Below are 288,358 nucleotides of genomic sequence, written 5' to 3' on the forward strand. Positions count from 1 at the left end.
CGTGATCCATTCGCCTCAGCCTCCCAAAATGCTGGGATTACAGGCGTGAGCCACCATGCCCAGCCAATTTTGTATTTTCAGTAGAGATGGGGTTTCTCCATGTTGGTCAGGCTGGGCTTGAACCCCTGACCTCAGGTAATCCGCCCACCTCAGCTTCCCAAAGTGCTGGGATTACAGGCGTAAGCCACCACGCCCAACCCCTATTTGATTAAGGCATTGTAGTAGAGATTCTATTTTACAGAGTTGATTGCAAATTTGGGTCAATCAGCCACTATGTCATATAACGTAAGATCTAATATAACTTGAAATACATTAGATATCTAAGTATAAAATAATAAAAGCAAAAATGAAGAAGTGTGTGTGAAGACAACTTGATTAAGACAAATCATAAAGCAAAGTGACTATATGAAAGTTAAGTTTTTTCCATGGTGAAAGCATAAACAAAATTAAGAAAAAAACAATAGATTGGGAAAATATTTGTAACACATAAGAATGAAAGTCTGTAACATATAAACAATTTCTACAAATTAATTAGAAAGAAACTAATGACTAATAGAAAAATGGACAAAGGCTGCAAATAGGCAAATTGCAGAAGAGGAAATTCAAATAGACAATAAAAATATAAAAAGACACTGCTCACCTCACTATTCAGGAAAAAGCAAATTAAAACAAGAAAGAGATGCCACTTTTCAATGATTGGCAAAAGTTATAAAGAGTAACCATATCTGCGCCAGGCACGGTGGCTCATGCCTGTAATCTCAGCACTTTGGGAGGCCAAGGGAGGCAGAGAACTTTGAGCTCAGGAGTTCGAGACCAGCCTGGACAACATGGTGAAAACCTGTCTCTACAAGAAATACAAAAATGGGCTGGCCATGCTGGCTCATGCCTGTGGTCCCTGCTACTTGGGAGGCTGAGGCTGGAGGATTACTTGAGCCAGGAAGTGGAGGTTGCAGTCAGCTGAGATCACGCCACTGCATTCCAGCCTGGGTAACAGAGTGAAAGAAACCCTGTCTCAAACAAACAAATAAAAAGAGTAATCATACCTCATACTGAAAGCATGAATAAAGGACACTCATACATGCTGGTGGGAATATAAATTGCTAAAGCCAATTTGGAAAATAGCATTTGAGCTAGCAGTCTGTTTGGGAAATCTATCCTACAGAAATAAAAGCATCAATTTGTAACCAAGTAGCTCAGCTTCAAAATGCATTTTGAAACTTTTTTCCTTTCTTACATTCAGCCTTGAAACAAACTTTAAAATTATTTGTTGGCTGGGCCTGGTGGCTCATGCCTGTGATCCCAGCACTTTGGGAGACCGAGGCAGGTGGATCACTTGAGGCCAGGAGTTCAAGACCAGCCTGGCCAACATGGTGAAACCCCATCTCTACTAAATATACAAAAATTAGCAGAGATCACGCTGCTGCAATCCAGCCTGGGCAACAGAGTGAGACTCTGTCTCAAAAATAAATAAATAAATAAAGCTTTTTGTTTCCCTTCCCACCAGATAGACATTCTTGTGCACAGTGCTCGCTTAGATAATTATGCACTTATTTAGAAATTCATGGGTCTAATTTTGGAACACATGAGGCATGAAGACCCAACTGCTAAGTTCCAGAGATGACCTCAAGGCAGTTAATCTACAACCTGGCCATTGATGAGATGACAGCAGTCCACATGGGTGGACCATGACTCAAGACAGCCCTGGAACAAGATACACAGGCCTCATACCCAGCACTACTCCCGCATGGCTCCCATTCCAAGTTCCCCTTTTTTTCTTTCTTTCTATCTATCTAATCTATCTTATCTATCTTTATCTATCTATCTATCTATCTATCTATCTATCTATCTATCTCTCTATATTTTGAGATGGAGTCTTGCTCTGTTGCCCAGGCTGGAGTGCAGTGGCGTGATCTCGGATCCCTGCAATCTCCACCTCCCAGGTTCAGGCGATTCTCCTGCCTCAGCCTCCCAAGTAGCTGGGATTACAGGCGTCCACCACCAGGTCCTGCTAATTGTTTTGCATTTTTAGTAGAGACGGGGTTTCACTATGTTGGCCAGGCTGGTTTCAAACTCCTGACCTCAAGTGATCCGCCTGCCTCGGCCTTCCAAAGTACTGGGATTACAGGCATGAGCCACAGTGCCCAGCCAAGTTCCCCTAAATTCCTGGGTTTACAGGCTTGTGCCGGGCCATATTACATAATTTTTAAAGCCAGTGTTATGGTCCTCATCTGTTAGTTCAGAGCAGCGAGGTCCAGTGGAAATATAACGTGAGCCATATGTGTAGTTTAAAATTTTTAGCAGTCACGTTAAAAACAGTAAAAGGAAACAGGGACTCACATCCCAGATAAACACCCGGGTCTTTTTAAAAACTCAGGCGTGGCTGGGCGCGGGGCTCATGCCTGTAATTCCAGCACTTTGGGAGGCCAAAGCAGGCAGATCACAAGTTCAGGAGTTCCAGACCAGCCAGCCTGGCCAACAGGGCGAAACCCCATCTCTACTAAAAATACAAAATTAGCCAGGTGTGCTTGCAGACACCTGTAATCCCAGCTACTGGGGAGGCTGAGGCAGGAGAATCGCTTGAAACAGGGATGTGGAAATTGCAGTGAGCCAAGATCACACCAATGCACTCTAGCCTGGATGACAGAGTGAGACTCCATCTCAAAAAAAAAAAAAAAGAAAAGAAAAAGAAACAAACAGCCCAGGTACAATGGCTCACGCCTGTAATCCCAGCACTTTGGGAGGCCAAGGCGGGTGGATCACCTGAGGTCAGGAGTTCAAGACCAGCCTGGCCAACATGCAGAAACCCGTCTCTACTAAAAATACAAAAAAATTAGCAGGACGTGGTGGCAGCTGCCTGTAATCCCAGCTACTTGGCAGGCTGAGGCAGGAGAATTGCTAGAACCCTGGGGACGAAGGTTACAAAGGTTGCATTGAGCTGAGATGGCACCACTGCACTCCAGCCTGGACGACAAGAGTCAGACTCCGTCTCACAAAAAAAAAAAAGGAAACAAACAAATGAGCTGACATACTTAATGGTAAACGGTTGAATGTATTCCCCTTAAAATCAGGAGCACGGCATAGATGTCTACTGCCACCATTCCCATTTAATCTATTAATAACATCATATTGGCGGTTACAGTTAATACAATCAAGCAAGAAATAAAAGGCATAGGCATCAGAAAGGAAGAAGCTGTTTCTATTTGTAGACAACACTGTCTACAAAGAATCTACAAAAAAGGTTCTGAAAACGCATAAATGAGCAATGTTATTCAAAGCCACAGCTTTTACATCAAATCTTCTATCTCCAGATCCTTATATCAAATTGCCAACTGGATATCTTCACCTGTATGTTTCCCAGGAACCCCCAAGACTCAGTATTTCCAAGACCAAATTATTGATATCTGTCTAAACTTGGTCTTTCAAAAAAAATTCCCTATTCCTCTGGTAATGCCATCAATTTACTTATTCTAATAGAGCTTCCCAATGTTGATTGATCCATCTATCCATGCTGAAAAATGAAGGTTTGTCTTAGACTATTCCTCTTACCTGCCCCATATACTTGGTCAGTTAGGCTATCAGTTAATCTTGTTATGAAACCAATTGCCCCAAACCTAGAGTCTTAAAAGACAATAATCTATAGGCTGGGCGTGGTGGCTTATGCCTGTAATCCCAGCACTTTGGGAGGCCAAGGTGGGAGGATCACGAGGTCAAGAAATTGAGACCATCCTGGCCAACATGGGGAAACCCCCGTCTCTACTAAAAATACAAAAATTAACTAGGCGTGGTGGCGCGTGCCTGTAGTCCCAGCTACTCAGGAGGCTGAGGCAGGAGAATCACTTGAACCCAGGAGGCGGAGGTTGCAGTGGGCTGAGATCATGCCACTGCACTCCAGCCTGGTGACAGAGCGAGACTCCCTATCAAAAAAAAAAAAATTCCCCTACTTATGTTAAGAGTACCAAAAATAGGGCCAGGAATGATGGCTCATCCCTATAATTTTGGCACTTGGGGAAGCCGAGGCGGGAAGACAGCTTGAGTCCAGGAGTAAAATAGTGAGACTCTGTCTCTACAAAATAATAAAAACTTAGCTGGATGTGGCACACACCTGTAGTCCAGGTACTCACGAGGCTGAAATGGGTGGGTCACTTGAGCCTGGGAGGTCAAGGCTGCAGAGAACTGTGATCACACCACTATATACTACACCCAACCTGGGCTACAAGGTGAGACCCTGTCTCAAAAAAAAAAGAAGTACCAAAAATCTATAGCTGTTTCAGGAATAAAATACATGCAGTTAGTGAGGTTTTTCTTCCCCACTGCTATGACTAATTTTTGGTTGAGATACTAAGCCAGATGTCATTTTAAGTCTGTGGCCCAACCAAAGAAGGGAATCATACTCTCCAAAGAATGGTACCTTCCCACTCTAATTGCTAAAATAAAATGTTGCTTTATGAAAATCAATTCTGTAGGCATCAATAAGTTATAAGAGCATGGCTTATTTAAAAAAAAATAGTGGGCCAGGTTACCTACACGAACTGCAAAGCAAGCAAACTGAATTTTCTTATCCAAGAGCCCATCCTCATACTTACAATTTCCCATGACTACGTGGAAATTCTTTCACTTACCGGAAAGACCTGATTGGCACTTTCACTGAGAGTTGAGTCATCTGGGCTGTCGACAGGTGTTTGATGTGTAGACTTGGAATCAGACTGACTTACATCCTCTTCAGATTGCTTTATACAAACAAAATAATTTAGAAATGATAAATAGTCCATATGACATCAATCAAATGCACCGTAAGCTCTGGGAGCTCTTTTCGCAGGGGTTAACTACAATGAAGTATTAGAATAGTCTTAGCAGGCACAGAATGAAGAAAACAATGCAGGTGAAAAGTACTGAGTCAAATTACATCTTCAAATCTTAAGTATACACTCAAATAGATTTTAATATACAGTTATTCCTATTAAAAATGTGAATATATCGACTGGACATGGTGGCTCACACCTGTAATCCCAGCACTTTGGGAGGCTGAGGCTACCAGATCACGAGGTCAGGAGTTCGAGGTCAGCCTGGCCAATATAGCGAAACCCCGCCTCTGCTCAAAATACAAAATATTAGCCAGGCGTGGTGGCAGGCACCTGTGATCCTAGCTACTCGGGAAGCTGAGACAGGAGAATTGCTTGAACCCGGGAGGCAGAGGTTGCAGCAAGCACAGATGGTGCCACTGCACACCAGCCCAGGCGACAGTGCGAGAGTCTGCCTCAATTGAAAAAAAAAAACAAAAAGTGAATATATTGAGCTCAAAACAAGCTGGAAAAGATGTGAATACCAATTTCCCCTCTCACAAAACTTCAGTGTGCCTAGTCCACTGGCTAAATCTCTGTGTAGAGATAATTAGTTCAGTTGGCTACTGCAGGTTTGTAATAAACCTGAAAAACTAGTGCAGCAGAGTTCAACCATGAATAACACCGGTAAGATGCTCCAGTTAAAGTTTCTTCACACAGCTTATTTCATTCCTTTAGAAATCTAAAGGAGCAAAAGTAATTCTCTATTCTGCATGGGTTATAAGTTATATTACCTTGTGAAAGTATTGTTATCACCATGAGATTTATTTATGTAATTCCTTCTCTCTTTCCCAAAATATCTGGTTAGACTCTTGGGCCAAATGTAGGAAGTAAATAATAGTTTAGAATATCTGACTTCATACTAAAAGGTGACCACACTGACCTTATAATTCTCCCAGAGCCCAGACTGTGAACCTCACTCCCTGGAGGAACGGCTGATTCCAGGTGTGGGGAAATGCACAAGATAAGCACAGAACACCAGTTTCCTTATTCTGCTCTCTGGTACAACACCAGCCAAGGTGCTCATGTCAAAAGGACTCAGAAACCAACATGAAGATGCACCCAGCGTTCACTGCAGCCAGCATTCAACGAAGGGAAAAATTAAGCATCAATAAAAATAACTGCCAGGCGCGGGGGCTCACACCCATCATCCCAGCACTTTGGGAGGCAGAGGCAGGCGGATTGCTTTTGAGCCCAGGAGTTGAAGACCAGCCTGGTGAACACGGCAAAACCCCGTCTCTCCCAGAAACACAAAAATTAGCTGGGCATGGTGGTGTACCTGTGGTCCCCGCTACTAAGAGGCTGAGGTGGGAGGATTGCTGAGGCCGGGAATCAAGGCTGCAGTGGGCAGAGATTACACCACTGCACTACGGCTTGGGTGACAGAGGAAGACCCTGCCTCAAAACAATAAATGAATAAATAAAAATAAAATAAAAACAACTGCAATGAAATGAAACACAAATATGTTAAAACGTGTAAGTTTATAATGTACTAAAAAAGAAAAAATCACACACACAAAGTTCATTGGTCAATTTTGGGAGATGCTAGGGAACTAATTATTTTGAAAACTAGGAAAGAATCAAACATACATCCTGCCTTTCCTGTATGAACCATACCTTGAATAACTAACTGATCAAACACTTTCTCTTTATGAAAGAATTCCAGCTAACAAAGAAAGAAGAAATAACAGTTAGAATAAGACCATTTCACGAACACCTGATGAAATTATAAAAGTAGGCCAGAGTTTCTCAACCTCAGTGCTACTGACTTTTTAGGCCTATTAATACTTTGCTGTAGGGGGCTGTGCTGCGCCGACTCTTACCCCTGAAGGTACCTATGGTGTTCCCTCCCCCACGCTGTGACAATCAGTGTGTCTCCAGACATTGCCAAATTACCCTGGTAGTGAAATGCTGACACAGGCAATGATCAGTGACCACTAACATCACAAACACACACACACACACACAAATACAACTACACATTATGCCTCCTGATCAAAGCATGCAATGCTGAGAGTTTAATCTGAATCAGATCAACCACCTAAATTTAACTACCAGTTTTTGGAAATTCAGGGAACAGATGAACATGGTCAGTGAAACTATGGGGATAATATCAGCAAAATCAAAATCTGAGAATTCTACAGGACAAATGACCCGGTTTCGTCAGTAAATCACAAGGGGAATCTGTAAATGACAAAAGACTTAAGAGACATAGAAACCAAGTTATATACAGAGCTTGATTAAATCCTTACAAACAGGACGAGAAAAAAAAAGAATGGAACAACAACAACAAAATTAGGTGGGGCAACACAGGGAAACCTCATCTCTAGAAAAATTCAAAAAACTAGCTGGGTGTGGTGATACACCCCTGTGGTCCCAGCTATACGGGAGGATCCCTTGAGCCTGGGAAGTTGAGGCTGCCATGAGCCATGATCATGCCACTGCATTCCAGCCTGGGCAACAGAGAAAGATCCTATCTCAAAAAAAGAAAAAAAAAAAAAAAACCGGGCAAACTGTCAACTTCTGAGGTGTGATGCTGGGATGGCAGTTATGTTTAAACAAGATGACTTAATCATTTTTTAAGCTGGGCGGTAGGTGTATGACAGTTCTCCTCCTTACAATTGTCTGTTGCTTTTTAAAGTGGGTCACATTAGCTCCATGACCAAAAAATAATCACCATCATCATCCTCCTCCTTCTCCACCTACATCCCAAGTAATGGAAAAAGAAACTGTATTTTCTCAGATTCTGAGGTGGGAGAAAGACAATAACTAACATACTAACTCATTTACTCATAAACATATTGCTATGGGGTGAAGCGTGTGCCTTACCCACTCCCCAAAAAATTTCGTATGTTGAAATTCTAACCTCTAGCTCCTCAGAATGTGACCTTATTTGGAAAAGGTTATTGCAGACATAATTAGTGAAGATGAGGTCCTACTGGAGTAGAGAGGAACCCTAATCCAGTATGTCTGGTATCCTTACAAAAAGGGGAAATTTGGCCACAGATACGCACACAGGTAGAACACCATGTGAACATGAAGACAGAGATCCGGGTGATGCACCTACAGGCCAAAGAATGACAGAGATTACAGCAAACCACCAGAAGCCAGGGGAGAGGCAAGGAACATACAGTTCCTCACAGTCGTCAAAGAAACCAACTCTAACAACATGACGTAGAACTTCTAGTCTCCAGATCTATGAGATAATGAATTTCTGTTGTCTCAGCCACCCGGTTTGTGGTACTTTGCTGCAGCAAGCCTAGCAAACGAATGCACATATATTCTATAGTTTGAAGAAATAATTCCCAGAAAATCATATTTAAAATGGTTAAATTAAACAAAATAAAATAAACCAAAAAAAGAAAAGTCCCAACTACCTGAAATACTTAATTGTCTTTGGAAACTGACTTAAAAATAGCTCATACAGTCAACTGCCACTGGCTTTAGTTCTTTTTTTTTTTTTTTTTTTTTTTTTTTGAGACGGAGTCTCGCTCTGTCGCCCAGGCTGGAGTGCAGTGGCCGGATCTCAGCTCAGTGCAAGCTCCGCCTCCCGGGTTTACGCCATTCTCCTGCCTCAGCCTCCCGAGTAGCTGGGACTACAGGCGCCCGCCGCCTCGCCCGGCTAGTTTTTTTTTTGGTATTTTTTAGTAGAGACGGGGTTTCACCGTGTTCGCCAGGATGGTCTCGATCTCCTGACCTTGTGATCCGCCCGTCTCGGCCTCCCAAAGTGCTGGGATTACAGGCTGGAGCCACCGCGCCCGGCTGGCTTTAGTTCTTTAGAAAACAGTACAAAAATAGAAGATGCTTGGCTGGGTGCAGCAGCTCACACCTGTAATCCCAGCACTTTGATAGGCTGAGGTGGGTGGATCACTTGAGTCCAGGAGTTCGAGACCAGCCTGGGTGACATGGTGAAACCCTGTTTCTGCAAAAAATTAGCCAGGCATGGTGACACGTGTCTGTAGTCGCGGCTATTCCGGAAGCTAAGGTGAGAGAATCACCTGATTCTGGGGAGGTCAAGGCTGCGTTGAACTGTGATCGTGCTACTGCACTCCATGCTGGGTTCCTGGGTGACAGAGTGAGACCCCGTCTCAAAATAAAATAAAATAAATAAAAAATAAAAACAAAGATGCTGAAGAGAGGATAAACCAGAGATCTCTGAACTGCTAATGAAAATAATGTTTCTGTCTGCTCTGAGATTTTTTCTTTTTTTTTCTTTTTCTTTTTTTTTTTTTTTTTTGAGATGGAGTCTCGCTCTGTCGCCCAGGCTGGAGTGCAGTGGCCCCATCTCCGCTCACTGCAAGCTCCACCTCCCGGGTTCATGCCATTCTCCTGCCTCAGTCTCCTGAGTAGCTGGGACTACAGGCGCCCGCCAACACACCCGGCTAATTTTTTGTAGTTTTAGTAGATTCGGGGTTTCACCGTGTTAGCCAGGATGGTCTCGATCTCCTGACCTCGTGATCCGCCCGCCTGGGCCTCCCAAAGTGCCGGGATTACAGGCGTGAGCCACCGCGCCCGGCCGCGAGTTTTCTTATTCCAAAAAAGTCTCAAGCGATCCTCCTGCCTCAGCCTCTCAAGTAGCTGGGACTCACAGGCACATGCCACCACACCCAGCTAACTTTTTTTTTTTGAGACGGAGTCTCGCTCTGTCGCCCAGACTGGAGTGCAGTGGTGTGATCTCCGCTCACTGCAAGCTCCGCCTTGCGGGTTCACGCCATTCTCCTGCCTCCGTCTCCCGAGTAGCTGGGACTACAGGCGCCCACCACCACGCCCGGCTAATTTTTTGTATTTTTAATAGAGACTGGGTTTCACAGTGTTTGCCAGGATGGTCTTGATCTCCTGACCTCGTGATCCGCCCGCCTCGGCCTCCCAAAGTGCTGGGATTACAGGCGTGAGCCACCGCGCCCGGCCCAGCTAACTTTTAAATGTTTTGTAGAGATGGAGTCTTGTTATGTTGCCCATGCTGGTCTTGAACGCCTGGCTTCAAACAATCCTCCCACCTCGGCCCTTTAAAGTTTTGGGATTACAGGTATGAGCCCTTGCACCCAATTATATGCTTTCATGTATACTTACCAACAGAGGTTTAAAGGGGGGGCTCCACCTTTCCAGCCAGAAGTTCTTCCCAGTTAATGTGTCTAAAGAATGGATGAGCCTAGGGGAAAAAAAAGCAGAAAGAAAAGTTGAGGGGAATAGACTTTGCTGGATTGAGAAATTAATCACCTTTTTGAAGTTACAAGTCACAAAATAAGCTAAACTTAAAAGCAACTACATATAACCCTGAGAAATACATAAAACTAGCACTATCTTCCCCACAAAACACCAAACATGCCAATCCCTACTTGAACTTCTCCAGGGTCCCCAGGCCCAGCTCCCAGATGAGAAGCAGCTTGATAGAGGAAAAAAAGCCTGGATAAAGAACCTTAGTCAAACTGATTTTTTTCCTTTTTAGACTTTGCTTGTCTACTTTGCCTTGACAAAATATAGTTTACTGGCCGGGCACGGTGGCTCATGCCTGTAATCCCAGCATTTTGGGAGGCTGAGGCAGGTGGTTCACCTGAGGCTGGGAGTTCGAGACCAGCCTGGCCAACATGGTGAAACCCCTTCTCTACTAAAAATACAAAAATTAGCCCAGCATGGTGGTGCACACCTGTAATCCCAGTTACTAGGGAGACTGAAGCAGGACAATCACTGGAACCTAGGAGGCGGAGGTTGCAGTGAGCCAAGATCATGCCATTGCACTCCAGCCTGGATGACAGGGCAAGACTCCATCTCAGAAAGAAAAGAAAATAGAGTTTACTAATTACTACTGAATAATTGTTTAAGGGTCTGTAATCCCAGCACTTTGGGAGGCCAAGGCAGCTGGATCACCTGTGGTCAGGAATTCCAGACCAGCCTGACCAACATGGTGGAACCCTGTCTCTATTAAAAATACAAAAATTACCCAGGCGTGCTGGCGGGCGCCTATAATCCCGGCTACTCCAGAGGCTGAGGCAGGAGAATCGCTTGAACCTGGGGGGCTGAGGTTGCAGTGAGCCAAGATCGCGCCACTGTACTCCAGCCTGGGTGACAGAGCGAGACTCTGTCCCCCCCCCCCAAAAAAAAAAGAAAGAATTATAAAAACCAATATGAAAAGAAAGTCGTTAGATAAATCTGTACTTCGCCTTCAAAAACTGAAGACTTTTTTTGTTCAATATATATTATTCAAAATATACATTAAATTCTATCTAGTTAAATCCTAGTCATTGAATCTTATAGTGTTGGTGACCATTTAAGAACCTTACCTTTTTTGGCCGGGCGCGGTGGCTCAAGCCTGTAATCCCAGCACTTTGGGAGGCCGAGACGGGCAGATCACAAGGTCAGGAGATCGAGACCATCCTGGCTAACATGGTGAAACCCCGTCTCTACTAAAAATACAAAAAGAAAAAAAAACTAGCCGGGCGAGGTGGCGGGCGCCTGTAGTCCCAGCTACTCGGGAGGCTGAGGCAGGAGAATGGTGTAAACCCGGGAGGCGGAGCTTGCAGTGAGCTGGGATCCGGCCACTGCACTCCAGCCTGGGCGACAGAGCGAGACTCCGTCTCAAAAAAAAAAAAAAAAAAAAAAAAAAAGAACCTTACCTTTTTAAGCAGATCTCTGGCTTCTTGTGTGAGGTAGGGAGACAGTTGTTTTCTTTCCATTCTCCCCAGTGAATGGGGGCTAAGAGTAGAAGACAAGTGAAAAATATTAGCAGGGAGTGAAAAATATTAGCATATAAGAAACAAATTTTAAATAACAATATTATCTATTTCCTGAATTAGTTATGCATGGGGATCAGAAATGTATGCTGTGAAACAGGCTAACTGCTAAAGACCTTTATTTTGTTTTAGAGACAGGGTCTCGCTATGTTGTCAAGGCTAGATTCTATTAATAATCCTTGGCTCCAATGATCCTCCCGCCTCAGCCTCCTGAGTAGCTTGGGCTACAGGCACGCACCACTGTGCCCGGCAGAAGTGCAGTTTTTAAGCAACAGGACAGAGGAAGTAGCAGTGTCCTGGAAGGAAGCCTGTGTTTCCACCATTAACTTATTGTGTGATAATAAGTGAGCTATGTGATTTTATACTTTAGTTTCTCCATTTATAAAATGAGGACTCCTGAGTAGCTGGGATTACAGGAGCACACCACTATGCTCGGCTAATTTTTCTATTTTTAGTAGAGACGGGGTTTCACTATGTTGGCCAGACTGGTCTCAAACTCCTGACCTCATGATCCACCCACCTTGGTCTCCCAAAGTGCTGAGATTATAGGCATGAGCCACTGAGCCTGGCATAGGAATTCTTTATACTACCCTTGAAACTGTTTAAGTATGAAATTATGTCAAAATAAAGTTTTTCCGGGCAGGCACAATGGCTCACAACTGTAATACCAGCACTTTAGAAGGCCAAGGCGGGCAGATCACCTGAGGTCAGGAGTTCAAGACCAGCCTGGCCAACACGGTGAAAGCCCAACTCTACTAAAAATACAAAACAATACCCCGGTGTGGTGGCGCATACCTGTAGTCCCAGCTAAATGGGAGGCTAAGGCAGGAGAATCGCTTGAACCTGGGAGGCAGAGGTTGCAGTGAACTGAGATTACACCTCTGCACTCCAGCCTGGGCGAGAGGAGCGAAAGTCCATCTTCAAAAAAAAAAAGTTTTTCCAACGGCAATAGTCACAAAAAAGTGGCTACATTCTGCACCTTTCTGTTCCATGTTACATGTTACTGTGAAATCTTTCTCAGAGAACTGAACCGTGTTTGGTAGAAATAGATACTTGTGGCCGGGCACAGTGGCTCATACCTGTAATCCCAGCACTTTGGGAGGCCAAGGCAGGCGGATAACGAGGTCAGGAGATCAAGACCCTCCTGGCTAACATGGTGAAACCCCGTCTCTACTAAAATAATACAAAAAATTAGCCGGGCATGGTGGCGGGCAACTCTAGTCCCAGCTCCTCGGGAGGCTGAGGCGGGAGAACAGCGACAACCCAGGAGGCGGTGCTTGCAGTGAGTTGAGATTGGGCAACAGAGCCAGACTCCATCTCAAAAAAAATAAAATAAAATAAACAAAGAAATAAAGTACATTTTAACTTTTAAACTCCTGCCACGGGCCAGGCGTGGTGGCTCATGCCTGTAATCCCAGAACTCTGGGAGGCCGAGGCGGGTGGATCACCTGAGGTCAGGAGTTGAGACCAGCCTGACCAACATGGAGAAACTTTGTCTCTACTAAAAATAAAAAATTAGCCAGGAGTGGCGGCGCATGCCTGTAATCCCAGCTACTGGGGAGGCTGAGGCAGGAGAATTGCTTGAACCCGGGAGGCAGAGGTTGCGGTGAACCAAGATCGTGTCATTGCACTCCAGTCTGGGCAACAAGAACGAAACTCCATCTAAAAGAAACAAAACAAAACAAAAGAAAAAACTCCTGCCGCAAGTTTTTAAATCTTACGTGAATGAAAACACAAGGATGCTGGGATTATTTACCTGCGGAGAGGGAGAAAAAAATCAAAAAGGTCCTCTCAACACAAGAATGAAGCAAAGCTTTTAACATCTGCCTGTTACCTGTTTACTTCCTGTCCTTTTTTTTTTTTTTTTGAGATGGAGTCTCGCTCTGTTGCCCAGGCTGGAGCACAGTGGGGTGATCTCGGCTCACTGCAAGCTCCGCCTCCTGGGTTCATTCTCCTGCCTCAGTCTCCTGAGTAGCTGGGATTACAGGTGCCCGCCACCACGCCCAGCTAAGTCTTTTGGATTTTTAGTAGAGACAGGGTTTCACCGTGTTAGCCAGGATGGTCTCGTTTTCCTGACCTTGTGATCCGCCCGCCTCAGCCTCCCAGAGTGCTGGGATTACAGGCGTGAGCCACTGCGCCTGACCCTTTACTTCCTGTCTTATGGCCAGCTAGGATGACTGCAGTCAAGTAGGTCTGGTTTCTCTTAAAGAGCCAAACTCACGAATTTAGATTTTTAATTTAAGTGGCAAGAAATGATGTCATGCATGCTGATTTCCCTTCTGAAAGGAATTAGGCTAATCAGCTATTATTGTTCAAATGCAATGGTACTCAAAATTTATTTTAGATCCCTCTCCCTCCCATCCTCAGAATGTAAAAGCAAAAATAAATGTAGAGCCAGTAATACCCCTTCTTATGAAACACAGTAAGTTTCAATGGCATTGTCTTACTATGAAGAATACGTTCCTGAAAGTCACACTTGAGTATTATTTATATCCCAGTTTGTTTCCAAAAGAGGTTCTGCAGCATACGACATAGTAATATAGTCCGGGCACAGCGGATCACACCTGTAATATTAACACTTTGGGAGGCTGAGGTAGGCAGATCGCTTGAGCCCAGGGGTTCAAGACCAGCCTGGGCAATATGGCAAAATCCCACCTCTACAAAAAAAAAAAAAAAAAAAAAAATTAGTTGGATGTGGTGGTGGCACACCTGTTGTCCCAGCTGTTCAGCAGGCTGAGGCGGGCAGATCAATTGAGCCCAGAAGGTCAAGGCTGCAGTGAGCCATGATTGCACCACTGCACTCCAGCCTGGGTGACAGAATGGACCCTATCTCGAAAAAACAAAAATGTGTGTGTGTGTATATATATATACCTGTATATACACACACACAGACACACATACACATATACATACAGATACTATATATATATGCACACACTATATTTACACACCCTACAAATATATATACACTTACATATATATATAAACTACAACAAACAATTAGAGTAGAAAATTAAGTTGAAATAGTTTTAAAAGGACAGAAGGCATAAGCCATAAAAGCCTACTGAGGCCAGGTGCAGTGCCTCGCACATAAAATCACAGCACTTTGGGAGGCCAAAATGGAAGGACCACTTAAAGTCAGGAGTTCAAGACCAGCCTCAGCAACGAAGTGTGACCTCATCTCTACAAAAAATAATTTTTTTAAAAAAATAGAGTCTATTGGCAAGGTGTGGTGGCGCATGCCTGTAACTTCAGTAGTTTTGGCGGTCGAGGCGGGCGGATCACGAGGTGAAGAGAAACTCTGTCTGTACTAAAAATACAAAAAAAAAAAAAAAAAAAATTAGCCGGACGTGGTGGCAGGTGCCTGTAGTCCCAACTACTATAGAGGCTGAGGCAAGATAGTAGCCTCAACCCGGGAGGCGGAGCTTGCAGTGAGCAGGGATGGTGCACTCCAGCCTGGGCAACAGTGCAAGACTCCGTCTCAAAAACAAAACAAAACAAAAAAAACGGGGAAACGAAACAAAACAAAAACAAAAACAAAACAAAAAGGCAGGCCGTGGTGGCTCACGCCTGTAATCCCATCACTTTGGGAGGCTGAGATCATGAGGTCAGGATATCGAGATGATTCTGGCTAACACGTTGGAACCCCATCTCTACTAAAAAAACAAAAAATGAGCAGGGCATGGTGGCGGGTGCCTGTGGTCCCAGCTGTTCTGGAGGCTGAGGCAGGAGAATGGCGTGAACCCGGGAGGTGGAGCTTGCAGTGAGCCGAGGTCCTGACACTGCACTCCAGCCTGGGCAATAGAGTGAGACTCCCTCTCAAAAAAAAAAAAGCAACAAACTGGGTATATGCCTTTAGAAGTGGTATGTACATTTCCAGCATTATAAATGAAAAGAAATGAGTGGCAATAGTTACTTTGGTCCCTAGATTTTTGGTATCTTAACTAGTTTTAGATCTCTTCCACTGAAGAGATTGCCTGTTGAACGTTGTTAGGAATGGAAGCACTGAAGGCAAACTGCTTGGTTTTGAATTTTGTTCTATCCCTTGCACACTGCCTGGGTTCAAATCCTAGCTCTGCTTAGTAAGTTCTTTTAAGGTGATGATCTTTGAGCAAATGTCTTAGCTCCTGTTTTCCCAAGTAAATGGACACAATAGTTGCTACCTTGTGGAAGGATTCATGTAATTGACCAGTGTTTACCAAGTAGCATCAGTGTTCAGTTTTAGTCATTGGTGACTCTGTATTTGGACTGTGAGAGGGTTGGGGTGGGGGGTGGTGTGTGTGTGTAGCACTTAATTGCATGCAGAAAGGAAAAGATAGTTTTGATAAGGGAGAGGCCACTTTTCTCTGCTTTTGTGTCAAAAAGGAAGAAGGGAGTTTTGGAAAGGCATACGAATTCTGTTCAATACTAAGCTCTCTTCCTCAAAATCAGAGGTACACAGAATGTGTAATAATTTACAGAATTTCTTGACTTCAACAATTTGATTTTTTAAAATTTATTTTTATTTAGGTTTAGACTGAGCTACAGTTAATCTGTGGCGACGTTCTGGATGCACTGGACAAACACCTCATTCCAGCAGCTACCACTGGCAAGTCCAAGGTTTTCTATTATGAAATGTAGGTTCTATACTAACAACTAACAAGTGTACTTCAATAATTTTAAACACTCTCAAGAATAATTGGCTTTCTTTTTTTCTTGGATATTTCCTATTATTTTTCTTATTAAATATAACCAAAAATCCCACAGAAATTAACTGAGGAGCTTCCAAGTATCAACAAAATTATCACTCGATAGACTAGAATTAAACAAGCAAGTGGTTCGAAGAAATGCCACAAGTGTATGAATCATAACATAAAATTTCTACACGAAACATTCAGCCAGGACTGTGCAATGTGTGGCCGTTTGGGGGAGGGAAATGAGATAGGTTCCATGAAAGCAAAAGAATATAAATAACTAAAGCAAAAGCTAATGCATTTTTATAATAGCCTGACCATCTTTTTATTCCAACATCAACTATCCTTCTAACATTAAACAATTATTTTTAAATAAAAATTGGAAACCTACATAAAAGAAAGTCATGATTCTAAAAAGGCCAACTTTGAATCTTACATTTTCCTTTCTAGTATATAACCTACATTTCATAATAGAAAACCTTAGACTTACCAGTGGTAGCTGCTGGAATGAGGTGTTTGTCTAGTACCTCCAGCATGTCGACACAGATTAACACCAGCTCAGCCTCGACCTGAAAAAATAAAAATAAATTTAAAAAAATCAGATTGCTGAAGTCTAGAAATTCTGCAAATTATTACACATTCTATGTACCTCTGATTTTGAGGAAGAGAGCTTAGTATTGAACAGAATTCTTTTCCCTCTCCAAACTCCCTTCTTCCCTTTTGATACAAAAGCAGAGAAAAGCTGCCTCTCGGTCATCAAAAGTATCTTTTCCTTTCGGCATGCAATTACGTGCTACACACACACACCACCCCCACTCCAGCACCGCCTCACAATCCAACTATCACAATCGCCAATGACTAAAACTAAACACTGCCCCCACCCCAGCACCGCCTCACAGTCCAACTATCACAATCGCCAATGACTAAAACTAAACACTGCCCCCACCCCAGCACCGCCTCCCAGTCCAACTACACAATCACCAATGACTAAAACTAAACACTGATGCTACTTGGTAAATGCTAGTCAATTACGTGAATCTTTCACAAGGTAGCAACTACTATGTCCATTTACTTGGGAAAACAGGAGCTAAGACATTTGCTCGAAGATCACCCCCTTAAAAGAACTTACTAAGCAGAGCTAGGATTTGAACCCAGGCAGGGTGCAAGGGATAGAACAAAATTCAAACCCAAGCAGTTTGCCTTCAGTACTTACATTCCTAACAAGGTTCAAGAGGCAATCCCGTTAGTGGAAGAGATCCAAAACTAGTTAAGATACCAAAAATCTATGGACCAAAAAAACTATTGCTACTCATCTCAATTCATTTATAATGCTGAAAATGTGCACCACCTCTAAACGCACATTCTTAGCGTGCTTCCTGTTTTTTTTCTTTTTCTTTTTCTTTTTTTTGAGACAGAGCCTCACTTTGTCCCTCAGGCTGGACTGCAATGGCGCAATCTCAGCTCACTGCAACCTCCGCCTCCAGGGTTCACCCCATTCTCCTGCCTCAGCCTCCCGAGTAGCTGGGACTGAGAGGTGACAACCTGCTAGCAGCCCTCGCTCTCTGCGCCTCCTGGGCCTCGGCGTCCACTCTGGTGGCGCTTGAGAAGCCCTTCAGCCTGCCACTGCACTGTGGGAGCCACTCTGGGCTGGTCGAGGCCAGAGCCGGCTCCCTCTGCTTGCCGGGAGGTGTGGAGGGACAGGCGCGGGCGGGAACCGGGGCTGCGCCCGGCACTCGCGGGCCAGCGCGAGTTCCCTGTGGGCGTGGGTTCGGCGGTGCCCGCACTAGGCACCGGGCAGTGAGGGGCTTAGTACCTGGGCCAACAGCTGCAGAGGGTGCGCCATGTCCCCGCAGTGCCGGACCGCCGGCGCTGCCCTTGAATTCTCTCCGGGCCTCAGCTGCCTCCCGAAGGGCGGGGACTCGGGACCTGCAGCCTGCCATGCCCGAGCCTCCCTGCACCCCTCCGTGGGCTTCTGCGCTACCCGAGCCTCCCAGAGGAGCGCTGCCCGCTGCGCCGCGCTGCTTGGTCCCATGGACCGCCCAAGGACTGAGGAGTGCAGGTGCACCGCGGGACTGGCAGGCCGCTCTGCTTGCAGCCCCAGTGAGGGATCCACTAGGTGAAGCCAGCTGGGCTCCTGAGTCTAGTGGGGACATGGAGAACCTTTATGTCTAGCTGAGGGATTGTAAATGCACCAATCAGTACTCCGTGTCTAGCTCAAGGTTTGTCCTGAAATATTCTATAGCCTAATCCACGTGAGCAAAAGACAAAAATCTACCAAGATGTAAAATGTGTACTATATATACAGTCATCTGAGTACTAGACTGTGACCTCAAATGCCAACGACTATGGCCAAATTACTAACAGACATAAGCCTGAGAACTAAGCCAGACACTCAAACAAGCCTCCCTTTTCAGAGACATTTTCTAGAACCATAAAAATAAAAGGCAAAAATTAGGACATATTCGGGAAACAACAACCTCCTTCCCCCAGATAATTTCTGTTGCATAAAACCCAAAGATTAAAAACTATGACATTGGATTAAAGAAACTTGAGTCTTTCAATAAAAAAAGAATGAGACAAATTTAACCAAAAACACTCATCATTTTTCTTGAAAATACAATAATTCCCTTTTATCTGAGAGGGATCCATTCTGAGACCCCGAGTAAATATGCTGAAACCATGGATAATAGCAAACCTTATATATACTATATTCTGTTCTATACATACATACTCATGGTAAAGTTTAATTTATAAATTAGGCACAGTGAAAGATGAATACCAGAACAATTATAACATACTCTAATAGAAGTTATATGAACGTAGTCTCTTTATCTCTCAAAATATCTTATTGTGCTGTACCACTGGTAACTAAAACTGCGGATAAGGGGGGACTATTGTACAACAGTCTCACCTTTTGCCGGTATTTCTGAATCATTTTTAGCTTGTCTTCTCCTCCCTTGTTTCCTTCTTTCTGTTCAAGGCTGGAGGCTTACGTTTTAACATATTTGTGTTTCATTTCATTGCAGTTGTTTTTATTTTATTTTTATTTATTCATTTATTGTTTTGAGGCAGGGTCTTCCTCTGTCACCCAAGCCGTAGTGCAGTGGTGTAATCTCTGCCCACTGCAGCCTTGATTCCCGGCCTCCAGCAATCCTCCCACCTCAGCCTCTTGAGTAGCGGGGACCACAGGTACACCACCATGCCCAGCTAATTTTTGTGTTTCTGGGAGAGACGGGGTTTTGCCGTGTTCACCAGGCTGGTCTTCAACTCCTGGGCTCAAAAGCAGTCCGCCTGCCTCTGCCTCCCAAAGTGCTGGGATGATGGGCGTGAGCCCCCGCACTGGCAGTTGTCTTTATTGATGCTCAGTTTTTCCCTTCGTTGAATGCTGGCTGCAGTGAACGCTGGGTGAGTCTTCATGTTGGTTTCTGAGTCCTTTTGACATGAGCACATGGGCCGGTGTTGTACCAGAGAGCAAAATAAGGAAACTGGTGTTCTGTGCTTATCTCGTGCATTTCCCCACACCTGGAATCAGCCATTCCTCCAGGGAGTGCGGTTCACAGTCTGGGCTCTGGGAGAATTATAAGGTCTGTGTGGTCACCTTTTAGTATGAAGTCAGATATTCTAAACTATTATTTACTTCCTACATTTGACCCAAGAGTCTAACCAGATATTTTGGGAAAGAGAGAAGGAATTAAATAAATCAATCTCATGGTTAGCACTGAAGTGATAACTACACTTTCACAGGGAAATATAACTTATAACCCATGCAGAATAGAGAATTATTTTTGTTCCTTTAGATTTCTAAAGGAATGAAATAATCTGTGGGAAGAAACTTTAACTGGAGCATCTTACCAGTTAAACACATGAATTAAAAAATTTGTTTTAACTCTGCTTCAGTAGTTTTTCAGGTTTATTACAAACCTGCAGTAGCCAACTGAACTAATTATCTCTACACAGGGATTTAGCCAGTGGACTAGGCACACTGAAGCTTTGTGAGAGGGGAAATTGGTATTCACATTTTTTCCAGCTTGTTTTGAGTTTCATATATTCACTTTTTTTTTTTTTAATTGAGACAGACTCTCACACTGTCGCCTGGGCTGGTGTGCAGTGGCACGATCTGTGCTTACTGCAACCTCTGCCTCTCAGGTTCAGGCAATTCTCCTGCCTCAGCCTGCCAAGTAGGTAGAATTACAGGCGCCCACCACCATTTTGTATTTTTAGTAGAGATGGGGTTTCACTATATAGGCCAGGCTGGTCTCAAACTCCTGACCTTGTGATCTGCCCGCCTCAGCCTCCCAGAGTGCTGGGATTACAGGCATGAGCCACCATGTCCAGTTGATATATTCACATTTTTTTTTTTTTTTTTGAGACGGTGTCTCGCTGTGTCTCCCAGGCTGGAGTGCAGTGGCGCAATCTCGGCTCACTGCAAGCTCCGCCTCCCGGGTTCACGCCATTCTCCCGCCTCAGCCTCCGAGTAGCTGGGACTACAGGCGCCCGCCACCACGCCCGGCTAATTTTTTGTATTTTTAGTAGAGACGGGGTTTCACCGTGTTAGCCAGGATGGTCTTGATCTCCTGACCTCGTGATCCGCCCGTCTCGGCCTCCCAAAGTGCTGGGATTACAGGCTTGAGCCACCGCGCCCGGCCTTATTCACATTTTTAATAGGAAGAGCTGTATACTAAAATCTATTCGAGTGCATGTTTAAGATTTGAAGATGTAATTTGACTCAGTACTTTCCACCTGCATTTTTTCTTCATTCTGTGCCTGCTAAGACTATTCTAATACTTCATTGTAGTTAACCCCTGCGAAAAGAGCTCCCAGAGCTTACGGTGCATTTGATTGATGTCATATGGACTATTTATTATTTTCTAAATTATTTTGTTTGTATAAAGCAATCTGAAGAGGATGTAGGTCAGTTTGATTCCGAGTCTACACATCAGACACCTGTGGACAGCCCAGATGATTCAACTCTCAGTGAAAGTGCCAATCAGGTCTTTCCGGTAAGTGAAAGAATTTCCACGTAGTCATGGGAAATTTTAAGTATGAGGATGGGCTCTTGGATAAGAAAATTCAGTTTGCTTGCTTTGCAGTTCATGTAGGTAACCTGGCCCACTATTTTTTTTTTAAATAAGCCATGCTTTTGTAACTCATTGATACCTACAGAATTGATTTTCATAAGACAACATTTTATTTTAGCAATTAGAGTGGGAAGGTACAATTTTTGGAGAGTATGATTCCCTTTTTTGGTTGGGCCACAGACTTAAAATGGTGTTTGGTTTAGCGTCTCAAGCAAAAATTAGTCATAGCAGTGGGGGAGAAAAACCTCACTAACTGCATGTATTTTATTCCTGAAACAGCTATAGATTTTTGGTACTTCTTTTTTTTTTGAGACAGGGTCTCACCTTGTAGCCCAGGTTGGGTGTAGTATATAGTGGTGTGATCACAGTTCTCTGCAGCCTTGACCTCCCAGGCTCAAGTGACCCACCCATTTCAGCCTCGTGAGTACCTGGACTACAGGTGTGTGCCACATCCAGCTTAGTTTTTATTATTTTGTAGAGACAGAGTCTCACTATTTTACTCCTGGACTCAAGCTATCTTCCCGCCTCGGCTTCCCCAAGTGCCAAAATTATAGGGATGAGCCATCATTCCTGGCCCTATTTTTGGTACTCTTAACATAAGTAGGGGAATTTTTTTTTTTTTTTTTGATACGGAGTCTCGCTCTGTCACCAGGCTGGAGTGCAGTGGCACGATCTCAGCCCACTGCAACCTCCGCCTCCTGGGTTCAAGTGATTCTCCTGCCTCAGCCTCCTGAGTAGCTGGGACTACAGGCACGCGCCACCACGCCTAGTTAATTTTTGTATTTTTAGTAGAGACGGGGGTTTCCCCATGTTGGCCAGGATGGTCTCAATTTCTTGACCTCGTGATCCTCCCACCTTGGCCTCCCAAAGTGCTGGGATTACAGGCATAAGCCACCACGCCCAGCCTATAGATTATTGTCTTTTAAGACTCTAGGTTTGGGGCAATTGGTTTCATAACAAGATTAACTGATAGCCTAACTGACCAGGTATATGGGGCAGGTAAGAGGAATAGTCTAAGACAAACCTTCATTTTTCAGCGTGGATAGATGGATCAATCAACATTGGGAAGCTCTATTAGAATAAGTAAATTGGTGGCATTACCAGAGGAATAGGGAATTTTTTTTGAAAGACCAAGTTTAGACAGATATCAATAATTTGGGCTTGGAAATACTGAGTCTTGGGGGTTCCTGGGAAACATACAGGTGAAGATATCCAGTTGGCAATTTGATATAAGGATCTGGAGATATGATGTAAAAGCTGTGGCTTTGAATAACATTGCTCATTTATGCGTTTTCAGAACCTTTTTTGTAGATTCTTTGTAGACAGTGTTGTCTACAAATAGAAACAGCTTCTTCCTTTCTGATGCCTATGCCTTTTATTTCTTGCTTGATTGTATTAACTGTAACCGCCAATATGATGTTATTAATACATTAAATGGGAATGGTGGCAGTAGACATCTATGCCGTGCTCCTGATTTTAAGGGGAATACATTCAACCGTTTACCATTAAGTATGTCAGCTCATTTGTTTGTTTCCTTTTTTTTTTTTTTTTTTGTGAGACGGAGTCTGACTCTTGTCGTCCAGGCTGGAGTGCAGTGGTGCCATCTCAGCTCACAGCAACCTTTGTAACCTTCGTCCCCAGGGTTCTAGCAATTCTCCTGCCTCAGCCTGCCGAGTAGCTGGGATTACAGGCAGCTGCCACCACGTCCTGCTAATTTTTTTGTATTTTTAGTAGAGACGGGTTTCTGCATGTTGGCCAGGCTGGTCTTGAACTCCTGACCTCAGGTGATCCACCCGCCTTGGCCTCCCAAAGTGCTGGGATTACAGGCGTGAGCCATTGTACCTGGGCTGTTTGTTTCTTTTTCTCTTTTTTTTTTTTTTGAGATGGAGTCTCACTCTGTCATCCAGGCTAGAGTGCATTGGTGTGATCTTGGCTCACTGCAATTTCCACATCCCTGTTTCAAGCGATTCTCCTGCCTCAGCCTCCCCAGTAGCTGGGATTACAGGCGTCTGCAAGCACACCTGGCTAATTTTGTATTTTTAGTAGAGATGGGGTTTCGCCCTGTTGGCCAGGCTGGCTGGTCTGGAACTCCTGAACTTGTGATCTGCCTGCTTTGGCCTCCCAAAGTGCTGGAATTACAGGCATGAGCCCCGCGCCCAGCCACGCCTGAGTTTTTAAAAAGACCCGGGTGTTTATCTGGGATGTGAGTCCCTGTTTCCTTTTACTGTTTTTAACGTGACTGCTAAAAATTTTAAACTACACATATGGCTCACGTTATATTTCCACTGGACCTCGCTGCTCTGAACTAACAGATGAGGACCATAACACTGGCTTTAAAAATTATGTAATATGGCCCGGCACAAGCCTGTAAACCCAGGAATTTAGGGGAACTTGGCTGGGCACTGTGGCTCATGCCTGTAATCCCAGTATTTTGGAAGGCCGAGGCAGGCGGATCACTTGAGGTCAGGAGTTTGAAACCAGCCTGGCCAACATAGTGAAACCCCGTCTCTACTAAAAATGCAAAACAATTAGCAGGACCTGGTGGTGGACGCCTGTAATCCCAGCTACTTGGGAGGCTGAGGCAGGAGAATCGCCTGAACCTGGGAGGTGGAGATTGCAGGGATCCGAGATCACGCCACTACACTCCAGCCTGGGCAACAGAGCAAGACTCCATCTCAAAATATAGATAGATAGATAGATAGATAGATAGATAGATAGATAGATAAGATAGATAAGATAGATTAGATAGATAGATAGAAAGAAAAAAAGGGGAACTTGGAATGGGAGCCATGCAGGAGTAGTGCTGGGTATGAGGCCTGTGTATCTTGTTCCAGGGCTGTCTTGAGTCATGGTCCACCCACATGGGCTGCTGTCATCTCATCAATGGCCAGGTTGTAGGTTAACTGCCTTGAGGTAATCTCTGGAATTTAGCAGTTGGGTCTTCATGCCTCATGTGTTCCAAAATTAGCCCCATGAATTTCTAAATAAGTGCATAATTATCTAAGCGAGCACTGTGCACAAGAATGTCTTATCTGGTGGGAAGGGAAACAAAAAGCTTTATTTATTTATTTATTTTCGAGACAGAGTCTCACTCTGTTGCCCAGGCTGGATTGCAGCAGCGTGATCTCTGCTAATTTTTGTATATTTAGTAGAGATGGGGTTTCACCATGTTGGCCAGGCTGGTCTTGAACTCCTGGCCTCAAGTGATCCACCTGCTTCGGTCTCCCAAAGTGCTGGGATCACAGGCATGAGCCACCAGGCCCAGCCAACAAATAATTTTAAAGTTTGTTTCAAGGCTGAATGTAAGAAAGGAAAAAAGTTTCAAAATGCATTTTGAAGCTGAGCTACTTGGTTACAAATTGATGCTTTTATTTCTGTAGGATAGATTTCCCAAACAGACTGCTAGCTCAAATGCTATTTTCCAAATTGGCTTTAGCAATTTATATTCCCACCAGCATGTATGAGTGTCCTTTATTCATGCTTTCAGTATGAGGTATGATTACTCTTTTTATTTGTTTGTTTGAGACAGGGTTTCTTTCACTCTGTTACCCAGGCTGGAATGCAGTGGCGTGATCTCAGCTGACTGCAACCTCCACTTCCTGGCTCAAGTAATCCTCCAGCCTCAGCCTCCCAAGTAGCAGGGACCACAGGCATGAGCCAGCATGGCCAGCCCATTTTTGTATTTCTTGTAGAGACAGGTTTTCACCATGTTGTCCAGGCTGGTCTCGAACTCCTGAGCTCAAAGTTCTCTGCCTCCCTTGGCCTCCCAAAGTGCTGAGATTACAGGCATGAGCCACCATGCCTGGCGCAGATATGGTTACTCTTTATAACTTTTGCCAATCATTGAAAAGTGGCATCTCTTTCTTGTTTTAATTTGCTTTTTCCTGAGTAGTGAGGTGAGCAGTGTCTTTTTATATTTTTATTGTCTATTTGAATTTCCTCTTCTGCAATTTGCCTATTTGCAGCCTTTGTCCATTTTTCTATTAGTCATTAGTTTCTTTCTAATTAATTTGTAGAAACTGTTTATATGTTACAGACTTTCATTCTTATGTGTTACAAATATTTTCCCAATCTATTGTTTTTTTCTTAATTTTGTTTATGCTTTCACCATGGAAAAAACTTAACTTTCATATAGTCACTTTGCTTTATGATTTGTCTTAATCAAGTTGTCTTCACACACACTTCTTCACTTTTGTTTTTATTATTTTATACTTAGATATCTAATGTATTTCAAGTTATATTATCTTACGTTATATGACAGTGGCTGATTGACCCAAATTTGCAATCAACTCTGTAAAATAGAATCTCTACTACAATGCCTTAATCAAATAGGGGTTGGGCGTGGTGGCTTACGCCTGTAATCCCAGCACTTTGGGAAGCTGAGGTGGGCGGATTACCTGAGGTCAGGGGTTCAAGCCCAGCCTGACCAACATGGAGAAACCCCATCTCTACTGAAAATACAAAATTGGCCGGGCATGGTGGCTCACGCCTGTAATCCCAGCATCTTGGGAGGCCGAGGCGAATGGATCACGAGGTCAGGAGATGGAAACCATCCTGGCTAACACGGTGAAACCCCATCTCTACTAAAAAATACAAAAAATTAGCCAGGTGTGGTGGTGGGCGCCTGTGGTCCCAGCTACTTGGGAGGCTGAGGCAGGAGAATCACTTGAACCCAGGAGGCAGAGGTTGCGGTGAGCTGAGATCACACCATTGCACTCCAGCCTGGACAATAACAGGGAAAGTCTGTCTCAAAAAAACAAACATGCAACCAAACAACTAATAGCCATTCTGACAGGTGTGAGATGGTATCTCATCATGGTTTTGATTTGCATTTCTCTAATGACCGGTGATATTGAGCTCTTTCTCATGTTTGTTGGCCGCATGTATGCCTTCTTTTTTTTTTTTTTTTTTTTTTTTTGAGACGGAGTCTCACTCTGTCGCCCAGACTGGAGTGCAGTGGCCGGATCTCAGCTCACTGCAAGCTCCGCCTCCTGGGTTCCCGCCATTCTCCTGCCTCAGCCTCCCGAGTAGCTGGGACTACAGGCACCCGCCACCTCGCCCGGCTAGTTTTTTGTATTTTTTAGTAGAGACGGGGTTTCACCATGTTAGCCAGGGTGGTCTCGATCTCCTGACCTCGTGATCCACCCGCCTCGGCCTCCCAAAGTGCTGGGATTACAGGCTTGAGCCACCACGTCCGGCCTTATGCCTTCTTTTGAAGTGTCTCTTCATGTCTTTTGCCCACTTTTTAATGGGGCTGTTTGTTTTTTTCTTGTAAATTTGTGTAAGTACCTTATAGATGCTTGATGTTAGACCTTTGTCAGAAAGATAGATTGCAAAAATCTTCTCCCATTCCATAGGTTGTCTATTCACTCTGATGATAGTTTCTTTTGCTGTGCAGAAGCTCTTTAATTAGATCCCATCTGTCAATGTTTGCTTTTGTTGCAGTTGCCTTTGGTGTCTTCATCATGAAATCTTTGCTTGTGCCTATGTCCTGAGCAGTATTGCCTAGATTTTCTTCTAGGGATTTTTTGTTTGTTTTTGAGAGGGAGTTTCACTCTTGTCACCCAGCTTTGAGTGCAATGGCGCCATCTTGGCTTACTGCAACCTCCACCTCCTGGTTTCAAGCAATTCTCCTGCCTCAGCCTCCTGAGTAGCTGAGATTACAGGCACATGCCACTATGCCCAGCTAATTTTGTATTTTTAGTAGAGACAGGGTTTCACCATGTTGGCTATGCTGGTCTAGAACTCCCGACCTCAGGTGATCTGCCCTCTGTAACCTTCTAAAGTGCTGAGATTATAGGCGTGAGCCATCGCGCCTGGCCCTTTTCTAGGGTATTTGTAGTTTGGGGTTTAACATTTAGGTCTTTAATCTATAATTTTTTTTGTTTGTTTTTATGGTTTGTTTTGTTTTGTTTTGAGTCAGGATCTTACTCTGTTACCCAGATTGGAGTGCAGTGGCACAATCTCAGTTTACTGCAACCTCTACTTCACAGGCTCAGGTGATTCTCCTGCCTTAGCCTCCTGAGTATCTGGGATTACAGGTACCTGCCACCACACCAAGCTAATTTCTATATTCTTAGAAGACACAGGGTTTTACCATGTTGGCCAGGCTGGTCTCAAACTCCTGACCTCAAATGATCCACCTGCCTCAGCCTCCCAAAGTTCTGGGATTACAGCCACCATGCCCCACTTAATATATCTTGAGTTGATTTTTGTATATGGTGTAAGGAAGGGTTCCAGTTTCAGTTTTCTTTACATGGCTAGCCAGTTCTCCCAGCACCACTTATTAAATAGAGAATACTCTCCTCATTGCTTGTTTCAGTCAGGTTTGTCAAAAATCAGATAGTTGGCTGGGCATGGTGGTTTATACCTGTAATCCCAGCACTTTGGGAGGCCGAAGGGGGTGGATCACGAGTTTGGGAGATCAAGACCATCCTGGCTAACACGGTGAAACCCCATCTCCTGGGTTCAAATGATTCTCCTGCCTCAGCCTCCTGAGTAGCTGGAACTACAGGCACCCACCACCATACCCAGCTAATTTTTGTATTTGTAGTAGAGACGGGGTTTCGCCATGTTGGCCAGGCTGGTCTTGGACTTCTGACATCAGGTGGTCTGTCACCTCGGCCTCCCAAAGTGCTGGGATTACATATGTGAGCCACCGCGCCTGGCCCAGGGCAGCTCTGAAGGACTCTCCAACCTATAGACGGTGCCGTAGACTCAGTGGAAGCCTCTCCTCCAACTGCTTATAGTTTAACGTCTCCCCTTCACGAGCTTGCCTTGCTCACTTCTCATAGGTGTTGTTCTTTAGACAGAAGTTGCCAGATTTGACAAATATAAACACCAAACGCCCAGTGAAATTTGAATTTCAGATAAGTAAGAATAACTTTTAATATAAACATGACCCACATATTGCACTCTTCGTTTATCTGAAGTGCAAACTTAACTGGGCATGCTATAGTTTATCTGGCAACCCTGTTCCTAAAGCACTCCCAAAGACATTTCCTGCATGACTCAGAGTAAATCTCAGTCTCAGAGTCAGTTTCCCAGGGAACCTAATTTATGACAGTTGGTATCAGGAGTTCTCATGGAAGCAGATGATGGGATTATAGAGCTGTTTCACCCAACAGCCGGCTTACAATAAACACCTGATCAAACCTGTGGCAAGAGGTTGTGGTGTGATTATTGAAACCTCCAGCCAGGTGCAGTAGCCCATGCCTGTAATCCCAGCACTTTAGGCCGCCAAGGCGGGTGGATTGCTTGTGCTCAGGAGTTCAAGACCAGCCTGGGCAACATAGCAAAACTCCATCTCTACCAAAAAAAAAAAAAAAAAAAAAATTGCCAGGCACAGTGGCTCATGCCCAGCATGATTATTAAAACCTCCAGCCAGGTGCAGTAGCCCATGCCTGTAATCCCAGGACTTTGGAAGGTCGAGGCGAGTGGATCACAAGGTCGGGAGTTCGAGAGCAGACTGACTAACATAGTGAAACCCCGTCTCTACTAAAACTATAAAAATTAGCCGGGTATGGTGGCACATACCTGTAATCTCAGCTACTCGGGAGGCTGAGGCAGGAGAATCACTTGAATCCGGCGGGTGGAGGTTGCAGTGAGCCAAGATCACACCCCTTCACTCCAGCCTGGCAAAAGAACAAGATTTCATCTCAAAAAAAAAAAAAAGAAAGAAAAGAAAAGAAAAAAAAAAAGGAATGCATTGGCCAGATTAATGGCTAATGATAGCTACACAGCTAAAGCCATGTTAATCTGCTCTAACGAAAATACCATCGGTTGAAACCGGAAGGTGGAGGTTGCAGTGACCCAAGATCGCGCCACTGCACTCCAATCTGGGCAACAAGAGCAAAACTCTGTCTCAAAAAAAAAAAAAAAAAAAAAATTAGCCAGACATGGTGGCACACACCTGTAGTCCCAGCTACTCAGGAGGCTGAGGTGGATCACTTGAGCTTGGGAAGCAGAGGTTGCAGTGAGCCGAGATGGTGCCACTGTACTCCAGCCTGGACAACAGAACAAGACTGTCTCAGAGAAACAAGAAAACCAAACCAAACCAAAACAACAACAACAAACCTCCTAGCAGCAGGGAACTGCAATGGGAAACTGATGGGAGAGAATAGACTGGAGAGGAATTTGAGAGTTTCAAGGGCAACAGTAATTATATTAATATAAGGACTTGAGAATTGGATGGCTGTTTCTTCTGGCTCTTGCTGCATTGGAGAAAGACATGAAAGGCTGAGAGTGATTAATCGCCTGTAAGTTGAAGTGTGAAAACCAGAGGCCGTCCTTGGCAGCATATAAAGAGACTCATCACCTGCAATGGGAGAGCAGAAAAGGCTGAGGAACAGGACCAGGCCTTCATTATAAGAGCAGCAAAGTTCCAAAGAAGGCTGTGTTCTCTATCACGTTGAGGTCCAGTATACCCCAAAGGAGCTGCAGGACCTAGATCACAGATTCCAGCAGGAGCCAGGAAAGTACATCTGGCACTGTATCTTGAGGGTGGTGGATCAAGGAGCACTGGATAAATTTGAATAACAGAATTTATCAATGTGGGACCAATAGCCCATGATACAAAATTTAACAACTATTGAAGATCCCAGGAGATGGTGCTATTCAGCTGCTCGGTTGCCTCTCAAAGTTTGGGAAAAGCAACGGTCCATTGTAAGTGAGGTAGAAACGCTAGAACTATCATGGAGCATGGTGGAGGAAGGGATCAAAAGACTGAGTGCGGTGGGCACATTAGAGTGGATATTCTGCATAATGCCAGGCTACCATGGCATGGGAGGGTCTAGAGGGCACTCTATTTACAAAGCAATAAGGAAAGCACTGACTGAGGGGCACTGGCATTGTTGGGAAACTCACTGTGGCTGTTACATATGGGTCAGTGTTCATGGTAGCAAATGCTGCCACAGAACGGGCAGGATCCTGTCAGGGACTGGCATTTAACCCTCAGATGCAAGCTGGGCACACTTAGCACAATGAGTGACACCAGGGAGGATCGGATTCAAGTAGAGCTATGGAGAAAATTAATAAGAATATGAATTTTTGGCTGGGCATGGTGGCTCACGCCTGTAATCCCAGCACTCTGGGAGACCAAAGTGGGCAGATCATGAGGTCAGGAGATCGAGACCATCCAGGCCAACATGGTGAAACCCTGTCTCTACTAAAAATACAGAAATTAGCTGGGTGTGGTGGCGCATGCTTGTAATCCCAGCTACTCAAGAGGCTACGGTAGGAGAATCACTTGAACCCGGGAGGCAAAGGCTGCAGTGAGTCGAGATTGCATCACTGCGCTCCATCCTGGCAACAGAGTGAGAATCAGCATTTAACAAAAATGCCATTTCAAATCAGTGGGGAAAAGCTGTGCTATTCAATAAAAGAATAAATCCAGTGATGGAATCAGGTGATGGTGGAGCAATTGGAACGCCATCAGGATGTAAACTGGAGCCATGGTTCATATCACACTCCCAAATCACTCCAATGAATCAAACAGAAAAGTAAAACAATAAAAGTGCCAGACGGAAACAAAAAAGAACATTATGTTCCCAGGGTAAGATCGATGGAGCAGCCAAAAAGCCAATTGTTTAATCTGCAAAACCAGAAGAAATCAAAGATGGGTGATGAGGAGTTTGAGGGTAGTCACCCCAATAACCCAGAACCCAGAACCTGACTGAAGCAGAGAGTAGGTTTCCAGGAAGAAGTGCCACAGCAAATGTATATGATCGTGATTCCCCCAATCCCTCTCCAAAGAAACCAATGGCCATCTCCTCAGGAAAGGGTAATTCCCAGCCTTTTTGAGGGCTATTGGATATAAGGCCTGAGTTCACACTGATGCCTGGAGACCCAAAGCTTCACTGTGGTCTCCCTGTTAAAGTGGGAGTATATTGGGGCTAGGTAATAAATGGAGCCTTTGACCCAGGTCTAGTTCGCAGGGGGTCCAAAGACCCACCTGATTTTCCATCTCCAGATGTATAATGCAATGTAATATGACATGGACATACTTGGGCGTTGGAAGAACCACCTCTGCTCCCCATCATTGCTGTCAGGGACTAGGATTTTGCCCTCCTTAAAAGCCATTAGTCTGTTATTGTTTCATGTTTGCTGGTTGAATACAAGACTCTTGCGTCAGAGAGAAAGGACTTTATCAGACCACAGCAAGCAGTATCAGTGTCATGTCTATATCTGTTCACCTTGTCCCCAGTTCCCACAGAGGCGATGCAGAAGATCCAGATTGATGCCTATACATAAAGTGGGTTGTGTTACAGGGGAAAAATCACTGAGTTTAGGGAATCCACCATTTTTTTTTCCTTCAACTTTTGTTTTAAGTTCCAGGGTACATGTGCAGGATGTGCAGGTTTGTTACAAAGGGAAACGTGTGCCATGGTGGTTTGCTGCCCAGATCAACCTATCACCTAGGTATGAAACCCACCATCCATTAGTTGTTTTTCCTGATACTCTCCCTCCCCAAAACCTCTCCAACAGGCCCCAGTGTGTGTTGTTCCCCACCATGTTTCCTGTGTTCTCATTCTTCAACTCCCACTTAGAAATGAGAGCATCCTATGTTTGGTTTTCTGTTCCCGTGTTAGTTTTCTGAGGACAACGGTTTCCAGCTCCATCCATGTCCCTGCAAAGGACATGATTGCATTCCTTTTTATGGGAGTCCACTGTTTCTTTTTCTTTCCCCTCCCTCCCTCACTTCCTTCTCTCTCTCTCTTTCTTTCTTTTTTTTCTTTCTTTTGAGACAGAGTCTCACTCTGTCACCCAGGCTGGAGTGCAGTGGCTCAATCTCAGCTCGCTGCAACCTCTGCCTCCCTGGTTCAAGCGATTCTCCTGCCTCAGCCTCCTGAGTAGCTGGGATTACAGATGCCCACCACCACACCCAGCTAATTTTTGTATTTTCGGTAGAGACGGGGTTTCACCATGTTGGTCAGGCTGGTCTCAAATTGCTAACTTCATGATCCTCCTGCCTCGGCCTCCCAAAGTGCTGAGATTACAGGCATGAGCCACCGTGCCTGGCCGGAAATCTACTATTTTTATAAGCAGTATGCAAGTCTATTCTTTGTCCTGGAAGGAGATGTTAGCTCATCTCTCAAGGTTCATTGCTGTGTGTACAACCCTGAGAAATCTCCTAAGTAGAGAGAAGCAAGGTCTTGTCTTCCCAGCATATTAGTAAGAATGTGCAGGGATACTCAGAATGCAGGGTAGATGGCTTCTCCCAATAATTTCTTCTTTAGACTGTAAAATTGGGGCCATCATAGTGGAGAAGGCCAAGTAGAAACCTCTGAAACTACTCCCTCCTCCTCCATCCAAGAGAGTAAATAAAAGACAGTATGACAGTCCAGGGAACACAGCAGAGATTAAAGCCACCTTTGAAGACTTCATGAATGCAGGAGTCATGTTTTCCCCACTTAATTCTGACCTTAACCAGAATGCAATGGTCTGTTGTAAGTGAAGTAGAAATGGTAGAAATGCAGGAACTTCAGTTCCTGAAGGATATGGCAAACTCGTCCTAGGAATAGCCCCAGTTGTGCTTGCTGGGTTACAAATGGTATTTTTGTTAGAGCAGGTTAACATGGCTGTAGGTGTGTGCTATTGTTAGCCATTAATCTGGCCAATGCATTTTTTTTTTTTTTTTTTTTTGAGATGGAGTCTTGCTCTTTTGCCCAGACTGGAGTGAAGGGGTGTGATCTTGGCTCACTGCATCCTCTACCCCCCAGGTTCAAGTGATTCTCCTGCCTCAGCCTCCTGAGTAGGTGGGATTATAGGTGCCTGCTACCATGCCTGGTCAATTTCTGTATTTTTACTAGAGACAGGGTGTTGCAGGAAGTCAGAGACCCCGAACAGAGGGACCTGCTGAAGCCGTGACAGTAGGACATAAATTGTGATGATTTCATGGACATTTATCACTTTCCCAATCAATACTCTTATAATGTCCTATGCCTGTCTTTAATCTCTTAATCCCATCATATTCATAAGCTGAGGATGTACGTCACTTCAGGACCCTGTGATGATTGTGTTAACTGCACAAATTGTTCATAAAGCATGTGTGTTTGAACAATATGAAATCTGGGCCCCTTGCAAAAAGAACAGGGAACAAGGGAGATAACCATTAGGTCTGACTGCCTGGGAGCCGGACGGAACAGAGCCATGTTTCTGTTATTACTGATAACGGGTAAGAGAAATATTGCAGAATTCTTTTCCCAGTAAGGAATATTAATAATTAGCAGCCCTGGGAAAAGAATGCATTCCCAGAGTGGGTCTCTAAAATGCCCACCCTAGGATTAGGAAATTCCAGCCTGGCGAATTCTATTCAGACCGGTTCTCTGCTCTTGAACCCTGTTAAGATGTTGATCAATGACAATGCGTGCACAGCGGGATATGGAAGTTCATTAGTGATTCTAGTTTCACCTTGACCTTGTGATCTCGCCCTGACCTTCTGCCTTGTGATCTTTTGTTGCCCTTGAAGCGTGTGATCTCTGTGACCCACACCCTATTCGTACACTCCCTCCCCTTTGAAAATTGCTAATAAAAACTTGATGGTTTTACAGTTCAGGGGGCAACACAGAACCTGCCCACATGTGATGTCTCCCCCGGACAGCCAGCTTTTAAATTTCTCTCTTTTGTACTCTTTCCCTTTATTTCTCAGACCAGCTGGCACTTAGGGAAAATAGAAAGGAACTTACATTGAAATATTGGAGGCTGGTTCCCCCTGATAATAGGGTTTTGTCATGTTGGCCAGGTTGGTCTTGAACTCCTGACCTCAGGTGATCAACCCACCTCAGCCTCCCAAAATGCTAGGATTACAGGCATGAGCCACCGCACCTGCCTGCATTCTTTTCCATTCCTAACTGGAAGAAGTTTACATTCATGTGGGATGCACAACAGTACAGATTTACAGTCCTGCCCTGGGGTTGTGTTAACTCTCTTGCATTCTGTAGAAATACCTTCTGAAAGGACCTTGACCATCTGAACACCCTGGAATATTACACTGGCCCACTATATCAATGATATGATGTTATTTGGACCAGATGAGCAAGAAATACAAGCACTTGTTGGAGGCCTGGGTAAGACATGTGTTCCAGAGGGTTCTACAAAGATTCAGGGGCCTGCCACACTAGTGAAGTTTTAGTGGCTTCAAACATAGTGGGGATGTCTCCTTCCAAAGTAAAGGTCAAATGATTCCATCTTGCACTTCCCACCACTAAGAAGCAAGCATAATGCCTGCCAGGCCTCTTTGGGCTCTGGTGGCAGCATATTCCCCACTTAGGAACACTGCTTTAAACCTTACCAAGTGACAAGGAAATCTACCAGCATTGTGTGAGGCCTAGGACAGGAAAGGGCTACATAGTGGTTTCAGGTTACAGTAGAAGCAGTCCTGCTTCTTGGGCTATGCGACCCATTCTATCATATGGTTTTAGAGGCGAGATCAGCCTGGCCAACATAGCAACACCTCGTCTGTACTGAAAATACAAAAATTAGCCGGGTGTGGTGGCACACACCTGTAATCTTAGCTACTTGGGAGGCTGAGACAGAATGGTTTGAACCCTGGAGGCGGAGGTTGCAGTGAGCTGAGATGGTGCCACTGCACTCCAGCCTGGGTGACAGAGCAAGACTGTGTCTCCAAAAAGAAAAAGAAAATGCATTGACCAGGCACAGTGGCTCACACCTGTAATCCCAGCACTTTGGGAGGCTGAGGCAGGTGGATCACAAGGTCAGGAGGTCGAGACCATCCTTGCTAACACAGTGAAACCCCGTCTCTACTAAATATGCAAAAAAAATGAGCCAGGCTTGGTGGTGGGCGCCTGTAGTCCCAGCTGCTTGGGAAGCTGAGGCAGGAGAATGCCATGAACCCAGGAAGCCGAGCTTGCAGTGAGCCAAGATCGTGCCACTGCACTCCAGCCTGGGCAAGAGAGCGAGACTCCATCTCAAAAAAAAAAAAAAAAAAAAGCAAACTGGGTATGTGCCTTTAGAGGTGGTGTGTACGTTTTCAGCATTATAAATGAATAGAGATGAATGGCAAAAGTTTCTTTGGTCCATAGATTTGTGGTATCTTAACTAGTTTTGGATCTCTTCCACTAAAGGGATTGCCTGTGGAACCTTGTTAGGAATCTAAGCACTGAAAGCAAACTGCATGGGTTTGAATTTTGTTCTGTCCCTTGCACCCTGCCTGGCTTCAAATCCTAGCTCTAAGAAAGTTCTTTTAAGGGGATGATCTTTGAGAAAATGTCTTAGCTCCTGTTTTCCCAAGTCAATGGACACAATAGTTGCTACCTTGTGAAGGATTCGTGTAATTGACCAGCGTTTACCAAGTAGCACCAGTGTTCAGTTTTAGTCATTGGTGATTCTGTATTTGGACTGTGAGGGGGTGTTGGGGTGGGGGGTGGTGTGTGTGTGTGTGTAGCACATAATTGCATGCGGAAAGGAAAAATTCTTTTGATAACCGAGAGGCAGCTCTTCTCTGCTTTTCTGTCAAAAGGGAAGAAGGGAGTTGGGAGAGGGAAAGGAATTCTGTTCAATACTAAGCTCCCTTCCTCAAAATCAGAGGTAGATAGAATGTGTAATAATTTACAGAATTTCTAGACTTCAACAATCTGATTTTTTAAAATTTATTTTTATGTTTTCAGGTTGAGACTGAGGTAAAGTTAATCTGAGGCAACGTTCTGGATGTACTGAACAGACACCTCACTCCAGCAGCTACCACTGGCAAGTCCAAGGTTTTCTATTATGAAATGTAGGTTCTACACTAACAATTAACAAGTGTACTTCAATAATTTTAGAAACTCTCAGGAATAATTGACTTTGTTTCTTTTTTATTTCTGAGCCATTTCATATTATTTTCCTTATTAAATGCAACCAAAAATCCCACTGAAATTAAGTGAGGAGCCTCTAAATATTGAAAAAATTATCACTTGATAGACTATAATTAAACAAGCAGGTTGTTCCAAGAAATGGCACAAGTGTATTAATCACAAAATAAACTTTCTACATGAAACATTCAGCCAGCACTGTGCAATGTGTGGTCGTTTGAGGGAGGGGAATGAGAAAGGTCCCATGAAAGCAAAAGAATATAAATAACTAAAGCGGCCAGGCGCGGTGGCTCAAGCCTGTAATCCCAGCACTTTGGGAGGCCGAGACGGGCGGATCACGAGGTCAGGAGATCGAGACCATCCTGGCTGACACGGTGAAACCTCGTCTCTACTAAAAAATACAAAAAACTAGCCGGGCGAGGTGGCGGGTGCCTGTAGTCCCAGCTACTCGGGAGGCTGAGGCAGGAGAATGGTGTAAACCCAGGAGGCGGAGCTTGCAGTGAGCTGAGATCCGGCAACTGCACTCCAGCCTGGGCGACAGAGCAAGACTCCGTCTCAAAAAAAATAAAAATAAAAATAAATAAATAAATAAATAAAGCAAAAGCTAATGCATTTTTATAACAGCCTGACCATCTTTTGATTCCAACATCAACTATCCTTCTAACATTAAACAATTATTTTTAAATAAAAGTTGGAAACCTACATAGAAGAAAGTCATGATTCTAAAAAGGCCAACTTTTAATCTTACATTTTCCTTTCTAGTATAGAACCTACATTTTGTAATAGAAAACCTTGCTGCTGGAATGAGGTGTCTGTCCAGTGCATCCAAAACATCGCCACAGATTAACTTTAGCTGTCTCAACCTGAAAAAATAAAAAATAAATTTTAAAAAATCAGAGTGTTTCAGTCTAGAAATTCTGTGAATTATTACACATTCTATCTACCTCTGGTTTTGTGGAAGAGAGCTTGTATTAAAGAGAATTCCTATCCCTGTCCAAACTCCCTTCTTCTCTTTTGACACAAAAGCAGAGAAAAGCTGCCTCTGGGTTATCAAAAGTATCTTTTCTTTTCTGCCTGCAATTAAGTGCTACAGGCAGACACCACCTCCCACCCCAGCACCGCCTCACAATCCAACTGCAGAATCACCAGTGACTAAAACTGAACCCGGATGCTACTTGGTAAACGCTGGTCAATTACATGAATCCTTCACAAGGTAGCAACTATTGTGTCCATTACTTGGGAAAACAGGAGCTCAGCATTTGCTCAAAGATCATCCCCTTAAAAGAACTTCCTAAGCAGAGCTAGGATTTGAACTCAGGCAGGGTGCAAGGGACAGAATAAAATTCAAACCCAGGCAGTTTGCCTTGAGCACTTACATTCCTAACAACGTTCAACAGGTAATCCCTTTAGTGGAAGAGATCTAAAACTAGTCTACCAAAAATCTATGGACCAAAAAAGCTATTGCCACTCATCTCTATTCATTTATATTCCTGAAAATGTACAGCACCTCTAAACGCATATACCCAGCTTGTTTTGTATTTTTTTTCCTTTTTTTTTTTTTTGACACTGAATCTCACTTTGTCCCTCAGGCTGTAGTGCAGTGGTGCGAACACGGCTCAATGCAAGCTCTGCCTCCTAGGTTCATGCCATTCTCCTGCCTCAGCCTCCTGAGTAGCTGGCACTACAGGCACCCACCACCATGCCTGGCTATTTTTTTTTCTATTTTTAGTAGTGACGGGGTTTCACCATGTTAGCCAGGATGGTCTCAATCTCCTGTCCCCGTGATCCACCAGCTTCGGCCTCCCAAAGTGCTTGGATTACAGGCGTGAGTCACTGCGCCCGGCCGCTTGCTTCCTATTTTCTATGAACTCTTGGCACTACTGTTGGACATTTCTAGGTTCCTCTCATGCTCCTGGAACCTCCTTTCCACTGTAAATCATTCGCTCACCCTTTCTTCTGTAATTGCATCCTTATCTTAGCTAAGCAAAACTATTTTCTGAATCAACTATCTCCCTGATGGTTTTTCAAATAGAGACTGCTGTAGGAGACGAAAGGTTTCCATGTTCTCCTAGCTCTTCACATACTCAGTGACTCCTCTCCTGTTACTCCAAACCCTTCCTCCTTACAAGCCGATATTCTACATTCTATTTCTCAGTTTCTGTCATCAATAGATCTCTAGGCCCCTCTCCCACATTCAGCCAATCTATCCAATACCTGAGATCACACCAAGGTGTGGTGTGGCCACATTCCAGTCAATAGAGTTCTGTGCCTTCTACTCCAAGACTTGCACTTGTCCGTATCCCTAACTGTGCTGCTCCATACTAGAAGTCTTACATTGTAATGCTCCACTCTTGGCCCATGGCTTCATCTTTTAGTTCCTTTTCTCTTCTTGTTTCTATGTAGGGACTCATCAAGACATCTACACTCTTTCTCTCTTTCTTTCTTTTCTTTCCTTCTTTCCTTCCTTCCTTTCTTCCTTCCTTCCTTTCCTTCCTTCCTTCTTTCTTCTTTCTGTCCTTCCTTCCTCCTTTCCTCCTTTCTTCCTTCCTTCCTCCCTTCCTTCCTTCTTTCTTTCTTTTGCATGTTTCTCATCTAAGACATCCAGACTCGAACTTTTCACATCTTCTGCCAAAGTATCAGTTGCTCTCTTTGCTTCCTGCTCCCTTTCGTAGCTAGCCCAAGTCCCACAGTGTAGCTCATGGACTTCTTTCTTCACCTCTTTCAGCTTTCTCACTTCCTCATTCCTCTGGGACACAAAACTTGTCTATTGGTCATCGAAATTCTTTGACCCAAAATATTTCATGGTAGTGGTAACATCAATCCCAGCTTACAACTTTATTTTTAGGGACAGGATCTCACTTTTTTGCCCACTACTGCAGCTTCCAGGAGAAAAAGATATTCGCCTTTGCCCTGAAATATTCTGTAGCCTAATCCACATGAGTAAAAGACAAAAATCTTCCAAGATATAAAATGTGCACTATATATGCAGTCATCTGAGCACTAGGCTGTGACCTCAAATGCCAATCCCTATGGCCAAATTACTGAGAGACATAAGCCTGAGAACTAAGCCAGACACTCGAAAGAAACAAGCCTCCCTTTTCAGAGACAATTTCTAAAACCATAAAAATAAAAGGCAAAAATTAGGACATATTCAGGTAACAGCAACTTCCTTCCCCCAGATAATTTCTGTTGTGTAAAACCCAAAGATTAAAAACTACGATATTGGATTTAAAAATAAACCTGAGTCTTTCAATAAAAAGAAGAATGGGACAAAGTTAACCCAAACCACTCATCATTTTTCTTGAAAATACAATAGTTCCCTTTTATCTGAGAGGGATCCATTCTGAGACCCCCGAGTGGATACGCTGAAACCATGGATAATACCAAGCCTGATATATACTATGTTTTGTTCTATACATACCACTTATGGTGAAGTTTAATTTATAAACGAGGCACAGTAAAAGATTAATACCAGAACAACTGTAACATGCACTAATAGAAGTTATATGAACGTAATCTCTTTTTCTCTCAAAATATCTTATTGTACTGTACCACTGGTAACGAAAACTGCGGATAAGGGGAGACTATTGTACAACAGTCACCATTTCCTGCTATTTCTGAATCATTTTCAGCTTGTCTTCTCCTCCCTTGTTTCCTTCTTTCTGTTCAAGGCTGCTGATTCTTCTCCAGGAGGATCTTCTAGCTCCAATCACATTCTTCTATGTAAAAGATAGGAGGTTTCTTTCTTCAGCTGTCAGCTCCACATCCATCCCTGCTACTTTCTTCATTGACTCCACCATTTCTATAAGAGAGAAGCAAAATCTGTACACCTGCAGAATTAGCACCACATGGAAGCTGCCGAAGGGTTTTCTGCCTGTGTCCCCTGGAGGGGTGACATCACTTCCCCCCTGGACAGGAGCCCATTAAGCAACACTTGGAGCAGTCAAGGAGTGCCACACCAGAATGTGGGGACCAGTGACTTCAGGGAGTGCTGGGAAGCAAACCCCAAGGTCCTCAGGGCGCCCCAGGGCCTTCCTTGGAAACCGTACTGCTGTCACTGCCCTGGCACCATGGGCTTGTGATGAGAGTGCAGCGTGAGCGATCTACAAACTGCCTTCAGGGTCTCTCTTCCATTGTCCTGGTGAAGAGCACAGCCCTGATCCATGCAGGCCTCCTGACCCACACCCTCGTTCTCTCCCAAACACACTTTCTTATCTGTTCAATATGGACAGGCTGAGAAGGCTAAAAATTTCCCAAATGTTTAAGTTCTGCTTCCCTTTTGATTATAAGTTCTGTCTCTAAATCATTCTTCTTTTCTTTCATTTTCCTAGAAACATTCAAGAGAATGAAGCTGCTCCTTCAATACTTTGCTTAGATATTTCTCCTGCCAAATTTCAGGTTCATCACTCACAAGCTCTGCCTTCCAGAAAACACTAGGAGCACAATGCAGCCAAGTTCTTTGTCACTTTATGGCAAGCATCACCTTTCCTCCAGTTTCCAATAACATGTTCTTCATTGCCATCTGAGACTTCATCTGGATGAATTTTCCCTTCCATATTTTTATTTTTTTAAGAGACTGAGTTTCCCTATCTTGGCCAGGTTGGTCTAGAAGTCTCATCCTCAAGCAATCCTGCCATTTCAGCCTCCCAAAGTGCTAAGATTCCAGGCATGAGACACCAGGCCTGACCCCCTCCATATGCTACAGACATTCTGTCCGGCTCTCCTCTTCTGAGCCCTCACCAGAGTCACCCTTAACCAAGAGTCGCAGGGAGAAGATGGCCACCCACACGCCAAGAGACAGGCCTGGAACAGAGCCTTCCTGCACCGCCTCAGAGGGACCCACCCTGCTGACACCTTGATGGTGGAGTCATGGCCTCCAGGACTGTGAGACAGTAACATTCTGTTGTTGAGGGTGCCCAGTCTGTGGTCCTGTAAAACAGTCCTAGGAAACTACCACAGCCTGTTAGCCCACAGATAGTGGAGAGGCGGAATGAAATAATAATAGAAATATATGTGAAATAATAATAGAAATAAAGCACACAATAAATGTAATGGGCTTGAATCATCTCCGCATCATCCCTTCCCCATCTCCCGGGCCCATGGAAGAGTTGTCTTCAAGAAACCTGGTCTCTGGTGCCAAAAAGTTTGGGGAACGCTGGTGTAAATGTGTCTAAAAATAGTTAAACAACGTAAGGTTTACCTGCTACAAATAATGCAGATTTAAATGCTAATAAAAATGGGTGCAAATGAAACACTCTTTCTGTGGTCCAGGGAATCTTAATCATTCTATCAGAAAGACTTGTAGCTTGGAACTGCAGCTGCCTTCCCACATCCTGTCCACTGTAAAGCCCTGCAACACACACACATGCACACATGCACACACATGCAGATACATAAATACATTCATATGCACAAACCTGCACACACACGTGCACATACATACATACACATGCATATACCTACACACACACACACACAGACACACACATACTTTGTGCTTCATGCCCTCACCAGGGTGTCCTGGGACAGAATGCATGTTTTTAGGAGAAATGAAGACAACTCAGGCCCCTCATTCTCCTGGTGTTTGCACAGGCGCCTTCTCTGCAGACCATGCTTCAGTGCCTTTCTTGGTTCTCCCTCTTACTGAAAGAGAGAGGCAGAGACCCCTACCCCTGTCACCCACCACCTCCACCCCTAGGCTGCCCCAGGCCCAGGTTCCAGAAATCTCCCAGGATCCGGGAACTAAGGGCAACCACTGGGTTCCACAGCCGCTAGTCCATGGGTCAGGCGCCTCTCTGTCAGCTGACAAACCTTGGCTCTCATGCCCCACACCAAGCCAGCCACACCACCATACCCCCACCAGCATTATTACTGCCTCCTGATGTTAGCCCTGACAACCGTACTTGCTAATAATCTTACCCCCTCACACGCTGATCCAGGCAAGCCCAAAGGCCAGCACCCTCCACCCACACTTCCTGGGGGCCACTCTACTTTCTGCTTGCCCAGATGTCTTCACCTGGCTTTACCAAGCTAGAACAGATAACAGGGATGAGCCCCCGGCCTCTACCAGGAAGATTTGCCAAAATGCTCTCCATTTAGAAGGAGGAACAGTGATAGGGCCTACAAATGACCCCAGGATTGTCACCCAAGCAACAAGAAGGGCAAGGAGCCCAGTTTCTTGCCCTTACCCTGGGAAGATGTGGCCAGGGCACCACAAGGCCCTGGAGAGGGGTGGGTAGGAGAGCAGATCCAACCTCTTCTTCAGGAAGCAGCCACCACCCCAGGAAGCAGCAGATGGGGGCGCACAGGCAGAGCCCCCGGTGCTGTAGAGCAGGGCCAGCAGATCTGTACTCAGCCTCAGCCCTGGAGAGCTACAAGTCAGGCTGAGACCCTCATAGGTTTGGCTCTGTGTCCCCACTCAAAACTCATCCTTCCTGTGTCAAGGGAGGAACCTGGGGGAGGGGATTAGATCTGGAGACAGTTTCCCCCGTGCTGCTCCCCTGAGAGTGAGGGAGTCCTCAGGAGAGCTGATGGTTTCAAAGTGTGGCACTTCCTTGTTCTCCACTCACTCCCTCCTGCCGCCTTGTGAAGAAGGTGCCTGCTTCCCCTTCGCCTTCTGCCATAATTGTAAGTTCCCTGAACTGTGAGTCGATTAAACCTCTTTCCTTTATAAACTACTCAGTCTCAAGTATTTATTATTATTATTTTTTTTAACAGAGTTTCAATCTTGTCACCGAGGCTAGAGTGCAATGGCACCATCTAGGCTCACTGCAACCTCTGCCACCCAGGTTCAAGGGATTCTCCTGCCTCAGCCTCCCGAAGTAGGTGGGATGACAGGCGCCCGCCACCACGCCCAGCTAACTTTTTTTGTATTTTTAGTTGAGACGGGGTTTCACCATGTTGGCCAGGCTGGTCTTGAACTCCTGACCTCAGGTGATCCACCCGCCTCGGCCTCCCAAAGTACTGAGATAACAGGTGTGAGCCACCACGCCCGGCCTCAAGCATTTCTTTACAGCAGTGTGAAAACAAACTAAAACCCCTTCCCTGAGGTGCCTTCTGCTTAGGCAACCAGCTGCCCCATGTTCCTCCTCTGCCCCCTGGTCTTTCTGTTTCCCTGATGAGGGCCAAGTGATAAACAGGGCCAGTCGCAGCCCCATCCTACTGCAGCCCGTGTGGCTGCTGGAGAGGCTGCGCTCCTTTCCTCACCCCAAGGGGCCCTGATACGCTCTTTGGATCCTGGAGGAAACTGACCCCCTATTCTCACACTGGTGCAACTTCTTCCAAGACCTCAAAGCTGGACAACGTGAACCGGTCTTTTTAAATGTCTCCACTTGCTAGGGCTGTCACTGGGACAGCACTAGAGGGTGGTGCCAATGGATGAATGGATAGATGGATGGATGGACAGTAGTCCAGGGATGATGTCCCTGTCTGAACTGAACTGGGCCCTTCCTCAAATGAGCAGACTTCCTGAGTGAGTTTATACAATTGTCCCTTGGTATCCATGGAGGATTAGTTCTAGGGTCCCGGGGATGCCAAAATCCATGGATGCTCAAGTCCCTGATATAACATGGCCTAGTATTTACATAAAAGCTATTCACATCCTCCAGTAGACATTAGACCATTACTAGATTATTTGTGATATGTAATACAATGCAGATGCTACATAAATGGTTGTGATACTGTATTCTTTAGGGAATGATGACAAGAACAAAGTCTGCACATGTTCACTAGAGACATAACCATGCAATTTATTTTCTGAATGTTTTCCATCTGCTGTTGCTGAATCCACAGATGCATAGCTCCCAGATATGAGGGCCAAGTGTGCTTTGAGAGTAGGGTGGGTGAGGTTGCTAATGAGTACAGGGGAGCAGGTGTCGATCAGAGGTCCCTGCATTGAGGCATCTGGACGCCCTATCTTGGGACTTGAGACTCCGTTTGAGTGGCACAGGCAGACTGAGTCCAGGTCAAAGTTCACCCCTTGAAGCTTCATTTTATCCCAAGCTCTTTCTGGACCCTGGAATTTGGCATCCCCTAGGCCCTGGCAGGAAGGACAGATGAACCAGATTTTAGATAACATGTCTGGAATAGAGTGAGGCCCTACTGTGTGCCTGGCACTTTCCCCACAGGATCCTCTAGCTAGAACATTCAAGGGTCATGGTGAGAAATACTCAGTTAAAATATCAGAAATTTAAAAAAAAGATACCATTAGAGACACGAAAATACCATTAAGTAATAGCAGTAGCATTTGTATTCTGAGATTCAACAGTAGTGGTCACTTCCCTCCATCCTTATGTGTATCCCACACCACCCTGGGCGAGGAGGGCTGAGGTGAGGGAACACCCGTGGATGCTCTGATACTGGTCCTGGGCCTCGGGGGTGACAGTGATGAGGAACTGGGTGCACACATGAATGGGGAAGCCAGGCCTGGCCAGAGAAGGCACACACACGTGCACAGATGCGTTTACCCATGTACAGGTGTGCACGCATGCACACAAACACATCGCAGGCAGGCATGTGGCCGCCTCAGGCAGCGGAGGACCCTGACTCTGGGCCCTGCTGACCCGGGCAAGGCACCACTGTGATGCGTGCCATGACCTCAGAATGTCACTGGTGCTTAGCACCAATCCGCTCTCCGGCCTGCCTCTGTGTTCTACGGCAGTTACCCACGCACAGTGGTATCAGCTACACACGCACGGTGGTATCTGGGACCAGTTTTGTGGACTCAAAGGTTTTCTACCTGAGAGGCATAACGCAGGCCAACTGATTCATCGGAATCAGGTGAGTGCGACCTGCTCTCTTCCCTCCAGGCTGACTTGGGGACAGTGGCTATGCTGTGGGTGGTGTTGGCCTCTGGGCAGCTACCGAGGAGGGTCATCCCTGAGCACTCACCGGTCGCCCGTTCTACACTGCCAGTGTAGACGATTGGCTCTTTCGTCCTCATGGTGGCTTCATAGAGTGAGTGCTGTTCCCTAGTGTACCCATTCGACAGGTGAGACGTCTGGGGTCAGGGAGGCGGTTACCGGCCTGGGAATCCAGACAGGACCCTGGGTTTTGCTCTCAGCCCTGCCGTACGCTGTGCTGGAATTCAGGCCTGAACCCTGTGACCTCCCTGCCCTAGATCCCAAGTCTTCCCAGGTTTCCCATCCTGATGGGGCAGAGCCTGGCCCTGGCAGAGCCACTGGGATAGATCCACTGTGGGTGGGGGAATAGGAGGGTCCTCAGAACACCTCTGTGCCCTAAGCTGGGTCCTGATGGTGGCTGTGGGCCTCACTGAACACACATGGTCCCTTGTCCTGGGGAACCTTCTGTCCTTGGGTAGCTGTGGAAAATGAAGGAGCCCTGGAGGGCTGGCTGGGGGGAGACTATCTTCTCTTCTGTTCAAAGGGGTCCGGGCACTGGGGTTCTCTCCACATATTTCTTGCTCTGTCTGGTCCTTTCGAGGCCTCGCCCTCCTTTTGCCCCAAGTGTTCCCAGGAGGGATGGTCCATCCAGGTGTTCTCTGGGGCCAAGGACCCACTGTCCTTCCTCAGCGACCTGGGAAAATGAAGCCCCCTCCTGTAGGGACAGCTCAGAATGGTGGAGTCCAGTCCCTCCCCGAGTGAGGGTTTCCACTAGCACAATAGATCATTTTCATCCCCCAAACCGAACACCCTCCTGCTCAACTGGCATTATTCCTAAAGTGGCTTCACTGTTCAGACTCAACAGCCACGGGAGCCAAAGTGATGAGTGGAGAAGAACAGAGCAGTCAGGAGAGATCTTGTTCCCTGTAGGAAACTGGACATCTCTGTGGTCCTGAGCATCCCAGGAGGCCGATTGTACAGAGACCTCTGGTCGCTGACCCCAGTCTCCCTCCATATCCCTGGAATAGCCCATCATGGGCCCTTCACCCTTGGCAGGTGGACACTATTCAACCTGCTGGGGCAGGTGTGTCCCCATTTCATGGCATTTGGGGATGATGGGACTCTCTGTCGAGGTCGCACTGTCCTCAAGTCCTTGGGACGATGCCCACCCCTGCTTGGGACTGGAGACTGCAGAGACTCATGCATGTGTGGGACACTAGGTCTGGCGCCTTTTTACCTGGGGGCGGTGGTGGAATGGGGGTTACGCAGCCAACCAGCATCTGGGAGCCTGGCGGGAACGGTTCAGGTGTTCTCCGAAGTTCTCAAGTACAATGTAACTTTTAGATGATTTTGTCTCACAGGATGGTAATCGTAGAGGATGCAGATAGTTTGTGGGCACAGGAGCGAGAGAATATCATCATGAAGTATGAGAAGGTACAGGTCGGTCTGCTCCTTGGAGGGAGGCCTCTTCCAGTGCGCCCTGGTCAAAGGGTCCTGGGCTCCCTAGGAGCACAGAGTGGGCACGGGTGGCCACTACCCCCAGGCCCTTGCACCCTTTGCCTTGGACCCCTCACCAAGCCTCCCTCTGGGTTACAGGGACACCGAGCCGGGCTGCCAGAGGACATGGGGCCTGAGCCTGTTGGAATCTACAACAACATTGATCGCTTTGGGATTGTGCAGTGAGTCCTCTGTGCTCCCCTCACCCCTGAAGCACCTTTCTCAGCTCAGGGATGGGTTTGCTTTCAGAAAGGCCTTTCTGAGGCAGGACTGCCTCGCCGGGTCAGGCCAACCTCCTTTCCAGGGTCAGAACTCCTCCCTGACTCCCCTGCAGGTCCAGCCCGAGGTTGCTGTTAGGCCAGAGGGGCGGGGCCCATCTAGGGAGCGAGTGGGAATGGAGACTGGCCTAGGTCAGGCCCCTGGACTCTCAGCAGTTCTGTCCCCAAGTTAGCACAAGAGAAGCGGGGTAGCCTGAGGGTCTGGCCATGTCTACTTGGAAACAACGCCAGTGAAATCCAAGGGTTGTGGCTACAGGGTGAGGGGACGCCTGGCCCAGCCTCAGGGCTGTTGTCCAGCGGGTCTCTGAGGGCCCACCTGCCCCTGTCCTCCCTCATTTCCCTAGAGCTACAGCCCTCACTGTCCCCATGGGGAAGGGGGAAAGGTATGGGAACGATGGGAGCGGTGGCCCTAGGAGAATGGGGGAGAAGATGGGCAGGGCCCCGTTCTGGGTATTTCATGGTGAGGCCAGGGAGGCAGCAGGGCTTGTGGCTAGAGACCCTAGGTCTGGTGCTGGGAAAGGACCTGGGGCCATGTAAGAGGAGCCCAGCCAGGAGTCCATCCCTTAGGGTTCATAGGATGGAGGGACAGAGGATCCCGGGGGAGGTAGGGTGGCAGGGAGCTGATGAGCCGTGCCACTTCTGAAAGGCAGGGTGTGTGGGTCAGGTGCAGGGAGAGGCAGGTGGAAACTGGGAGTCAGAACCTGCAAGGGCCTTGGGGCTGTTAAGTGGGATGGGGCCCTGGTACACCAGGAGTACACCGGGAAGGTCTCAGGGCAGGCTCCCTTGACCCTGGTGGTGTGATGTGGTCACTCCCTGAGGGACTCCTGTCAGGGCCCAGTCGCCCACCCTGGGCAGCCCCCATCCCACCTCAGGCCTGACCTTTCTCAGCTCCAGCAGAAAGCACCACCTCCAGTCCAGGACGGGCAGCCCCATTGTGCAGCCTGACCACCCCCCACACCAGGGGCCCCAGTAACCCCGGCCAGGCTGGCCCCGCACTCCCTCTTCTCCCAGGTCCTGCCCCTCCTGGGAGTCAGCCCCACAGGAAGGCCCTTGTCCTCCCTTCCCTGTGTCTTTTCCTGGACTGAGCGCTGAGCTGGATAGGGACAGAGCCTGTCCTTTCTGGGGGTTGGGTCCCAGTCTCGGGGAGCTCCAGGCCCTGTGCAGGTCCTCAGTTCTGCCTGGGTTGTCTTACAGTGAGACAGAGCTGCCTCCTGCCACTGCTCAGGAGGCGAAGGTAAGAGCCTGATGCATGGGGAGGGGGCTGGTCCAGGGATGTGGGGACTGGGCGGGTGGTCGGTGAGGCAGAGGAGGCAGCTGGCCGGGGCAGTGGCGGGTGAGGGCAACACGATGTCCCTGGGAGGGGCAGCACTCCCTGCTGGAACTGACCCCAGGTTGCTGTAACTTTGGCAGCTTGATAAGATTCCAAAGTGAGAACCACAGTTGTGGCTTGGGGGTGGCTGCCCGCCTGTGTCAGGACCCCACGTAGAGGCTGGGACCTGACCTAAGACTGGTGTGTCTGTGGCCTGAGGATGGCACGTCCCGGGGTCCCAAAGCCAGCCCACTGGCGCTCATTTGCTCAAAGGCTCTCAACCCTTAGGGTCTGCCCTTCCCTGGCTCTCTCCAGCTGGGTCCACCAGGGATCCAGAGCCCAAGATCCAGCATCCACGGGCGGCTCTGGGAAGCCTGGCAGCTCCGCTAACTCCAACATTCCCCATTTGACAGCAAATGCGGCGGGAGATAACACGAAAGAGCAAGTGGATGGAAATGCTGGGACAATGGGAGACATATAAGAACAGTGAAAAGGTAATGTGTGGAGGGAGAGGCCCCGGGAACCACTCTGCAGAGACAGGGGACGGGCACCCATGGCTGTGGCCTGGCACCGTCAGCCTCTCAGAGGGCGGGTGGCACACTGTCCTCACCCAGAGGACTGCAGGCCTGGTCGGTGATTTGCCTGCCTATTCGTGCAAGCGTCACCTTGCCGGGAGGGAATCTGAATCTAGGGCTGGGACCACCCGGAGCTCAAGGCTAGGGATGCCCTGGTGACCCAAAGGAAGGAGAATGTTCAGATCAGAGTCCCGACTCTGAGTGTCTATCCACTCTTTCAGTCCTGGGAAGGGAGACTGTCTCCCAGCTTAATGTCACCTCTAACGAGGAATCATGGGGCCAAAACCAACCATTTCCAGAATCCTCGGGCTCTGGTCCTCACTGGGGTCGCCCCGTGGCCTGTGACACCAGGTTGTTTTCTGCCCACAGCTGAGAGATCGAGTATATAAGGGCATTCCCATGAACATCCGGGGCCAAGTGTGGTCAGTCCTGCTGAACATACAGGAAGTCAAGTCGAAAAACCCCAGAACATACAAGGTACGCTCAGCCGGAGCACGACAAACAGGACAGGCCGTGTCAGGGGCTCAGGTCTCCAGCTGGAGGGAGCATCAAGCCCAGGCTGGGGGGTGGGTAGGATGGTCAGATGCACATCCTGGGCACGGACGGTGACATAGTCGCCACAGACAAACTTGGCTCTGGTGACCCTCCCCGGCTTCAGTAACAAGCCAAAAAGCAGCTTTGTGCAGAAGGAAACCTTCCTGCTTTCCTTCCTTCCCGGAGTGCTGACTGTGGGCTGACTGCCATTTGGGGTTGGGAGTCTTCCATCCGTTCTGAGGCTGCTTCCTCCTCTTGGCCCTGCCCTACAGGTCATGAAGGAGAAGGGCAAGAGGTCATCTGAACACATCCACCAGATCGATGTGGACATGAGCAGGACATTAAGGACTCACATCTTCTTCAGGGATCGATACGGAACCAAGTAAGCCTATGGGAGCCACAGGGTCTCAACAGAGATGGAGTGAACGAAAGGGATGGGGGCTTCCCCGGAGAAGAGGCCAGGGTCACCCAGGAGGGATGACAGAGCTGCCAAGACCTCCCCTGACCCAGGGAGCAGCCGGCACCATGAACTGAGCACCTGGTTCCAAGCCCTGGGCCAGACTGGAACATGTGGGGCCAGAACCCAGGAGGATCCTGAGGAGACAAAAGGCAGCAAACAAAATCATGCACAATGGTGAAAGGTGCTCTCCCGGACCCACGGGGACCCATGGTAGGACTCACGGGAGGGTGGCAGGATGGAGGGCCCATGAGCCTCTCCAGGCAACACTGACAGCACCAAATGCTGGGGCAATTAGGGGTCCTGGAAACTGTCATCCTGGTCTGCTGGGAACAGGACATGGCACAGCCACTTTGGCAGCCAGTTTGGCAGTGACTCACAAAGCTCAATGCACTTCAACCACGTGTCCCCAAAGTATCACAAATATTGAACCCACTGATTTGAAAACTGATGTCCACATGAAACCTGCATGCCACGTCCGCTGCTTGATTCATCGTCACTCACACAAGGAGCCTTCGGGGACAGTCTTCAACATGGGAAGGGGGAGAGCAAGGCTGGTCCTCCCTTCAAACGGAAGACCCAGTGAGAAAAGGGAATGAGCCAGTGATGCCCGCACGAACGCGGGTGGATCCTAGATGCATTTTGCTGAGGGAAAGAAGCCAGACCCAATAAGCTACCACGTAGGATTCCCATTCCTGGGCCATTCTGGAAAAGGCCAAACCATAGGGATTGAGAAGCAGTCTGGGTGGCCGGGGGCTGAGGGATCAGGGAGAGGCCGGGTGCATAGGGGCCACCCTGGAGACTTGGAAGATGAAGGAGTCACTTCAGGAGGGGCTGGAGCGGTCGCCAGGAGACTCTGCCCATTGGTTTACAACCGTGGAGGAACTGTACACCCAAAGGCTGAACTGGCGTGTATGCAAACTGAAAATAAATAAAGAAAATCATTCAGAGTGAAAAGGATCAGGCAAGTCACTGTACAACTGGGCTATCTGCATGTCACAGATGTGGATTTTACTGAAACATTTCCTCAAAGTCAAAGGCCCTGAAGAGCTCACTGCTTATCTGGTGAATCATCTGAACCTAAAGTGGGATTTGTTGTTAGGCTTTGTAGACAAAGTGAAACTTACGGCATCTGCACAAAACAAACAAAAGCCTCATTTCTCTCTTTCCTAGGCAGCGGGAACTATTCTACATCCTCCTGGCATATTCGGAGTATAACCCGGTGAGTATTCCCGGCAGTGACGTTCCCGGGCAGTATTTCCCTGTTCACAGGAGTGGGTGTCTGGTGGGGGTGTCGCTGCTTCTTTTAAAATTAGTATTTGTGAGCCACCAGGATATAGGAGGTAGGACTCCGGCTCACTGCTGGCATAAACCTCCAAGCAAGGGGGTGGTCTCAAGGGGTCAAGCTGAGACACAAAGGAGTCGGGACCTGGACTCCTGGTGTCACCTGGGTCTGACCACCACTTCTCAGAACAAGAAATGATGCCCTCCTCTTGGGGCTGCCCCAAAGCCCAGGAGCTTGGCAGGGTCGCATGCGGGATGGTGCCATCAGGAGACAGTTTGGACAAGGTGCTGAAGTGCCTGATGGACTTGGCTCTTGTCATGAAATGAATTTGCATCCTGAGGAAGCCTCTTCATCAGAGGAAGCCTCCCCAGTCACCTCTGCCCTCTCCAATGACATGAGTCCTCCCAGGTGACCTTAGTCCTCCCAGGTGATATCCTTTCACGGTGACTCTGGCTCTTGCAGGAGGTGGGCTACTGCAGGGACCTGAGCCACATCGCGGCCTTGTTCCTCCTTTATCTGCCTGAGGAGGATGCATTCTGGGCACTGGTGCAGCTGCTGGCCAGGGAGAGGCACTCCCTGCAGGGTAGGTGAACAGGTGCCCAAGGGACCTCATGCAGTCAGACCCAGGGATGGCCACCCTGGCCAGATGATCTCAGCTTTCAGCCAAGGCACCTTCCTTGGCCAGCTCCTTGGGAGTCTTTAGGATGTCTCTGCTGAGGGTCCCACAGGGGTCCGCGGCTGACCCCAAAGCCCAAGTCAGACGCCTTTCATCCCCATCAGCAGAGGGCATCTCATCCTCCCCGTGGCCACCCTCTGTGTCCTGCTGCCACGCCCTCTGGATCTGATTGTGTAGCTGACTCTCCAATCCCTGAGAATCCTGCTGCCCTTGGTGCCCATGAATGGGCCGACCAATCCCAGGTGGCAGCATCTCCCCAACCCGTGTCCCCTGGCCTGAACTCACTTCCAGGAGACGACCAAGAGCCCAGCACCCACCCTGCTCTGGCTGCCGTGTGGTGGCCTCAAGTCATGTTTGCCCTTTTTGCACCCTGGTCCAGGAGGCGTCCAGGGGAACCTCCAGCCAGGCTCCAGGGGATGTTCCTGCCCCACGTCCCCAGAGCAAAGGCTGCATGGTGGGTCACCAGATGGGAGGGTGAAAGGCCTTGAGGTTTGGTGGCCTCTCCAGCTGCCCAGCTCTTCCTGCTGATGGCTCCACATCTTGGGGGAAGGCTCTGATTTCTTGATGGGCTGGGGGCTTCTCAGGATTCCACAGCCCAAATGGCGGGACAGTCCAGGGCCTCCAAGACCATCAGGAGCATGTGGTCCCCACGTCACAACACAAGACCAGGTGGCATCTGGTGAGTTTATGGCATCTGGCGAGCAAGCTTGGGCTCTTCCCCAGAGACTCTGCCTCCCGTGGCGCTGGAGGAACGGGGACTGGAGCCCCTGGTGGGGCTGGTGACTGGATGAGTCCAGCCAGGGCCTGACCTGGGACGTCGGGTTCTCCATGGGCTGGGAGTTGGATTCCTTTCCTGCCCTGGAGGAGACAGAGGCACAGGGATGGGGGCCCAGCTCCCGCAGAGCAGGGCAAAGGGCAGTGTGTCCACCGGGAGTGTGGGAAGGGGCCGGTGTTGTGGGGAGCCCTGGACACCGCCCAGTGTTCTGCACTAGGGGAAGGGTCTTCAGAGGCCCTGGAAGAGGGAGGTTTTTAGGGCAGCCCAGGGGGCCCTGAGCACCTCTGTTCCTCCCATCAGGACAAGGAAGGTCTTTGCGTGCAGGATTCCTCCTTAGGCTGGCTTCTCCAGACGTTGAATGACGGGGTAAGAAGGCACAGGGAGACCCTGGCTCAGGGACCCTCCTTGCCCTGCAGTGCCCTGCTTCCCCAGCCCGGGGGTCTGGCTCACCCACAGCCCACCGGAGGCTCCGCCCACAGGGGGGGCCTCACAGGACACCCAAACCAAACCCTCTGCCCAAGAGGGGTCATCCCAGGGCAATGACTGGAGCTCAGGACCAGCCTTATAGGCAGACTGGGCCAAGACCTGACTTGGGAGGGATCAGGGAAGCCTCAAGCCCTGGGCAAGCCCCTCTCTCCAGGAGCCACACCCCCACTCCAATGAGTGCCCCCCATGAGGAGCTGCAAGACCTTGTCTGACCCAGCGCCCTGGAGGGCTCAGGAAACCCTCATGGGGAAGGTCACTGACTCTGGGGACTGAAGCCCCAGTGGGCTCAGTTCGAGCCACCAGCCCCAGCCTGGAAGGGCTACAGTCTCCCACACCTGCTATCCCCACAGATCTCTCTTGGGCTCACCCTGCGCCTGTGGGACGTGTATTTGCTGGAAGGAGAACAGGTGTTGATGCCGATGACAAGCATTGCCTTTAAAGTTCAGAGGAGTAAGTCTACATGTGCCCAGTTGGGCCTGGGGAGCCCTGGGGTCAGACGCTGACTTACCCGAGGGCAGCTTCCTCACACTGTCCTCATGATCCTCTGTTCTGGCCCAGAGGGAGGTCTGGCCAGGTGGGCTGGGCAAGGCACAGTGACACCGAGCCCGTCCCCCACATGACCCAGATGAATGTCGTGAGCACTTCCCTACCCAATTCCCCCAGCCACGGTCTCCTGTGCACATCCAAACCCCTGGGGTGGCCACAAAAGATTCCCGCATCGCCTAGTGGGAGACTGAAGTGGCCACGGGGTATCAGCTGTGCCCCCTCCCAGGGAACTCTCCTGACCTGATGTCCACCCTGTCCCTAGAGCGCCTCATGAAGACATCCAGGTCTGGCCTGTGGGCACGGTTTCGGAACCTGTTCTTCCATACCTGGGAGTTGGATGATGACTCTGTGCTCAAGCATCTTAGGGCCTCTACGAAGAAACTAACGAGGAAGCAAGGGGACCTGCCACCCCCAGGTGAGCTCCAGTGCCATGTCCCCCCCCATGTCACCCTCTGGGGCAGTCAATAATAGGGGAGTGCCCGAGACCCGCAACCCTACTACCTGGGCCTTCCTCTTCACCTTTTCTTCCTCCTCTTCCTCCTGGACTCTAAGAAAGTACAGGAGGCCACCGGTCCTCACGGCAGGCGCTCAGTGCGTGTGTACTGGATGTGTTGTGCCCGCAGGAGGGCGATGTGGGCAAGACCTTCCAACAAGCCGCCTCCCACATTCCACAGTGTCTCTGTCTCCCCATCACAAGGCCATCAAGGGCACTAAAGAAGCCAGACCCATTTGTGGGAAACCCTGCCCCTCCCTGCAAGCACCCACCACCTCAGAGAGCAGCAGAGGCCCCTCATTCCTGCACGCTCCTCCAAGGTTTCCAGGACAACAAGCCTTGAGCCAGGGAGACAAGGGAATCGGGTGTCCCTGATCCCAGAGCATTCAGGGAGAGGGCACAGGCTGCACCCCAGGCGAGAGCCAGAGCCAAGAATTCAGCCAGATGTGGGAACGGTCAGTCCTGGCATGGACTGGGCAGCCCAGGAAGGCAGAGGGTGACCCACATCCAGGTCCAATCACCCACTGTGGAGATGGGTCCCCATGTGAGGTGACAAGGGGCTGGGTGACATCCAAGTCCCCTCCCACCTGAGTTCTCACTGGGGGCTGTATCCCTGGCCCAACAGCCCTGGGACGAGGGTGTGTGGTAGGAATCCCCCAGCCAGTCCGAACCCTGGGGGCAGTCCTAGGAGCTACCTGTCATGCCCTGATAGCTTCCCCATGCCAGGCAGCACACACCCCTCCCTCTGGGATCAGCAGACTACAGGCATGTCCTGAGTGTCAGACCCCGGGGCCACACAGAGATCCTGAGGACTCCAGAGACCCAGGCAGGTGGGGCCTGGCCGGGAAAGGCCTACATGGGCTCAGTGGAGACGCTGACCACGTCTGTTTTTCTTTCAGCCAAACCCGAGCAAGGGTCCTCGGCACCGAGGCCTGTGCTGACTTCAAGTGGCAGAACGACCCTCTGCAAGGGGGACAGGCAGACCCCTCCAGGCCCACCAGCCCGGTTCCAGCGGCCCATTTGGTTAGTTTCCCCACCATGGGCACCTCGTTCTTCCACATCTTGTCCTGGTGTGGCTGTCCGGGAAGACACCTACCCTGTGGGCACTCAGGATGTGCCCAGCCCGGTCCCGGCTCAGGGAAGACCTCAGGGTTCCTGGAGATTCCTGGAGTGGAACTCGATGCCCCGGCTCCCGACGGACCTGGATGTAGGGGGCCCTTGGTTCCCCCATTATGATTTCGAACAGAGCTGCTGGGTCCGTGTCCCTTCTGAATGTGTCCTGGACAGCCCCGGGACTGTGGGACAGGGCCAGCTGGAGAAGCCCGCGGGGACCCTGACACCAGGCCCTGCCCAGGCCCATCAGGACTGAGGGAGGCCAGGAGATATCCCACTACAACAGGGCACCCCGTCTACGGACAAGAGACTTGCACCCAATTTCTACAATGGCACCGTATCCCAGGAAGACCAGCTGGCCACCTGCTGGCAGGCGGAACACCCTGCGGAGGGGGTGAGATTGGCTTTCACCGCACTGAGCCACAATGTGGACATGGACTTCCAGCCAGCCCTGCACTGCACCCAGCACTGATTCCAACCAGGACGGCTCCTTTACAGCTAGGGACGAGCAGCAGCGCGCTCCCACCTCAGGGCCTTGCCTCTGTCACCTCTACTTGGAAAATTCTCATTTCCCTCCAGGGTTCTAGAAGCATCTGGGGCAGGGCTCATGGCTGGATAACTTCCCAAGACTTAACAACCCAAGCAAACTTCACGTCCTCGTTTTATTTTTTGTTAAACTTATGAAAATTGATTAAGAAAGTGTGCAGCTCGAAAGACCTTCACAGATGGAACACACCAGCCCCCAGATCACAAAGCCAACCATGCCCAGCCCCTCCCAGCACCCCCAGCCGTGTGACCAGCTTTCTGAATTCCCACAACACCGTGTGCCTGCCTTTGTGTTTTCAACTCATAGATGATTAACCCCCTTCATGTTTTAAAATAAATGTTTTCTGTTGAAATTAGTTTAGATATAAAAGATTGAAAAGGCACTACAGTGGCCTCCTACACCTTCCATCCAACTGCCCCTAATAATGACGTTTTGCAGTTCCATGGCACATAACAAATTTAGACTGGGTGTGGTGGCTCACACCTGTAATCCCAGCAATTTGAGAGGTCGAGGCAGGACGTTCAGGTTCACTTGAGTCTAGAAGTCTGGGACCAGCCTGGGAAACACAGGTGGACCCTGTCTCTAGAGAAAAGACAAAGAAATTAGCCTGGCATGGTGGCGGGTGCCTATGGTCCCACTTAGGAGGCTGAGGCAGGATTGCTGGAGCCCATGAGTTCCAGAAAGCAGTGAGCCATGACTGCAGCACTGCACTCCAGCCTGGGTGACCGAGTCAGACTTCCCCTCTTAAAAAAATTAGCAATTTAACGTGGGTACAATCCTATTAACTAAATAATAATGTGAACTATTATCTAAGGTTATTAAGGCTGGAATTATCCTATTTTTGCCTAACTTCTCATACCTGTCCCTAGATCCCACTTCGGACTCGCCCTCTGCCTTCAGCTCATGTCACCTCAGCTTCCTCCAGATGGTTCAGCAAACACACACCTGGGCTGAATGGTAGAGCTGATTGCTCGTACACAAGGGGAGACCTGTGGGCAGGGGTTTTCAAACTTATACAGCAAATGAGTTTTCCATGGTGTTCTGGAGAGCACCCTTTGAGAAACACTTTGACAGTGAATCCAGGCCCCAGTATCCATCAGCTGATGTAGTGAATTTTGTGGAAGCTCAGTGAACACCTGCTCTGCAGGGTGCATGTGAAAGGGGAGAGGATGAGTAAGCTGCAGATAAAGAAGACAGGACACAGGGGGTCTGTCGAAGCTCTATCCCCTGCCTTCAGCACTCACGGATCAAATCCAACTCTTAGGGAATGGTGGCCACATGCTGGGCCAGCTCCAGGCTCTGAGGATCTGAGAGTGAGTGATGCAGAGCCAGGCCTTGCCCTCGGGGAACTCTCCAGCGTACACCTCCCTCTACCCTCCCAGCGCCCTGCAAAGCAGGCGTCAATGTCATTGTTAATGCACAGAGGAGGAACCTGACTGTTAGACAGGTTCCTGGGTTTTCCAGGGTTGCACGGCTTCTGGGAGACAGGTGTGACCCTGAGGACAGGGCACAGGCCAGTGTAATGCCAGGTTGGAATGAGCTGTGATCTGTACCATGTAGAGGCCTAGGCCAAGGTGGGAGTGACTGATGACCAGGTCAGCCAGGTGGCTGAAAACACTCTTGGGTCCTCACCTGCTGGCTCCCAGGAGTCTGGAACTGCCAGGAGGGTGGTGGCAGGTCCCCCATCCTCAGCTGGGTGGGCCCGGATAGAATAACAAGGCGAGGGCACATTTCCCCAGCCATTCCCTCCAGGCGCCGCTGTGACCTGCTCATTCCAATTTTGTGGAAATGTTTCCACACACACAGAATTGCAAGTAGCAGTGGATGTGGTGAGAGGCATTTGGACATGGGATAGGCAGTATTTTGGAGGCAGAGCCTCCAGGACTCGCCGATGGGTTAGCTGCAGGGCTTGAGCGGGGAAGGAGAATCGAGGATGATGTGTTCAAATCAGTCCATTCACTTCCTCTGTGCCACGCCTGTGCTGGGCACTGGGAGAGACAGATGAGCACAGGAGTCCCGGCCGGGGGGAGGTGTGGGAGGAAGCCCAGGGTGTCTACTGGGAGCTGAGGGCTTGTGTCCACCTCAGCGCCATCCAGGTTCTCTGCATGGACGAGTATAAGCTGAGCTGCCTGGAGGAGGAGGAGCTGCTCTTGATGGTGACCAGCATGTTCAGGAACGGAGACTCCTCTGGCACCGGAGAGGTTGGTGGCCTGAGGTCGGATGGTCTAGGGAGTGTTGGGGCACAGGAGGACCCAGGAAAGGGTCTGGGGGATGCAGGACGTCCTACGGACGGCGTTTGAAACTCAGTGCTCAGGTCACTCCGAGTCACTCAGGTCATTTGCCAGCGTCTGTCGTAATTATTGCCATATGAGAGTGCCACCTCTCCTATGACATGTTTTATATATTTCTGTGAATGGCCTACTTGTTTATATTTACAACTTCATGTTTAAAGGAAACTTCTATCACTCTCACAAATGGAAAGCCAGTAAAACATAAATTCTATGAAAACAAAACGAAGTCAATGAATTTTAGCTGGATACTATTCCCTGACCAAGGCCTGCTGGAGGTGGTACAACCAGGGTTTGAATTGAGATGTGCCAAGCTTCTGAGTTTCTTCTCTTTCCCCCACACCAGGGCTCCTGAGTACTGCATTACTGACATCAGGGGCCAGACAGTTCTTTGTGACGGGGCTGTCCTGCGCCTGGCAGGATGTTTAGCAGCTTCTCTGGCCTCCACCCACTGGAAGCCAAGGGAATTCAGAAGAAGCTCCTCATTCTCCCATTTCATCCTCAGGACAATATATGACATAAATGTTATATCTTTTATTTTATACATGAACAAAATGAGACTCAGAAAGGTTTAAGTGAGTTACCTAAGAACACACGGACAGCAAGAGGTAGAACTAGAAAGTGAACACAGGAGTCCACATGGGACAACAACAAAGTTCAGGTTCCAGCTTCCTTTGAGTCTCTCATTCCAACAATTACCATCGTCTGGATATGAGCTGAAGTACAGGAAACCTGGGGCTGAACTCTCCTCCCATCAGGCCTAGGAGCCCAGACCAGAGCCCCAGCCCATGGTCTCCCAGTCATCAGGCCACTGGAGTGAGCTGGCATCCACACTAGCCTGGTTTCCCAAAGCTGCAGGGATGCCAGTCTCACTGCGGAAGAACAAAATGAAGGGCATTTGCTTCTCCTGCAGGCTGCCAGGATTTCACACAGATTCCTTTTCTTGCTTTCCTCTCCTACAGCAGAAAACACAGTGGTGCACCCCCTCCCAGTGTCCCGAGGCTTTGCTGCGAGTTCTCTAATTTCTCCCACTCTCGCAGTGCACCCTACCCGCGTCTCCCTGGCAACCTTTCTGCTCTATCCCCTCAACACCTGGATCAGAACACCTGTGAGGCCGCTTATCAAGCTACATCCCAAATGATCATTCCTGTGTCCTCAGCCAGTGCCCAGGCCCAACTTGCTCTCCGGGGGTGACTTTCTTTCCTGCCCAATATGGTTCCATCATCTGTAAATTGGGGATAATTAAAGTCTTGATCCTGATATTTGACTCTCAAAGCAGAAGTAGCAAGCTCAGCCAAGTCACGTAAACAAGGGGAGACGTTCCTTGTGAACCGAGAGGGCACTGGTCACCAGGGCCGCTCCTTCTTCTCCCAGGGCTCTCCACCCGCCCTCGGCTCAGCGGAAGAGGAGACTCAGGCTGTGCTTCTGCGCATAGGCTCCCAAAGTGCTGAGACTACAGGTTTCAGCCAGGATGCCCGGCCTATTGAAGTGTTTTTAAGTGGGCAGCGGTATGTTTGGATTTGCATTTCTGAAGTTCGTTTTGTTGTGAAAAGTTCATTCTGCAGATTGGTGATAGTCGGTTAGAGTGAATATTAAGAGACTACAGTCATTTTCCATTATCTTCTGTTTTTCTTTCCTTGATTTTAGTTCCCCATGGTCAACCCCTCTGAAAATAGGTGAGTAGAGTACAGTGAGGTAGAATCACGTGTTGTGTAATGCAGGAGGGAGGTATGTTCTTAGAAATACCTCATTAGGTGATTTTGTCATTGCACAATCATCTTAGAATGTTCTCAAACAAAGCTATATTGTATAGCCTACTACATACCTAGGCTACATGGTATAGCCTATTGCTCCTAGGCTGCAAACTTGTACATTTCATTAGTGAATCCCGCAAGCAACTTAACATAATGGTAAGTATTTGTGTTTTTAAACATAGAAAAGGTACAGCTAAAATAATGGTATGAAAGAAAAAATAAATGCACTTGTATAGGACTTTAGCATGAATGAAGCTTGCAGGACTAGAAGTTGCTCTGGGTGAGTCAGTTAGTAAGTGGTGAGTGAATGTGAAAGCCTGAGACATTATTGTACATTCCTGATAGGGTTTGGCTGTGTATCCCCACCCAAATCTCATCTGGAATTGTAATCCCAATGTGTTGAAGGAGGGAGGTGACTGGATAATAGGGGCAGTTTCCCCCATCCTGTTCTCATGACAGTGAGTGAATTCTCTTGAGATCTGATGGTTTTGAAAGTGGCAGTTTTTTCCTACATACAGATTCTCTTTCTCTTGCTTGCTTCCATGTAAGACGTGCTTGCTTCCCCTCCCACCGTGATTGAAAGTTTCCTGAGGCCTTCTCAGCCATGTGGAACTGTTAGTCAATTAAACCTCTTATCTTTATAAATTGCCCAGTCTCAGGTAGTTCTTTATAGCAGTGAGAGAATGGACAGCTACAACTACCGTAGACTTTATAAACATTGTGCACTTAATGTACACTACATTTCGTTTAAAAATTGCTCTGTCATGTTGCTATGGCTATCACATCACTACATCACTAGGCAATAGGAATTATTCAGTTCCATTTAATCTCATGGGACCACCATTGTGTATGTGGTTGTTGTTATGCAGACTGTATTTTGAGAGAGACCACATTCACATAACTTTTTCATAGTAGATTGTTAAAAAATTTTTTTAATCTTTAAAAATTTTTTTGAGGTGGAGTCTGTCTCTGTCACCCGGGCTGGAGTGCAGTGACACGATCTTGGCTCACTGCAACCTCCCGGGTTCAATTGACGTTTCTGCCTTAGCCTCCTGCTTAGCTGGGACTGCAGGCGTGAGCCACCACATTCAGCTAATATTTTTGTATTTTTAGTAGAGATGGGGTTTCACCACGTTGGCCAGGCTGGTCTCGAACTCCTGACCTCAGGTGATCTGCCCGCCTTGGCCTGCCAGAGTCCTGGGATTATAAGTGTGAGCCACTACACCCGGCCTGTTCTATTTTATAATTGTTACTAATCTCTTACTGTGCCTAATTTGTAAATTAACATGTTTTATAGGTATGTGTGTATAGCAAAAAACAGAATTAAGTGATCAGTACCATTTGTCATTTCAGACATCCACTGGGGTTCTTAGAATGTTTCTCCCATGGATAACTGGGTGACTACTACATTTAGGAAGTGACTGAAGTGGTCCTGATGAAAGGCGATGCTGGCTTTAAGTAGGGTAACAGTGGACATGGAGAGAGATAGGCAGATCTCACCAGTATTGAGGAAGAGGAAGGGCACAATATAGTTATGGATGAAAAGTGAGGTTAGGGCCGGGCGCGGTGGCTCACGCCTGTAATCCCAGCACTTTGGGAGGCCGAGGCGGGTGGATCACGAGGTCAGTAGATAGAGACCGTCCTGGCAAACATGGTGAAACCCCGTCTCTACCAAAAATACAAAAAATTTAGCCGGGCGTGGTGGCTGGTGCCTGTAGTTCCAGCTTCTAGGGAGGCTGAGGCAGGAGAAAAGCGTGAACCCAGGAGGCGGTGGAGCTTGCAGTGAGTGGAGATCGAGCCACTGCACTCCAGCCTGGGAGACAGAGCAAGACTCCGTCTCAAAAAAAAAAAAAAAAAAAAAAGGAATAACCAGTTAAACCAGTAAGATTTGGATTTCTGACCCCCTAGCTGACCAAAAAATCAGCTGACCCCCTTCTGATCCTCTAGCTGACTGACAGATTCATAGGAACAATTGTTATTTCAAGCCACTGAGGTTTGGGACAATTAACTTTTGTTGCAGCAGCTGATTAAGACAATGCGGATTCTCATTAGTTGCATCACTTTGACAAGTCAGCCTAACCTCTTTCTTCTACCAACACCACCACGACCACCACTGCTGCCGCCCTCCACTGTACTCCTAAAGACAGTGGCTACTTTTGGGGATTCTTAATTTCTTGAAGTCGCTATGTGGAGGCCAAAGCAACTCCACGTTGGATGCTAATCTGCCATGTTGACTTCAGATTAACCTCTGCTCTGGGAAGATCATTAAGATTTCCAGTTTGTCTGTTATTCCTTGTGTAAGATCACATACTTACTGTAAATCCTGCTCTCAGGGTAAAACAGCTTTGCTGTTATCATACTTTAATTGTCCTACACATCACTTCTGAATCATGTATACCCTTTCCCTGTGGTATATCAGCCCTGGGTCTGCAGGGTAATGGTGCAGGGATCCACGATCTCATCTCTCCACCACCAGACACTGACACGGCTTCTGTTTGTAAGTCCCTATTAAATATTACTTTTGTTGTTGTTGTTGTTTTGTTGGTTTGTTTTGTTTTGTTTTTTTCAGATGGAGTTTTTCTCTTGTTGCCCAAGCTGGAGTGCAATGGCGTGATCTCGGCTCACTGCAACCTCCGCTTCCCGGGTTCAAGTGATTCTCCTGCCTCAGCCTCCCGAGTAGCTGGGACCACAGTCATGTGCCACCACGCCTGGCTACATTTTTGCATTTTTAGTAGAGATGGGGTTTCTCCATGTTGGTCGGGCTGGTCTCGAACTCACAACCTCAGGTGATCTGCCCGCCTCGGTCTCCCAAAGTGCTGGTATTACAGGCGTGAGCCACCGCGCCTAGCCACTTTCTAAGACATAGGATTTGTCAGTGGCTTTCTTCTGCCTCTCAGGTTCATTGTACTTTGGGGGTAGGCTAGCATAGATTTGCCCGCCGTGGAACAACTATGAATATTTTATGAAAGAATGGCGGTGTTACAGTTGTGGAATACCATAGCCATATTACATTCAGGGAGTGGCAGCCCATGCTGTGTTTCAGATGTAATTTCATTCCTCCCTACAGGCTGGTGAGGCCGGAAGACTTTGGGGTTACATCATTGTGCATTTTGTTGGCGTAGGAGAAGGTGATATTTGTGAGTCTTGGCGTTTCAGCATGAAACTGAGAAAGGGAAGCTCAGTGAAGAGGAGAACAATGGTAGAGTGAACACACTTTTTTTTTTTTTTTTTTGGAGTTGGACCAGCCTGAAATAAGTACGGATTTCTGGGCCACCAATGACTGTCCATGGCACAGATCCAAGCATACCAGTCAGAAAGCAGCCACTTCCCAGGGAGCATCATGTAGCTTTTAGGCTCTAGGGACACCACAAGCCACTGTCAGGTGAGAGGTACTTTTCACACAACCCAGCACAGAGGCCCCCTCTTTATTTCTCAAAATTTTGGGAGAACCCAAGACCCATAGCCTTTATTTTAGGGACTGTTTAATGGGCTTGGCAGAGAAAGAGACTATGTAATTGACCCAAGTCTTTTGAGCTCTTAGCATTAACTGAGATCCTGTAACATAGGCAGATTTAGCCCTTTTGTTTCTATTTCTATATTTAATATAAATGTATATTAAATTTTTGCAAACATTTAGCTTTTGGCTAAAGTCAGCTTTCGGCCACATCTGTTGATCAGCAGGGAAACAGAAGGAGAAGAGGGATTTTCACACTTAGCAAGCAACTCATGTGTGCCAGTTGCACAAAAGAGAGGTTATAGTGAGATATCCAATTCCCATTAGAGAAACAAGGGAGCTGGAACTCAGAGAACATAAGTGATTTGCTGACAGTCAAGGTTTGTGAGTGGCGGTGCTGGGATTGGAGCCAGGCTCACTTGGCCCTGAGGTCCATGTTGAACAGAAACCTTCTCTATGATTCCCCAGCAGACACACATAGCCATGCCGTTTCAGGTCCACTCTCAGGTTGCTTCTGCTGGGGCCTTATGTGCCTGAGGGCAGAAACTCATAATCATTTGAGGACCCACGTGGTGTTGCAGTCCAGCATGACCATTTCAAACTCTAACCACTCCTGCATCTGCAAAATGGCATTTTCCCTGCTGGGTGTCTAGGGTAGGGTAGCCCCCTACCCTGTATGGTTCCTAGCTGGGGCCCCTGTCACCAGGGAAATGGTGCTGGTTCTCACCCAGAAATAGATAAAGAGGAAGTGTCTCAGCTGAATAAGAACAGGTGTGCAAGCCTATCCCGACTCCCTGCTCCCTGAATGAAGCAGGGCCTCCTGGCATCGCTTGATATTTGTGACGCTATCCCAGGTTGTACTGGCAGCAGCCAATACCAGGGTTTTCCAGAGGCTGAAGTCCAACACAGGGTTAATGTCATTGCCTTTTCCTCCCTTCCTCGGGATCAGAGGAATAAACATCTCTTACTTAGAACTGTTCTATGCAGACTTAGAGTGGCAGAGGACTAACTTAACTTGTCAAAGGCTATTTTGAGCAAAAGTCACCTTGTGTCACTGAAGCTGTAGAACTGAGCCACGGTAGGAAACTGTTAAAGTCGCAGGGTCGAGGACTAGGTACCTATGTTATCCCAGCTGTGCAGAAGCACAGCCTGAGTCTCTTCTTCCGCTGAGCGGAGGGCGGGTGGAGAGCCCTGGGAGAAGAAGGAGCGGCCCTTGTGACCAGTGCCCTCTCGGTTCACAAGGAACGTCTCCTCTTGTTTACGTGACTTGGCTGAGCTTGCTACTTCTGCTTTGAGAGTCAAATATCAGGATCAAGACTTTAATTACCCCCAATTTACAGATGATGGAACCATATTGGGCAGGAAAGAAAGTCACCCCCGGAGAGCAAGTTGGGCCTGGGCACTGGCTGAGGACACAGGAATGATCATTTGGGATGTAGCTTGATAAGCGGCCTCACAGGTGTTCTGATCCAGGTGTCGAGGGGATAGAGCAGAAAGGTTGCCAGGGAGACGCGAGTAGGGTGCACTGCGAGACTGGGAGAAATTAGAGAACTCAAAACAAAGCCTCGGGACACTGGGAGGGGGTGCACCACTGTGTTTTCTGCTGTAGGAGAGGAAAGCAAGAAAAGGAATCTGTGTGAAATCCTGGCAGCCTGCAGGAGAAGCAAATGCCCTTCATTTTGTTCTTCCGCAGTGAGACTGGCATCCCTGCAGCTTTGGGAAACCAGGCTAGTGTGGATGCCAGCTCACTCCAGTGGCCTGATGACTGGGAGACCATGGGCTGGGGCTCTGGTCTGGGCTCCTAGGCCTGATGGGAGGAGAGTTCAGCCCCAGGTTTCCTGTACTTCAGCTCATATCCAGACGATGGTAATTGTTGGAATGAGAGACTCAAAGGAAGCTGGAACCTGAACTTTGTTGTTGTCCCATGTGGACTCCTGTGTTCACTTTCTAGTTCTACCTCTTGCTGTCCGTGTGTTCTTAGGTAACTCACTTAAACCTTTCTGAGTCTCATTTTGTTCATGTATAAAATAAAAGATATAACATTTATGTCATATATTGTCCTGAGGATGAAATGGGAGAATGAGGAGCTTCTTCTGAATTCCCTTGGCTTCCAGTGGGTGGAGGCCAGAGAAGCTGCTAAACATCCTGCCAGGCGCAGGACAGCCCCGTCACAAAGAACTGTCTGGCCCCTGATGTCAGTAATGCAGTACTCAGGAGCCCTGGTGTGGGGGAAAGAGAAGAAACTCAGAAGCTTGGCACATCTCAATTCAAACCCTGGTTGTACCACCTCCAGCAGGCCTTGGTCAGGGAATAGTATCCAGCTAAAATTCATTGACTTCGTTTTGTTTTCATAGAATTTATGTTTTACTGGCTTTCCATTTGTGAGAGTGATAGAAGTTTCCTTTAAACATGAAGTTGTAAATATAAACAAGTAGGCCATTCACAGAAATATATAAAACATGTCATAGGAGAGGTGGCACTCTCATATGGCAATAATTACGACAGACGCTGGCAAATGACCTGAGTGACTCGGAGTGACCTGAGCACTGAGTTTCAAACGCCGTCCGTAGGACGTCCTGCATCCCCCAGACCCTTTCCTGGGTCCTCCTGTGCCCCAACACTCCCTAGACCATCCGACCTCAGGCCACCAACCTCTCCGGTGCCAGAGGAGTCTCCGTTCCTGAACATGCTGGTCACCATCAAGAGCAGCTCCTCCTCCTCCAGGCAGCTCAGCTTATACTCGTCCATGCAGAGAACCTGGATGGCGCTGAGGTGGACACAAGCCCTCAGCTCCCAGTAGACACCCTGGGCTTCCTCCCACACCTCCCCCCGGCCGGGACTCCTGTGCTCATCTGTCTCTCCCAGTGCCCAGCACAGGCGTGGCACAGAGGAAGTGAATGGACTGATTTGAACACATCATCCTCGATTCTCCTTCCCCGCTCAAGCCCTGCAGCTAACCCATCGGCGAGTCCTGGAGGCTCTGCCTCCAAAATACTGCCTATCCCATGTCCAAATGCCTCTCACCACATCCACTGCTACTTGCAATTCTGTGAGTGTGGAAACATTTCCACAAAATTGGAATGAGCAGGTCACAGCGGCGCCTGGAGGGAATGGCTGGGGAAATGTGCCCTCGCCTTGTTATTCTATCCGGGCCCACCCAGCTGAGGATGGGGGACCTGCCACCACCCTCCTGGCAGTTCCAGACTCCTGGGAGCCAGCAGGTGAGGACCCAAGAGTGTTTTCAGCCACCTGGCTGACCTGGTCATCAGTCACTCCCACCTTGGCCTAGGCCTCTACATGGTACAGATCACAGCTCATTCCAACCTGGCATTACACTGGCCTGTGCCCTGTCCTCAGGGTCACACCTGTCTCCCAGAAGCCGTGCAACCCTGGAAAACCCAGGAACCTGTCTAACAGTCAGGTTCCTCCTCTGTGCATTAACAATGACATTGACGCCTGCTTTGCAGGGCGCTGGGAGGGTAGAGGGAGGTGTACGCTGGAGAGTTCCCCGAGGGCAAGGCCTGGCTCTGCATCACTCACTCTCAGATCCTCAGAGCCTGGAGCTGGCCCAGCATGTGGCCACCATTCCCTAAGAGTTGGATTTGATCCGTGAGTGCTGAAGGCAGGGGATAGAGCTTCGACAGACCCCCTGTGTCCTGTCTTCTTTATCTGCAGCTTACTCATCCTCTCCCCTTTCACATGCACCCTGCAGAGCAGGTGTTCACTGAGCTTCCACAAAATTCACTACATCAGCTGATGGATACTGGGGCCTGGATTCACTGTCAAAGTGTTTCTCAAAGGGTGCTCTCCAGAACACCATGGAAAACTCATTTGCTGTATAAGTTTGAAAACCCCTGCCCACAGGTCTCCCCTTGTGTACGAGCAATCAGCTCTACCATTCAGCCCAGGTGTGTGTTTGCTGAACCATCTGGAGGAAGCTGAGGTGACATGAGCTGAAGGCAGAGGGCGAGTCCGAAGTGGGATCTAGGGACAGGTATGAGAAGTTAGGCAAAAATAGGATAATTCCAGCCTTAATAACCTTAGATAATAGTTCACATTATTATTTAGTTAATAGGATTGTACCCACGTTAAATTGCTAATTTTTTTAAGAGGGGAAGTCTGACTCGGTCACCCAGGCTGGAGTGCAGTGCTGCAGTCATGGCTCACTGCTTTCTGGAACTCATGGGCTCCAGCAATCCTGCCTCAGCCTCCTAAGTGGGACCATAGGCACCCGCCACCATGCCAGGCTAATTTCTTTGTCTTTTCTCTAGAGACAGGGTCCACCTGTGTTTCCCAGGCTGGTCCCAGACTTCTAGACTCAAGTGAACCTGAACGTCCTGCCTCGACCTCTCAAATTGCTGGGATTACAGGTGTGAGCCACCACACCCAGTCTAAATTTGTTATGTGCCATGGAACTGCAAAACGTCATTATTAGGGGCAGTTGGATGGAAGGTGTAGGAGGCCACTGTAGTGCCTTTTCAATCTTTTATATCTAAACTAATTTCAACAGAAAACATTTATTTTAAAACATGAAGGGGGTTAATCATCTATGAGTTGAAAACACAAAGGCAGGCACACGGTGTTGTGGGAATTCAGAAAGCTGGTCACACGGCTGGGGGTGCTGGGAGGGGCTGGGCATGGTTGGCTTTGTGATCTGGGGGCTGGTGTGTTCCATCTGTGAAGGTCTTTCGAGCTGCACACTTTCTTAATCAATTTTCATAAGTTTAACAAAAAATAAAACGAGGACGTGAAGTTTGCTTGGGTTGTTAAGTCTTGGGAAGTTATCCAGCCATGAGCCCTGCCCCAGATGCTTCTAGAACCCTGGAGGGAAATGAGAATTTTCCAAGTAGAGGTGACAGAGGCAAGGCCCTGAGGTGGGAGCGCGCTGCTGCTCGTCCCTAGCTGTAAAGGAGCCGTCCTGGTTGGAATCAGTGCTGGGTGCAGTGCAGGGCTGGCTGGAAGTCCATGTCCACATTGTGGCTCAGTGCGGTGAAAGCCAATCTCACCCCCTCCGCAGGGTGTTCCGCCTGCCAGCAGGTGGCCAGCTGGTCTTCCTGGGATACGGTGCCATTGTAGAAATTGGGTGCAAGTCTCTTGTCCGTAGACGGGGTGCCCTGTTGTAGTGGGATATCTCCTGGCCTCCCTCAGTCCTGATGGGCCTGGGCAGGGCCTGGTGTCAGGGTCCCCGCGGGCTTCTCCAGCTGGCCCTGTCCCACAGTCCCGGGGCTGTCCAGGACACATTCAGAAGGGACACGGACCCAGCAGCTCTGTTCGAAATCATAATGGGGGAACCAAGGGCCCCCTACATCCAGGTCCGTCGGGAGCCGGGGCATCGAGTTCCACTCCAGGAATCTCCAGGAACCCTGAGGTCTTCCCTGAGCCGGGACCGGGCTGGGCACATCCTGAGTGTCCACAGGGTAGGTGTCTTCCCGGACAGCCACACCAGGACAAGATGTGGAAGAACGAGGTGCCCATGGTGGGGAAACTAACCAAATGGGCCGCTGGAACCGGGCTGGTGGGCCTGGAGGGGTCTGCCTGTCCCCCTTGCAGAGGGTCGTTCTGCCACTTGAAGTCAGCACAGGCCTCGGTGCCGAGGACCCTTGCTCGGGTTTGGCTGAAAGAAAAACAGACGTGGTCAGCGTCTCCACTGAGCCCATGTAGGCCTTTCCCGGCCAGGCCCCACCTGCCTGGGTCTCTGGAGTCCTCAGGATCTCTGTGTGGCCCCGGGGTCTGACACTCAGGACATGCCTGTAGTCTGCTGATCCCAGAGGGAGGGGTGTGTGCTGCCTGGCATGGGGAAGCTATCAGGGCATGACAGGTAGCTCCTAGGACTGCCCCCAGGGTTCGGACTGGCTGGGGGATTCCTACCACACACCCTCGTCCCAGGGCTGTTGGGCCAGGGATACAGCCCCCAGTGAGAACTCAGGTGGGAGGGGACTTGGATGTCACCCAGCCCCTTGTCACCTCACATGGGGACCCATCTCCACAGTGGGTGATTGGACCTGGATGTGGGTCACCCTCTGCCTTCCTGGGCTGCCCAGTCCATGCCAGGACTGACCGTTCCCACATCTGGCTGAATTCTTGGCTCTGGCTCTCGCCTGGGGTGCAGCCTGTGCCCTCTCCCTGAATGCTCTGGGGTCAGGGACACCCGATTCCCTTGTCTCCCTGGCTCAAGGCTTGTTGTCCTGGAAACCTTGGAGGAGCGTGCAGGAGTGAGGGGCCTCTGCTGCTCTCTGAGGTGGTGGGTGCTTGCAGGGAGGGGCAGGGTTTCCCACAAATGGGTCTGGCTTCTTTAGTGCCCTTGATGGCCTTGTGATGGGGAGACAGAGACACTGTGGAATGTGGGAGGCGGCTTGTTGGAAGGTCTTGCTCACATCGCCCTCCTGCGGGCACAACACATCCAGTACACACGCACTGAGCGCCTGCCGTGAGGACCGGTGGGCCTCCTGTACTTTCTTAGAGTCCAGGAGGAAGAGGAGGAAGAAAAGGTGAAGAGGAAGGCCCAGGTAGTAGGGTTGCGGGTCTCGGGCACTCCCCTATTATTGACTGCCCCAGAGGGTGACATGGGGGGGGACATGGCACTGGAGCTCACCTGGGGGTGGCAGGTCCCCTTGCTTCCTCGTTAGTTTCTTCGTAGAGGCCCTAAGATGCTTGAGCAGAGAGTCATCATCCAACTCCCAGGTATGGAAGAACAGGTTCTGAAACCGTGCCCACAGGCCAGACCTGGATGTCTTCATGAGGCGCTCTAGGGACAGGGTGGACATCAGGTCAGGAGAGTTCCCTGGGAGGGGGCACAGCTGATACCCCGTGGCCACTTCAGTCTCCCACTAGGCGATGCGGGAATCTTTTGTGGCCACCCCAGGGGTTTGGATGTGCACAGGAGACCGTGGCTGGGGGAATTGGGTAGGGAAGTGCTCACGACATTCATCTGGGTCATGTGGGGGACGGGCTCGGTGTCACTGTGCCTTGCCCAGCCCACCTGGCCAGACCTCCCTCTGGGCCAGAACAGAGGATCATGAGGACAGTGTGAGGAAGCTGCCCTCGGGTAAGTCAGCGTCTGACCCCAGGGCTCCCCAGGCCCAACTGGGCACATGTAGACTTACTCCTCTGAACTTTAAAGGCAATGCTTGTCATCGGCATCAACACCTGTTCTCCTTCCAGCAAATACACGTCCCACAGGCGCAGGGTGAGCCCAAGAGAGATCTGTGGGGATAGCAGGTGTGGGAGACTGTAGCCCTTCCAGGCTGGGGCTGGTGGCTCGAACTGAGCCCACTGGGGCTTCAGTCCCCAGAGTCAGTGACCTTCCCCATGAGGGTTTCCTGAGCCCTCCAGGGCGCTGGGTCAGACAAGGTCTTGCAGCTCCTCATGGGGGGCACTCATTGGAGTGGGGGTGTGGCTCCTGGAGAGAGGGGCTTGCCCAGGGCTTGAGGCTTCCCTGATCCCTCCCAAGTCAGGTCTTGGCCCAGTCTGCCTATAAGGCTGGTCCTGAGCTCCAGTCATTGCCCTGGGATGACCCCTCTTGGGCAGAGGGTTTGGTTTGGGTGTCCTGTGAGGCCCCCCCTGTGGGCGGAGCCTCCTGTGGGCTGTGGCTGAGCCAGACCCCCAGGCTGGGGAAGCAGGGCACTGCAGGGCAAGGAGGGTCCCTGAGCCAGGGTCTCCCTGTGCCTTCTTACCCCGTCATTCAACGTCTGGAGAAGCCAGCCTAAGGAGGAATCCTGCACGCAAAGACCTTCCTTGTCCTGATGGGAGGAACAGAGGTGCTCAGGGCCCCCTGGGCTGCCCTAAAAACCTCCCTCTTCCAGGGCCTCTGAAGACCCTTCCCCTAGTGCAGAACACTGGGCGGTGTCCAGGGCTCCCCACAACACCGGCCCCTTCCCACACTCCCGGTGGACACACTGCCCTTTGCCCTGCTCTGCGGGAGCTGGGCCCCCATCCCTGTGCCTCTGTCTCCTCCAGGGCAGGAAAGGAATCCAACTCCCAGCCCATGGAGAACCCGACGTCCCAGGTCAGGCCCTGGCTGGACTCATCCAGTCACCAGCCCCACCAGGGGCTCCAGTCCCCGTTCCTCCAGCGCCACGGGAGGCAGAGTCTCTGGGGAAGAGCCCAAGCTTGCTCCCCAGACGCCATAAACTCACCAGATGCCACCTGGTCTTGTGTTGTGACGTGGGGACCACATGCTCCTGATGGTCTTGGAGGCCCTGGACTGTCCTGCCATTTGGGCTGTGGAATCCTGAGAAGCCCCCAGCCCATCAAGAAATCAGAGCCTTCCCCCAAGATGTGGAGCCATCAGCAGGAAGAGCTGGGCAGCTGGAGAGGCCCCCAAACCTCAAGGCCTTTCACCCTCCCATCTGGTGACCCACCATGCAGCCTTTGCTCTGGGGACGTGGGGCAGGAACATCCCCTGGAGCCTGGCTGGAGGTTCCCCTGGACGCCTCCTGGACCAGGGTGCAAAAAGGGCAAACATGACTTGAGGCCACCACACGGCAGCCAGAGCAGGGTGGGTGCTGGGCTCTTGGTCGTCTCCTGGAAGTGAGTTCAGGCCAGGGGACACAGGTTGGGGAGATGCTGCCACCTGGGATTGGTCGGCCCATTCATGGGCACCAAGGGCAGCAGGATTCTCAGGGATTGGAGAGTCAGCTACACAATCAGATCCAGAGGGCGTGGCAGCAGGACACAGAGGGTGGCCACGGGGAGGATGAGATGCCCTCCGCTGATGGGGATGAAAGGCGTCTGACTTGGGCTTTGGGGTCAGCCGCGGACCCCTGTGGGACCCTCAGCAGAGACATCCTAAAGACTCCCAAGGAGCTGGCCAAGGAAGGTGCCTTGGCTGAAAGCTGAGATCATCTGGCCAGGGTGGCCATCCCTGGGTCTGACTGCATGAGGTCCCTTGGGCACCTGTTCACCTACCCTGCAGGGAGTGCCTCTCCCTGGCCAGCAGCTGCACCAGTGCCCAGAATGCATCCTCCTCAGGCAGATAAAGGAGGAACAAGGCCGCGATGTGGCTCAGGTCCCTGCAGTAGCCCACCTCCTGCAAGAGCCAGAGTCACCGTGAAAGGATATCACCTGGGAGGACTAAGGTCACCTGGGAGGACTCATGTCATTGGAGAGGGCAGAGGTGACTGGGGAGGCTTCCTCTGAAGAAGAGGCTTCCTCAGGATGCAAATTCATTTCATGACAAGAGCCAAGTCCATCAGGCACTTCAGCACCTTGTCCAAACTGTCTCCTGATGGCACCATCCCGCATGCGACCCTGCCAAGCTCCTGGGCTTTGGGGCAGCCCCAAGAGGAGGGCATCATTTCTTGTTCTGAGAAGTGGTGGTCAGACCCAGGTGACACCAGGAGTCCAGGCCCCGACTCCTTTGTGTCTCAGCTTGACCCCTTGAGACCACCCCCTTGCTTGGAGGTTTATGCCAGCAGTGAGCCGGAGTCCTACCTCCTATATCCTGGTGGCTCACAAATACTAATTTTAAAAGAAGCAGCGACACCCCCACCAGACACCCACTCCTGTGAACAGGGAAATACTGCCCGGGAACGTCACTGCCGGGAATACTCACCGGGTTATACTCCGAATATGCCAGGAGGATGTAGAATAGTTCCCGCTGCCTAGGAAACAGAGAAATGAGGCTTTTGTTTGTTTTGTGCAGATGCCGTAAGTTTCACTTTGTCTACAAAGCCTAACAACAAATCCCACTTTAGGTTCAGATGATTCACCAGATAAGCAGTGAGCTCTTCAGGGCCTTTGACTTTGAGGAAATGTTTCAGTAAAATCCACATCTGTGACATGCAGATAGCCCAGTTGTACAGTGACTTGCCTGATCCTTTTCACTCTGAATGATTTTCTTTATTTATTTTCAGTTTGCATACACGCCAGTTCAGCCTTTGGGTGTACAGTTCCTCCACGGTTGTAAACCAATGGGCAGAGTCTCCTGGCGACCGCTCCAGCCCCTCCTGAAGTGACTCCTTCATCTTCCAAGTCTCCAGGGTGGCCCCTATGCACCCGGCCTCTCCCTGATCCCTCAGCCCCCGGCCACCCAGACTGCTTCTCAATCCCTATGGTTTGGCCTTTTCCAGAATGGCCCAGGAATGGGAATCCTACGTGGTAGCTTATTGGGTCTGGCTTCTTTCCCTCAGCAAAATGCATCTAGGATCCACCCGCGTTCGTGCGGGCATCACTGGCTCATTCCCTTTTCTCACTGGGTCTTCCGTTTGAAGGGAGGACCAGCCTTGCTCTCCCCCTTCCCATGTTGAAGACTGTCCCCGAAGGCTCCTTGTGTGAGTGACGATGAATCAAGCAGCGGACGTGGCATGCAGGTTTCATGTGGACATCAGTTTTCAAATCAGTGGGTTCAATATTTGTGATACTTTGGGGACACGTGGTTCAAGTCCATTGAGCTTTGTGAGTCACTGCCAAACTGGCTGCCAAAGTGGCTGTGCCATGTCCTGTTCCCAGCAGACCAGGATGACAGTTTCCAGGACCCCTAATTGCCCCAGCATTTGGTGCTGTCAGTGTTGCCTGGAGAGGCTCATGGGCCCTCCATCCTGCCACCCTCCCGTGAGTCCTACCATGGGTCCCCGTGGGTCCGGGAGAGCACCTTTCACCATTGTGCATGATTTTGTTTGCTGCCTTTTGTCTCCTCAGGATCCTCCTGGGTTCTGGCCCCACATGTTCCAGTCTGGCCCAGGGCTTGGAACCAGGTGCTCAGTTCATGGTGCCGGCTGCTCCCTGGGTCAGGGGAGGTCTTGGCAGCTCTGTCATCCCTCCTGGGTGACCCTGGCCTCTTCTCCGGGGAAGCCCCCATCCCTTTCGTTCACTCCATCTCTGTTGAGACCCTGTGGCTCCCATAGGCTTACTTGGTTCCGTATCGATCCCTGAAGAAGATGTGAGTCCTTAATGTCCTGCTCATGTCCACATCGATCTGGTGGATGTGTTCAGATGACCTCTTGCCCTTCTCCTTCATGACCTGTAGGGCAGGGCCAAGAGGAGGAAGCAGCCTCAGAACGGATGGAAGACTCCCAACCCCAAATGGCAGTCAGCCCACAGTCAGCACTCCGGGAAGGAAGGAAAGCAGGAAGGTTTCCTTCTGCACAAAGCTGCTTTTTGGCTTGTTACTGAAGCCGGGGAGGGTCACCAGAGCCAAGTTTGTCTGTGGCGACTATGTCACCGTCCGTGCCCAGGATGTGCATCTGACCATCCTACCCACCCCCCAGCCTGGGCTTGATGCTCCCTCCAGCTGGAGACCTGAGCCCCTGACACGGCCTGTCCTGTTTGTCGTGCTCCGGCTGAGCGTACCTTGTATGTTCTGGGGTTTTTCGACTTGACTTCCTGTATGTTCAGCAGGACTGACCACACTTGGCCCCGGATGTTCATGGGAATGCCCTTATATACTCGATCTCTCAGCTGTGGGCAGAAAACAACCTGGTGTCACAGGCCACGGGGCGACCCCAGTGAGGACCAGAGCCCGAGGATTCTGGAAATGGTTGGTTTTGGCCCCATGATTCCTCGTTAGAGGTGACATTAAGCTGGGAGACAGTCTCCCTTCCCAGGACTGAAAGAGTGGATAGACACTCAGAGTCGGGACTCTGATCTGAACATTCTCCTTCCTTTGGGTCACCAGGGCATCCCTAGCCTTGAGCTCCGGGTGGTCCCAGCCCTAGATTCAGATTCCCTCCCGGCAAGGTGACGCTTGCACGAATAGGCAGGCAAATCACCGACCAGGCCTGCAGTCCTCTGGGTGAGGACAGTGTGCCACCCGCCCTCTGAGAGGCTGACGGTGCCAGGCCACAGCCATGGGTGCCCGTCCCCTGTCTCTGCAGAGTGGTTCCCGGGGCCTCTCCCTCCACACATTACCTTTTCACTGTTCTTATATGTCTCCCATTGTCCCAGCATTTCCATCCACTTGCTCTTTCGTGTTATCTCCCGCCGCATTTGCTGTCAAATGGGGAATGTTGGAGTTAGCGGAGCTGCCAGGCTTCCCAGAGCCGCCCGTGGATGCTGGATCTTGGGCTCTGGATCCCTGGTGGACCCAGCTGGAGAGAGCCAGGGAAGGGCAGACCCTAAGGGTTGAGAGCCTTTGAGCAAATGAGCGCCAGTGGGCTGGCTTTGGGACCCCGGGACGTGCCATCCTCAGGCCACAGACACACCAGTCTTAGGTCAGGTCCCAGCCTCTACGTGGGGTCCTGACACAGGCGGGCAGCCACCCCCAAGCCACAACTGTGGTTCTCACTTTGGAATCTTATCAAGCTGCCAAAGTTACAGCAACCTGGGGTCAGTTCCAGCAGGGAGTGCTGCCCCTCCCAGGGACATCGTGTTGCCCTCACCCGCCACTGCCCCGGCCAGCTGCCTCCTCTGCCTCACCGACCACCCGCCCAGTCCCCACATCCCTGGACCAGCCCCCTCCCCATGCATCAGGCTCTTACCTTCGCCTCCTGAGCAGTGGCAGGAGGCAGCTCTGTCTCACTGTAAGACAACCCAGGCAGAACTGAGGACCTGCACAGGGCCTGGAGCTCCCCGAGACTGGGACCCAACCCCCAGAAAGGACAGGCTCTGTCCCTATCCAGCTCAGCGCTCAGTCCAGGAAAAGACACAGGGAAGGGAGGACAAGGGCCTTCCTGTGGGGCTGACTCCCAGGAGGGGCAGGACCTGGGAGAAGAGGGAGTGCGGGGCCAGCCTGGCCGGGGTTACTGGGGCCCCTGGTGTGGGGGGTGGTCAGGCTGCACAATGGGGCTGCCCGTCCTGGACTGGAGGGGGTGCTTTCTGCTGGAGCTGAGAAAGGTCAGGCCTGAGGTGGGATGGGGGCTGCCCAGGGTGGGCGACTGGGCCCTGACAGGAGTCCCTCAGGGAGTGACCACATCACACCACCAGGGTCAAGGGAGCCTGCCCTGAGACCTTCCCGGTGTACTCCTGGTGTACCAGGGCCCCATCCCACTTAACAGCCCCAAGGCCCTTGCAGGTTCTGACTCCCAGTTTCCACCTGCCTCTCCCTGCACCTGACCCACACACCCTGCCTTTCAGAAGTGGCACGGCTCATCAGCTCCCTGCCACCCTACCTCCCCCGGGATCCTCTGTCCCTCCATCCTATGAACCCTAAGGGATGGACTCCTGGCTGGGCTCCTCTTACATGGCCCCAGGTCCTTTCCCAGCACCAGACCTAGGGTCTCTAGCCACAAGCCCTGCTGCCTCCCTGGCCTCACCATGAAATACCCAGAACGGGGCCCTGCCCATCTTCTCCCCCATTCTCCTAGGGCCACCGCTCCCATCGTTCCCATACCTTTCCCCCTTCCCCATGGGGACAGTGAGGGCTGTAGCTCTAGGGAAATGAGGGAGGACAGGGGCAGGTGGGCCCTCAGAGACCCGCTGGACAACAGCCCTGAGGCTGGGCCAGGCGTCCCCTCACCCTGTAGCCACAACCCTTGGATTTCACTGGCGTTGTTTCCAAGTAGACATGGCCAGACCCTCAGGCTACCCCGCTTCTCTTGTGCTAACTTGGGGACAGAACTGCTGAGAGTCCAGGGGCCTGACCTAGGCCAGTCTCCATTCCCACTCGCTCCCTAGATGGGCCCCGCCCCTCTGGCCTAACAGCAACCTCGGGCTGGACCTGCAGGGGAGTCAGGGAGGAGTTCTGACCCTGGAAAGGAGGTTGGCCTGACCCGGCGAGGCAGTCCTGCCTCAGAAAGGCCTTTCTGAAAGCAAACCCATCCCTGAGCTGAGAAAGGTGCTTCAGGGGTGAGGGGAGCACAGAGGACTCACTGCACAATCCCAAAGCGATCAATGTTGTTGTAGATTCCAACAGGCTCAGGCCCCATGTCCTCTGGCAGCCCGGCTCGGTGTCCCTGTAACCCAGAGGGAGGCTTGGTGAGGGGTCCAAGGCAAAGGGTGCAAGGGCCTGGGGGTAGTGGCCACCCGTGCCCACTCTGTGCTCCTAGGGAGCCCAGGACCCTTTGACCAGGGCGCACTGGAAGAGGCCTCCCTCCAAGGAGCAGACCGACCTGTACCTTCTCATACTTCATGATGATATTCTCTCGCTCCTGTGCCCACAAACTATCTGCATCCTCTACGATTACCATCCTGTGAGACAAAATCATCTAAAAGTTACATTGTACTTGAGAACTTCGGAGAACACCTGAACCGTTCCCGCCAGGCTCCCAGATGCTGGTTGGCTGCGTAACCCCCATTCCACCACCGCCCCCAGGTAAAAAGGCGCCAGACCTAGTGTCCCACACATGCATGAGTCTCTGCAGTCTCCAGTCCCAAGCAGGGGTGGGCATCGTCCCAAGGACTTGAGGACAGTGCGACCTCGACAGAGAGTCCCATCATCCCCAAATGCCATGAAATGGGGACACACCTGCCCCAGCAGGTTGAATAGTGTCCACCTGCCAAGGGTGAAGGGCCCATGATGGGCTATTCCAGGGATATGGAGGGAGACTGGGGTCAGCGACCAGAGGTCTCTGTACAATCGGCCTCCTGGGATGCTCAGGACCACAGAGATGTCCAGTTTCCTACAGGGAACAAGATCTCTCCTGACTGCTCTGTTCTTCTCCACTCATCACTTTGGCTCCCGTGGCTGTTGAGTCTGAACAGTGAAGCCACTTTAGGAATAATGCCAGTTGAGCAGGAGGGTGTTCGGTTTGGGGGATGAAAATGATCTATTGTGCTAGTGGAAACCCTCACTCGGGGAGGGACTGGACTCCACCATTCTGAGCTGTCCCTACAGGAGGGGGCTTCATTTTCCCAGGTCGCTGAGGAAGGACAGTGGGTCCTTGGCCCCAGAGAACACCTGGATGGACCATCCCTCCTGGGAACACTTGGGGCAAAAGGAGGGCGAGGCCTCGAAAGGACCAGACAGAGCAAGAAATATGTGGAGAGAACCCCAGTGCCCGGACCCCTTTGAACAGAAGAGAAGATAGTCTCCCCCCAGCCAGCCCTCCAGGGCTCCTTCATTTTCCACAGCTACCCAAGGACAGAAGGTTCCCCAGGACAAGGGACCATGTGTGTTCAGTGAGGCCCACAGCCACCATCAGGACCCAGCTTAGGGCACAGAGGTGTTCTGAGGACCCTCCTATTCCCCCACCCACAGTGGATCTATCCCAGTGGCTCTGCCAGGGCCAGGCTCTGCCCCATCAGGATGGGAAACCTGGGAAGACTTGGGATCTAGGGCAGGGAGGTCACAGGGTTCAGGCCTGAATTCCAGCACAGCGTACGGCAGGGCTGAGAGCAAAACCCAGGGTCCTGTCTGGATTCCCAGGCCGGTAACCGCCTCCCTGACCCCAGACGTCTCACCTGTCGAATGGGTACACTAGGGAACAGCACTCACTCTATGAAGCCACCATGAGGACGAAAGAGCCAATCGTCTACACTGGCAGTGTAGAACGGGCGACCGGTGAGTGCTCAGGGATGACCCTCCTCGGTAGCTGCCCAGAGGCCAACACCACCCACAGCATAGCCACTGTCCCCAAGTCAGCCTGGAGGGAAGAGAGCAGGTCGCACTCACCTGATTCCGATGAATCAGTTGGCCTGCGTTATGCCTCTCAGGTAGAAAACCTTTGAGTCCACAAAACTGGTCCCAGATACCACCGTGCGTGTGTAGCTGATACCACTGTGCGTGGGTAACTGCCGTAGAACACAGAGGCAGGCCGGAGAGCGGATTGGTGCTAAGCACCAGTGACATTCTGAGGTCATGGCACGCATCACAGTGGTGCCTTGCCCGGGTCAGCAGGGCCCAGAGTCAGGGTCCTCCGCTGCCTGAGGCGGCCACATGCCTGCCTGCGATGTGTTTGTGTGCATGCGTGCACACCTGTACATGGGTAAACGCATCTGTGCACGTGTGTGTGCCTTCTCTGGCCAGGCCTGGCTTCCCCATTCATGTGTGCACCCAGTTCCTCATCACTGTCACCCCCGAGGCCCAGGACCAGTATCAGAGCATCCACGGGTGTTCCCTCACCTCAGCCCTCCTCGCCCAGGGTGGTGTGGGATACACATAAGGATGGAGGGAAGTGACCACTACTGTTGAATCTCAGAATACAAATGCTACTGCTATTACTTAATGGTATTTTCGTGTCTCTAATGGTATCTTTTTTTTAAATTTCTGATATTTTAACTGAGTATTTCTCACCATGACCCTTGAATGTTCTAGCTAGAGGATCCTGTGGGGAAAGTGCCAGGCACACAGTAGGGCCTCACTCTATTCCAGACATGTTATCTAAAATCTGGTTCATCTGTCCTTCCTGCCAGGGCCTAGGGGATGCCAAATTCCAGGGTCCAGAAAGAGCTTGGGATAAAATGAAGCTTCAAGGGGTGAACTTTGACCTGGACTCAGTCTGCCTGTGCCACTCAAACGGAGTCTCAAGTCCCAAGATAGGGCGTCCAGATGCCTCAATGCAGGGACCTCTGATCGACACCTGCTCCCCTGTACTCATTAGCAACCTCACCCACCCTACTCTCAAAGCACACTTGGCCCTCATATCTGGGAGCTATGCATCTGTGGATTCAGCAACAGCAGATGGAAAACATTCAGAAAATAAATTGCATGGTTATGTCTCTAGTGAACATGTGCAGACTTTGTTCTTGTCATCATTCCCTAAAGAATACAGTATCACAACCATTTATGTAGCATCTGCATTGTATTACATATCACAAATAATCTAGTAATGGTCTAATGTCTACTGGAGGATGTGAATAGCTTTTATGTAAATACTAGGCCATGTTATATCAGGGACTTGAGCATCCATGGATTTTGGCATCCCCGGGACCCTAGAACTAATCCTCCATGGATACCAAGGGACAATTGTATAAACTCACTCAGGAAGTCTGCTCATTTGAGGAAGGGCCCAGTTCAGTTCAGACAGGGACATCATCCCTGGACTACTGTCCATCCATCCATCTATCCATTCATCCATTGGCACCACCCTCTAGTGCTGTCCCAGTGACAGCCCTAGCAAGTGGAGACATTTAAAAAGACCGGTTCACGTTGTCCAGCTTTGAGGTCTTGGAAGAAGTTGCACCAGTGTGAGAATAGGGGGTCAGTTTCCTCCAGGATCCAAAGAGCGTATCAGGGCCCCTTGGGGTGAGGAAAGGAGCGCAGCCTCTCCAGCAGCCACACGGGCTGCAGTAGGATGGGGCTGCGACTGGCCCTGTTTATCACTTGGCCCTCATCAGGGAAACAGAAAGACCAGGGGGCAGAGGAGGAACATGGGGCAGCTGGTTGCCTAAGCAGAAGGCACCTCAGGGAAGGGGTTTTAGTTTGTTTTCACACTGCTGTAAAGAAATGCTTGAGGCCGGGCGTGGTGGCTCACACCTGTTATCTCAGTACTTTGGGAGGCCGAGGCGGGTGGATCACCTGAGGTCAGGAGTTCAAGACCAGCCTGGCCAACATGGTGAAACCCCGTCTCAACTAAAAATACAAAAAAAGTTAGCTGGGCGTGGTGGCGGGCGCCTGTCATCCCACCTACTTCGGGAGGCTGAGGCAGGAGAATCCCTTGAACCTGGGTGGCAGAGGTTGCAGTGAGCCTAGATGGTGCCATTGCACTCTAGCCTCGGTGACAAGATTGAAACTCTGTTAAAAAAAATAATAATAATAAATACTTGAGACTGAGTAGTTTATAAAGGAAAGAGGTTTAATCGACTCACAGTTCAGGGAACTTACAATTATGGCAGAAGGCGAAGGGGAAGCAGGCACCTTCTTCACAAGGCGGCAGGAGGGAGTGAGTGGAGAACAAGGAAGTGCCACACTTTGAAACCATCAGCTCTCCTGAGGACTCCCTCACTCTCAGGGGAGCAGCACGGGGGAAACTGTCTCCAGATCTAATCCCCTCCCCCAGGTTCCTCCCTTGACACAGGAAGGATGAGTTTTGAGTGGGGACACAGAGCCAAACCTATGAGGGTCTCAGCCTGACTTGTAGCTCTCCAGGGCTGAGGCTGAGTACAGATCTGCTGGCCCTGCTCTACAGCACCGGGGGCTCTGCCTGTGCGCCCCCATCTGCTGCTTCCTGGGGTGGTGGCTGCTTCCTGAAGAAGAGGTTGGATCTGCTCTCCTACCCACCCCTCTCCAGGGCCTTGTGGTGCCCTGGCCACATCTTCCCAGGGTAAGGGCAAGAAACTGGGCTCCTTGCCCTTCTTGTTGCTTGGGTGACAATCCTGGGGTCATTTGTAGGCCCTATCACTGTTCCTCCTTCTAAATGGAGAGCATTTTGGCAAATCTTCCTGGTAGAGGCCGGGGGCTCATCCCTGTTATCTGTTCTAGCTTGGTAAAGCCAGGTGAAGACATCTGGGCAAGCAGAAAGTAGAGTGGCCCCCAGGAAGTGTGGGTGGAGGGTGCTGGCCTTTGGGCTTGCCTGGATCAGCGTGTGAGGGGGTAAGATTATTAGCAAGTACGGTTGTCAGGGCTAACATCAGGAGGCAGTAATAATGCTGGTGGGGGTATGGTGGTGTGGCTGGCTTGGTGTGGGGCATGAGAGCCAAGGTTTGTCAGCTGACAGAGAGGCGCCTGACCCATGGACTAGCGGCTGTGGAACCCAGTGGTTGCCCTTAGTTCCCGGATCCTGGGAGATTTCTGGAACCTGGGCCTGGGGCAGCCTAGGGGTGGAGGTGGTGGGTGACAGGGGTAGGGGTCTCTGCCTCTCTCTTTCAGTAAGAGGGAGAACCAAGAAAGGCACTGAAGCATGGTCTGCAGAGAAGGCGCCTGTGCAAACACCAGGAGAATGAGGGGCCTGAGTTGTCTTCATTTCTCCTAAAAACATGCATTCTGTCCCAGGACACCCTGGTGAGGGCATGAAGCACAAAGTATGTGTGTGTCTGTGTGTGTGTGTGTGTAGGTATATGCATGTGTATGTATGTATGTGCACGTGTGTGTGCAGGTTTGTGCATATGAATGTATTTATGTATCTGCATGTGTGTGCATGTGTGCATGTGTGTGTGTTGCAGGGCTTTACAGTGGACAGGATGTGGGAAGGCAGCTGCAGTTCCAAGCTACAAGTCTTTCTGATAGAATGATTAAGATTCCCTGGACCACAGAAAGAGTGTTTCATTTGCACCCATTTTTATTAGCATTTAAATCTGCATTATTTGTAGCAGGTAAACCTTACGTTGTTTAACTATTTTTAGACACATTTACACCAGCGTTCCCCAAACTTTTTGGCACCAGAGACCAGGTTTCTTGAAGACAACTCTTCCATGGGCCCGGGAGATGGGGAAGGGATGATGCGGAGATGATTCAAGCCCATTACATTTATTGTGTGCTTTATTTCTATTATTATTTCACATATATTTCTATTATTATTTCATTCCGCCTCTCCACTATCTGTGGGCTAACAGGCTGTGGTAGTTTCCTAGGACTGTTTTACAGGACCACAGACTGGGCACCCTCAACAACAGAATGTTACTGTCTCACAGTCCTGGAGGCCATGACTCCACCATCAAGGTGTCAGCAGGGTGGGTCCCTCTGAGGCGGTGCAGGAAGGCTCTGTTCCAGGCCTGTCTCTTGGCGTGTGGGTGGCCATCTTCTCCCTGCGACTCTTGGTTAAGGGTGACTCTGGTGAGGGCTCAGAAGAGGAGAGCCGGACAGAATGTCTGTAGCATATGGAGGGGGTCAGGCCTGGTGTCTCATGCCTGGAATCTTAGCACTTTGGGAGGCTGAAATGGCAGGATTGCTTGAGGATGAGACTTCTAGACCAACCTGGCCAAGATAGGGAAACTCAGTCTCTTAAAAAAATAAAAATATGGAAGGGAAAATTCATCCAGATGAAGTCTCAGATGGCAATGAAGAACATGTTATTGGAAACTGGAGGAAAGGTGATGCTTGCCATAAAGTGACAAAGAACTTGGCTGCATTGTGCTCCTAGTGTTTTCTGGAAGGCAGAGCTTGTGAGTGATGAACCTGAAATTTGGCAGGAGAAATATCTAAGCAAAGTATTGAAGGAGCAGCTTCATTCTCTTGAATGTTTCTAGGAAAATGAAAGAAAAGAAGAATGATTTAGAGACAGAACTTATAATCAAAAGGGAAGCAGAACTTAAACATTTGGGAAATTTTTAGCCTTCTCAGCCTGTCCATATTGAACAGATAAGAAAGTGTGTTTGGGAGAGAACGAGGGTGTGGGTCAGGAGGCCTGCATGGATCAGGGCTGTGCTCTTCACCAGGACAATGGAAGAGAGACCCTGAAGGCAGTTTGTAGATCGCTCACGCTGCACTCTCATCACAAGCCCATGGTGCCAGGGCAGTGACAGCAGTACGGTTTCCAAGGAAGGCCCTGGGGCGCCCTGAGGACCTTGGGGTTTGCTTCCCAGCACTCCCTGAAGTCACTGGTCCCCACATTCTGGTGTGGCACTCCTTGACTGCTCCAAGTGTTGCTTAATGGGCTCCTGTCCAGGGGGGAAGTGATGTCACCCCTCCAGGGGACACAGGCAGAAAACCCTTCGGCAGCTTCCATGTGGTGCTAATTCTGCAGGTGTACAGATTTTGCTTCTCTCTTATAGAAATGGTGGAGTCAATGAAGAAAGTAGCAGGGATGGATGTGGAGCTGACAGCTGAAGAAAGAAACCTCCTATCTTTTACATAGAAGAATGTGATTGGAGCTAGAAGATCCTCCTGGAGAAGAATCAGCAGCCTTGAACAGAAAGAAGGAAACAAGGGAGGAGAAGACAAGCTGAAAATGATTCAGAAATAGCAGGAAATGGTGACTGTTGTACAATAGTCTCCCCTTATCCGCAGTTTTCGTTACCAGTGGTACAGTACAATAAGATATTTTGAGAGAAAAAGAGATTACGTTCATATAACTTCTATTAGTGCATGTTACAGTTGTTCTGGTATTAATCTTTTACTGTGCCTCGTTTATAAATTAAACTTCACCATAAGTGGTATGTATAGAACAAAACATAGTATATATCAGGCTTGGTATTATCCATGGTTTCAGCGTATCCACTCGGGGGTCTCAGAATGGATCCCTCTCAGATAAAAGGGAACTATTGTATTTTCAAGAAAAATGATGAGTGGTTTGGGTTAACTTTGTCCCATTCTTCTTTTTATTGAAAGACTCAGGTTTATTTTTAAATCCAATATCGTAGTTTTTAATCTTTGGGTTTTACACAACAGAAATTATCTGGGGGAAGGAAGTTGCTGTTACCTGAATATGTCCTAATTTTTGCCTTTTATTTTTATGGTTTTAGAAATTGTCTCTGAAAAGGGAGGCTTGTTTCTTTCGAGTGTCTGGCTTAGTTCTCAGGCTTATGTCTCTCAGTAATTTGGCCATAGGGATTGGCATTTGAGGTCACAGCCTAGTGCTCAGATGACTGCATATATAGTGCACATTTTATATCTTGGAAGATTTTTGTCTTTTACTCATGTGGATTAGGCTACAGAATATTTCAGGGCAAAGGCGAATATCTTTTTCTCCTGGAAGCTGCAGTAGTGGGCAAAAAAGTGAGATCCTGTCCCTAAAAATAAAGTTGTAAGCTGGGATTGATGTTACCACTACCATGAAATATTTTGGGTCAAAGAATTTCGATGACCAATAGACAAGTTTTGTGTCCCAGAGGAATGAGGAAGTGAGAAAGCTGAAAGAGGTGAAGAAAGAAGTCCATGAGCTACACTGTGGGACTTGGGCTAGCTACGAAAGGGAGCAGGAAGCAAAGAGAGCAACTGATACTTTGGCAGAAGATGTGAAAAGTTCGAGTCTGGATGTCTTAGATGAGAAACATGCAAAAGAAAGAAAGAAGGAAGGAAGGGAGGAAGGAAGGAAGAAAGGAGGAAAGGAGGAAGGAAGGACAGAAAGAAGAAAGAAGGAAGGAAGGAAAGGAAGGAAGGAAGAAAGGAAGGAAGGAAAGAAGGAAAGAAAAGAAAGAAAGAGAGAAAGAGTGTAGATGTCTTGATGAGTCCCTACATAGAAACAAGAAGAGAAAAGGAACTAAAAGATGAAGCCATGGGCCAAGAGTGGAGCATTACAATGTAAGACTTCTAGGATGGAGCAGCACAGTTAGGGATACGGACAAGTGCAAGTCTTGGAGTAGAAGGCACAGAACTCTATTGACTGGAATGTGGCCACACCACACCTTGGTGTGATCTCAGGTATTGGATAGGTTGGCTGAATGTGGGAGAGGGGCCTAGAGATCTATTGATGACAGAAACTGAGAAATAGAATGTAGAATATCGGCTTGTAAGGAGGAAGGGTTTGGAGTAACAGGAGAGGAGTCACTGAGTATGTGAAGAGCTAGGAGAACATGGAAACCTTTCGTCTCCTACAGCAGTCTCTATTTGAAAAGCCATCAGGGAGATAGTTGATTCAGAAAATAGTTTTGCTTAGCTAAGATAAGGATGCAATTACAGAAGAAAGGGTGAGCGAATGATTTACAGTGGAAAGGAGGTTCCAGGAGCATGAGAGGAACCTAGAAATGTCCAACAGTAGTGCCAAGAGTTCATAGAAAATAGGAAGCAAGCGGCCGGGCGCAGTGACTCACGCCTGTAATCCAAGCACTTTGGGAGGCCGAAGCTGGTGGATCACGGGGACAGGAGATTGAGACCATCCTGGCTAACATGGTGAAACCCCGTCACTACTAAAAATAGAAAAAAAAATAGCCAGGCATGGTGGTGGGTGCCTGTAGTGCCAGCTACTCAGGAGGCTGAGGCAGGAGAATGGCATGAACCTAGGAGGCAGAGCTTGCATTGAGCCGTGTTCGCACCACTGCACTACAGCCTGAGGGACAAAGTGAGATTCAGTGTCAAAAAAAAAAAAAAGGAAAAAAAATACAAAACAAGCTGGGTATATGCGTTTAGAGGTGCTGTACATTTTCAGGAATATAAATGAATAGAGATGAGTGGCAATAGCTTTTTTGGTCCATAGATTTTTGGTAGACTAGTTTTAGATCTCTTCCACTAAAGGGATTACCTGTTGAACGTTGTTAGGAATGTAAGTGCTCAAGGCAAACTGCCTGGGTTTGAATTTTATTCTGTCCCTTGCACCCTGCCTGAGTTCAAATCCTAGCTCTGCTTAGGAAGTTCTTTTAAGGGGATGATCTTTGAGCAAATGCTGAGCTCCTGTTTTCCCAAGTAATGGACACAATAGTTGCTACCTTGTGAAGGATTCATGTAATTGACCAGCGTTTACCAAGTAGCATCCGTGTTCAGTTTTAGTCACTGGTGATTCTGTAGTTGGGGAGTGTGAGGCGGTGCTGGGGTGGGAGGTGGTGTCTGCCTGTAGCACTTAATTGCAGGCAGAAAAGAAAAGATACTTTTGATAACCCAGAGGCAGCTTTTCTCTGCTTTTGTGTCAAAAGAGAAGAAGGGAGTTTGGACAGGGATAGGAATTCTCTTTAATACAAGCTCTCTTCCACAAAACCAGAGGTAGATAGAATGTGTAATAATTCACAGAATTTCTAGACTGAAACACTCTGATTTTTTAAAATTTATTTTTTATTTTTTCAGGTTGAGACAGCTAAAGTTAATCTGTGGCGATGTTTTGGATGCACTGGACAGACACCTCATTCCAGCAGCAAGGTTTTCTATTACAAAATGTAGGTTCTATACTAGAAAGGAAAATGTAAGATTAAAAGTTGGCCTTTTTAGAATCATGACTTTCTTCTATGTAGGTTTCCAACTTTTATTTAAAAATAATTGTTTAATGTTAGAAGGATAGTTGATGTTGGAATCAAAAGATGGTCAGGCTGTTATAAAAATGCATTAGCTTTTGCTTTAGTTATTTATTTATTTATTTTTATTTTTATTTTTTTTGAGACGGAGTCTTGCTCTGTCGCCCAGGCTGGAGTGCAGTTGCCGGATCTCAGCTCACTGCAAGCTCCGCCTCCTGGGTTTACACCATTCTCCTGCCTCAGCCTCCCGAGTAGCTGGGACTACAGGCACCCGCCACCTCGCCCGGCTAGTTTTTTGTATTTTTTAGTAGAGACGAGGTTTCACCGTGTCAGCCAGGATGGTCTCGATCTCCTGACCTCGTGATCCGCCCGTCTCGGCCTCCCAAAGTGCTGGGATTACAGGCTTGAGCCACCGCGCCTGGCCGCTTTAGTTATTTATATTCTTTTGCTTTCATGGGACCTTTCTCATTCCCCTCCCTCAAACGACCACACATTGCACAGTGCTGGCTGAATGTTTCATGTAGAAAGTTTATTTTGTGATTAATACACTTGTGCCATTTCTTGGAACAACCTGCTTGTTTAATTATAGTCTATCAAGTGATAATTTTTTCAATATTTAGAGGCTCCTCACTTAATTTCAGTGGGATTTTTGGTTGCATTTAATAAGGAAAATAATATGAAATGGCTCAGAAATAAAAAAGAAACAAAGTCAATTATTCCTGAGAGTTTCTAAAATTATTGAAGTACACTTGTTAATTGTTAGTGTAGAACCTACATTTCATAATAGAAAACCTTGGACTTGCCAGTGGTAGCTGCTGGAGTGAGGTGTCTGTTCAGTACATCCAGAACGTTGCCTCAGATTAACTTTACCTCAGTCTCAACCTGAAAACATAAAAATAAATTTTAAAAAATCAGATTGTTGAAGTCTAGAAATTCTGTAAATTATTACACATTCTATCTACCTCTGATTTTGAGGAAGGGAGCTTAGTATTGAACAGAATTCCTTTCCCTCTCCCAACTCCCTTCTTCCCTTTTGACAGAAAAGCAGAGAAGAGCTGCCTCTCGGTTATCAAAAGAATTTTTCCTTTCCGCATGCAATTATGTGCTACACACACACACACACCACCCCCCACCCCAACACCCCCTCACAGTCCAAATACAGAATCACCAATGACTAAAACTGAACACTGGTGCTACTTGGTAAACGCTGGTCAATTACACGAATCCTTCACAAGGTAGCAACTATTGTGTCCATTGACTTGGGAAAACAGGAGCTAAGACATTTTCTCAAAGATCATCCCCTTAAAAGAACTTTCTTAGAGCTAGGATTTGAAGCCAGGCAGGGTGCAAGGGACAGAACAAAATTCAAACCCATGCAGTTTGCTTTCAGTGCTTAGATTCCTAACAAGGTTCCACAGGCAATCCCTTTAGTGGAAGAGATCCAAAACTAGTTAAGATACCACAAATCTATGGACCAAAGAAACTTTTGCCATTCATCTCTATTCATTTATAATGCTGAAAACGTACACACCACCTCTAAAGGCACATACCCAGTTTGCTTTTTTTTTTTTTTTTTTTTGAGATGGAGTCTCGCTCTCTTGCCCAGGCTGGAGTGCAGTGGCACGATCTTGGCTCACTGCAAGCTCGGCTTCCTGGGTTCATGGCATTCTCCTGCCTCAGCTTCCCAAGCAGCTGGGACTACAGGCGCCCACCACCAAGCCTGGCTCATTTTTTTTGCATATTTAGTAGAGACGGGGTTTCACTGTGTTAGCAAGGATGGTCTCGACCTCCTGACCTTGTGATCCACCTGCCTCAGCCTCCCAAAGTGCTGGGATTACAGGTGTGAGCCACTGTGCCTGGTCAATGCATTTTCTTTTTCTTTTTGGAGACACAGTCTTGCTCTGTCACCCAGGCTGGAGTGCAGTGGCACCATCTCAGCTCACTGCAACCTCCGCCTCCAGGGTTCAAACCATTCTGTCTCAGCCTCCCAAGTAGCTAAGATTACAGGTGTGTGCCACCACACCCGGCTAATTTTTGTATTTTCAGTACAGACGAGGTGTTGCTATGTTGGCCAGGCTGATCTCGCCTCTAAAACCATATGATAGAATGGGTCGCATAGCCCAAGAAGCAGGACTGCTTCTACTGTAACCTGAAACCACTATGTAGCCCTTTCCTGTCCTAGGCCTCACACAATGCTGGTAGATTTCCTTGTCACTTGGTAAGGTTTAAAGCAGTGTTCCTAAGTGGGGAATATGCTGCCACCAGAGCCCAAAGAGGCCTGGCAGGCATTATGCTTGCTTCTTAGTGGTGGGAAGTGCAAGATGGAATCATTTGACCTTTACTTTGGAAGGAGACATCCCCACTATGTTTGAAGCCACTAAAACTTCACTAGTGTGGCAGGCCCCTGAATCTTTGTAGAACCCTCTGGAACACATGTCTTACCCAGGCCTCCAACAAGTGCTTGTATTTCTTGCTCATCTGGTCCAAATAACATCATATCATTGATATAGTGGGCCAGTGTAATATTCCAGGGTGTTCAGATGGTCAAGGTCCTTTCAGAAGGTATTTCTACAGAATGCAAGAGAGTTAACACAACCCCAGGGCAGGACTGTAAATCTGTACTGTTGTGCATCCCACATGAATGTAAACTTCTTCCAGTTAGGAATGGAAAAGAATGCAGGCAGGTGCGGTGGCTCATGCCTGTAATCCTAGCATTTTGGGAGGCTGAGGTGGGTTGATCACCTGAGGTCAGGAGTTCAAGACCAACCTGGCCAACATGACAAAACCCTATTATCAGGGGGAACCAGCCTCCAATATTTCAATGTAAGTTCCTTTCTATTTTCCCTAAGTGCCAGCTGGTCTGAGAAATAAAGGGAAAGAGTACAAAAGAGAGAAATTTAAAAGCTGGCTGTCCGGGGGAGACATCACATGTGGGCAGGTTCTGTGTTGCCCCCTGAACTGTAAAACCATCAAGTTTTTATTAGCAATTTTCAAAGGGGAGGGAGTGTACGAATAGGGTGTGGGTCACAGAGATCACACGCTTCAAGGGCAACAAAAGATCACAAGGCAGAAGGTCAGGGCAAGATCACAAGGTCAAGGTGAAACTAGAATCACTAATGAACTTCCATATCCCGCTGTGCACGCATTGTCATTGATCAACATCTTAACAGGGTTCAAGAGCAGAGAACCGGTCTGAATAGAATTCGCCAGGCTGGAATTTCCTAATCCTAGGGTGGGCATTTTAGAGACCCACTCTGGGAATGCATTCTTTTCCCAGGGCTGCTAATTATTAATATTCCTTACTGGGAAAAGAATTCTGCAATATTTCTCTTACCCGTTATCAGTAATAACAGAAACATGGCTCTGTTCCGTCCGGCTCCCAGGCAGTCAGACCTAATGGTTATCTCCCTTGTTCCCTGTTCTTTTTGCAAGGGGCCCAGATTTCATATTGTTCAAACACACATGCTTTATGAACAATTTGTGCAGTTAACACAATCATCACAGGGTCCTGAAGTGACGTACATCCTCAGCTTATGAATATGATGGGATTAAGAGATTAAAGACAGGCATAGGACATTATAAGAGTATTGATTGGGAAAGTGATAAATGTCCATGAAATCATCACAATTTATGTCCTACTGTCACGGCTTCAGCAGGTCCCTCTGTTCGGGGTCTCTGACTTCCTGCAACACCCTGTCTCTAGTAAAAATACAGAAATTGACCAGGCATGGTAGCAGGCACCTATAATCCCACCTACTCAGGAGGCTGAGGCAGGAGAATCACTTGAACCTGGGGGGTAGAGGATGCAGTGAGCCAAGATCACACCCCTTCACTCCAGTCTGGGCAAAAGAGCAAGACTCCATCTCAAAAAAAAAAAAAAAAAAAATGCATTGGCCAGATTAATGGCTAACAATAGCACACACCTACAGCCATGTTAACCTGCTCTAACAAAAATACCATTTGTAACCCAGCAAGCACAACTGGGGCTATTCCTAGGACGAGTTTGCCATATCCTTCAGGAACTGAAGTTCCTGCATTTCTACCATTTCTACTTCACTTACAACAGACCATTGCATTCTGGTTAAGGTCAGAATTAAGTGGGGAAAACATGACTCCTGCATTCATGAAGTCTTCAAAGGTGGCTTTAATCTCTGCTGTGTTCCCTGGACTGTCATACTGTCTTTTATTTACTCTCTTGGATGGAGGAGGAGGGAGTAGTTTCAGAGGTTTCTACTTGGCCTTCTCCACTATGATGGCCCCAATTTTACAGTCTAAAGAAGAAATTATTGGGAGAAGCCATCTACCCTGCATTCTGAGTATCCCTGCACATTCTTACTAATATGCTGGGAAGACAAGACCTTGCTTCTCTCTACTTAGGAGATTTCTCAGGGTTGTACACACAGCAATGAACCTTGAGAGATGAGCTAACATCTCCTTCCAGGACAAAGAATAGACTTGCATACTGCTTATAAAAATAGTAGATTTCCGGCCAGGCACGGTGGCTCATGCCTGTAATCTCAGCACTTTGGGAGGCCGAGGCAGGAGGATCATGAAGTTAGCAATTTGAGACCAGCCTGACCAACATGGTGAAACCCCGTCTCTACCGAAAATACAAAAATTAGCTGGGTGTGGTGGTGGGCATCTGTAATCCCAGCTACTCAGGAGGCTGAGGCAGGAGAATCGCTTGAACCAGGGAGGCAGAGGTTGCAGCGAGCTGAGATTGAGCCACTGCACTCCAGCCTGGGTGACAGAGTGAGACTCTGTCTCAAAAGAAAGAAAAAAAAGAAAGAAAGAGAGAGAGAGAAGGAAGTGAGGGAGGGAGGGGAAAGAAAAAGAAACAGTGGACTCCCATAAAAAGGAATGCAATCATGTCCTTTGCAGGGACATGGATGGAGCTGGAAACCGTTGTCCTCAGAAAACTAACACGGGAACAGAAAACCAAACATAGGATGCTCTCATTTCTAAGTGGGAGTTGAAGAATGAGAACACAGGAAACATGGTGGGGAACAACACACACTGGGGCCTGTTGGAGAGGTTTTGGGGAGGGAGAGTATCAGGAAAAACAACTAATGGATGGTGGGTTTCATACCTAGGTGATAGGTTGATCTGGGCAGCAAACCACCATGGCACACGTTTCCCTTTGTAACAAACCTGCACATCCTGCACATGTACCCTGGAACTTAAAACAAAAGTTGAAGGAAAAAAAAATGGTGGATTCCCTAAACTCAGTGATTTTTCCCCTGTAACACAACCCACTTTATGTATAGGCATCAATCTGGATCTTCTGCATCGCCTCTGTGGGAACTGGGGACAAGGTGAACAGATATAGACATGACACTGATACTGCTTGCTGTGGTCTGATAAAGTCCTTTCTCTCTGACGCAAGAGTCTTGTATTCAACCAGCAAACATGAAACAATAACAGACTAATGGCTTTTAAGGAGGGCAAAATCCTAGTCCCTGACAGCAATGATGGGGAGCAGAGGTGGTTCTTCCAACGCCCAAGTATGTCCATGTCATATTACATTGCATTATACATCTGGAGATGGAAAATCAGGTGGGTCTTTGGACCCCCTGCGAACTAGACCTGGGTCAAAGGCTCCATTTATTACCTAGCCCCAATATACTCCCACTTTAACAGGGAGACCACAGTGAAGCTTTGGGTCTCCAGGCATCAGTGTGAACTCAGGCCTTATATCCAATAGCCCTCAAAAAGGCTGGGAATTACCCTTTCCTGAGGAGATGGCCATTGGTTTCTTTGGAGAGGGATTGGGGGAATCACGATCATATACATTTGCTGTGGCACTTCTTCCTGGAAACCTACTCTCTGCTTCAGTCAGGTTCTGGGTTCTGGGTTATTGGGGTGACTACCCTCAAACTCCTCATCACCCATCTTTGATTTCTTCTGGTTTTGCAGATTAAACAATTGGCTTTTTGGCTGCTCCATCGATCTTACCCTGGGAACATAATGTTCTTTTTTGTTTCCGTCTGGCACTTTTATTGTTTTACTTTTCTGTTTGATTCATTGGAGTGATTTGGGAGTGTGATATGAACCATGGCTCCAGTTTACATCCTGATGGCGTTCCAATTGCTCCACCATCACCTGATTCCATCACTGGATTTATTCTTTTATTGAATAGCACAGCTTTTCCCCACTGATTTGAAATGGCATTTTTGTTAAATGCTGATTCTCACTCTGTTGCCAGGATGGAGCGCAGTGATGCAATCTCGACTCACTGCAGCCTTTGCCTCCCGGGTTCAAGTGATTCTCCTACCGTAGCCTCTTGAGTAGCTGGGATTACAGGCATGCGCCATCACACCCAGCTAATTTCTGTATTTTTAGTAGAGACAGGGTTTCACCATGTTGGCCTGGATGGTCTCGATCTCCTGACCTCATGATCTGCCCACTTTGGTCTCCCAGAGTGCTGGGATTACAGGCGTGAGCCACCATGCCCAGCCAAAAATTCATATTCTTATTAATTTTCTCCATAGCTCTACTTGAATCCGATCCTCCCTGGTGTCACTCATTGTGCTAAGTGTGCCCAGCTTGCATCTGAGGGTTAAATGCCAGTCCCTGACAGGATCCTGCCCGTTCTGTGGCAGCATTTGCTACCATGAACACTGACCCATATGTAACAGCCACAGTGAGTTTCCCAACAATGCCAGTGCCCCTCAGTCAGTGCTTTCCTTATTGCTTTGTAAATAGAGTGCCCTCTAGACCCTCCCATGCCATGGTAGCCTGGCATTATGCAGAATATCCACTCTAATGTGCCCACCGCACTCAGTCTTTTGATCCCTTCCTCCACCATGCTCCATGATAGTTCTAGCGTTTCTACCTCACTTACAATGGACCGTTGCTTTTCCCAAACTTTGAGAGGCAACCGAGCAGCTGAATAGCACCATCTCCTGGGATCTTCAATAGTTGTTAAATTTTGTATCATGGGCTATTGGTCCCACATTGATAAATTCTGTTATTCAAATTTATCCAGTGCTCCTTGATCCACCACCCTCAAGATACAGTGCCAGATGTACTTTCCTGGCTCCTGCTGGAATCTGTGATCTAGGTCCTGCAGCTCCTTTGGGGTATACTGGACCTCAACGTGATAGAGAACACAGCCTTCTTTGGAACTTTGCTGCTCTTATAATGAAGGCCTGGTCCTGTTCCTCAGCCTTTTCTGCTCTCCCATTGCAGGTGATGAGTCTCTTTATATGCTGCCAAGGACGGCCTCTGGTTTTCACACTTCAACTTACAGGCGATTAATCACTCTCAGCCTTTCATGTCTTTCTCCAATGCAGCAAGAGCCAGAAGAAACAGCCATCCAATTCTCAAGTCCTTATATTAATATAATTACTGTTGCCCTTGAAACTCTCAAATTCCTCTCCAGTCTATTCTCTCCCATCAGTTTCCCATTGCAGTTCCCTGCTGCTAGGAGGTTTGTTGTTGTTGTTTTGGTTTGGTTTGGTTTTCTTGTTTCTCTGAGACAGTCTTGTTCTGTTGTCCAGGCTGGAGTACAGTGGCACCATCTCGGCTCACTGCAACCTCTGCTTCCCAAGCTCAAGTGATCCACCTCAGCCTCCTGAGTAGCTGGGACTACAGGTGTGTGCCACCATGTCTGGCTAATTTTTTTTTTTTTTTTTTTTTTGAGACAGAGTTTTGCTCTTGTTGCCCAGATTGGAGTGCAGTGGCGCGATCTTGGGTCACTGCAACCTCCACCTTCCGGTTTCAACCGATGGTATTTTCGTTAGAGCAGATTAACATGGCTTTAGCTGTGTAGCTATCATTAGCCATTAATCTGGCCAATGCATTCCTTTTTTTTTTTCTTTTCTTTTCTTTCTTTTTTTTTTTTTTGAGATGAAATCTTGTTCTTTTGCCAGGCTGGAGTGAAGGGGTGTGATCTTGGCTCACTGCAACCTCCACCCGCCGGATTCAAGTGATTCTCCTGCCTCAGCCTCCCGAGTAGCTGAGATTACAGGTATGTGCCACCATACCCGGCTAATTTTTATAGTTTTAGTAGAGACGGGGTTTCACTATGTTAGTCAGTCTGCTCTCGAACTCCCGACCTTGTGATCCACTCGCCTCGACCTTCCAAAGTCCTGGGATTACAGGCATGGGCTACTGCACCTGGCTGGAGGTTTTAATAATCATGCTGGGCATGAGCCACTGTGCCTGGCAATTTTTTTTTTTTTTTTTTTTGGTAGAGATGGAGTTTTGCTATGTTGCCCAGGCTGGTCTTGAACTCCTGAGCACAAGCAATCCACCCGCCTTGGCGGCCTAAAGTGCTGGGATTACAGGCATGGGCTACTGCACCTGGCTGGAGGTTTCAATAATCACACCACAACCTCTTGCCACAGGTTTGATCAGGTGTTTATTGTAAGCCGGCTGTTGGGTGAAACAGCTCTATAATCCCATCATCTGCTTCCATGAGAACTCCTGATACCAACTGTCATAAATTAGGTTCCCTGGGAAACTGACTCTGAGACTGAGATTTACTCTGAGTCATGCAGGAAATGTCTTTGGGAGTGCTTTAGGAACAGGGTTGCCAGATAAACTATAGCATGCCCAGTTAAGTTTGCACTTCAGATAAACAAAGAGTGCAATATGTGGGTCATGTTTATATTAAAAGTTATTCTTACTTATCTGAAATTCAAATTTCACTGGGCGTTTGGTGTTTATATTTGTCAAATCTGGCAACTTCTGTCTAAAGAACAACACCTATGAGAAGTGAGCAAGGCAAGCTCGTGAAGGGGAGACGTTAAACTATAAGCAGTTGGAGGAGAGGCTTCCACTGAGTCTACGGCACCGTCTATAGGTTGGAGAGTCCTTCAGAGCTGCCCTGGGCCAGGCGCGGTGGCTCACATATGTAATCCCAGCACTTTGGGAGGCCGAGGTGACAGACCACCTGATGTCAGAAGTCCAAGACCAGCCTGGCCAACATGGCGAAACCCCGTCTCTACTACAAATACAAAAATTAGCTGGGTATGGTGGTGGGTGCCTGTAGTTCCAGCTACTCAGGAGGCTGAGGCAGGAGAATCATTTGAACCCAGGAGATGGGGTTTCACCGTGTTAGCCAGGATGGTCTTGATCTCCCAAACTCGTGATCCACCCCCTTCGGCCTCCCAAAGTGCTGGGATTACAGGTATAAACCACCATGCCCAGCCAACTATCTGATTTTTGACAAACCTGACTGAAACAAGCAATGAGGAGAGTATTCTCTATTTAATAAGTGGTGCTGGGAGAACTGGCTAGCCATGTAAAGAAAACTGAAACTGGAACCCTTCCTTACACCATATACAAAAATCAACTCAAGATATATTAAGTGGGGCATGGTGGCTGTAATCCCAGAACTTTGGGAGGCTGAGGCAGGTGGATCATTTGAGGTCAGGAGTTTGAGACCAGCCTGGCCAACATGGTAAAACCCTGTGTCTTCTAAGAATATAGAAATTAGCTTGGTGTGGTGGCAGGTACCTGTAATCCCAGATACTCAGGAGGCTAAGGCAGGAGAATCACCTGAGCCTGTGAAGTAGAGGTTGCAGTAAACTGAGATTGTGCCACTGCACTCCAATCTGGGTAACAGAGTAAGATCCTGACTCAAAACAAAACAAAACAAACCATAAAAACAAACAAAAAAAATTATAGATTAAAGACCTAAATGTTAAACCCCAAACTACAAATACCCTAGAAAAGGGCCAGGCGCGATGGCTCACGCCTATAATCTCAGCACTTTAGAAGGTTACAGAGGGCAGATCACCTGAGGTCGGGAGTTCTAGACCAGCATAGCCAACATGGTGAAAGCCTGTCTCTACTAAAAATACAAAATTAGCTGGGCATAGTGGCATGTGCCTGTAATCTCAGCTACTCAGGAGGCTGAGGCAGGAGAATTGCTTGAAACCAGGAGGTGGAGGTTGCAGTAAGCCAAGATGGCGCCATTGCACTCAAAGCTGGGTGACAAGAGTGAAACTCCCTCTCAAAAACAAACAAAAAATCCCTAGAAGAAAATCTAGGCAATACTGCTCAGGACATAGGCACAAGCAAAGATTTCATGATGAAGACACCAAAGGCAATTGCAACAAAAGCAAACATTGACAGATGGGATCTAATTAAAGAGCTTCTGCACAGCAAAAGAAACTATCATCAGAGTGAATAGACAACCTATGGAATGGGAGAAGATTTTTGCAATCTATCTTTCTGACAAAGGTCTAACATCAAGCATCTATAAGGTACTTACACAAATTTACAAGAAAAAAACAAACAGCCCCATTAAAAAGTGGGCAAAAGACATGAAGAGACACTTCAAAAGAAGGCATAAGGCCGGACGTGGTGGCTCAAGCCTGTAATCCCAGCACTTTGGGAGGCCGAGGCGGGTGGATCACGAGGTCAGGAGATCGAGACCACCCTGGCTAACATGGTGAAACCCCGTCTCTACTAAAAAATACAAAAAACTAGCCGGGCGAGGTGGCGGGCGCCTGTAGTCCCAGCTACTCGGGAGGCTGAGGCAGGAGAATGGCGGGAACCCAGGAGGCGGAGCTTGCAGTGAGCTGAGATCCGGCCACTGCACTCCAGTCTGGGCGACAGAGTGAGACTCCGTCTCAAAAAAAAAAAAAAAAAAAAAAAAAAGAAGGCATACATGCGGCCAACAAACATGAGAAAGAGCTCAATATCACCGGTCATTAGAGAAATGCAAATCAAAACCATGATGAGATACCATCTCACACCTGTCAGAATGGCTATTAGTTGTTTGGTTGCATGTTTGTTTTTTTGAGACAGACTTTCCCTGTTATTGTCCAGGCTGGAGTGCAATGGTGTGATCTCAGCTCACCGCAACCTCTGCCTCCTGGGTTCAAGTGATTCTCCTGCCTCAGCCTCCCAAGTAGCTGGGACCACAGGCGCCCACCACCACACCTGGCTAATTTTTTGTATTTTTTAGTAGAGATGGGGTTTCACCGTGTTAGCCAGGATGGTTTCCATCTCCTGACCTCGTGATCCATTCGCCTCGGCCTCCCAAGATGCTGGGATTACAGGCGTGAGCCACCATGCCCGGCCAATTTTGTATTTTCAGTAGAGATGGGGTTTCTCCATGTTGGTCAGGCTGGGCTTGAACCCCTGACCTCAGGTAATCCGCCCACCTCAGCTTCCCAAAGTGCTGGGATTACAGGCGTAAGCCACCACGCCCAACCCCTATTTGATTAAGGCATTGTAGTAGAGATTCTATTTTACAGAGTTGATTGCAAATTTGGGTCAATCAGCCACTGTCATATAACGTAAGATAATATAACTTGAAATACATTAGATATCTAAGTATAAAATAATAAAAACAAAAGTGAAGAAGTGTGTGTGAAGACAACTTGATTAAGACAAATCATAAAGCAAAGTGACTATATGAAAGTTAAGTTTTTTCCATGGTGAAAGCATAAACAAAATTAAGAAAAAAACAATAGATTGGGAAAATATTTGTAACACATAAGAATGAAAGTCTGTAACATATAAACAGTTTCTACAAATTAATTAGAAAGAAACTAATGACTAATAGAAAAATGGACAAAGGCTGCAAATAGGCAAATTGCAGAAGAGGAAATTCAAATAGACAATAAAAATATAAAAAGACACTGCTCAGCCTCACTATTCAGGAAAAAGCAAATTAAAACAAGAAAGAGATGCCACTTTTCAATGATTGGCAAAAGTTATAAAGAGTAACCATATCTGCGCCAGGCACGGTGGCTCATGCCTGTAATCTCAGCACTTTGGGAGGCCAAGGGAGGCAGAGAACTTTGAGCTCAGGAGTTCGAGACCAGCCTGGACAACATGGTGAAAACCTGTCTCTACAAGAAATACAAAAATGGGCTGGCCATGCTGGCTCATGCCTGTGGTCCCTGCTACTTGGGAGGCTGAGGCTGGAGGATTACTTGAGCCAGGAAGTGGAGGTTGCAGTCAGCTGAGATCACGCCACTGCATTCCAGCCTGGGTAACAGAGTGAAAGAAACCCTGTCTCAAACAAACAAATAAAAAGAGTAATCATACCTCATACTGAAAGCATGAATAAAGGACACTCATACATGCTGGTGGGAATATAAATTGCTAAAGCCAATTTGGAAAATAGCATTTGAGCTAGCAGTCTGTTTGGGAAATCTATCCTACAGAAATAAAAGCATCAATTTGTAACCAAGTAGCTCAGCTTCAAAATGCATTTTGAAACTTTTTTCCTTTCTTACATTCAGCCTTGAAACAAACTTTAAAATTATTTGTTGGCTGGGCCTGGTGGCTCATGCCTGTGATCCCAGCACTTTGGGAGACCGAGGCAGGTGGATCACTTGAGGCCAGGAGTTCAAGACCAGCCTGGCCAACATGGTGAAACCCCATCTCTACTAAATATACAAAAATTAGCAGAGATCACGCTGCTGCAATCCAGCCTGGGCAACAGAGTGAGACTCTGTCTCAAAAATAAATAAATAAATAAAGCTTTTTGTTTCCCTTCCCACCAGATAGACATTCTTGTGCACAGTGCTCGCTTAGATAATTATGCACTTATTTAGAAATTCATGGGTCTAATTTTGGAACACATGAGGCATGAAGACCCAACTGCTAAGTTCCAGAGATGACCTCAAGGCAGTTAATCTACAACCTGGCCATTGATGAGATGACAGCAGCCCACATGGGTGGACCATGACTCAAGACAGCCCTGGAACAAGATACACAGGCCTCATACCCAGCACTACTCCCGCATGGCTCCCATTCCAAGTTCCCCTTTTTTTCTTTCTTTCTATCTATCTAATCTATCTTATCTATCTTTATCTATCTATCTATCTATCTATCTATCTATCTATCTATCTATCTCTCTATATTTTGAGATGGAGTCTTGCTCTGTTGCCCAGGCTGGAGTGCAGTGGCGTGATCTCGGATCCCTGCAATCTCCACCTCCCAGGTTCAGGCGATTCTCCTGCCTCAGCCTCCCAAGTAGCTGGGATTACAGGCGTCCACCACCAGGTCCTGCTAATTGTTTTGCATTTTTAGTAGAGACGGGGTTTCACTATGTTGGCCAGGCTGGTTTCAAACTCCTGACCTCAAGTGATCCGCCTGCCTCGGCCTTCCAAAGTACTGGGATTACAGGCATGAGCCACAGTGCCCAGCCAAGTTCCCCTAAATTCCTGGGTTTACAGGCTTGTGCCGGGCCATATTACATGATTTTTAAAGCCAGTGTTATGGTCCTCATCTGTTAGTTCAGAGCAGCGAGGTCCAGTGGAAATATAACGTGAGCCATATGTGTAGTTTAAAATTTTTAGCAGTCACGTTAAAAACAGTAAAAGGAAACAGGGACTCACATCCCAGATAAACACCCGGGTCTTTTTAAAAACTCAGGCGTGGCTGGGCGCGGGGCTCATGCCTGTAATTCCAGCACTTTGGGAGGCCAAAGCAGGCAGATCACAAGTTCAGGAGTTCCAGACCAGCCAGCCTGGCCAACAGGGCGAAACCCCATCTCTACTAAAAATACAAAATTAGCCAGGTGTGCTTGCAGACACCTGTAATCCCAGCTACTGGGGAGGCTGAGGCAGGAGAATCGCTTGAAACAGGGATGTGGAAATTGCAGTGAGCCAAGATCACACCAATGCACTCTAGCCTGGATGACAGAGTGAGACTCCATCTCAAAAAAAAAAAAAAAGAAAAGAAAAAGAAACAAACAGCCCAGGTACAATGGCTCACGCCTGTAATCCCAGCACTTTGGGAGGCCAAGGCGGGTGGATCACCTGAGGTCAGGAGTTCAAGACCAGCCTGGCCAACATGCAGAAACCCGTCTCTACTAAAAATACAAAAAAATTAGCAGGACGTGGTGGCAGCTGCCTGTAATCCCAGCTACTTGGCAGGCTGAGGCAGGAGAATTGCTAGAACCCTGGGGACGAAGGTTACAAAGGTTGCATTGAGCTGAGATGGCACCACTGCACTCCAGCCTGGACGACAAGAGTCAGACTCCGTCTCACAAAAAAAAAAAAGGAAACAAACAAATGAGCTGACATACTTAATGGTAAACGGTTGAATGTATTCCCCTTAAAATCAGGAGCACGGCATAGATGTCTACTGCCACCATTCCCATTTAATCTATTAATAACATCATATTGGCGGTTACAGTTAATACAATCAAGCAAGAAATAAAAGGCATAGGCATCAGAAAGGAAGAAGCTGTTTCTATTTGTAGACAACACTGTCTACAAAGAATCTACAAAAAAGGTTCTGAAAACGCATAAATGAGCAATGTTATTCAAAGCCACAGCTTTTACATCAAATCTTCTATCTCCAGATCCTTATATCAAATTGCCAACTGGATATCTTCACCTGTATGTTTCCCAGGAACCCCCAAGACTCAGTATTTCCAAGACCAAATTATTGATATCTGTCTAAACTTGGTCTTTCAAAAAAAATTCCCTATTCCTCTGGTAATGCCATCAATTTACTTATTCTAATAGAGCTTCCCAATGTTGATTGATCCATCTATCCATGCTGAAAAATGAAGGTTTGTCTTAGACTATTCCTCTTACCTGCCCCATATACTTGGTCAGTTAGGCTATCAGTTAATCTTGTTATGAAACCAATTGCCCCAAACCTAGAGTCTTAAAAGACAATAATCTATAGGCTGGGCGTGGTGGCTTATGCCTGTAATCCCAGCACTTTGGGAGGCCAAGGTGGGAGGATCACGAGGTCAAGAAATTGAGACCATCCTGGCCAACATGGGGAAACCCCCGTCTCTACTAAAAATACAAAAATTAACTAGGCGTGGTGGCGCGTGCCTGTAGTCCCAGCTACTCAGGAGGCTGAGGCAGGAGAATCACTTGAACCCAGGAGGCGGAGGTTGCAGTGGGCTGAGATCATGCCACTGCACTCCAGCCTGGTGACAGAGCGAGACTCCCTATCAAAAAAAAAAAAATTCCCCTACTTATGTTAAGAGTACCAAAAATAGGGCCAGGAATGATGGCTCATCCCTATAATTTTGGCACTTGGGGAAGCCGAGGCGGGAAGACAGCTTGAGTCCAGGAGTAAAATAGTGAGACTCTGTCTCTACAAAATAATAAAAACTTAGCTGGATGTGGCACACACCTGTAGTCCAGGTACTCACGAGGCTGAAATGGGTGGGTCACTTGAGCCTGGGAGGTCAAGGCTGCAGAGAACTGTGATCACACCACTATATACTACACCCAACCTGGGCTACAAGGTGAGACCCTGTCTCAAAAAAAAAAGAAGTACCAAAAATCTATAGCTGTTTCAGGAATAAAATACATGCAGTTAGTGAGGTTTTTCTCCCCCACTGCTATGACTAATTTTTGCTTGAGACGCTAAACCAAACACCATTTTAAGTCTGTGGCCCAACCAAAAAAGGGAATCATACTCTCCAAAAATTGTACCTTCCCACTCTAATTGCTAAAATAAAATGTTTTCTTATGAAAATCAATTCTGTAGGTATCAATGAGTTACAAAAGCATGGCTTATTTAAAAAAAAAATAGTGGGCCAGGTTACCTACATGAACTGCAAAGCAAGCAAACTGAATTTTCTTATCCAAGAGCCCATCCTCATACTTACAATTTCCCATGACTACGTGGAAATTCTTTCACTTACCGGAAAGACCTGATTGGCACTTTCACTGAGAGTTGAATCATCTGGGCTGTCGACAGGTGTCTGATGTGTAGACTCGGAATCAAACTGACCTACATCCTCTTCAGATTGCTTTATACAAACAAAATAATTTAGAAAATAATAAATAGTCCATATGACATCAATCAAATGCACCGTAAGCTCTGGGAGCTCTTTTCGCAGGGGTTAACTACAATGAAGTATTAGAATAGTCTTAGCAGGCACAGAATGAAGAAAAAATGCAGGTGGAAAGTACTGAGTCAAATTACATCTTCAAATCTTAAACATGCACTCGAATAGATTTTAGTATACAGTTCTTCCTATTAAAAATGTGAATATATCAACTGGACATGGTGGCTCATGCCTGTAATCCCAGCACTCTGGGAGGCTGAGGCGGGCAGATCACAAGGTCAGGAGTTCGAGACCAGCCTGGCCTATATAGCGAAACCACATCTCTACTAAAAATACAAAATGGTGGTGGGCGCCTGTAATTCTACCTACTTGGCAGGCTGAGGCAGGAGAATTGCCTGAACCTGAGAGGCAGAGGTTGCAGTAAGCACAGATCGTGCCACTGCACACCAGCCCAGGCGACAGTGTGAGAGTCTGTCTCAATTAAAAAAAAAAAAGTGAATATAGGGAACTCAAAACAAGCTGGAAAAAATGTGAATACCAATTTCCCCTCTCACAAAGCTTCAGTGTGCCTAGTCCACTGGCTAAATCCCTGTGTAGAGATAATTAGTTCAGTTGGCTACTGCAGGTTTGTAATAAACCTGAAAAACTACTGAAGCAGAGTTAAAACAAATTTTTTAATTCATGTGTTTAACTGGTAAGATGCTCCAGTTAAAGTTTCTTCCCACAGATTATTTCATTCCTTTAGAAATCTAAAGGAACAAAAATAATTCTCTATTCTGCATGGGTTATAAGTTATATTTCCCTGTGAAAGTGTAGTTATCACTTCAGTGCTAACCATGAGATTGATTTATTTAATTCCTTCTCTCTTTCCCAAAATATCTGGTTAGACTCTTGGGTCAAATGTAGGAAGTAAATAATAGTTTAGAATATCTGACTTCATACTAAAAGGTGACCACACTGACCTTATAATTCTCCCAGAGCCCAGACTGTGAACCGCACTCCCTGGAGGAATGGATGATTCCAGGTGTGGGGAAATGCACGAGATAAGCACAGAACACCAGTTTCCTTATTTTGCTCTCTGGTACAACACCGGCCCATGTGCTCATGTCAAAAGACTCAGAAACCAACATGAAGACGCACCCAGCGTTCACTGCAGCCAGCATTCAACGAAGGGAAAAACTGAGCATCAATAAAGACAACTGCCAGTGCGGGGGCTCACACCCATCATCCCAGCACTTTGGGAGGCAGAGGCAGGCGGACTGCTTTTGAGCTCAGGAGTTGAAGACCAGCCTGGTGAACACGGCAAAACCCCGTCTCTCCCAGAAACACAAACATTAGCTGGGCATGGTGGTGTACCTGTGGTCCCCGCTACTAAGAGGCTGAGGTGGGAGGATTGCTGAGGCCGGGAATCAAGGCTGCAGCGGGCAGAGATTACACCACTGCACTACGGCTTGGGTGACAGAGGAAGACCCTGCCTCAAAACAATAAATGAATAAATAAAAATAAAATAAAAACAACTGCAATGAAATGAAACACAAATATGTTAAAACGTGTAAGTTTATAATGTACTAAAAAAGAAAAAATCACACACACAAAGTTCATTGGTCAATTTTGGGAGATGCTAGGGAACTAATTATTTTGAAAACTAGGAAAGAATCAAACATACATCCTGCCTTTCCTGTATGAACCATATCTTGAGTAACTAACTGATCAAACACTTTCTCTTTATGAAAGAATTCCAGCTAACAAAGAAAGAAGAAATAACAGTTAGAATAAGACCATTTCACAAACACCTGATGAAATTATAAAAGTAGGCCAGAGTTACTCAACCTCAGTGCTGCTGACTTTTTAGGCCTATTAATACTTTGCTGTAGGGGGCTGTGCTGTGTTGACTCTTACCCCTGAAGGTACCTGTGGCATTCCCTCCCCCACACTGTGACAATCAGTGTGTCTCTGGACATTGCCAAATTATCCTGGTAGTGAAATGCTGACACAGGCAATGATCAGTGACCACTAACATCACAAACACACACACACACAACTACACATTATGCCTCCTGATCAAAGCATGTAATACTGAGAGTTTAATCTGAATCAGATCAACCACCTAAATTTAACTACCAGTTTTTGGAAATTCAGGTAACACATGAACATGGTCAGTGAAACTATGGGGATAATATCAGCAAAATCAAAATTTGAGGATTCTACAAGACAAATGACCCGGTTTCGTCAGTAAATCACAAGGGGAATCTGTAAATGACAAGAGACCTAAGAGACATAGTAACCAAGTTATATACAGACCTTGATTAAATCCTCACAAACAGGACGAGAAAAAAAAAAGAATGGAACAACAACAACAAAATTAGGTGGGGCAACACAGGGAAACCTCATCTCTAGAAAAATTCAAAAAACTAGCTGGGTGTGGTGATACACCCCTGTGGTCCCAGCTATACCGGAGGATCCCTTGAGCCTGGGAGCTTGAGGCTGCCATGAGCCATGATCATGCCACTGCACTCCAGCCTGGGTAACAGAGAAATATCCTATCTCAAAAAAAGAAAACAAAACAAAAAAAAAAACCGGGCAACCTGTCAACTTCTGAGGTGTGATGCTGGGATGGCAGTTATGTTTAAACAAGATGACCTAATCATTTTTTACGCTGGGCGGTAGGTGTATGACAGTTCTCCTCCTTACAATTGTCTGTTGTTTTTTAAAGTGGGTCACATTATGCTCCATGACCAAAAAATAATCACCATCATCATCATCCTCTTTCTCTACCTACATCCCAAGGAATGGAAAAAGAAACTGTATTTTCTCAGATTCTGAGGTGGGAGAAAGACAATAACACACTAACTCATTTACTCATGAACATATTGCTATGAGTTGAAGCGTGTGCCTTACCCACCCCCCAAAAAATTTCGTATGTTGAAATTCTAACCTCTAGCTCCTCAGAATGTGACCTTATTTGGAAAGGGTTATTGCAGACATAATTAGTGAAGATGAGGTTCTACTGGAGTAGAGAGGAACCCTAATCCAGTATGCCTGGTATCCTTATCAACAGGGGAAATTTGGCCACAGATATGCACACAGGTAGAACATCATGTGAACATGAAGGCAGAGATCCAGGTGATGCACCTACAAGCCAAAGAATGACAGAGATTACAGCAAACCACCAGAAGCCAGGGGAGAGGCATGGAACATACAGTTCCTCACAGTCATCAAAGAAACCAGCTCTAACAACATGATGTAGAACTTCTAGTCTCCAGATCTATGAGATAATAAATTTCTGTTGTCTCAGCCACCCGGTTTGCGGTACTTTGTTGCAGCAAGCCTAGCAAATGAATGCACATATATTCTATAGTTTGAAGAAAAAATTCCCAGAAAATCATATTTAAAATGGTTAAATTAAGCAAAATAAAATAAGCCAAAAAAAGAAAAGTCCCAACTACCTGAAATATTTAATTGTCTTAGGAAATTGACTTAAAAATAGCTCATACAGTCAACTGCCACTGGCTTTAGTTCTTTAAAAAACAGTACAAAAATAAAAGATGCTTGGCTGGGTGCAGAAGCTCACACCTGTAATCCCAGCACTTTGACAGGCTGAGGTGGGTGGATCACTTGAGTCCAGGAGTTCGAGACCAGCCTGGGTGACATGGTGAAACCCTGCTTCTGCAAAAAATTAGCCAGGCGTGGTGACACGTGTCTGTAGTCGCAGCTATTCGGGAAGCTGAGGTGAGAGAATCACCTGATTCTGGGGAGGTCAAGGCTGCGTTGAACTGTGATCATGCTACTGCACTCCATGCTGGGTTCCTGGGTGACAGAGTGAGACCCCGTCTCAAAATAAAATAAAATAAATAAAAAATAAAAACAAAGATGCTGAAAAACAAAGATGATAAACCAAAGATCTCTGAACTGCTAATAAAAATAATGTTTCTGTCTGTTCTGAGATTTTTCTCTTTTTTTTTTTTTTTTTTTGAGACGGAGTCTCGCTCTGCAGCCCAGGCTGGAGTGCAGTGGCCGGATCTCCGCTCACTGCAAGCTCCGCCTCCCGGGTTCACGCCTTTCTCCTGCCTCAGTCTCCTGAGTAGCTGGGACTACAGGCGCCCGCCACCACACCCGGCTAAATTTTTGTATTTGTAGTAGATTCGGGGTTTCACCGTGTTAGCCAGGATGGTCTGGATCTCCTGACCTCGTGATCCGCCCGCCTCGGCCTCTCAAAGTGCCGGGATTACAGGCGTGAGCCACCGCGCTCGGCGGCGATTTTTCTTATTCTAAAAAAGTCTCAAGGGATCCTCCTGCCTCAGCCTCTCAAGTAGCTGGGACTCACAGGCACATACCACCACACCCAGCTAACTATTTTTTTTGAGACGGAGTCTCGCTCTGTCGCCCAGGCTGGAGTGCGGTGGCCGGATCTCCGCTCACTGCAAGCTCCGCCTCGCGGGTTCGTGCCATTCTCCTGCCTCAGTCTCCCGAGTAGCTGGGACTACAGGCGCCTGCCACCTCGCCCGGCTAGTTTTTTTTTTTGTTTTTTGTTTTTTTTTTTTTGAGACGGAGTCTCACGCTGTTGCCCAGGCTGGAGTGCAGTGGCGCGATCTCGGCTCACTGCAAGCTCCGCCTCCCGGGTTCCCGCCATTCTCCTGCCTCAGCCTCCTGAGTAGCTGGGACTACAGGCGCCCGCCACCGCGCCCGGCTAATTTTTTGTATTTTTAGTAGAGACGGGGTTTCACCGTGGTCTCGATCTCCTGACCTTGTGATCCGCCCGCCTCGGCCTCCCAAAGTGCTGGGATTACAGGCGTGAGCCACCGCGCCCGGCCTAGTTTTTTGTATTTTTAATAAAGACTGGGTTTCACAGTGTTTGCCAGGATGGTCTTGATCTCCTGACCTCGTGATCTGCCCGCCTCGGCCTTCCAAAGTGCTGGGATTACAGGCGTGAGCCACCGCGCCCGGCCCAGCTAACTTTTAAATGTTTCCTAGAGATGGAGTCTTGTTATGTTGCCCATGCTGGTCTTGAACTCCTGGCTTCAAACAATCCTCCCACCTCGGCCCTTTAAAGTTTTGGGATTATAGGCATGAGCCCCTGCACCCAATTATATGCTTTCATGTATACTTACCAACAGAGGTTTAAAGGGGGGGCTCCACCTTTCCAGCCAGAAGTTCTTCCCAGTTAATGTGTCTAAAGAATGGATGAGCCTAGGGGAAAAAAAAGCAGAAAGAAAAGTTGAGGGGAATAGACTTTGCTGGATTGATAAATTAATCACCTTTTTGAAGTTACAAGTCACAAAATAAGCTAAACTTATAAGCAACTACATATAACCCTGAGAAATACATAAAACTAGCACTATCTTCCCCACAAAACACCAAACATGCCAATCCCTACTTGAACTTCTCCAGCGTCCCCAGGCCCAGCTCCCAGACGAGAAGCAGCTTGAAAGAGGAAAAAACAGCCTGGATAAAGAACCTTAGTCAAACTGATTTCTTTCCTTTTTAGACTTTGCTTGTCTACTTTGCCTTGAGAAAATATAGTTTATTGGCCGGGCACGGTGGCTCATGCCCGTAATCCCAGCACTTTGGGAGGCTGAGGCAGGTGGTTCACCTGAGGTTGGGAGTTCGAGACCAGCCTGGCCAACATGGTGAAACCCCTTCTCTACTAAAAATACAAAAATTAGCCCGGCATAGTGGTGCACACCTGTAATCCCAGTTACTAGGGAGACTGAGGCAAGACAATCACTGGAACCTGGGAGGCGGAGGTTGCAGTGAGCCAAGATCATGCCATTGCACTCCAGCCTCTCCAGCCTGGATGACAGTGCAAGACTCCATCTCAGAAAGAAAAGAAAATATAGTTTACTAATTACTACTGAGTAATTGTTTAAGGGTCTCTAATGCCAGCACTTTGGGAGGCCAAGGCAGGTGGATCACCTGCGGTCAGGAATTCCAGACCAGCCTGACCAACATGGTGGAACCCTGTCTCTATTAAAAATACAAAAATTAGCCAGGCGTGCTGGCGGGCGCCTGTATTCCCGGCTACTCGAGAGGCTGAGGCAGGAGAATCGCTTGAACCCGGGGGCTGAGGTTGCAGTGAGCCAAGATCGCGCCATTGCACTCCAGCCTGGGTGACAGAGCGAGACTCTGTCACAAAAAAAAAAAAAAAGAATTATAAAAACCAATATGAAAAGAAAGTCGTTAGATAAATCTGTACTTCGCCTTCAAAAACTGAAGACTTTTTTTGTTCAATATGTATTATTCAAAATATACATTAAATTCTATCTAGTTAAATCCTAGTCATTGAATCTTATAGTGTTGGTGACCATTTAAGAACCTTACCTTTTTAAGCAGATCTCTGGCTTCTTGTGTGAGGTAGGGAGGCAAATTGAGCAAATTGAGTTTACATTTGAGGATGTTGTCAGTTGTTTTCTTTCTATTCTCCCCAGTGAATGGGGGCTAAGAGTAGAAGACAAGTGAAAGATATTAGCAGGGAGTGAAAAATATTAGCATATAAGAAACAAATTTTAAATAACAATATTATCTATTTCCTGAATTAGTTATGCATAGAGATCAGAAATGTATGCTGTGAAATAGGCTAACTGCTAAAGACCTTTATTTTGTTTTAGAGACAGGGTCTCACTATGTTGTCAAGGCTAGATTCTATTAATAATCCTTAGCTCCAATGATCCTCCCGCCTCAGCCTCCTCAGTAGCTTGGGCTACAGGCATGCACCACTGTGCCCGGCAGCAGTGCAGTTTTTAAGCAACAGGACAGAGGAAGTAGCAGTGTCCTGGAAGGAAGCCTGTGTTTCCACCATTCACTTGTTGTGTGATAAAAAGTGAGCTATGTGATTTTATGCTTCAGTTTCTCCATTTATAAAATAAGGACTCCTGAGTAGCTGGGATTACAGGAGCATACTACCATGCTCAGCTAATTTTTCTATTTTTAGTAGAGACGGGGTTTCACTATGTTGGCCAGACTGGTCTCAAACTCCTGACCTCATGATCCACCCACCTTGGTCTCCCAAAGTGCTGAGATTTTAGGCATGAGCCACTGAGCATGGCATAGGAATTCTTTATACTACTCTTGAAACTGTGTAAGTATGAAATTATGTCAAAATAAAGTTTTTCCGGGCAGGCACAGTGGCTCACACCTGTAATACCAGCACTTTGGAAGGCCAAGGCGGGCAGATCACCTGAGGTCAGGAGTTCAAGACCAGCCTGGCCAACACGGTGAAAGCCCAGCTCTACTAAAAATACACAACAATACCCTGGTGTGGTGGTGCATACCTGTAGTCCTAGCTAAATGGGAGGCTAAGGCAGGAGAATCGCTTGAACCTGGGAGGCAGAGGTTGCGGTGAGCCGAGATTACATCTCTGCACTCCAGCCTGGGTGAGAAGAGTGAAACTCCATCTTCAAAAAAAAACTTTTTCCAATGGCAATAGTCACAAAAAAGTGGCTACATTCTGCACCTTTCTGTTCCATGTTACATGTTACTGCGAAATCTTTCTCAGAGAACTGAACTGTGTTTGGTAGAAATAGATACTTGTGGCCGGGCACAGTGGCTCACATCTGTAATCCCAGCACTTTGGGAGGCCAAGGCAGGCGGATAACGAGGTCAGGAGATCAAGACCATCCTGGCTAACATGGTGAAACCCCGTCTCTACTAAAATAATACAAAAAATTAGCCGGGCATGGTGGCGGGCAACTGTAGTCCCAGCTACTTGGGAGGCTGAGGCGGGAGAACGGCGACAACCCAGGAGGCGGAGCTTGCAGTGAGTTGAGATTGGGCAACAGAGCCAGACTCCATCTCAAAAAAAATAAAATAAAATAAACAAATAAAGTACACTTTAACTTTTAAACTCCTGCCACGGGCCAGGCTTGGTGGCTCATGCCTGTAATCCCAGAACTTTGGGAGGCCAAGGCGGGTGGATTACTTGAGGTCGGGAGTTTGAGACCAGCCTGACCAACATGGAGAAACCCCGTCTCTACTAAAAATAAAAAATTAGCCAGGAGTGGCGGCGCATGCCTGTAATGCCAGCTACTGGGGAGGCTGAGGCAGGAGAATTGCTGGAACCTGGGAGGCAGAGGTTGCGGTGAACCAAGATAGTGTCACTGCACTCCAGTCTGGGCAACAAGAGTGAAACTCCACCTAAAAGAAACAAAACAAAACAAAAAACTCCTGCCGCAAGTTTTTAAATCTTACATCAATGAAAACACAAGGATGCTGGGATTATTTACCTGGGGAGAGGGAGACAAAATCAAAAAGGTCCTCTCAACACAAGAATGAAGCAAAGCTTTTAACATCTGCCTGTTACCTGTTTACTTCCTGTCCTTTTTTTTTTTTTTTTTTTTTTTTGAGATGGAGTCTCGCTCTTTTGCCCAGGCTGGAGCACAGTGGGGCGATCTCGGCTCACTGCAAGCTCTGCCTCCTGGGTTCATTCTCCTGCCTCAGTCTCCTGAGTAGCTGGGACTACAGGTGCCCGCCACCATGCCTGGCTAAGTCTTTTGGATTTTTAGTAGAGACAGGGTTTCACCCTGTTAGCCAGGATGGTCTCGTTCTCCTGACCTTGTGATCCGCCCGTCTCAGCCTCCCAGAGTGTTGGGATTACAGGTGTGAGCCACCGCGCCTGGACCTTTACTTCCTGTCTTATGGCCAGCTAGGACGACTGCAGTCAAGTAGGTCTGGTTTCTCTTAAAGAGCCAAACTCACGAATTGAGAATTTTAATTTACGTGGCAAGAAATGATCTCATGCATGCTGATTTCCCTTCTGAAAGGAATTAGGCTAATCAGCTATTATTGTACAAACACAATGGTACTCAAAATTTATTGTGGATCCCTCTCCCTCCCATCCTCAGAATGGAAAAGCAAAAATAAATGTAGAGCCAGTACTACCCCTTCTTATGAAACACAGTAAGTTTGAATAGCATTGTCTTACTATGAAGAATAAGTTCCTGAAAGTCGCACTTGAGTATTATTTATATCCCAGTTTGTTTCCAAAAGAGGTTCTGCAGCATACAACATAGTAATATAGGCCGGGCACAGCGGATCATACCTGTAATCCCAACACTTTGGGAGGCCGAGGTAGGCAGATCGCTTGAGCCCAGGGGTTCGAGACCAGCCTGGGCAACATGGCAAAATTCCACCTCTACAAAAAAAAAAAATTAGTTGGATGTGGTGGTGGCGCACCTGTAGTCCCAACTGCTCAGCAGGCTGAGGCGGGCAGGTCAATTGAGCCCAGAAGGTGAAGGCTGCAGTGAGCCATGATTGCACCACTGCACTCCAGGCTGGGTGACAGAATGGACCCTATCTCGAAAAAACGAACAAAAAATGTGTGTGTGTATATATATAAATACACACACACACACAGACACACACACATTATATATATACACACACATATACACAGACACTATATATACACATATACTATATTTACACACCCTATATATAAATATATATACACTTATATACATATATAAACTACAACAAACAATTAGAGTAGAAAATTAAGTTGAAATAGTTTTAAAAGGACAGAAAGCATAAGCCATAAAAGCCTACTGAGGCCGGGTGCAGTGCCTCACACATATAATCACAGCACTTTGGGAGGCCAAAATGGAAGGACCACTTAAGGTCAGGAGTTCAAGGCCAGCCTAAGCAATGCAGTGAGACCTCATCTCTACAAAAATAATTTTTTTAAAAAATAGAGTCTATTGGCCGGGCGCGGTGGCTCACGCCTGTAATCCCAGCACTTTGGGAGGCCGAGGCGGGCGGATCACAAGGTCAGGAGATCGAGACCACGGTGAAACCCCGTCTCTACTAAAAATACAAAAAATTAGCCGGGCGCGGTTGTGGTCACCTGTAGTCCCAGCTACTCGGGAGGCTGAGGCAGGAGAATGGCGTGAACCCGGGAGGCGGAGCTTGCAGTAAGCCGAGATCACGCCACTGCACTCCAGCCTGGGCGACAGAGCGAGACTCCGTCTCAAAAAAAAAAAAAAAAAAAAGAGTCTATTGGCAAGGCTTGGTGGCTCATGCCTGTAATTCCAGTACTTTTGGCGATCGAGGTGGGCGGATCACGAGGTGAAGTGAAACCCTGTCTGTACTAAAAATACAAAAGAAAAAAAAAAAAAAATTAGCCGGATGTGATGGCAGGTGCCTGTAGTCCCAACTACTATAGAGGCTGAGGCAAGATAATAGCCTCAACCCGGGAGGCGGAGCTTGCAGTGAGCGGGGATGGTGCACTCCAGCCTGGGCAACAGTGCAAGACTCTATCTCAAAAAAAAAAAAAAAAAAAGGGGGGGGAAATGAAACAAAACAAAACAAAAACAAAAAACAAAACAAACAAAGGCAGGCCGCGGTGGCTCACGCCTGTAATCCCATCACTTTGGGAGGCTGAGATCACCAGGTCAGGATATCGAGATGATCCTGGCTAACACGTTGAAACCCCATCTCTACTAAAAAAACAAAAAATGAGCAGGGCATGGTGGGGGGTGCCTGTAGTCCCAGCTATTCTGGAGACTGAGGCAGGAGAATGGCGTGAACCCGGGAGGTGGAGCTTGCAGTGAGCCGAGGTCTTGCCACTGCACTCCAGCCTGGGCAATAGAGTGAGACTCCCTCTCAAAAAAAAAAAAAAAAAAAAAGAAAGAAAAAAAAAGAAGCAAACTGGGTATATGCCTTTAGAAGTGGTGTACATTTCCAGCATTATAAATGAATAGAAATGAGTGGCAATAGTTACTTTGGTCCCTAAATTTTTGGTATCTTAACTAGTTTTGGATCTCTTCCACTGAAGAGATTGCCTGTTGAATGTTGTTAGGAATGTAAGCACTGAAGGCAAACTGCCTGGGTTTGAATTTTGTTCTGTCCCTTGCACCCTGCCTGGATTCAAATCCTAGCTCTGCTTAGTAAGTTCTTTTAAGGGGATGATCTTTGAGCAAATGTCTTAGCTCCTGTTTTCCCAAGTAAATGGACACAATAGTTGCTACCTTGTGAAGGATTCATGTAATTGACCAGCGTTTACCAAGTAGCATCAGTGTTCAGTTTTAGTCATTGGTCATTCTGTATTTGGACTGTGAGAGGGTTGGGGTGGGGGGTGGTGTGTGTGTGTGTGTGTTTAGCACTTAATTGCATGCAGAAAGGAAAAGATACTTGTGATAACCGAGAGGCCACTTTTCTCTGCTTTTGTGTGAAAAGGGAAGAAGGGAGCTTTGGAAAGGCATACGAATTCTGTTCAATACTAAGCTCTCTTCCTCAAAATCAGAGGTACATAGAATGTGTAATAATTTGCAGAATTTCTTGACTTCAACAATTTGATTTTTTTAAATTTATTTTTATTTTTTCAGGTTTAGATTGAGCTATAGTTAATCTGTGGCGACGTTCTGGATGCACTGGACAAACACCTCACTCCAGCAGTTACCACTGGCAAGTCCAAGGTTTTCTATTATGAAATGCAGGTTCTATACTAAGAACTAACAAGTGTACTTCAATAATTTTAAACGCTCTCAAGAATAATTGGCTTTGTTTCTTTTTTTCTTAGATATTTCCTATTATTTTCCTTATTAAATATAACCAAAAATCCCACAGAAATTAACTGAGGAGCCTCCAAGTATCAATAAAATTATCACTTGATAGACTAGAATTAAGCAAGTTGTTCCAAGAAATTCCACAAGTGTATGAATCATAAAATAAAATTTCTACAGGAAGCATTCAGCCAGGGCTGTGCAATGTGTGGCCATTTGGGGAGGAGAATGAGATAGGTCTCATGAAAGCAAAAGAATATAAATAAGTAAAACAAAAGCTAATGCATTTTTATAATAGCCTGACCATCTTTTTATTCCAGTATCGACTATCCTTCTAACATTAAACAATTAGTTTTAAATAAAAATTGGAAACCTACATAAAAGAAAGTCATGATTCTAAAAAGGCCAACTTTGAATCTTACATTTTCCTTTCTAGTATAGAATCTATATTTCATAATAGAAAACCTTGGACTTGCCAGTGTTAGCTGCTGGAATGAGGTGTTTGTCTAGTACGTCCAGCATGTCGCCACAGATTAACTTCAGCTCAGTCTCGACCTGAAAAAATAAAAATAAATTTTAAAAAATCAGATTGCTGAAGTCTAGAAATTCTGTAAATTATTACACATTCTATGTACCTCTGATTTTGAGGAAGAGAGCTTAGTATTGAACAGAATTCCTTTCCCTCTCCAAACTCCCTTCCTCCCTTTTGATACAAAAGCAGAGAAAAGCTGCCTCTCGGTCATCAAAAGTATCTTTTCCTTTCCGCATGCAATTACGTGCTACACACACACACCACCCCCACTCCAGCACCGCCTCACAATCCAACTATCACAATCGCCAATGACTAAAACTAAACACTGCCCCCACCCCAGCACCGCCTCACAGTCCAACTATCACAATCGCCAATGACTAAAACTAAACACTGATGCTACTTGGTAAATGCTGGTCAATTACGTGAATCTTTCACAAGGTAGCAAACACTGTGTCCATTTACTTGGGAAAACAGGAGCTAAGACATTTGCTCGAAGATCACCCCCTTAAAAGAACTTACTAAGCAGAGCTAGGATTTGAACCCAGACAGGGTGCAAGGGACAAAACAAAATTCAAACCCAGGCAGTTTGCCTTCAGTACTTACATTCCTAACAAAGTTCCACAGACAATCTCTTTAGTGGAAGAGATCCAAAACTAGTTAAGATACCAAAAATCTATGGACCAAAAAAACTATTGCTACTCATCTCAATTCATTTATAATGCTGAAAATGTACACCACCTCTAAATGCACATTCTCAGCGTGCTTCCTATTTTTTTTTTCTTTTGCTTTTTTTTTTTTTTTTTTTTTGAGACAGAGCCTCACTTTGTCCCTCAGGCTGGAGTGCAATGGCGCAATCTCAGCTCACTGCAACCTCCGCCTCCCGGGTTCACACCATTCTCCTGCCTCAGCCTCCCGAGTAGCTGGGACTGAGAGGTGACAACCTGCTAGCAGCCCTCGCTCTCTGCGCCTCCTCGGCCTCGGCGTCCACTCTGGTGGCACTTGAGGAGCCCTTCAGCCTGCCATTGCACTGTGGGAGCCACTCTGGGCTGGTCGAGGCCAGAGCCGGCTCCCTCTCCTTGCCGGGAGGTGTGGAGGGACAGGCGCGGGCGGGAACCGGGGCTGCGCCCGGCACTCGCGGGCCAGCGCGAGTTCCCTGTGGGCGTGGGCTCGGCGGTCCCCGCACTCGGCCCCGGGCAGTGAGGGGCTTAGTACCTGGGCCAACAGCTGCAGAGGGTGCGCCATGTCCCCGCAGTGCGGGACCGCCGGCGCTGCCCTTGAATTCTCTCTGGGCCTCAGCTGCCTCCTGACGGGGCGGGGGCTCGGGACCTGCAGCCTGCCATGCCAGAGCCTCCCCGCACCCCTCCGTGGGCTTCTGCGCTACCCGAGCCTCCCAGAGGAGCGCTGCCCGCTGCGCTGCGCCGCTTGGTCCCATGGACCGCCCAAGGGCTGAGGAGTGCAGGTGCACGGAGGGACTGGCAGGCCGCTCCCCTTGCAGCCCCAGTGAGGGATCCACTAGGTGAAGCCAGCTGGGCTCCTGAGTCTAGTGGGGACATGGAGAACCTTTATGTCTAGCTGAGGGATTGTAAATGCACCAATCAGTACTCCGTGTCTAGCTCAAGGTTTGTAAATACATCAATCGGTACTCTGTATCTAGCTAACCTAGTGGGGACTTGGAGAACTTTTCTGTCTAGCACTCATAGCACTCTGTGTCTAGCTGAGGGTTTGTAAATACACTGATCAGTACTCTGTCTAGCTCAAGGTTTGTAAATACTCCAATCGGTACTGGAGAACACTTCTGTCTAGCACTGTGTCTAGCTAAAGGACTGTAAATGCACCAATAAGCACTCTGTCAAAATGGTCCATCAGCTCTCTGTAAAATAGACCAATCAGCAGGATATGGGTGGGGCCAGATACAGGAATAAAAGCAGGCTGCCAGCGCCAGCAGTGGCAAGCCTCTTGGGTGCTCTTTCGCAGTGTGGGTGCTTTGTATTTTGCTCTTTATAATAAATCTTGCTGCTGCTCATTCTGGGTCCACTAGGAGCTGTAACACTCACCTTGAAGGTCTGCAGCTTCACTCCTGAGGCCAGCGAGACCACAGCCCACCAGAAGGAATGAACAACTCCAGATGTGCCACCTTAAGAGCTGTAACAGTCCACGAAGGTCTACAGCTTAGCTTCACTCCTGAAGCCAGCGAGACCACGAACCCACCGGAAGGAAGAAACTCCGAACACGTCCAAACATCGGAAGGCACAAACTCCGGACACACCATCTTTAAGAACCGTAACACTCACTACGAGGGTCTGCGGCTTCGTTCTTGAAGTCAGCGAGACCAAGAACCCACCAATTCTAGACCAAGGACTACAGGCGCCCACCAGCATGCCCGGCTTTTTTTCTTTCTTTTTTTTTTTTTTTTTTTTTTTGTATTTTTAGCAGAGACAGGGTTTCACCATGTTAGCCAGGATTGTCTCGATCTCCTGTCCCTGTGATCCGCCCGCCTCAGCCTCCCAAAGTCCTGGGATTACAGGCATGAGCCACCATGCCCCAGCCACTTGCTTTCTATTTTCTATGAACTCAAGGCACCACTGTTGAACCTTTTTAGGTTCCTCTCATGTCCCTGGAACCTCCTTTCCACTGTGAAACATTCTCTCAGTCTTTTTTCCGTGATTGCATCCTTAGCTAAGCAAAACTGTTTTCTGAATCAGCTATCTCCCTGATAGCTTTTCAAATAGAGACTGCTGTAGGCGACGAAAGGTTTCCATGTTCTCCTAGCTCCTCACATACTCAGTGACTGCTCTCCTGTTTCTCCAAACCCTTCTTCCTCAAAAGCCGATATTCTACATTCCATTTCTCCGTTTCTGTCATCAATAGATCTCTAGGCCCCTCTCTCACATTATTGCTATCTACAGGCAAACTATCCTATACCTGAGATCACACCAAGGTGTGGTGTGGCCACGTTCCCATCAACAGAGTTCTTTGCTTTCTACTCCAAGACTTGCACTTGTCCATACCCCTAACTGTGCTGCTCCATACTAGAAGTCTTATATTGTAATGCTCCACTCTTGGCCATGGCTTCCTCTTTTAGTTCCTTTTCCCTTGTTGTTTCTATTTAGGGACTCATCAAGACATCTACACTCTTTTCTTTTTTGCTTTTTTCTTTCTTTTTCTCTTTTTCTTTCTCTCTCCCTCCCTTCCTTTTTCTTTTCCTTTTCCTTCCCCTCCCTCCCTCCGTTCCTTCCTTCCTTCCTTCCTTCCTTTTTTATGCATGTATCTCACGTAAGACATCCAGACTCGAACTTTTCACATCTTCTCCCAATGTATCGGTTGCTGTCTTTGCTTCCTGCTTCCCTTTCCTAGCTAGCCCAAGTCCCACAGTGTAACTCCTGGACTTCTTTCTTCAGCTTTTTCAACTTTCTCACTTCCTCATTCCACTGGGACACAAAACTTGTCTATTGGTCATCGAAATTCTTTGACCCAACATATTTCATGGTAATGGTAACATCAATCCCAGCTTACAACTTTCCTTTTAGAGATAGGGTCTCACATTTTGCCCACTACTACAGCTTCCAGGAGAAAAAGTTACTCACCTCTGCCCTGAAATATTCTATAGCCTAATCCACGTGAGCAAAAGACCAAAATCTACCAGTATATAAAATGTGTACTATATATACACTCATCTGAGCAGTAGACTGTGACCTCAAATGCCAACGACTATGGCCAAATTACTAACATACATAAGCCTGAGAACTAAGCCAGACACTCAAACAAGCCTCCCTTCTCAGAGACATTTTCTAGAACCATAAAAATAAAAGGCAAAAGTTAGGACATATTCAGGTAACAACCACCTCCCTCCCCCAGATAATTTCTGTTGTATAAAACCCAAAGATTAAAAACTATGACATTGGATTAAGAAAACTTGAGTCTTTCAATAAAAAAAAGAACAAGACAAATTTAACCAAAAACACTCATCATTTTTCTTGAAAATACAATAGTTCCCTTATACCTGAGAGGGATCCATTCTGAGACCCCGAGTAAATACGCTGAAACCATGGATAATAGCAAACCTTATATATACTATATTTTGTTCTATACATACATACATACTCATGGCAAAGTTTAATTTATAAACTAGGCACAGTAAAAGATGAATACCAGAACAACTGTAGCATACTCTAATAGAAGTTATATGAACCTGGTCTCTTTTTCTCTCAAAATATCTTATTGTACTGTACCACTGGTAACTAAAACTGCGGATAAGGGGGGACTATTGTACAACAGTCTCACTATTTGCCAGTATTTCCGAATCATTTTTAGCTTGTCTTCTCCTCCCTTGTTTCCTTCTTTCTGTTCAAGGCTGGAGGCTCTTCTAGCTCCAATCACAATCTTATATGTGACAGAGAGGAGGTTTCCTTCTTCAGCTGTCAGCTCCACATCCATCCCTGCTACTTTCTTCATTGACTCCACCATTTCTATAAGGGAAAAGCAAAATCTGTACATCTGCAGAATTAGCACCACATGGAAGCTGCCGAAGGGTTTTCTGCCTGTGTCTCCTGGAGGGGTGACATCATGTCTCCCCTGGACTGGAGCCCATTAAGCAACACTTGGAGGAGTCAAGGAGTGCCACACCAGAATGTGGGGACCAGTGACTTCAGGGAGTGCTGGGCAGCAAGTCCCAAGGTCCTCAGGGCACCCCAGGGCCTTTCTTGGAATCCGTACTGCTGTCAGTGCCCTGGCACCACATTCCTGTGATGAGAGTGCAGCCTGAGCGATCTACAAACTGCCTTCAGGGTCTCTCTTCCATTGTCCTGGTGAAGAGCACAGCCCTGATCCGTGCAGGCCTCCTGACTCACACCCTTGTGTTATCTCCCAAGCACACTTTCTTATCTGTTCAGTATGGACAGGCTGAGAAGGCTAAAAATTTCCCAAATGTTTAAGTTCTGCTTCCGTTTTGGTTATTAGTTCTGTCTCTAAATCATTCCTCTTTTCTTTCATTTTCCTAGAAACATTCAAGAGAATGAAGCTGCTCCTTCAATACTTTGCTTAGATATTTCTTCTGCCAAATTTCAGGTTCATCACTTGCAAGTCGTGCCTTCCAGAAAACACTAGGAGCACAATGCAGCCAAGTTCTTTGTCACTTTATGACAAGCATCACCTTTCCTCGAGTTTCCAATAACGTGTTCTTCATTGCCATCTGAGACTTCATCTGAATGACTTTTCCCTTTCATATTTTTATGTTTTTAAGAGACTGAGTCTCCCTATGTTGGCCAGGTTGGTCTTGAAATCGCATCCTCAAGCGATCCTCCTGTCTTGGCCTCCCGAAGTGCTAAGATTCCAGGCATGAGACACCAGGCCCGACCCCCTCCATATGCTACCGACATTCTGTCCAGCTCTCCTCTTCTGAGCCCTCACCAGAGTCACCCTTAACCAAGAGTCACAGGGAGAAGACGGCCACCCACACGCCAAGAGACAGGCCTGGAACAGAGCCTTCCTGCACAGCCTCAGAGGGACCCATCCTGCTTGATCTTGGACTCATGGCCTCCAGGACTGAGAGACAGTAAGATTCTGTTGTTGAGGGTGCCCAGTCTGTGGTCCTGTAAAACAGCCCTAGGAAACTAACACAGCCTGTTAGCCCACAGATGGTGAAGGGATGGAATGCGCAACGGAGCTCCAGGCTTACTGTCTACAGCTCCCCAAGTGCACTATGGGACCCTCGGGTGGGTGTAGGTATGCAAGATAATTTGGGGTGGTGCAGGATGAATAATTTCAATTGACATTAAAAAGTGTGTATCTTGCTGGGTAAATCAGGGATCCTGACCTGTTAGGAGCCAGGCTACATAGCAGGAGGTGAGCAGTCAGCCAGTGATCAAAGTTTCATCTGTAGAAACAGCTGCTTCCCATCCCTCGCATTACCCCATGAGCTCTGCCTCGTGTGAGATGATCAGTGACGTTATATTCTCATAGGAGCATGAACCCTACTGTGAACTGCGCATGCCAGGGATCTAGACTGCGTGCTCCTTATGAGAACCTAATGCATGATGATCTGTGATTGTCTCCCATCACCCCCAGATGGGACCATGTAGTTAAAGGAAAACAAGCTCAGGGCTCCCATTGATTCTATATTATGGTGAGTCGTGTAATTATTTCATTATATATTACAGTGAAATAATAATAGAAATAAAGCACACAATAAATGTCATGGGCTTGAATCACCTCCGCATTATCCCTTCCCCTTCTCCCAGGTCCGTGGAAGAGTTGTCTTCAAGATAACTGGTCTCTGGTGTCAAAAGTTTGGGGACCAATGATTTAAATGTTTACAAGAATAGTTAAGCAAGTTAAGCTTTACATGCTACAAAAAATACAGGTTTAAATACTAATAAAAATGGGTGTAAATGAAACACTCTTTCTGTGGTCCAGGGAATCTTAACCATTCTATCAGAAAGACTTGCTGCTTGGAGCTGCAGCTGCCCTCCCACATCCTGTCCACTGTAAAGCCCTGCAACACACACACACGTGCCCCCCACACACACATGCACACAGATGCACATACATAAATACATTCAAATGTACGTACCTGCACACACACACGCACACACACAGATGCACATACATAAGTATGTTCACATATACATACCTGCACACACACACACGAACATACATACATACACATGCATATATCTGCATGCATGCGCACGCGCACACACACACAGACACACACACACACACGCACACACACACAAACGCTGTGCTTCATGCCCTCACTAGGGTGACCAGAGAGGGAATGTGTGTTTTTAGGAGAAACGAAGACAACTCAGGCCCCTCATTCTCCTGGTGTTTGCACAAGTGCCTTCTCTGCAGACCATGCTTCCGTGTCTTTCTTGGTTCTCCCTCTTACTGAGAGACAGAAGCAGAGGCCCGGCACATACTCGGTTGCTTAGGGCTCAAGCCAAGTTCGCAAGCTTCCTGGGGAGCCTCGTGAGATGAAGGCACTGCACAGCCTCCCTAAAAGAGGTGTCGGCTTTTCCTGGATCCTTGAGCCCAGGAAGGCGATAGGTGAGACATCACAGTTCGTCAGAAGACACAAGCAAACTCCAGTGAGAAAGGGCAAGGGTCAAAGGTTTTACTCTCCCGGAGAAGGGGTTCTCGGGCTGTAAGCAGCAGGCGGAAGACGTCATGGCATGCGCAGTGAGGCGACGGCGAGCTCCAGTTTTCACTGGGAACTGAGATCAACAGTGACCTGACCCCCTACTCATGCTCGTCTCTCCCTGTCTCTCGCTTTGCCTTTTGTGTCTCTCTCCCTATCTCTCTTGCTCCTTTTCCTCTCAACCTCCTCTGTCTCTCTCCCTATCTCTCTTCCTCTCTCTGTCTCACTCCCTTCTTCCCATCTCTTTCTCTCTCCTTCTTTTCCACTTCTCTCTCCCTCCTCATCTCTCTGCCGGCCACTGTTCAGGCTCCTGGGGCCCCACATGGATGGGCGGACACAGGACTCCTAGGCTACCTGTCACAGCACAAGCACAGGGCTGCAGGCCCTTGGTCCCCCACCTCCCAGCATCCTCAAACTGAGGGGTGTGGGGTGTGCCCGTGCTCTCCTGGGTGGGCGCCCCACACTCCAGGAAGCAGAAACTGCAAGTCACAGCTGGCTTGAGTGGCGCACTCATGGGGCTGCCAGCTTCCATCGTACCATCTGCTGAGGCCACAGCAGAGGACACCAGCCCAGGCCGGTCTCTGCAGCAGGGTGGGGGTAGGGGTGGGCTTGGGGGTGGGGGTGGGGATGGGAGCCGCCAATGCAAACTGGCCCCTGGCTGGTTTGCTATCCTTCACTCTGCCATGCAAGTCCTGTCCCACCCCTACCCCTGTCTCCCACCACCTCCACCCCTAGGCTGCCCCAGCCCCAGGCTCCAGAGGTCTCCCAGGATCCAGGAACTAAGGGCAACCACTGGGTTCCACAGCCTCTAGTCCATGAGTCAGCCACCCCTCTGTGTGCTGACAAACCTTGGCTCTCATGCCCCACCCCAAGCCAGGACACACCCCATCCTCCACCAGCATTATTCCCGCCTCCTGATTTTAGCCCTCACAACCCTGCTTCCTGGTAATCTTGCCCCCTCCCACGCTGGTCCAGGCAAGCCCAAAGGCCAGCACCCTCGCCCCACCCTTCCTGGGGGCCACTCTACTATCTGCTTGTCCAGATGTCTTCACCTGGCTTTACCAAGCTAGAACAAATAGCAGGGATGAGCCCTCAGCCTCTGCCGGGAAGATTTGCCAAAATACTCTCTATTTAGAAGCAGGAAGAGTGACAGGGCCTAAGAATGACCCCAGGATTGTCACCCAAGCAGCAAGAAGGGCAAGGAGCCCCGTTTCCTGCCCTTACCCTGGGAGGACGTGGCCAGGGCTCCACAAGGCCCTGGAGAGGGGTGGGTAGGAGAGCAGATCCAACCTCTTCTTGAGGAAGCAGCCACCACCCCAGGAAGCAGCAGATGGGGGCGCACAGGCAGAGCCCCCGGTGCTGCAGGGCAGGGCCAGCAGATCTGTACTCAGCCTCAGCCCTGGGGAGCTGCAAGACAGGCTGAGACCCTGATAGGTTTGGATCTGTGTCCCAAATCCATCGCTCCTGTGTCAAGGGAGGAACCTGGTGGGAGGGGATTGGATCTGGGGACAGTTTCCCCCCGGGCTCCTCCCCTGAGAGTGAGGGATTTCTCAGGAGAGCTGATGGTTTCAAAGTGTGGAACTTCCTCGTTCTCCACTCACTCCTTCCTGCCGCCTTGTGAAGAAGGTGCCTGTTTCCCCTTCGCCTTCCGCCATTGATTGTAAGTTCCCTGAACTGCGAGTCAATTAAAACTCTTTGCTTTGTAAACTACTCAGTCTCGAGTATTTCTTTACAGCAGTGTGAAAACAAACTAGTACCCCTTCCCTGAGGTGCCTTCTCCTTAGGCATCCAGCTGCCCCATGCTCCTGTTCTACCCCCTGGTCTTTCTTTTGCCCTCACGAGGCCCAGGTGATCCACATGGCCAGCCCCAGCCCCATCCTACTGCACACTGGTGTGGCTGCTGGAGAGGCCGCGCTCCTTTCCTCACCCCGAGGGGGCCTGATATGCTCTTTGGATCCAGGAGGAAACTGACCCCCTATTTTCACACTGGTGCAACTTCTTCCAAGACCTCAAAGCAGGATAACGTGAGTCAGTCTTTTTTAATGTTTTCACTTGCTAGGGCTGTCACTAGGACAGTCCTAGAGAGTGGTGCCAATGGATAAATGGATGAACGAATGGACAGTAGTCCAGGGACGATGTCCCTGTCTGTACTGAACTAGGTCCTTCCTCCAATAAGAAGCCTTCCTGAGTGAGTTTATACAGTCATCCCTTGGTATCCATGAAGGATGAGTTCTAGGGTCCCGGGGATGCCAAAATCCATGGATGCTCAAATCTCTGATATAACATGGCCTAGTATTTACATATAAGCTATGCACATCCTCCCATAGACCTTAGACCATTACTAGATTATTTATGACACATAATGCAATGCAGATGCTACATAAATGGTTGGGATACTGTATTCTTTAGGGAATGATGACAAGAAAAAAGTCTGCACATGTTCAGTAGAGACATAACCATGCAATTTATTTTCTGAGTATTTTCTATCTGCTGTTGCTGAATCCACAGATGCAGAGCTCCCAGATACGAGGGCCAAGTGTGCTTTGAGAGTAGGGTGGGAGAGTTTGTGAATGAGTACAGGGGAACAGGTGTCGATCAGGAGGGCCCTGCATTGGGACATCTGGACACCGTGTCTCAGGACTTGAGACTCCATTTGGAAGGCACAGCAGACTCAGCCCAGGTCATAGCCCTCCCCTTGAAGGTTCATTTTATCCCAAGCTCTTTCTGGAGCCTGGAATTTGGCATCCCCTCTAGGCCCTGGGTGGAAGGACTGATGAACCAGATTTGAGATAACATATCTAGAATAGAGTGAGGCCCTACTGTGTGCCCAGCACTTTCCCCACAGGATCCTCTAGCTAGAATATCCAAGGGTCATGGAGAGAAATACCCAGATAAAATATCAGAAATGAAAAAACAGATACCATTAGAGACACTAAAAAGACAATAAAAAGATAATAAATAAAAAGATAATAGTATAAGCATTTGTATTCTGAAATTCAACAGCAGCAGTCAATTTCCTCCACCCCTATGTGTGTCCCAGACCACCCTGGGCGGGGAGGGCTGAGGTCAGGGAAAACCCATGGATGCTCTGATGCTGGTCCTGGGTCTCGGGATTGACAGTGATGAGGAATTTGGGGGCACACATGAGTGGGGAAGCCAGGCCTGGCCAGAGAAGCAACACATATGTGCACAGAACTGTTTACCCACATACACGTGTGCACGCACGTGTGCAAACACATTGCAGGCAGGCATGTAGCCGCCTCAGGCAGTGGAGGACCCTGACTCTGGGCCCTGCTGACCCGGGCAAGTCCCCATTGTGATGCGTGCCATGACCTCAGAATGTCACTGGTGCTTAGCACCAATCCGCTCTCAGGCCTGCCTCTGTGTTCTACGGCAGTTACCCACGCACAGTGGTATCAGCTACACACGCACAGGGGTATCTGTGAACACTTTTGTGGACTCAAAGGTTTTCTACCCGAGAGGCATAACGCAGGCCAGCTGATTCGTCAGAATCAGGTGAGTGTGTCCTGCTGTCTTCCCTCCAGGCTGACGGAAACAGTGGCTATGCTGACTTGGGGACAGTGGCTATGCTGTGGGTGGTGTTGGCCTCTGGGCAGCTACCGAGGAGGGTCATCCCTGAGCACTCACCGGTCGCCCGTTCTACACTGCTCGTGTAGACGCTTGGCTCTTTCGTCCTCATGGTGGCTTCATAGAGTGAGTGCCATTCCCTAGTGTACCCATTCGACATGTGAGACGTCTGGGGTCAGAGAGGCGGTAACCGGCCTGAGAATCCAGACAGGACCCTGGGTTTTGCTCTCAGCCTTGCTGTGCGCCGTGCTGGAATTCAGGCCTGAACCCTGTGACCTCCCTGCCCTAGATCCCAAGTCTTCCCAGTTTTCCCATCCCGACGGGGCAGAGCCTGGTCCTGGCAGAGTCACTGGGATAGATCCACTGTAGGTGTGGTGGATAGGAGGGTCCTCAGAACACCTCTGTGCTCTAAGCTGGGTCCTGATGGTGGCTGTGGGCCTCACTGAACACACATGGTCCCTTGTCCGGGGGAACCTTCTGTCCTTGGGCACTTGTGGAAAATGAAGGCCCCCTGGAGGGCTGGCTGGGGGGGAGACCATCTTCCCTTCTGTTCAAAGGGGTCCAGGCACTGGGGTTCCCTCCAAGTATTTCTTGCTCTGTCTGGTCCTCTCGAGGCCTTGCCCTCCTTTTGCCCCGAGTGTTCCCAGGAGGAATTGTCCATCCAGGTGTTCTCCAGGACCAAGGACCCACGGTCCTTCCTCAGTGACCCAGGAAAATGAAGCCCCTTCTGTAGGGACAGCTCAGAATGGTGGAGTCCACAGTCTCTCCCCGAGTGAGGGTTTCCATTAGCACAATAGATCATTTTCATCCCCCAAACTGAACACCCTCCTGCTCAACTGGCATTATTCCTAAAGTGGCTTCTCTGTTCAGACTGAAGGGCCACGGGAGCCAAAGTGATGAGCGGAGAAGAACAGAGCAGTCAGGAGAGATCTTGATCCCTGTAGAAAACTGGGCATCTCTGTGGTCCCTGAGCATCCCAGGAGGCCGATTTTACAGAGACCTCTGGTCGCTGACCTCAGTCTCCCTCCACATCCCTGGAATAGCCCATCATGGGCCCTTCGCCCTTGGCAGGTGGACACCATTCAACCTGCTGGGGCGGATGTGTCCCCATTTCATGGCATTTAGGGATGACGAGACTCTCTGTCCAGGTCCCACTGTCCTTAAGTCCTTGGGATGATGCCCACCCCTGCTTGGGGCTTGACACTCCAGAGACTCGTGCAGTTGTGAGACAATGGGTCTGGCCCCTTTTTACCTGGGGACGGTGGTGGAATGGAGGTTACCCAGCCAGCCAGCATCTGGGAGCCCGATGGGAGCGGTTCAGGTTTTCTCTGAGGCTCTCGGGTACAATGTAACTTTTAGATGATTTTTGGCTCACAGGATGGAAATCGCAGAGGATGCAGATAGTTTGTGGGCACAGGAGCGAGAGAACATCATTATGAACTATGAGAAGGTACAGGTCGGTCTGCTCCTTGGAGGGAGGCCTCTTCCAGTGCACCCTGGTCAAAGGGTCCTGGGCTCCCTAGGAGCACAGGGTGGGCACGGGTGGCCACTACCTCCAGGCCCGTGCACTCTTTACCTTGGACCCTTCACCAAGGCTCCCTCTGGGTTACAGGGACACCGAGGTGAGCTGCCAGAGGACATGGGGCCTGAGCCTGTTGGAATCTACAGCAGCATTGATCGCTTTGGCATTGTGCAGTGAGTCCTCTGTGCTCCCCTCACCCCTAAAGCACCTGTCTCAGCTCAGGGATGGGTTTGCTTTCAGAAAGGCCTTTCTGAGGCAGGACTGTCTCGCCGGGTCAGGCCAACCTCCTTTCCAGGGTCAGAACTCCTCCCTGGCTCCCCTGCAGGTCCAGCCCGAGGTTGCTGTTAGGCCAGAGGTGCGGGACCCATCTAGGGAGCGGGTGGGAATGGAGACTGGGCTAGGTCAGGCCCCTGGACTCTCAGCAGTTCTGTCCACAAGTCAGCACAAGAGGAGCGGGGCAGCCTGAGGGTCTGGCCCTCTCTACTTGGAGACAACCCCAGTGAGATCCATGTGTTGTGGCCACAGGGTGAGGGGACGCCTGGCTTAGCCTCAGGGCTGTTGTCCAGCGGGTCTCTGAGGGTCCACCTGCCCCTGTCTTCCCTCATTTCCCTAGAGCTGCAGTCCTCACTGCCCCCATCAGGAAGATGGAAAGGCATGGAGACAGTGGGGGCTGTGGCCCTAGAGGAACAGGGGAGAAGACGGGCAGGGCCCTGTTCTGGGCATCTCATATTAAGGTCAGGGAGGTGGCAGGGCTTGTGGCTAAAGACCCTGGGTCTGGTGCTGGGGAAGGGATCTGGGTCCAGGTAAGAGGAGCCCAGACAGGAGTCCATCCCTTAAGGATCATAGGATGCAGAGACAGAGGATCCCAGGGGAGGTAGGGTGGGAGGGAGCTGATGAGCGGTGCCACTTCTGAAACGCAGGGTGTGTGGGTCAGGTGCAGGGAGAGGCAGGTGGATGCTGGGAGGTCAGAACTTGCAAGGGCCTTGGGGCTGTCAAGTGGGATGGGCCCCTGGTACACCAGGAGTACACCGGGCAGGTCTCAGGGCAGGCTCCCTTGACCCTGGTGGGGTGATGTGGTCACTCCCTGAGGGACTCCTGTGAGGGCCCTGTCGCCCACCCTGGGCGGCCCCCATCCCGTCTCAGGCCTGACCTTTCTCAGCTCCAGCAGAAAGCACCACCTCCAGTCCAGGACAAGCAGCCCCATTATGCAGCCTGACCGCCCCCCACGCCAGGGGCCCCAGTAACCCCACCCAGGCTGGCCCCACACTTCTTCTTCTCCCAGGTCCTGCCCCTCCTGGGAGTCAGCCCCACAGGAAGGCCCTTGTCCTCCCTTCCCTGTGTCTTCTCCTGGGCTGAGCCCTGAGCTGGATACGGACAGAGCCTGTCCTTTCTGGGGGGTTGGCTCCCAGTCTAGGGCAGCTCCAGGCCCTGTGCAGGTCCTCAGTTCTGCCTGGGTTGTCTTACAGTGAGACAGAGCTGCCTCCTGCCACTGCTCCGGAGGAGAAGGTAAGAGCCTGATGCATGGGGGGGCTGGTCCAGGGGCGTGGGGACTGGGAGGGTGGTCGGTGAGGCAGAGGAGGCCGCTGGCCAGGGCAGTGGTGGGTGAGGGCAACACGCTATCACTGGGAGGGGCAGCAGTCCCTGCTGGATCTGACCCCAAGTTGCTGTAACTTGGGCAGTTTGATAAAATTCCAAAGTGAGAACCACAGTTGTGGCTTGGGGGTGGCTGCTGCCTGTATCAGGACCCCACCCAGAGGCTGGGACCTGACCTACAACTGGTGTGTCTGTGGCCTGAGGACCGCACGTCCCGGGGTCCCAAAGCCAGCCCACTGGTGCTCATTTGCTCAAAGGCTCTCAAACCTTAGGGTCTGCCATTCCCTGGTTCCCTCCAGCTGGGTCCACCAGGGCTCCAGAGCCCAAGATCCAGCATCCACAGGCGGCTCTGGGAAGCCTGGCAGCTCCCGTAACACCAACATTCCTCATTTGACAGCAAATGCGGCGGGAGATAACACGAAAGAGCAAGTGGATGGAAATGCTGCGACAATGGGAGACATACAAGAACAGTAAAAAAGTAATGTGTGGAGGGAGAGGCCCCCGGAACCACTTTCTGCAGAGACAGGGGACAGGCACCCATGGCTGTGGCCTGGCACCGTCAGCCTCTCAGAGGGCGGGGGGCACACTGTCCTCACCCAGAGGACTGCAGGCCTGGTCGGTGGTTTGCCTGCCTATTCGTGCAAGCGTCACCTTGCTGGGAGGGAATCTGAATCTAGGGCTGGGACTACCCAGAGCTCAAGGCTAGAGATGTCCTGGTGACCCAAAGGAAGGAAAATGTTCAGATCAGAGTCCCGACTCTGAGTGTCCATCCACTTTTTCAATCCTGGGAAGGGAGACTGTGTCCCAGCTTAATGTCACCTCTAACGAGGAATCACAGCGTCAAAACCAACCATTTCCAGAATCCTCGGGCTCTGGTCCTCACTGGGGTCGCCCCGTGGCCTGTGACACCAGGTTGTTTTCTGCCCACAGCTGAGAGATCGAGTATATAAGGGCATTCCCATGAACATCCGGGGCCAAGTGTGGTCAGTCCTGCTGAACATACAGGAAGTCAAGTCGAAAAACCCCAGAACATACAAGGTACGCTCAGCCAGAGCACAACAAACAGGACAGGCCGTGTCAGGGGCCCAGGTCTCCAGCTGGAGGGAGCATCAAGCCCAGCCTGGAGGGTGGGTGGGATGGTCAGATGCACATCCTGGGCACGGACGGTGACATAGTCACCACAGACAAACTCAGCTCTCGTGACCCTCCCCGGCTTCAGTAACAAGCCAAAAAGCAGCTTTGTGGAGAAGGAAACCTTCCTGCTTTCCTTCCTTCCCGGAGTGCTGACTGTGGGCCGACTGCCATTTGGGGCAGGGAGTCTTCCATCTGTTCTGAGGCTGCTTCCTCCTTTTGGCCCTACCCTACAGGTCATGAAGGAGAAGGGCAAGAGGTCATCTGAACACATCCACCAGATCAACGTGGACATAAGCAAGACACTAAGGACTCACATCTTCTTCAGGGATCGATACGGAGCCAAGTAAGCCTATGGGAGCCACAGGATCACAGCAGACATGGAGTGAACGAAAGGGATGGGAGATTCCCCAGAGCAGAAGCCAGGGTCACCTAGGAGGGATGACAGAGCTGCCAAGAGCTCTCCTGGCCCAGGGAACAGCTGGCACCATGAAACAAGCGCCTCCCTGGTTCCAAGCCCTGGGCCAGACTGGAACACGTGGGGCCAGAACCCAGGAGGATCCTGAGGAGACAGAAGGCAGCAAACAAAATCATGCACAATGGTGAAAGGTGCTCTCCCGGACCCACGGGGACCCACGGTAGGACTCACGGGAGGGTGGCAGGACAGAGGGCCCTTGAGCCTCCTGAGGTAACAGTGACATCACCAAATGCTGGGGGAATTAGGGTCCTGGAAACTGTTATCCTTGTCTGCTGGGAACGTGACATGGCACAGCCACTTTGGCAGCCAGTTGGGCAGTGGCTCACAAAGCTCAATGGACTTCAACCACGTGTCCCCAAAGTGTCTCAGATATTGAACGCACTGATTTGAAAACTGACATCCACATAAGATGTTCACTGATTAATTCATTGTCACTCATACACGGAGACGTCGGGGATGGCCTTCAACACGGGAATGGGGAGAGCAAGACCGGTCCTCCCTCCAAACGGAAGACCCAGTGAGAAAAGGGATCGAGCCAGTGATGGCTGGATGAATGTGGGTGGATCCTAGATGCATTTTGCTGAGGGAAAGAAGCCAGCCCCAATAAGCTACCACGTAGGATTCCCCTTCCTGGGTCATTCTGGAAAAGACCAAATCATAGGGACTGAGAAGTAGTCTGGATGGCCAAGGGTTGACAGACTGGGGAGAGGCTGGGTGCATAGGGGCCACCCTGGAGACTTGGAAGATGAAGGAGTCACTCCAGGAGGGGCTGGAGCGGTGGCCGGGAGACTCTGTCCATTGGTTTAGAACCGTGGAGGAACTGTACATCCAAAGACTGAACTGGTGTGTGTGCAAACTGAAAAAAAAATAAAATCATTCAGAGTGAAAAGGATCAGGCAAGCCACTGTACGACTGGGCTATCTGCATGTCACAGATGTGGATTTTACTGAAATATTTCTTCAAAGGCTCTGAGAAGCTCACTGCTTATCTGGTGAATCATCTGAACCTGAAATGGGATTCGTTGTTAGGCTTTGTGGACAAAGTGAAACCAACGGCATCTGCACAAAACAAACAAAAGCCTCCTTTCTCTGTCTCCTAGGCAGCGGGAACTATTCTACATCCTCCTGGCATATTCAGAGTATAACCCGGTGAGTATTCCCGGCAGTGACATTCCCGGGCAGTATTTCCCTATTCACAGGAGTGGGTGTCTGGTGGGGTGCCATCGCTTCTTTTAAGGTTAGTATGGACAAGGTGCTGAAGTGCCTGATGGACTTGGCTCTTGTCATGAAATGAATTTGCACCCTGAGGAAGCCTCTTCTTCAGAGGAAGCCTCCCCAGTCACCTCTGCCCTCTCCAATGCCATGAGTCCTCCCAGGTGACCTCAGTCCTCCCAGGTGATGTCCTTTCACAGTGACTCTGGCTCTTGCAGGAGGTGGGCTACTGCAGGTACCTGAGCCCCATCGCGGCCTTGTTTCTCCTGTATCTGCCTGAGGAGGATGCATTCTGGGCACTGGTGCAGCTGCTGGCCAGTGAGAGGCACTCCCTGCAGGGTAGGTGGACAGCTGCCCAAGGGACCTCATGCAGCCAGACCCAGAGACGGCCACCCTGGCCAGGTGATCTCGGCTTTCAGCCAAGGCACCTTCCTTGTGTAGCCAGCTCCTTGGGAGTCTTCAGGGTGTCTCTGCTGAGGGTCCCACAGGAGTCCGCGGCTGACCCCCAAAGCCCAAGTCAGACGCCTTTCATCCCCATCAGCGGAGGGCATCTCATCCTCCCCGTGGCCACCCTCTGTGTCCTGCTGCCACGCCCTCTGGCTCTGATTCTGTGCAGCTCACTCTCCCCTCACTGAGAGTCCTCCTGCCCTCCAGCTGCCCAGGCTCCTGCTGCCCAGGCTCCTGCTGCCCTTGGTGCCCACGAATGGGCCGACCAAGCCCAGGTGGCAGCATCTCCCCATCCTGTGTCCCCTGGCCCGACCCCACTTCCAGGAGACGACCAGGAAACCCAGAACCCGCCCTGTTCTGGCCGCCATGTGGTGGCCTCAAGTCAGGCTTGCCCTTTTTGCACCCTGGTCCAGGAGGCCTCTAGGGAAACCTGCAGCCAGACTCCAGGGGATGTTCCTGACCCACCTCCCCAGGGCAAAGGCTGCATGGTGGGGTCACCAGATGGGAGGGTGAAAGGCCTTGCGGTTTGGGGGCCTCTCCAGCTGCCCAGCTCTTCCAGCTGATGGCTCCACATCTTGGGGAAAGGCTCTGATTCCTTGATGGGCTGGGGTATTCTCAGGATTCCACAGCCCAAATGGCGGGACAGTCCAGGGGCTCCAAGACCATCAGGAGCATGTGGTCCCCACGTCACAACCCAAGACCATGTGGCGTCTGGTGAGTTTATGGCGTCTGGTGAGCAAGCTTGGGCTCTTCTCCAGAGGCCCTGCATCCCGTGGCGCTGGTGACTGGCTGAGTCCCAGCCACTGGCTGACCTGGGATGTCGGGTTCTCCATGGGCCGGGAGTTGGTCTATAGGACAGAGGCACAGGGATGGGGGCCCAGCTCCCGCAGAGCAGGGAAAAGGGCAGTGTGTCCACCGGGAGTGTGGGAAGGGGCCGGTGTTGTGGGGAGCCCTGGACACCGCCCAGTGTTCTGCACTAGGGGAAGGGTCTTCAGAGGCCCTGGAAGAGGGAGGTTTTTAGGGCAGCCCAGGGGGCCCTGAGCACCTCTGTTCCTCCCATCAGGACAAGGAAGGTCTTTGCGCGCAGGATTCCTCCTTAGGCTGGCTTCTCCAGATGTTGAATGACGGGGTAAGAAGGCACAGGGAGACCCTGACTCAGGGACCCTCCTTGCCCTGCAGTGCCCTGCTTCCCCAGCCCGGGGGTCTGGCTCACCCACAGCCCACAGGAGGCTCTGCCCACAGGGGGGTCCCCACAGGACACCCAAACAAAACCCTCTGCCCAAGGGGGGTCATCCCAGGGCAATAACTGGGACTCAGACCCCACCTTACAGGCAGACTGGGCCAAGACCTGACTTGGGAGGGATCAGGGAAGCCTCAAGCCCTGGGCAAGCCCCTCTCTCCAGGAGCCACACTCCCAATCCAATGAGTGCCCCCCATGAGGAGCTGCAAGACCTTGTCTGACCCAGCGCCCTGGAGGGCTCAGGAAACCCTCATGGGGAAGATCACTGACTCTGGGGACTGAAGCCCCAGTGGGCTCAGCTCGAGCCACCAGCCCCAGCCTGGAAGGGCTACAGTCTCCCACACCTGCTATCCTCACAGATCTCTCTTGGGCTCATCCTGCGCCTGTGGGACGTGTATTTGCTGGAAGGAGAACAGGTGTTGATGCCGATGACAAGCATTGCCTTTAAAGTTCAGAGGAGTAAGTCTCCGTGTGCCCAGTGGGGCGTGGGGAGCCCTGGGGTCAGACCCCGATTTACCCGAGGGCAGCTTCCTCACACTGTCCTCATGATCCTCTGTTCTGGCCCAGAGGGAGGTCTGACCAGGTGGGCTGGGCAAGGCACAGTGACACCAAGCCCGCCCCCCACATGGCCCAGATGAAAGTCAGGAGTGTCCTGAGCACTTCCCTGCCCAGGTTGTCCCCCAGCCACAGTCTCCTGTGCACATCTGGACCCCTGGGGTGGCCACAGAAGGTTCTGGCACGGCTCAGTGGGAGACTGAAGTGGTCACAGGGTATCAGCTGTGCCCCCTCCCAGGGAACTCTCCTGGCCTGATGTCCCCCCTGTCCCTAGAGCGCCTCACGAAGACATCCAGGTCTGGCCTGTGGGCACGGTTTCGGAACCAGTTCTTCTATACCTGGGAGTTGGATGATGACTCTGTGCTCAAGCATCTTAGGGCCTCTATGAAGAAACTAACAAGGAAGCAAGGGGACCTGCCACCCCCAGGTGGGCTCCAGTGCCATGTCCCCTCCCATGTCACCCTCTGGGGCAGTCAATAGTGGGGGAGTGCCCGAGACCCGCAACCCTACTACCTGGGCCTTCCTCTTCACCTTTTCTTCCTCCTCTTCCTCCTGGACTCTAAGAAAGTACAGGAGGCCCGCCGGTCCTCACGGCAGGCGCTCAGTGTGTGTGTACTGGATGTGTTGTGCCCGCAGGAGGAGGATGTGGGCATGACCCTCCAACAAGCCCCCTCCCACATTCCACAGTGTCTCTGTCGCCCCATCACAGGACCCTCTAGGGCACTAGATGAGCCAGACCCATTTGTGGGAAACCCCACCCCTCCCTGCAAGCACCCACAGCCTCAGACAGCAGCAGAGGCCCCTCACTGCTGCACGCTCCTCCAAGGTTGCCAGGACAACCAGCCTTGAGCCAGGGAGACAAGGGAATCGGGTGTCCCTGACCCCAGAGCACTCAGGGAGAGGGCACAAGCGGGACCCCGGGTGAGAGCTAGAGCCAAGAATTCAGCCAGATGTGGGAACGCTCAGTCCTGGCATGGACTGGGCAGCCCAGGAGGGCAGAGGGTGACCCATGTCCGGGTCCAATCACCCACTGTGGAGATGGGTCCCCATGTGAGGTGGCAAAGGGCTGGGTGACATCCAAGTCCCTTCCCACCTGAGTTCTCATTGGGGGCTGTATCCCTGGCCCAATAGTCCTGGGACGAGGGTGTGTGGTAGGAAGCCCCCAGCCAGTCTGGACCCTGGGGGCAGTCCCAGGAGCCACCTGCCATCCCCCCAGAGCTTCCCCATGCCAGGTGGCACACACCTCTCCCCTGGGATCAGCAGACTACAGGTGCATCCTCAGTGTCAGACCACGGGGCCACACAGAGACCCTGAGGACTCCAGAGACCTAGGCAGGTGGGGCTGGCCAGGAAAGGCCTGCATGGGCTCAGTGGAGACACTGACCACGACTGTTTTCCTTTCAGCCAAACTGGAGCAAAGGTTCTCGGCACCTAGGCCTGTGCTGGCTTCAAGTGGCAGGACGACCCTCTGCAAGGGGGACAGGCAGGCCCCTCCAGGCCCACCAGCCCGGTTCCAGCGGCCCATTTGGTTAGTTTCCCCACCATGGGCACCTTGTTCTTCCACATCTTGTCCTGGTGGGGCTGTCCGGGAAGACATCTACCCTGTGGGCACTCAGGATGTGCCCAGCCCGGCCCCGGCTCAGGGAAGACCTCAGGGTTCCTGGAGATTCCTGGAGTGGAACTCGATGCCCCGGCTCCCGACGGACTTGGATATAGGGGGCCCTTGGTTCCCCCATTATGATTTCGAACAGAGCTGCTGGGTCCGCGTCCCTTCTGAACAACCCGAGCCAGCTTCACATTCTCATTTTATTTTTTGTTAAACTTATGAAAATTTATTAAGAAAGTGTGCACCTCGAAAGACATTCACGGATGGAACACACTAGTCCCCAGATCACAAAGTCAACCATGTCCAGCCCCTCCCAGCACCCCCAGTCCTGCCACCAGCATTCTGAATTCCAACAACACCATGAGCCTGCCTTTGTACTCTACCCTTATGGAAGGATAACCCCCTTCATGTTTTAAAATAAATGTTTTCTGTTTAAATTATTTTAGATATACAGAAATATTGAAAAGGCACTACAGTGTCCGCCTACACCTTCCATCCAGCTGCCCCTAATTATGGCGTTTTGCAGTACCATGGCACATAAGAAATTTAGGCCGGATGTGGTGACTAATACGTGTAATCTCAGCAATTTGAGAGGTCAAAGCGGGAGGTTCAGGTTCACTTGAGTCTAGAAGTCTGAGACCAGGCTGGGAAACACAGGTGAACCCTGTCTCTAGAGAAAAGTCAAAGAAATTAGCCAGGCCTGGTGGCATGTGTCTATGGTCCCACCTAGTGAGGAAGTTGAGGCAGGAGGACTGCTGCAGCCCATGACTTCCAGGAAGCAGTGAGCCATGATTGTACCAGTGAAGAATAGAAAGGTAAATATTTGAAGTGTTACTTTATGCCACTAGGGAAAGCAAGAAGACTTTTATACCATCAGTATTAAGGTATACAGTTTTCTAAAAATTTATCTCTGCAGTTCAATAAGAAAAAATTCCTGCACATTATATTTGATAGAGCAAACAAAGAAAAAAATAAAAACATTAAAGGAAATGTCAGTATTAGACTCATGCACTTTTCAAAGCATTACTAAAGAGCATCTCACATTTCTGTTTAAAACACTTGTACCATTGCATAATTAAGAATGAAGATGAGAGTTATTTGAGGTGTTTAAAAGTTGGTGGTGCCACATCTAACTGGTGTAAACTAGATAAAAATCACTCTAAAAAATTCAAATTCCATGCAAATGTAAAGATTATACAATCTTATTAAATTGTTAGACATTTTTTCTCAACTACCAAATGGGATAACATCATGTCTATAATTAGCAATTAGAAAATTCTATTTGCACACTCTTCAAAGTCCATTTTTAAAATTTTATACACATCATCTCTCATTTAGAAAATGAACATTTCAATATGCTTATTACACCTACGAAGAAAAATGTTCAATTTTATAATCTCAAAATTTTTGCTAGTCATTAAAATAAATCAAAGCATTCAGCATCAAAGGATATACAGATACACACTCTTAAGTAATTCATATACAAGGACCAGAGTATTAGAGGCCTAAGCTGCTCATTTCGTAAGACAGGGGACCCTTGTAGTATTTATTTTAAAAAGAAATAGCCCCATTCAACAAGGGAAAGATCATAATTTAAAATTAGAAACTAAAAGAAAAATAAGCCTTAAAGCTTCAGTGTATGAATATCTACCATTAAACAGAATGAGAAATAGACACTCGGGACATCAGACATACTGACCCTTCAAAGGAACATGGATACAAATATGTAACACCCAATCAAATGGTACCAACACCAGGATCCTGTGTGACAGCAAACAGTGACCAAATCTAAAGAATTCCCAAAGTTGTATTGAAATTTATTTTTCTGAAGGTTTTTAAGCGAGTTACAAAACAGCCTTACTTCAATTTTACTGTTTCCCAGTAAATAAAAATGAAAATAAATAAATGGGTGATAGGAATTCAGCAGAATATGAGAAACAAAGTCATCATCACAAAATGTATAATTGGGGCCAAAATCCAACTAACTAAAGGTGTTAAAAATATAAAGAGTTTCCTACAGGTTAATTTTATTCACTAAATGTATACCAAGATTCACTATCAATATTAATATTCTTTTATATATTGATAATACCTAAAAATTTTCCAGAACAGAAAACCCAAAGCCACTGACTGAAGAACCACTATAAATCAAAGTAAAGAAAGATATACACCAAGGGACATTAATAAAACTACAGAAAACTAAGGGAAAGAAATGAAAATTTTAAAAACAAAAGGCAAGTTATCAAACGAAAAAGTAGATTACTAAATAAAGATAGAATACATTTTTAAAAAGATTTCCATTAAAGGGAACACCAAACAATTTTCCTTGGGTAATAGGAAAATGATTCCAGAAGGAAGCTCAGGACTGAAGAAAAACATGAAGAGCGATAAACACGTAGGCACACTGAATATATAATGAACATATAAAACGTTAATGCCTTCCCACTCATTTACAATGCAAATGACCATTTACATTAAAGATTAAAACACTGGTTGGTTTGTGAATGTGTGTAGCTTTCTGATAAAACTATAACAAAGACTGGAAACGCAACAGGTGAAATAAGTCTCTACGGTTTCATTCTACATTTCGTGTTCAGTGGTACACACAGGCCGGGTGTGGCGGCTCACGCCTGTCATCCCAACACTTTGGATAGCCAAGGCGGGCAGATCACTTGAAGTCAGGAGTTTCAGAGCAGCCTGGCCAATACAGCGAAACCATGTCTCCACTAAAAATACAAAAATTAGCTGAGTGCAGTTGTGTGTGCCTGTAGTCCCAGCCACGCAGGAGGCTGAGGCAGGAGGACTGCTTGAACCTGGGAGGTGGAGCTTGCAGTGACCCAAGATGCTGCCACTGCAGTCCAGCCTGGACAACACAGCAAGACTCTGTCTCAAAAAGAAAAAAAAACAAAAAAGGGACACACTCAGTAGACTCAATTTACTGATAAGAAAATTACAATCCCTACAGCAACCGCTATATAAATATAAATACTTATCTATATAGGAAGAGATATGGCCAAAAGGCAATTTAAGGCAATTTAATGTAATTAATTAAATTTAAATGCAATACTAACTGTTGCATTGTTAAACTGATTAAAATACAGTGCTAAAAACTAATCACAAAAAACCAGAAGAGAAGTAAGAGGGAAAATCAATGTTAAGAACAAACAGCAGAAGACTTCTACTTCTGTCCAAGACAGACCAAGACAGTGAAGAGAAAGGCACAAGGGAAAGTGGAAAATGTCTTGAACGGAATGGCAACAAATATGAAATTTATCAAAACTTGAGATGTAGGCTGGGGCAGTGGTGGCTGACGCCTGTTAATGGCTTGAGCTCAGGAGCTTGAGACCAGCCTGGGCAACATGGTGCAACCCTGACTCTACGAGAAATACAAAACATTAGCCAGATAAGGTGGCGTGCACCCGTAGTCCCAGCTACCTGAGGGGCTAAGACAGGAGGATCGCTTGAACCCAGGAGGTTGGGGCTTCAGTAAGCCGAGATCACACCACTGCCCTCCAGCCTGGGTGACAAATTGAGACCCTGTCCCAAAACAACAACAACAGTGGCAAAAACAAAAACAAAAAAACACAACTTGTGGGATTCAATAAAAGCAACAGAGAGGAACTTCCAGCATATATATTTTCATTAGAAAAGAATATCTAAAAGAAAAGACTTGGCCGGGCGCGGTGGCTCAAGCCTGTAATCACAGCACTTTGGTAGGCCGAGACGGGCGGATCATGAGGTCAGGAGATCGAGACCATCCTGGCTGACACGGTGAAACCCCGTCTCTACTAAAAAATACAAAAAACTAGCCGGGCGAGGTGGCGGGCGCCTGTAGTCCCAGATACTTGGGAGGCTGAGGCAGGAGAATGGCATGAACCCGGGATGTGGAGCTTGCAGTGAGCCGAGATCTGGCCACTGCACTCCAGCCTGGGCGGCAGAGCGAGACTCCGTCTCAAAAAAAAAAAAAAAAAAAAAAGAAAAGACTTAAGTTTCCACCTTTATAAGTTAGAAAAGAAGAGGAAAATATAACACATAGTAAGTAGTAGGAAGGAAATAATAAAGAGCAGAAGTTTAACAAAATAGAAAACAGGGAGATGGCATAAAAAATTAACAAGCCCAAAACTTTCTTTAAAAAGGTCAACAAAACTGAGCAATTCTATTTGGACTGGTCAAAAAAATAAAAATTAAAATTAAAACAGAAAAATCCAGAACACAAATCACCAACATCTGGCCGGGTGTGGTGGCTCACGCCTGTAATCTCAGCACTTTGGGAGGCCGAGGCGGGTGGATCACGTGAGGTCCAGAGTTCATGACCAGCTTGGCCAACATGGTGAAACCCCGTCTCTACTAAAAATACAAAAAATTAGCTATGTGTGGTGGTGTGCACCTGTAATCCCAGTTACTCAGGAGGCTGAGGCAGGAGAATCACTTGAACCGGGGAGGCGGAGGTTGCAGTGAGCCGACATCCTGCCACTGCACTCCAGCCTGGGTAACAAGAGCAAGGCTCCATCTCCAAAAAAAAAAAAAAAAAAAAATTAAGTTAAAAAAAAATTCACCAACATCAGGAATAACAATGGGGTAACAACCACCAATGCCAGCAAAATTAACAAAATAATAATAAAATACTATTGGCGGCCGTGTGCAGTGGTGTGCGCCTGTAATCCCAGCACTCTGGGAGGCCAAGGCGGGTGGTTCACCCGAGGACAGAAGTTCAAGACCAGACTGGCCAACATGGCAAGATCCTCTCTCTACTAAAAATAAAAAAATTAGCTGGGCGTGGTGGTGCCTGCCTGTAATCCCAGCTACTTGGGAGGCTGAGGCAGAGAATCACTTGAACCTGTGAGGTGGAGTCTGCAGTGAGCCGAGATCGTGCCACTGCACTCCAGCTTGGGTGACAGAGCAAGACTCCATCTCAAAAATAAATAAATAAATAAATAAATAAATACTATTGGCAATGTTAGTCCAACAGTTTCAGCAACTTGTACAAAGTAGTCTTGGAAAAATAGAGCGCACCAAAATTGACTTAAGTATATAAAAATAGGCTGGGCCCAAGGGCTCAGGCCTATAATCCCAATACTTTGGGAGGATAAGACAGGAGGATAGCTTGAGCCCAGATGTTCAAGACCAGCCTCGGCAACAAAGCGAGACCGCTTGTCTCTACAAAAAATAGAAAAAGAAAAAATATTATCCAGGCATGGTGTGCCTGTGGTCCCACCTGTTCAGGAGGCTGAGGCAGGAGGAGCATTTGAACCCGGCATTTCAAGCTGCAGTGAGCTATGACTGCATCACTGCACTCTCGCATATTGATCTTGGCTCACTGGGCAACAAAGTGATACACTGCTAAAAAAAAAAAAAAAGAAAGAGAGAAAGAGAGGAAGGGAGGGAGGGAAGACAGAAAAGAGAAAGGAGAGAAAAAGGAATGTCCCTATAATTTTGCCAGAAAACAAATTTATCAGAAATTTTCCCAGAAAAGTTTCAGTTTCTCACGAAGTTCTATATAGAATTCAAAGAAAAATGACATCAAATTTACACAAACTGTTTCATTTTAAGTGACAAGCATAATCCTCAACAAACACCTGACAAAACCACTATAATTCTTAAAGAAACAGAGAATGAAAGTACATGACAAAAATAAAATACATGTCAGGAGATGGACAAGTGAATTTACAGTATCCTAAGAGTTTCCGAGGATTCAGAAGGAGGAAAAAAGTATATAGTAACATTAACTTTTTTTTAAGCTAATAGAGAGGGTAGAATGGAATGAGTGAAACAAACCAGAATAGGAAAGACAAATGCAAAACATGTAATAAGATGGAAGGTTTACACCAGGTGCAGTGGCTCATTCCTGTCATCCCAACACTCTCAAAGCTGAGGCAGGAAGATCACTTGAGCCCGGGACTACAAAGCTACAGTGAGCTAGGATCCTGCTACTTGCACTCCAGCCCGAACAACAGAATGAAAACCTGTCATTTAAAAACAAAACAAAACAGAAGTTTGGAATAGTGAAGGCCTTTCTAACTAATAACTCAAAATACAGACACCGTGAAAGATTAATAAATTGAACAAAATGAAGTAAAAAACCCATGCATAGTAAAAAAAAAAAAAAAAAAAAAAAAAAAAAAGTTTTTTTCAAAAGCACAATATAAATAAAGACTAGCCAGATGGGCAAAAATTAGTCCAACTCATATGAAAACAGCATAATAATATATGAGGGGCTCCTTATGAAAGCTCCAATAAATCACACTAAAAAAATCAACAACTGTGGCTGGGCACGGTGCTCACACCTGCAGTCCCACCACTTTGGGAGGCTGAGGTGGGTGGATCCCGTCTCTACTAAAAATAAAAAAATCAGCCGGGCATGGTGGCCTGCGCCTATAATCCCAGCTATTCGGGTGAGTGAGACAGGGGAGTCCCTTGAACGGGGGAGGCAGAGGCTGCAGTGAGCCAAGATCAAGCCACTACACTCCAGCCTACGTGACAGAGGGAGACCCTGTCTCAAAAAAAAAAAAAAAAAAAAAAAAAAAAAAACAACCAAGTCAAAAAGCAGACCACAGAAAAGAACAAATTGCTCTTCAAACTATTAAAAAATGTCAACTTCACTAATACTAACAGAAATGCAAAACTACTGTTGGATATACAAACTTTTACCTGTTGTTAGATTACCAAAGGTATGAAGAACAGCTTTTTTATTCATATATTGGTAAAACTGGGAAAACATATTCGTAAAACTATAGGGAGAATAATTTGGCACTATCTATCAAAATTAATTGCAACACTCCTTTGACCCAATGTTTCCAGCTATGGAAATTAATAATCCTATAGATATGCTTGTATACAAGCAAATGAAACATATACAAGAGTTAGTCATCAAAGTAGAAGATCAGAAAGTGCATCAACAACTGATCAATTAGATAACATGGTTAAAAAGGAAAAGAAAGCTCTAGACTGATAACAGGATAAATTGTTCATGCCGGGTGCGGAGGCTGACGCCTGTAATCTCAGTACTTTGGAAGGCCGAGGCAGTAGGATCATTTGAGGTCAGGAGTTCAACACCAGCCTGGCCAACATCATGAAACCCCATCTCTACTACAAATATAAAAATTGGCTGGGCGTGGTGGCGCATACCTGTAATCCCAGCAACTTGGGAGGCTGAGGCAGGAGTATCGCTTGAGCCCAGAAGGTGGTGGTTGCAGTGAGCTGAGACTGCACTACTGCATTCCAGCCTGGGCAAATGAGCGAAGCTTCAAATAAAAAAAGAAAATTCAAGAAAAAAGAAAAGAAAAATCTCCAAAAACAAAACAAAACAAAACAAGGTAAATTGTTCAGTGAAATAAGTTAAGATGCAGAAGAGTATATAATATTAACCCATTTGTATAAAGATGGAGGGAGTAAACATTTGTCTATTCACATTTGAATATGCAAAAGAAACCTAGAAAGACATGCAAGAAAGTAATAATTACATGGTAGCAGGAATGCTATTGATAAACTGGGCAGATGAGGAAGAGGAGTAACAGGAAGGATTTTGAATATATTTTCAAATTTTGTACAATCTGACTCTATAACATAGTCTGAAAATTAAACCATAAAATATATATAGCTAGCCAAAATCATTGTATTTTTCCCTTTTATCTACTCACACCATTACTCTAGTCAATGGCAAAACTACTTTAGAGGTGGCTACCCAAACTGGAGAAGAGTATAGTAATAATAGCTAAACCTCTCCTTTTTTTAGCTGCCTCATCACATATGCCAGGGTCTAATAAATTCACATGTACACATTTCAGAATAGTACTGAGTTGTACAAAAATATGATTTATCTGACAAAGATAACTAAAAGTGGAGAAGAAAATGAGGAATACACAAGAGTCCATAGGAAAGCACACCAAAACGTGATACAGAAGTCAGCATTTCTTTCTTTCTTTCGTTCTTTTTTTTGTTTGTTTTCTTGAAACAGAGTGTCACTCTCACCAGTCCCAGGGACTGAAGTACAGTGGTATGACCATGGCTCACTGCAGCCTCGACCTCCCAGGCTCAAGTCATCCTCCTGACTCAGCTTCCCAAGTAGCTGGAACTACAGGCGCTTGCCACCATGTGTAACTAAGTCTTTTTATTTTTATTTTTTATATTTACTTTTGCGGAGACCAAGGTCTCCCTATGTTGCCCAGGCTGGTCTCATACTCCTATGCTCCAGTGAGCCTCCTACCTTGGCCTCTCAAAGAGCTGGGATTACAGATGTCGGGCAGCACACCCCACCTAAAAGTCAACATTTCCTTATATTCAAGCAACAAAGATCCTCAGAGTTAAATAAAATTAATATTCACTAGGAACATCATCTGTCTAGAGATGTACAAAAGAGAAAAAAGAATCTAAAACAACAGATTTTAGGGCTAACAACAACAAAATGCGGCTCATTTTTCAAAAAAAAAATTCCTAACACAAGAAGCTATATCCATTTTCAAAAATAGACTTTTTTTTTTTTTTTTTTTTTTTTGAGACAGCAGGCTAATGGACAATGGCGCAATCTTGGCTCACTGCAACCTCCACTCCCCGACTTCAAGCAACTCTCCTGCCTCAGCCTCCCAAGTAGCTGGGTCTACAGGCACGCACCATCACACCCGGCTAATTTTTCTATTTTTAGTAGAAACCAGGTTTCACTATGTTGGCCAGGCTGGATTCGAACTCCTGACCTCAGGTGATCCGCCTCCCTCAGCCTTCCAAAGTGCTAGGATTACAGGTGTGAGCTACCTCGCCCAGACAAAAAAATAAGAATTTTAATTAGAAGTGTGTATTTAATAGATCATTCTGCATAAAATATCCAATGCTTGTTTGTACACAAGTAGAAAAATTGTGAGTCAATACAATAAGGATTCATAAATTATAGCCACTACTGTTAAACATGAGTAGAAAACGCTGTTTAATTTGATGAAATAAAATAAACTGCCAGGTATTTGAAGATACTCCACCGGCCCAGTTTTCAATAAAAATTTTTTCAAGAAATCTCTGCACTTACCCCTATTATCTATTCTTTTTTAGGCTCCATCCTGATGGGGACACAGTTCATATCTCTATGAAAAAGAAAAAAAAAGAAACAGGTAATGAAGAAACATTTCAGACGATCAAAAACGTAGTATCTTCCCTACAACTTCAAAACTCCTGAAAATGGGAGAGCAGCATTTGTACTAGCTGCCCCCCAAGAATATTTCAGAACTTTCTTCACAAACAGTTGTTCCCGACGACATGTGATCTTCTTCAGAGGACAAGCTATTTTTTTAAAGTACATTTTAGGCAGGGCGCAGTGGCTTACGCCTGTAATCCCAGCACTTTGGGAGGCCGAGGCAGACGGATCACGAGGTCAGGAGATCGAGACCATCCTGGCTAACATGGTGAAACCCCATCTCTACTAAAATAATAAAAAAATTAGCTGGGCATGGTGGCGGGCGACTGTAGTCCCAGCTACTCGGGAGGCTGAGGCAGGAGAAGGGCAACAACCTGGGAGGTGGAGCTTGCAGTGAGTTGAGATTGGGCAACAGAGTGAGACTCCATCTCAAAAAAAATAAAATAAACAAATAAATAAAGTACATTTTAACTTTTAAACTCCTGCCACAGGCCAGGCTCAGTGGCTCATGCCTGCAATCCCAGAGCTCTGGGAGGCCGAGGCGGGTGGATTACCTGAGGTCGGGAGTTTGAGACCAGCCTGACCAACATGAAGAAACCCCGTCTCTACTAAAAATAAAAAATTAGCCAGGAGTGGCGGAGCATGCCTGTAATCCCAGCTACTGGGGAGGCTGAGGCAGGAGAATTGCTTGAACCCGGAAGGCAGAGGTTGCGGTGAACCAAAATCGTGCCATTGCACTCCAGTCTGGGCAACAAGAGCGAAACTCCACCTAAAAGAAACAAAACAAAACAAAAAACTCCTGCCACAATTTTTTAAATCTCACATTAATGAAAACACAAGGATGCTGGGATTATTTACCTAGGGAGAGGGAGAAAAAGTCAAAAAGGTCCTCTCGACACAAGAATGAAGCAAAGCTTTTAACATCTGCCTGTTACCTGTTTACTTCCTGTCCTTTTCTTTGTTTTTTTTTTTTTTGTGACGGAGTCTCGCTCTGTTGCCTAGGCTGGAGCACAGTGGGGCGATCTCGGCTCACTGCAAGCTCCGCCTCCCGGGTTCATTCTCCTGCCTCAGCCTCCCGAGTAGCTGGGACTACAGGTGCCCGCCACCACGCCCGGCTAAGTCTTTTGTATTTTTAGTAGAGACGGGGTTTCACCGTGTTAGCCAGGATGATCTCGTTCTCCTGACCTTGTGATCCGCCCGCCTCAGCCTCCCAGAGTGCTGGGATTACAGGTGTGAGTCACCGCGCCTGGCCCTTTACTTCCTGTCTTATGGCCATCTAGGACGACTGCAGTCAAGTAGGTCTGGTTTCTCTTAAAGAGCCAAACTCACGAATTTAGAATTTTAATTTACATGGCAAGAAATGATCTCATGCATGCTGATTTCCCTTCTGAAAGGAATTAGGCTAATTAGCTATTATTGTTCAAACGCAATGGTACTCAAAATTTATTTTAGATCCCTCTCCCTCCCATCCTCAGAATGGAAAAGCAAAAATAAATGTAGAGCCAGTACTTCCGCTTCTTATGAAACACAGTAAGTTTCAATGGCATTGTCTTACTATGAAGAATAAGTTCCTGAAAGTCGCACTTGAGTATTTTTTATATCCCAGTTTGTTTCCAAAAGAGGTTCTGCAGCATACGACATAGTAATATAGGCCGGGCACAGCGGATCACATCTGTAATCCCAACACTTGGGAGGCTGAGGTAGGCAGATCTCTTGAGCCCAGGGGTTCGAGACCAGCCTGGGCAATATGGTAAAATCCCACCTCTACAAAAAAAAAAAAAAAAAAAAAAAAAATTAGTTGGATGTGGTGGTGGCGCACCTGTAGTCCCAGCTGCTCAGCAGGCTGAGGCGGGCAGATCAATTGAGCCCAGAAGGTCAAGGCTCCAGTGAGCCATGATTGCACCACTGCACTCCAGCCTGGATAAGAGAGTGGACCCTATCTCGAAATAAACAAAAAATGTATATATATACACACACACACTATATACACACACATACACACAGATACTACATATATACACACACTATATTTGCACACCCTACATATATATATACACTTACATACATATATGAACTACAACAAACAATTAGAGTAGAAAATTAAGTTGAAATAGTTTTAAAAGCACAGAAGGCATAAGCCATAAAAGCCTACTGAGGTCGGGTGCAGTGCCTCACACATATAATCACAGCACTTTGGGAGGCCAAAATGGAAGGACCACTTAAGGTCAGGAGTTCAAGATCAGCCTAAGCAACAAAGTGAGACCTCATCTCTACAAAAAATAATTTTTTTAAGAAATAGAGTCTATTGGTAAGGTGCAGTGGCTCATGCCTGGAATTCCAGTACTTTGAGAGGTCGAGGCAAGCAGATCACAAGGTCAAGAGATCGAGACCATCCTGGCCAACATGGTGAAACCCCGTCTCTACTAAAAATACAAAAAATTAGCTGGGTGTGGTGGCACGTGCCTCTAGTCCCAGCTTCTTGGGAGGCTGAGGCAGGAGAATCACTTGAAACTGGAAGGCAGAGGTTGCAGTGAGCCCAGATCGCGCCACTGCACTCCAGCCTGGGCAACAAGAGCTAAACTTCTCAAAAAAAAAAAAAAAAAAAAGAAAGAAAGAAAAAGAAATTACAGAGCGTATTGATAAAGTTTGGATATTTGTGCCTCCAAATCTCGTGTAAAAATATACTCCCAATGTTGAAGGTGGAGTCTAGCAAAAGGTGTTTGGGTAATGGGGGCAGATCCCTCATGAATGTCTTGGTGTTTTCCTTGTGGTAATGAGTGAGTTTCTTGCTGGTGTTAGTTCACGTGAGATCTGATTGGTAAAAAGAGCCTGCCATCTTGCTCCCTTCTCTCACCATGTGACACTCCTTGTCCCCATTCCCACTCCCCCATGAGTAAAAGTTTCCTCAGCCCAACGGTGTTGGTGGTATGCTTGTACAGCTGACAGAACTGTGAACCAAATAAATCTCTTTTCTTTATATTAATAATCTACCCTGTTTCAGGTATTCCTTTATACCAACACAAAACAGACTAATACCGCTATATTTCTTGCCTTTCAGTATTTCACTCTCCTGATTTTCCTATTACCTCTTTGGCAGCACCTTTCTGATCACCCTATCAAACCTTTAAATGGTGAAGTTCTTCAAGTCTCTGGCCTAAGATGTCATCTTATTTCACGTGAAATACTAGGCAATCTTATTCATTGTCCAAATTTCCATTACTAACTAAATTATAAAAATAAAACAGAGAATCCCAAATTTTATCTATTTGTATCGGTCCTCAGGTTCAGGTATAAAACTCTATATGCTACTTAAACACTTTATTTTATTTTATTTTGAGACAGAGTCTCGCTCTGTTGCCCAGGCTGGAGTGCAGTGGCTCGATCTCGGCTCACTGCAACCTCCACCTCCAGGGTTCAAGCAATTCTCCTGCCTCAGCCTCCCAAGGAGCTGGGATTACAGGTGTGTGCCACCACTTCCATCTAACTTTTTCTATTTTTAGTAGAGATGGGGTTTCGTCATGTTGCCCAGGTTGGTCTCAAACTCCTGGCCTCAAGTGATCCACCGACCTCAGCCTCCTAAAGTGCTAGGATTACAAGTGTGAGCCACTGCACGCAGCCTACATAGACACTTGAAACGCTCCACAATTTATGACAAAACCTGCTCTTCCTGCTCTTTCCATATATTGGTAATGATATTTTCAATGACACATGGCTCATGCAACACACCTAGTATACATAATCTTTGACCACTTCAAACCTTACTCCCTAACCTTTTTTTTTATTTTTTTGAGATGGAGTCTTGCTCTATCACCCAGGCTGGAGTACAGTGGCACGATCTTGGCTTAAATCTTGGCTTACTGCAAGCTCCGCCTCCCGGGTTCACACCATTCTCCTGCCTCAGCCTCCCGAGTAGCTGGGACTACAGGCACCCGCCACCATGCCCGGCTAATTTTTTGCATTTTTAGTAGAGATGGGGTTTCACCGTGTTAGCCAGGATGGTCTCGATCTCCTGATCTTGTGATCCGCCTGCCTTGGCCTCCCAAAGTGCTGGGATTACAGGTGTGAGCCACCACGCCCGGCCCTAACCTCACTTTTAATCCATAACTATATTGTGCCCTTCCTCTTCCTCAATACTGGTGAGATCTGCCTATCTCCCTCCATCTCCACTATTACCCTACTTAAAGCCAGCATCGCCTTTCATCAGGACCACTTCAGTCACCTCCTAAATGCAGCAGTTGCCCAGTTATCCATGGGAGAAACGTTCTAAGAACCCCAGTGGATATCTGAAATGACAAATGGTACTGAGCACTTGATTCTGTTTTTTGCTATACATACATACCTATAAAAAAGTTTAATTTAGAAATTAGGCACAGTAACAGATTAACAACAATAATAAAATAGAACAGGCCGGCTGTAGTGGCTCACGCCTATAATCCCAGGACTTTGGGAGGCCAAGGGGGACAGATCACCTCAGGTCAGGAGATCGAGACAAGCCTGGCCAACATGGTGAAACTCCATTTCTACTAAAAAGACAAAAAAATTAGCTGAGTGTGGTGGTGCACACCTGCAGTCCCACCTAAGCAGGAGGCTAAGGCACAAAAAATCAATTGAACCCGGGAGGTTGCAGTGAGCTGAGATCGTGCCACTGTACTCCAGTCTGGGCGACAAAGAGAGACTCCATCTCAAAAAAATTTAAAAATTAAAAAAAAAAATTATAACAATTTACTATGAAAAAGTTACGTGAATGTGGTCTCTCTCAAAATACAGTCTGCATAACAACAACCATACACACAGTGGTGGTCCCATGAGATTAAATGGAACTGAACAATTCCTATTGCCTAGTGACATAGTGATGTAATAGCCATAGTAACATGACAGAGCAAATTTTAAACTAAATGTAGTGTACATTAAGTGCACAATGTTTATAAAGTCTATGGTAGTTGTAGCAGTCCGTTCTCTCACTGCTATAAAGAACTACCCAAGACTGGGCAATTTATAAAGATAAGAGGTTTAATTGACTCACAGTTGCACATGGCTGAGAAGGCCTCAGGAAACTTTCAATCATGGTGGGAGGGGAAGCAAGCACGTCTTACATGGCAGCAAGCGAGAGAAAGAGAATCTGTACGTAGGAAAACACTGCCACTTTCAAAACCATCAGATCTCAAGAGAATTCATTCACTGTCATGAGAACAGGATGGGGGAAACTGCCCCCATTATCCAGTCACCTCCCTCCTTCAACACATTGGGATTACAATTCCAGATGAGATTTGGGTGGGGATACACAGCCAAACCCTATCAGTAATGTACAATAATGTCCCAGGCTTTCACATTCACTCACCACTTACTAACTGACTCACCCAGAGCAACTTCTAGTCCTGCAAGCTTCATTCATGGTAAAGTCCTATACAAGTGTGTTTCTTTTTTTCTTTCATACCATTATTTTAGCTGTCCCTTTTCTATGTTTAAAAACACAAATACTTACCATTATGTTAAGTTGCTTGCAGGATTCAGTAATGAAGCATACAAGTTTGCAGCCTAGGAGAAATAGGCTATACCTTGTAGCCTAGGTGTGTAGTAGGCTATACAATATAGCTTTGTTTAAGAACATTCTAAGATGATTGTGCAATGACAGAATCACCTAATGAGGTATTTCTAAGAAAATACCTCCTTCCTGCATGACACAACACATGATTCTACCTCACTGTACTCTACTCACCTATTTTCAGAGGTGTTGATCATGGGGAACTAAAATCAAGGAAAGAAAAACCACAGATAATGGAAAATGACTGTAGTCTCTTAATATTCACTCTTAACCAACTATCACCAATCTGCAGAATGAAATTTTCACAAGAAAATGAACTTCAGAAATGGAAATCCAAATGCACCACTGCCCACTTAAAAACACTTCAATAGGCCGGGCACCATGGCTCAAACCTGTAGTCCCAGCATTTTTGGAGGCTGAGGCGGGCGGATCACAAGGTCAAGAGATCGAGACCATCGTGGCCAACATGGTGAAAACCCATCTCTACTAAAAATACAAAAATCATCTGGGTGTGGTGGTGTGCACCTGTAGTCCCAGCTACTCGGGAGGCTGTGGCAGGAGGATGGCATGAACCCAGGTGGAGGACGTTGCACTGAGCCGAGATTACACCACTGCACTCCAGCCTGGCAACAGAGTGAGACACTGTCTCAAAAACAATAACAAAAAGAAAACAAAACAAGAAAACCACTTCAATAGTTTCCCCATATCATATAACCCTTTCTTACCTCCACAACCTTCCCTCCTTCCAACATTTCACTTTATGGGCAACACTGGCTTTTTCTTCTTTCAATTCTATAAATTCTACAGAGCTCATTCCCACTTCAAAGGCTTTTAACGGGTTGTTTTTACTCTAAACGGAATATTATTATTCACTGTACCCTCTTTTGCAGCTGGATAACTTCTGTGCATCCCTCTGGTCCTTGCTTAAAGTCACTTCATCAAAGACAATGTCTCTGAATCTCCAGATGAGGTCAGGTGCCATATGATGATTTACCTATGCTTCCTTCTTGGGATATATTACAATTACAATTAACTATTTATGCAATTAAACTAACTCCTCTGCTAGATTATAAGCTCCATTCTATGGCTGTAGCTGCCCCTAACATCAGGCACAGTCTCCAGGCACAGTAACTCAAAATCTACATGATGAAGGGATAAAAGGAACAAAACTACAAACATCCCATCGCTGCTATAACAAAGAAAGAAAAAAGAAAGAAAATTTTTAATTTTCAAAAATAGGCCAGATTCGATGGCTCATGCCTGTAATTCCAGAATTCTGAGAGGCCAAGGCGGGCGGGCGACGTAAGGTCAGAAGTTCAAAACAAGCCTGGCGAACATGGCGAAACCCCATCACTACTAAAAATACAAAACCTAGGCTGGGCACAGTGGCTCATACCTATAATCCCAGCAGTTTGGGAGGCCAAGGCAGGTAGATCACAAGGTCAAGAGATCGAGACCATCCTGGCCAACATGGTGAAACCCCATCTCTATAAAAAATACAAAAATTAGCTGGGTATGGTGGTGCATGCCTGTAGTCCCAGCTACTAGGAGGCTGAGGCAGGAGAATCACTTGAACCTAGGAGGTGGAGGTTGTAGTGAGCTGAGATTACACCACTGCACTCCAGCCTGGTGACAGTGCAAGACTCCATCTCAAAAAAAAAAAAAAAAAAAAAAAAAATTTAGCCAGGCGTGGTGGCAGGCACCTGTAATCCCAGCTACTCAGGAGGCTGAGCCACGAGAATCACTTCAACCTGGGAGGTGGAGGCTGCAGTGAGGAGAGATCTCACGCCACTGCACTCCAGCCTGGGTGACAAAGAGAGACTCTGTCAAAAAAAAAAAAAAAAAAAACTCAACATTCATTTTTATATAATTTCGATGACACCATAATCCTATTCTTTTGGACAGCAATTAAGCAATAAGAATTGAGAAAAACTTCTAGAGAGCCAAAGCAAATAATATAAGATACAGCATTTATAAATTAACTTTGTGTCTTTTAACATTTATATACTTTATCTTCAAGACACGAAAATATATGTACAAAGATATTTTATATAACCATTTATAACCATAAAACTTTTATAAAAGTCTGGCCGCTGCAGTGGCTCTCACTTGTAATCCCAGCACTTTGGGAGGCTGAGGCGGGTGGATCACTTGAGGTTAGGAGTTCAAGAACAGCCTAGGCAACATGGTAAAACCCCATCTCTACTAAAAACACAAAAAATTCACTGGACGTATTTACTATTAGCAATTTAAATCCAACAATATATAAGAAGAATAGGCCAGTTGCGGAGGCCCACACGGATTACGAAAGTAATCCCAGCACTTTCGGAGGCCAAGGAGGAAGGATCATTTGAGGTCAGGAGACCTGCCTGGCCAACATGGTGAAACCCTGTCTCCAAAAAAGAAAACTAACTGAGCAGGGTGGCATGTGCCTGTAATCCCAGCTACTTGGGAGGCTGAGGCAGGAGAATCACTTGAACCCAAGAGGCGGAGGTTATAGTGAGCAGAGATTGCACCACTGTACCCATCTCCAAAAATAGTAATAATAATAATAATACACCATGACACCAAATGGCATTTAGTATATAACATTTGAAAATAAAACAATGAAATTTACATTAATATCTTTAAATATATAGCATTATCTCAATAGATACAGAAAAAGCTTTTGAGAAAACTCAATATGCATTCATGACATAAACCCTCAAGAAGCGAGGGCTAGACCTTACTCAACTGTGTATTGTCCATGGCATGGCATGACTATTCCTCTTGGGGTCTGTGACTATAACTATCTTTTCAATAGGAGTCACAGTGGCTTCTGTTGGCCTTGTCATATCTAAATAGTAATAAAACCTATATTTGAAAACAATCTGATAAAGTTCATCAATAAAACCCCTACAGCTGACTTATAATTAATGGTGTAACACTGAATGCTATCCTAGAAGAATGAAAACAAGATTAAGTCCATTCTCTAAGGGAAGAGAAGAAAAGGAATTACAACGGGAAAAAAGAGAGAAAACTGTTTTATGACAATCATCTATTAGAAAATCTAAGAAATCTACCTAAAAAACTAGTAGAATTAATAGGACTTAAGTAAGGTTGTAAGAAACAGGTTAATATACAAAAATCCAATTTCCAACCAAAAATTAGAAAATGTTATAATACTTTATAATTGCTGAAAAATGTGTTTAATATTTTAAAATACAAATAGCATCAAAAAAGGACCAAATACTTAAAAATAAAAATAATTTTAGGCCAGGCGTGGTGACTCATGCCTGTAATCCCAGCACTTTGGGAGGCTGAAGCAGGTAGATCATTTGAGGTCAGGAGTTGACCAGCCTAGCCAACACGGTGAAATCCCATCTCTACTGAAATTATAAAAATTAGCTGGGCTTAGCGGTACATGCCTGTAATCCCAGCTGCTTGGGAGGCTGAGGCAGGAGAATTGTTTGAACCCAGGAGATGGAGTGAGCCAAGACTGTGCCACTGCACTCCATTTAGGCAACAGAGTGAGACTCCGTCTCAACAAAAGGAAAAAAAATAAGTAATTTTAAAAACAGACCAAAGGCTAAAAGCAACAAACAACTGCTCAGGCAAAACAAAAAAGACCTAATAAATGGAGAGATATACTATACTAATGATTAAGACTCAATGGTTGTCAAGATGTCAGTTCTCCTTAAACTGATCAGCAGATTCAAGACAATTACAATCATGATCCCATCAGCCTTTTTTGGAGAAGAGAGAAAAGAGATTATTAAAATTGATACGGAAATGTGAAGGATGTAGAATATGCAGAACTTCGAAAAAGAAGAAAAAGGTTTAAGGACTTGCAATTCTGACTTCAAGACAATATAAAGTTACAAAATAATCAGAATACTCTAACTGAGCTAGACAAACAGATTTTTGGAGCAGAAGGAAGATTTCTGAAAGAGATCCCACTTATGCAGCCACAGGATGTTCCCAAAGCAACCCAGCGAGAAAAGGAGACTCTTTTCAACCAATGGTGAAAAACAACTGGACAGCCATATGCAAAAAACTCAAACCTACAAAAATAACTACAGATGCATCACAGACCTAATACAAATTAGCAAAAGCAAAACCTTTAGAGGAAATCAAGGAAACTACCTTCATGACTTCGAGGTTAGGCAAAAGTGTCTTAGCTCACAGTAAGCAATAACTACAAAAGAAAACATTGATAAATTAAATTTATCAGATATAAGTATTTCTGCTCATCAAAAGGTACAGTTAAAATAAATAGGTAAACCACATAGACTTGAGGACAGTATTTACAAAACATTTATCTAACAAAGGATGAGTATTTAGGACATAGAAACACCTTCTGCAACTCAGATGAAAAAAAGAAAACAAAGAACACTAAAGGCTAAATGAACAAACTCATCACCAATGAGAGCACACAAATCGTCAACACACGAGCTAAACGTGCTCAATATCACCAGTTCTCATGAAAAGGTAGATTGAAACCACAATGATACTACTTCCGGTCAAGACGGCATGAATAAGGGGACCAGATTTAGCCTCCTTGCATGAAATAATAAAAATCTAATAAAATGAATGAAACAACAACACTGAAGATATTGGACAAGTAACAAAAGACAGTGATCCCTGGAAGACAAAAACAAACGGGCTGCACGCGTGCCCAGCTTACTGCCTCGAGAGTTTCCAGGTCGTGGAACAGGGAGGAGGAACCCAGGCAGAGCATGTGGTCTCCCCAAGTTGAGGAAATGAAGCTGGAAGTCCAAGGAGACCAAGGTGCCTAGAGCTCACAAGGGAGACCAGCACTGAGTAGACAGCTGGAGAGAGAGACAGAGAGAAATGAAGAGATCTACAAAGGCTCACCCTAGAACTTTTGGTTGAATGACAAATCAGCACTTGCAATGTAAAGGAACTATCCAAGGGCAAGGTGAGAAATCACCAAAAGAATTAGAGGTAATAGCATCCAGAACTGACATAAGGATGTGAATAGTACCCGTACCCAAAATCCAAAAGCAAATGATGTGATGTAATTTATATCACATTGGAGATATGACATCGGAGTACTAGGAAAGAAAAGGCTTCAGAAGGAGGAAAAAATTAACCCTAAACACAGCCCTGGTCTAGTCAAAGAAAACATAAAAGACCCAACAGAAAGAAACTGTTTTCAAGCAACTGAATAATACTACAGAACAAAGTCCACAAATATTTTTAAAAGGCAAGCAAAACTAGAGAAATGAGAAAACAAGGTAAAATTCCCACTGGTTAAAAAGTCAATCAAAATTTATAAGACTTACATAGAAGCAGGAAATTACACCCCACAATGAAACAAAAAAAAAACCAATTTTGAAATGAAACAGAAAATAGAATTAGTACACAAGTCCTTTAAAACAATTATGATGCTATTTCATGTGATCAGAAAGTTAGAACAAACAAGTAAAAATATGAAATATTTTTAAAATTTGAACTTCTAAAGATGAAAAATTACAAAGTCTAAGATGAAAAATACACTTTGAAATTTACAACACGTGAAACCAAACTTACTAACCTAAATGAAACAGAAAAAAAAAAAACACTAAAAAATGTAATATGTGATAATTGAAATAACTTCAAGAGGCCAAACATACTTGTAACCAGAGCCACAAAACAGGAGATAATATAGAAAAAAAAACTTTAGAAATCATGGCCAAAAACTTTCACGTTTGATGGAAATCATAAGCATATATAACACAGCGCTCTATTAATCAACTATCAGTCATTAGAAACATGAAGAAAAGTGGCTGAGTGCAGTGGCTCACGCCTGTAATCCCAGCACTCTGGGAGGCCGAGATGGGAAAATCTCTTCAGGCCAGGAGTTTGAGACCAGTGTGGGCAACACTGCAGAACACCGTCTCTTAAAAAAACAAAACAAAACAAAACAAAACACACACACACACACACACACACACACACGAAACATGGCCTGGCCCTGTGGCTCACACCTGTAATCCCAGCACTTTGGGAGGCCGAGGCCAGCAGGTCACCTGAGGTCAGGAGTTCGAGACCAGCCTGACCAACATGGACAAACCCTGTCTCTACTAAAAATACAAATATAGATAGGCATCTTGGTGCATGCCAGTAATCCCAGCTACTTGGGAAACTGAGGGGGAGAATTGCTTGAACCACGGAGACGGAGATTGCAGTGAGCCGAGATTGTGCCACTGCACTCCAGCCTGGGCAACAAGAGGGAAACTCCGTCTCAAAACAAAACAAAACAAAACAAAACAAAAACCACACACACAAAAATTAGCCACGGGTAGTGGCACACACTTGTGGTCCTTCCAGCTAAGGCAGGAGGAGGTTGAGGCCATAGTGAGCCATGATTGTGACCCTGCACTCCAGCCCAGGCGATAGAGTAAAAGTGTATCTTCAAAAAATAAGGTAAACCACGACCAAAATGACTAAAATCAGAAATTAAAATTCTAATGCAGCCAAAGAAAAAGATCTTATTACACACTAAAAAATCAAAAGAAAGTTGAAATCGTTATAATACTATCATGTAAAGTAGACAAAAATAAAAATTTTATGAGGAAAAAAGAGCATCATTTTATAAACATTAAGGGTTTAATTCATCAAGAACACATGCAAATCCTAAACATTTATTTACCTATTAATAACAGAGCTTCAAAATAAATAAAGCAAAAATGAAAGTACGAACTGTAAGAAGAAATGAAAGAATCTACAATTTATTTTTATTTATTTATTTATTTATTTTTTTGAGACGGAGTCTCGCTGTGTGGCCCAGGCTGGATTGCAGTGGCCGGATCTCAGCTCACTGCAAGCTCTGCCTCCCGGGTTTACGCCATTCTCCTGCCTCAGCCTCCCGAGTAGCTGGGACTACAGGCGCCCGCCACCTCGCCCGGCTAGTTTTTTGTATTTTTTAGTAGAGACGGGGTTTCACCGTGTTAGCCAGGATGGTCTTCATCTCCTGACCTTGTGATCCACCCGTCTCCGCCTCCCAGAGTGCTGGGATTACAGGCTTGACCCACCGCTCCCGGCCAGAGTCTACAATTATATTTTAAAATTTCAGCAAACCTCTCTATGTGATAGAACCAGGTCAGGCGTGGCGATTCACACCTGTTATCCCTGAACTTTGGGAGCCCGAGACAGGATTGCTTGAGCACAGGAGTTCAAGACCCACCTGAGCAACACAGGGAGACCCTGTCTCTACAAAAAGATTTTAAAAAACTAAGTGGGTGGGCCGGGCGTGTTGGCTCACACCTGTAGTCCCAGCACTTTGGGAGCCTGAGGCAGGCGGATCACCTGAGGTCAAGAATTTGAGTCCAGCATGGCCAAAATGGTGAAACCCCGTCTCTACTAAAAATACAAAAATTAGCTGGGCGTGGTGGCGTACAACAGTAATCCTAGCTACTCGGGAGGCTGAGGTAGGAGAATCGCTTAAACCCAGGAGGCGGAGGTTGCAGTGAGCAGAGATCGCGCCATTGCACTCCAGCCTGGGCGACAGAGCGAGATTCCATCTCAAAAAAAAAAAAAATTTTTTTTGCTAGGTGTGGTAGCATACGCCTGTAGACCCAGCTACTGGGGAGGTTGAGGTGGGAGGATCACTTGAGCCCAAGGGGTGGAGGCTCAGTGAGCTATGATTGTGCATGTCACTGCACTCCAGCCTAGGTGACAGAGCGACATCATGTTCAAAACAAAGGAATGATAATCATAATAACAGAACCAGTAGACAGAGAATGAGTAAGGATACAGAAGCTTGAATAACATCATTAAGCAAACTGACCTAACTATAGAATACTCTGCACAAACTACCAGAATAAAAATTCTGTTCAAGTGCATTTGGAACACTTACCAAGATATACTATATTAGAACCAGAAAAACAACTCTTGGTAAATTTAAAAGGTTTCAGGTCTTATCACGAGTTTTTTTCTTACCACTGTGTTATTAATTTAGCAATCAGTGACAGAAAAAAAAAAATCAATAGACAATCCCGATATTTGGAATCAAAACATACTTTTAAAATAACCAATGGGGACCGGGAGCGGTGGTTCACGCCTGTAATTCCATCACTTTGGGAGATCGAGGCAGGTGGATCACAAGGTCAGGAGTTCAAGACCAGTGTGGCCAAGATGGGGAAACTCCATCTCTACTAAAAATACGAAAGTTAGCCGGGCATGGTAGCAGGCACGTGTAACCGTAGCTACTCAGGAGGCTGAGGCAGAGAATTGCTTGAACCCAGGAGGTGGCGTTTGCAGTGAGCCAACATCGCAGCCGCTGCACTCCAGCCTGAGCGACAGAGCAAGAATCTGTCTCAAAATATAAAATAAGGCCGGGCGCGGTGGCTCAAGCCTGTAATCCCAGCACTTTGGGAGGCCGAGATGGGCGGATCACGAGGTCAGGATATCGAGAGACGATCCCGGCTAACACGGTGAAACCCCGTCTCTACTAAAAAATACAAAAAACTAGCCGGGCACGGTGGCGGGCGCCTGTAGTCCCAGCTACTCGGGAGGCTGAGGCAGGAGAATGGCGTAAACCCGGGAGGCGGAGCTTGCAGTGAGCTGAGATCCGGCCACTGCACTCCAGCCTGGGTGACAGAGCAAGACTCCGTCTCAAAAAAAATAAAATAAAATAAAATAAAAAATAAAATAAAATAAAATAAATTAATTAATTAATTAAATAAAATAACCAACGGGTAAAAAAAAAAAAAGACAAAAATATCAAGTATTTTTAAGACAGTTAAAGCAGTAATTGAGAGAGAAATTTATACAATTACACGACTATATTAGAAAAGAAACAAATCAGTGACTTCATCTTTTCCTTAAGAAACTAGAAGAGCAAAAGAAAGATCCAGCAGAAGTCAATGAAACAGAAACAGAAAAATAGGGCACACTCAATGAAATCAAAGGTTAGACTTACACTTCTGGGAGTATGGAACGGACATACTTTTGCCTATTCCTCCCACTAAGTACAAATTTAAAAAGTGAATATTATAAATGAAACGAATATTCTCTGAAAGGTGGAGAGAAGGCAAATTAGTTCAGGATCACAAGACACAAGGCACAGTAGAGCAGTAAATTCCCTGGGTATTCTTCTTGACTAATGTATCCTACTCCTGGAATGCAAGAAGTGAGTACATCAGGAACACCGATGGGCACAGACCAAAACAATCCCCAACAGGGCCGGGCGCGGTGGCTCACGCCTATACTCCCAGCACTTCGGGAGGCCGAGGCGGGTGGATCACCTGAGGTCAGGAGTTGGAGACCAGCCTGGCCAACATGGCAAAATCCCGTCTCCACTAAAAATAAAAATTAGCCAGGCGTGTTGGCCGGCGCCTGTAATCCCAGCTACCCCGGAGGCTGAGGCACGAGAACCGCTTGAACTCGGGAGGCGGAGGTTGCGGTGAGCAGAGATCGCGCCGCTGCACTCCAGTCTGGGTGAAAGAGATTGTTTCAAAAAAAAAAAAAAAAAAAGAAGCCCCAACGAAAACCTTCTCTCTCCGGACCAAATTACCAGTAAAGTGGTATGTTCCCCAGAAAGAAAACTTTTGAAGAAGAACTGCTCTAATCCAGCATAACACCACAGAAAACCTAGCCCCACCCATACCAGCAATGATCGCATGGGAACTAGATATCCACCCTTGTGAGACTGTCATGAAAACAACCCTAGATTCCCACCAGGTCGTGTCAGAGCAAATTAAGCAGGGCACTGGAACTTTCATTCCAAATGCTAGTTAACGAGCATCCTCTCCCCACCGTGTCAGTGGAGAAACGTGGGGAAGCCTGGCCTTCACCACCATCTGCCAGTAATAGGGCATCCCTCCCTGTTCCCACTGGAGCGGTAGCAGAGAAGACCTAGGAGAGAGTCAGAACTTTCACCCACACACAGTAACAAATGAGGCCACATCCACCACGGAGATCAGGCAGGTGGGGAGCCACGACTTCCACCTCTGCAAAGAACTAAAAGGGAGGCCGGGCGCAGTGGCTCACGCCTGTAATCCCAGCACTTGGGAGGCCGAGGCGGGCGGATCACGAGGTCAGGAGATCGAGACCATCCTGGCTAACACGGTGAAACCCCATCTCTAAGAAAAATACAAAAAAATTAGCTGGGCGAGGTGGCGGGCGCCTGTAGTCCCAGCTACTCGGGAGGCTAAGGCAGGAGAATGGCGTGAACCCAGGAGGCGGAGCTTGCAGTGAGCCGAGATCGGGTCACTGTACTCCAGGCTGGGTGACAGAGGGAGACTCCGTCTCCAAAAAAAAAAAAAAAAAAGGAACTAAAAGGGAGTTTACCTCAAACGTCAACATAGACAAGGTAGAGAACCTGAACTTCATCCCCTACGTGGCTTAACAAGGTGGCACCAACACTCTATCCCTGTTAGATCAGTGTAAGAGTTAAAACAGTTGTTTAAGCTGCATAGTCTCATGACAACACAAAAATGTGCAGGTTTCAATCAAAAGTTATTTGTGATACCAAAAAGACACCAAGAATTGGGAAGATTTCAAATTGAATGGAAAAAGGCAATAAACAAATGCAAACATCGATATATCTTATTTCTAATATCTCACAGATATTAGAAATAAGAATCAGAATTAACTGAAAAAAACTTTTTTTGTTTGTTTGTGGTTGTTTTTTGTTTGTTTTTGGAGATGGAGTCTTGTTCTGTTGCCTAAGCGGGAGCGCACTGGCATGGTCTCAGCTCACCTCCCAAATTCAAGCGATTTTCCTGCCACAGTCTCCTGAGTAGCTGGGATTACAGGTGCCGCTATCTCGCCTGGCTAATGTTTGTGTTTTTAGTAGAGACGGGCTTTTGCCATGTTGGCCAGGCTGATTTCAAACCCTGACCCCAGGTGACTAACCCATCTTGGCCTCCCCAAAAAAATGCCGGACACGGTGGCTCATGCCTGTAATCCCATCACTTTGGGAGGCTGAGGTGGGTGGATTACCTTAGGTCGGGAGTTCGAGAGCAGCCTGACCAACATGGACAAACTCCATCTCTACTAAAATTAGCCGGTGTGGTGGCACATGCCTGTAATCCCAGCTACTTAGGAGGCTGAGGCAGGAGAATCGCTTGAACCTGGGAGGCGGAATTTGCGATGAGCCGAGATCGTGCCACTGCACTTCAGCCTGGGCAACAAGAGCAAAACTTTGTCTCAAAAAAGAAGAAAAAATAATTCAATGGAACAAATATCCAAACAATATCAACGAACTAAAATAAACAGATATAAAACACAATAAAGAAAAATGGTTTTGGCATAGTGAATTGGGGTCGAAAAAAAAATACAAGAAAAATGGAATTCCAAAAATGTTCAAGTAACCCAAAAGAAAGCAGGAAAAAGAGCAATCAAAAAACAAAAACTTAAAAGAGGCATGGTGGCTGAGGCCTGTAATTCTAGCTAAAAATACAAAAATTAGCTGGGATTGGTGGCACATGCCTGTAATCCCAGTTACTTGGGAGACTGAAGCACAAGAACTGCTTGAACCCGGGAGGCAGAGGTTGCAGTAGGCCAAGACTGAGCCACTACACTCCGGCCTGGGCAAGAGTAAGACTTTGTCCCCCCACGTCCCCCCCAAATAAATGGGACTCTGACAACATCTGTAACTATGTAAATGCCCCAAATACCTAAATACAGCAAATAAAAGACAAAAACTGGCCAGGTGCAGTGGCTCACGACCGTAATCCCAGCACTTTGGGAGGCCGAGGAGAGCAGATCACTTGAGGTTTGGTGTTCCAGACCAACCTGGCCAACATGGTGAAAACCCGTCTCTAGTAAAAATACAAAAAAAAAAAAAAAAAAAAAAAATTTAGCCAGGCGTAGTGGTAGGCACTTGTAATAGCTACTCCGGAGGCTGAGGCAGGAGAATCATTTGAACCCACTAGGTGGAGGTTGTAGTGAGCCAAGGTCATACCAGTGCACTCCACCCTGGGTGACAGAGCGATACTCCATCTCAAAAAAAAAGACAGATTGACAAACTGGATTTTAAAAACTAACCTAAAGCCAAGCATGGTGGCTCACGCCTATAATGCCAGAGCTTTGAGAGGCCATCACAGGAGGGTCTCTTGAGCCCAGGAGTTCGAGACCAGGCTGGGCAACATAACAAGACCTCGTCCCTACTAATAATAAAAAATTAGCCAGGTGTGATGGTGCACATGTGTGGTCCCAATTACTTGGGAGGCTGAGGTGGGAGAACTGTTTGAACCCAGGAGGCGGAGGTTGCAGTGCGCCAAGATTCTGCCATTGCACTCCAGTCTGGGCAACAAGAGCGAAACTCCACCTCAAAAAAAAAGAAAAAAGAAAGAAAAAACAAACAAAACAAGTATATATAAGTCAGCAATGAAGACGATGCAGGACTTCTACACAGAAAAATCAGAAAACTTTTCTGAAATAAACTGAAGACAACATAATAAATGGAAAGACATTTCATGTTCTTGGACTGCAACACCTCAGTGTTGCTAAGAAGTTCCTACTCCAAAGCAATCTACGCATTTAATCAAATCCCTGTCAAAATCCCAAGAATGCTTTTTTGCAGAAATAAAAAAAAAAATACATTCCAAAACTCACATAGAATCTCAAGGGACCTCAAATAGTCAAAACAATCTTGAAAAGGAAGAATAAATTTGAAGACATCACACTTCCTGATTTCAAAACTTACTACAAAGCTATAGTAATCAAAATAGTGTTGCCAGCTGTGGTGGCTCATGCCTGTAATCCCAGCACTTTGGGAGGCCGAGGTGGGTGGATCACCTGAGGTCGGGAGTTTCAGACCAGCCTAACCAACATGGAGAAATCTTGTCTCTGCTAAAACTACAAAAATTAGCCAGGCGTGGTGGTGCATGCCTGTAATCTTAGCTACTCGGGAGTCTGAGGAAGGAGAATCGCTTGAACCCAGGAGGCAGAGGTTGCAGTGAGCAAAGATCAGGCCACTACACTCTAGCCTGGGCAACAAGAGTGAAACTTCACCTCAAAAAGATAAATAAATAAAATAAAAAACAGTGTTGTACTGGCATAAAAACAGAGCACTGAAAGAGAATAGAGAGTTCAGAAATAAACTCTCCCTTATATGGGAAGTGATTTGCAACAAAGTGCCAGGATCATTCCGTGGGAAAGAGTCTTTTCAACAAATAATGCTGGGAAAACTGGATTATCTACATGCAAAAGAATGTAGGTGGACACTTACTTTACACCACACACAAAAATTGACTCAAAATGGATCGAAGATCTAAACATAAGAGCTACAACTGGGCCAGGCATGGTGGGTCACACCTGTAATCCCAGCACTTTTGGAGGTTGAGGCAGGTGGATCATGAGGTCAGGTGATCGAGACCATCCTGGCTAACATGGTGAAACACCCTCTCTACTAAAACTACAAAAAAACTATCCAGGCGTGGCGGCAGGCGCCTGTAGTCCCGGCTACTTGGGAGGCTGAGGCAGGAGAATGGCGTGAACCCGGGAGGTGGAGCTTGCAGTGAGCTGAGATCGCACCACTGCACTCCAGCCTGGGTGACAGAGGGAGACTCCGTCTCAAAAAAATAATAAAAAATAAAAATAAAAGTAAAAATGTCAACAAAGTTGCTCAACTATAACAGAAAAAGAAAGCTTACAAGAGAATGTAGAGCTCATAATTTTTAGTGTTCGTTAGAGAAATGCTTTAAATGGACTGAAAATCCTGAAAAACTGCTTGAATCATAAAGAAGCTATGAAATATTATGGAAGCATTTTCTAGCTTGTTTTTGAAACCTCTGAAAAAAACCTCCTCATGTATCAATACAAGCTAACCTGCTACACAGAAATAAAAAGAAAACTATGGGTGCGGTGGCTCAGGTCTAAAATCCCATCACTTTTGGAGGTCGAGGCAGGCAGATCATGAGGTCAGCAGTTCGAAGCCAGCCTGGCCAACATGGTGAAACCCCCTCTCTACTAAAAATACAAAAATTAGGCAGGCATGGTGGTGCACACCTGCAATCCCAGCTCCTTGGGAGGCTGAGGCAGGAAAATAACTTGAACCTCAGAGGCAGAGATTACAGTGCGCCAAGATCACATCACTGCACTCAGCCTGGGACCGAGCGAGACTCTGTCTCAAAAAAAAAAAGAAAAAGAAAAAGAAAAAAACAAAAAACAAAACTATACATTTTATTACATGTATACATTTGTCTTTCATATACTTGTAACTCAGAAAACCATGCTTTCACAAACAGAAATACAATAATATTAGCAATCATAGCATCCGTGAAACTGTACAGAATAAACCGGCCAGATGCTGTCTCTTACACCCTAGAACCCAGGTTCTGGTCAAGGCTTCTCTTGGTTGTATGAACTCACCTCATGCACCTGTCATAAGGCTCAAAAGAGATACGGTAAACAAAAGCGTCTTGTAAACTGTATAAGCCTGTAGATATGTGGTTCATCTTAATCCAGGCACTTTAACGACTGACAGCTGCCCCCCAGAATCTCTTTTCTCGATTCTTAAAATAAATAACTTATATTTCCAAGTCCGGTTCAAAAGTGATATTCTTAGAAGCCTCCGCATCCCACCTGTCCATCAGGCGGAACGAATCCGTCTCCACTCTAGTATTATACTCTCATAACTCTTGGCCCTTCACCAGTTCATTCAAGGGTATAAAGAGCAATTAAAATATGTCAGGCATCATGCTATGCACTGGAGAAAAAAATCTTAAATGTGTAAAGCTTACAAAGTTTTTCACACACGTTATCTCATTTCGTACTTTAAAAAATATCCCATAGGATCATAATGGTTTGTTTTCAATTTCTCTCACCAGAATGAATTCCCAGGGGGTAGAGACTAAGTGTGATTCACCTTTGACTCCCCAGAGTCTAGTGCAGTGTCTGGCACCCAGAAGGCACCCAATTAGTGTTTGATAAATAAATGAAAAAGGAGTAACAGACACTAGTTCGATTACTAAAATATCCATCAGGGTTAACACTGAAATAATCTTCCACAAAGTTTCCACAGGGGAAAGGGGGAAAATACATTATATTACACAAACACATCTGGGGAGTGAAAATTCCTCCCTCCGGCAGAGCATCTCCAACTCAAGTTTAACTGTGTAACAAAGGCACGTAGCAACTGAAGATGGATTTGACTTCACTATGGGACTAACAAGCTCTAAGTGAAGAACAATGAGTTCTGTATAAAAGCTCCTATGTAGATCATTCTGCTTGATAAACCTGGACATTATTACACAAATATTAAAATAAACACTTAAACTAAAGGGCTTCTGCACAGCCAAAAAACTATCATCAGAGTGAACAGGCAACCAATAGAATGGGAGAAAATGTTCGCAGTCTATCCATCTGACAAACATCTAATATCCAGAATCCTCAAAGAATATAAACAAATTTACAAGAAAGAAAAACCCAACAAAAAGAGGGTGAAAGATATGAACAGACACTTCTCAAAAGAAGATATTTATGCAGTCAACAAACACATGAAAAAAAGCTCATCATCACTGCTCATTAGAGAAATGCAAATCAAAACCACAATGAGATACCATCTCATGCCAGTTAGAATGGCGATCATTAAAAAGTCAGGAAACAACAGATGCTGGAAAGGATGTGGAGATACAGGCACGCTTTTACACCGTTGGCGGGAGTGTAAATGAGTTCAATCATTGTGGAAGACAGTGTGGCGATTCCTCACAGTGACCACTTTAAATCTTATTTTACATGTAATAAAACCATTTTCTATTTACAAGAATCAAACAAAGTCTCCTAAAGCAAACACTTACGGCTTCATTTATTTCCCACTTTTGGCAGAAAATTGGATTTTCACTGTAACTGTGGTGTGCTAAGTGCATGGTGAAGCCAGTGTCAGCGTCATCTTCCTGTAAATTACAGATGCCGTCTGTGAGCAGGTCTCCTGCGGACTCATGGATGTTGTATTTTGAAATCTGTTTTAGAGGATATTTTAAGACTTTTAGAACCAGAAATACCATTTGACCCAGCAATCCCATTAATGGGTATATACCCAAAGGATTGTGAATCATTCTACTATAAAGACACATGTACACATATGTTTATTGCAGCACTATTTACAACAGCAAAGACTTGGAACCAACCCAAATGCCCATCAAGGATAGACTGGATAAAGAAAATGTGGCACATGTACCCCATGGAATACTAGGCAGCCATAAAAAAGAATGAGTTCATGTCATTTTCAGGGACATGGATGAAGCTGGAAACCATCATCTCGGCAAACTAACACAGGAACAGAAAACCAAACACCGCATGTTCTCACTCATGAGTGGGAGTTGAACGATGAGAACACATGGACACAGGGAGGGAATATCACACACCAGGGCCTGTCAGGGGACGGCGGGCAAGGGGAGGGATAGCATTAGGACAAATACTTAATGCATGCGGGGCTTAAAACCTAGATGGCAGGTTGATAGATGCAGCAAACCACCATGGCACATGTATACCTGTGTAACAAACCTGCATGTTCTGCACATGTATCCCAGAACTTAAAGTATAATTTTTAAAAATTTTAAAAATAAAAAAAAATAAAGTCTTGTTTCAGGGTAATATTAATTTGCATTGCCACCTATTTCAACATGGCAGACAATTGTGCCATCTGAGCCAAATGGAGCTTTGACATGAAATCTGAAAATACCCCATGAATGGAGTGATAAAGTGAAATAATCCAATGCTACCAGTTCTCATAAGCTCAAAATGCAATTCTCTACTGTACAGAAATCCCTGGTATAGGTGAGAGATACACGTCAAGATCTTGCATATTCCAAAGTTTACGGCTATCACTATGACACAGAGCTTCTTCCATAAACTTCCCATGTTTCCACTGAAGAGCACTGTGTCTGGGGCTACTTTACCGTCACTAACTTCACAATGGTGTTTTCTCCTTGGTGTAATATTTCACAACAAGACAAAGAATAGGTATGTGTGTATGTGAGTCATTCATGCTACTTACCACATAAATAACAACAAGCAGCAAATATGAAGATAAAAGCAAAGTTGAAGTATAAATGCTGCTGTCCACATGGGTGAGGCTTACTCATCCACCAAGCGATGTCCTCGGCCCAATACAGTGAGTTTTAATAGACAGTCAGGGTCAGGTGACATTCATCTATCTAGTCCTACATGCCATTTTGGCATTGAAGGTTTCCACAGGGCTAGAGTCACTTAGCTCCAGGTGCACAATTATAATGTATGAATATACTTTTCTATTCTAAATCCACAGTGGGCAAAATGGCTCAGTGTAATGTTAGAATTCGTCTACTACATACCAAGCACTGGAACAGGTAAACGTTTTACATACATCCTCTCTAATCTTTGCAACATTCCACAAAGTAAGGGTTATTTTACCCACTTAAAAGTCACTGGATGCTGGGCGCGGGTGGCTCAGGCCTGTAATCCCAGCACTTTGGGAGGCTGAGGCGGGCGGATCGCGAGGTCAGGAGATCGAGATCACCCTGGCTAACACGGTGAAACCCCGTCTCTACTAAAAATACAAAAATGAATTAGCCAGGCGTAGTGGCAGGCGCCTGTAGTCCCAGCTACTCGGGAGGCTGAGGCAGGAGAATTGCTTGAACCTGGGAGGAGGAGGTTGCAGTGAGCCTACATCGCACCACTGCACTCCAGTCTGGGCTTATATTTAAAGTGGTGACTTTTAAAGAAAAGTAAATTGGACAGTATGTTAAGCCCATAAGACATGACTAATTTATGACATTCAGTAGCAAATATCAACATAATTCCTGACACTTAACTCTCACGGATACAAGCTGCTCAAGTGCTTATAGGCTAAGTCCACAGAGATAAGTCATTTTCTGATCCTTAGTTTCTACAACAAAACACAAAGTCAAGAGCAAAGAAACCTGTACATTTCCGAGAAAAGTAGAAAAATAAAGAAACAGACTATGGTGGCTTATTTTCAAAACTATATCTACTTCATCCAAGTATTTAAGTACTTTCTTCTGAAATCTTGAAAAATAAAACCTTTTTAGAATTTGATATATGACCTAATGTCTCTTTATATGGCTTCTTCATATATAAGTGGTAACAGGCCATTCAAATATAAGTCATTATCAGCATGATTTTTTTACTAATAACCTGTGGTATTGGACAAAAGCTTTAGAGCAAGACCTGCTGAGGAAAAGAACAATTAAGGCAATAAAAAACATGTTAAGGTAACAATTAACTGATTAGCACAGGATCTTTTCTCATTATGGTGGGAACAGTTGCAATTCCTTTTCTATGGAAAAGAGTCATTAGGAGAATAGAATGAATTAGCATGGATAAAGCACTTACTATAATAAACATCATAAAATATCAGTTACGTAAGTAAACGAATTAATAAACATGGAAAAACCACATCATGCACATACATTCAATAATACCTACTTTTGAAGGTGGTCATGTTCTTTCAGAAATAGCTCAGTTCTTCTGTTGTTTACTCCAGACCCACTTTTACATGACCTGGGACAAAAGAGAAAATTTATAAACATTTTTGGCAGAGGATACAAAATCAGAGGAACTGAGTGACCCTAGTGATCTTGAAAGTAGATACATTGGCCGGGCGCGGTGGCTCAAGCCTATAATCCCAGCACTTTAGGAGGCTGAGGCAGGCGGATCACAAGGTCAGGAGATCAAGACCATCCTGGCTAACACGGTGAAACCCCGTCTCTACTAAAAATACAAAAAATGAGTCAGGCGTGGTGGCGGGCGCCTGTAGTCCAGCTACTCGGGAGGCTGAGGCAGGAGAATGGGGTTAACCTGGGAGGCGGAGCTTGCAGTGAGCCAAGATTGTGCCATTGCACTCTAGCCTGGGTGACAAAGCGACACTCCATCTGAAAAAAAAAAAAAAAAAAAGTAGATACATTGAGCATCTTCATAGTTTTGAATGAACAACAAAAGTGCATAATCCTTTCCCTTTCACCCCCAAAAATGATATCTAGTATAAACAGATAAATACTAATGCCTCTCTATTTTAGGCCTAATAGTTTACTATGTTTTTCACAAAAATAACTCAACATTCAGAAACAAACAAACAAACAAAATATCTTACTTTTACTTTCCTTTCCTTCTCTGCTATCTTCATTTTCTCCAAGCAGAAGTAAACCGTAGCACTGATTTAGTATGTAGCATATGGGGAGGGACAGCCGTTGAAATGGAATGTTTTCCATAACAGTAATACATGTGGTCCACCAACGGAAACCTAAGGAAGCCAACAGTTTTTTTTTTTTTTGTTTTTGAGACAAGGTCTCTTTGTCACTTAGGCTGGAGTGCAGTGGCACAGTCTCAGCTCACTGCAGCCTTCTCAACCTCCCAGGTTCAAGTGATCCTCCTGCCTCAGGCCCACAAGTAGCTGGGAGTACAGGAGCACGCCACCATGCCCAGCTAATTTTTGTATTTTTGGTAGAGATGGGGTTTCGCCATGTTCCCCAGTCTGGTCTCGAACTCCTGAGATCAAGCAATCTGCTCGCCTCGGCCTCCCAGAGTACTAGGATTACAGGTGTGAACCACCATGCCTGGCTCCAAATTTTTAAAATTCAAGTTAACTGTACAAATACTACAGTAAGACAAAAGAGAGTCATGCTGTTAAAATGGAAATACTGGCTGAGACGCAGGGCTACCGTGCAAAGCACAGGAGAAAACACCACCGAGGAAGGCAGAATGATATAACCAAGAACACACTGGACTCAGGAGACTGATGACGTGGATTTAAATCTATATTCCATCATTTCATAGCTTAGACAAGTGTGTCAATGTCTACATTTGTAAAATGAGACTGATTATTTCTATCTTAACCAAAAGATCATTATGGAGCCAAAAAAAAAAAACATGAAAAAATACTGTGTAAGTTACTATATACATCCATGCACACACACACACACACACACACACACACGTCATGTATCTCTACTATATCACATCTCACTAATCATATTCTGCCTTGGATCATACTAACTTGAGTACCTGCCTTACTTTCCTCCAGCACCTGGATTATAAACTCCCGCAGGGCCACGTTGGTCTTTTCATTTCTACCTGCTACTGTGACTAACTCAGGGTTGCTCCTCAGGAGCTAGTTGAAGGAATGGATGAACATATCTTTTCTGCCCATTTTTCAAAAACCAAGTGATTACAGTGGGTTGCATTCTAGTGATTCCCACACATTGTGTGTGAGGGGTGCTCAGTGTCTGTACATTAAAGGCATCCCCTACACAGGTTCTCAGTGTATTCCTCAAAATGTGTATGTAAATGCACTGAACAGAAATTAAACAAAAGGCTTACAAGTCCTGAAGGACTAGAAATCTGACAACTGTCTTACTGTTGAAACTGTCACAACAAAATAAAGGATCTCTAGGAAAGTGTTTCTGAGAGTACACATAATGTATAGTTGATAATCGTGTATATCATAGTTTATGAAACTTATCACATAATTTATCACCAGTGACACGATGACAGGTATCATTCGATGGCTCCAGACTGGAAAGTCTTCAGCTTCAATGAGATGCCCACGGGACTTAACATTGTCAGTGGTGTTCAGTTGTGAAATAATTTCCAAAATTGTGTATCAAATGCTAGAATAGATCATTAAAGGAGAGGCCAAATGACCTCACCTTAAAAAATATTTAAAATGATAGATTGAGATCAGCATAAAAACGATGGGAGTCCTTAAATAATGTAACATTAAGGCTATGAGTTTCTATGTATTATTGTTGTAATACATACAAATGTAATATACAATTGCTGGGACAAGGGAGGGGCAGAGATAGTGGATAAACAGGAAGACAAACATGGAGAGCTTCAGTAACTGATAATGTTATAATTTTAAAAATTTTATTTTCTTTAGCACATCTGCAGAGGATCATAAAAATAATGTTATAATTCTTAGGGTGGGTGGTAAGAGATCAAAAAACCATGAAGATACCACCTAAGCTGCACTTTGAACTAAGACAGGAAAGTCAAGGTTGGCCGCAGCCAATGGTAAAATAAGAGGAAGCATGAGATAAAAACGGAAAAGTAGATTAGGATGACGCTGTAGCAGCGATGTTCAAAGACAGTGAAATGGGAATTGGAAACTGTGAAATCTCCACCATGGTTCTGCCACTCAATTTGCAATTAACCATAGACATATCCTAAAGCCAAATCTGAATAAATAATCTGCAAAATAATATAAAAGGTAACTTACTCAGTATCTTTTCATACTGATCCCATGAGATTCTCCCTTTCCCATATTGGCGTAAAGTTTGCTTGGGTTTTATGGAATCCACGTGTATAATCCTGTAATAAATCAACATCTAGTTTCAACATAAGCTAATTATTGGATTTTCATCTGACTGAAGCAGTTATGTATTGTCTTTACACTGTAAATTTCTGTCAAGGAAAGTGCTATTTAAGAAATCAAATTAACCGAAGGTAAAAATAACTTTATAATTACTTTTCTGAAAAGTAACCAACTTCTTTCAAATGAAAATAATTCAGTGCTAGGGAACAGAGCCATTACATCACTATCCTTTGTACCTCCTAGTACTTTGTCTAATGAGGTAGAATTAGGAAGAAAAAACTCCCAAATAAAATAACTTCAAATAGCCTAGGAGAAAACTTGAGAGGTTCTTTCTACTTAATAGTGCACCTAATAGAGCTTATTTTCCAATTTCATCATTTTGGACTCTCCCCCAAAATTTAATTCCTAAACTAATCAAAAAAGAGCAAGAGATTTGTAAAGAACAAAATAATCTTTAAACGTTTTCCCTTATTTTGTACCATTGTATTTGTAAAAGATATTAAGGATATTAATTACTTCTTAAAAATTCAGAGATGGCCGGATGCAGTGGCCCAGGCCTATAATCCCAGCACCTTGGAAGGCCGAGGTGCGTGGATCACTTGAGGTCAGGAGTTCGAGACCAGCCTGGCCAACATGGCGAAACCCCATCTCTACTGACAATACAAAACTTAGCCGGGCGTGCCAGTGACTGTAATCCTGTGCCTCAGCATCCCAAGTGACTGAGATTATAGGCGTGTGCCACCATGCCTGACTAATTTGTTTTGCAATTTTAGTAGAGACAGAGTTTCACCATGTTGGCCAAGCTGTTCTCGAGCTCCTGACCTCAGGTGATCCACCCGCCTTTGTCTCTTAAACTGCTGGGATTACAGGTGTGAGCCACTGCACCTGGCTGAACCCACTTTCTGACTGTGGCCACTGCATTGAGGGGGATATACTGGCGGTGTCATTATCACTGGGTAAACTAAGGCCAGGGAGCCAAGCCTATGGACTGGGACTGTTTCCACAGCTGCTTTCACGTAAGCTTTGGTGGCCCGCCCTCTCAGCAGGAAGGACAGAGATGGCTATTGCCATCTCAGATAAAGTTGAGTTCACTTTAGAAAGTAGAGCACTTGATGTTTCACTTCTGGTTCCTAATTCTGAGGCTACAGGGAGAGACCCCCTCTGTCCTACTTCATGTATCACAGTTCCTGAAACGCTACTAGTTAGAGGTCCTTTGGGCAAATCCTTCTTATCTAACAAGGCCCAGCCTAAATGTCACCTCCAAAACTTTCCTCAACCTCCACGCCTAGGAGAGTAACATTCTCTTAGTACTTATCTTGTCATAGGACTTATCAGGCTCTATTGTAATTAATTATTGTGATGATTTTACATTTCTCTCCTGTATCTTGATGGCTAGCATGGGGTCTTACTGATCTTTCGTCCTCAGCGCTCAATCATGGGCACTTATTGTCCTCACTAATGTGTGTTTTGGGAGGATGAGGAGAATTCAGAGAGCCGTTGTAATTAGGAAGACACTCACATGGCTTCCATACAGATGGACATTATTATTGCCATGTTACAGTTGAGGAGACTAAGCCACGGAGAGTTTTAGTAGCCCGAAATAATAGTTAAATGCAGAACCACAGTCAAACTCCAAAGACAGTGGTCTAAACTAGTCCACATGACTGTCAGGCTACATCCAAATTCTGAGAAAATAATTTGGACTCATCTCTGGGTACAGATAAATGAGGTTTTGAGGTCAGAGAATTCTGCTGTATCGAGTGTGGCACGCATAATCACGATTTCGTTAGCGTAGAGTAACTGCTTTGAGCAAAGCAACTCACTCTAGAGGCTTCTGAGTGATTAAAATTAAAAATAGGTGCCATCCACCCAAAACTGTTACTTTGGATTTCAGTGAGTTGAGGAACAACTCATAAGGGCTACAGCAATAATGTAGCCCTTATTGCTGGCTGTTTCCTAAAGCCATTTCGAGCTTGTGAAAAGAAGCCTGATCCAAGTATAGCACAGTGGCTGAGAGTGAGGACCCCGGAGTGTGACAGGTCTGGTTTGCATCTGGCTCCACTACTTGCTAGCTGTGTGACCTTGGGAAACTTAACTTCCATTTCTGAGCCTCACTTCTCTTTTCTGTAAAGTGGGGATTATAACTCCTACTTCAATGTTGGGCAGACCAAATTACAATCTATGTACACATACACACCCCTGGCACAGAGCCCTCAACACTGGCAGCTACTATTCTTGTGGATTTCTGTGAAAGGGGATGCGTGTCTTTCTATTCCCTAGAGCGGGGCACCTACAGACAGCTCATGCAAAGCGTATCATTTCATTAAGGAAATATTTCAAGATAAAGAAAACTCAAAATCTGTCCCTATTTTATTCAGCTGGATATTGTAAACTCAACCATGAAGAGACTCCAAGGCCGAAGCTAGTATTACTGTCACTTCCATAGCTCTGTGTGGGCTCATGATTTCCGTATGGAGATCAGGAAGCTTCGTATGTGACCAATTCTGTCTAAAGAGTGATTAGCCAGGGGAGGGACAATAAAATCAGTCTTACATAATTTCCTCACAAGGTGACAAAGAGCATAGCAATTATCTACAGGGGACAGTCACCACCCAAAGGGCTCCTGCTCCCAGTGAGAGCCTTTGCAACATGAGAGGGTCATTATCAGCAATGGCTTGTGAGTACTCAGCTCTTCCAAATATCAGCTCCACTGCTTCTTATGCTCTGAAACTAGAGCATGAGACCAGGGCCTGGGTTGCTGGGAGGGGCCTGCAGGAGACAGCTGGACCCCACAATAAGCATGCGTCCTTCCACCTACACCTCTTCAGCTTGTACCAGACCTAGAGAGTGTAGCGAGTCAGCCTAAGAATCTGAGCTCAGGACCAGATCACCTGGACTCAATCCTGACTCCAACTTTAGTAGCTGCGTGACCGAGGACAAGTTATTTAACCCCAGCATCATGTTGCTGGGGGAAGTTTCCTCTGATGACAACACAGATGGGCAGAGATGGGCTGAGATTTACGTCTTCCCTCCCAGCATGTGCGTCCTGGCTCATGACACAGGTATTTGGAAGCTTAAGTCCCAACAGGAAGCTGACTTTTCTGGATTCTATAGACCTGTGTTTAGCATTAAGTATTTTCAAACAAGCTTTCTAAGCCAAGGGAAACAGCTTCTTCCACCTAATAATAAAGACAACTAAAGAATGGTGGCCATATTGAATGACAGAGAAATGGGACGGGGAGAAAGGATCTGGCATATAGTGGACACATCTCTGTGCCAGGTTTATCCCCCTCCCCGACATCTCCTATCTCCACCCCCTTTAAAGATCAAAAACATTATCAGAGGTTGTCTTTATTTCACACATGAAGAGACAGTAGTTTGCCCAGTTTTACACAATTTAGTTCCCCAACTCTTTCTGATTTCAAATCCCAACGTCTCTCCTTCACATGACACTGTTTATTACTTTTCCTTACACACTGCCGTTTACCTGATTTTAGATGCAAATATTAACATTACAGGGCTCGGCTGGGCACGGTGGCTCACGCCTGTAATTCTAGCACTTTGGGAAGCCGAGGCGGGTGGATCACAAGGTCAGGAGATCGAGACCATCGTGGCTAACACAGTGAAACCCCGTCTCTACTAAAAAATACAACAAATTAACCGGGCGTGGTAGTGGGTGCCTGTAGTCTTAGCTACTCGGGAGGCTGAGGCAGGAGAATGGCGTGAACCTGGGAGGCGGCGCTTTCAGCGAGCCTAGATCCTGCCATTGCATTCCAGCCTGGGCGACAGAGCGAGACTCCATATCAAAAAATAAATAAATAAAATAAAAATAAAAATAAAATTTTACAGGGTCACGTCTTGGTCTAGGAACAAGGACTGGCATCCTGTTTTCTTCTTCTCCCAATCTTCACAGAACTATCTAGAATTCCTCATTCAATCACACTATCTGAAATGTTAACAAGTAGAGACTGCCTAGGGTAAAAAGCCTCCTGGCTGTTCAGATGTAGGAAAATCCCGTATTTGATTATAATAACATTTTACCTCCTCTTTCCAACTTGAAAAATACTTAAGTCTTCTTGTATTATAGGTTCTCAGAAATGTGGATCCATCTTTTGTATCTAAGTTTTTATTTCTCCTTTTGCAAAAGCTGCTCCAAATACCAGCTGTGCTGCTCCGCAGCCTCTGAATGTTCAGAAGAACATTCTTGTTACGAGGATGACTCCATGGAATGCTTGACCACTAAGTTTGGTAAACAGCTGCTCAGTCTTTTTCACTTTAGCCGCAGCTGGGGAGGCAAGCCTCCATATGAGTGGCAGAGGCTGGCTGGTTCTTTAGCAGACTCATTTCTTCTTTCTGAGGACACAGTAGCTTACATTTCCTAGCTTTCTTTGCCATTGGTTTGCTACAGCCATGCAATTGAGTTCTAGCTAATGGAATATAAGCAGAAGTGACGCACCCCACTTCCAGGGTAAGCCCCCAAACTCCCCTGCTCCCCATGCACAGCCTTCCACTCTCTCCTTCCTATTGCTGGCATGAACCACATAAGCAAGCTGTCTTGGAAGCCACGCACTGAAGCTAGTGAAGACTATGAGATGGAAGGAGCCTGGTCCCGGAATCACCACTTGGAGAAAAGCTGCTTGCTGTTCACATACACCAGTTTTGGATTTCACACAGGGAGGGATAACCAGTAAAGAATAACCAGTTAAACCAGTAAGACTTGGATTTCTGACCCCCTAGCTGACCGACAAATCAGCTGTCCCCCTTCTGATCCCTTAGCTGACTGACAGATTCATGAGAATGATTGTTATTTCAAGTCACTGAGCTTTGGGACAATTGACTTTTGTTGCAGTAGCTGATTAAGATATTGCAAATTCTCATTAGTTGCATCACTTTGACAAGTCAGTCTAACCTCTTTCTTCTACCAGCACCACCACGACCATCACTGCTGCTGCCCTCCACTGTACTCCTAAAGAGAGTGGCTACTTTTGGGGATTCTTAATTTCTTGAAGTCGCTATGTGGAGGCCAAAGCAACTCCATGTTGAATGCTAATCTGCCATGTTGACTTCAGATTAACCTCTGCTCTGGGAAGGCCATTAAGATTTCCAGTTTGTATTCTGTGTTCCGTGTGTAAGATCACATACTTACTGTAAATCCTGCCCTTAGGTCAAAACAGCTTTGCTGTTGTCATACTTTAATTGTCCTACACATCACTTCTGAATCATACATACCCTTTCCCTGTGGTATATCAGCCCTGGGTCTGCGGGGTAATGGTGCGGGGATCCACGATCTCATCTCTCCACCACCAGACACTGACATGGCTTCTGTTTGTAAGTTCCTATTAAATATTACTTTATGTTTTTGTTGTTTGTTTGTTTTGTTTTGTTTTGCTTTGTTTTGTTTTTTTCAGAAAGAGTTTTTCCTCTTGTTGCTCAAGCTGGAGTGCAATGGTGCGATCTCGGCTCGCTGCAACCTCCGCTTCCCGGGTTCAAGCGATTCTCGTGCCTTAGCCTCCCGAGTAGCTGGGACCACAGACATATGCTACTTTTTTGTATTTTTAGTAGAGACGGGATTTCTCCATGTTGGTCAGGCTGGTCTCGAACTCCCAAACTCAGGTGATCTGCCCACCTCAGCCTCCCAAAGTGCTGGGATTACAGGCATGACTCACCGCGCCCAGCCACTTTCTAAGAGATAGGATTTGTCAGCCGCTTTCTTCCGCCGCTCAGATTCATTGTACTTTGGGGGTAGGCTTGCATAGATTTGCCCGCCATGGAACAACTATGATTTTTATCTGAAAGAATGGCGGTGTTATAGTTGTGGAATACTACAGTCATATTACATTCGGGGAGTGGCAGCTCATGCTGTATTTCAGACGTAATTTCATTCCTTCCTATAGGCTGGTGAGGCCGGAAGACTTTGGGGTTACATCATGGTGTATTTTGTAGAAAGGTAATATTTGTGATTTTTGGGGTTTCAGCATGAAACTGAGAAAGGGAAGCTCAGTGAAGAGGAGAACAGTGGTAGAGCAGACACATTAGTTTTTGAAGTTGGACCAGCCTGAAATAAGTACGGATTTCTGGGCCACCAGTGAGTGTCCATGGCACAGATCCAAGCTTACCAGTCAGAAAGCAGTCACTTCCCAGGGAGCATCATGTAGCTTTTAGACTCCAGGGACACCACAAGCTGCTGTCAGGTGAGAGGTGCAATTCACACAACCCAGCACAGAGGCCCCCTCTTTATTTCTCAAAGTTCTGGAAGAACCCAAGACCCATAGCCTTTATTTTAGGGACTGTTTAATGGGCTTGGCAGAGAAAGAGACTATGTAATTGACCCAGGTCTTTGAGCTCTTAACATCAGCCAAGATCCTGTAACATAGGCAGATTTAGCCCTTTTGTTCCTATTTCTATATTTAATATAAATTTATATTAAATTTTTGCAAAAATTTAACTTTTGGCTAAAGTCAGCTTTCGGCCACATCTGTTGATCAGCAGGGAAACAGAAGGAGAAAAGGGATTTTCACACTTAGCAAGCAATTCATGTGTGCCAGTTGCACAGAAGCAAGATTATAGTGAGATATCCAATTCCCATTAGAGAAACAAGGGAGCTGGAACTCGGAGAACAAAGTGATTTGCTGACAGTCAAGGCTGGTGAGTGGCGGTGCTGGGATTGGAGCCAGGCTCACTTGGCCCTGAGGTCCATGTTGAACAGAAACCTTCTCTATGATTCCCCAGCAGACACACATAGCCATGCCGTTTCAGGTCCACCCTCAGGTTGCTTCTGCTGGGGCCTTATGTGCCTGAGCGCAGAAATTCATAATCATTTGAGGACCCACGTGGTGTTGTAGTCCAGCATGAACATTTCAAACTCTAACCACTCCTGCATCTGCAAAATGGCATTTTCCCTGCTGGGTGTCTAGGGAAGGGTAGCCCCCTACCCTGTATGGTTCCTAGCTGGGGCCCCCGTCACCAGGGAAATGGTGCTGGTTCTCACCCAGAAATAGATAAAGAGGAAGTGTCTCTAGTGAATAAGAAGGGATATGCAGCCTATCCCGACTCGCTGCTCCCTGAATGAAGCAGGGCCTCCTGGCATCGCTTGATGTTTGTGACGCTATCCCAGGTTGCATTGGCAGCAGCCAACACCAGGGTTTTCCAGAGGCTGAAGTTCAACACAGGGTTAATGTCATTGCCTTTTCTTCCCTTCCTCGGGATCAGAGGAATAAACATCTCTTACTTAGAACTGTTCTATGCAGACTTAGAGTGGCAGAGGACTAACTTAACCTGTCAAAGGCTATTTTGAGCAAAAGCCACCTTGTGTCACTGAAGCTGTAGAACTGAGCCACAGGAGGAAACTGTTAAAGTCGCAGGGTCGAGGACTAGGTACCTATGTTATCCTGACAGCACAGAAGCACAGCCTGAGTCTCTTCTTTGGCTGAGCCAAGGGTGTGCTGGAGAGGCCTGAGGGAAACAGGAGTGGCCCTTGTGACCAGTGCCCTTTCGGTTCAGAAGGAACGTCTCCTCTTGTTGAAGTGACTTGGCTGAGCTTGCTACTTCTGCTTTGAGAATCAAATATCAGGATCAAGACTTTAATTATCCCCAATTTACAGATGATGGAACCATATTGGGCAGGAAATTAAGTCACCCCTGGAGAGCAAGTAGGGTCTGGGCACCGGCTGAGGACATGGGGGAATAACAATTTGGAATGCAGCTTGTTAAAGGGCTTCCCAAGAGTTCTTGTGATCCAGGTGTTGAGAGGATAGAGCAGAAAGGTTGCCAGGGAGATGAGGGTAGGGTGCGCTGTGAGACTGGGAGAAATTAAAGAGAACTCGCAACAAAGCCTTGGGACACCGGGAGGGGGTGCACCACTCTGTTTTGTGCTGCGGGAGAAGAGAGCAAGAAAAGGAATCTGTGTTCAATCCCGACAGCCTGCAGGAGAAGCAAATGCCCTTCATTTTGTTCATCCGCAGTGAGACTGGCATCCCTGTAGCTTTGGGAAACCAGGCTAGTGTGGATGCCAGCTCACTCCAGTGGCCTGATGACTGGGAGACCATGGGCTGGGGCTCTGGTCTGGGCTCCTAGGCCTGATGGGAGGAGAGTTCAGCCCCAGGTTTCCTATACTTCAGCTCATATCTAGACAATGGGAATTGTTGGAATGAGAGACTCAAAGGAAGCTAGAACCTGAACTTTGTTGTTGTTCCACGTGGACTCCTGTGTTCAGTTTCTAGTTCTACCTCTTGCTGTCTGTGTGTTCTTAGGTAACTCACTTAAACCTTTCTGAGGCCGGGCGCAGTGGCTCAAGCCTGTAATCCCAGCACTTTGGGAGGCCGAGACGGGTGGATCACGAGGTCAGGAGATCGAGACCATCCTGGCTAATATGGTGAAACCCCGTCTCTACTAAAAATACAAAAAACTAACCCCGTCTCTACTAAAAATACAAAAAACTAGCCGGGCGAGGTGGCGGGCGCCTGTAGTCCCAGCTACTCAGGAGGCTGAGGCAGGGGAATGGCGTAAACCCGGGAGGCGGAGCTTGCAGTGAGCTGAGATCTGGCCACTGCACTCCAGCCTGGGCGACAAAGCGAGACTCCGTCTCAAAAAAAAAAAAAAAAAAAAAAAAAAAAACCTTTCTGAGTCTCATTTTGTTCATTTATAAAATAAAAGATATAACATTTATGTCATATATTGTCCTGAGGATTAAATGGGAGAAGGAGGAGCCCCTTTCTGCATTCCCCTGGCTTCCAGTGGGTGGAGGCCAGAGAAGCTGCTAAACATCCTGCCAGGCGCAGGACAGCCCCATCACAAAGAACTGTCTGGCCCCTGATGTCAGTAATTCGGTACTCAGGAGCTCTGGTGTGGGGGAAAGAGAAGAAACTCAGAAGCTTGGCACATCTCAATTCAAACCCTGGTTGTACCACCTCCAGCAGGCCTTGGTCAGGGAATAGTATCTAGCTAAAATTCATTGACTTCATTTTGTTTTCACTGAATTTATATTTTGCTGGCTTTCCACTTGTGAGAGTGATAGAAGTTTCCTTTAAACATGAATTTGTAAATACGAACAAGTAGGCCATTCACAGAAACACATAAAATATGTCATAGGAAAGGTGGCACTCTCATGTGGCAATAATTATGACAGAGGCCGGCAAAAGACCTGAGTGACCTGGAGTGACCTGAGCACTGAGTTTCAAACGCCCCCCATAGGACGTCCTGCATCCCCCAGACCCTTTCCTGGGTCTTTCTGGGCCCTAAAACCCTCTAGACCATCCAGACCTCAGGCCACCCATTTCTCCATTGCCAGAGCAGTCTCCATTCCGGAACTTGCTGGTCACCACCAACAGCAGCTGCTCCTCCTCCAGGCAGCTCAGCTTATACATGTCCATACAGAGAACCTGGATGGCGCTGAGGTGGACACAAGCTCTCAGCTCCCAGTAGACACTCTGGGCTTCCTCCCACACCTTCCCCCGGCCGGGGCTGCTGTGCTCATCTGTCTCTCCCAGTGCCCAGCACAGGCGTGGCACAGAGGAAGTGAATGAACCGATTTGAACACATCATCCTCGATTCTCCTTCCCCACTCAAGCCCTGCAGCTAACCCATCAGCGAGTCCTGGAGGCTCTGCCTCCAGAATACTGCCTATTCAATGTCCAAACACGTCTCACCACGTCCACTGCTACGTGCAATTCTGTGTGTGTGGAAATATTTCCACAAAATTGGAATGACCAGGTCACAGCCGTGCCTGGAGGCAATGGCCGGGGAAATGTGCCCTCGCCTTGTTATTCTATCCGGGCCCACCCAGCTGAGGATGGGGGACCTGCCACCACTCTCCTGGCAGTTCCGGACTCCTGGGAGCCAGCAGGTGAGGACCCAAGAGTGTTTTCAGCGACTCCCATCAGTCACTCCCACCTTGGCCTAGGCCTCTACATGGCACAGATCACAGCTCATTCCGACCTGGCATTACACTGGCCTGTGCCGTGTCCTCAGGGTCACATCCGTCTCCCAGAAGCCGTGCGACCCTGGAAAACCCATGAACCTGTCTAACAGTCAGGTTCCTCCTCTGTGCATTAACAGTGACATTGACACCTGCTTTGCAGGGCGCTGGGAGGGTAGAGGGAGATGTACGCTGGAGAGCTCCCCGAGGGCAAGGTCTGGCTCTGCATCACTCTCTATCACATCCTCAGAGCCTGGAGCTGGCCCAGCATGTGGCCACCAATCCCTAAGAGTTGGATTTGCTTCATCAGTGCTGAAAGCAGGGGATAGAGCTTTGACAGACCCCCTGTGTCCTGTGTTCTTTATCTGCAGCTTACTCATCCTCTCCCCTTTCACATGCACCCTGCAGAGCAGGTGTTCACTGAGCTTCCACAAAATTCACTAGAGCAGCTGATGGATACTGGGGCCTGGATTCACTGTCAAAGTGTTTCTCAAAGGCTGCTCTCCAGAACACCATGGAAAACTCATTTGCTGTATAAGTTTGAAAACCCCTGCCCACAGGTCTCCCCTTGTGTACGAGCAATCAGCTCTACCATTCAGCCCAGGTGTGTGTTTGCTGGACCATCTGGAGGAAGCTGAGGAGACATGAGCTGAAGGCAGAGGGTGAGTCCGAAGTGGGATCTTGGGACAGGTATGAGAAGTTAGGCAAAAATGGATAATTCTAGGCTTAATAACCTTAGATAATAGTTCACATTATTATTTAGTTAATAGGATTGTACCCACCTTAAATTGCTAATTTTTTTAAGAGGGGAAGTCTCACTCGGTCACCCAGGCTGGAGTGCAGTGGTGCAGTCATAGCTCACTGCGTTCTGGAACTCATGGGCTCCAGCAATCCTGCCTCAGCCTCCTAAGTGGGACAATAGGCACACGCCACCATGCCTGGCTAATTTCTTTGACTTTTCTCTAGAGACAGGGTCCACCTGTTTCCCAGGCTGGTCCCAGACTTCTAGACTAAAGTGAACCTGAACGTCCTGGCTCCACCTCTCAAATTGCTGAAATTACAGGTGTGAGCCACCACACCCAGTCTAAATTTGTTATGTGCCATGGAACTGCAAAACGTCATTAGAGGGGCAGCTGGATGGAAGGTGTAGGAGGCCACTGTAGTGCCTTTTCAATCTTTTATATCTAAAATAATTTCAACAGAAAACATTTATTTTAAAACATGAAGGGGTTAACAGTCTATGAGTTGAAAATACAAAGGCAGGCACACGGTGTTGTGGGAATTCAGAAAGCTGGTCACACGGCTGGGGGTGCTGGGAGGGGCTGGACATGGTTGGCTTTGTGATCTGGGGGCTGGTGTGTTCCATCTGTGAAGGTCTTTCGAGCTGCACACTTTCTTAATCAATTTTCATAAGTTTAACAAAAAATAAAACGAGGACGTGAAGTTTGCTTGGGTTGTTAAGCCTCAGGAAGTTATCCAGCCATGAGCCCTGCCCCAGATGCTTCTAGAAGCCTGGAGGGAAATAAGAATTTTCCAAGTAGAGGTGGCAGAGGCAAGGCTCTGAGGTGGGAGCGCACTGCTGCTCGTCCCTAGCTGTTAAGGAGCTGTCCTGGTTGGAATCAGTGCCGGGTGCAGGGCAGGGCTGGAAGTCCATGTCCACATTGTGGCTCAGTGCAGTGAAAGCCAATGTCACCCCCTCCGCAGGGTGTTCTGCCTGCCAGCAGGTGGCCAGCTGGTCTTCCTGGGATACGGTGCCATTGTAGAAATTGGGTGCAAGTCTCTTGTCCGCAGACGGGGTGCCCTGTTGTAGTGGGATACCTCCTGGCCTCCCTCAGTCCTGATGGGCCTGGGCAGGGCCTGGTGTCAGGGTCCCTGCGGGCTTCTCGAGCTGGCCCTGTCCCGCAGTCCCGGGGCTTTCCAGGACACATTCAGAAGGGACACGGACCCAGCAGCTCTGTTCGAAATCATAATGGGGGAACCAAGGGCCCCCTACATCCAGGTCCGTCGGGAGCCGGGGCATCGAGTTCCACTCCAGGAATCTCCAGGAACCCTGAGGTCTTCCCTGAGCCGGGACCGGGCTGGGCACATCCTGAGTGCCCACAGGGTAGTTATCTTCCCGGACAGCCACACCAGGACAAGATGTGGAAGAACGAGGTGCCCATGGTGGGGAAACTAACCAAATGGGCCGCTGGAACCGGGCTGGTGGGCCTGGAGGTGTCTGCCTGTCCCCCTTGCAGAGGGTCGTTCTGCCACTTGAAGCCGGCACAGGCCTGGGTGTTGAGGACCCTTGCTCCGGTTTGGCTAAAAGGAAAACAGACGTGGTCAGTGTCTCCACTGAGCCCATGTAGGCCTTTCCCGGCCAGGCCCCACCTGCCTGGGTCTCTGGAGTCCTCAGGATCTCTGTGTGGCCCCGTGGTCTGACACTGAGGACACGCCTGTAGTGTGTTGATCCCAGAGGGAGGGGGGTGTGCTGCCTGGCATGGGGAAGCTATCAGGGCATGACAGGAAGCTCCTAGGACTGCCCCCAGGGTTCGGACTGGCTGGGGGATTCCTATGACACACCCTCGTCCCAGGGCTGTTAAGCCAGGGGTACAGCCTCCAGTGAGAACTCAGGTGGGAGGGGACTTGGATGTCACCCAGACCCTTGTCACCTCACATGGGGACCCATCTCCACAGTGGGTGATTGGACCTGGACGTGGGTCACCCTCTGCCTTCCTGGGATGCCCAGTCCATGCCAGGACTGACCGTTCCCACATCTGGCTGAATTCTTGGCTCTGGCTTTCGCCTGGGGTGCTACCTGTGCCCTCTCCCTGAATGCTCTGGGGTCAGGGACACCCGATTCCCTTGTCTCCCTGGCTCAAGGCTTGTGGTGCTGCCAACCCTGGAGGAGCGTGCAGCAGTGAGGTGCCTCTGCTGCTCTCTGAGGCTGTGGGTGCTTGCAGGGAGGGGTGGGGTTTCCCACAAATGGGTCTGGCTCCTTTAGTGCCCTTGACAGCCTTGTGATGGGGAGACAGAGACACTGCGGAATGTGGGAGGGGGCTTGTTGGAGGGTCATTCCCACATCGCCCTCCTGCGTGCCCATCACATCCAGTACACACGCACTGAGCGCCTGCCGTGAGGACCGGTGGGCCTCCTGTACTTTCTTAGAGTCCAGGAGGAAGAGGAGGAAGAAAAGGTGAAGAGGAAGGCCCAGGTAGTAGGGTTGCGGGTCTCGGGCATTCCCATACTATTGACTGCCCCAGAGGGTGACATGGGCGGGGACATGGCACTGGAGCCCACCTGGGGGTGGCAGGTCCCCTTGCTTCCTTGTTAGTTTCTTTGTAGAGGCTCTAAGATGCTTGAGCACAGAGTCATCATCCAACTCCCAGGAGTGAAAGAACTGGTTCCGAAACCGTGCCCACAGGCCAGACCTGGATGTCTTCATGAGGCGCTCTAGGGACAGGGTGGACATCAGGTCAGGAGAGTTCCCTGGGAGGGGGCACAGCTGATACCCACTAGCCACTTCAGGCTCCCACTAGGCGATGTGGGAATCTTTTGTGGCCACCCCAGGGGTTTGGATGTGCACAGGAGACTGTGGCCGGGGGAAGTGGGTGGGGAAGTGCTCACAACATTTATCTGGGTCATGTGGGGGATCGGCTCAGTGTCACTGTGCCCTGCCCAGCCCACCTGGCCAGACCTCCCTCTGGGCCAGAACAGAGGATCATGAGGACAGTGTGAGGAAGCTGCCCTCGGGTAAGTCAGCGTCTGACCCCAGGGCTCCCCAGGCCCCACTGGGCACATGTAGACTTACTCCTCTTAACTTTAAAGGCAATGCTTGTCATTGGCATCAACACCTGTTCTCCTTCCAGCAAATACACGTCCCACAGGCGCAGGATGAGCCCAAGAGAGATCTGTGGGGATAGCAGGTGTGGGAGACTGTAGCCCTTCCAGGCTGGGGCTGGTGGCTCGAACTGAGCCCACTGGGGCTTCAGTCCCCAGAGTCAGTGACCTTCCCCATGAGGGTTTCCTGAGCCCTCCAGGACGCTGGGTCAGACAAGGTCTTGCAGCTCCTCATGGGGGGCACTCATTGGACTGGGAGTGTGGCTCCTGGAGAGAGGGGCTTGCCCAGGGCTTGAGGCTTCCCTGATCCCTCCCAAGTCAGGTCTTGGCCCAGTCTGCCTGTAAGGCTGGTCCTGTGCCCCAATCATTGCCCTGGGGTGACCCCTCTTGGGCAGAGGGTTTGGTTTGGGTGTCCTGTGAGGGCCCCCCTGTGGGCGGAGCCTCCTGTGGGCTGTGGGTGAGCCAGATCCCCGGGCTAGGGAAGCAGGGCACTGCAGGGCAAGGAGGGTCCCTGAGCCACGGTCTCCCTGTGCCTTCTTACCCCGTCATTCAACATCTGGAGAAGCCAGCCTAAGGAGGAATCCTGCGCGCAAAGACCTTCCTTGTCCTGATGGGAGGAACAGAGGTGCTCAGGGCCCCCTGGGCTGCCCTAAAAACCTCCCTCTTCCAGGGCCTCTGAAGACCCTTCCCCTAGTGCAGAACACTGGGCGGTGTCCAGGGCTCCCCACAACACCGGCCCCTTCCCACACTCCCGGTGGACACACTGCCCTTTGCCCTGCTCTGCGGGAGCTGGGCCCCCATCCCTGTGCCTCTGTCTCCTCCAGGGCAGGAAAGGAATCCAACTCCCAGCCCATGGAGAACCCGACGTTCCAGGTCAGGCCCTGGCTGGACTCATCCAGTCACCAGCCCCACCAGGGGCTCCAGTCCCCGTTCCTCCAGAGCCACGGGAGGCAGAGTCTCTGGGGAAGAGCCCAAGCTTGCTCACCAGACGCCATAAACTCACCAGATGCCACCTGGTCTTGTGTTGTGACATGGGTACCACATGCTCCTGATGGTCTTGGAGGCCCTGGACTGTCCCGCCATTTGGGCTGTGGAATCCTGAGAAGCCCCCAGCCCATCAAGAAATCAGAGCCTTCCCCCAAGATATGGAGCCATCAGCAGGAAGAGCTGGGCTGCTGGAGAGGACCCGAAACCTGAAAGCCTTTCACCCTCCCATCTGGTGACCCACCATGCAGCCTTTGCCCTGGGGACGTGGGGCAGGAACATCCCCTGGAGCCTGGCTGGAGGTTCCCCTGGACGCCTCCTGGACCAGGGTGCAAAAAGGGCAAGCATGACTTGAGGCCACCACATGGCAACCAGAGCAGGGTGGGTGCTGGGCTCTTGGTCGTCTCCTGGAAGTGAGGTCGGGCCAGGGGACACGGGTTGGGGAGATGCTGCCACCTGGGCTTGGTCGGCCCATTCATGGGCACCAAGGGCAGCAGGACTCTCAGGGATTAGAGAGTCAGCTACACAATCAGATCCAGAGGGCGTGGCATCAGGACACAGAGGGTGGCCACGGGGAGGATGAGATGCCCTCCGTTGACGGGGATGAAAGGCGTCTGACTGGGCTTTGGGGTCAGCCGCGGACTCCTGTGGGACCCTCAGCAGAGACATCCTAAAGACTCCCAAGGAGCTGGCCAAGGAAGGTGCCTTGGCTGAAAGCTGAGATCATCTGGCCAGGGTGGTCGTCCCTGGGTCTGACTGCATGAGGTCCCTTGGGCACCTGTTCACCTACCCTGCAGGGAGTGCCTCTCCCTGGCCAGCAGCTGCACCAGTGCCCAGAATGCATCCTCCTCAGGCAGATAAAGGAGGAACAAGGCCGCGATGTGGCTCAGGTCCCTGCAGTAGCCCACCTCCTGCAAGAGCCAGAGTCACCGTGAAAGGACATCACCTGGGAGGACTAAGGTCACCTGGGAGGACTCATGTCATTGAAGAGGGCAGAGGTGACTGGAGAGGCTTCCTCTGAAGAAGAGGCTTCCTCAGGATGCAAATTTATTTCATGACAAGAGCCAAGTCCATCAGGCACTTCAGCACCTTGTCCAAACTGTCTCCTGATGGCACCATCTCGCATACGACCCTGCCAAGCTCCTGGGATTTGGGGCAGCCCCAGGAGGAGGGCATCATTTCTGGTTCTGAGAAGTGGTGGTCAGACCCAGGTGACACCAGGAGTCCAGGCCTGACTCCTTTGTGTCTCAGCTTGACCCCTTGAGACCACTCCCTTGCTCGGAGGTTTATGCCAGCAGTGAGCTGGAGTCCTACCTCCTATATCCTGGTGGCTCACAAATACTAACTTTAAAAGAAGCAGCGACATCCCCACCAGACACCCACTCCTGTGAACAGGGAAATACTGCCCGGGAACGTCACTGCGGGGAATACTCACCGGGTTATACTCCGAATATGCCAAGAGGATGTAGAATAGTTCCCGCTGCCTAGGAAACAGAGAAATGAGGCTTTTGTTTGTTTTGTGCAGATGCCGTTAGTTTCACTTTGTCTACAAAGCCTAACAACAAAGCCCATTTCAGGTTCAGATGATTCACCAGATAAGCAGTGAGCTCTTCAGGGCCTTTGACTTTGAGGAAATGTTTCAGTAAAATCCACATCTGTGACATGCAGATAGCCCAGTTGTACACTGACTTGCCTGATCCTTTTCACTCTGAATGATTTTTTTTATTTTCAGTTTGCACACACGCCAGTTCAGCCTTTGGGTGTACAGTTCCTCCACGGTTGTAAACCAATGGGCAGAGTCTCCTGGCGACCGCTCCAGCCCCTCCTGAAGCGACTCCTTCACCTTCCAAGTCTCCAGGGTGGCCCCTATGCACCCGGCCTGTCCCTGATCCGTCAGCCCCTGACCACCCAGACTGCTTCTCAATCCCTATGGTTTGGCCTTTTCCAGAATGGCCCAGGAATGGGAATCCTACGTGGTAGCTTATTGGGTCTGGCTTCTTTCCCTCAGCAAAATGCATCTAGGATCCACCCACGTTCATGCGGGCAACACTGGCTCATTCCCTTTTCTCACTGTGTCTTCCGTTTGAAGGGAGGACCATCCTTGCTCTCCCCATTCCCATGTTGAAGACTGTCCCTGAAGGCTCCTTGTGTGAGTGACGATGAATCAAGCAGTGGACGTGGCATGCAGGTTTCATGTGGACATCAGTTTTCAAATCAGTGGGTTCAATATTTGTGATACATTGGGGATACGTGGTTCAAGTCCATTGAGCTTTGTGAGTCACTGCCCAACTGGCTGCTAAAGTGGCTGTGCCATGTCATGTTCCCAGCAGACCAGGATGACAGTTTCCAGGACCCCAATTACCCCAGCATTTGTTGCTCTCAGTGTTGCCTGGAGAGGCTCATGGGCCCTCCATCTTGCCACCCTCCTGTGAGTCCTACCATGGGTCCCCGTGGGTCAGGGAGAGCACCTTTCACCATTGTGCATGATTTTGTTTGCTGCCTTCTGTCTCCTCAGGATCCTCCTGGGTTCTGGCCCCACATGTTCCAGTCTGGCCCAGGGCTTGGAACCAGGTGCTCAGTTCATGGTGCCGGCTGCTCCCTGGGTCAGGGGAGGTCTTGGCAGCTCTGTCATCCCTCCTAGGTGACCCTGGCCTCTTCTCTGGGGAAGCCCCCATCCCCTTCGTTCACTCCATCTCTGATGAGACCCTGTGGCTCCCATAGGCTTACTTGGTTCCGTATCGATCCCTGAAGAAGATGTGAGTCCTTAATGTCCTGCTCATGTCCACATCGATCTGGTGGATGTGTTCAGATGACCTCTTGCCCTTCTCCTTCATGACCTGTAGGGCAGGGCCAAGAGGAGGAAGCAGCCTCAGAACAGATGGAAGACTCCCAACCCCAAATGGCAGTCAGCCCACAGTCAGCACTCCGGGAAGGAAGGAAAGCAGGAAGGTTTCCTTCTGCACAAAGCTGCTTTTTGGCTTGTTACTGAAGCCGGGGAGGGTCACCAGAGCCGAGTTTGTCTGTGGCGACTATGTCACCGTCCGTGCCCAGGATGTGCATCTGACCATCCCACCCACCCCCCAGCCTGGGCTTGATGCTCCCTCCAGCTGGAGACCTGGGCTCCTGACACGGCCTGTCCTGTTTGTCGTGCTCTGGCTGAGCGTACCTTGTATGTTCTGGGGTTTTTCGACTTGACTTCCTGTATGTTCAGCAGAACTGACCACACTTGGCCTCGGATGTTCATGGGAATGCCCTTATATACTCGATCTCTCAGCTGTGGGCAGAAAACAATCTGGTGTCACAGGCCACGGGGCGACCCCAGTGAGGACCAGAGCTCAAGGATTCTGGAAATGGTTGGTTTGGGCCCCATGATTCCTCGTTAGAGGTGACATTAAGCTGGGACACAGTCTCCCTTCCCAGGATTGAAAGAGTGGATGGACACTCAGAGTCAGGACTCTGATCTGAACCTTTTCCTTCCTTCGGGTCACCAGGGCATCCCTAGCCTTGAGCTCCAGGTGGTCCCAGCCCTAGATTCAGATTCCCTCCCAGCAAGGTGACCCTTGCACAAATAGGCAGGCAAACCACCGACCAGGCCTGCAGTCCTCTCGGTGAGGACAGTGTGCCACCCGCCCTCTGAGAGGCTGACGGTGCCAGGTCACAGCCAAGGGTGCCTGTCCCCTGTCTCTGCAGAGAGTGGTTCCCGGGGCCTCTCCCTCCACACATTACCTTTTTACTGTTCTTGTATGTCTCCCATTGTCCCAGCATTTCCATCCACTTGCTCTTTCGTGTTATCTCCCGCCGCATTTGCTGTCAAATGAGGAATGTTGGAGTTAGGGGAGCTGCCAGGCTTCCCAGAGCCACCCGTGGATGCTGGATCTTGGGCTCTGGAGCCCAGGTGGACCCAGCTGGAGGGAGCCAAGGAAGGGCAGACCCTAAGGGTTGAGAACCTTTGAGCAAATGATCACCAGTGGGCTGGCTTTGGGACCCTGGTAGGTGCCATCCTCAGGCCACAGACACACCAGTCTTAGGTCAGGTCCCAGCCTCTAGGTGGGGTCCTGACACAGGCGGGCAGCCACCCCCAAGCCACAAATGTGGTCCTCACTTTGGAATCTTATCAAGCTGCCAAACTTACAGCAACCTGGGGTCAGGTCCAGCAGGGAGTGCTGCCCCTCCCAGGGACATCGTGTTGCCCTTACCCACCACCGCCCAGGCCAGCTGCCTCCTCTGCCTCACTGACCACCCGCCCAGTCCCCACATCCCTGGTTCAGCCCCCCCCCATGCATCAGGCTCTTACCTTCGCCTCCCGAGCAGTGGCAGGAGGCAGCTCTGTATCACTGTAAGACAACCCAGGCAGAACTGAGGACCTGCACAGGGCCTGGAGCTCCCCGAGACTGGGAACCAACCCCCAGAAAGGACAGGCTCTGTCCCTATCTAGCTCAGGGCTCAGTCCAGGAGAAGACACAGGGAAGGGAGGACAAGGGCCTTCCTGTGGGGCTGACTCCCAGTAGGGGCAAGACCTGGGAGAAGAAGGAGTGTGGGGCCAGCCTGGGTGGGGTTACTGGGGCCCCTGGTGTGGGGGGTGGTCAGGCTGCACAATAAGGCTGCCCGTCCTGGACTGGAGGGGGTGCTTTCTGCTGGATCTGAGGAAGGTCAGCCCTGAGACTAGATGGGGGCCGCCAAGGGTGGGTGACCGGGCCCTCACAGGAGTCCCTCAGGGAGTGACCACATCACCCCACTACGGTCTAGGGAGCCTGCCCTGAGACCTGCCCAGTGCACCCTGGGACCACAAGGGTCCCATCCCACTTGACAGCCCCAAGACCCTTGCAGGGTCTGACCTCCCAGTGTCCACCTGCCTCTCCCTGCATGTGAACCACACACCCTGCGTTTCAGAAGTGGCACAACTCATAAGCTCACTCCCACTCTACTTCCCCTGGATCCTGTCTCTCCATCCTACGATCCCTGACAGATGGGCTCCTGGCTGGGCTCCTTTTACCTGGCCGCAGATCCCTTACCAGCACCAGATCCAGGGTCTTTAGCCACAAGCCCTGCTGCCTCCCTGGCCTCACCATGAGATGCCCAGAATGGGCACTGCCCATCTTCTCCCCCATTCCCTAGGGCCACTGCCCCCACTGTCCTCATGCCTTTCCCCCTTCCCCATGGGGACGATGAGGGCTGTAGCTCTAGGGAAATTGGGGGAGGACAGGGGCAGGTGGGCCCTCAGAGACCTGCTGGACAACAGCCCCGAGGTTCGGCCAGGCGTCCCCTCACCCTGTGGCCACAACACTTGGATCTCACTGGGTTGTCTCCAGGTAGACATGGCCAGACACTCAGGCTGCCCCCTCCTCTTGTGCTAACTTGTGGACAGAACTGCTGAGAGTCCAGGGGCCTGACCTAGCCCAGTCTCCATTCCCACCTGCTCCCTAGATGGGCCCCGCACCTCTGGCCTAACAGCAACCTCGGGCTGGACCTGCAGGGGAGCCAGGGAGGAATTCTGACCCTGGAAAGGAGGTTGACGTGACCTGGCAGGACATGTCCTACCTCAGAAAGGCCTTCCTAAAAGCAGACCCGTCCCTGAGCTGAGACAGGTGCTTTAGGGGTGAGGGGAGCACAGAGGACTCACTGCAGAATTCCAAAGTGATCAATGTTGTTGTAGATTTCAACAGGCTCAGGCCCCATGTCCTCTGGCAGCCCAGCTCGGTGTCCCTGTAACCCAGAGGAAGCCTTGGTGAGGGGTCCAAGGTAAAGGGTGTAAGGGCCTGGGGGTAGTGGCCACCCGTCCCCACCCTGTGCTCCTAGTGAGCCCAGGACCCTTTGACCAGGGTGCACTGGAACAGGCCTCCCTCCAAGAAGCAGACCGACCTGTACCTTCTCATAGTTCATAATGATGTCCTCTCGCTCCTGTGCCCACAAACTGTCCACGTCCTCTACCATGTCCATCCTGTGAGACAAAATCATCTAAAGGTTACATTGTACCCGAGAGCTTCAGAGAAAACCTGAATTGCTCCCGCCGGGCTCCCAGATGCTGGCTAGTTGTATAACCTTCATTCCACCACCGCCCCCAGGTAAAAAGGGGCCAGACCCCATGGACCACACCTCCATGGGTCTCTGGAGTCTGAAGCTCCAAGCAGGGGATGGCATCTTCCCAAGGACTCGAGAAGAGTGGGACCTGGACAGAGAATCCCGTTGTCCCCAAAAGCCATGAAATGCTCACACACCTGCCCTGGCAGGTTGAATGGTGTCCACCTGCCAAGGGTAAAGGGCCCATCGTGGGCTATTCCAGGGATGTGGATGTGAACTGGGATCAGGCACCAGAGGTCTCTGTACGATCGGCCTCCTGGGATGCTCAGGACCACAGAGATGCCCAGTTTCCTGTGGAGAACAAGATCTCTCCTGACTGCTCCGTTCTACCCCGCTCATCACTTGGGCTACCGTGGCCCTTCAGTCTAACCAGTGAGGCTGCTTTAGGAATAATGCCGTCTGAGCAGGAGTGTGTTTGGTTTTGGGGATGAAAATGATCTACTGTCTCTAAAGCAGCCTCTGTGCTCGTGGAAATCACGGCTCTCGGGGAGGGACTGTGGACTCCACCATTCTGAGCTGTCCCTACAGGAGGGGGCTTCATTTTCCTGGGCCACTGAGGAAGAACAGTGGGTCCTTGGTCCTGGAGAACATCTAGATGGACTGTCCCTCCTGGGAACACTCGGGGCAAAAGGCGAGCGAGGCCTCGAGAGGACCAGACAGAACAAGAAATACTCGGGGACAATCCCCAGAGCCCGGACCCCTTTGAACAGAAGGGAAGATAGTCTCCCTCCAGCCAGCCCTCCAGGGCCCCTTCATTTTCCACAACTGCCCAAGGGCAGAAGTCTCCCCATGCCACTCCCAGACAAGGGACCATGTGGGTCCAGTGGGTCCCACAGCGAACATCAGGACCCAGCTTAGGCCCCAGATGTGTTCAGAGGACCCTCCCCTCCTTCCCACCCACAGTGGATCCATCCCAGCGTCTCTGCCAGGACCACGCTCTGCCCCATCGGGATCGGAAACCTGGGCAGATTTGGGATCTAGGGCAGGGAGGTCACAGGGTTCAGGCCTGAATTCCAGCACAGCGCACGGCAGGGCTGAGAGCAAAACCCAGCGTCCTGTCTAAATTCCCAAGCCGGTTACCGCCTCTCTGACCCCAGACGTCTCCCCTGTTGAATGGGTACACTAGAGAATAGCACCGACTCCATAAAACCCCCATGAGGACAAAAGAGAAAATCGTCTACACGGGCAGTGTAGAACGGGCTCCCAGTGAGTGCTTAGGAATGACCCTCCTCGGTAGCTGCCCAGAGGCCAACACCACCCACAGCATAGCCACTGTCCCCAAGTCAGCCTGGAGGGAAGAGAGCAGGTCACACTCACCTGATTCTGATGAATCAGCTGGCCTGCGTTATGCCTCTCAGGTAGAAAACCTCTGAGTCCACAAAACTGTTCACAGATACCACTGTGCGTGTGTAGCTGATACCACTGTGCGTGGGTAACTGCCGTAGAACACAGAGGCAGGCCGGAGAGCGGATTGGTGCTAAGCACCAGTGACATTCTGAGGTCATGGCACGCATCACAGTGGGGCCTTGCCCGGGTCAGCAGGGCCCAGAGTCAGGGTCCTCCGCTGCCTGAGGCGGCCACATGCCTGCCTGCAATGTGTTTGCACACGTGTCTGCACACATGTATATGGGTAAATAGGTCTGTGCACCCATGTGTTGCTTCTCTGGCCAGGCCTGGCTTCCCTACTCATGTGTGCACCCACTTCCTCACCACTGTCACCCCCGCGCCCAGGACCAACATCACACCGCCGCGACCTCAGCTGTCCCCGCCCAGGGTGGTCTGGGATACACATAGGGGTGGAGGAAAGTGACTGCTGCTGTTGAATCTCAGAACACAAATGCTAATACTATTACCTAATGGTCTTTTTTAGTGTCTCTAATGGTATCTCTTTTTTCATTTCTGATATTTTAACTGGGTATTTCTCTCCCTGACCCTTGGATATTTTAGCTAGAGGATCCTGTGGGGAAAGTGCTGGGCACACAGTAGGGGCTCATTCTTTCAGACATGTTATCTAAAACCACCCAGGGCCTAGGGGATATCAAATTCCAGGCTCCAGAAAGAGCTTGGGATAAAATGAACCTTCAAGAGGTGGGCTTTGACCTGGGCTGAGTCTGCCTGTGCCATCTAAACAGAGTCTCAAGTCCTGAGACAGGGCGTCCAGATGCCCCAATGCAGGGCCCCCAATGATTGACACCTGCTCCCCTGTACTCATTAGCAGCCTCACCCACCCTGCTCTCAAAGCACACTTGGCCCTTGTATCCGGGAGCTCTGCATCTGTGGATTCAGCAACAGCAGATGGAAACTATTCAGAAAATAAACTGGATGGTTATGTCTCTACTGAACATGTGCAGACTTTGTTCTTGTCATCATTCCCTAAAGAATACAGTATCCCAACCATTTATGTAGCATCTGCATTGTGTTACATATCATAAATAATCTAGTAATGGTCTAATGTCTACGGGAGGATGTGCATAGCTTATATGTAAATACTAGGCCATGTTATGTCAGAGACTTGAGCATCCATGGATTTTGGCCTCCCTGGGGACCCTAGAACTAATCCTCCATGGATACCAAGCAATGACTGTATAAACTCACTCAGGAAAGCTTCTCATTGGAGGAAGGGCCCAGTTCAGGACAGACAGGGATATACTCCCTGGACGACTGTCCATTCATCCATTGTTCCCCCCCACCCCCATTCCCCATCTAGGACTGTCCCAATGACAGCCCTAGCAAGAGGAGACAAGAAAAAAGACCAGTTCACATTGTCCAGCTTTGAGGTCTTGGAAGAAGTTGTACCAGTGTGAGAATAGGGGGTCAGTTTCCTCCAGGATCCAAAGAGCATATCAGGCCCCCTCGGGGTGAGGAAAGGAGCGCGGCCTCTCCAGCGGCCACACGGGCTACAGTAGGATGGGGCTGGGGCTGGCCATGTGGATCACTTGGGAAAAGAAAGACCAGGGAGCAGAGGAGGAGCACGGGGGCAGCCAGTGCCTAAGGAGAAGTTACCTCAGGAAAGGTCTGTACTGGTTTGTTTTCACACTGCCATAAAGAAATACCTGAGATTGGGTAATTTATAAAGGAAACAGGATTAATTGACTCATAGTTCAGGAAACTTCAATCTTGGGGGAAGGAGAAGGGGAAACGGGCACCTTCTTCACAAGGCGGCAGGAGGGAGTGAGTGGAGAACGAGGAAGTGCCACACTTTAAAACCATCAGCTCTCCTGAGAACTCTCTCACTATCAGGGAAGCAGCACGGGGGAAACTGTCCCCAAATCCTATCCCCTCCCCCCAGGTTCCTCCCTTGCAACAAGAGGATTACAATTCCAGATGAGGTTTGGGTGGGGACACAGAGCCAGACCTGTGAGGGTCTCGGTCTATCTTGCGACTCCCCAGGGCTACATCTGAGTACAGACCTGCAGGCCCTGCATGGCAGCACACGAGGGCTCTGTCAGTGCGCCTCCATCAGCTGCTTCCTGGGGATGGTGGCTGCTTCCTCCAGAGAAGGGTGGATTTGCTGCCCTGCTGCCCCTGCAGGGCCTTGTGAAGCCCTGGCCAAGTCCTCCAAGGGTCAGGGTAGCAAACTGGGCTTCTTTTTTTTTTTTTTTTTTTTTTTGAGATGGAGTCTTGCTCTGTCACCCAGGCTGGAATGCAGTGTCCTGATCTCAGCTCACTGCAAACTCCGCCTCCCGGGTTTACCCCATTCTCCTGCCTCAGCCCCCTGAGTAGCTGGGACTACAGGTGCCTGCCACCTCACCCGGCTAGTTTTTTGTATTTTTTAGTAGAGACGGGGTTTCACCGTGTTAGCCAGGACGGTCTCCATCTCTTGACCTCGTGATCTGCCCACCTCGGCCTCCCAACGTGCTGGGATTACAGGCTTGAGCCACCGCGCCCCGGCAAACTGGGCTTCTTGTCCTTCTTGCTGCTTGAGTGACAACCCTGGGGTCATCCTTAGGCCCCATCACTGCCCCGCTTCTAAATGGAAACATTTTGGCAAATCTTCCCGGCAGAGGCCGGGGGCTCATCCCTGTCACCTGTTGTAGCTTGGGAAAGCCGGGTTAAGACATCTGGGCAAGCAGACAGTAGAGGGGCCCCCCGGAAGGGTGGGTGGAGGGCGCTGGCCTTTGGACTTGCCTGGACCAGGGTGGGAAGGAGGAAGTTTACCAGGAAGTAGAGCTCTCAGGGCTGTGGTTAGGAGGAGGTGGTAATGCTGGTGGGGGCATGGGGATGTGGCTGGTTTGGGGTGGAGGATCAGTGACAGCCAAGGTTTGTCAGCCTGCAGCGGGGTGACTGACTCATGGACTTGGGCCTGAGGAGCCCATTGGTTGCCCTTAGTTCTTGGATCCTCGGAGACTTCTGGAGCCTGGATCTGGACAGCCTAGGGGTGGAGGTGGTGAGAGGCAGGGGTAGGGGTGGGATGGGAGGCCTTGCATGACAAGGTGCGGGACAGGAAGTCAGCCAGGGACTGGTGTGCAGTGGCTGCTCCCATCCCCATTCCCATGCCAAAACCCACCCCTACCCCCACCCTGGTGCACGGTGTGTCCTGGGCAGGTGTCCTCTGGCTTCAGCAGATCCCAAGCTGGAAGCGGGCAGCCACATGGGCATGTCACTTGTGCCAGCTTTGTCCTGCAGTTTCTGCTTCCTGGAGTGTGGGACGCCCACCCAGGAGAGCACGGGCACACCCCACACCTCTCATTTTGAGGGTGCTGGGAGGTGGGGGACCGAGGTCCTGCAACCCTGGGCTTGTGCCATGATAATTAGCCTAGGAGTCCCGTGTCCGCCCATCCACATGGATCCCAAGAAGCATGAACAGTGGCATGCAGTGAGATGAGGAGGGAGAGAGAAGTGGAAAAGAAGGAGAGAGAAAGAAAGATGGGGAGAAGGGAGTGAGACAGAGGAAGAGAGATGGCGAGAGAGACAGAGGAGGCTAGAGGATAAGGAGCGAGAGAGATGGGGAGAGAGACATAAAATGCAAAGAGACAGAGAGAAACGTGCATGAGGAGGAGGTCGAGTTACTCTTGATGCCAGTTCCCAGTGAAAACTGTAGGCCACCATCACCTAACCACACATGCAATAAATCTTCTGCCTGCTGCTTAGAGCCCTGAGTACCCCTTCTCGTGGAGCATAAAACCTTTGACTGCAGCCCTTCCTCACTGCAATTTTGTTGTGTCTTCTGGTGAACCCTGATGTCTTGTCTATTGCCTTCCTGGACTCAAGGATCCACCAAAAACTGATGCCTCTTTTGGGGAGAATTTGAGTGCCTTCAACTCACTAGGCCCCCCAGGAAGCTTGCGCACTTGGCTGGGGCCCTAAGCAGCTGGGTACATGCTGGGGCTCTGCTTCTCTCTTTCAGTAAGAAGGAGAACTAAGAAAGAGACTAAAGCATGGTCTGTGGAGAAGGCACTTGTGCAAACACCAGGAGAACGAGGGGCGTGAATTGTCTTCGTTTCTCCTAAAAGCATGCATTCCTGGCTGGGCACAGTGGCTCACGCCTGTAATCCCAGCACTTTAGAAGGCCAAGGTGGGCAGATCACTTGTGATCAGGAGTTCGAGACAAGACTGTCCAACAGGGAGAAACCCAATCTCTACTAAAACTACAAAATTAGCCGGGCATGGTGGTGCATGCCTGTAATCCCAGCTACTCAGGAGGCTGAGGCAGGAGAATTGCTTGAACCCAGGAGGCGGAGGTTGTCGAATTTGCGCCATTGCACTCCAGCCTGGGCAACAAGAGCTAAACTCCATCTCAAAAATAACAAAAAACAAAAACACATTTCTTCCCAGGCCACCCTAGTGAGGGCGTGAAGCACAGCGTGCGTGTGTGTGGGTGTCCAGGTTTATGCATGTGTATGTGTGTGCATGTGTGTGTGTGTGTGTGTGTGTGCGTGTGTGTGGGTGTGTGTTGCAGGGCTTTACAGTGGACAGGATGTGGAAGGGCAGCTGCAGCTCCAAGCTGCAAGTCTCTCTGACAGAATGCTGAACGTTCCTCGGACCACAGCAAGAGAGTGTGCTCATTTGCACCCATTTTTATTAGCATTTACACCTGTATTTTTTGTACCATGTAAACCTTAAGTTGCTTAACTATTCCCTGAAGCATTTACATCAGTGGTTCCCAGCCTTTTTGCTACCTGAGGCCAGTTTTCTTGAAGACAACTCTTCCAGGGACCCGGAAGAAGGCGAAAGGATGATGCGGAGATGATTCAAGTCCATTACATTTCTTGTGTGCTTTATTTCCATTATTATTTCACTGTAATATATAATGAAATAATTACACAACTCACCATAATAGAGAATCAAAGGGAGCCCTGAGCTTGTTTTCCTGTAACTCCATGGTCCCATCTGGAGGTGGTGGGACACAGTCACAGATCATCAGGCATTAGGTTCTCATAAGGAGCACGCAGTCTAGATCCCTGGCATGCGCAGTTCACAGCAGGGTTCACGTTCCGATGAGAATCTAACGGCACCGCTCCTCTGACAGGAGGCAGAGCTCATGGGGTAATGTGAGGCATGGGAAGTGGCTGCTTCTACAGACGAAGCTTTGCTCGCTGGCTGGCTGCTCACCTCCTGCTGTGTAGCCTGGTTCCTAACAGGTCAGGACCTCTGATTTACCCAGTAAGATACACACATTTTTGTGTCAATTAAAATTATTCACCCTGCACCACCCAAATTATCTCGCATACCTACACCCACCCGAGGGTCCCCTAGTGCACTAAGCCTGGAGCTCCATTGCGCATCCCGTCTCTCCACCATCTGTGGGCTAACAGGCTGCATTAGTTTCCTAGGGCTGTTTTACAGGACCACAGACTGGGCACCCTCAACAACAGAATGTTACTGTTTCCCAGTCCTGGAGGCCACGAGTCCAAGATCAAGGTATCAGTAGGGGGGGTCCCTTTTAGGCTGTGCAGGAAGGCTCTGTTCCAGGCCTGTCTCCTGATGCATGGGTGGACATCTTCTCCCTGCGACTCTTCATTAAGGGTCATTCTGGTGAGGGTTCAGAAGAGGAGACTTGGACAGAATGTTGATAGATAAATATGTCAGTGGAAACCAGAGGGTAAACAGGATTCCATTCACACCCAGGGCTTTCTGGGGATACGGCTGTCCGAGCAGCAGCCACTCCCAACCGAGTTCTACTCCTGGAAAGCCAGGCAACAGCTGGGGCTGGGCCCTCTGCGATTTGTTTAGTGACCTGATTATGTGGGAGGCTTTGAAGTTCTTGCATGATGTCATGACCGATGTCAGGGCATTGTAGGCCTGGGAGGTCCCTGGGGCTCTCCCAAGAAAGAATCCACAGTCACTAAAACAAATGCAGCCTTAGAATTAGGTGGGGTGAGAGGGAGAGGGGCAGAAGGCAGCATAAACACTAGTGCCCCAAACACTCATTTTATGTGTTCACTTCATTCTCACAATCATCCTGTGAGACAACGGTGGTGACTGACTGTAGGAACCTAGGTAAGTGGCCAGGTGCCAATCCCCAAACCTCCCTCTTTCCCTACCTCAGCCTGTGACATGCTTAGAGCCTCTGCTACCCGATATAGGGCCTTTGGTGACTCAGAAAAAGGCTTCTTCTCTGGGAGGATTCTGTCCCATGGGGTATGGCTTCGTGGGCAGAGCGTGGACTGAATTGCAACCCCACCGGTCATCTCAGTTGGGCCCTTCTTAGCTGTGTGCAAAGCACACACTGCATGTGGCAGTGCTGTTCATGCTGGCAAAAAGAATTATTTCCTCACTTGCAACAGCATCCAGACACTGTTCTGGCCATAGCAAGTCATGTATTTTATTGCAAAGAAAAAGAAAACTTACAGTTTCAAGAATAACATGCCCAGATTTCTATTCTTTCTCCATACCTGTAGGCCCTAGGAAATCAGCCTGCTTTCCTCCTTACCAGAGCTACTGCTACCCACTCCATTTTGGGGTGTCCTTACTCCTCAAGATGGGTGACAGAGTAGAATGCAGCTTCTCTTAACTCGCCCAGCCCTCCCCGGCTTCTCTGTTGCCTCCGAAGACAGGCAAGCAGGCCCTTTCCATTTGGTGTTTGCCACTGCCATTGACAATGGGCCACTGCTAGACCTACAAGACACTCACAATCTGACCCGTCAGAGTTCTTTATCAGTTTCTGGCTCCCTTTTCTTATGTGGCTCTTGATAGCTCTGCTACTGGATGCTTTCTAGTTCTCAAACTTCCTGCCTGTTTGGAACTTCCCTTTCCCTCCAAGTCATGCAGGTCGACTTCTCTCTCTAGTAGGCTGAGGGCAATGGCCATACAGGAAGGCAGGTAGGAGCCAACCACCACTGAGGTGCCCTCGTTTCAAGGACTTCTTGGCTCTCCAGAAGGCGGACATCCACCTCAATGAGCTCCAACCCCAAAGGTCACCCTTAGGTGACTTCTCAGTGGAAGAAGCCAGGAGGCTACTTCTCCACCTGCTCCCAGCTGACTGGTCGGCCTGGATGCTCTAGGCGATAAAGCGGAGCAGAGCCAGACTTCTCTCACTTGATGCATGAGCTCCTCTCCGGGAACACATCCTTAGGTCTCAAATCTTCTGAGACAGACAGAGAGAGACGCAATAAAGCGAACACTGGCATTCAAAGTGAGCGAGGTTTGGAGGCTCTGATCCACACACCTAAGCAGCTACTGGTCCTGAATGACATATCAAGGGGCATGGCATGCCGCTACTTAGAGACGATGCCCTCCTTACATTTATTAATGGCATCCACTTCTGTACACAGCTCACAGAGGATTTCCAGTTTATATCCCCTCATTCCAGTTTTGTTTCCTTCCTTTTTTCTTGACCATTAAAACAATATATGCTTATTGTAGACAACTGAGAAAATGAAAACAGAAAAAATCCTACTCAACCAGAGGCAATCACTGTTAATAATTGGTCCAATTTCCTTTCAGTCTTTTTTCTACCCATCGATTGAGGTCATTCTGTAGAAATGATTTAATACCTGCTTTCATTTGTTTAACATCAGAAGTATTTTTCCAGATTATAAAATTCATGTAAGTAATTTTAAATGGAAACAAAATATCCCATGATATATCCATTGTATAGGTAATGATGTATTTCAATGTTCTCCTAAACTTGTTTTCAGTATGTCTCCATTTTTTCCTCATACTGTGATAAATGACATGTGACAAACATCTTTAACAACAATGTAGATTGGTGTGTATTGTCCCAAGAGGCTTTCCACCAGGGAGTGAAGGGAAACTTTCTTACCTAATGGAAGGGCAGGATTTGTAAATACATTTCCCATTGCATAACAAGCATTCCATCAGACTTTCATGGCAGCTTCTGTTAGAACAGTAGAAATTAGGGCCTGGATAGACTCCTCAATTATTTCTGCAAATGTGGGTTTTTCTATATGAGAGCGTTGCAGAAAATGAAGCAAATTTCCAAGGGCCCGGACTGCATTGCTCTTTACCTAGAAAAAAATGTAACCGCTTTAGAAATGTGTTTTGCCAAAGAGATGTTTTCAAAAGTCTAATTTTAGCTTAAAAAAACCCAGGAGGTCCTCGACTTCTTAAAGCAAGTCCTTGGAACTCACAAGGTCTGCTCTGGTTAACATCCTGAGCCATCAGAAAGGTGACGTTCTACAAAACTCCTCTCTCTGATTATTTATTTATTTATTTTATTTAGTGCTAGAGAGGACCTCAGAGAGGTCCATCTTCCTTGTTTTACTGAGATGGAGTATAAGGTCCGGGGACAACAGGACAAGGCTGGTTGATAGCAACATGATGAGGAGAAGCTAGGTTCCATCATTCCAGTCCAATACTTTTCTACTACACTAGAGTCTCAACCTCTGCAGCCCACCAGAATCATTTGGGGAGGTTTTTCCTTTTGTTTTAAAACCAATTTGCAGGCCCTAACCTCAGAATTTCTGACTGAATTACTCTGAGGCAGGGCTTCCTGGGTGATTACCAGATTTTCAGAAGTAGTATTAAAGTGAGCACATGGTATGGGTCAGGTACGGTGCTCAATGCTTTAACATAAGGCATCTTCATATCCGGTGAGGTATAAAACTTCCATGTTACAGGTGAGGAGCTGACCTTCAGAGAAGTTACATAATATACCAAAGTCACCCAGCTACTAAAGGGCAAGCCAGGGCTTGAATCCATGTATGTCTGACCTAAAGTCCAGACCTGTGCTTTTTAAACTGATTAGTTTAACAGGTAATATTCAAAGCCAAGAGCTACTCATTTTTCTGACTTGTCAATTCTACTTAAAATTTTTTTTGGGGGGGAATAAAAAAAATTTAATTTAAAAGGAATCTGAATATGTTATGTAGTATTACAATAGGCACTGATATTTTTCAGGAGGCAGGAGACAGTAAAGAAACCATACATGTGTGGAATAGGCCGTTTATACCCTGAGCACACGTCCTCAGTCTCCTTTGAACAGGAGTACATTTGGTGGGATAGTCTGAGGAGCATCAAGTCACACTAAACTACCTCACTGCAGCTACAATACATTAAGAATCTGTTTGGGAGATACTGGGTTTTGTCGTGAGTCTACCTTGTCTTTATCCTTGGATGCTTCTATAGCTGATCGCAACATTTTCAAGAGCAGGAGACCAGAGAACTCTTCCTGGAAACTTGGGTCTGGTGTTTCCCCGTTCCACCCAAAGCAGGCAACACATGTTAAAAGGTAAATACACTTAAATATATACATATACAAATACATTCACTTAGTATAAGCATAAAAGTTTAGGAAAACAGTTGAACAGATCTGCTTAGATTGTATCAAGAAACTTACAGTATATATATTTTGACCCAATAGTTCCCCACCTAGGAATGTCTCCAAAAAAAAAAATCTCAAAATGCAGATTTCATGCACAAAAATATTCACTGAATATAAAAGCCTACAAGCCTAAAGCCTAAAACAGATGTTCAGTAATAGAAAAATGGTTAATCATCACATGGTGATAATTATGTAATAATAAATAAGGATTTCTAACAAGGCAATAATAAAAGAGAATGCTTACACATGTTACATGTCGCTTATATGGTGAAGTGACAAAAAGCAGGACACCTGCACATGAACAACCAGCTACCTCTGGGGAGGGAACTAAGGTGTCAGGGTAGAAGACAGGCTGCACACCGAATGCTGCTTTGTACTGTTTGGCTTTTGTTTAGCCTGTGAATATACCACTTTAAGAAATTTTTTAAAACGCATTTTAAAAGTACAGTAACCATTACTAAGGTTTTGCTTTTATGTTTTCTATAATGTGGACATATTACTTATATAGGTATAGAGTATTTTTAATACATATAAGTCTTAATAGATTCCTAACATATATTAAGAACAGCTTATTTTATTTTTAGAAGGAATATAAAAAAAAACAAAGCAGGAAGCGGGATAATAAGCGGGAACTACTGCTGATTCTTTCATGGTAGGGATCGAGGACATTCTTTTGGGCCCTCAGTCTCAGAAGTCAGCTGGGGAAAGCAAGGTGAGTCACCTACATGTTGACAATCAGCGTGTCTGTCAGGTTGCCCAGGGACCAGGCTGCTTTGGCTCGAACATTCAGAGACTTGTCTTCAAGTGACATCAATATTGCATTTGCTGGGTCTGCAACAAATATGACATCCTATAAGACAAAACAAAACACTGCAGGTCAAGTTGCTACCTTTGAAATTCTCAAACTTATTTTCAGATAAAGCTATAAGCCTTCACGCAAATTTCTACTTGGAAATAAAAATTCATCTACTCAATCAATTTACTGTTCTTCTTATATTTTACAATTTGGACACTCAAAAACCTCCCAGGGGAAGCTCCTATGATTTTGGTATGTGCCATGGACACCCGAGAAGCCTATGGATTTTGCCCTTATGAACATCGAATATATAACCTGGCCTGGGACAGTTATCTGTGAACTCTGTGCTTGGTTGATTTCCATCTCAGGAAATAATGTTCTGAAAAAGAAATGCATTTATTTCCAAAACACATCCTACACACCTCTCAGTGAGATAAATGTCACAAGTAAGAGTGAAAGAGGACATTATGTCCTTTTGAGTAAAAATGATGTCAGCTTTCTAAATGATGACTACCACCTGGTAATGTCCTATTTCATTTTTATTATATCATTCATTCATTTAAGCATTTATTGGGTGCCTAAGGTCCCAGGCAGTGTGCTAAGCAATTAAAAATTAAAAATAAATACCATATATATATGGTAATGCCTTAGTTCATATATATATATATGACATATATATGGTAATGCCTGTAGTTACATATATACTACTATATTTATGTATAACTATATATATAGAGAGAGTGTGTATCTGTGTGTGTGTGTGTGTGTGTGTGTGTGTGTGTCTGACTCTGCCACTCAGGCTGGAGTGCAGTGGTGTGATCTCTGCTCACTACAACCTTCACCTCCCAGGCTCAAGTGAGCCTCTCATCTCAGCCTCCCAAGTAGCTGGGACAACAGGCGCATACCACTATGCCTGGCTAATTGTTTTATTTTTTGTAGAGACGGGGTTTCGCCAAGTTGCCCAGGCTGGTCTCAAACTCCTGAGCTCAAGCAATCCACCTGCCTTGGCCTCCCAAAGTGCTGGGATTACAGGCGTGAGCCACCATGCCTGGCCCATGACCATATTTGAGGAGCAATTAAGCAAATCAGATTAGAAAGCAATTTAGTTTCCTTTATTGTCCAATGCAGGAGCTCTATATCCACAAACTAGGGGTGTCACGGACAACAAAGGGGCACAGAAGAGCTAAATAGGCTCACTGTCACCTGTCTAAGACAGGGAAAAAGCACATAGATTCCCAGGGCCCATGAGGTTGCAGCTTTCACTAAGCAATTCCTGCTGTCATTCAGTCAGAGCAGCACTGTGATGCACAGGATCGGCCTGTCATTCTGCAATGAGAAGGGTGACACGGGAAAAATGAGAATGAAATAACTACGAGCCAAAGGCTTCCATAAAAGATGTGAAATATCTGTGTCTGAGACCATATTCAAGAGTTGAATACCACTGCGACCTTGAGGCTACCCTGGTAAAGAGCAGGTTCAATTCAGATTCCATGATTATCTGAGCACCCACTTTATGCAAGACACACACAGCAGCTCATCACGTTCAACCTTTATTAAAGTTGCCGTCTTTATAGAAGCTCATTTATGGAAATAAGAATGGATGCAAATGTCACTGAGGACTAAAGAAAAAGAGCAGTCTGAAGACCGCTATTCTGAATAGCAGTATTCTGAATGTTTATGCTCCCTCAAAATTCCTATGTTGAAATCTTCACTCCTAGGGTGATGGTATCAGGAGGTGGGGCTTTGGGGAGAAGATCAGGTCATGGGAACAGAGCCCTCATGAAAGAGATGAGTGCCCTTATGACTGAGGCCCCAGAGAGCTGCCTTGCCCCTTCCATCACATGAGGACACGGCTCACATGGTGCCATCTGTGAGCCAGTGAGCCCTCCTTGAGGCACCAAATCTGTCAGTGACTTGATCTTAATTCCAGCCTCCACAACTATGAGAAATACATTTCTGTTGTTTAGAAGACACCCAATTTATGGTATTTTATGACAGCAGCTCAAACAGACTAAAACAAATACTATATGTGTTGGACAACGAATCTGTGTTTTCACATACTTTGTTATTTTTCACATGACTGCCACCATGTGATCACATGCCCTTCATCCATATTTGGAACTGGCACAGTGTGGGGGTAGCAGAAACAACCTGAAATCATAGGAGTTTAATAGAACCAGGGTGGGGCTGGCGGGGGGCGGGAAGGACACGGGTACCAGATTTACCTCCTATGTGTTAGCATCTTTACATGTCATTCGATTTGTCAACAGCCTTGTGACTGAGGAGTTATGGTTTATTATTCCTTTTTACAACTAGGAAATCATGCCTATAACCACATATCCATTAAGTGGCTGGTATGGTTTGGATGTGCGTCCCCTCCAAATCTCATGTTGACATGTGACCTTCCATGTTGGAGGTGGGCCTAGAGGAAGGTTTTTGGGTGATGTGGGCAGATCTCTACTGAATGGCTTGGTGCTATCCCTGTGGTAATAAGTGAGTTCTTACTCTGATATTCAAACGAGAGCTAATTGTTTAAAAGAGCCTGGCATCTCCCTCTTGCCTCCTCTCTCGCCATGTGACATGCCTGCTCCCCTTTCGCCTTCCACCGTGACTGGAAGCTTCTGGAGGCCTCACCAGAAGTAGATGCTGGCGCCATGCTTCTTCTATAGCCTGCAGAACTGTGAGCCAGACAAACCTCTTTGAAAAATAAATTGTCCAGTCTGAGGTATTTCTTTACACAGCAGAAAAGAGACTAATACAGAAAATTGGTACCAAGGAATGGGTTGTTGGTACAAAGATACCTAAAAATGTGGAAGCAACTTTTGGAACTTGGTACTGAGCAGAGGTTGAAAGAGTGTGGAAGGCTCAGAAGATAGGAAGACAAAGGAAAGTTTAGAACTTCTCAGAGACTGATTACATGGTTGTGACCAAAGCACTGATAGAAATATGGAGAGTGAAAGCCAGGCTGAGGGGGCCTCAGATAGAAATAAAAAAGTTGGGAGAACTGGAGGAAAGGCCACCTGTGTGACACCTTAGCAAACAACTTGGCGGCATTATGCCCATGTCCTGGGGATCTGCATAAGGTTGAACTTAAAGAGTAATGACTTAGGGTATCTGGTGAAAGAAATTCGAAGCATCATTCAACAGGTGATGTGGCAGCTTCTCACAACCTATAGTCCGATGTAGGAGCAAAGGAATGACTTAGAGTTGGAACTTACCATTAAAAGGTTAACAGCATAAAAATGTGGAAAATTTGCACCCTGGCCCTGTACTGGAGAAGGAATCCAAGCTCCCAGCAACTACCTGCTAGACAGATTAGCATGACTAAAAGGGAGCCAGGTGCTAATAGCCAAGACTATGGGAAAACAGCCTTAAGGGCATTTTAGAAATCTTTGAGGCAACCCCTGCCATCACACACCCAGAGGTCTAGAAGGAAAGTGGTTTTGGGGGCCAGGCCCAGGGCCCCACTGCTCTGCACAGCCTTGAGACACTGCTCCCAGCATCCCCAGCCTTGGCTCACAGGGCCCCAGATACTGCTTGGTTTTCTGCTTAGTGGGTACAAGCTGTCAGCCTTAGCGGTCTCCATGTGGTGTTAAGCCTGCAGATGCACAGAATGCAAATGTGAAGAAGGCTTGGGAGCTTCTACCTAGATTTCAGAGGATTCCCTAAGCCTGGGTGCCCACGCAGAAGCCTGCCACAGGGACAGAGCCCCCACTGAGAGCTTCTACTAGGGCAGTGCCAAAGAGAGATATGGGGTTGGAGCCCCCAAACAGCGTCTCCAACTGAGCACTGCCCAGTGGAACTCTGGGAATGGTCACGGCCTACACCCAGCAAAGCCACAAGGGCAAGGCTGCCAGAAGACTTGGAGGCCCACCCCTTGCACCAGTGCGCACTGGATGCGGGACATGGAGTCAAAGGACTGTTGTGGAGCTTTAAGGTTTAGTGTCTGTCCTGCTGGGTTTCGGATTTGTGTGGGGCTCGTTGCCCCTTTCTTTTGGCTGCTTTCTCCCTGTTGGAATGGGAATGTCTACCCAATGCCTGTACACCACTGTATCTTAAAAATCAATAACTTGTTTTGGATCTTACAGGCTCACAGGTGGAAGGAACTTGCCTTGATTCGCAGCTGAGATGTTGGACTTTTGAGTTGATGCTGCAAAGAGTTAAGACTTTGGGGAACTATTGGGAAGAGATGACTATTTTGCAATGAGAGGAACATGAGATTTGCGGGGGCCAGGGGCAGAATGACATGGTTTGGATGTGTGCCTCCTCCAAACCTCATGCTGAAATGTGACCTCCAACACTGGAGGTGGGTCTAACAGGAAGTGTTTGGGTCATGGGGGCGGATCCCTCTTGAATGGCTTGGTGCTGTCCTTGTGGAAATGAGTGAGCTCTCCCTCTATGACAGCTGGTTGTTTAAAAGAGCCTGGCATCTCCCTCTTGCTTACTCTCTTGCCATATGACATGCCTGCTCCCCCTTTGCCTTCCACCAGGATTAAAAGCTTCCTGGGGCTTCATCAGAGGTAGATGCTGGCATCATGCTTTTTGTATAGCCTGCAGAACTGTGAGCCAGATAAATGTCTTTTCTTTATAAATTGCCCAGCCTCAGGTATTCCTTTATAGCAACATAAAATGGACTAATACAATCATGTTCCCTAAATTTGATCCCGTGGCTTTGGATACAAAATTTCTGGCTCTTTGTCTCTTGGGCAGGCTGAATAACCAGACTAGGTTTTATGCAAAAGAAATATTAGTTTTACTATTGCTGGTTACATAAGCCTACCGCATACTAAATTGCAAATAAACTGAAATGTAAAATAAAACCCATTTATACTAGTTTCATGTTTTCCTGGATTATAAAACACAATTTTTGACACTGGAAGACACCATACCATCTATTCCACTTACCACTGAACTTCAAAATAAAACTGCAACTGAAGCACCAATAAAAGAAAACTATGAATTGACATTTATTTACCAAGAAGACTGATACTCTCTGATCAGGTGCTACAGTAGAATCCGGTTGATACTGCTGTATTAAGCCTGTGCCCAGTTCTTCCAGAAGCTGCCAAGAAAAAAGAATTACCAAAGCAGAGTATTAGGACTAACAGACAACTGCACTTTAGTTTGGAGATCACCTCAAGTCAAGGAGAAACATAATTTACAACTCATTTTCTTCCTTTTTTCAGTCACTCTTAACAGAGGCATTCTTTCAAGGACTGAAATCAACAGCTATATCTTACTCATTTGTTCCTGAATCAATTCTTGGGGTTTACATGTAAGAGCTGAAAACAGAAGAATGTATAGTCTTCCTCACCTGAAATCTCTTTAAGAAATCTCAGAATTGAAGGACATGTGGCAGAAGAATATAAAGTGAAGAAAAGGAGGGATATAAAGTGACGAGAAGGAAAAAGCGTTGTGGTTTTGATGAAAATTACCTTTGCTCCATGAAGCTGAATGGATGGATCTGCTTCCCCCATGCACTTGCAAATCACCCCTCCAAGCTCCATCAAGTAGGCTTGAGTCATTGAAAAGTAGCCCCTTGCCAGAAGAGCCAATACCTGCAGAGAGAGCATGGAATTAACCCTCTAAGACCTGAGTGCAAGGCTGCAATATCCAGAAAAGTGTGATAATATTTCAGAAATCGCTTATGTTTAACAGGGGCTGAAATCTGTCGAATGAAATTAAGAACCATAATCTTTATTTCATGACTAACATCAATTAACTGTATCATAGTTTTATGGTGCTTTAGCATATGATTGCTTTTCATTAATGTAATCTCATTTAAGTCTTGGAACTATTCTTTAAGTTAGGTATTAATTGAATTTTACCGCTAAAGATACTAAGCCTGACAAGGTTAAAGGATATGTTTCATGTTGTCCAGTTAATTAGCAGCAGACCCCAGGACCAGGCCTAGTCTCAGATCACATTTGTATAGAAAAAGTAAACTCTTTTATCGAGGATTGTTTTCTTTCTTTGAAGGAACAATTATTTTGTTGCTCTAAGCAGGTACAAGACCAAGGAGAAGCTTATAAAGAATTAAACATTTAAGTTGAAAAAAATCGAAAATTAACTGTACAATTTCACTCAGAATTCTTCTACCATCTATTACATCCACCTGTCATGTAATACCTGAAGTGACTAAAATAATTTGCAATCAAAGAACAAAGAGGAATGAATCTGCTATTTTGCAACCAAGGAACACCTCCCCAAAACAAAACAACAAAAACAATAGACCACCCATACCTAAAATACGACTCCCGCAAACACAATTGACACATGGCTTGGTTTTACCTGCCCGCTCCTCACGGGCACGCTGAAGGAAGAATAGTTCCTTCCACTTCAGACATGAGGAAATGAAACCTCCTACCTGTAAGGCCTCCAGTCCCATGGGGGATGGTTTGTAGGCACTTCCTGCTGCAGAGCCAGCATCGCTACCTGAACAGGAATCCTCCTTGGGCAGTACCACAATAGAAATGTAGAGTCGAATGAGCCAGCTGGGCTCTGAAGACCCCTTAGGTGAGCTAACTGACCTTTCTTCCAGAGAGGGTCCTGCAGGGGCTTTCTTCCACCAATCAGGAGGGCTGAGGTGAGGGGTTGCTGAATTGCTATTACCGAGTCCAGAAGAACATGGCTGTTGCAGAAGTAGCTGGACTTCAGGTAAAGGTGCGTGGGTGGACACTATAGCTCTCAAGAATGTGAGATTTGACACGCGAACATTAACATCTGTCAAAGGAAGCAGTAAGAACTTATCACCATGGGAACAGCTACCGTAAAGATGGTAGCTATCCCTGCAGGCAATTAAGAATAGTTCCTTGTGTAACTTGAATCTAATGAAACTTCTAGACCTCATTTCCAGTTTGGAAATACATGGGACAGGAGAATAAGTTAACACCATAAAGAAACAATCTGACACATTAAGAAAGTGGTTTATTTTGTTATCTTTGGTGATGAACTTAGAGTTCACATTCTATAAGACAATTGGGCTGGATTCTTTCCTAAGTCAGTTGGATGTAAAAAAGATGGGTGGGGGGACTCTAGATTTAAAAAGACTACAGTAACATGATAACTAAATGCAATGCAGGTACACTGAATGAACCCCGGATTTTAACAAGAAATATTTTTAAAAAGCTAAATAAAAGGTCTATGCCTAGACTCATTTTTTTTTTCTTGCATGTGATGTCCAGCTGTTCCAGCACCGTTTGTTGAAAAGTATCTGCTCCTTTGTTGTAGATCAGTTGACTATATTTATGTGGGTCTATTTCTGGGCTCTCTATTCTGTTCCACTGATCTGTTTGTCTCTTCCTTGACCAATATCACACTGTCTTAATTAATGTAGTTTTATAGTAGATATTGAAGTTAGGGAATGTCAGTCCCTCAGTTTCGTTCTTCTCTATCAATATTGTGTCGGCTATTCTGGATCTTTTGCCTATCCATATACATTTCAGAATCAGTTTGTTGATATCTGCAAAGTAACCTGCTGGAATTTTGATTGAGACTGCACTGAATCTATAGATCAAGCTGGGAAGAAGTAACATCTTTACAATATTGAGCCTTCCTATCCATGAACATGGAATCTCTGTCCATTCATTTAGTTATCTGATTTATTTCGTCAGAGTTTCACAGTTTTCTTCATACAGATCTTGTACATATGTTGTTAGGCTCACACCTAAGAACTTCAGGGTTTGAACATTTTAATGAAAAAAAGTGACTTGACGATAAAGTCAGATACTTGAAAGGAACCTTTGAGACATGGTGCACTCTCTTCAGCTGCAGATGCAGATGATGAAAAGCTGGTACGGTGGAATGAGCAGCGGTTGTTTTCATCTTATTTCTTGCGTAGGTTCTATACTGCAAAGGAAAATGTAAAATTAAAAGTTGGCCTTTTAGAATCATGACTTTCTTCTATGTAGGTTTCCAACTTTTATTTAAAACTAATTGTTTAATGTTAGAAGGATAGCTGATGTTGGAATAAAAAGATGGTCAGGCTATTATAAAAATGCATTAGCTTTTGTTTTACTTATTTATATTCTTTTGCCTTCATGGGACCTATCTTATTCCCCTCCCCCAAATGGCCCACATTGCACAGTGCTGGCTGAATGTTTCATGTAGAAATTTTATTTTACGCTTAATACACTTGTGCCATTTCTTGGAATCATTTGCTTGTTTAATTCTAGTCCATCAAGTGATAACTTTGTTGATATTTAGAGGCTCCTCAGTTAATTTCTGTGGGATTTTTGGTTATATTTCATAAGGAAAATAATAGGAAATGTCTAAGAAAACAAAAAGAAAAAAAGCCACTTATTCCTAAGAGTGTTGAAAATTATTGAAGTACACTTGTTAGTTGTTAGTGTAGAACCTAGATTTCATAATAAAAAACCTTGGACTTGCCAGCTATAGCTGCTGGAATGAGGTGTTTGTCCAGTGCATCCAGAACGTCGCCACAGATCAGCTCAGTCTCAACCTGAAAAAATAAAAATAAATTTTAAAAAATCAGATTGTTGAAGTCTACAAATTCTGTAAATTATTACACATTCTATGTACCTCTGATTTTGAGGAAGAGAGCTTAGTATTGAACAGAATTTCTTTCCCTCTCCAAACTCCCTTCTTCCCTTTTGACAAAAGAGCACAGAAAAGCTGCCTCTCCGTTATCAAAAGTATCTTTTCCTTTCTGGATGCAATTAAGTGCTGCACACACACTCACCACCCACCCCAACACCCCCTCACAGTCCAAATAAAGAATCATCAATGACTAAAACTGAACCCGGATGCTACTTGGTAAACGCTGGTGAATTACATGAATCCTTCACAAGGTAGCAACTATTGTGTCCATTTACTTGGGAAAACAGGAGCTAAGACATTTGCTCAAAGATGATCACCTTAAAAGAACTTAATAGCAGAGCTAGGATTTGAATCCAGGCAGGGTGCAAGGGACAGAACAAAATTCAAACCCAAGCAGTTTGCCTTCAGTGCTTACATTCCTAATAACGTCCAACAGGCAATTCCTTCAGTGGAAGAGAACCAAGAGTAGTTAAGATATCAAAAACCTATGGACCAAAGTAACTATTGCCACTCATTTCTATTTATTTATAATGCGGAAAATGTACACCACCTCTAAAGGCACATACCCAGTTTGCTTCCTTTTTTTTTTCTTTTGAGAGGGAGTCTGGCTGTGTTGCTCAGGCTGGAGTACAGTGGTGCGATCTCGGCTCACTGTAAGTTCCACCTCCCGGGTTCACGCCATTCTCCTGCCTCAGCCTCCCGAGTAGCTGGGACTACAGGCGCCGCCACCATGCCCTGCTCACTTTTTGTATTTTTAGTAGAGATGGAGTTTCACCGTGTTAGCCAGGATCGTCTGGATCTCTTGACCTCGTGATCTGCCCATCTCGGCCTCCCAAAGTGCTGTGATTACAGGCGTGAGCCACCGCGTCCCGACTTTTTTTTTTTTTTTTTTTTTGAGACGGACTCTGGCACTGTCGCCCAAGCTGGAGTGCAGTGGCGCCATCTGCGCTCACTGCAAGCTCCGCCTCCCGGGTTGAGGCTATTCTCCCGCCTCAGCCTCTGCAGTAGTTGGGACTACAGGCGCCTGCCACCACGTCCGGTAATTTTTTTCTTTTTGTAGTTTTCGTACAGGGTTTCAGCGTGTCAGGCAGATGGTCTCAATCTCCTGACCTCGTGATCCGACTCCCTCGACCTCCCAGAGTGCTGGGATTACAGGTGTGAGCCACCACGCTCGGCCTACTCGGTTTTTAAACAGAACATTTCAGAGCGGGACACTGTCAGGCAAGAATGATTTAATGAAGTTTTTTCACATACTGTGTGGGTAAATGCATATTTAAAAATGTTTCTTATTGTGGATCTTGCTCCAAAAACTTCGGAGCCATTATTCTAGTGCAGTGATTCTTAATTAGAGGTGATTTTGTCCTTCAGAGGACATTTGACAACGTCTAATTTTTGACTGTCACAGCTTGGAGGGTGCCACTGACATCGAGTGGGGTGGAGACTAGGACGCTGTGACCATTCTACTATGCACAGGACAGTCCCCACAACGAAGAATGATTCTGCCCAAACTGTCAATAACGCTGCTGTTGAGAAGCTGATTCTACTGGAAGAGACAGGCGTGTAAACACATGCAAGAGAACACGGAAGGGAATTGCAGGGCAGGTGGAAACGGAGTTTGGTAGGGAGAGGGCAGGGTGGGGGAACCACAGTTACTGACCCACCTGCTCTACTGGGCACTGTCCTGAGTGGGAAAATATCTGTATTATAAGTATCCGTGTAAGGTATTATATGAAATCTTTAAAATGGCACTGGAAGGGGTAGGTATTATCCCAACCTATGAATGCACAAGCTGCACCGTGGCTAACACGGTGAAACCCTGTCTGTACTAAAAATATAAAGGAAAGGCCGGGCTCGCTGGCTTACACCTATAATCCCAGCACTTTGGGAGGCCGAGGCAAGCAGATCACGAGGTCAGGAGATGGAGACCATGCTGGCTAACACGGTGAAACCCCATCTCTATTAAAAATACAAAAAAAAAAAAAAAAAATTAGCCAGGCGTAGTGGCGGGCGCCTGTAGTCCCAGCTACTTGGGAGGCAGAGGCAGGAGAACGGTATGAACCTGGAAGGCAGAGTTTGCAGTGAGCCAAAGTCACGCCACTCTGCTCCAGCCTGGGCGACAGAGCGAGACTCCCTCTCAAAAAAAAAAAAAAAAAAAAAGGAAGCCAACTGGGTATGTGCCTTTAGAGGTGGTATATGTTTTCAGTATTATAAATAAATAGAGATGAGTGGCAATAGCTACTTTGGTCCACAGATTTTTGGTATCTTAAGTAGTTTTGGATCTCTTCCACTAATGAGATTGCCTGTTGAACATTGTTAGGAATGTAAGCACTGAAAGCAAACTGCCTGGGTTTGAATTTTGTTCTGTCTCTTGCACCCTGCCTAGGTTCAAATCCTAGTTCTGCTTAGTAAGTTCTTGTAAGGTGATGATCTTTGAGCAAATGTCTTAGATGCTGTTTTCCCAAGTAAATGGACACAATAGTTGCTACCTTGTGAAGGATTCATGTAATTCACCAGCGTTTACCAAGTAGCATCCGGGTTCAGTTTTAGTCATTGATGATTCTTTATTTGGACTGTGAGGGGGTGTTGGGGTGGGTGGTGAGTGTGTGTGCAGCACTTAATTGCATCCAGAAAGGAAAAGATACTTTTGGTAACTGAGAGGCAGCTTTTCTGTGCTCTTTTGTCAAAAGGGAAGAAGGGAGTTTGGAGAGGGAAAGAAATTCTATTCAATACTAAGCTCTCTTCCACAAAACCAGAGGTAGATAGAATGTGTAATGATTTATAGAATTTCTAGACTGAAACAATTTTATTTTTTTAATTTATTTTTTATTTTTTCAGGTTGAGACTGCCAAAGTTAATCTGTGGCGACCTTCTAGATGCACTGGACAGACACCTCACTCCAGCAGCTACCACTGGCTGTTCCAAGGTTTTCTATTATGAAATGTAGGTTGTATACTAGAAAGGAAAATGTAAGATTGAAAGTTGGCCTTTTTAGAATCATGACTTTCTTTGATGTAGGTTTCCAACTTTTATTTAAAACTAATTGTTTAATGTTAGAAGGATAGTTGATGTTGGAAGAAAAAGATGGTCAGGCTATTATAAAAATGCATTAGCTTTTGCTTTAGTTATTTATATTCTTTTGCTTTCATGGGACCTATCTCATCCCCTTCCCCAAACGGCCACACATTGCCCAGTGCTGGCTGCATGCTTCATGTAGCAATTTTATTTTATGATTAATACACTTGTGCCATTTCTTGGAACCTCTTGCTTGTTTAATTCTAGTCTATCAAGTGATTACTTTGTTGATATTTAGAGGCTCCTCAGTTAATTTCTGTGGGATTTTTGGTTATATTTAATAAGGAAAATAATAGGAAATGTCTAAGAAAAAAAGAAACTAAGCCAGTTATTCCTGAGAGTGTTTAAAATTATTGAAGTATTTGTGATCATTGTTAGTATAGAAGCTACATTTCATAATAGAAAACATTGGACTTGCCAGCGGTAGCTGCTGGAGTGAGGTGTCTGTCCAGTGCATCCAGAACGTCACCACACATTAACTGTAGCTCAGTCTCAACCTGAAAAAGTAAAAATAAATTTTAAAAAATCAGATTGTTGAAGTCTAGATATTCTGTAAATTATTACACATTCTACTTACCTCTGATTTTGAGGAAAAGAGCTTAATTACTTTCCCTCTCCAAACTCCCTTCTTCCCTTTTGACACAAAAGCAGAGAGAAGCTGCCTCTCCCTTATGGAAAGTATGTTTTCATTTCTGCATGCAATTAAGTGCTACACACACACAGACACACACACACACACACACCACCCCACCCCAATGGCCCCTCACAGTCCAAATACAGAATCACCAATGACTAAAACTGAACCCGGATGCTACTTGGTAAACGCTGGTCCATTACATGAATCCTTCACAAGGTAGCAACTATTGTGTCCATTTACTTGGGAAAACAGCAGCTAAGACTTTCGCTCAAAGATCATCACCTTAAAAGAACTTAATAAGCAGAGCTAGGATTTCAACCCAGGCAGGGTGCAAGGGACAGAACAAAATTCAAACCCAGGCAGTTTGCCTTCAGTACTTACATTCCTAACGAGGTTCAACAGGCAATTCCTTTAGTGGAAGAGATCCAAAGTAAAGGATCCTTCCTTTGTTTCCTTTTTTTTTTTTTGAGATGGAGTGTCTCACTCTGACGCCCAGGAGTGCAGTGGCAGGACCTCGGCTCACTACAAGCTCCACCTCAGGTTCAAGCTATTCTCCTGCCTCAGCCTCCCAAGTACCTGAGACTATAGGTGCGTGCCACTGTGCAGGGCTAATTTTTTGTATTTCTTAGTAGAGATAGGGTTTCACCATGTTAGCCAGGATGGTCTTGATCTCCTGACCTCGTGATCCACCCCCTTGGGCCTCCCACAGTGCTGGGATTACAGACATGGGCCACTACGCCCGGCCAACCATCTGAGTTTTGACAAACCTGACCGAAACAAGCAATGAGGAAAGGATTCTCTATTTAATAAGTGGTGCTGGGAGAACTGGCTAGCCATTTAAAGAAAACTGAAACTGGAACCCTTCCTTACACCACATACAAAAATCAACTCAAGATATATTAGGTGGGACATGGTGGCTGTAATCCCAGAACTTTGGGAGGCTGAGGCAGTTGGATCATTTGAGGTCAGGAGTTCGAGACCAGCCTGGCCACCATGGTAAAACCCTGTCTCTACTAAGAATATAGAAATTAGCTTGGTGTGGTGGCAGGTACCTGTAATCCTACCTACTCGGGAGGCTAAGGCAGGAGAATCGCCTGAGCCTGTGAAGTAGAGGTTGTGGTAAACTGAGATTGTGCCCCTGTACTCCAATGTGGGTGACAGAGTGAGACCCGGTCTCAAAAAAAAAAAAAAACATAAAAACAAAAAAAAATTACAGATTAAAGACTTAAATGTTAAACGCCAAACTATAAATACCCTAGAAAAGGGCCAGGCGCGATGGATCATGCCCGTAATCTCAGCGCTTTAGTAGGCCAAAGCAGGCAGATCACCTGAGGTCGGGTGCTCTAGATCAGCCTGGCCAACATGGTGAAAGCCTGTCTCTACAAAAAATACAAAATTAGCTGGGCATGGTGGTGTGTGCCTGTAATCTCAGCTACTCAGGAGGTTGAGGCAGGAGAATTGCTTGAAACGAGGAGGTGGAGGTTGCAGTAAGCCAAGATGGCGCCATTGCACTAAGACTGGGCGACAAGAGTGAAACTCTTTCTCAAAAACACACAATAAAAATCTCTAGAAGAAAATCTAGGCAATACTGCTCAGGACATAGGCACAAGCAAATATTTCATAATGAAGACACCAAAGGTAATTGCAACAAAAGCAAAAATTGACAGGATCTAATTAAAGAGCTTCTGCACAGCAAAATAAACTATCATCAGAGTAAACAGACAACCTACAGAATGGGAGAAGATTTTTGCAATCTATCCTTCTGACAAAGGTCTAACATTAAGCATCTATAAGGTACTTACACAAATTTACAAGAAAAAACAACCCCATTAAAAAGTGGGCAAAGGACATGAACAGACACTTCTCAAAAGAAGACATACATGCAGCCAACAAACATGAGGAACAGGTCAACATCACTGGTCATTAGAGAAATGCAAATCAAAACCATGATGAGATCCATCTCACACCAGTCAAAATGGGTATTATTTGTTTGGTTGCAAGTTTGTTTTTTTGAGACAGAGTTTCACTGTTATTGTGCAGGTTGGAGTGCAATGTCGTGATCTCGGCTCACCACAACCTCCACCTCCTGGGTTCAAGTGATTCTCCTGCCTCAGCCTCCCAAGTAGCTGGGATTGCAGGCATGCGCCACCACGCCCAGCTAATTTTGTATTTCTAGTAGAGATGGGGTTTCTCCATGTTGGTCAGGGTAGTCTCGAACTCCTGACGTCAGATGATCTGCTTGCCTCAGCTTCCCAAGATGCTGGGATTACAGACATGAGCCACCACACCCGGCCACAGAATGGCTATTATTAAAAAGTCAAAAAATAATGGATGCTGGTGAGGTTGTGGAAAAAGAGGAACACTCGTACACTATTGCTGGGAGTATAAATTAGTTCAACCATTGTGGAAGACAGTGTGGTAATTCCTCAAAACCCTAGAGGCAGAAATACCACTTGACCCAGCAATTTCATTCCTGGGTATATATCCAAAGGAATATAAATCATTCTGTTTCAAAGATACATGCACGTGTATGTTCGTTGCAGCACTATTCACAATAGCAAAGACATGGAATCAACCCAAATGCCCATCAATGACAGACTGGATAAAGAAAATGTGGTGGCCGGAGGCGGTGGCTCATGCCTATAATCCCAGCACTTTGGGAGGCCGAGGAGGATGGAAAACCTGAGGTCGGGAGATCGAGACCAGCCTGACTAACCTGGAGAAACCCCGTCTCTACTAAAAATACAAAATTAGCTGGGTATGGTGGCACATGCCCGTAATCCCAGCTACTGGGGAGGCTGAGGCAGAAGAATTGTTTGAACCCGGGAGGTGGAGGTTGCAGTGAACCAAGGTCATGCCATTGCACTCCAGCCTGAGCAACAAGAGTGAAACTCTGCTTCAAGAAAAAAAAATGTGGTTATGTACAAGCCATGGAATACTAAGCAGCCGTAAAAAGGAATGAGATCATGTCCTTTGCAGGGACATGCATGGAGCTGGAGATCTTTATCCTTAGTAAATAATGCAGACACAGAAATCCAAACACCGCATGTTCTCACTTATAAGTAGGAGCTGAACAGTGAGAACACATGGACCCATTGGTGGGACAACACACAATGGGACCTGTTGGAAGGTGAAGGGTGGAAGGAGGGAGAGCATCAGGAAGAATAGCTAATGGATGTGGGCTTAACACCTAGGCGATGGGATGATCTGTGCGTAAACCACCATGGCACATACTTACCTATGTAACAAACCTACACATCCTGCACATGTACCCCTGAACTTAAAATAAAAGCTGGAAAAAAAGGGGATTTATGGGCTCATGCAATGGCGGAGGATGCCCAAAATTGTTGGGTTCGCACACACACACACACACACACACACACACACACACAGAGAGAGAGAGAGAGAGAGAGAGAGAGAGAGAGAGAGAGAGAGAGAGAGTGAAGCACCTCTAGGCTAATACACGTCAGTTTCCAACCCAGGGAAAAGACAGAATTTCTCTTTCCTCTCTGCTATAAATGTAGATCCTAGGGAAAGACTCTGATTGGCCTGCATTGGTCGTATGTCCCTGCCTCCCACCAATCATTGAGGCCAAAGTGGTAGGGCGTTATGTCTGGCAGTGCTGGGAATATGTCCCCCTTTGTCCACTGTGATGGGGGTCCTGGAATTGGTGTCCACCCCAGAATCATATGGCTGGAGTGGAGAGGAAAAGAGGTGGAAGTGGATACTGGAGATAGTGGAAAGGGATGCCAGGCAGACAAAACAAATGTCTGTTACGAGTGCCAGGGAAAGCACTTAAGGAGTTGAGAGCAGAGAGAGAGAGTTCACTTCGAGGGTGCTGTGTGAGCAATTCCTGGAAGAGGGACTTTGGACCTGAACATTACAAGATAGGATTTTAGGGCCAGGAGCGCTGGTTCATGCCTGGAATCCCAGCTACTTGGGAGGCTGAGGCAGGGAGATTGCTTGAGCCTAGGGGTTCAAGGCTGCAGCGAGTTATGATCACACTGCTGCACTCCAGCCTGGGTGACAGAAAGAGAACCTGTCTCAAAAATAAATAAACAAACACATAAAGGATTTTTAGGAGGTGGAGGTGGTGAGGAGGTTTAGGTGAAGGAAGTGCCTTGGAAAAGGCATTGCAAGAAAGCGAAAGGCTGGTTTCGGATGTGTTTCCATTTGGTGGTTTCCCCAGGGTTCACATGGGAGGTAAAGGATAGTGAAGTTCAACCCTGAACCTAAACAGGGCTCAGCTCAGGATTCTAAAAAGTTGGGACCTGCCAGAAATTGATTTATATGAATGACAGAGCAGCCTCCAGAGACAGAATGACACAAATTCTAATAATCATGTCTTGGGAGGTTAGGATAGAAGGGATTTGAGTATTTTATAATTAATTGTCTATTTTAACTAGATTTTTGAAAAAGGAAGATTTGCAAAGGAAGACATGTACTGTAACAACTCAAAGAGATAACTCGACAAAATGCCCTTTTCCCTGCATCCCACACCCCTCAAGAGGCAGGGGCTGATTTTGAGGACATCCTTCTGGCCACTGCTCACATTAGACCTTCCAGCATGGACCCACATTTCAGTGCCAGGGAGAGAGAAAAGGTCCAGCGTAAACAGTGAAAGTTCTGTCCTCACTAACATCTCTGAGGGCATAGGGAGAGACATGGTGGTGGTAGGAACGGCGTAGGCGGCCTGGTGTCAGAGTGCAGCTCAAAGGGTGACAGTGTATTCTGCCCACCTGGGTAAGGACCCTGCAGGTCTGTGATGCTAGGAGGGCTCCAGAGGACAGAGCGAAGCTTTGATCGTCAAAGCTTCTAGCTCAGGAGTGGCTTGAATGGGGCAGGTCCAGGCCTGAGGCTCTGGTGACACCAGGCACCAATAACTTGAAAGCCATGGGAGCAACACCACTTCGGGTAAGCAAGGAGGCACGGCCTCTGCGGAAGTCCTCATCCTCAGCGGTGCGTGGTGGCACCAGGAGGGGTCCTCATGTGTGGTGGTGAGCAGCATGGCTTTTGGAGTTAGCCTTCCTGGACTTTATCTTGGCATGACCACTTAGTTACTAGTCCCTAATGGTGGCTTCTCCACGGGGTGTTGTGAGGATTTGCTCAGGTAATGCAGGTGCACAATTGAACCCAGTATCTTGCTTGTAGTTCTCTTAGTGTTGTTATTCTTTTTTGGTTTTGTTTTGCTTGGCTTTGTTTTTTCTTTTTTGAGACAGAATCTCGCTCTGTCGCCCAGGCTGGAGTGCAGTGGCGCGATCTCGGCTCACTGCAAGCTCCGCCTCCCGGGTTCACGCCATTCTCCTGCCTCAGCCTCCCAAGTAGCTGGGACTACAAGCACCCGCCACCATGCCTGGCTAATTTTTTGTATATTTAGTAGAGACGGGGTCTGACCGTGTTAGCCAGGATCGTCTGGATCTCCTGACCTCGTGATCCGCCCGCCTCGGCCTCCCAAAGTGCTGGGATTCCAGGCGTGAGCTACCGCGCCTGGCCTAGTGTTAGTATTCTTATTAAGGAGCTCGACAGGATGTGGAGGCCTCAGCAGCAGACTCCTGTGAAGGATAATGGAGCAGAAGGGAAGGGGAAGGAGCCTCGGAAATAACAGGGGTGTTTGCAGCAGTGGAGGTGGGTCTGAACGGGGAGAATGTCACCTATTTCTGTGAGAGTGAATCCGTCATTATTTATTTATTTATTTATTTATTTATTTATTTATTTATTTTGAGACAGGGTCTTGCTCTGTCACCCAGGATGGAGTGCAGTGGCACGATCTTGGCTCACCTGCTACCTCTGCCTCCTGGGATCAAGTGATCCTCTCGGCTCAGCCTCCCAAATAACTGGGACTACAGATGTGCACCACCATGCCCAGATACTTTTTTTGCAGAGATAAGGCCTCACTATATTTGTGAGGCTGGTTTTGAACTCCTGGGCTCAAGCAATCCTCCTGCCTCAGCCTCCCAAAGTCCTGGGATTACAGGTGTGAGACACTGCATCCGGCGAAATCCACTGTTTTTATCCTCAGGGCTCCAAGGCCTCCGGACACATGAGTTATTCATGCCAGACAGGGAGTGAAGCTAGAATTCAGAGTGGATTTTCAATACTTCACTAAGAAGCTTGGATTTCATTCAAGAGGTTGTGAAGAACCACTGAAGAGAACTGTATTAACATTAATCTGAAGGTCAGTGCAAGGAAGTCAGAAAAGGGGAAATTCCCAGAAAGAGAGACCAATTAAAAGAGTATTACCATACACTGTGGGAGAAAGCGTGAGGAGCCGAAATAGGACAGTAGCATCGAGAATGGAAACGAAGGGACAGACAAAGGAGACACTTGGCGACAGAACGATCCCAAGATATATAAAGCATCTGCTTGCCCAAGTCTTCAGTGTGTTCCAATCCAGATCCTAGAGTTTTAGGAACTGTGCAAACTAGCACCTTGCCATATGCAATCCAACAAGCTCTTAGATTTTTACTTGTTGTTTGCATTTCCTCTTTTAAGCAATTACATGATTTTTCCCAATTAAAGTTCTAATTATTTTATTGAACACTATATTGAATAATGATTCTCTAGCACAAATATCTTAATTTTCTATTCCTAGATCATTTTATATTTGTAGATTTTAAACTATTTTACCATCTGCTGACCCATTATAAATCAAAATATATATATATATTATTTTTTGAGACAAAGTTTCACTCTTGTTGCCCAGGCTGGAGTGCAACAGCAGGATCTCGGCGGCTCACTGCAACCTCCGCCTCCTGGATTCAAGCGATTCTCCTGCCTCAGCCTCCCGAGTAGCTGGGATTACAGGTATGCACCACCACTCCCGGTTAATTTTGTATTTTTAGTAGAAACAAGGTTTCACCATGTTGGCCAGGCTGGTCTCGAACTCCTGACCTCAGGTGATCCACCCGCCTCAGCCTGGGTGCTGGGACCTGTAATCCCAGCACTTTAGGAGGCTGAGGCGGGTGGATCACCTGATATTAGGAGTTCGAGACCAGCCTGACCAACATGCAGAAACCCCGTCTCTACTAAAAATACGAAATTAGCCGGATGTGGTGGCGCATGCCTGTAATCCCAGATACTTGGGAGGCTGAGGAGGGAGAATCGCTTGAACCCGGGAGGTGGAGGCTGTGGTGAGCGGAGATCGCGCCACTGCATTCTAGCCTGGGCAACAAGAGCAAAACTCCGTCTCGGGAAAAAAAAAAATTGGATAGTAAACTCGAAACTAAGAATTAGGAACACTTAAAAATGGAGGTAGAAATGTGCAGACCTGGGTGATTTGTTCAGTTTTCCAGGAATGAAATTATTTAATACTATTATGTGATATTATGCTTGCTTTTTCCTCATTAATTAACTGAGGCTAATGACACCTACCTCCCAATGTTATTGTGAGGATTAAACCAAGTAACTTTCTTTTTTCCTTTTTCAGACGGAGTTTTGCTCTTGTTGCCCAGGCTGGAGCACAATGGCGTAGTCTTGGCTCACTGCAACCTCCACCTCCCAGGTTCAAGTGATTCTCCTGCCTCAGCTGCCTGAGTAGCTGGGACTACAGGTACGTGTCACCGGGCCAGGCTAATTTTTTGCATTTTTAGTAGAGACGGGGTTTCACCATGTTGGCCAGGCTGGTCTCGTGGTCTCAAACTCCTGGCCTCTGGTGATCCACCCGCCTCTGCCTCCCAAAGTGCTGGGATTACATGCATGAGCCACTGTACCTGGCCAATTCTCTCTCAGAGTCTTTCACATAACTGTGACATGATGGTGGTTGGAAAAAGAGTCATCTGAAGCTCAACTAGAACGCACGTCCGACGTGACTTCTTCATTCATGTTGTCTTGTGTCTTAGTAGATGCAATAGCTACAAACTAGCCAGGAACCAATCTCTGTCACTCTCCACGCAGCCTCTCTGCAGGACTCACTTGGGCTTCCTCACACTGTCATGCCTTCATGATACTTGGACCTCTGACACCGCGGGCTGCACTCCCCAGAACACCCATTTCAAGAGCAAGTATTCCAAGAGGCTGGAAACAGAAGCTGTCAGTCCTTCTAAAGTCTGGAGCTGCCACAGGGTTACTTTTGCTGCATTCTATTGGGTAAGCAGACACAGGGCCACACAGATTCAAAGGGAGGGCAAATAAACTCTATGCGGAGAATGATAAAGATTTTTGCAGCCATTTAAAATTCATTACAACGACTATGAAATATTTCCTAGGTATATTAAGTGGAAAAAAAAAAGGAGGTGAAAGAATGTTTAGCTGAGCACAGTGGCTCATGCCTGTAATCCTAGCACTTTGGGAGGCCGAGGCAGGAGGATCGCTTGAGGTCAGGAGTTCAAGACCAGCCTGACCAATATGGTGAAACTCTGTCTCTACTGAAGATACAAAAATTAGCCAGCAGTGGCTCACACCTTTAATCCCAGCACCTGGGGGGGCCGAAGTGGGTGGATCACCTGAGGTCAGAAGTTCGAGACCAGCCTGGTGAAACCCCATCTCAACTAAAAATACAAAAATTACCGGGCATGGTGGTAGGCGTCTGTAGTTCCAGCTACTCGGGAGGCTGAGGCAGGAGAATTGCCTGAATCCAGGAGGCAGAGGTTGCAGTGATCTGAGATTGCACCATTGCACTCCAGCTTGGGCAACAAGAGCAAAACTCCATCTCAAAAAAAAAAAAAAAAAAAATTAGCTGGGCATGATGGTGCATGCTTATGATTCCAGCTACTGGGGAGGTGGGGAGGTTAAGGTGGGGGTATTGCTTGAACCCAGGAGGAGGAGGTTGCAGTGAGCTGAGAAAAAAAATTGTATTTAGTATGGTATATTTGCATTAAAAAAAAAAGAGAGTTGTTGTTGTTTTTTGGTTTTTGGTTTTTTTTTAAAGATACAGAGTCTCATTTTGTTGCCCAGGCTGGAATGCAGTGGCGTGATCATAGCTCACTGCAGCCTTGAACTCCTGGGCTCAAATAATCTTCCCACTTCAGTCCCTCTGACATCTGGGACTGCAGGCACAAGCCACCACACCCGTCTAATTTTTTAAAAATTTCTTGTAGAGACAGGGTCTCACTAGTTGCCTAGGCTGGTCTTGAACTCCTCACCTCAAGGTCTTGAACTCCTCGCCTCAAGCGATCCTCCCGCCTCAGCCTCCCAAAATGCTAGGATAACAAGCATGAACTGCCACACCAGGCCAAAGGAGATTATTTAATTTAATTAATTTGTTTTATCATTATTATTTTCTTGAGACGGAGTCTTGCTCTGTTGCCAGGCTGGAATGCAGTGGCATGATCTTGGCTCACTGCAACCTCCACCTCCCAGGTTCAAGCGATTCTCCTACCTCGGCTTCCTGAGTAACTGGGACTACAGGTGCATGCCAACACACCCAACTAATTTGTGTTTTAGTAGAGACGGGGTTTTCACCATGTTAGCCAGGATGGTCTCGATCTCCTGACCTCATGATCCGCCCACCTCGGCCTCCCAAAGTGCTGGGATTACAGGTGTGAGCCACCACGCCCGGCAAATACTATCTTAAAATGTGTTAGTATATGCTCAGATAATATCAACAATGATACATGTGAAGCTGGTAAGTGTTTTTAGGAAGGGGAATTAGATGACTGGGTGACAAAGATGGGAGGTGGAAACTTTCTATTGTATACTATTTTTTATATGACTTTAACTTTGTATCGTGTGCATTATTACCTATTCAAATTCAACATCAATTTTTATAGAGACATTACATTTGCCACAACTGATGTCACAAGTGAAATAAATATTGCTTGTGGTGGATAATCTGACAATACTTAACATAGTCAATTAAAGAAATATCAGTTTGTTACCAGCTTTGTAGCTTCTTGATCTTCAGTGTGAAAAGCCTGTGTAAAAGATGATTGTGTTAAAATGGAACCAATGGTCAGAGCAGCTACAATCGCATAATAGAACATAAAATACAAACAAATACCAGCTCTTTAGGGAGGAACCATGGGGCTAATTTCCACATTCTTTACATTTCTTCATTAGCATAATAGACAAATGTTTAAACAATTCTTGCGCTAACAGGGCACATGATTTTTCATTAGAAACGGTCGCAAAACAGCCAGGCGCGGTGGCTCACGCCTGTAATCCCGGCACTTTGGGAGGCCGAGACCGGCGGATCACAAGGTCAGGAGTTGGAGCCTGGCCGATATGGTGAAACCCCTTCTCTACTAAAAATACAAAAATTAGCCGGACATGGTGGCAGGCACCTGTAGTCCCAGCTACTTGGGACGCCGAGGCAGGAGAATCGCTTGAACCCAGAAGGCAGAGGTTGCTGTGAGCCGAGATTCCACCACTGCACTCCAGCCTAGGAGACAAAGCAAGACTGTCTCAAAAAAAAAAAAGAAAAGAAAAGAAAAGAAAGGCCGGGCTTGGTGGCTCACGCCTGTAATCCCAGCACTTTGGGAGGTCGAGGCAGGCAGATTACGAGGTCAGGACATCGAGACCAGCCTGGCCAATAAAGTGAAACCCCATCTCTACTAAAAATACAAAAAATTAGCCGGGCGAGGTGGCAGGCGCCTGTAGTCCCAGCTACTCGGGAGGCTGAGGCAGGAGAATGGCGTGAACCCGGGAGGCGGAACTTGCAGTGAGCCAAGATCGCGCCACTGCACTCCAGGGTGAGAGCGAGACTCCGTCTCAAAAAAAAAAAGAAAAAGAAAGAAAAAAAATAGTTGCAAAACTTCGTGTTTAACTATTAAGTCAGATTTGATTGAGTAAGAGGAAAGAAAGGAAGAGACAGGGAAGAAGAAAGTTTTGTTTCTATCTGCGAAGTTATTTTAAGGAAAATACTAGAGCTATAAAACTAGATGTTTTACTTGGTGTGACTGTGAATGGTTTCTCAATTTTGAGCAACAGTGAGGCTCATTTGCAAATTATTGGCATCTCAGCTGGTATTACTAATTTGGGACACATTTACAAAACAAGTATTAAGAGTCATTTTGCAGAAATTGTCAGATGACTGCAACGGAACAGTAATGAGACTGAACTGATGACAAAAAAATGCTCATTTTCAACAACTGCGCTTTGGCCCCATCTGATCTTCTTCCTGTTAATGACGAATAGTTTAGATTGTTTTCAAATAAATTGAGGGATTGAATTCTTTGTAACTTTTTTTTTCCCTGAAATGCAATAAAAATGTGTTAAAATACAAGATTGCCAAGATTGATACTGGCTTTTGAAAGGATACTAATAACATTTTAGTTGATAAGATTTCTTTTTATATATAGAAAATACTCCTGCTATTTTTAAGAAGTGTTTTAAAGATCCAAAGACAGAATTTTGATTGTAGCTTTTATACAATGTTGCCATAATTTTCCATGATTTTATTGCCAAAAAGGAAGGTATAGCATATTCACTATAAGCAACCTGTGAATATCTTTGCTTGCAACAGAATTTAGAAGAAATGATAAACGTGTGCCACTTAAAGGGTTTTGTGAAAGAAAATTGCAATGTTTTAAGGCAAAATGGGCCCACTGAAATAAGAAAGCTTTAAGTTAAATGGGAAAATAAATCATGATAGCCTTTCTTAATTTGCCGTGATTCAGTATGGATAAGGAGAAGTTAAATGTAGTAGACATATGTTGTGTTTTTCTGGCTGTCCAGCATCCTCCCCTTCCCCCTTCCTATCAGCAGCTCAATTTTCCCTTGGAAGGAATTTCCTGTTGTATGTTTTGTTGATGCATGGGCTATCCCTGGAACACACCTCCCACTGCTTAGACCAGAAGCAGAGGGCTAGGTCCTTCCTCCAGCTACCCTTTGGTGTCCCTGGGGAGGAGACACATGACCCAATTTGAGCAAAAAAGTGCTCCCTACCAGAATTTTGCATCCTGAGTGAGTCAACCAGACTGGGGCCATCTGGGAGTGAGACTGCTCCCAGCGGCAAGAGCATGGTACTGAGGCTGGGCAGTCTCTGCTGCCTCACCTCCATGGCGCCCCTGTATCCAACCATATTCAAAGCCCTCTAGCCTTCTGTCATTTTAGTGAGTCTCTGATGCCTACCTGTGTGATTGAGATATGGGTTCTGTTGCATATAACAGAAAACAAAAGTAATGGATACTTAAGGCACAAGTTTATTTCTCTTTCACATAAAAGTTTGAGCATAAGCATTTTGGGATGCTATGGCCAATCTGGAACCCAGAATACTCTGTCTGCTTTGCCATCCCCAAGGTATGGACTTCCTCGTGGTCCAAGATGGAGCTGCAGCCATCACATAAGTAATGGGAAAAAGGAAGAGGTATATACCTTCACCCTTCAATGGTAAGTTTAGTCTGGGTGCAGTGGCTGTCGCCTATAATCTCAGCACTTTGGAAAGCTGAGGTAGGCGGATTACTTGAGCTCAGGAGTTCAAGAGCAACCTGGGCAACATGGTGAAGCCCCATCTCTACTAAAAATACAAAAATTAGCCAGGTGTGGTGGCACACACCTGTAATCCCATCTACTTGGAAGGCTAAGGCAGGAGAATCACTTGAACCTGGGAGGCAGAGGTTTCAATGAGCCACGATCACAACAGGACACTCCAGCCTGGGCAAGAGAATGAGACTCTATCTCAAAAACAAACAAACAAACAAACAAAAAATAGCCAGTCATGGTGGCACATACTTGTAGTCCCAGTTACTCAGGAGGCTGAGGTGTGAGGATCGCTTGAGCTCGGGGTGGGGCAGAGGTTGCAGTGAGCCGAGACTGTGCCTCTGCACTCCAGTCTGGGTGATGGAGTGAGAGCCTGTCTCAAAAAAAAAAAAAAGAAAAGAAAAGGGTAAGTGTAGGAAGTTTCACACATTACTTCTATTTATATCCCACTGGCCAGAACTTAGTCACATGGCTAGACCTAGCTGCAAGGGAGGCTGGGGAAAGTGGTCTCATGGGCCAAGGATTCTTACTGGAACCTTTCTACTCTTTCCTGAGCAAAAAGGAAAGAATAGAAATTAAATAACAACTAGCACTCTCTCAAAGACCTTTCATAAATACTTCTTAAGACAGCCAGAGATGGCTTCTGTTACTTTCAACCAAGAATCATGTCTGATTCAGTGAGAACACCCTAAATAGAATGACTCTTAGAGAGGCAGTATAATGGAGCAGTCTCTGGGATCACAATGCACCCCAAGGTGTAAATCAGAAACTGGGACTGGGTGTGGTGGCTCACACCTGTAATCCCAACATTATTGGAGGCCAAGATTGGGGGAATCCCTTGAACCCAGGAGTTCAAGGCTGCAGTGAACTATGATCACGCCACTGCACTCACTCCAGCCTGGATGACACAGCAAGACCTGGTCTCAAACAAACAAACAAGAAAAGATAGAAAGAAAGAAAAGAAAAGAAACTGGAACTCATCCTCATCCTTATCTTCTTCTTTTCCTTCCATGTTCAATCAAGCACCCAATCCTCTTTTTTTTTTTTTTTTTTTTTTTTTGAGACGGAGTCTCACTCTGTCACCCAGGCTGGAGTGCAGTGGCACGATCTCGGCTTACTGCAAGCTCTGCCTCCCGGGTTCATGCCATTCTCCTGCCTCAGCCTCCCGAGTAGCTGGGACCACAGGCATCTGCCACCACACCCGACCAATTTTTTGTATTTTTAGTAGAGATGGGGTTTCAACATGTTAGCCAGTATGGTCTTGATCTTCTGACCTCGTGATCTGCCCGCCTCGGCCTCCCAAAGTGCTAGGAAATCCTCTTTATTCTATCCTTTGATAATTCACATTTCCACCCCTTTCACTTCATTGTCTTAAATCAAGCCTTTGCCATTCATTCCTCCCCACCCCACCCCACAATCCCTACCATTCCACTACTCACCTGTAGAGAGCTCTTCCTAAAATCTAAATCTGCAAAATGCTTCTTCAGTCTCCCTTCATAATGCTTCAATTAATTCTTAAGGATTCAATCCTGACTCTCTTGTGTGAAATTCAAGGCCCTTCACTACGTAGCTCTTTTAGTCTCATCTCTCGATATTCCTGTTGCCCGCATACTTATGTGCCTGTCACCTTGCATATTTCCCCATCTCTCTGACAGGCTTGCTTTGATGAGAACCCATCCTTGCTAACATGAAATATTCAGGTTTTCTGGCTGTACAAGCGGTTCAGTGTGGCAGGGAAGGAGAATGTGGGGGTAGCATGATGTCCAGAAAATAAGAGACTAGACTGCCTCACTTTTAAGGGGTATTTCATTTATTTAATTTTTTAACTTTCTATATTTTTTTGAGACAGAGTCTCACTATCACCCAGGCTGGAGTGCAGTGATGCAATCTCAGCTCTCTGTAACCTCTGCCTTCTAGGTTCAAGCAATTCTCCTGCCTCAGCCGCCCAAGTAGCTGGGATCACAGGCACCCACCACCATGCCCAGCTAATTTTTGTATTTTTTGTAGAGACGGGGGTGTGGCCATGTTGGCCAGGCTGGTCTCAAACTCCTGGCCTCAAGTGATATGCCCACCTCAGCCTCCCAAAGTGCTAGGATTACAGGTGTGAGCCATAGTGCTCGGCCCTTTAAGGGGCATTTTATGCATGAGAGATGCTCAATGACCAAAGTATTATTCATGCTCATTTCTACACTGAGTCCTAAATACTGTGCCAGATACCAACAACAATTAAACACCAGTAAAATGACAGGTCACTCGAAATCATGGAGACAACCGTGGATTATCATATGCTCTGGTCTACATATATCCAACAGGTAATTTTTCGGCTGCTGCCCTGCTTCTTCCCACCACCCTGTATTTTTAGTACACACGGGATTTCACCATGTTGGCCAGGCTGGTCTTGCACTTTTGACCTTAGGTGATCTGACCACCTTGGCCTCCCAAAGTGTTGGGGTTACAGGTGTGAGCCACCGCCCGGCCTATTGTTCCCATCTTTATGTCCATGTGTATCCAATGTTCAGCTTCCACTTATAGGTGAGAGCACGTGGTTTTTGTTTTTTGTTTTTGTTTTTTTTTTTTTTGAGAGGGAGTCTCGCTCTGTCACCCAGGCTGGAGTGCAGTGTCCAGATCTCAGCTCACTGCAAGCTCCGCCTCCCGGGTTCACGCCATTCTCCTGCCTCAGCCTCCCGAGTAGCTGGGACTACAGGCGCCCGCCACTTCGCCTGGCTAGTTTTTTGTATTTTTTAGTAGAGACGGGGTTTCACCATGTTAGCTCCTGTCCTCGTGATCCGCCCATCTCGGTCTCCCAAAGTGCTGGGATTACAGGCTTGAACCACCGCGTCCAGCCGGTATTTGGTTTTTTGTTCCTGCCGTGATTCTTTTTAGGATGATGACCTCCAGCTGCATCCATGCTGCTGGAAAGGACATGATTTCATTCATGTTTATGGCTGTGTAGTCATGAATGGAGTATACGTACCACATGTTCTTTATCTAATCCATCATCGATGGGCACCTCGGTTGATTCCATGTCTTTGATATTGTGAATAGTGCTGCAGTGAACATAGGAGCACATGCATCTTTTTGGTGGAATGATTTATTTTCCTTTAGGTAGATATCTGGCAATGGTATTGCTGAGTCAAATGGTAGCTCTGTTTTAAGTTCTTGAGAAATCTTCAAACTGCTTTCCACAGAGGTTGAACTAATTTACACTCCCAGCACCAAACAGTGTATAAGCATTCCCTTTTCTCCATAGCTTTGCCAGCATCTTTTTTTTTTTTTTGAGACTGAGTCTCACTCTGTCACCCAGGCTGAAGTGCAGTGGTGTGATCTTGGCTCACTGCAACCTCTGCCAACCCAGTTCGAGCAATTCTTCTACCTCAGCTCCCGAGTAGCTGGGACTACAGGTGCATGCCACCACGCCCGGCTAATGTTTTGTATTTTAGTAGAAACAGCATTTCACCGTGTTGTCCAGGCTGGTCTCAAACTCCTGAACTCAGGCAATCTGCCCACCCAGGCCTCCCAAAGTGCTTGGATTACAGGTGTGAGCCACCGCGCCCTGCCTGCCAGCATTTATTATTTTTTGACTTTTTAGTAATAGCCATTCTGGGGTAGGCATGGTGGCTCATGCCTGTAATCCCAGCACTTTGGGAGGCCAAGGTGGGTGGATGGCTTGAGCTCAGGGTTTCAAGACCAGCCTGGGCAACATGGCAAGACCCCATCTCTAAAAAATACAAAAATTAGCCAGGCATGGTATCACATGCCTGTAAGTGCCAGCTATGAGCAGCTGACATGGGAGGATTGCTGGAGCCCAGGAGGTCGAGGTTGCAGTGAGCCATGTTCACACCACCATACTCCAACCTGGGTGACAAAGCAAGACGCTGTCTCGAAAAAAAATTTAATAATAATAATAATAGCCATTCTGACTGGTATGAGATGGTGTCTCATTGTGCCTTTGATTTGCTTCTTTAATGATTAGTGATGTTGGACATTTTTCCATATGTTTGTTGGGTGCTACATTTCAACATTCTTTAATAATTTAACTCAACATAAGTCATTTATATGAGCTGAAATTACCATACCATCATATAGTCAGAGGTTATAGACAAATGCATGAAGATCATTTTTGCCTTGTCAAAATACTGTACCATATACAGGTATCAATTAAGTGAGCAATGTAATAGTAAATCATTAAATTCTCATAACATAAAAGAAAGAAAATACAGTTAATATCTATAAATAATATTAATGCTGACTATGTAATGAAGCCATGTTTCTTATCAGGATGTTCATGAATAAAATGAAATGACTGCACAAGGATACTTATTACATAATTTTCTACAATAGAATAAATTACTATTTGTAACAGAAAATCAGATGAAATTAAACTGAAAGGAAAATGCTTGAATTAGACCAAATAAAGAAGTTTCTGATGAAAAATCATTACAAGAATGGATTACTGAGCTTGTGAGAGACTCACTGGAATGGACAATTACCTGTCTAGGATAACTTAATTATCGTTCTGCCTAGATGCATGAGGCCGAGTTGGCGACTTCTGCACTAGGATTTTATAGTTTTATTGAAAAAAATATAAAACCTGCACAGTTTTAAATTTAAACTTTTTTTTTTTTTTGAGACGGAGGTATGCTCTTGTCTCCCAGGCTAGAGTGAAGCGGCACAGTCTCGGCTCACAGCAACCTCTGCCTCCCAGGCTGAAGCAATTCTCCTGCCTCAGCCTCCTCAGTAGCTGGGATTATATGTGCCCACCACTACGCTTGGCTAATTTTTTATTTTTAGTAGAGACAGGGTTTCACCGTGTTGTCCAGGCTGGTCTTGAACCTCTGACCTCAGGTGATCCACCCTCTGCGTCCCAAAGTGCTGGGATTACAGGCCTGAGCCACCACGCCTGGCCTAAATTTAAACTTATTATGAGGCATATAGTGGAATGTACCCATTTAGAGATCAAACTATTGGCCGGACAACAGTTGGAACAATAGTTCTCAACAATCTGGTACTTTCCTTCACTTAAAGGTATACTGCACTGAATTACTGTGATATACATTATAATTTAGGTTGCTCTTTTATATGGAAATATGAAATTACCAATCCACAAATCTTTCCAATAAAGCTAAGGATGTGTGGAGTAAAATCAGAATTTTCCATTATTCATTCCACTTACATGACTGTTTGATGCAGGCAAGTGGGCAGTCATTTACAAGTCAGTTTCAGATAAAAAAAAATTATTTAATCATTACATTGCTATAAACATTGAAAATATCGAAGAGTCAAACAGGTTAAGGAAGAAAAAGCAATTTGTCCTATTTATATACATTAAAATGCTAGCAAAAACGGATCTGTTAAAAAATCATGAATATTACACATATACAGTTAATGGAGAGAAAACAGTATACCAAAAACCATTCAAAATTTTTCAGCTAAGAAATAGCAGTCTGGTACATTTCCTCACAGTCTTTTTTTTATTTTTTGTATTTATTTATTTATTTTTTTTGAGACAGAGTCTCGCTCTCTTGTTCAGGTAGAGTGCAGTGGTGCCATCTTGTCTCACTGCAACCTCTGCCTCCTGTGTTCGAGTGATTCTCCTGTCTCAGTCTCCTGAGTAGGTGGGATTACAGGCACCCACCACCACGCCCAGCTAATTTTTGTATTTTTAATAAAGACCAGGTTTCATCATGTTGACCAGGCTAGTCTTGAACTCCTGACCTCAGATGATCCACCCACCTCGGCCTCCCAAAGTTCTGGGATTTCAGGCATGAGTCACCACACCCAGCCGATCTCAGTCTTTTTTTGTGGCTGCATGGTATTTCATGATGTATATATACCACATTTTCTTTATCCAGTCTGTTACTGATGGGCATTTAGGTTGATTCCATGTCTTTGCTATTGTGAATAGTGCTGCAATGAACATATGCGTGTGTCTTTGTAATGGAACGATTTATATTTTGTGGGGGTACACACCTAATAATGGGATTGCTGAGTCAAATCGTATTTCTTTTTTTAGGTCTTTGAGGAATCATCACACTGTCTTCCAATAATGGTTGATATAAATTACACTCCTACATTTATTATCATTATTATTATCATTATTATTTAGACAGGTCTCATTCAGTTGCCCATGCTGAAGTACAGTGGCATGATCTTGGTTCACTGCAGCCGCAACCTCCTGGCTCAAGTGATCCTCCTGTCTCAGCCTCCCAAAGTACTGGGATTACAGGTGTGAGCCACCATGCCTGGTGCTTGGCACATGTGTTCTTTCTTTTTTTTTTTTTTTTTTTTTTTTTTTGGAGACGGAGTCGTCTCACTTTATACCCAGTCTGGAGTACAGTGGTGTGATCTCCGCTCACTGCAACCTCCACTTCCCAGGCTCAAGCAATACTCCTGCCTCAGCCTCTTGAGTAGCTAGGATTACAGGTGTGTGCCACCACAGCTAATTTTTGTAATTTTAGTAGAGGTGGCATTTCACCATGTTGGCCAGGCTGGTCTTGAACTCTTGGTCTCAGGTGATCTGCCTGCCCGGACCTCCCAAAGTGCTGAGATTACAGGTGTGAGCCACGGTGCCCGGCTCCACATATGTGCTTTCTTGAGTGAGTGACAAAGGATTAGATCCAGAACACACTTTAGGATTATACTTATCCTAAGTACAAACTTACATAAAAATCATTCTTTATGTATATTGTAGCAGGAAAAAAAGAGTCGAAAACTACTGTTGTAGAGACAGGACATATAAATAGACCTGATAAATAAATAAGAGTGGGGATCATAAATATTGACTTAAGCCTTTTGGAAACAACTAGATAAGCAAATCTAGCCAGTCAGAATAGTGGACATTTGTAATTTGCCTCTGAAGCATTTATTATTCCTTTTCTGAGTCACACCAAGGGTTACTGCATACAGTTGCACAGGTTGTGCACCGCACACCACCAAGGGATGCCAATCACATTGCAGACTATGTGAATGGTGACGTTGGAGCTGTGTAGTGCACAGTCTGTACCACATTCCCAGCAATCTGGTCACAGCCCTCATTTTTCTTTGGGATCCACTGCTCACACTCTCAGAGTCAACACAATCTGATAGGATACTACCACTGGCCCTAGAGTTATAACACGTGACTAGGCCTAATGCATCCCATTCCTCTGGCCTCTGGGTCAATGGTGGTCACGTGAACTAAACCTAAACTAATCCACTCAACTGAATCACAGAACTCTTGGTGTGAATGTACAGCCTTATGACATAATTTTCCAAATAAAGACTGATTTTTTTACACTAACAGTACCTAATGAAGACAGCAACTGTATTAGTCCATTTTCACACTGCTATAAAGAAATATCCAAGACTGGGTAATTTATAAAGGAAAGAGGTTTAATTGACCCACAGTTTTGCATGACTGAGGAGGCCTCAGGAAACTTCCAATCATGGCACAAGGGAAAGCAGGCACATCTTACATTGTGGCAGTAGAGAGGAAGCGAAGGGCGAAGAGTCCCTTATGAGTCTCCCAAAACCATCAGTTCTTGGGAGAACTCACTCACTATCACAAGAACAGCATGGGGGAAACCACCCCCATGATCCAATCACCTCCCACCAGGCCCTTCCCTCAACACCTGGGGGTTACAATTCAAGATGAGATGTGGGTTGGGACACAGAGCCAAACCATATCAGCAACTATCAATTAAGTGTGTCAACATGAAGAACTTATATTTTTCTCCAAGCAATGATGATGGCATTGATGGCATCTTTACCAACTTAGCCACTCTCTTATTTGGTATCTGGTGCTCAGTTGATGCCATGGAGATGGAGCTGCAATGGGTCTAGTAAATATGGTCTTAGAAAAAAGTTTTTCTCTGACCAAAACAGAGACTGAACTACAAGAATCACCGTAATTTCTAAGTGACCAGCCAAGGCTGGAACAGAATAGGCCATCTTATATTGGGAGATGGGGCATTCCCATCCCTGCAGGTGATCAGACTCAGGCTGGACAATCACTTCTAAAACACGTAGTCAAGGAGATACAAATGTCCACTGGGGCCCTAAACTATTATATTGCCAAGGTGATGCTTGCAACGTGGGCTTTTAAAATAGTAAAGATATTCAAACATACACATCTAAACAGAAACATGATATTCTAAGAATTAAATAGACTCTGTTATATAGATTTGCCTCCAACAGTTTTTGGAAGCACCGGAGTGTGAAGATGCTTTCCCTTGCAGGGAAACTGAATTGTGATGCCAGTATGTCAAGATTATCAACCAGATTCCTGGGCGGTTTTCTTCACAATTTTGTTGAGAAAGTCTGTTTCTTCATCCATTATGTTATTTTTATGTCACTAATTTAAAATGTTAAGAAGCCTCTTCCCATATATTTTCCCCATATAGCCATCGAAAAAGCACATACACAACACAGTGACTAATTGTTTTTGTCATTTACGTCTTTCACTTCACCAATTTATTTACAAATGTATGGTTCATTAACTTTCACAGTTGGAAAATGAATGCTAAATCAACACTTCGTTTAAATTTATTATGATTTTACTGTAAATTATTTTGCAGATTGCTTGACTGACGTGGCGTAAAACTCTGTTGCATATAAATGAAAACATTAAGCAAGTTGAAGGCATAAAATCAGCTAGCGCCCTAATATAGCAGCTTTTGAGTGGGAAACTGTGTAGCACTTTTCTGTAGTATCTGGGAAAACTGTGCAGCATGGGGTTTTCAGCATTAACTCTCCAGTTGCACTAAATCTAACATGTCGGTCTCTATCTACAATCCAGCTGGATTGAAAGTGCTACGTTTTCACTGCTGCACTGAATGCTGAATTATCCAACACGGTGGTGTTTGAGGAAGCCCATCTTCATAAAGCAAGTCTAGACTATTTAGTATCTATACATGGGAATTGCCTCAACCACTGGGTATTCCAAAATGTAGTTTTCTTTCAAATTCAGGAGCCTTTCCAAAATTGCTCTAATGTGTTGACCAATCAATCATTTTTTAAGTAGAAGAAAATCTCTATTAATATAATACAAAGAAAAAAAATTTTTAAATTCCAATCAGCAAATTTTCAGGGCTTATCTTTTATTTCTTACCTATTTCTCTGCTTTAGACAAATCATAAACTGGAAACTGTACAATTGAGTTGTTTAAGGAAGAAAGTATACATAGTATCATATATATATATATATATATATATGATCTCAATGGCAGCTCCATCTCAATGGCATCAACTGAGCACCAGATACCAGATAAGAGAGTGGCTAAGTTGGTAAAGATGCCATCGATGTATATATATATGTGTGTGTGTGTGTGTGTGTGTACATATATACTTAAGACAGATGTCACCCAGGCTAGAGTACAGTGGTATGATCTCGGCTCACTGAAGCCTCCGCCTCCCGGATTCAACTGATTCTCCTGTCTCAGCCTCCCCAGTAGCTGGGATTACAGGTGCCCACCACCACACCTAGCTAGTTTTTGTATTTTTAGTAGAAACAGGGTTTCACTACGTTGGCCAGGGTGATCTTGAACTCCTGACCTCAAGTGATCCACCTGCCTTGGCCTCCCAAAGTGCTGGGATCACAGGCATGAGCCACCATGCCAAGCCACCCAGCCATTATTTATATATATATATATATATATATATATATATATATATATATATATATTTTTTTTTTTTTTTTTTTTGAGATGGAGTCTCGCTTTGTCGCCCAGGCTGGAGTGCAGTGGCCAGATCTCAGCTCACTGCAAGCTCCGCCTCCCAGGTTTACGCCATTCTCCTGCCTCAGCCTCCTGAGTAGCTGGGACTACAGGCGCCCGCCACCTCGCCTGGCTAGTTTTTTGTATTTTTAGTAGAGACGGGGTTTCACCATATTAGCCAGGATGGTCTCGATCTCCTGACCTCATGATCCGCCCGTCTCGGCCTCCCAAAGTGCTGGGATTACAGGCTTGAGCCACCGCGCCCGGCCCATTATATATATTTTTAAGGGCACAGATATCGTAAGTGTACAGCTCAATGAATTTTCACAAACTGAACATATCCATATAATTCTCAGCCAGATCAAAACACAGAATGTCACTAGCTCCTCAAAAGCCCCCCTCATATTTGCTCTTAGTCGCTAGCCCTGCCCCCAACTCCATATCCTGACTTCTAATTGATAGGTTAGTTTTGCCTGCTGTAAACTTTCTGTAAATGCGATAGTACATTAGGACCTTTGTGAATGACTTCTCCCACTCAATTTAGGTTTGTGGAATGTAACCATGCTTTTTTATGTAGTTTGTTCCTTTTCATTGTTGTATACTATTCCATTACTTGATGTATCACAATTTATTTATCCATGCTACTGTTAATTGAGCATTTAGTTGGTTGGTTAGATTTTGACTATTACAAAAAGTGCTGCTGGCCAGGTGTGGTGGCTCATTCCTGTAATCCCAGCACTTTGGGAGGTAAAGGCAGGCAGATCACTTGAGGTTAAAAGACCAGCCTGCCCAACACGGAGAAACTCTGTCTCTACTAAAAATACAAAAATTTGCCAGGCATAGTGGCACACACCTATAATCCCAAATACTGGGGAGGCTGAGGCAGGAGAATCACTTGAACCCAGGAGGCAGAGGTTACAGTGAGCTGAGATCTTCCCACTGCACTCTAGCCTGGGCGACAGAGCAAGACTCCATCTCAAAAAAAAAAAAAAAAAAAAAAAAAAAAAAGGTGCTACCATGAACATTCTAGAACATGCCTTGTAGTGAATAAGTATGCATTTATGTTGGGCATATACCAAAGTATTATTTTAATCCTCCAGCGGTATGGTGAAAATGTCTACCTGCTATCTAATGTGTGCTCAGCCTCACGAACAATGACATTTTTTCTAGTCATGATGTTAAGAAGGCAGATTATAGTTTTTCTGGTACAAGAAAGATATGACATTTCAAAACATCCTAGTAAAACATTTGGAAGTATTTAGGTCTTCATATACTTACAGCCTTAACTCAGGAGTGTAAAAGATTAACTTTTATTTTTGTATCACCACACTTAATTTCTATTTTGAGCCCCCATTCTGCCCAATGGCGGAAACATAATCTGAGTGAATGCAGAATGCCTCCTCCTGCCTTTCCTCGCTGCACCTAAGTTCCAGAGGCCAGCGTGACGCTGGGGCTGCTAGTTGCCATTTCCCTGGGTCACCATGTGCTGAGACCCCACCATTCCCCTGTGGGGCCTGCTGGGTCCTGGGGAGTCTTCCCGGTTCTGGCTGCAGGGCCTCTTCAGAGATGCTGGTCCCTTTGCTGGGGCAGGGTGGGCAGACAGCCTCTGCGCCCTGTCTCAGGAGCGTGGCCTGCACCCTGCGAGTCCACACTCGTGTACTCTCTTCCTTTGTACCCACATCTTGCTGGGTCCAGAGACACCCCTTAGTCCAGATTGGAGTAGGCAGCCTGGATCTCCATCTGTTCCTCCGAATCACTGTTGATGACATGAACTTTATACCATGAATCTTCTAGGCCTTGGGTGTGTGAAACTCGGAAGCCCAGGTTGGTTCTTATAACACAAAAGCTTTTCCCCTGTATCATCCTTTCCTTGAAGCAGTGAATGTTGATGGCTGCAGGGGAATGGAGGTGTAGACGGAAGAGAATATCATTCCGCCACCTAAATATACCTTTTTCTTTTCTTTCTTTTCTTTTTTTTTTCTTTTTTTTTTTTTTTTAGACGGAGTCTTGCTCTGTCACCCAGGCTGGAGTGCAGTGGCTTGATCTTGGCTCACGGCAACCTCCACCTCCCAGGTTCAAGTGATTCTCCTGCCTTGCCTCCTGAGTAGCTGGGATTACAGGTGCCAACCACCATGACCCACTAATTTTTTTTTGTATTTTTAGTAGAGATGGGGTTTTGCAATTTTGGCCAGTCTGGTATAAAACTCTTGACCTCAGGTGATCGACCCACCTCAGCATCTCTAAGTGCTGGGATTACAGGAGTGACCCACCACACCCGGTCCTTTCATTCTGTTACTTCTTTGAACTCCTTTCATAATTGTTTAATTAATTTTTTTCTTTTTTTTGAGACAGGGTTTCACTCTGCCACTCAGGCTGAAGTACAGAAGTGTGACCTCAGTTCACTGCAACTTTTGCCTCCCAGGCTCAAGCCATCCTCCCACCTTAGCCTCCCAAGTAGCTGGGACTACAGGTGTGCACCCTCATGCCCAATTAATTTTTGCATTTTCTGTAGAGATGGGATTTCACCATGTTGCCCAGGCTGGTCTTGAACTCTTGCACTCAAGTGATCCGCCTGCCTTGGCCCCCCAAAGTGCTGGGATTACGGCAGTGAGCCACTGCACCCGGCCATAACCCTTAATTTAAGAAACAAACAAACAAAAACCTTTTCACAATACTACTTCAAGTTTGCCATGATTGCAACTTGATTTACATCAGGTTGAATTCAGTGTAGGCTTCCATAAAATTCACAGCTCTTTGTTATTTCTAAAACAGTTTCAAAATTCTAGAGAAAAGAAAATTCAATAATAACAAACTATCATTAGTTTCCATGTATTAAGCACACAGTTTATGCCAGGTGCATTGCTATCAACTCTATATATGTTTTCTTATTTAATGTTTATAGCAACCCAGTGAAGGAAGGCATTAGCGCCTCAGTTTTTTGTTTGTTTGTTTGTTTGTTTTTGAGACGGAGTCTCACTCTGTCGCCAAGGCTAGAGTGTGGCGGCATGATCTTGGCTCACTGCAACCTCCGCCTCCTGAGTTCAAGTGATTCTCCTGCCTCAGCTTCCCAAGTAGCTGGGATTACAGTGTCTGCCACCACACCCAGCTAATTTTTTGTACTTTTAGTAGCGACGGGGTTTCAGCATGTTGACCCAGCTGATCTTGAACTCCTGAACTCAGGTGATCCACCTGCCTTGGCCTCCCAAAGTGCTGGGATTACAGGTGTGAGCCACCGTGCCTGGCCTATCTCCTCATTTTATATATGAGAAAACTGAGGCACAAGTAGGTGAACTGGCTTGCTTGAGGTCACAGAACTACGCTGTGAACCCATGCAGCCAAGAACTTGCAGTGAACCAAGAGTCAATGTGAATAACCACCATGTTACAGGACCTCAATGCAGAGAAAGAACAGGATCTGGCAACATTGTTATTACTTTCTCCTTTAAACATTAAAATCCAGGAAGAAGTGCCCTTTCAGATAAAAAAACAAAAAACAAACAAACAAAAAAAAACACCACCTGATAGCTCCTTCCTACTGCTTTCTGAATCTTGGTTCCCACAAATTAAATAAACTAGACTCTACTGTGTAAATAGCAGAGTGAATTGATTGAATTATTTTCTAAGGTCAATTTGTAGCATATACAATTATATACAAGCAGGTAGTCATTGAAAATGTTTGCAGAAGGCTTATGAACTAAAGTTGATAAAAAGTATTAAAACAGCACGTGGACACACACACATACATAGCAGACAATCCCAAGTGCTACGGTGCTTAAGCAAATACCTCTATTGAAACAAGTTGAGTTAATGCCTTCCAAAATAAAAGCAGCTGCTTGTTTTAATATTATCAGTGAGAAAGCTGTGATCTAAACGCATCGGGTGGAATTAAAAGCCATTTTTATTTCACTACTTTAATCCCTAGCCTGAAATAAGGGAACAAGGCCCACAGTGTTACATTTCACTTCCTAGTAACTAAAGGAATGTATATGAAGCTTTCTAACCTTATGGAAAGACGCAATAGAGAAAATTAAGGTTCCCTAGAAAATTTTCTCTTCAGAGATTATCATTATCAACGATTTTTATTTCTTCAGATTTTCTGTATTCATATATGAGGTCAGTCTCTATCTGCAGATACAGATTTTATAAAACACAGTAACAACTCCAAAAGCCTTGGAGAGCAATGGAGAACTTCACTGCAGCTTTGAGAAAATGAATAACTGAAAATTACATTGCATGTCACAATAAAACTTCCAAAATGTCCACGTTAGCCATTTTCCCTCCATCTCACCAAACTGCCCTTTCTTTCTTCCTCCAAACCCATCGCTACCTTGTCTTAAACCGACTTCATCTTCTTTTCCTTTTACGTTTTCCTATATTCATAAGTAAAGCAGCCTATAGGCATTTTCAGTTTTCAGCCTAAGTGACCCCATGGTTGGACGATTCGTCAAGTAAAGGAAGAATGCTTCCCCCTTAGAAAGGTCCCCCTAGGGAGGACAGAAAGAGAAACAGAAAACACTCATAATTTAATGTTATTGTCCTTTTCACACACATGTAGCTGTATCTATTATATTTTATTTTACTTTATTTTATTTTATTTTTATTTTTTGAGACAGAGTTTCACTCTGTTGCCCAGGCTGGAGTGCAATGGTACAGTCTCAGCTCGCTGTGACCTCCGCCTCCCAGGTTCAAGCAATTCTTCTGCCTCAGCCTCCTGAGTAGCTGGGATTACAGACGCGGCTAATTTTTGTATCTGTAGTACAAACGAGGTTTCACCATGTTGGCCAGGCTGGTCTTGAACTCCTGCCCTCAGGTGATCCACTTGCCTCAGCCTCCCAAAGTGCTGGGATTACATCACTTTTACAGCATGAGCTGCCATGCCCAGCCTGTTTTATTTATTTTGTTTTTATTTAGAGACAGTATTGCTCTATCCCCCAGCCCGTAGTGCAGTGGCGTGATCCTAGCTCACTTGGCTAATTTTCAAATGTTTTGTAGATATGGGGTCTGGGTATGTTACCCAGCCTGATCTTAAAATCCTAGGCTTAAGTGATCCTCCTGCCCTGACCTCCCAAAGTGCTGGGATTACAGGTGTGAACCACCCTGCCCAGCCTGTATCTATTATATAAGTTGGGTTTTTTTATTACTTTAATGCAAATGAGATTATACCACACTCTCTTCTTTGTCACTTCCTGTTTTCCTGTAATTTATGTGAGACATCTGTCGATGTCAGTATAAATAGATCTAGATCATTTTTTATAGTTATATAGCTTTTGTTACATGGATGTTTCACAATTTATTTAGCTAACCACCTATTGTTAGACATTTGGTTATTTCCAAATTTTTGCTATTTTATATAATGCTGCACTTATATAAAATATAGTTTTATATAATTATGTTTAATTATATACTACTACTATATCTAACAATTGACTTGTATCAAGAATATACAAAGAATTGTTACAAGTTGCCAGGCACAGGGGCTCCCGCCTCTAATCCCAGCACTTTGGGAGGCCAAGGTGGGCGGATCTCTTGGGCCCAGGAGTTGGAAATCAGCCTGGACAACATGGGGAGACTCCGTCTCTACAAAAATACAAAAATTAGCCAGGCATAGGGGCACACGTCTGTAGCTCCAGCTACTTAGAGACTGAGGTGGGAAGATTGCTTGAGCCCAGGAGGTCGAGGCTGCAGTGGGTCAAGATCACACCACTGCACTCCAGCCAGCGCGTCAAAAACCCTGTATCAAAAAAAAAAAAAAAAAAAAGGAGGAGGCACGGCAAATAAGTAGAGTATAAGCTACCTCATCATCCAACCTTATTGGAACCAGTAGTTGACTGTTAATCAGTTCAAGCAAGGAATCATAACAACTGATGCATGTGCCGGCGTGGTGGCTCACGCCGGCAATTACCGCACCTTGTGGGACCGAGGCGGGTCAATCACCTGAGGTTCGGAGTTCAAGACCACCCTGGCCAATATGGTGAAACCCTGTCTCTACTAAAAATACAAAAATTAGCCATGCATGGTGGCACACGTCTGTAATCCCAGCCACTCAGGAGGCTGAGGCAAAAAATAAAAATAAAAAGAAGAAATGCTATGTGAAGCGTTTTTGTAAGGTCATTAATTTCATTCACCAGGGCAGAGCACTCATGATCTAATCACCACCTTGAAGGCCTCACTTCTTAACATCATCACATTAGGTCTTAGGTTATAACATGAATTTTGGAGGGCTCAAAAAAAAAAAGAGTGAAAGACAACCCACAGAATGGGAGAAAATATTTGCAAATTATATACAAAATACGCCCACTTTATTTGTGGAAAATATGTAGCCAGACACAGTGGCTCGTTCATGCCTGTAATCCCAGAACTTTGGAAGGCTGAGGTGGGAGGATCACTTGAGCCCAGGACCTCAAGACCAACCTGGGCAACATAGAGAGACCCTATCTCTACAATAAATAAATAAAATCACCCAGATGTGGTGACATGTGCCTGTGGTCCCAGCTACTTGGGAGGTTGAGGTGGGAGAATCACGTGAGTCCAGGAGGTTGAGGCTGCAGTGAGCCAAGATCGCATTACTGTACCCCAGCCTGGGCAACAGACCAATACCCTATCTAAAAAAAAAAGTGTGTATATATATATATACACACACACATATATATGTATAGATATATACATATATATGTAACAAAATATGTTCCAAGGCCTCCAGTGTATACTGAAACTGCAGGTAGTACTAAAATCTATATATACTGTATTTTTTTCCTACACACACCTATGATAAAGTTTAATCTATAAATTAGGCACTATAATAGAGTAACAACAATAACTAATAATAAAATAGAAAGAATATACTATTTTTATGAGATGGAGTCTTGCTCTGTTGCCCAGGCTGGAGTGCCATGGCGCCATCTCTGCTCACTGAAACCTCCTCCTCGCGGATTCAAGCGATTCTCTTGCCTCAGCCTCCCAAGTAGCTGGGACTACAGGCACCTGCCACCATGCCTGGCTAATTTTTGTATTTTCAGTAGAGGCGGGGTTTCACCATATTGGCCAGGCTGGTCTCAAACTCCTGACCTTGAGATCCACCCACCTCGGCCTCCCAAAGTGCTGGGATTACAGGTGTGAGCCACCGTGCCAGGCTAGAATATACTTTAATATCAGTTACATGAATAGTTTTCTCTCTCTCTCTCAAAATACTGTAATATTTGGGATTGCAGCTGCCTGCAGGTAACTGAAACTGCAGAAAGCATAAGGGGGACTACAGTATCTGACAATGGACTTGGATCTAGAATACATAAAGAACTCTTACAACTTGATAATAAAAAGGATAGAACCCCATTTTAAAATGGACAAAAGATCTGAACAGATATTTCTCCAAAGAAGACATACAAATGGCCAATAAGGGTCAGGTACTGTGGCTTATGCCTGTAATCCCAGCACTTTGGGAGGCCAAGGCAGGTGGATCACTTGAGGTCAGGAGTTCGAGACCAGCCTGGCCAACATGGCAAAAACCCATCTCTACTAAAAATATAAAAATTAGCCAGACGTTGTGGCGCATGCCTATAGTCCCAGGTACTCAGGCAGATGAGGCACAAGAATCACTTGAACCTGGGAGACAGAGGTTGCAATGAGCTAAGATTGCACCACTGCACTCCAGCCTGGGCAACAGAGCAAAATCCCACCTAAAATAAATAAATAAATAAATAAATAAATAAATAAATAAATAAATAAAAGAAAATAAATGGCCAATAAACACAAGAAAATACACTCAATTTCTGTCTTAGTCTGTTTGTGCTGCTATAACAAAATACCTGAGACTGAGTAATTTATAAGCAAAAAATTTGTTCCTCACAGTTCCGGAGGCTGGGAAATCCAAAATCAAGGTGATAGCACATTTGGCATTTGGTGAGGGCCTGTTCCATTGTTCCTGTTCTTGCAGTGGCATCTTCACATGGCAGGAGGAGAAAGGAGAAAAAAAGAAGAAAAGCTATGTGAAGCCTTTTCATAAGGGCATTAATTTCATTCATGAGGGCAGAGCACTCATGACCTAATCGCCACCTTCTGAAGGCCTCGCTTCTTAACATCATCACATTAGGTCTTAGGTTATAACATGAATTTTGGAGGACACAAACATTCAAACCATAGAAACATCATGAGCCATCAGGGAAGTGCAAATCCAAATCACGTTAAGACACCACTTCACACTCACAAGAATGGCTATCATAAAAAGACAGATACAAGTGTTGGAGAGAATGTGGAAAAATTGAAACACTCGTATGTTGCTGGAGGGAATGTGAAATGCTTTGCAATGAAGTTGGAACTGCTTTGGAAATGGTCTGGCAGTTCCTCCCAAGTTTAAACATAGAGTTACCATAAGACCTGGCAATGCCAGGCTTCATCATATTCCCAAGGGAAATGAAAACATATGTCCACACAAAAACTTACACATGAATGTTCATAGAAGCATTATTCATAATAGCCAAAAAGTGGACACAGCTGGGCATGCTGGCTCACGCCTACAATCCCAACACTTTGGGAGGCCAAGGCGGGAGGATCGCTTGAGGTCAGGAGTTCGAGACCAGCCTGGCCAACATAGTGAAACCCCATCTCTACTAAAAATACGAAAGTTAGCAGGACATCGTGGTACGTGCCTGTAATCCCAGCGACTTGGGAGGCTGAGGCAGGTGAATGGCTTGAATCCAGGAGGCAGAGGCTGCAGTGAGCCAAGATCACACCACTGTACTCCTGCCTGGATGAAAGACTGAGACTCCGTCTCAAAAATAAATAAATAAATAAAAAGTGATAAACAGAGAAATGAAATGTGTTATATTCCTACAACGGCATATTATTGAGCCATCAAAAAAACAAAAGGAAAGAAGTACTGACACGTGCTATAACATGAATGAACCTTGAAAACATTAGGTTACTTCAAAGAAGCCAGTCACAAAAGACCACAAATTGTATGGCTCCATTTGTATGAAATGTCCAAATAGGCAAATCCTATCCTAAAAGAAAGTAAATGAGTGGTTGCCTAGGACTGAGGGATGGAGGAAAGGGGAGTGACTGCTCATGGGCGTGGGATGTCTCGTTGGGAGAAATGAAAATATTCTAAAATTGATTGTGGTGGCCGGGCACGGGGGCTCACGCCTGTAATCCCAGCACTTTGGGAGGCCGACGCGGGCAGATCACCTGAGGTTGGGAGTTCGAGGCTAGCGTGACCAACATGGAGAAACCCTGTCTCTACTAAAAATAGAAAATTAGCCGGGTGTGGTGGTGCATACCTGTAATCCCAGCTACTCAGGAGGCTGAGGCAGGAAAATCGCTTGAACCAGGAGGTGGAGGTTGTGGTGAGCTGAGATCGTGACATTGCAATCCAGCCCGGGCAGCAAGAGCGAAACTCAGTTTCAAAAAAAAAAAAAAAAAGTGACTGTGGTGATGACTGCAAAACTCTGTGAATATACTAAAACCCATTGAATTATACACATTGAAATGGTGAATTGCCTGGTTTGTGACTTAAACCTCAATAAAGTTGTTATAGTTTTTAAAATCGCTATATGTAAGGCAATGTTCTAAGTGCTGCAAAAACAGAAATTGTCATATGTCTTCTATTTACCCTTCTAGACCCACTCCTCCCCTTTCTCCACTCTACCCTTAGAGGCTGACCTTATAATCCACATCAGAAGGGTTCCCATGCCTTGGTTGGGTTTGGCCAACTGAGAGTTCAGGCAGGAAATTAGAGTGGAAAGGAAGGTGGGCTCAGGATATGTATTCTTTTGTCTCCCTCACCGAGTGGGTAGCTTGGGCTGACTGCGTCTCTCCAGTGAAGGTCACCGCTCTTCCAGGGCAGCCAATTTTACATGCTGACTCTTTCAGGTTCAACTAACCACTATTCCCCTTGCCATTTTGGGTCTAAAGATGGTAACATTGCAGTTGCTACTGGCTCCGGGATACTACACTCATTTTTATGGTTCCTCTACCCTTTTACATTTGTGAATAACCCTTTACTAAATAAAATAACCAGTTTGTCAACAAATCTTATAGTTGAGCAACAAAAAGGAGTGAAGTACTGACGTATACTACAACATGAATGAGCCTTGAAAATGTCATGCTGAGTGAAAGAAGCCAGCGACAATAACACACGTCACAGAGTTAGTGTATGATTCTGTTTATATAAAATGCCTGGTAATTATTCTGACTGTTCCATCGTTTTCTGTTGAGACCCCTACTAAACCAGACAAAGCCTTTGCTATCTTAGAGCTTGTGTTCAATGGTCAAAGAAAAGGGGAATAAGAATGTTGGCCAGGCACGGTGGCTCATGCCTATATTCCCAGCACTTTGGGAGGCTGAGGCAGGTGGATCATAAGGTCAAAAGATCGAGACCATCCTGGCCAACATGGTGAAACCCCATCTCTACTAAAAATACAAAAATTAGCTAGGTGTGGTGGTGTGCCCCTGTAATCCTAGCTACTCGGGAGGCTGAGGCAGGAGAATCGCTTGAACCCAGGAGATGGAGGCTGCAGTGAGCTGAGATCATGCCACTGCACTCCAGTCTGGCAAGAGTGCAAGACTCCATCTCATAAAAACGAAAGAAAGAAAGAAAGAAAGAATGTTTCAGTCAAAGGGAAGAGAAGTGCAATGGTGCTATTTCAGGCAGAAGCTCAGGTTTGCTGTGGTGTGGCCAATGTGGAAGAACTCAGTGGGAAGAAAAAGAGATGAGGGCAGAGTAGTGGGCAGGGCCAAGATAAAATAAAGTTATATGCACACTGTTACATTTTTTACTTGTCTAATGTATTTCATTAAATATAGATAAAACATTATAAATAAAGATATAACTTTTGGTGTTTGGAGGTCATCTATCTGTTATTTGCACTCTTTTTTTTTTTTTTTTTTTTTTTTGAGATAGGGTCTCACTCTGTCACCCAGGCTGGAATGCAGTGGTGCGACCACAGCTCACAGCAGCCTCCATCTCCTGGGCTCAAGCGATCCTCCCACCTTAGCCTCCTGAGTATCTGGGACTACAGGCACATGCCACCGTGCCCCACTGATTTTTTATTTTTTGTAAAGACGGGGTTTCTGCATGTTACCCAGGCTGGTCTCAAACTCCTGAGTTCACACAATCTGCCCACCTTGGTCTCCCAAAAAGCTAAGATTACAGGCGGGAGCCGCTGTGCCCGGCTTGTTATTTGCATTTGTGATTTTAAAATTCCATGTTTTTTATCATAAGACTGTCAGGTGCTTTCTGGACAAGAAATAATTTATGACTCAAAATACAAACAAATGTAGGTGATCAAATGCATATCTATGTCTTCAATGGAAATATATATACATATAAGTCATTAACGAAGACAAATGAGAACATGAAATTCATGATATATTTTCTTTTCCATTACCTAGCCCCCTAAAGGAGAGATCTTTTTCATTCAGAGCCCTGGGTTTTGTTTTGTTTCATGATTTGCTTTTTCTTTTTAATAAGAGTTTATTTACTTATTTGAGACAGGGTTTCACTCCCATCAGCCAGGCTGGAGTGCAATGGCATGATCTCAGTTCACTGCAACTTCTGCCTCCTGGACTCAAGTGATTCTCTTGCCTCAGGCTCCCGAGTAGCTGGGACTACAGGCATGTGCCACTGCATCTTTTCTGTAGAGACAGGATTTCACCATGTTGGCCAGGCTGGTCTTGAACCCCAACCCCTGAGTTCAAGCGATCCGTCTGCCTCTGCCTCTCAAAATGCTAGGGTTACAGGCATGAGCCACCATGTGGCTAAAATAGTTTATTTTTTAAAGAAAATTGTCTTCTTTGAAAAAGTAGAAATGAGGCCGGGCGCAGTGGCTCACACCTGTAATTCCAGCACTTTGTGAGGCCAAGGCACTTAGATTGCTTGAACGCAAGAGTTCAAGACCAGCCTGGCCAACATGGTGAAACCCTGTCTCTACTAAAAATATAAACATTAGCCAGCTGGGGTGGCAGGTGCCTGTAATCCCAGCTACTCGGGAGGCTGAGGCAGGAGAATAGCTTGAACCCAGGAGGTAGATGTTGCAGTGAGCCAAGATCGTGCCATTGCACTCCAGCCTGGGCAACAAAAGCAAAACTCCATCTCAAAAAGAAAAGAAGAAGTAGAAATGAGGAAGTGGCCAGCCTGTGTGGGGATCTAATCAAACAAATCTTCTTTTGATGAGGGTAGTACTTAAGTTGAAAAAAAAATTACCTATATAATAAATATTGCAACTTTATTTTATTTTATTTTTTGAGATGAGAGTCTCACTGTGTTGCTCAGGCTAGTCTTGAACTCTTGGGCTCAAGGGCTTCTCCTGCCTCAGCCTCCCCAGTGGCTGGGCTAATAGGCACACAACACTGTGCCCAGCTCTACATACTGATTTTTAAATTTAAAAACTCTACATTCTATCTTCCCATCATTGCTTCTCCCTAATAAAATCGTTGTGAGTGTTTATGGGAATCCTTCCCTGGAAAACCTGCAAGCAGCCTGGTACCTTTGTCCACATAGGAAAGCCAAAGGACAAACTAGGAATTATGTCAGAGATGGGGAAAGACCAAGCATCTGACCCAAACCAGCTGAGAATCAGCCTTAAGTATAAATGGGCCAGGTATTGGTGGTTCACACCTGTAATCCTAGCACTTTGGGAGGCCAATGCGGGGAGATCACTTGAGGTCAGGAGTTGGAGACCACCCTGGCCAATAGGGCGAAACCCCGTCTCTACTAAAAATACAAAAATTAGCCAGGTGTGGTGGCGTGTGCCTGTAGTCCCAGCTACTCGGAAGGCTGAGGCAGGAGAATCGCTTGAACCCGGGAGGTGGAGGTTGCAGTGAGCCAAGATCGTGCCAATGCACTCCAGCCTGGGCAACAGAGCGAGGCTCCGTCTCAAAAAAAAAAAAAAAAAAAAAAAAAAAAAAAAAAAACCTCCGGGCGCGGTGGCTCACGCCTGTAATCCCAGCACTTTGGGAGGCCAAGACAGGCGGATCATGAGGTCAGGAGATGGAGACCATCCTGGCTAACACAGTGAAACCCCGCCTCTACTAAAAATACAAAAAAATTAGCCGGGCGAGGTGGCGGGCGCCTGTAGTCCCAGCTACTCGGGAGGCTGAGGCAGGAGAATGGCGTGAACCCGGGAGGCAGAGCTTGCAGTGAGCTGAAATCACGCCACTGCACTCCAGCCCGGGCGACACAGTGAGACTCCATCTCAAAAAGAAAAAAAAAAAAAAAAAAAAAGTATAAATGAATCACAATTAACATTTTATAATTTTACAGAGCAAAAGATCATAAAAATAAATATTCTAATGAACTCTTTCTCCTACATCTTATAAACACTATTACTGAACCCATTTAAGATTGAAGATAAATTATATCATGCCATGGGTAAAGATTTTCATTAAGGAGTTGCTGGGATAAAAGTAAAAATTATCCAGCATAAATTTACTGACAGGGATTTCTGTTCAATCTTTTTATTAAAATTCTAATACCCAATTTATATCCTCTAGAGAATAACTCATCTAGAATCATAACCTCTTTGGTGGACCTTGATTTTTCCATCTGTTAAAAGTATAGAACTAGTTTGAACTTAACAGTCAACAAATGCCTACGTCCTCTCCATACTGACTGATTAGAGCGCCCTCATGTGTGCATTTGTTGTAATGTTTTAGAAATCTGAAACAGACGGCCTGGCGCGGTGGCTCAAGCCTGTAATCCCAGCACTTTGGGAGGCCGAGACGGGTGGATCACGAGGTCAGGAGATCGAGACTATCCTGGCTAACACGGTGAAACCCCGTCTCTACTAAAAAATACAAAAAACTAGCCGGGCGAGGTGGCGGGCGCCTGTAGTCCCAGCTACTCGGGAGGCTGAGGCAGGAGAATGGCGTAAACCCGGGAGGCGGAGCTTGCAGTGAGCTGAGATCCGGCCACTGCACTCCAGCCTGGGCGACAGAGCGAGACTCCGTCTCAAAAAAAAAAAAAAAAAAAAAAAGAAATCTGAAACAGACAATCTTAATGTCAGCAGTAGTACAATAAATAATGTCTTCATTTGCACATTTATGATAGCTTCAAGTATTAGTAAATGCTAAAGGCAAATGCTGTAGTAGGTTAATATTGTTCACTATCAAACCTTTCATTTGCCAATTTTATTCTCAAACAGTGAAGTTATTGTTTTGGTTTAAATTTTAATTTAATGACTTAAAGGATTTTTTCCCTTAAAATTTCTAAGTATTTCATTATAATATTATTTCATCATTAGGCTTAAAGGAAAATATGTGGTCAATTGAGTTGTTATTTATTATACATGACAGCTTGACATCATCTTTTTAGGGATGGAAAACAGTTCCAGGGACCATTTTGAACTCAGTTTTTTGATATAAGAATTTATTGTTGGCTGGGCGCAATGGCTCATGCCTGTAATCCCAGCACTTTGGGAGGTCGAGGCGGGTGGATCACGAGGTTAGGAGTTCAAGACCAGCCTGGAAGATGGTGAAACCCCATATGTACTAAAACTACAAAAATTAGGCAGGCGTGATGGCAGGCAACTGTAATCCCAGCTACTCGGGAGCTGAGGCAGGAGAATCACTTGAACCTGGGCGGCAGAGATTGCAGTGAGCCAAGATCATGCCACTGCACTCTAGCCTGGGCAATAAGAGTGATACTCCATCTCAAAAATAAAAAATAAAAAATAAAAAATTGCCAGTCTAAATCATAGCAATGTAATTTCTTCCTACTCAAAGAGACTACATTGGAGGAAGCCAAAAGAGAAGCTTATTTATTTATTTATATACTTTATTTATTTATTTATTTTTGAGATGGAGTCTTGCTCTGTCACCCAGGCTGGAGTGCAGTGGTGTGATCTCGGCTCACTGCAACATCCGCCTCCCGGGTTCAAGCGATTCTCTTGCCTCAGCCTCCCTAGTAGCTGGGATTACAGGTGTGCACCACCACGCCCAGCTAATTTTTGTATTTTTAGTATAGACGGGTTTTCACCAGGTTGGCCAGGCTGGTCTCGAACTCCTGACCTCAGGTGATCCACCCACCTCAGCCTCCCAAAGTGCTGGGATTACAAGCATGAGCCATCAAGCCCAGCCTAGAGAAGCTTATTAAAAAAAAAAAAATACACAAAAAAATCAAAATCTCGTAAGTCCAATTGTAATTTTTTTGGCTTTTAAAAAATGTTAATGCCCTTAAATATTCTCCTATCCTGTCATTGTATTTTAAATGGCATTCCTCCAACAAATATTTGTTGAGCCCCCACTATGTGCCTGGACTGAAATGTCAAATTGAAGGAGGCCATACCTACTGAAGTAAAGCAAAAAAAAAAGTACTGGTTGTTTTTTCTTCTATAAAATATCCTAGTAATAACCTCCTTACCCAGGAGAGTTGCTGTAAAGATCTAATAACATGACATATATAACCACAGTTTTAAAAGAATGAGGTGTTATTAAAATGTTTGCAAGAGAAACCCTAGTAATTCCAAGCACATATTTTAGAAATTGTTTCTTGTGTAGAAAATCCTTGAATGTGAGGCTCTGCTGATTTTTTTAATGCATATTATCCGCTTATGTATGCATTTTTTTTGTTTTTGTTTTTTTCTTGAGACAAATGCTCGCTCTGTCGCCCAGGCTGGAGTGCACTGGCACAATCTTGGCTCACTGCAACTGCCACCTCCCGGTTTCAAGTGATTCTCCTGCCTCAGCCTCCTGAGTAGCTGGAATTACAGGCGAGAGCCACTGTGCTTGGCTAATTTTTGTATTTTTAGCAGAAATGGGGTTTCACCATGTTGGCCAGGTTGGTCTGAAACTCCTGATCTCAGGTGATCCTCCTGCCTTGGCCTCTGAAAGCACTGGGATTACAGGCATGAGCCACCACACCCAGTCGAATGTGTATACTTTAATTAAAATATTTCTTCAAATTTTTCATGACAGGACAGAAAGTGGAAAGACAGAATTATGTCACCTAAGAAGTCTGAACGGTTCTTTTCTTTATTGCCTCTTACGCTCTTTCTCTTACCAAGGCATGGCATGAATTGGTTGGAGATGATACCAGTTGAGCCAAGAGGTCAGACTGGCTCTACTGGACTAGACAGAGGGGAGCAATGGAAAAAATTCCCTGAAACCAGCCACCAGCAGCCCTTGATATTCAAATGAAGGCAGCATAGAGATGATCTCAGTGGCTCTGTGCTCCTAGGGCCCTGAGGAAAATGGAATAGACTGTGTTGGTTTCCTCCCATCATGGGTTGGAACCCACTTCCTACTCTCTGTCTCTTCTTTCCTGTCTCCCACATATCCACAGCCTCCCTTCCTGCCGTCCTCAACCCATTCAGAATCCTCCACTGCATTCCAGAAAAGTTTCATGCCCCACAATTCTGTCTTCTCCATAACCCAGTTTAAATTCTCATGTTTTCATATGGCCTATTGTTCAATTATCCCCAACTTTTTAAAGTGTGATGACCCCTCCCTGCCCTTTAAAACTTATTATGGAAACCATTTAATATACCAAAAGTAGATAGAAGTCTAACAAATCCCTAGGTACCCATTATCTAGCTTTAACTACTACCAACATAGGAGACCAGGCCGGGTGCCGTGGCTCACGCCCATAATCCCAGCACTTTGGGAGGCCGAGGTGGGTGGATCACCCAAACTCAGGAGTTTGAGACCAACCTGGCCAACATGGTGAAACCCCATCTCTACTAAAAATACAAAAACTAGCTGGGCGTAGTGGCTCATGCCTATAATCCCAGCTACCCAGAAGGCTGAGCCAGGAGAATTGCTGGAACAGCAGGAAGATGCAGTGAGCCAAGACTGTGCCACTGCACTCCAGCCTGGGCGACAGAGCAAGACTCCATTTCAAAAAAAAAAAACACAAAAATTAGCCAGGTGTGGTGGCACATGCCTGTAATCCCAGCTACTTGGGAGGCTGAGGCAGGAGAATCACTTGAATCCAGGAGGTGGAGGATGCGGTGAGCTGAGATCATGCTATTGCACTCCAGCCTGGGTGACAGAGTGAGACTCTGTCTCAAAGACAAAACAACAAAACATATGAGACCAGCAGTTTGACTAGGTTAAAACACGGCATGAAAGTAGGTAGTGATTAGAGAATCAACCAACTTTTGAAATGAAAATAAGGTTGGGTGTGGTGGCTCATGCCTGTAATCCCAGCACTTCGGGAGGCTGAGGTGGGCGGATCACTTGAGGCCAGGAGTTCAGGAGCAGCCTGGCCAACATGGTGAAACCCTGCCTCTATTAAAAATACAAAAATTAGCTGGGCGTGGTGGCTCGGGCCTGTGGTCCCAGCTACTCCAGAAGCTGAGGCACAAGAATTGCTTGAGCCCAGGATCGGGAGGTTGCAGTGAACTGAGATCGTGCCACTGCACTCCTCCAGCCTGGGCAACAGAGCGAGACTCTGTCTCAAAATAATAATAATAACAATAATTTTTTAAAATAACACCTGATTTTGGGAAAGGCAAAAAATATATATAAAAAAGAAAATTATAATATTTGAAAGTAGAAAATCAGTGGAAAGATTAAACAGACGAATAGTATGAATGAATAATTTGTGACCTAGAAGATAGCCACAAAGAAGTTACCTGGAATGCACGGAGACAAAGAAATGGAAAGCAGGAAAGACCATGAGTCATGGACGACGAAGCACAAAGATCCAACGTATATCTGGAGTTCCAGAAGGAGGAAATAGAGAAAATGGGGCAGAGGCCATATTTGAAAGGTTATGACTGAGAATTTTCAAGGATTAATGAGACCCAAATTCTTAAAGAAACTCAGTGAACTGCAATCCAGAAAAATAAAAAGAAATCCATATCAAGACACATCATAGTGAAACTACAGAAAACCGAAGAGAACGATCCTCAAATAGCTAGAGAGAAATATATCTTACCTACAAAGAAACAAATGAAAATGACAGCAGACTTCTCAACAACAACGGAAGAAGCCAGAAGATAGCAGAATAACACCTCTAACGTCTGAAAGGAAAATCATTGTCAAACTGGAATTACATCTCAGCGAAACTATTTTTCAAAAGAGATCTTGAAACAATGATATGTTTTTTGATCATTGGATGATGGAAGATACCAGCAGCTAGGAGTTCACATCCCTATAGGTAATTCTTGAGGTTTCTAATGAGAAATTCTGAAGAAATGGGGTTTGTAGAAGTGGCAAACACTCATAGGCTGAGAACATAAAAACACTAAGGAAACGATGACTCTAACCATAACCACCATTAACCTCACCTCAATTTTTAATCTCTGTAGCCCTTTGGTTACACTAGAGATATATGGTTCAACTTTGCAGATCTTGGCAGAGAACACTTCTGCTTCATGTTCTCAGGACTACCACCCCAAAAAGGCTTTCCTAGGCCCCTCAGCTCCTAGAAGGTGTGGTTAATATGATTGGTCAGAGTCCAAGGCATTCCTTGGGCCTTATTTATTTCTCTTTTACTCTTATAGGGGCCTCCTCTGCAGTCCGTATCATGTTAATTTCAGGGAGAAGAGAGAAAACATCGAACCTAACAGAGCTGCATAGCGGGAGGTACTGGATTTCCATTCCTTGTATATACCTCCCTGTAGCTGCCTCGATCTGGAATGGCAAAGAGAAGAGGACACCCAGGCATTGCTTGGTCCCTGGATCAATACCATAATACTAACCTCAGAACCTCATCCATGCCTTCTAATGTGAATGCTCATCCCAACTCGGAAGTAATGAAGACTACAAGCCGCTCTCCCTGGGGAAAGTACAAGAGACCACATCTGAACGCATGAGAAATAACTCACCTTCTCGCTCGTATTTATTTATTTATTTATTTGTTTATTTATTTTTGAGACAAAGTTTCCCTCTGTTGCCCAGGCTGGAGTGCAGTGGTGTGATCTTGGCTCACTGCAAGCCTCGCCTCCCTGGTTCAGGCGATTCTCCTTCCTCAGCCTCCTGAGTAGCTGAGATTACAGGTGTGCACCACCACAACCGGCTAATTTTTATATTATTAGTAGAGATGGGGTTTCACCATTTTGGCCAGGCTGGTCTCGAACTCCTGGCCTCAGGTGATCCACCTGCCTTGGCATCCCAAAGTGTTGGGATTACAGGCATGAGCCACCGTGCCCGGCCGATTAACTTACCTTCTCTAGGTTCACTTTTCTTATCTCAAAATGGAAGAAAAATGTGGAATTCACAGGAGGTTGAACATTAAATGTTTTGATGAAATCACTTAGCACTCCAAAGAGGCTAAATGTTTATTGTATTAGTATAGAAACAAAACAAATTGTAAAAATGAAAACTGGACCCAAATATACACTGAATTCATGATATGATAAAACTAGCATTCCAGATCAGTGGGAGAAAGATGGCTTATGCAGTAAATGTAATGAGACAACTGGTTAGACTTTAAAAAAAAAAACCTAAATCATTACTTTATGCTAAAATAAACTACATATGTATCAAAAATTAAAGATAAAATATGAAACCACAAAAGTACTAAGGGAAATATGGATCAATATTTTTCTAATCTTGGAGTGGAAAAGGCCTTTTAAAGCACGTGTTACCAAATTCAGAAGCTATAAGGAAATTTTTTTTTATAAATTTGGCTACATAAAAATTTAAGACTTAGACTTTTTCAAAAGACATAAAAATCATACCTTTAAATGAAGGAAAAACATTCTATGATTTTGAATAAGAAGAATTACTATCATAAAGGTACTAATTCTTTTATTAACATATAAATGTAACATACAAATCCAAATTCGCATATAAGTGCAATTAGAATACATCAATTTTTTAACACACTGGACAGTAATTTGAACATTCATATAGAAAAATAAATGAAATGGTCAAGAATATTTGGAAAGGAAGACCAGCAAAGGGGACCTGCCTTTTATGAAACTTAAAATGAGGCTATGGTAAATGAAACAGTATGATACTGGCACAGGAACAGACATCTAGATCGTTAGAGAAAACAGTACAATGGCTCATGCCTGTAATTCCAGAGCTTCGGGAGCCCAAGGCGGGAGGGTGGCTGGAGGCCAGGAATTCTTTTTTTTTTTTTTCTGAGATGGAGTCTTGCTCTGTCACCCAAGCTGGAGTGCGGCGGCATGATCTTGGCTCACTGCAACCTCCCCCTCCCAGGTTCAAGTGATTCTCCTGCCTCAGCCTCCCTAATAACTGGGACTACAGGCACCCACCACCAGGCCCAGGTAATTTTTGTATTTTTAGTAGAGACAGGCTTTCACCATGTTGGCCAGGCTAGTCTGGAACTCCTGGCCTCCGCCCTGTCCCATCCTCTTAAAGTGCTGGGATTACAGGCCACCACGCCCAGCCTGAGGCCAGGAATTCAAAACCAGCCTTGACAACAAAGTGAGACCCCCGTGTCTATAAAAATGTTAAAAATTAGGCCGAGTGTGATGGCTCATGTCTTTATTACAGCATTTTGGGAGGCCAAGAGGGTAGATCACGGATTACTTGAGGCTCAGAAGTTTAAGACCATCCTGGGCAACAAGGCAAAACCCCATTTGTACAAAAAATAAAAGTAAAACAGTTACCCGGGTGTGCTGGCATGTGCCTGTAGTCCCAGCTGCCCAGGAGGCTGAGGTGGGAGGATTGCTTGAGCCCAGAAGTTTAAGGCTGCAGTGAATTATGATCATGTCTCTATATTTCCAGCCTGGGCAACAGAACGAGACTCCATCTCTATTTTTAAAAAAAAAGAAAAATAGAACCCCAAAATTGATCAAACTACACGGCAACCTAATGAACAACTGACATGGTTTGGCTGTGTCCCCACCCAAACCTCATCTTGAATTGTAGTTCCCATAATCCCCACATGTCGTGGGAGGGACCCAGTGGGAGGTAATTAAGTCATGGGGGCAGTCACCCCCATGCTGTGCTAGTGATACTGAGTGAGTTCTCAAGAGATCTGATGGTTCTATAAGGGGCTTTTCCCCCTTCGCTCGGCACTTCTGCTTCCTGCCACAGGTGAAGAAGGATGTGTTTGCCTCCCCTTCCGCCATGATTGTAAATTTCTTGAGACCTCCCCAGCCCTGTGCAACTGAGTTGATTAAACCTCTTTCCTTTATAAATTACCCAGTCCCGGGCAGTCCTTTATAGCAGCATGAGAACACACTAATACAAGGACCAAGATGACTTTTTATTTATTTATTTATTTTTATTTTATTTTATTTTATTTTATTTTTATTTTATTTATTTTATGGTGCTGGCATAATTAAGCATACAACTAGAAGAAAATAAAGCTAGTTCCTATGGCAGACACCACTAGTTGCCTACCCAATTTTCATTCAGAATCTTGATTTCATTTAGGGCAGCGATGTGCCCAGACAAATCTATTTACCACCCTAGACTCTCTTGAAAATAAGAGTGGCCATATCCCACTCAGTGAGACATAATTAGAAGTCTAATGGGTAGAGCTTCCAGGAAAGCTATTGTTTTCTTGATAAAAAGAGAAGAAGGGTGTCCTTCATCCTATATTCTTCCTGCCCGTAACATGTAAATACGACCCTTTTAGTACAGAAACTGGCTTGCCTGAAAAAGAAAATAGGAGGCTGGGCATGGTGGCTCACGCCTGTAATCTCAGCACTTTGGGAGGCCGAGGCAGGCAGATCACTAGAGGTCAGGAGTTGGAGACCAGCCTGGCCAACATGGCCAAACCCCTTCTCTACTAAAAATACAAAAATTAGCTGGGCAAGGTACAGGCGCCTGTAATCCCAGCTACTAGGGAGGCTGAGGCAGGAGAATCACTTGAACCCGGGAGGCAGAGGTTGCAGTGAGCCGAGATCGCACCACTGCACTCCAGCCTGGGCAACAGAGTGAGGCTCCACCCTAACAAAAAAAAAAAAAGAAAAAGAAAACAAGAAAGAAAAAAGAAAAGAATGATCCCTGAATTGTGGAACCGAAAGGGAGAAGATGCCTGGATCTTTGATGGCATGGTGGAGCCATCACACCTGTCCTGATCTTTTACTTCTATTCTTCTTGTTATATGAAAAGACAAACCAAAAAAAAGCCCAATTTTTTTTTTTTTTTTTTTGAGACGGAGTTTCACTCTTGTTGTCCAGGCTGGATTGCAATGGAACAATCTCGGCTCACCACAACCTCCGCCTCCTGGATTCAAGCGATTCTCCTGCCTTAGCCTCCCAAGTAGCTGGGATTATAGGCATGCACCATCATGTCTGGCTAATTTTGTATTTTTATTTTTATTTTTTATTTTTTATTTTTTTGAGACGGAGTCTCGCTCTGTCACCCAGGCTGGAGTGCAGTGGCGCGATCTCGGCTCAGTGCAAGCTCCGTCTCTGCGTTCATGCCATTCTCCTGCCTCAACCTCCCGAGTAGCTGGGACTACAGGCACCCGCCACCACGCGGGCTAAGTTTTTATATTTTTTAGTGGAGACGGGGTTTCACTGTGTTAGCCAGGATGGTCTCGATCTCCTGACCTCATGATCCCCTCGCCTCCGCCTCCTAAAGTGCTGGGATTACAGGCGTGAGCCACCGCACCTGACCCCTATTTGATTAAGGCATTGTAGTAGAGATTCTATTTTATAGAGTTGATTGCAAATTTGAGCCAATCAGCCACTATGTCATATAATGTAAGATAATATAACTTGAAATGCATTAGATAGCTAAGTATAAAATAATGAAAATAAAAGTGAAGAGGTGTGTATGAAGAGAACTTGATTAAGAGGAATCATAAAGGAAAGTGACTATATGAAATTTAAGTTTTTTCCATGGTGAAAGCATAAACAAAATTAAGAAAAAAAATAGATTGGGAAAATATTTGTAAGACATTTGAATGAAAGTCTGTAACACATAAATAGTTTCTACAAATTAGTTAGAAAGAAACTAATGACAGATAGAAAAATGGACATAGGCTGCAAATAGGCAAATTGCAGAGAGTAAATTCAAATTGTCAGTAAAAATATAAGAAGATACTGCTCAGCCTCACTACTCAGGAAAAAGCAAATTAAAACAAGAAAGAGATGCCACTGTTCAATGACTGGCAAAAATTATAAAGAGTAACCATATCTGCGCCAGGCACGGTGGCTCATGCCTGTAATCTCAGCACTTTGGGAGGCCACGGGAGGCAGATAACTTAGAGCTCAGGAGTTCGAGACCAGTCTGGACAACATGGTGAAAACCTGTCTCTACAAGAAATACAAAAATTGGCTGGCCATGCTGGCTCATGCCTGTGGTCCCTGCTACTTGGGAGGCTGAGGCTGGAGGATCACTTGAGCCAGGAAGTGGATGTTGTAGTCAGCTAAGATCATGCCACTGCATTCCAGCCTGGGTAACAGAGCGAAAGACAAACAAATAAAAAGAGTAATTATACAAATAAACACACAAATAAAAAGAGTAATCATACCTCATACTGAAAGCATGAATAAAGGACACTCATACATGCTGGTGGGAATATAAATTGCTAAAGCCAATTTGGAAAATAACATTTGAGCTAGCAGTCTGTTTGGGAAATCTATACTACAGAAATAAAAGCATCAATTTGTAACCGAGTAGCTCAGCTTCAAAATGCATTTTGGAACTTTTTTCCTTTCTTACATTTAGCCTTGAAACATACTTTAAACTTGTTTGTTGGCTGGGCCTGGTGGCTCATGCCTGTAATGCCAGCACTTTGGGAGACTGAGGCAGATGGATCACTTGAGGCCAGGAGTTCGAGACCAGCCTGGCCAAGATGGTGAAACGCCATCTCTACTAAATATACCAAAATTAGCCAGACGGGGTGGTGCAAGCCTGTAATCCCAGCTACTCGGGAGGCTGAGGCAGGAGAATCGCTTGAACCCAGGAAGCGGAGGTTGCAGTGAGCAGAGATCATGCTACTGCACTCCAGCCTGGGCAGCAGAGTGAGACTCGGTCTCGAAAATAAATAAATAAATAAAGTTCTCTGTTTCTCTCCCTTCCCACCAGATAGATACTCTTGTGCCAGTGCTCGCTTATGTAATTATGCACTTATTCAGCAATTCCAGGGGCTAATTTTGGAACACATCAGGCATGAAGACCCAACTGCTAAATTCCAGAGATGACCTTAAGGCAGTTAATCTACAACCTGGCCATTGATGAGATGACAGCAGCCCACGTGGGTGGACCATGACTCAAGATAGCCCTGCAACAAGATACACAGGCCTCATACCCAGCACTACTCCCGCATGGCTCCCATTCCAAGTTCCCCTTTTTTTCTTTCTATCTATCTATCTATCCATCTATCTATCTAATCTATCTTATCTATCTATCTATCTATCTATCTATCTATCTATCTATCTATCTATCTATATTTTGAGATAGAGTCTTGCTCTGTTGCCCAGGCTGGATTGCAGTGGCACAATCTCGGCTCTCTGCAATCTCCACCTCCTGGGTTCAAGCGATTCTCCTGCCTCAGCCTCCCAAGTAGCTGGGATTACAGGGGTCCACCACCACGCCGGCTAATTGTTTTGCATTTTTAGTAGAGGCAGGGTTTCACTATATTGGCCAGGCTAGTTTCGAACTCCTGACCTCAAGTGATCTCCCTGACTTGGCCTTCCAAAGTGCTGGGATTACAGGCATGAGCCACAGTGCCCAGCCAAGTTCCCCTAAATTCCAGGGTTTACAGGCTTGAGCCACTGTGCCGGGCCATATTACATAATTTTTAAAGCCCGTGTTATGGTCCTCATCTGTTAGTTCAGAGCAGCGAGGTCCAGTGGAAATATAACGTGAGCCATATGTGTAGTTTAAAATTTTTAGCAGTCTTGTTAAAAACAGTAAAAGGAAACAGAGGCTCACATCCCAGATAAACACCCAGGTCTTTTTAAAAACTCAGGCGTGACTGGGCAACATAGTTTTTTTTTGTTTGTTTGTTTGTTTAAAGAGACAGGGTCTTGCTCTGTTGCCCTGTCTTTACCAAAAAAATACAACAACAACAACAACAAAAATTAGCTAGGCATGGTGGCACATGCCTGTAGTCCCAGCTACTTGGGAGGCTGAGGCACAAGAATCTCTTGAACCCAGGAGGCGGAGGCTGCAGTGAGCCAAGACTATGCCACTGCATTCCAGCTTAGGCGCGGGGCTCATGCCTGTAATTCCAGCACTTTGGGAGGCCAAGACAGGCAGATCACGAGGTCAGGAGTTCGAGACCAGCCAGCCTGGCCAACCTGGTGAAACCCCATCTCTACTAAAAACACAAAAATTAGCCACGTGTGATGGCACATGCCTATAATCCTAGCTACTGGAGATGCTGAGGCAGGAGAATTACTTGAACCCAGGAGGCAGAAGTTGCAGTGAGCCGAGATCATACCACTGCACTCCAGCCTGGGTGACAGAGTGAGACTCCATCTCAAAAAAAAAAAAAATCAAATGTGCTAATGAGGGCTTGTAGTTCCAACTATTTGGGAGTCTGAAGAGGAGGATCATTTGAGCCTAGGAGTTCCAGCCCGTAGCGTGCCATGATTGTGATTGTGAATACTGTAAATAGGTACTACACTCCAGCCTGGGCAACATAGTTTTTTGTTTGTTTGTTTGTTTGTTTAAAGAGACAGGGTCTTGCTCTGTTGTCCTGTCTTTACAAAAAAATACTACAACAACAACAACAAAAATTAGCCAGGCATGGTGGCACACGCCTGTAGTCCCAGCTACTTGGGAGGCTGAGGCACAAGAATCTCTTGAACCCAGGAGGCGGAGGCTGCAGTGAGCCAAGACCATGCCACTGCATTCCAGCTTGGGCGACAGAGTGAGACGTCGTCCCCTCCCCACTCCCAAAAAGTGTTCACACTAGTTACTACTGAAAAATGGGATTTAGGATGAACAAGATAATTTTACATTTTTAAAAGTTCCCTATTAATTTGAATATTTTTATAATACACACGTATAACTTAAGAATAAAAGTAAAAAATATAAAGAGATATCATATTCAGATAGAGTCTGAGTTTTCATGAAACTATTTAATACATGAGTTCCATATTTGTCTTAAAAAGCAATCTCTAAAATTATGCATCATAAGGTTGGATGCGGTGGCTAATACCTGTAATTCCAGCACTTTGGGAGGCCAAGGCAGGCGGATCACTTGAGATCAGGAGTTTGAGACCAGCCTGGCCAACATGGTCAAACCCCATCTCTACTAAAAAGGAAAAATTACCCAGGCTTGGTGGCCCACGCCTGTAATCCCAGCTTTTCAGGAGGGTGAGGCAGGAGAATCGATTGAACCCAGGAGGCGAAGGTTGCAGTGAGCCGAGATGGCACCACTGCATTCCAGCCTGGGCGACAGAGCAAGACTCGGTCTCAAAATAAATAAATAAATAAATACATAAATAAATACATAAATAAAATTACGCATCATAAAAGTAACTTTAGGTGTATCAATTAAAATAAAGACTTCAGGCTGGGCACAGTGGCTCACACCTGTAATCCCAGCACTTTGGGAGGCCGAGGCAGGAGGGTTGTGTGAGCTCAAAAGTTCGAGACTAGCCTGGGCAACATAGCGAGACCCTGTCCCTACTAAAAAAAATCAGCCTGGCGTGGCGCTGCCTGCTTGTAGTCGTAGCTACTCTGGAGGCTTAGCTTGGGCCTGGTGCTCAAGACTGCAGTAAGCCATGGTTGCACCACTGCACTCCAACCTGGGTGACAGAGCAAGGCCCTGTCCAAAAAAAAAAAAAAAGATTTCATAAACTTGTTGATTAGACAGTATTAAAATTATTTTGTCAAGCTTTTAAATAACTACTTTCCATCAGTCTAGGAATTTAAAAAATCTTTGACTAACAGATTAAAACATAAAAAAGAAATATAAGCAATAAAAATGCTAAATCAAAGTAAAAACATTAAAAACTACAAAAAAATCCAAGAGTGCTTCCAAATTTAGCTTGCCTTCCACTCAGGTGGGAGAAAGTCCAAATATTGCTGATGTACATAAAATATCAATAATTAGTATGTTTTCATAACTTACTCATTTTAATTCATAACTCAATGAGCAATAATAGAAGTTCATTTCCATTAAATGACTATGACTATTTAGTAGTCTGCAGTGCTAGAGAAAACATGAAAATCTAAAGCATATACATATGTGTGTGTGTGTGTATATATATATATATATAGTTTTTGAGACAGTGTCTTGCTCTGTCACCCAGCTGGAGTTCAGTGGTGAGATCACAGCTTACTGCAGCCTCAACCTCCCAGGCCCAAGCAGTCCTCCTGCCTCAGCCTCCCAAAATGCTATGATTACAGGTGTGAGCCGCCATGCCTGGCCAAAAGCATATTTACTTAAAATGCTACTGCTAGGCTGGTACAGTGACTCATGCCTATAATCCCAACACTTTGGGAGGCCTGAGCCCTGGAGTTCCACACCAGCCTGGGCAACATGGGGAAATCTCATCTCTACAAAACAACAGCAACAACAACAATAACAACAAAAAGCCATAACAAACAAAAATTAGCCAGGCTTAATCTAGAGATGATTTGAAAGTGTTACAGGAGAGCTGGCCATAGTGGCTCAAGCCTGTAATCCAGCCACAGGGGAGGCTGAGTGGAAGGATTCCTTGAGCCCAGGAGTTTAGGACCAGCCAGGGAAACATAGTGAGACAGCTCCCCCAACCCCCAGAAATAAAAAAACGTACCTGGGCATGGTGGCACACACACCTGTAGTCCTAACTACTTGGGAAGCTGAGGCAGAGGGATCCTTTGCACCCAGGAGTTCAAGGATGGTCCATGCATGCCCTTCTTCTGGGCCTGCAGTGAAATAGGCTGCTCCCTTCCTGCTTGACCGGAGGGACTGGGGGAAATCCCAGCAGGGAGAAAGCAATCCCTTCACCCCAGTTGCCAAACAGAACCCCCACCCCCTGGATTTTCCTTCTCCTTCCATCCCTGATGGTTCTGGCTTTCCCAAACTGCTTTGGATCTTCTGATTCCTCTTGGGTTGAAGCAGACCAGCATTTTGTTTTAACAACACCCCCGCCGGGCGCGCAGGCTCACGCCTGTAATCCCAGCACTTTGGGAGGCTGAGGCGGGCGGATCACAAGGTCAGGAGATGGAGACCACAGTGAAATCCCGTCTCTACTAAAAATACAAAAAAAACTTAGCCGGGCGCGGTGGCGGGCGCCTGTAGTCCCAGCTACTCAGGAGGCTAAGGCAGGAGAATGGCGTGAACCCGGAAGGCAGAGCTTGCAGTGAGCCGAGATCGCGCCACTGCACTCCAGCCTGGGGAACAGAGCAAGACTCCGTCGCAAAAAAAAAAAAAAAAAAAAAATACCCCCACTCCCCATCTGTCCCTCCCCCTCCCTCTCCCCTCCCCCTCCCTCTCCCCATGCTCCTGCCTCCTCTCCCTCCCTCTCCTCCTCCTCCTCCTTCTTCTTTCTCCTTCTCCTTCTTCTCCTCCTCCTCTCTTCTTTCTTCTCCTTCTCCTTTCTTCTTTCTTCTTCTTTCTTCTTCTTCTTTCTTCCTCTTTCTTCTTCCTTCTTCTTCTTCCTTTTTTTTTTTTTCGTGCAGACGGGGTTTCAATGTGTTGACCAGGCTGGTCTTTAACTCCTCACCTCAAGTGATCCACCTGCCTCGACCTCCCAAAGTGCCGTGATTACAAGCCTGAGCCACTGCACCCGGCCTCAGTGTGATGTTTTCTGTTTTTTGTTTTGTTTTGTTTTGTTTTGTTTTTGAGACGGAGTCTTGCTCTGTCGCCCAGGCTGGAGTGCAGTGGCTGGATCTCAGCTCACTGCAAGCTCCGCCTCCCGGGTTTACGCCATTCTCCTGCCTCAGCCTCCCGAGTAGCTGGAACTACAGGCGCCCGCCACCACGCTGGCTAGTTTTTTTGTATTTTTTAGTAGAGACAGGGTTTCAGCGGGTTAGCCAGGATGGTCTCGATCTCCTGACCTCGTGATCCGCCCATCTCGGCCTCCCAAAGTGCTGGGATTACAGGCTTGAGCCACCACGCCCGGCCAATGTGATGTTCTGATACACCTACTACATGAACTTTTTTTTTTTTTTTTTTTTTTTGAGACAGAGTCTCGCTCCATCGCCCAGGCTGGAGTGCAATGGCGTGGCCTTGGCTCACTACAACCTCCACCTTCCAGGTTCAAGTGATTCCCACACCTCAGCCTCCTGAGTAGCTGAGATTACAGACATGTGCCACCACGCCCGGCTAATTTTTTGTAATTTTAGTAGAGACGGGGTTTCACCACGCTGACCAGGCTGGTCTCAAATTCCCGGGCTTGTGCCACTGAACCCAGCCACCACGCCCCGCCAGAAATATGATTGGTTTTTGTTTATTGATCTTGTACCCTACAACATTGCTATACTTGTTTATTAGTTCTTTTTTTTTTTGACACATAATAATTGCATTTATTTATGGGGTACAGTGTGATGATTTTGTTTTTTTTCTTGAGATGGAGTCTCACTCTGTTGCCCAGGCTGGAGTGCGGTGGCACCATCTTGGCTCACTGCAACCTCTGCTTCCTGGGTTCAAGAGATTCTTCTGCCTCAGTCTACCGAGTAGCTGGGACTACAGGGGCACACCACCACACGCAGCCAATTTTTGTATTTTTAGTAGAGATGGGGTTTCACCATATTGGCCAGGCTGGTCTTGAACTCCTGACCTGGTGATCCACCTGCCTCAGCTTCCCGAAGTGCTGGGATTACAGGTGTGAGCCACCACATCCAGCCATAAATTTATTTTTAAAATAATAATAATAATAATTGTTTAAATAATAAAGTACATTAGGATCAAATGTGGATACATTCAAAACAATGTACTGAAAATGGGTCTTTATTTTCCAGAAGGCTAACCACTGGACCACATTATGTAAATTAATTTTTATATAAGAAATTTATCTACCTTAATAATTTGCTTAGATTTGGGGGTTAAAAAAAAAAAAGCAAAAGAGTCTGGACTCTGTGGTTAACTCCCCTAATCCCACCACTTTAAGAGGCTGAGGTGGGAAGATCACTTGAGCCCAGGAGTTCAAGACCTACCTGGGCTATCACCAATCAGCCTGGGCTGACTCCGTCTCTAGAAAAAGTTTTAAAATCAGCCAGGCGTGGTGGTGTGTGCCTGTGGACCCAGCTACTAGGAAGGCTGAGATGGGAGATTGCTTGGGCCCAAGAGGCAGAGGTTGCAGTGAGCCATGATTACGCCACTACACTCCAGCCTGCGAATGCAGGAAGACCCTGTCTCAAAAAAAAGCAAAGGAAATGTACTTTGTGAGATTATAATCAACCCCATACAACAAATTCTTTTAGAACAATTCCCAAAAGACATTTTTATTTTGGGAGAGAGACCACAATTGTCTCCCTATAATAACATGTACATAAATGAATCCATACAATAATTTCTTTTTTCTTTTTTTTTTTTTTTTTGAGACAGAGTCTCACTCTGTCACCCAGGCTGGAGTGCAGTGGCGCGATCTCGGCCCACTGCAAGCTCTGCCTCCTGGATTCATGCCATTCTCCTGCCTCAGCCTCCCGAGTAGCTGGGACTACAGGTTACCGCTACCACACCTGGCTAATTTTTTGTATTTTTAGTAGAGACAGGGCTCCTCCGTGTTAGCCAGGATGGTCTCGATCTCTTGACCTCGTGATCCACCTGCCTCAGCCTCCCAAAGTGCTGGGATTACAGGCTTGAGCCAGTGCCCAGCCCCATACAGTAATTTCTGATTGATGTTACTTAAACACCGCTTTCTTTTTTATAATTTTTATTTATTTATTTTTTCTTGAGACAGGATCTCTGTCACCCAGGCTGGAGGGCAGTGGTGCGATCTCAGCTCACTGCAGCCTCAACCTCCTGGGTACAGGTGATCCTCCCACCTCAGCCTCCTGAGTAGCTGGAATACAAGCACGTGCCACCACGCCTGGCTAATTGTAAAATTTCTTGTAGAGACAGGGTTTTGCCATGTTGCCCAGGCTGGTCTTGAACTCCTGGGCTCAAGCGATTCTCCTGCCTCAGCCTCCAAAGTGCTGGGATTACAGGTGTGAGCCACCACACCTGAGTGACATATTTCTTTAAAACACTCAATTATTAAGAAAACATGTCCGTCTTGTGCCAACTTTAATTGACTGAGAGTGGATGCCTGGAATTCTGCGTTGAGAAGGAATATGAGGCTAAGTCCAGGCTGATCCAGAGTGACTCTGATATCAGTTGTACCTACCACAGCTATGGGTAAGCACAGTGGTAGCGTAAGTGCCATATACCATGGCTGAATTGGAGGATACACTTTCTATAAATTAAAAGAAAAAAAAGATTAATTGTATTTTCGGCTGGGCGAGGTGGCTCCTGCCTGTTCTCCCAGCACTTTAAGAGGCGGACGTGGGCAGATCACTTGAGGTCAGGAGTTTGAGACCAACTTGGCCAACATGGTGAAACCCCATCTGTATTAAAAATACAAAAATTAGCCAAGTGTGATGGCAGGCGCCTATAATCCCAGCTATACGGGAGGCTGGGCTGGGGCAGGGAGAAAGAAGCCGGAAACCATCCTTCTCAGAAAACTAACACAGGTACAGAAAACCAAACACCACATCTTCTCATTCATAAGTGAGAGTTGAACAATGAGAACACATGGACACAGGGAGGGGAATATCACACGGGGCCTGTCGGGGGTGAGGGGCAAGGGGAGGGAGAACATTAGGACACATACCTAATGCATGCAAGGCTTAAACCTATGATGGGTTGACAGGTGCAGTAAACCACCATGGCACATATATACCTATGTAACAAACCTGCATGTTCTGCACTTGTATCCCAGAACTTAAAGTAAAATAAAAACAAAAAACAAACAAAAAAACCAAGCAGGGCGGGTGCTAACACTCAGGGAGTCATTGAGGCAACAAGTGACAGCTTTATATTACATGTCCATCAATGGATAAGTGGATAAATAAGATGTGGCATATCCATACAATCAAATATTATTCAGCAATATAAAGAAATGAAGTATTGATACATGCAACAATAGGATGAACCTTGAAGACATTATACTAAGCAAAATAAGCCAGTCAGGAAAGACTGTGTATTGTATGATTCTATTTATATGAAATGTTCAGAATAGGCAAATCTATAGAGACAGAAAGCAGATTAGTGGTTGCCAGGGGCTGGGGTGAGAGGAGCGGGAGAATAGGGGAGTGACAGTAATGGATACGGGGTGCCTTTAAGGGTGGATGAAAATGTCCTAAAATTGATTGTGGTGATAGTTAATACATTAAAAACACTCAACTGTACACTCTAAATGGGAGAATCACATGGTATGTAAATTAAATATTTAAAACAATTTAAAAACCATATCAACCTAGCAATCATGCTTCTTGATATTTATCCAAATGAATGGAAAACTTATGTGCACAGAAAACCTGCACATGGATGCACAGAGCAACATTATTCATGAGTGCCAAAACCTGGAAGCAACCAAGATGCCCTTCAGTAGGTGAATGGATAAACAAACCCTGGTACATTCAGACAATGGATTATTATTCAGAGCTAACAAGAAATCAAGTCGTGAAAAGACATGGAAGAAACTTAAATGCATATTACTAAGTGAAAGAAGCCAATTTGAAAAGGATGCATACAGTACGATTCAAAGTATATAACATTCTGGAAAAAGTGAAACAGTAAAAAACAAAGAAAAAAAGATAGTAAAAAGATCAGTGGTTGCTAGGGGTTGAGGGGAGAAAGGGATGAGTGGGTAGATCACAGAGGATTTGTAGGGCAATAGAATTATTCTGCATGATCCTATAGTGATAGATACAGTTCATTATTCGTTTTTCAAACTCATAGAACGTGCAACACCACGGGTGAACCCTAATGACTATAATGACTAAACTATAGACTTTGAGTGATAACTGTGTCCATATAGGCTCATCAGTTTTAATAAATGCACCACTCCAGTGCAGAATATTCCTAGTTGGGAAGGTTGGCAGGGACAGGGATTATATGAGAAGTCTCTGTACTTTCCATTCAATTTTGCTGTGAAGCTAAAACTCTTCTGAAAAATAAAGTCTATTTCAAAAAGAGAGCAGCAATCTTCCTATTTTATGTGTGTGTGTATGCATATATAATTTCACTGTGTTCTAGCTTGTATAATTGCTATGAGAAATTGACTGCAGATCTAATTGTAGCTTCTTTACAGGTGATGTGAGTTTTTCCTGTGGTCTTTTTTTTTTTTTTTTTGAGGCAGATTCTCGCTCTGTCGCCCGGACTGGAGCACTGTGGCGTGATCTCCGCTCACTGCAAGCTCCGCGTCCCGGGTTCACGCCATTCTCCTGCCTCAGCCTCCCGAGTAGCTGGGACTACAGGCGCCGCCACCACGCCCGGCTAATTTTTTGTATTTTTAGTAGAGACGGAGTTTCATCGTGTTAGCCAGGATGGTCTCTGTCTCCTGACCTCGTGATCCGCCTGCTCCGGCCTCCCAAAGTGCTGGGATTACAGGCGTGAGCCACCGCGCCCGACCTGTTTTTGTATTTTTAGTAGAGACGGAGTTTCACCGTGTTAACCAGAATGGTCTGGATCTCCTGACCTCCTGATCCTCCCGCCTCGGCCTCCCAAAGTGCTGGGATTACCAGCGTGAGCCACCGCGCCCGGTCTCTTATTTTCTATCTCTTTCCATTTTGGATACGCAGCATTATAAAGCGGAAGTAAACTTGTCTGTGTCTAATAAGGGCTAATAAGGGCTACTGGAGAGACTTTTCTGTTTATACCCTTTTATCTTGTTTAAATATTTTTGTGTCTTTTTAGTTCCTTTCAAAATCGGGAAAAACAAGAGATATATCCTTTTAGAAGGGGAAAAAGCCCGTTACTTCCCCTCCTGGTGGTAAAGAGAAGGGCCCTGCAACCAGGCTGATTGTGTTTGAATCCCTATCCTGGGTGGCCTTGGGCAAGTCACTTAACCTCTCTGTGCCTTAGCGTTCCCATGTGTAAAATGGAGTTAACAATTCCTTCCTCAGAGGGTTGTGAGGATTCAGTAGTATGTATAAAATGCTTACCGATACATAGCACATCTTTTTTTTTTTTTTTGAGATGGAGTCTTGCTTTGTCGCCCAGGCTGGAGTGCAGTGGCACAATCTTGGCTCACTGCAACCTCCATCTCCTGGGTTCAAGTGATTCTCCTGCCTCAGCCTCCCAAGTAGCTGGGATTACAGGCATGCACCACCATGCCTGGCTAATTTTTGTATTTTTAGTAGAGACGGGGTGTCACCATATTGGCCAGGCTGGTCTCCTGACCTCGTGATCTGCCCGCCTTGGCCTCCCAAAGTGCTGGGATTATACGCGTGAGCCACCGTGCCCGGCCAATGCAGAGTAAATCTTAAATAAATATTTGCTAAATAAAATTTAAAACTCAGCTGCCTGGGAAAGGAGGCCGGTGAGTCGTAAGGTCCAGCGGCTCCCATCTCAGCCCCTACCTCCATCTCTTCCTACCCATTTCCGACCTCAGGGTCCAGATGTGAGAATTTATGCTGGTTTCAGTTTCTACTCCAAGCTGTTGGCCCAGGACACTGCCCAACTCCAAGGCTCCTGCCAGGCCCTGTGCACTTTCAGTCACCTGTGTCCTCTACCTGTAAGTTCCATCCTGAGGACCAGCAGAGCCTGTGGAAAGGCCATGCACACCCCACCTGCCCTCCCATCTGACTTCCCAGTGTTACTGAATCCTTCCCTGGGCCACCTTAAGGCCCTAGGACCCTGACTGCAGACTACCTGGTCCTCCAACAGCACCACGAAGGCCTGCAGCTCCACCAGCTGTGCTGACCCCTTGCCATGGGCCATGGTCTAGGACCAAGTCCCAGGCTTCCCTCTCTGAGTGCAAAGTCCTCTCCCTGCCGGTGAAGTCTGCGGTCCCCTCCCAAGGACCCAAACTCTCATCATCCTTTCTCAGCCCTGCCCTGCTTCTCTTGGGACAGAGACAAACTTGAAGATACTTGAGGATTCAGTTGTCACTAGTGAAGAATCAGGCTGGGCTCAGGCTGTGCAAAGACTGCTTTCTGGTATGACCAGGGAGGGGGACTGCGGGCAGAGCCAGGGGCGGCGAAAGGGGATGTGTAATGGTAAGAGGTCTTCCTCATGGAAGAAGAGGCAGGGCTGGGGTCGCGTGAGGGCCAGAGTTTGGCAACAAGGCAGCCAAGAGAGAGAAGACTGCTAGCTAGATAGAGTACTTCCTTGTGATGCTTTCTGCCTGAGCATCAGGGCTGTTCTAGAGATGGTTTCCAAAAGGAGCATCTGTTTAACAAGTGTCCTGGGGCAGTGATCAACCTCTCTGACCTTTAGTCTCTTTATCTGTAGGATGGGATGATAATGCCTTTCTCTAAGACGTGTCAGGAAGATCCCATGAGATACTGTTGTGGTGACTGCAAAGTGTTTAGTACATTGCCTGGCATGATAAATCTTAAACATGAATGCTGGGGCTGGACTTGGTGACTCACGCCTGTAATCCCAGCATTTTGGGAGCACAGGTGGGAGAATTGCTTGAGACCAGGAGTTTGAGACCAGCCTGGGCAACATAGTGAGACCCTGTCTGTAATAAACAAACAAATAAATAAATAAAAATGCTGAAAAGCCTTCTTGACGGTTATTATCAAGGTCTGTCTTGGGAGGTGGGTCCTAGAATAAGAGACTGACTATGAGTGAGGCGTCGCAGGCCAGATCATAAAGTGACAGGAGGCATGAGGTGAGCCTGGCGATGATGGCAGCTATCTTCTCATGACATTAATTCCCGAAGAAGTTCTCTACTCCCAAATTCTATTTTCTCCCTTTTTTGATCACAACTTAAAGAAACCCTAAGCCTGAGATGGGAGCGGTGATAATAGGTTCCACAAGCCTGGTTTATACCTGGAGCTCACAACAGTGCTGTGGCAGGCTGTTCTGTCTGTGTGGAACAGCCCTGTCCCCCTCCCCAGGAAGCACCAGGGCATAGCTTCGGGTACCACTAAAAAGCAAATTCATAAAGACAAAGTATAATACAGGTTACCAGGGACTAAGGGGGGGGGGACAACAGGGAGTTATTTTTTAATGGGTACAGAGTTTCTGTTTGAGATGATGAAAAAGTTCTGGAAATGGATAGTGATGGTTGGATAACATTGTAATGCCACTAAATTGTACACTTAAAAATGGTTAAAATTGTCGGGCGCAGTGGCTCACACCTGTAATTCCAGCACTTTGGGAGGCCAAGGCAGGTGACTCACATGAGGTTGGGAGTTCAAGACCAGCCTGACCAACATGGTGAAACCCCGTCTCTACTAAATACAGAACATTAGCCGAGTGTGGTGGTGCACCCCTATAATCCCCGCTACTTGAGAGGCTGAGATAGGAGAATAGCTTGAACTCGGGAGGCAGAGCTTGCAGTGAGCCGAGATTGCACCACTGCACTCCAGCTTGGGCAGCAAGAGTGAAACTCTGTCTCAAAAAAAATAAAAATAAATAAATGGTTAAAATGGTCAATTTTATGTTATGTATAGAAACATATGTGTATGCATATACACATTTTTCTCAAGTGCATGTAGATCATTCTCCAGGGTAGACCATCTGTTAGGCCACAAAAGAAGTCTTAATACATTTTAAAAGACTGAATTATCATACAACACATCTTTTATGAGTACAATGGAATAAAAGTAAGAATGAATCACAGAAAGAAAACTGAAAAAGTCACAACTATGTGGAAATTAAACTTACTCTTTTTTTTTTTTTTGAGATGGAGTTGCCCTCTTGTTGCCCAGGTTGGAGTGCAATGGCGTGATCTCCGCTCACTGCAACCTCTGCCTCCTGGGTTCAAGAAGCAATTCTCCTGCCTCAGCCTCCTGAGTAGCTGGGATTACAAGCATGCACCACCATGCCCAGCTAATTTTGTATTTTCAGTAGAGATGGGGTCCACGTTGGTCAGGCTGGTCTGCAACTCTCGACCTCAGGTGATCCGCCCGCCTCGGCCTCCCAAAGTGCTGCGATTACAGGCGTGAGTCACCGGACCCGGCATCTTACTCTTAACCAATGGTTATTTAAGAAGAAATCACTTGGGAGATGCTCTGAACCTGTTCTGGTTCAGGGGGTGCTCAGAAAAAAAAGAAGAAATCACAAAGGAAATTTAAAAATACTTAGAGATGAATGAAAAATATAAAAACAGGCTGGGTGCAGTGGCTCACACCTGGAATCCCAGCAGGGGATTGGGAGGCCGAGGTGGTGGATTGCTTGAGCTCAGGAGTGCAAGACCAGCCTGGGCAACATGGTGAAACCCTGTCTCTACCAAAAATACAAAAAATCAGCCGGGCATGGTGGCACGTGCCTGTAGACCCAGCTACTGAGGAGACTGAGGTAGGAGGACTGCTTGAGCCTGGGAGGGGGAGTTTGCCGTGAGTCAAGATCTTGTCACTACACTCCAGCCTGGGTAACAGAATGAGACCCTGACTCCAAAAAAAAAATAAAAAAATAAAAAAAATATATAAACAACACATCAAAACTTATGAAATGCAGTGTTTTGAGGGAAATTGATAAGAGTGAATGACCTCATTAAAAAAGAAGAAAGATCTCAAATTAATAACCTAGCCCAACTTTTCACAGAACTGAGAAAAAGAAGAGAAAACTAAACCTAATGCTAGCATAAGAAATAAATCATTAAAAAAATGGAGATAAATGAAACGGAGAATGGAAAAACAATAGAGAGAATCACTAAAACCAAGACTGGTTCTTTAAAAGATCAACAAAACTGGCAAACCTTTAGCTATACCAACAAAGAAAAAAGATAGAGGATGCAAATAACTAAAATCAGGAACAAAAGTGTGGGTATTACTACTGACTTTACAAAACTAAAAAGGATTATAAGAGAATACCATGAATAATTGTACACCAATAAGTTAGATAACCTTGGTAAAATGGGCAAATTCTTTGAAAAACACAAGCCACCACACTTACTCAGAAGACGTAAGACATCTGAACAGACCTATAACAATGAAAGAGATTGAATTAATAATGAAAAACTTCCAAACAAAGAAAAGTCCAGGGCCAGATAACTTCACTGGTGAATTCTGCAAATACAGAAAAACTAATGCCAGCACCTCTCAAACTCTTCCAAAATGTAGAAGAGGGAACACTTTTTAAGTCATCTTATGAGGTCAGTGCTATCCTGATACCAAAGCAAGTCAAGGACACCACAAGAAAAGAACACTATAGAGGGTGGCCCTTACGAACATAGGTGCAGAAATCCTCAACAAAATACTAGCAGACTGAACCCAAGGCATATTAAAGCACCGTGGCCAAGTCAGACTTATCCCAGGAATGAAAGGGTGGTTCAACCTAAAAAAAAAAAAAAATCAATCAGTGTAATATACCACATTAACAGAGCAAAAGAAGAAAATCATGAGATCATGATCAATGTTGCAAAAAAGCATTTCACAAAATCTAAGCGCCTTTCATGGTAAGAACACTCAGAAAAATAGGGATAGAAGGGAATTTCTCAATCTAATGAAAGGCATTTCTGAGAAACCCACAGCTAACCTCATAGTCAATGGTGAAAGACTGAAAGCTTTCCCCTAAGATCAAGAGCAAGACATGATGTCCATTTTCACCACGACTATTCAACATTGTGCTAGAAGTTCTAGTCAGGCAATTGGGCAAGAAAAGTCATGAAAACCGTCCACATTGAAAAAGGAAGAAGTAAAACTATCTGTATTTGCAGATGACATGATCCTATATTTGGAAAATCCCAAATAAGTCACAAAAACTACTATTGCTAATAAACAATTTTAGCAACTTGCAGGGTGCAAAATCAACATACGACAATGAATTGTGTTTCTACACACTATTAATGGACAATTCAATTTATAATAGCATCTAAAAGAATAAAATATCTAGGAATAAATTTAACCAAGGAAGTGAAAGACTTGTATATTGCAAACCATAAAATGTTGCTGAAAGACCTTAAGGAAGACCTGAATAAATGGAAAGACAACCCATGTTCATAAATCGGAAGACTTACCCTTAAGATGGCAGTACTACCCAAAGCTATCTAGAGATTCACTGTTAAATCTCTATTTTATCTCTATTAAAATTCTGCCTTTTTTTTTTTTTTGGCAGAAATGGGAAAGCCAATTCTCAAATTCATGTGAAATTTTAAGAAACATTGAGTAGCCAGAACAATACTGAAAATGAAGAACAAAGTTAGAGGACTCACATTTTCTGATTTTAAGACTAACTATAAAGCTGCAGTAATCGGTTGGGTGCTGTGGCTTACGCCTGTAATCCCAGCACTTTGAGAGGCTGAGGCAGGGGGATCATGAGGTCAGGAGTTCGAGACTAGCCTAACCAACATGGTAGAACCCCGTCTCTGCTAAAAATATAAAAATTAGCTGGGCGTGGTGGTGCACACCTGTAATCCCAGCTACTCAGGAGGCTGAGGCAGGAGAATTGCTTGAAGCCGGGAGGCAGAGATTACAGTGAGCCAAGATCACGCCACTGCACTCCAGCCTGGGTGACAGAGCGAGATTCTGTCTCAAAAAAAAGCTACAGTAATCGAAACAGTGTAGTACTGCCACTGGGATAAATATGTAGAAAAATGGAATAAAATTGAGAGTCCAGAAATAAACCCATTCACTTAGGGTCAATTGATTTTTAACATGCGTATCAAGACCATTCAACTGAGGAAAAGACTGTCTCCTTAACAAATATTGCTCAACAAATCCACATACAAAAGAATGAGTTTTTTCATTCTTATCTCACACAATATACAAAAATTAACTCAAATACTTGAGGGGATAGATACCCCATTGTCCATGATGTGATTATTATGCATTGCATGGCTGAATCAAAACATCTCATGTACCCCATAAATATATATATCTTCTATTGTACCCATGCAAATTAAAAAATTTTTAAATTGGGCTGGGTGTGGTGGCTCATGCTTGTAATCCCAGCACTTCGGGAGGCTGAGGCGGGCAGATTGCTAGAGCTCCCGAGTTTGAGATCAGCCTGGGCAACATGGCGAAACCCCATCTCTATAAAAAATACAAAAAGTAGCCAGGCATGGTGGCACAAGCCTGTGGTCTCAGCTACTTGGGAGGCTGAGGTTGGAAGATCGCTTAAGCCCAGGAGGCAGAGGTTTCAGTGAGTGGAGATTGTGCCACTGCACTTCAGCCTGGGAGCTGGAGAGAGACAAAAATAAAATCAAAAATAAAAAAAGTAAATATTTTTAACAATTTAAAAATTAACTCAAAATGGATCAACAACCTGACCATAAGGGATAACGCTATAAAACTCTCAGAAGTAAAGATATGGGAAATCTCCTGACCTTGGATTTGCCAATGGATTTTCAAATGTGACAACAAAAGCATGAGCAACACAGGAAAAAAAATAGATAAACTATGAAAACTGTAAGTTTCTGTGCATCAAAAGACATTATGAGGAAAGTAAAAAGACAACTTGCAGAATGGTAGAAAATATTTGCAAATCACAAAGAACTCTTACAACTCAAAAGCAAAAAGACAAACAACGAATTCAAAAATGAGCAAAACGACTTGGATAGGCATTTCTCCAAAGAAGTGATACAAATGGCCAAGAAGCACATCGAAAGATGCTCAACATCATTAGTCATTAGGAAAATGCAAACCAAAAACCACAGTGGGATACCACTGCATATTTACTAGTACGGCAATAATTTTTGAACACCAGAAAATAGCAAGTGTTGATGATAAACTTTTTCTGATTTAAAAACCTAAATTGGAATCCCTCCATATTGCTGGCATTAATGTAAAATGGTGCAGCCGCTGTGGAAAGCAGTTTGGCAGTTCCTCAAAAAGTTAAACATAGAATGATCATTTGACCCAGCAATTCCATTCCTGGGCATTTACCGGAAAGAACTGAAAACAGGTATTCAAACAAATATTTGTACGCATGTGTTCACAGTAGTATTATTCACAACAACAAAAGGTGAAAGCCACCCAAATGTCCCTCCGTGGATGAATGGAGAAACAAACTGAGGGGCACACACGCCCTGGGGTATTCAGCAGGAAAAAGGAACGAAGTACTGATACATGGTACACATGGATGAACCTTGAGAACATGCTAAGGAAAAGAACAGAGGGTCACATATTGTATGATTCCATTTATATGCAATGTCCAGAATAGGTAAATCTATAGAAACAAATCAGATTGGTGGTTGTCAGGGGTTGTGGGGAAGAGAGAATGGAGAGTAATCACTGAGTGGGTACAGGGTTCTCTGGAGTGATGAAAATGTTTTAGAAATAGAGGGGGTAGTTGCTTAACATTGTAAATGCACTAAATGCCACTGAATTGTTCACTTTAAAATGGCTAACTTGGCCGGGCACGGTGTTTCACACCTGTAATCCCAGCACTTTAAGAGGCCGAGGTGGGTGGATGACCTGAGGCCCAAAGTTCAAGATCAGCCTGGTCAAATGTTGAAACTCAGTCTCTACTAAAAATACAAAACATTAGCCGGGAGTGGTGGCGCCTGCCTGTAATCCCAGCTACTTGGGAGGCAGAGGCAGGAGAATCGCTTGAACCTGGGAGGCAGAGGTTGCAGTGAGCCAAGATGATGCCATTGCACTCCATCCTGGACAACAGGAGTGAAACTCTGTCTCAATATATAAATAAACAAACAAATAAATAAATAAATCGTTACCTTTATGTTATGTGAATTTTAAACTCAGTAAAACTAAAATTGTGTAGTTATTGGATGATGTAATAGAATTTGGTGGTAAAATAAACTGGATTATAAATGTAAATGTATAAAATAAAATTACAAAACTTTTAGATGAAAACAAGAAAAAGTCATCATGACCCGGCATTAGGCAAATAATTCTTAGACATGACACTAAAAGCATGATCCATAAAAGAAAAATTGGGTTTCACTAAAATTAAAAACTTCTTCTCTGTGAAGGATGCCATTAAGAAAATGAAAAGCGCTAGGTGCGGTGGCTCATGCCTGTAATCCCAGCACTTTGGGAGGCTGAGGCGGGTGGATCATTTGAGGTCAGGAGTTCAAGACCAGCCTGGTCAACACAGTGAAACCTCGTCTCTACTAAAAATACAAAAATTAGCCGGATGTGGTGGCACACACATGTAGTCCCAGCTACTTGGGAAGTTGAGGCATGAGAATCACTTGAACCCAGGAGGCAGAGGTTGCAGTGAGCTGAAATTCCACCACTGCACTCCAGCCTGGGTGACAGAGTGAGACCCTGTTTAAAAAAAAGAGAGAGAGAGACCGGGCGCCGTGGCTCATGCCTGTAATCCCAGCACTTAGGGAGGCTGAGGCGGGTGGATCACGAGGTCAGGAGATCGAGACCATCCTGGCTAACAAAGTGAAAACTCCTTCTTTAGTAAAAATACAAAAAATTAGCTGGGTGTGGTAGCATGTGCCTGTAGTCCCAGCTACTCGGGAGGTGAGGCAGGAGAACTGCTTAAACCCAGGAGGCAGAGGTTGCAGCGAGTTGAGATCTTGCCACTGTACTCCGGCCTGGGCAACAGAGAGAGACTCCATCAAAAAAAGAGAAAGAAGGGAAGGGAAGGGGAGGGGAGGGGAGGGGAAGGGAAGGAAAGGGAAGAAAAGAAGGAAAGGTCACAGACTGGGAAAAATTATTTGCACAGTATATATGTGATAAGGACTTGTATCCAGAATATATAAAGAATTCAACTCTGACTGGTCACAGTGGCTTATGCCTGTAATCCCAGTACTTCAGGAGTCTGAGGCAGGAGGATCACTTGAGTCCAGGAGTTTGAGACCAGCCTGGGCAACATAGTGAGACCTTGTTTGTACAATAAATGAAGAAAATTAGGCCAGGCACGGAGGCTCACGCCTGTAATCCCAGCACTTTGGGAGGCCGAGGCTGGTGGATTATTTGAAGCATCAGTTTTAAGCTGACTTGCTACGCTTAACGGCAGCAATACCAAATGATTCCCCGCAATGCTCTGAGCCCTAGGATTTATTTTCCTTTTTACAGTAGGAGGCCTAGCTAGCATTGTACTAGCCAACTCATCATCAGACATTGTATTACATGACACTATGTTGTAGCCCACTTCCACTACGTCTTATCAGTAGGAGCCATATTCGCTATTATTATAGGGGGCTTTAGAAATTCAAGACTAGCCTGGCAAACATGGTAAAACCCCGTCTCTACTAAAAATACCCAAAAAATTAGCAAGGCTTGGTGGTGCGCACCTGTAGTCCCAGCTACTCGGGAGGCTGAGGTATGAGGATCGCTTGAACCTGGGAGACGGAGGTTGCAGTGAGCTGAGATTGCCCCACTGCACTCCAGCCTGGGCAACAGAGCGAGACGGTGGTGTGTGCCTATAGTCCCATCTACTTGGGAGGCTGAGGTGGAGGGATACCTTGAGGCTGGGATGTCAAGGCTACAGTGAGCTGAAATCACGCCAGTGCACTCCAATCGGGGCAACAGAGTGAGACCTTGTCTCAAGGGGGAAAAAAAAAAAGAAATCAATTCAGTAATAAAGTAAAAAACCAACCCAATTAAAATATGTACAAAATAGACATTTCACCAAAGAAGATATACAAATAGCTATAAGCATATGAAAGGTTCTCAATATAGTCAATTTGGAAAAGCAAATTTAATCCACATTGAGAACCACTACACACCCATTCAAATTGCTATAATGAAAAGAACTGTTGAGATTAGGCCAACTACCAAGAATCTCTATTTGGGAACTGAGGAAATGCCCACTGCTCAATGGACCTATTCTGGGCTGGAGTTTAGCCAGAATTCCATTTATACCTAGTCACTATATGCTTTTATTCCTTTTTTTTTTTTTTTTTTTTTTGAGACAGCTGCTTGCTCTGTGGCCCAGGCTGCAGTGCCCTGGCATGATCATAGCTCACTGCAGCCTTGAACTCCTGGGTTTAAGTGGTCCTCCTGCCTCAGCCTCCTGAGTAGCTGGAACTACGGGCATGCACCACCACACCTGGCTAATTTTAAACTTTTTTGTAGAGATAGGTTCTTCCTATATTACCTGGGCTGGTCTCCAACTCTTGGCCTCAAGTGATCCTCCCCTCTTAACCTACCAAAGTGCTGAGATTACAGATATGAGCCACTGTGCCCAGCCTATATGTGCCTAATTCTAACAGGGGCCATGATTACACTTGGGATCTTAGGTTATTCGTATCTACTATAAGTCTGTGTCTAATTGTCCTCAAGATGTTTAGTATTTTCTTTCCCCAGTGCCCAATTACCCAAGTAAATAGTGTTATGTCCCTTTGAGGGAAGGCCTGAAGGAGTCACTACATATTCAATTGCCACGTGTTGCAGGAGTCTTCCTGCTGGAGTTGCAGGTGCTGCTTCAATCAGTGGGTTCTAGGTTCAAAAAATGACTCAGTGTAGAAACTGGGCAAGGGAGAGACTTTTTTTTCTTTCTTTCTTTTTTTTTTTTTTTTTTTTTGAGACGGAGTCTCGCTTTGTAGCCCAGCCTGGAGTGCAGTGGCCGGATCTCAGCTCACTGCAAGCTCCGCCTCCCGGGTTCACGCCATTGGGAGAGACTTTTTACTGGAGCAACTATCCTCAGCTTCATCATCACCCATCCCTGATTTCTTTTGATGGTTCAATTTGAATAGCACTCTGTTGGCTAATGCAACTATTTCGCCTTTTGTTTATACCAAGTTCTATGAACCATCTCCAGAAGTGTCTTCTGAACGGACGGTTAGCGCCACTCCCACCGTGCCGCTCACTACGATCATCGCGCCCCCTGGCGCCAGCAGTTCCGCGCTGCCACTTGTCCTCCGTGGCTCTGGAGTCCCGGCCTGCCGGTGGCTAACTGGGCCACTTTACAGAAGCGGAAGCAAGCTCGGGGAGGGTAAACGGGAAGGGTAACTAATTTACCTGAGATCACACAGTCGGTAAATGATGGAGGCAGCATCCATCCCAGGCCGTCTGGCCCCAGACACCACACTTTTACCCAATTCCCACAACTGCCTGGAAAATAAATAGAAATCAAATAGATGTTAACAAGGACCTTTGGGAGGTGTCCGGCGTTTGGGCGAGGGGTTGCTTTTCTGTTTCATGTTGGTCCACCGCCCTCACGTGGCCACGTCCTGAACTTCACCCTTGTTTGGTCTCAAACTGTCAAGACCCTCACCTTGCTGGGAACCACAGCCCTGCTGGCCTCAGACTGCAGCACAGAATCCTTACCCCTCCTGGGCCTCCGTTGTGTTCTTTCCAAAGTGGGATAATGGTAGCAGGTTAATGGAAATGATTAAATAAAACAATCCATCTAAATTCCTGGATCGAACGAAGGGCCCAATAAACATTAGCTGTGCTGCTGTAGTGCTCAGTGCTTCTCTCTCAAAAGCGGGTGGCAATAGACTCCCTCACGCCTTCGCTGTCATGAGAACACTGCAAAGCCAACTGCAAATATTAGGAATAGGTGTCCATCACGAGCCAACCCCGTTTCAAGGCTGCTTGGAAAACACTTTGCTAGACTAGCTTGGATCTTGCTAGCTTGACTCAGATCGCAGTTGAACAAATGTGCAGAAGAGGAAGAGATGAGGGAAGGCCTGGCTAAGTGTGCTCAGAGCTTCAATTTTGAGACTGTTCGGGAGGAAAAGTTCCTCACCAGACAGTGCCCTGCTGCTCTTCAAGCTAGAAACAGAAAGATTTCTCCACGGTTGGGGTCATGGAAGTGTGTATTTTCCCTAAACCTTTTTTCGCTGAACCAGTTGTTGGAGCCTTCCATTTGAGACCTTGTGACGCCTTCACAGACATTATTTCTGCTCATCCACACAGCCAGCAGGGACTCGTGTGGCAGGAGGGGCAGACTCAGAGTTAAGCAGCTGCTCCAACCTCACACGGCTAACCTGGGCCTAATCTGGAGCTTGTCCCAGATCTGGAGCTTCCCAGGCTTGGCCCTGGGCCACTAGAGCAGAGCCTCATTGCCTCTTCGTGGACGTGGAGCCAATTCACTGTGGCCAATCCCCAGCCTCACAGACTAAGGGGGCAGTCCTGGCCCTGCCCACACCCCCACCACTGCCGAAGCCATCTCCGTGCAGACAAACACAAGCAGAAACTTCTCAGGATCTGCTGCCTCTTGTTCCAAGGAATTAGGCAAGCTTCTGTCTTGAGGACACAAGAGGCAGCTGGAAGATCAGGGTGGTGGTTGAAGAGGGCCTAGGTGAGGTGCCATGACTCAAATGTCCCTAATGGGTGAGGGCTTTCAACCTTTGGAAACTGCAGTGGCAATTTTGGAGACAACGTTTAACTTTAGTGTAAAAACTGCCAGTGTAATTTCTAATCCTGAAGAAATGTATATGTGGTCCCAGGCTAATGTTTCTAAAAGTCATCGAGTGACTTTACATGTCCTACTCCCATATTTCCCCAAAGATGACTGTCTAAATGTCCCCAAGAGAGGCTTTGGAGTTCCTTGACTTCTCTGAATTGTTGTAGTAAAGATAAGGCAGAAATTTTGAAGAGATCAGAAAGAAAAACTTTAGAACAAATCTTGTCTTTTCTAGAACTGTCTTCATTTTAATTTACTGTCATATCAGATAACATGCCAGATGGAGTTTACTGTGTCTGACTTGAGTCAGACCAGCTGGGATGGGATCCTGCCTCCAGCAGTGGTGGGCCCTGAGAACATTTATTTCATCTCAGCATCAAGCATTCCCAAGGCAGCAGGGGCTAACAGGGCCGGCCGTAGAGATTACCCCTGCGACTGCGGGGCTGGCCAGCCACACTTCCATAGATTTGTCTGTAGGGAGACATCGAGCCACTTGGATTTGGACAGGTTGTTACGAACACAGACAGCAAAAGCAAAATCAGCATGGCGCGTCAGCTCCTTGTGTCCCTCGTCCCACAGGAGGACACCAGGCTGGAGGGTTGGGACACCAGATGGCATGGATAGTGGGTTGCCCTGCTGTGCAGCAGCCAGCTCTCAACCGCAACCCAGCACTCTACAGACTTAGCAGGCGCCTGCAGACTATCTTGTGGGAGCGGGGAGAGAGGAGGAAAGCGCTGTGCTCAACAGAAACTAGGGAGCTCCATGAGAAATGGCCTTGCAGCAGTTCCAAAAGGGTGAGGAGGCAGGTGAGACTGCCTCACGACAGCGATGCACAGGGCCACTGAACGCCCCTTGCTCTGCGAGGAGCTGCAGAGTGTTCCACCAAGACGCAGGTCAGGTTGCCGTCGAGCCCGGTGGAAATGTGCAGGGTTGCTGGGCACCTGGCAGAGCTGGTCCCTCACCCATACTTTCATCATCCATAAAATGGGGATGTTAACAATACCTACCGCAGCTACGTTTGACTTTTTTTTTTTTTTTGAGATAAACTTTACATAAAATTCACCATTTTAACCATTTCAAAGTGTACAATTTAGTGGCTTTTCATATATTCACAGAGTTACTCAACCATCACCATTATATAATTCTAGAACCTCTTCAACACTCCAGAAAGAAATCCCGTGCACACGAGCTGCCACTCCCCACTCTCTCCTTGCCCAACCCCTGGCAACCACTAATCCACTTTCTGTCTCCATGGATTTGCCTGTTCTGGGAATTTCATGTAAATGGAGTCATATACTCTGTGGCATTTTGCGACTGACTTTTTTCACTTACCGTGTTTGCAAAGTTCATCCAAGTTGCAGCATGTGTCGGTATGTCATTCTTTTTTATGGCTGCGTAATAGTCCATTGCGTAGATTGTGTTTTGTTTATCCTTTCATCAGTGAATGGACATCTGGGTTGTTTCCACTTTTCAGCTATTATGAATGATGCTGTTCTGAGCATGAATGTAGGAGGGTTTTTGTGAACATATGTTTTCAATTCTCTTGGATATACCTGGGAGTGGAATTGCTGGGTCACATGGTAATTCTGTGTTTAATGTTTTGAGGAACTGCCAAACTGTCTTCCACAGGGACTGAGTATTTGATATTGGTGTGCACTTTTGACATAATGAAAAACACTCTTAACAGAGCCTGGCCCACACCATTCATTCTTTCATCCCCTAAATATTTTGGAGCACTTACCATGTGCCATGCCTTGTAGACATGGAGATACAAGGGTGACTAATGGACAGCCCTGCCCTCAGGAAGCTGGCATCTGTGTGTGTGTGTGTGTGTGTGTGTGTATGTAGGGGTGTGTGTGTGTATGTAGGGGTGTGTGTGTGTGTGTGTGTGCGCGCGCATAATATGTACACGGGGTAGGGAGGATGTCAGATGGTGATAAGAGTTATAGAGAAACAGGCCAGGTGCAGTGTCTCATGCCTGTAATCCCAGCATTTTGAGAAGCTGGGGTGGGTGGATCCCCTGACGTCAGGAGTTCGAGACCAGCCTGGTCAACATGGTGAAACCCTGTCTCTACTAAAAATACAAAAATTAGCTGGGCATGGTGGTGGGCACCTGTAATTCCAGCTACTTGGGAGGCTGAGGCAGGAGAATGGCTTGAACCCTGGAGGTGGGGCATGGGTGTGCTGGGTGGGCCTGGGACCCCTATTTTCAGCTGGATAGTCAGAGAAGGCCTCACCGACAAAGAGAAGGAGGTGAGGAAATATGGATCTTCCAAGAAAAGGGTACTGCAAAGGCAAAAGTCCCAGAGCTGTGGCATGCCCGAGGGACAGCAAAGTGGTCAGCGAGGCTTGGGGGAGGGATTAGAGTAGCAGGGCATGAACCCCGAAAAGGAACGAGAGCCACAGCCTGTGGGAGCCAGGGGCCATGGTGAGGACCCTGCTTTTCCTCTGAGAGGCGGGAGCGGCAGAGGGATTGGAGGTGTGGGTTCTGACAGGATCACCCAGCTGCTGTGCTGGGACATGGAAGGGCAGGGGCAGCGATGCCACTTGGAAGCTATAGCAATGACTCTGTGGGGATACGATGGAGGCCTGGGCTAGGCGGCGGGCAGTGGAGATGGTGGGAGGGGCAGTTTCTGGAAAAGTGTGGAAATAGAGACAGTGGGATCTGCTGACGAAATGGATGTGAAGTGTGAGAAAAAGAGTAGAAAATGATTCCAACAGGTTTTGGACTGAGCAACTGGGAAGTTGTGCTATTTCGTGAGCTGGGGACCTCTTTGCTTTATTCACTGGAGAACCCCAAGTGCCTAGAACAGTGCCAGGCACTTAGTAGATGCCCAAGAAATTGAGTAAATGAAGAGGTGGCAGGATCCATAGTAAAGCTTCAGTTGATGTTTATTCTTTGATACCTATGGTCTAGGGGGACCCCGTCCTTCCCCAACTCTTGAATTCCTCAGATAAAGAAACTTGAGCTTCCACGATTTTTACCAGGTCACTGAACCTCATGGAGTTTTGCCAGAATGACTTAGAAGTATTGAAGCAGGATGGGAGTAATGAAATCAATGTGCTGTGTTTGCGTAGACGTTATCTGGCTCTGTCTTCCCTTTGCTCCCAAGCAAGTCACTCTTTCTTTCCTTATTATTATTATTATTACTGTTTTTTTTTTTTTTTTGATGGAGTCTCACTGTGTCGCCCAGGCTGGAGTGCAGTGGCGCGATCTCAACTCACTGCAACCTCTGCCTTCCTCACGCGATTGTCATGCCTCAGCCTCCTGAGTAGCTGGGGTTACAGGCGCCCGCCAATACGCCCGGCTAATTTTTTGTACTTTTAGTAGAGACAGGGTTTCACCATGTTGGCCAGGCTGGTCTTGAACTCCTGTCCTCAAGTGATCTGCCACCTTGGCCTCCCAAAGTGCTGGGGTTACAGCTGTGAGCCACCGCGCCCAGCCCAAATTCCACTCTTTCTGTTGGTCATCTTTGGGTCCCTGTTGTGTTGGTTGCCTTCTGAGGCACCTGCCATTTGTTTTATGGTTACTTCACACCAGGCACTATATTAGCACATTATTTAATACTATTATTAGCTACATTTAACAATGAGACAATAGGAACACTGTTTAATTAAAGTTAATTAACTTGGCCAAGATCACACAGCTAGTAAGTGGTAGGGCCAAGATTGAAACTCACATCTGTGCTTGTAACCACAGCATTTTATCTTCTCCCTGTTCTGGGTGGATATTCACTTGTCAGGAATATTTCTAAGGGAACTTCTGCAACCAGAGAGCGATTAGCCCTTTCCAATTCTAAGCTTTAATTCCAGAGTTCCATTCTCCAGGTTTTCCCTAACTTCACCTCCAACCCAACTTGATTTTGAGACTCGTCCACCGCCCTTGACACAAAAATGTGCATCTCCTTATCCCCACCATGAATTCCAAGTTCTAACATCTGATCAAGCAACACCACCATTTTCCCTTTTGCTTCCACAGGGCAGGCAATGTCAGCAATCCAGGAAGTTCTGCAAATTTTACCTCCCCAGAATTGACCTACCAATTATTACCCATGACTTTCCTCCTAGTCCAAGGATGATCTGGATACTTTTGAGGTAAGAGAGAGAACCCCAAGATGATTAGCTGAACCCTAATTTCTGATGCAGAAGATTCACATCCATTCTCATCATTCATTGTCAATTTTCCAACCACTTCTTTTTACAAACTTAATTCCATTCTTTCTCCCAACCAACATCTCTTATGGCTGGCTACAGAATTTATAAGCATCTAAAAGCTATCTTACAAACACTTCATCAAATAGTGTCTACTTGAAATGTCTTGTAACAACGTCTAAAATGTGTAACTTACAACAGTATAAGATGTGAAAAGTGCTATTTGTTGCAACCTTTACATTTTAGGATTAATGGTCAACCAACCCACCCCAATCCTCGGCGGCCAGACTCTACTGGAGCTGAAGGCAGTTTGAAAGACAGCTGTGTGAAAAGAATGTGTTGCCCAGGACCACTGGACAAGCGCCTGCCAGTGAACTTGGTGGGTTTCGGTTTTGTTAGGTGGACTTGCTTGGGACTCTATAACCATAAAATGGTGAACACTTGGAAAATACTATGAAAGGATTAAAAGTTTTATCAAAATATGCCAATAGTGTTCTTAAAAAGATACAATCCAGTCACGCATGGCTCACACCTGTAATCCCGGCACTTTGGGAGGCCAAGGCAGGCAAATCGCTTGAGCCCAGGAATTCGAGACCAGGCTGGGAAACATGGCGAAACCCCATCTGTACAAAAAATACAAAAATTAGCTGGGCATGGC

General features: G+C 46.5%; 5 protein-coding genes and 3 long non-coding RNA genes across 13 annotated transcripts; 4 read left to right on the top strand and 4 right to left on the bottom strand.

Moving 5' to 3' along the window:
* Positions 1-16,075: 16,075 nt before the first annotated feature.
* Positions 16,076-41,378, top strand: LOC139359534 (uncharacterized). Its single transcript, XR_011615578.1, has 2 exons — positions 16,076-16,181; positions 40,525-41,378. It is a non-coding gene; the product is annotated as an uncharacterized lncRNA (long non-coding RNA).
* A 5,188-nt stretch (positions 41,379-46,566) lies between these two features.
* Positions 46,567-54,220, top strand: LOC139359291 (TBC1 domain family member 3B-like). The gene is made up of 13 exons (XM_071081915.1): positions 46,567-46,645; positions 47,936-47,975; positions 48,464-48,544; positions 48,995-49,102; positions 49,432-49,541; positions 50,790-50,838; positions 51,364-51,484; positions 52,162-52,256; positions 52,653-52,718; positions 53,189-53,288; positions 53,647-53,799; positions 53,846-53,975; positions 54,082-54,220. Exons 1-13 carry the CDS (start codon positions 46,590-46,592, stop codon positions 54,218-54,220), a joined length of 1,248 nt encoding a protein of 415 aa, XP_070938016.1. The 5' UTR covers positions 46,567-46,589.
* A 13,957-nt stretch (positions 54,221-68,177) lies between these two features.
* On the bottom strand, positions 68,178-76,858 carry LOC139359292 (TBC1 domain family member 3B-like). Its single transcript, XM_071081916.1, has 12 exons — positions 76,780-76,858; positions 75,450-75,489; positions 74,881-74,961; positions 74,323-74,430; positions 73,884-73,993; positions 72,587-72,635; positions 71,941-72,061; positions 71,169-71,263; positions 70,707-70,772; positions 70,137-70,236; positions 69,626-69,778; positions 68,178-68,647 (listed from the first exon to the last, which is right to left on the bottom strand). Exons 1-12 carry the CDS (start codon positions 76,833-76,835, stop codon positions 68,178-68,180), a joined length of 1,449 nt encoding a protein of 482 aa, XP_070938017.1. The 5' UTR covers positions 76,836-76,858.
* A 5,188-nt stretch (positions 76,859-82,046) lies between these two features.
* On the bottom strand, positions 82,047-168,641 carry LOC139359537 (uncharacterized). Of its 6 annotated transcripts, none has more exons than XR_011615580.1 (8): positions 168,563-168,641; positions 167,899-167,973; positions 143,889-143,943; positions 114,315-114,393; positions 108,662-108,778; positions 107,452-107,530; positions 102,197-102,304; positions 82,047-82,900 (listed from the first exon to the last, which is right to left on the bottom strand). It is a non-coding gene; the product is annotated as an uncharacterized lncRNA (long non-coding RNA). The 6 variants fall into 6 exon arrangements; XR_011615581.1 differs by having other exon boundaries at positions 82,900-82,967; XR_011615579.1 differs by lacking the exon at positions 82,047-82,900 and adding an exon at positions 87,400-87,483.
* On the top strand, positions 123,986-129,523 carry LOC139359536 (TBC1 domain family member 3B-like). Its single transcript, XM_071082656.1, has 6 exons — positions 123,986-125,024; positions 126,474-126,546; positions 126,709-126,791; positions 128,085-128,124; positions 128,609-128,689; positions 129,142-129,523. The coding sequence occupies exons 2-6, from the start codon at positions 126,475-126,477 to the stop codon at positions 129,379-129,381; spliced, it is 516 nt and encodes a 171-aa protein (XP_070938757.1). The 5' UTR covers positions 123,986-125,024; position 126,474; the 3' UTR covers positions 129,382-129,523.
* On the top strand, positions 129,539-135,318 carry LOC139359535 (TBC1 domain family member 3D-like). The gene is made up of 8 exons (XM_071082655.1): positions 129,539-129,688; positions 130,920-130,968; positions 131,250-131,370; positions 132,098-132,192; positions 132,542-132,607; positions 133,078-133,177; positions 133,548-133,700; positions 134,677-135,318. The coding sequence occupies exons 1-8, from the start codon at positions 129,582-129,584 to the stop codon at positions 135,090-135,092; spliced, it is 1,107 nt and encodes a 368-aa protein (XP_070938756.1). The 5' UTR covers positions 129,539-129,581; the 3' UTR covers positions 135,093-135,318.
* A 13,299-nt stretch (positions 168,642-181,940) lies between the features above and the next one.
* LOC139359538 (TBC1 domain family member 3B-like) lies at positions 181,941-192,994 on the bottom strand. Its single transcript, XM_071082657.1, has 16 exons — positions 192,897-192,994; positions 191,717-191,870; positions 191,367-191,439; positions 191,122-191,204; positions 189,796-189,835; positions 189,223-189,308; positions 188,668-188,770; positions 188,229-188,338; positions 186,937-186,985; positions 186,292-186,412; positions 185,521-185,615; positions 185,059-185,124; positions 184,489-184,588; positions 183,978-184,130; positions 182,637-182,999; positions 181,941-182,450 (listed from the first exon to the last, which is right to left on the bottom strand). The coding sequence occupies exons 2-16, from the start codon at positions 191,764-191,766 to the stop codon at positions 182,203-182,205; spliced, it is 1,740 nt and encodes a 579-aa protein (XP_070938758.1). The 5' UTR covers positions 191,767-191,870; positions 192,897-192,994; the 3' UTR covers positions 181,941-182,202.
* An 11,348-nt stretch (positions 192,995-204,342) lies between these two features.
* On the bottom strand, positions 204,343-208,980 carry LOC139359360 (uncharacterized). The gene is made up of 3 exons (XR_011615278.1): positions 208,537-208,980; positions 208,077-208,163; positions 204,343-204,427 (listed from the first exon to the last, which is right to left on the bottom strand). It is a non-coding gene; the product is annotated as an uncharacterized lncRNA (long non-coding RNA).
* Between the last annotated feature and the right edge of the window lie 79,378 nt (positions 208,981-288,358).

This window comes from Macaca nemestrina, chromosome 17, assembly GCF_043159975.1.
Source record: "Macaca nemestrina isolate mMacNem1 chromosome 17, mMacNem.hap1, whole genome shotgun sequence".
Taxonomy (NCBI): Eukaryota; Metazoa; Chordata; class Mammalia; order Primates; family Cercopithecidae; genus Macaca; species Macaca nemestrina.

What these genes read in the sequence shown, in the direction of transcription:
- LOC139359291 (XM_071081915.1), top strand. Translation starts at nt 46,590, where the DNA reads ATGGGGCCTGAGCCTGTTGGAATCTACAACAACATTGATCGCTTTGGG. An exon ending in CCACTGCTCAGGAGGCGAAG is followed by an intron (nt 47,976 to 48,463) that starts GTAAGAGCCTGA and finishes CCCATTTGACAG; the next exon opens with CAAATGCGGCGGGAGATAAC. An exon ending in CATATAAGAACAGTGAAAAG is followed by an intron (nt 48,545 to 48,994) that starts GTAATGTGTGGA and finishes TTCTGCCCACAG; the next exon opens with CTGAGAGATCGAGTATATAA.
- LOC139359292 (XM_071081916.1), bottom strand. Translation starts at nt 76,835, where the DNA reads ATGGGGCCTGAGCCTGTTGGAATCTACAACAACATTGATCGCTTTGGG. An exon ending in CCACTGCTCAGGAGGCGAAG is followed by an intron (nt 74,962 to 75,449) that starts GTAAGAGCCTGA and finishes CCCATTTGACAG; the next exon opens with CAAATGCGGCGGGAGATAAC. An exon ending in AAAACCCCAGAACATACAAG is followed by an intron (nt 73,994 to 74,322) that starts GTACGCTCAGCC and finishes CCTGCCCTACAG; the next exon opens with GTCATGAAGGAGAAGGGCAA.
- LOC139359536 (XM_071082656.1), top strand. Translation starts at nt 126,475, where the DNA reads ATGGAAATCGCAGAGGATGCAGATAGTTTGTGGGCACAGGAGCGAGAG. An exon ending in TCATTATGAACTATGAGAAG is followed by an intron (nt 126,547 to 126,708) that starts GTACAGGTCGGT and finishes TCTGGGTTACAG; the next exon opens with GGACACCGAGGTGAGCTGCC. An exon ending in CCACTGCTCCGGAGGAGAAG is followed by an intron (nt 128,125 to 128,608) that starts GTAAGAGCCTGA and finishes CTCATTTGACAG; the next exon opens with CAAATGCGGCGGGAGATAAC.
- LOC139359535 (XM_071082655.1), top strand. Translation starts at nt 129,582, where the DNA reads ATGAAGGAGAAGGGCAAGAGGTCATCTGAACACATCCACCAGATCAAC. An exon ending in TGCCTTTAAAGTTCAGAGGA is followed by an intron (nt 133,178 to 133,547) that starts GTAAGTCTCCGT and finishes CCCTGTCCCTAG; the next exon opens with AGCGCCTCACGAAGACATCC. An exon ending in AGGGGACCTGCCACCCCCAG is followed by an intron (nt 133,701 to 134,676) that starts GTGGGCTCCAGT and finishes TTTTCCTTTCAG; the next exon opens with CCAAACTGGAGCAAAGGTTC.
- LOC139359538 (XM_071082657.1), bottom strand. Translation starts at nt 191,766, where the DNA reads ATGGGCCCTTTACCCTTGGCAGGTGGACACCATTCAACCTGCCAGGGC. An exon ending in TCCAGATGTTGAATGACGGG is followed by an intron (nt 184,589 to 185,058) that starts GTAAGAAGGCAC and finishes CTATCCCCACAG; the next exon opens with ATCTCTCTTGGGCTCATCCT. An exon ending in AGGGGACCTGCCACCCCCAG is followed by an intron (nt 183,000 to 183,977) that starts GTGGGCTCCAGT and finishes TTTTCCTTTTAG; the next exon opens with CCAAACCGGAGCAAGGGTCC.